General features: G+C 42.9%; 3 protein-coding genes, 3 non-coding genes and 1 pseudogene across 35 annotated transcripts in view; 2 read left to right on the top strand and 5 right to left on the bottom strand.

Annotated features, from left to right (window-relative positions):
- Positions 1 to 91070, bottom strand: part of KIF1B (kinesin family member 1B) — a 150801-nt gene extending 59731 nt beyond the window's left edge. For 2 of the 28 annotated variants that reach the window (XM_066375020.1, XM_066375023.1), the window contains exons 1-22: positions 89923 to 90579; positions 71865 to 72051; positions 46223 to 46299; positions 44588 to 44767; positions 41509 to 41574; positions 36870 to 37048; positions 36182 to 36293; positions 33114 to 33191; positions 32345 to 32410; positions 31359 to 31376; positions 26303 to 26378; positions 25223 to 25301; positions 24311 to 24453; positions 23545 to 23586; positions 20609 to 20820; positions 13025 to 13104; positions 11114 to 11189; positions 7152 to 7231; positions 6260 to 6366; positions 5035 to 5118; positions 4631 to 4811; positions 4435 to 4507 (exon numbers count right to left, since the gene is read on the bottom strand). In XM_066375020.1, the coding sequence (XP_066231117.1) occupies positions 4435 to 4507; positions 4631 to 4811; positions 5035 to 5118; positions 6260 to 6366; positions 7152 to 7231; positions 11114 to 11189; positions 13025 to 13104; positions 20609 to 20820; positions 23545 to 23586; positions 24311 to 24453; positions 25223 to 25301; positions 26303 to 26378; positions 31359 to 31376; positions 32345 to 32410; positions 33114 to 33191; positions 36182 to 36293; positions 36870 to 37048; positions 41509 to 41574; positions 44588 to 44767; positions 46223 to 46299; positions 71865 to 71970 (2115 nt within the window). In that variant the 5' untranslated portion in view covers positions 71971 to 72051; positions 89923 to 90579. Of the gene's footprint in view, positions 1 to 4434; positions 4508 to 4630; positions 4812 to 5034; positions 5119 to 6259; positions 6367 to 7151; positions 7232 to 8323; positions 8387 to 10248; positions 10312 to 11113; positions 11190 to 13024; positions 13105 to 20608; positions 20821 to 23544; positions 23587 to 24310; positions 24454 to 25222; positions 25302 to 26302; positions 26379 to 31358; positions 31377 to 32344; positions 32411 to 33113; positions 33192 to 36181; positions 36294 to 36869; positions 37049 to 41508; positions 41575 to 44587; positions 44768 to 46222; positions 46300 to 71864; positions 72052 to 89922 lie in introns of all 28 variants that reach the window. The other 26 variants (XM_066375007.1, XM_066375012.1, XM_066375009.1 and 23 more) reach the window with 26 other exon arrangements.
- On the bottom strand, positions 33393 to 33595 carry LOC136402046 (small nucleolar RNA SNORA73 family). Its single transcript, XR_010750944.1, has one exon. It is a non-coding gene; the product is annotated as a small nucleolar RNA SNORA73 family (small nucleolar RNA).
- LOC136397213 (translationally-controlled tumor protein pseudogene) lies at positions 51724 to 52297 on the bottom strand (annotated as a pseudogene).
- Positions 91071 to 108210: 17140 nt separating the features above from the next.
- Positions 108211 to 245885, bottom strand: UBE4B (ubiquitination factor E4B). Of its 3 annotated transcripts, XM_066375004.1 has the most exons (29): positions 245139 to 245885; positions 201117 to 201303; positions 182842 to 182977; positions 175445 to 175532; positions 173767 to 173911; positions 170482 to 170710; positions 169606 to 170016; positions 168717 to 168866; positions 161592 to 161733; positions 160583 to 160683; positions 159497 to 159611; positions 155359 to 155442; positions 152675 to 152731; positions 151607 to 151723; positions 151410 to 151508; positions 150351 to 150464; positions 148709 to 148907; positions 143825 to 143963; positions 137542 to 137641; positions 135897 to 136024; positions 135204 to 135302; positions 134218 to 134453; positions 125111 to 125237; positions 123343 to 123487; positions 117661 to 117795; positions 113629 to 113820; positions 110140 to 110314; positions 109457 to 109603; positions 108211 to 109036 (listed from the first exon to the last, which is right to left on the bottom strand). In XM_066375004.1, exons 1-29 carry the CDS (start codon positions 245160 to 245162, stop codon positions 108975 to 108977), a joined length of 4083 nt encoding a protein of 1360 aa, XP_066231101.1. In that variant the 5' UTR covers positions 245163 to 245885; the 3' UTR covers positions 108211 to 108974. The 3 variants fall into 3 exon arrangements, with proteins under 3 accessions (XP_066231101.1, XP_066231102.1, XP_066231103.1); XM_066375005.1 differs by lacking the exon at positions 245139 to 245885 and having other exon boundaries at positions 173767 to 173908; positions 175441 to 175532; positions 201117 to 201255; XM_066375006.1 differs by lacking the exons at positions 168717 to 168866; positions 169606 to 170016.
- On the top strand, positions 184860 to 184935 carry TRNAT-GGU (transfer RNA threonine (anticodon GGU)). The gene has a single exon. It is a non-coding gene; the product is annotated as a tRNA-Thr (tRNA).
- On the top strand, positions 192900 to 192964 carry LOC136402051 (U7 small nuclear RNA). The gene has a single exon (XR_010750948.1). It is a non-coding gene; the product is annotated as a U7 small nuclear RNA (small nuclear RNA).
- Positions 245886 to 280910: 35025 nt separating the features above from the next.
- The window catches only part of RBP7 (retinol binding protein 7), a 13158-nt gene continuing 5710 nt past the window's right edge, over positions 280911 to 288358 (bottom strand). Inside the window, exons 2-4 of the mRNA XM_066375003.1 lie at positions 284415 to 284593; positions 284195 to 284296; positions 280911 to 281126 (exon numbers count right to left, since the gene is read on the bottom strand). Of these exons, the coding sequence (XP_066231100.1) occupies positions 281076 to 281126; positions 284195 to 284296; positions 284415 to 284593 (332 nt within the window). The 3' untranslated portion in view covers positions 280911 to 281075. The remainder of the gene's footprint in view (positions 281127 to 284194; positions 284297 to 284414; positions 284594 to 288358) is intronic.

Below are 288358 nucleotides of genomic sequence, written 5' to 3'. Positions count from 1 at the left end.
GCAGCCTGATCTTGAATATAACCAAGTGGATAATAACCAATTATTCACAACTAACACAGCAAATCTTGCTAACATGGATCTAAATGAAAGAGATGTTGTTGGGTTTACAATTCCCTATAGTAAACAGGATTAAGAAAATCTTTCTATTCAGAAAATAAAAATTCCTGAGAAAAGACACTACTCACTAGACTAGTTCAAGCTAGCCTAGTAAATGAAAATATTCTTAATAGTCTCTTTTACTTGGCTGTAATTACCAGAATTATCTCTAATAAAGTTTTTTTAAATCAAATTGATAAATAGTATCGTAGTTTCTGTACCAAAGATTTCCATGTACAATTGTTTCTAGGGAACAACAATAACAAAACAACCTTTAATTTGGCCCCTGAATTTATTTTATTTATTTATTTTTTCAGAGAGAGGGATAGACAGGGACAGACAGACAGGAATGGAGAGAGATGAGAAGCATCAATCATTAGTTTTTCATTGTGTGTTGCAACACCTTAGTTGTTCATTGATTGCTTTCTCATATGTGCCTTGACCGCGGGCCTTCAGCAGACCGAGTAACCCCTTGCTGGAGCCAGCGACCTTGGGTTCAAGCTGGTGGGCTTTTTTTTTTTTCTCAAACCAGATGAGCCCGCGCTCAGTCTGGCAACCTCGGGGTCTCGAACCTGGGTCCTCTGCATCCCAGTCCAACGCTCTATCCACTGCGCCACCGCCTGGTCAGGCTGGCCCCTGAATTTAGAGCTATTGCTACTGCTGTGCATTACCTCCATCAGTCTATGAATGGGTACTAAACCAATTTACAACCTCTACGGTATTTGAAAATCTGGCAGCAAAAAGCACACAAAGCTAAATTTATAGATTCTGGACTATTTTTTTTTTTCATTCTTAAGTTTAAAAACATCAAAATGGCTAGTCTTAAGTGATAAAAGATGATATTAATTAACATTAGAGAAAAAAAGTATATCTGACTCTTGAAAAGGTTTTCCTGCAAATATATAGAAACTGAGTTTTGCAAAATAAACTCAGAGTCTTCCCAAATAATTGACAACTATCATTTTTTTTCCTGGCTCCTTTTCCTTTTAAAGTTGCTTAAGGATAAAGTGAATACTACCTAATTAAGGAAATAACAAATACTCTAACCATTGTTTTAATATCATGGATTGAGAGATAAAAATCTTTAAAATACATCTGACCAGGCGGTGGCGCAGTGGATAGAGCGTCGGACTGGGATGCAGAGGACCCGGGTTCTAGACCCAGAGGTCGCCAGCTTGAGCGCGGGCTCATCTGATTTGAGCAAAAGCCCACCAGTTTGAACCCAAGGTCGCTGGCTCCAGTAAAGGGTTACTTGGTCTGCTGAAGGCCCGCAGTCAAGGCACATATGAGAAAGCAATCAATGAATAACTAAGGTGTTGCAATGAAATGAGCAATGAAAAACTAATGATTGATGCTTCTCATCTCTCTCCATTCCTGTCTGTCTGTCCCTGTCTATCTCTCTCTCTGACTCACTCTCTGTCTCTGTAAAAAATATAAATAAATAAATTAAAGAAAAAATTTAAAAAAAATCTTTAAAATAAAACATAGAGTCTACACAAATCCAAAAGAACTCATATTAAATAAAGTGGCCATAATTTCCTTCCTTTTTAAAATACAGTCATATCGACCCTGTAGACTATGTTCTACATATAGTCAAACATATATCTCCATCACATACTGGCCATGATACTAGAAAGTCTGTATGCAAAGTTTAAGTGACAAGATGAAAATTCTATCTTATGTCTCAAAAAAACCAATTAAGATGTTTAGATTCATTTATTAAAGGGTTGGAAAAACTAGTCAGGCTGGCTAATTCACATGTCACTAAAAGATCTTTCTGTTTCTCTTAAAAACAAAATGCAAAGTAGGCCTCCTGAAGAGACTCTACAAGAAGCTTATACAAACAGAGGAGAGAAGACACCCAAAACACGTGTAAAAAAGCAAACACAGAAATGACCAGGTGTACAACAGGGCAAGAGAACACAACAGTGTGACGCGAAGGGGGAACTATCATAACAGAAAACTCCTTTCTTAAATGCTGTTATGCAAAAATATTACATGTAATAAATATTTTTAAATATTTATTGAATAATAATTCTTTAATATCTCTCAATGTTTATTTATAGGGCGCATTCAAAATATATCTGTTGGTTGACCAACACAGCATCATAAAACCATACTTCCCATTAGTACTGCCACTACTAGATCCTCTTCAGGCCAAAATGTTAGAAACCAATTCCTCTTGAGGACAAAGAATTTAAATGGAATACAGAGTTGGACTTGTGTGAGGAAAGCAACCTTCCTGCTTTAAGGATCTGCTCTTAAGATCCTAGCTTGCTTTGAGATACACGGAGCAAATGGCAACCAGAACCTGATTACTTGCAGACTAAGTATGTCCTCTGGAAACTAAATATGTGTTAGAGACATTTACTTTCTATTTGTTAATGGTCATCATCTGACTTCAGAGCACAGAATGATCATCAGCTCTTGGTTATGGAGAGTACTAGCCATCATTATTCTTTCCCCCCTAGGTACTCAACAGTTGGTCCCAGGACCAGCAGCATGGGCATCCCCAGGGAGCTGGGTAGAAGTACAGAATCTCAGGTCCCAACCCAGACCTGCTGAATCCGCCTTTGCAATTTTAACAAGACTCCTAATTGTCTGATAAGCAGAATTCTACTAAACAGAACAGTGAAGTAAGTCAGAAGACCCAAGCTTAAGCCTCAGACCCATGACCTAATAATAGGGCTTAAGAGTGGGCAAGATAGCATTTTTTAGCCTTGGTTTCTTCAACTGGAGGCAATATAAATAAACTGGAGGTAACAGTACTCATTTCACTTATATACCTATCTACGAAAGAGGGTTGTTTTAGGAATTAAAAAAAAATTGAGGTTAAAGTTCTCTGTAAATTATAAAGCACTATAATTACAAGGCACTAGTGTTAATAATAAATACAACTTAATTATACCTGTCCCGTTTGATCTCTCATAGACCATCAGAGACATGTTATTAGATTATACTACATTATTAAGGAAAAAGGCTCCTTTATGTGTCGGAAACCTTTCAAGCCCATAATCACACTCTAGCTAAATATTCCTGTTTTTATTAAAAACTAAATGCCAATGAGGCTTCCTAAAGAGACTCTATATGTATAGCATTGCTATTATTTTGTCCCAAACACTTGATTTATTTTTATAGCCCATTATTTTTTTTATACTTTATTATAATTTCCAAGATAACAAATGAACTGGCTAACCCACTGCCAAGCCTGACAAATGAGCTGCCCTGGAAAAGGCTGCTTTCGCTTAAGCCCTAGGTTTTTTGGCCCATTTGGCAATAACCTATCTTCTCCAAAGCAGAGCAACACTACACGGCTGTAGTTTACCACGCAGTGTTTTGCATGCTGTACTTTATGCTAAGGGAAGAAACCGGTATTCCAGTTTCCTCCCTAATACTCCTTATCTTAAAAGTTCACAAGTCCTAAAAACTGGAAAATTCCTAAATTGTACCCAGAATACCCAAAGGTTTGTTATACCTTCTCCTTACATATCAAATGAATGCCAAGAAGCCTCTTTATAACCAGGGCTTTTGTTAACCAAAATTGGATGGCTTTAAATACGAAAACCTAACTAATGGATCAACTTATTTATTCATGAGATTCAATTTCTATCAAACTTGGAGAATCAATTTACATCATGAAATGCTAAAACCATTAGCATTATAAGATGCGGACTTAAATGGACTGTTCAGTTGCTCACCCAAACCCTTTCTCAACCCAGAGAAACCAGGCTCCCCTGTCCTGTCTGAGCTGGTGGTACAGCCCGATTCTATGTCAGCTCACATGCCACTGGGACCCTTACTGAGAATGCAGACTCCATGCAGGGGAACAGAAAAGGATTAACACATGCAACTGTGCAGCAACACTTTTAGACACAGTTTAACTAAGAAAAAAAAAAAAAAAGTCTGTCCAGCACAAGAACAACCCCCAGGTCAGCCCAAGAGCAGAGAATTAGTACTATCAGGTGATCAGAAACAAAACCAAGGCAAACACCCACCAAATTCAATATGCAGAGTAATTATTATTAAAGAACCACCACTGATGCATACTCAAAAACCACTATCAAGAAGCAAAGGCTACCAGGAAAGCTCCCACTAGAGCACTTGGTTTTGACAGAAGATTTGACTTTAAGACATAAAAGGTACAAAACAGTCCCTTCGTGGACAGTTTTTCAGGCCAAGGCTACCAGGAGCTGTAAGTTCGTTCTCCATGAAGGAGACAGAGAGTGCGCCATATTAGCGCGATGGCTAAGCCACTGGGCGAGCGCTTGCCTGCGGGGCAGGGCAGGTGTGCCAGCAAGCTGCCCTTTTCCTAATAAAGAATTCGGGGTGGACTCCTACCAGTCTCTGCTGTTCCAAGAGAAGATCTGCTTCTTCCTTCTCCTTTTTGTACAGGATCTCCATTTCCTGTAACCTAGACGAGAAACAAAAACAAGAGAGGAAAATAATCCATGATCACCGAGCTGTTTTGTAAACGCTACCCATTCTATGTTTAAAAGAAGTGAGTCATGCAGGCCACATCACATTTGTACATTACCTTTTCTCCATCTCCTGCTTCATATCAATTCCTTGTTTCTCCAGGAGCTCTCTCTGGGCAAATGTCCAGTCCACAGGCTCCGAGGGGGTCTCAGCAGAAGGAGTCTTTTCTCGCTCAGCCCGTGCTTGCTCCGGGTGGTTAAAACGAAACACATGGTTTTTACCCATGATGATACGGTTTCCTGGCACCAAACAAAAAACAGAGTTAAGAAACCATTTTTTAAATGTATAGTATCTAGGTTAATGACCTCACTCTCCCTAATGCAAAAAGACAGCTTTTGGAATTTTAAAGAACATAAATCCTAATGCTATCACTTCGGCCTTTAGACAAAGATTCAAAAATTACAGAATTATTCACATAAGTCATGTGATCTTTGCTGAAGACTTCAAACCTGTCCATCTCACCTGAGCGCAGCTGAACAGGCTGGGCCACTCTCTTGCCATTTACATAGGTTTCTGAGCGTTCACAGGGCTCTAGAGTCACAATAACTAAGAGAAATGCAAATTAATGTTAGCATCACAAATCACTGGAATAAAATAACAGAAAGCAGATGACTATGAAGATTCAGGGTAAGTAGAACAAATTCCTGTAACCCACCAAGGAGCTGAGTGTCTATATAGTAATTTCTTTCAGGGCACCACACCCAGGGCTGTGGCTAAGACAGAAACATTTAAATGATCTGACAAACCTCAGAAGAAGATATGGAATCTCAGTTTCAGTAATATCTGACAGTTCAGTCTATAAAACCAAAAGCCATCAGAAATCTAAATTTGAGATACTGGGCCTAACCAGAAACTTAAAATCAAAAGCTACTATTTTTATTAAGGAAGGAATAAATTATACAGTACAAAAATACTATTAGACTGGTGTTGTTTTATTGAGAATCTGGACAAGATACAAGATAGACTTTTTCTTCCTCTTTAGATAAAATTAATTCTACTGGGTCTGACCAGGCGGTGGCGCAGTGGATAGAGCATCGGACTGGGATGTGGAAGACCCAGGTTCGAGACCCCGAGGTCGCCAGCTTGAGCGTGGGCTCATCTGGTTTGAGCAAAAATTCACCAGCTTGGACCCAAGGTCGCTAGCTCAAGCAAGGGGTTACTCGGTCTGCTGAAGGCCCATGGTCAAGGCACATATGAGAAAGCAATCAATGAACAACTAAGGTTTTGCAATGCGCAACAAAAAACTAATGATTGATGCTTCTCATCTCTCTGTTCCTGTCTGTCTGTCTCTGTCTATCCCTCACTCTGACTCTGTCTCTGTAAAAAAATAAAATTAAAAAAAAAAAATTCTACTGGGTCAAGGCTAGAGATCCTTCAAATCTCCCAAACCCTGGGTATTTGTTCCCTTCTTACTTGCCTATCAAATAATTAACATTCAAGACCAAGCCTAATTGCCTATGTCCTGCTTAGTCGTTGGCAGTAACAAAGGGCTCCTTTTGTTCAGGCCATTTTCATGTAAAGTAGTTATGTCTGTCCACGCATTTATAAGCGGCCCAGGTTTCTCTGTTTTCAAATATTAATTGTATAAGAAAGGTAACGTTGAAAGAGACTGGGAATACCAAGTGTTACAGATTTCTCATACTACAGAATGAGAAGCTGTTGGAAAAGCTGAGCCAAGGACTCTCACCATCCCCACTGTTATTCCTCTCGCTCCGAAAGATACAATGCTCTTCTTTAATGTGTGCCCCACTCAGCACGATGTCCTGGCGCCGCTCAGCATCTGCTTGGCCAACCCTGAACACAAGGGAAAGTGTTTCCCAGGGAAATTCAGACATAAAGAGCACGACAAACAATGAACCCCTTTCTCCCATAGAATATTCTTTGGTACATACAAAAAAGGTATCACCTTTTTTATCAGAGGCTTTCAACTGCAAATTCTATTTTCATATATGGTTAACTTCCCTACATCAGAATGAAACCAAGGAACAATGACATACTGAATGTAACTCACACAGCATTATAAAAAGACACCAGTGAACTAAGCTTCCTAATGAATTCATGTGGGACATAAGAAGGAAAAACCTTTACTTAGGATCTTTAGGGAAAAACTACATGTTAACTGACTCAGCTAGCTAAAACACATATACTGCTCACAAAATTTAGGGATAATTAAAAATAAATATGAAGTCATAAAATATCCCCTAATTTTTGTAAGCAGTGTAGTTTGTGAAAAGTAGAGGGAATAGTTTGTACTATTTCAGATGGGAAAAACAGCAAATCATTACAACAAATTTTTCAACAAACAACTTTCCTTTATTCAATTATCTAATAGAAAAGAAAACATTAAGTCAATAGTTTTTAACCTTTTTACACTTGGGGACCGGTGAAAATAGGAGAATTATTTCAGGGACCGCTCAAGGCAGAAATCATCCTGAACATAAGCGAATGCAACTAAGATCACTGGGTCTATAATCTGTATACAACATCAAGGTGTTTAACTCTTCTGCAGTCTGGCACAAAATTTCTGGTGGACCAGCAGTTGAAAAACAGAATAAAGTGGCCAAAAGAAACAAACATACCTTGTAATTCCATCTTTGATGTAATAAAGCAGGCATTCCGACATCAGTGGGTCCTCATTGAGATTAACAAGATGTGGGGTCTGAAAAAGGTTACAGATCATCAGTCTGAGCAAGCAAGTACCCTGAGAGAACTGTGACAACAGGAGGCTGATGGCTCCTCAGTTACCCACAGTGGCTACAAAAAGAGACTTCTTCCTTCCTAGTTGCAATTCGTAATAAACAGAAGACACTCTCTCCAGGCCTTCCCAAACTGCAGTCACTAGTGCATTCTACTTAAAAACATGAGTTCTGGAATAAAGAATAAAATCCTGTTCTTGATAAGGTCAAAACATTCAGAACACAAAAAAGAAAATTAAGATAGGCTGATTCTCTGGATAATCACACAACTTTAATAAACACTTGGACAAAAATCTTAAAGGATAGCAGAATAAGCCACCCCCAAAAATGTCACTTTGATGTATTATTCTGAGCTGTGGACATTAAAAAACAGCCAATGGAGGGAGAGTCTCTCTCCGAACCTCCTTTACCTGTCTAAACACAGTCCTCCAAAAGGAGCTCAAAGGTCATCAACCCCTTCCAGGGGTTTCATAAACCAGGGAAGATGGACTCTTGTCACAGGAGAGGAGCCTAGAAGGTGACACCACAGCCAGACAAACTCTGTCACACACTCTCCTGCCTCCCATCTGTTGTCCTAAGGGCCTGTCCATCTTCCCTAGAAACCATTTCCTCTCCCCTTTCCTTCATGATAGTATTTAAGTCCGAACTCTAAGCCACATCATGGAGTTCCTCATTTTTCCCTGGGTATCTCCCCTGTGTACATGAGGTGGACATGTTAATCAACTTCTCTTTGTTTTTCTCGTTAATCTATCCTTTATTACAGGGCTCTCAGCCAAGAACTCAGAAAGGTAAAGGGAAATTATTTTTTCTCATCCACAATTCCAACAAATACTTAACTTCTCATTTATACGATACTTTACAAAAATGTCCCCACACTCCCATCATCTCCCTCTGTAATTTTTATCAGTTCTTCCAAAGTCCTAGTTATTGTCTTTAGCTTATTAGTCTTTACCTTAAAGAAAAAATTTAAATGACTGACATTCAATTAATATACACATCTTGTAAAAATCCTCTTCATCTAACTCTAATATTCCTAAAATCTTTTAAAAACCAACCTTCTTTGGTGAAAATACCCCACTGGAATCCAAAAATAAGTCACATGGTCTTGCAGTCAAAATCTACTCAAGATAGTGTCAGCAAATGTGAAGAAATGAAAGAAGTGTTAGATGAGAAGGTTAAGAAAGGGACTACAAAAGATGACCAAAAAGAAATGAGAAAAACTTCTACATCTCAAGAAGTACCTGCTTATGCAGTCTGAGAGCCTCACTGCTTTGAGAATGTCAAAGACCTCCCTGGCCAGCATTCTTTTTTTTTTTTTTTTTTTATTTTATTTATTTTTTACAGAGACAGAGAGTGAGTCAGAGAGAGGGATAGACAGGGACGGAGAGAGATGAGAAGCATCAATCATTAGTTTTTCATTGCACGTTGCAACACCTTAGTTGTTCATTGATTGCTTTCTCATATGTGACTTGACTGCGGGCCTTCAGCAGACCAAGTAACCCCTTGTTGGACCCAGTGACCTTCGGTTCAAGCTGGTAGATTTTTGCTCAAACCAGATGAGCTCGCGCTCAAGCTGGCAACCTTGGGGTCTCGAACCTGGGTCCTCTGCATCCCAGTCCGACGCTCTATCCACTGCGCCACTGCCTGGTCAGGCACCAGCATTCTTTACAACCCATCATGGCACTGGCCTAAGGAAAAACAAATCTCTAAAACAGTTTCTGTTGTTTTTTTTTATTTTCGTGCCTTGAAAGGAGCCCCCCCCCCAAGTTTTACTGAGGTATGATTGACAGGTAAAAGTTGTATGTATTCAGGTGGAACACAATTTTTAAAGGTGTGCAAGTGTCAATTTATATGTGCACACCTTGTGCAATAATTGCCACAGTCAAGTTAACCCATCAGAAACAGGTTCTAACACTGAGTTTGGATATGGTCAGCTTCCTAAAGAGGTCTAGAAAGATAAAGCAGGATGGGTAAAATTAAAGTAAGAAAAGGTTTGAAATCAGAGCTGCCAGTTTGGAATTCAGTGCTGTTTATATCATATAACTTATTCAAGTTATTCATGATTTGTATTAAATACCACATTTTTACAATATGTCCTATAAAAGTTTTCCTCAGTTCTTAATATTGAAAGATATTATAAAATATCTTTAGATATATAAATGTTGCATGTGTGTTTAGGTATATGCAAAGGCATAATCTAAATTCTATCAATCCTTTTAACTGCTAAAATCTCTATATAATCTAATCATAAGTAATATAACTGAATAAATAATGTCTTACTGAAGGAAAAACCTTTAAACTGTGAAAATACTGACCTTAGGCAGTACATACATATAAATACTTTTATTACTGTCCGAGTTTTACAATCTATACCAAAAATTTCTTTAAATCATTCTTCTTTGTTGAAAGTAACACACTGGAATTTATAAACAAGTTATGTGAGAAACCTAACCAAAAGAATCCTAGCAGAAAACACAGGAACACTTTATATCACATAAAACAAAAGTACCAGTTAAAAACTCCCTTATGCACTCTATGCCAACCTAGAAGTCATTATCAGACCCCACATGAAGATATTTACGTCTCCAACAGCCTCAACTTGAAGTCATTTGAAATGAAGACCCATTTATTATTGGTAAGAAGAATGTGCTTTGTATATCAATATACTATGTTTTATTATTATATAAATAAGCACACAAAACAATCACTTGATAATATTTTCCAATATCTAATAACCTAGAAGCAACTTAGTTTTAAAAAAACCAAACACACACACACCCCTTACTATTCTAATTATCTATAATTATCTAAAAGGTATCTGCTATGTCCTAACAATGATTTGGTAAGTAGGAAGGTAACTACATACTGGGAAAGGAGCAGAGGCTAGAAGGGTTAGGACAGGAATTGCATTGCTCAGTACACAGCTGTCTATAACACAAACTGTAGAAGCAAACTGAAGCGGTTATTTTTCTAAACAAACCTGAACAGGCAAAACTGCTTCCAGAGAATTATAAATCAGGGTTGCTGGCATCTGTGGAACAACCTACACAGAAAGAGTAGCCATGGGAGGGGGGTAAGGGAGATGTTGAGGGGATACATGGGAGGGGGGATGCATTTGGGGAGGCACTAGAATCTATGTAAACGCAATAAATAAATAGAAAAAAGAAAGAAAGAATAGCCAAACTGAAGCGAGATATACTAAGTTAGGCTGGGAATTTAAGAGAAGTAATAATGGAAGATGATTAAACATCCTGAATCATGACCAGAAGTTATAGATTTACAGCTTGGGATTTTATTTTGTAAACATTAAGCATGACAGGCTGCTCTTGTATTGTAAGATAAAATCAGAAATATCTGAAATTAAGTAAGCCACACCTTTTTTTTTTTTTTTTTCAGGGAGAGAGAGAGAGTCAGAGAGAGGGATAGATAGGGACAGACAGGAACAGAGAGAGATGAGAAGCATCAACTTTTAGTTTTTTTTGTGACACCTTAGTTGTTCATTTATTGCTCTCTCATATGTGCCTTGACCGCGGGCCTTCAGCAGACCAAGTAACCCGTTGCTCGAGCCAGCAACCTTGGGTCCAAGCTGGTGAGCTTTTTGCTCAAGCCAGATGAGCCCGCGCTCAAGCTGGCGACCTCGGGGTCTTGAACCTGGGTCCTTCCGCATCCCAGTCTGATGTTCTATCCACTGCGTCACAGCCTGGTCAGGCAAGTAAGCCACATCTTAAGATTTAAAAAAAGGGGGGGGAATAGCGGGAGGAGGAACCAACCCGGGAAGACATGAAGTGCCCCAGTGACGAGACAAAGTGTTCTGTTTGGTTGAGTTTCACAACATTATTTCCTACCTTTTTAGGTGAGAATACCCCCAGAGTTCCTCCATCTTCCCGAATGGCAACTCCCATCTCAGCCAACAAGGCCTCTCTAGAAAAAACAACAATCACATCAGAATAGCAATACCAAAATGTCAATTACATCAATTTAATATGAACTGAAAAATAAAGCAAAGCAAAAACAACTGTTCATGTTTACAGTCAGTAATACATATGTGAAAGAATCTGCTTGTCTCATTATTAGAGAAATTATTTTTAAGAGAAAGAACACATTCAAAATAAATTATGTTCCAATGTTAGGTAAAGTTATAATAACCCAAATGAGAACTTTGGAGGCAGACAATAATTCATAATAATATGTCTGTTTTTATAAAAAAAGGAAGAAATGGATGTCCTTAAGCTATACATAAAACGCAACCATTTCTTCAAAATTTAAGAAAGTAATCATAAAGTAACTTTGATATATGTAGTACTATCTATAAATGTGATTTTTCTCAAATATTATGTTTGCATGCTCAACATGATATTGGTTCAAAAATTCTAGCTTAAAATCTCTATAATAAATAAGAAAAGTTCTGTTTGATACATTCACTATATCAATGCATCAAAATTCACTTCTGTCTCATTTCCATGCAAAGACAGAAACTGACTTTCAAAAATATATTATTTATTCCAATAGTAAAGTATTATTTTGGGTTATGTTCATGTTCAGGATAGATATAGAATTGGGATTTTAAAAGTTTGCATCTCAGCATGACTGGTGGTGGCAATATAGAGGGCTAGACTTGGAACACACAGGTCCCAGGTCAAAACCACAAAGTCTCCAGCTTGAGCGTGGGGTCGCTGGCTTGAACACAGGATCATCAACATAATCCCAAGGTTTCTGGCTTGAAGCCCAAGGTCTCTGGCTTGAGCCCAAGGTCACTAGCTAGAGAAAGGGGTCACTGACTCCACTTGAAATCTCTGGTCCAAGCACATATGAGAAAGCAATCAATGAACAACTAAAGTGAAGCAATTACAAGTTGATGCTTCTGATTTCTCTCCTCCCTCCCTTTCTCCTTTCCTGACACCCTACCTCTTTCTCTCTCTCTCTCTCTCTCAAATCAATATAAACAAAAGTTTGCAACTCAGACTATTTCATTTCTTACCAAAGAGGTTCTAGGAAACTTTGAAATCAGAACAGCTTTTAAAATTTGGGCCTTTAAGCCCTGGCCCATTGGCTCAGCGGTAGAGCGTCGGCCTGGCGTGCAGGGGACCCGGGTTCGATTCCCGGCCAGGGCACATAGGAGAAGCGCCCATTTGCTTCTCCACCCCCACCCCCTCCTTCCTCTCTGTCTCTCTCTTCCCCTCCCGCAGCCAAGGCTCCACTGGAGCAAAGATGGCCCAGGCGCTGGGGATGGCTCCTTGGCCTCTGCCCCAGGCGATAGAGTGGCTCTGGTCGTGGCAGAGCGACGCCCCGGAGGGGCAGAGCATCGCCCCCTGGTGGGCAGAGCGTCGCCCCTGGCGGGCGTGCTGGGTGGATCCCAGTCGGGCACATGCAGGAGTCTGTCTGACTGTCTCTCCCCGTTTCCAGCTTCAGAAAAATACAAAAAAAAAAAAAAAAAAAAAAAAAATTTGGGCCTTTATCAGAGGCAGTCTCTTTGCAAATTAAAAACTCTATCCCTTAAAATCTTCCATTTTTATATGGATCCCTAGCAACATGCAGTATGGTAACTTGAAGAACCATGACTCCTTAAAAAACATTTATATATGTGAGTTTCGCTTCAAAGTGTAATTCAACCAGCCGTAAATCTCAAGCCAGGTTTATTTGTTGGTTTTGTTTTGAGAAAGGTTCTTTGTTTTAAACTTTTTTATCTTTTCCTACCATAAAAGTAACCCAAATTCCCCAGATAATTTAGAAACATTCCCAGAATTTAACCTCCTGACCTCTCCATTCTGATGGCCTCTGTTTTACGCAGCTTCTCTTCCCAGGTTTCATTCAACTCGGCAATGATCTTCTCTGATTCCTACAGGAGGAAGTCCATCCACAGTTAGTGGCAGTCTTGTAATTTAACAAAGCATGTTTAAGAAGGACAGCAAGAAGTAGATGATGTCCTTTAAGAAAACGAGGCAGAATCGAATAGGATAAGATTTCTTCCTTTCTTAATATTTAAAGAAAGAATCATAAAGACTCAGCCTAACACTAAATCAATTCCCCCAAAATTAATTTTAAGTCCTAATAAAAATACCCTGACAGTGTGTGCACGCATGTGTGTGTGCAGAAGAAAGGGTAATATTAACACCCAAAACTGCAAGGCACTATTTCTGACATCCATTTGTACAAAAGAATAAAGTCCCCAAAGGTATTCATTGCTTTGTTTCACTATAATTTTGCCATTAACACTGATGGGGTTCAGAACATGCTCCCCAAAACATGGCACTACATATTTTAAGCTGAAGTCATTTGGAAAATGGTTCATGCAGGAAGAACGCTGGTCTCCCCCTGAAGCAGGTATTAGATATTAGAGCTCAGGAGAGGCGCCCTCCTTCTACCTGGAGGACTGGAACATACACATCTCCGAAGACACCACAATGCCAAGAGAAATCTGAATGAACGGGCCTTTCTAAGTTTCCCCCAGTTCACTATCCTTAGCTCATACCCCTTTGCCATTCCACATTCTTCTGCAACTTTTCATTCTTCATTAAACTTAATGTAAAAATGCTCGTGTTTAACATTTCTTATGAAGACTCCTGTGTCATCTCATATTTTCACTAAATAAATCTGTATGCTTTTCTCTACTAATCTGCCTTTTGTTACAAGGGCCACAAACAAGAACCTTTAAGGTTAGAAAAAAATATATTTTTCCTCTCCTATAACACAATACTTTCTGAACACAAGCCAATGCCCAATATACATATAAAGGCTTAAACATATTAATCCTCAAGTGAAATCATTTTGCCACTCAAGTGACAATTTCCCAATTTCTTGCTAAGTTTTTATTATATGCCAAAAAATAAGAAATAAAACACCTTTCCCACTCTCAAGAAGTTTACTGTATACCAGGGAGAAAGAAAAGTAACTGATAAGTCATTCACTCGGTAATTATATAATATGTAATTACATTACATGACAAGCCCTATTCTAGGTGACAGGGAACAAAATTCCTGCTTCATGAAACTTACATTCTAGTAAAGAGACTGAAATAATCAAGTTTAATCAGTAAGTCGAATATATAGTATGATGCACAGTAGCTGTAAGTGCTTTGGAGAAAAATTAATCAAGGAAGGAAAAGAATGTCGGGGGAGGGGTAGTGAGGGAGCAATGTGTAGAGGGGTCGTCAGGACAGGACTTACTGACAAGGTGCTCTGTGAGCAGAAGCTGCCACATGAGTATGTGAGGGAATAGGCAGGAAATGCCTGGAATTTTCCAGGAACAACAGTGTGGCTAGAGTAGCATACTCAAGGACTGTGAGTGGGTATGGTACAAGAAAACTACAGAACAGTGCACTAAGTGCTAGACTGCAGTATTCATAGGTCACTGAGGATGGATGAGTCAGAGCTGAGCAATACCCACACTGATGGAATGAAGAGCAAGTAGGTATTAACTCATGGAGGGCAAGGGAGTACTGAAACCGGAGATGAGCATGTACAAAAAGCAGAAAAAAATGCTAGTCATGGAGACAGTATAAGAAAGTTACATGATGATGCTGATAACAATGATGAGATAATAACAGTGATACCAGTGATAATGATTAAGAATAAAAAGTCTTAATAGTTCACAAAATAGTATGATTCATTTAACAGACTATTGTAAGAAGATTCTGGGATTCCAAAACATGATTACTTAGAAAGACACTGGCCTGACCAGGCGGTGGCGCAGTGGATAGAGCGTCGGACTGGGATGTGGAGGACCCAAGTTCGAGACCCTGAGGTCGCCAGCTTGAGCATGGGCTCATCTGGCTTGAGCATAAAAAAAGCTCACCAGCTTGGACCCAAGGTCGCTGGCTTGAGCAAGGGGTTACTTGGTCTGCTGAAGGCCTGCGGTCAAGGCACATGAGAAAGCAATCAATGAACAACTAAAGTGTCACAAAGAAAAACTGATGATTGATGCTTCTCATCTCTCTCTCCGTTCCTGTCTGTCTGTCCCTATCTATCCCTCTCTCTGACTCTCTCTCTGTCCCTGTAAAAAAAAAAAAAAAAAAAAGAAAGAAAGAAAAACACTGAATATGTACTACAATAAACCCCTAGGCATCTGGCATTTACACGGGAGCATGTAAAATAACCAAGAGCAAAGAATCAAGGCAGCAGCTGCAAAAGCAAAGGATGCAGGAGTCAGGGGAAACAAGCTGGAGAGCATAAAAATGAAGGTGGCGATGGTGATGGAGAAACGGAAGAGAAAGAAGGACAGTAACAACAACCGCTATGACTACAACTAGCTAAGCTAAGCTAGGCAAAGAGCAGACCCGATAAAAGTTAGAATCGGGCCCTGGCCGGTTGGCTCAGCGGTAGAGCCTCGGCCTGGCGTGCGGGGGACCTGGGTTCGATTCCCGGCCAGGGCACATAGGAGAAGCGCCCATTTGCTTCTCCATCTCCCCCCTCCTTCCTCTCTGTCTCTCTCTTCCCCTCCCGCAGCCAGGGCTCCATTGGAGCAAGGATGGCCCAGGCGCTGGGGATGGCTCCTTGGCCTCTGCCCCAGGCACTAGAGTGGCTCTGGTCGCGGCAGAGCTACGCCCCAGAGGAGCAGAGCATCGCCCCCTGGTGGGCAGAGCATCGCCCCTGGTGGGCGTGCCAGGTGGATCCCGGTCGGGCACATGCGGGAGTCTGTCTGACTGTCTCTCCCCGTTTCCAGCTTCAGAAAAATACAAAAAAAAAAAAAAGTTAGAATTGGCACGGGCATCAGTAAGGCTGATATAAAGGGGGCCACATAGAAGGTGCACTCTCAGGAAAGAAAACTGTCAGTTAAGCTAGAACAAATCTGCAGCGGGGGTGTGGGGAAGGTAAAGGAAAAGCGACAAAACTATCCAATGGGCTCTCATTAATCCTCCAAACATGTACAGGCTGAGAACCACCTGAAAGGCATCTCTGCAATAGGAATAATTAATATGCAGTGCATGTGCCACTCCAAAGCTAAGGGAGGAACCAACATGCCACAATAGAGGGCCAGCAACCAAGAAAAACCCATACAATTTCAGCAAGCAGTAAGACGGCCAGGAAAGAAAGTGTGCCAGGTACCAAGCAGTCAACAGTGTGTCCATAAAGCATCACAAAAGCTATTCAACAACTCTAACAGGGCAGTGTTAAATGCTTCTGCAAATGACTGTAAAAGGGCAAGTATAAGACAAGCTGGCACCATAACCTAAATGATATTAAGGCTTACTAATAATAGCTGGGTTGAAATGGCTACAGTCTCAAAATGACAACTTAGAAAACAGAAACAGAACAGGATGCCCCTGACCAAACCAGAGCACTTACACTAGTGCTTATTATACACAGAGTGGCCCACTGCCACCAATGTTCATTAGAGAATACAAAGTGACCCATTAGGTATTTAAAATATATTTTTTTCCAGGTTGGTTTTCAGAGAAAGGTCATATCAGAGCAGAGGTTAATCTGGCGGTATTAAAGCAGTTCTATTTGGGGGCAAGTGTAAACTCACCCTAAGGAAGCAAAGGTACTGTCTAGGAAGTCCCCTACCGCTTTGTTGCCAGCTCTAATGTGACCTCTCTAGTTTTACTTCCCACCTGGAGGAGAAATCAGCATATGAGCTCTTGCAGAAAAGAGATCTCATGAGTAAGGTGGGTAAGGTACTACTTTTATTTCTCAATACAGCTTCAAGGTGCAAGTTTTATATTGTTTAGAAAGCTATTTTTAAACACTTTGAGGAAAGGTTAGAGAAAATTATATTGAGTACCATATTAGCAAAACTTCAGTGCTGGAAAAAGCCTGCAAAAACTATTCCAGAACAATTCTAGGGATAAACAAACTGAGGACCAGAGAAACTAAGCAATGAGCCTGAGGCCATACTTCCTCCTGAGCCAGGTCTAAAACTGGGCTTCCTAACTCTTAAGATATTCCTTAAGTAAGGCAGAATTGATAGGCTTTAAAGAAAATATTCTATACGAAAAGCTCACCATCAATTAAGAAAAAGTGGAGAATATTCTTTCTTCAAGCCAGAAGGACAAACTTAGTGTAAATAAAACAAAGATGCCAACAGACAGCGCTTTCAGTTCTGGGGTCACCGACTCACTCTGCAGGCAGGCCTGCACGCTGGGCTCCGGTCTGCCCAGACCCTGCTCTAGGGGCCTAATTTAAGATTAAACTAAACCGGGGATTCACACTTAAGAAATGAGGAGTCAAGAAGACAAAATCTTTAAAGGGTCATTTCTTCTCACAGGTACTACACATAAAAAAAAAATTCTGAAAAGCGCACTGACATCAGGAACTGTTTTTTTTTGTTGTTTTTTTTTTATTTTATTTTTTTATTTTTTTATTTTTTTCCAGTCCTCGCTCAGGAACTGTTTTTTAAGTTCCAAGGAATGCTGGGCCCAGGTGTCACTCAACGTTAGTCTCACATCATGTATGCTTAGCTGTTTGTACAGCACTGGTTAAGAGTCATGTTTATGTGGCTAAACACAATTTAATCTCTTCACCATGAATCAGTTATGGTGATACAGAAATCCACAAAACAAGTCAGAAATATTTCCATGAAAAAAAATTACAGTTTAAACGGTCATATTAAAAGTTAAGTGCTTATATATGGAACATTCCTTGAAGCCATCACATGGCCCCCATTTTACTGTACTAAACACAGCACGCTTCATGAGGGAGTTCCAAGTGTGGGGCCCTTGGGTGGCCCAGCACAGATTTGCCCTTGGGTGCTTCTGTAATGGCTATTTGTGGATATTTATAGTCCAAGCCTAAGCAGTGGCACTCACACAGTGTTGACTTTGATGCCAAGCTAATAAACAAACACCGGAGCCAGCACACAGTGCTATAGCTACACATGTTTAAAAACCTATTAACTAGGAATCTAAATGAAGGACACATACACTTCAACTCAGTTTCAATTGTAACTGAAAGCAATGACATGTCATTCTATTTTGCCAGAGATGTTTATGAAGGGCTCAAGATATGTCTGATGGTAACATGAATGGACCTCCTCCGTATGAAAACAGAGTATTCAGTGAAAAAAGCAGTGGCGACATCCTGTGCAAAAGTAGCCTACCAACTGATCTTTTTTTTTTAATAAAAAAGAGAAGCAAAGGGGGAAAAAATGATGAGGAAATGAACCAACCTCCTCTGTTACTATTCTCCATGACAGTATTTTTCTTCTACAGTGTTGTCATAGGAACACAGCTCTTTCACACTCAACAATGAAATAATCTCCAAAAATGAAAAATTCTCAAGCATTTCTATCATACGGCCATGGCTTGCTGTAGAAGCAAGATGTCATCTGCCGGCAGCATTAAAATGCAGGTCTGCCAGAATGAAATTCTCACCATTCACAAAATAGAGCAGAACTAAAGCGCTTACGCTCCAGTGAATAACCACACTGCATTAACAACTCAAGACTGAATGCAAAGAAGCTCTTTTCTAAAGGTAGGGAAAATGGCAGATTTCACTTATGTTGGCTTAAAGGAGAATTAAAACAGAGAAATTTATTACTTTCTGGTGAAAATAATACAGTATTTGGTGGGAAACAGGGAAGTTACGGGGAGGGTTCTCTGAACAATGGCAGTGTTATTCCCTAGAAACTATCTGGACAATACTGGATGACCTAATTCTTCAGTGTCTGGTTAATGTCTTCACTCCCAACACTATTCAATATTATTTTGACCCTTTAGTCTGCAACATGAAAGGTTTCTCACTCTCTCCCCCACCCTTTGCCAAGTATTTCAGAACTTCAGCCACTTTCCAGTAACATGTCCTGAAGTAAGATATAAATAAGATCATTTGATTTCCAAATCTCCTTATTTTAGACATCAGTAAAATGCCAAGGAAAAAGGTAGGCTGATTAAGAAGCAGAAACCCATTCTTCCTATAAAATCTTTCTCGGCCTCACCTGAAAACCGAAATGAAAGCATTTGCAATTTTCAATTATCAAGCTTAAATCCCTTTAGGGGCGACAAGGCTCAGTAAACCTTTCCAATCATTAATCTGTCATAGTGTATCACTGGTCTGACCAGTTCCTGAATGGGCCTCAGTTGCGGGTGCAAAGCTTTCTCAACAGTTTCTCTGCCTTCATTGTTTTCCCTACCCCGGTGCTCTTGAATACAAAGGCCAAAAGATATGGATCAAACTATCATCCTGGAGGTGACAAACAGGAAAGAAAAAGCATCTGTGATGCTGTCTCAGTGACTTGACAGATGGTACCACAGGTGACAACTGTCTGCTCTCACTGTAGTCACTGGGAAGAAAGGAAGAACCTATGAGTCAGAGGCTTTGCTGCTCCTAATTTTCACATTCATGGACAGAGGCAAGAAAGTGCTCCACCAAGCCAGCCACAGGCCAAAAAAGCAAAGTCAAGTGCCTCGCAGCACTCCAGGGCACAGCACTGAGGCCTCTGACCCCATGTGGGCCAGGAGGAGGAGGCAGGCCTTCCACGACAATGATTGCAAGGCCCCAAGGCTTTCTATGTACTTCCAAAAGATGTGACCTCACGTGTCTCTGAATAAACCTGGTATAGCTACTCGAATGTTCAAACTTTCTTTTGAAGGTATATTTATTTTCCTAAATAACAGCATGGTTTTATATAAAAGTCTTCCAATGAAACCAAATGTTTTCAATTAATTAATTAATTAGTTTTCACCTAAATTCTAACTAAACAATTTCACTGTGACTTATAAACTTCCTCAGAACTACTAGACATATCTACTTATCAGTTACTTTGCATGGCCAACTTATGATCTGCCCATGCATCTCACCCACTCTGCCTGACCACATCCAACTCAAACTTTCTGGTGAAAAGAAATTGTCTTACAAAGGAAATTCCATTTTCAGGACACCTCTAAAAGTTAGAAAATTCTTGGCCCTGGCTGGTTGGCTCAGTGGTAGAGCATCAGCCTGGCGTGTGGGAGTCCCAGGTTCGATTCCTGGCCAGGGCACACAGGAGAAGCGCCCATCTGCTTCTCCACCCCTTCCCCTCTCCTTCCTCTCTGTCTCTCTTTTCCCCTCCTGCAGCCAAGGCTCCATTGGAGCAAAGTTGGCCGGGGCGCTGAGGATGGCTCCATGGCCTCTGCCTCAGGCACTAGAATGACCCTGGTTGCAACAGCAACACCCCAGATGGGCAGAGCAACGCCCCAGATGGGCAGAGCATCGCCCCCTGGTGGGCATGCTGGGTGGATCCCGTTTGGGCGCATGCGAGAGTCTGTCTGACTGCCTCCCCATTTCCAACTTCAGAAAAATAAATAAAAATAAAAAAAGTTAGAAAATTCTTTCATATGCTGAACCAAAATCAGTAATTTTTTTAGTCCTAATTCTGCCTTGTGGAACTTCATAGAATACCTTTCATTCAGTCTGAATTCTTCTTACCTTTAGACGTTCAATGGCTTCTTCTCCTCCAGGTGTAGACATGATCCTCTCCTGAATACTGGTCACAGATGTTAAGCCCACCTGACTATTGAGTGAGCAGGAAGATGAAGATGAAGTAAGGGACCCCATGGATGCTGTGGAAAAATTGCCAGGGCGTTGATTCTCAGAGGCTAGCAAGTACCTATGCTTATTGTTCTGAAAATCTTTCAGATCTGGGAGACAGAAAGAAGGGAGGGCAGAAAAAGTAGAAAAGAGGGAAAGGAACAGAAAAAAGGAAGGAACACCAGTGTAAGAAGGAAAGCATACTAAAGTACCACGACAAAGACGTGTTATAATACAAAGACAAGTTGTAACTGTTCTAGATGGCAGTTCTAAAACATGGCTGTCTGTAACACTGGTTTCCTAGAGGTTAAGAACCAACTCTGAATTTAGAAACTACAGAACAGCAGTATGGGTTAACGTTGCATCTAGTAGTGGGTACCCAGGCCACAGAGGATACTGGTTAGGCATTCTACCTACGCAGCCTTATTATATTCCTTCTATTCCTTCTGTAGCTCCAAACCCACAATGCCTCAGATTTATACTACTCCTAAATCTCAGCAGTTTGTCACAGTAAGGGGGGAAAAATGATCACTTATTTATCAATAATAATATCTATCAGCCAGACACAGTGTTACATTCAGCAAAACTTCCCCCTAAATGTTACAATTAAAACAAAAATCTAACCACTTAGTAGTGTCCTTTGTTTAGCAACATTTCAATATGCTAAAAAGAATTTTTAAACTACACTTTTATTTTTAGGTAACTGTAGAAACGACAGAATTTTGTATAAGTCCTACTGTGAACTCCAGGAGGATGGACTGCTTGCCTCAACAGGGAAGAACAATTAGCAAATGAATCTGGTATAGGTTGTATTCATCTGTTAAGAACATGCAAAAATTAAGGCTGAGTATTTGCTAAATAAGGCTCTTACTTTTCCTAACAGTATGACCATGAGTCATTGGTAAGCCAAGTTCTAGTAGGAAATGCAAGTTTTACGGACATACTTTCATTTACTAAGGTCTTCATAGAGCTGTAGATTTTGCTTTTAAACTTCATTTTTGGTAAAAGAGCCACAAACAACAAATTCAATAATTTGGTGTTTGCAATTTCCTTCATAAATCACCCTTCTCAAATAGACACCAGAGAAAAACCATAGGTATTGGTGCATTCCTATTTTAAAATTAGCTCATTTTTAAATTTGAGAAAATCTACATTACTTAAAATTCATATCAAAACTAAGTTTTCCTTAAAGGCTGTGAGTCAATACAAAGAGTAAGAAAAAATATAATTATATTATGTTCTCTTTGGCCTTCTCATCTCTAGTTAATCAAAGCCAGTTCTTGAGGCCCCTTAAAACTAATGGGTCGCTTCAAGACAGTTTGAAAACCACCATCTGCAAATACGGATTATAGGAAAACACACAAGTTTTAAAAGGGAGGATAGGAACTGAAGCAAAAAAGTAGCCATCAGGTGATGGCAGCGAGGTGGGAAAGACCAGGAAGGATGGCATTAGAAGGCCCAATTGGCACATGCAGGCCCTAAAAGGAATTAAGAGCGATACATTGAAACGGAAATTCATAAGTGGTCAGAGCTGCTTTGCTGCATGATACAGAATGAACACGTAAGTCATGCACAGCTTTCAGGGAGAAGCCATAGCTGCTCAGGAAAGAGGGAGATAGCAAGATGGCAGCAGCACCGCTGGCAGCACAAAAGCAAGAAAGAGATGGTGTCTCGCTCACACCAGCGTTGGTCAGCTTTGAAATCTCAGACAGAGCCGTTTCAGTCCAAGGGTCACTCTGAAGCAGGACATGTAAGTGTCCTCAAGGCATAACTCTAGCACAGCAGCCAGGGCAGCATCTGGTTTCTGGGTATTTCCTCACTCTCTTCCAAGCCAACAAGTCAATAAACGTATAAAAATCAATGCCCCCAAATCAAGATTCTTCATTCTTTCTAAGAAAACAATTCCTTGATAAATTATCTTAAAATGGTAAGAAATTATTTCCTTTGATATGAGAAGAACTTAGTGATACTAGAGAATGTGTGATCCTTTATAAAATGTCATTTCAAGCACAAATTTTAGTCATACAAGTTTTTAAATGTAATTTGTACTTCATGAAAAAGGGGAGGAAATGGTTACATAACTATAAGTAAGCTGAGGCTCAAGATACAGAGGAAGCCAATTTAGCATAAGTACAGGCTGAATGCTAATCCAACATTCACAGAACTGCTCAGTCTCACCCACTGGAAGGGATTGTTTTTAATTATATATGCACACCAAGTCTCAGCATTACACAGCTAATTAAAAAGGAGTTTTTCTATTAAATAATCAGATTTAAGGATCTCAAGAACATAAAAGATGTAACAGTGATTAAAAACTAGAGCTCTGAGTTATACTACCCAATCTGACCACACAGAAACCACAGCATCTCAACAGCCACTAACAACTCCAGGTAGCAGTATCCTCACTGGTAAAATTGGCATGATGGAACTTTTTGAGTCACTGACAGAACTCAAGGAGACAATGTATACAAGGTACCAGAACAGGGCCTGACACATGATACACACTTGACAGACATAAGCTGTTTTCATCGCTATCTTCATCATATATGACTTTGGATTCAGTTTAATCATAAGTAGAAAAACTGAAGAGTAGAAGTAACATGAAATTCTCAAGCCTCTTGCCTTCATTCAAGACACAAACTGAAATTTACCAGATTGCTTTGCTGAATGTAGAAGCGGAGAAACTGACCCATTTCTGAATCTACATACAGTATGCTCTGTCTGGGATTTCACAGTGAGAACTGCTGGCATGCAAAGCTCATTTTAAGGCTGATCCAGCAGAGGTAGATTAGCAGATCAGAGTACTGAGAATAATCAATACACGAAATACACACATTTGCCTCCACTTCCAGAGTAATCATCGATCAATGGATCAACTGAAGGTAAGCAGGAGGGAAAATACAAGAAGGGTCAAACTTCAAGTTCAGCAGTGACACAGAAAGGGAACAGAGAGCAGTATTTTGGCATTTTGGGAGGTGAATATATTAACACTTGGAATACATTATCATTTTACAAACTGTATTCATCTAAAATCAATTGCTAATCACTAAGACTAACTAACCAGAACAGGCCTTGAACATCTTATTATAATTCCAAATGATTACAATTTTACACTAAAAAACCCACATACGCTGTATTAACTAAAGTAAAATATTATTCTACTTGAATAATCTAGTTAACTCACTTAAGAGAAATTCTGATTAGACATTATGCCTAATCAGACATAAGTAGATTCATTTTAAGACAAGTGAATTAAACAAAAATTTCAAGTAACATTTTTATGAAGCGATTAGTATCTCAGTAAGAAGCTTAATGTTCCAAATAAATTTCACTGCTGCTCTAAAATAGAAATCTAATAAAAATACAAGTAGTGATATATTCATGAAAAATTAATTTCATGAATTCAAATGGATATCCTGGTGCATACTCCTCTATAAGAAATTCTAAGATAATTTTTATTGTTTTTTTTTAAGAAGTTAAGCAAAAAACAAAAAAGCCTTTCACTACCATCTAGCTTCATCAGATTCCTTAAAATCTAAATTTTAATAGAACCGTGAAGAAGAAAGGACTGGATTTTGTATCAATCCTTAATTCACTTACTATCAATGATATCTCCCAGTCCCTGAGCACGGAGAAGGTCCTTCAGTCGCGTCACCTCCTCCTTTAATTCACGAACAAGCTTGGCATTGGGGTCCTCATTGATGACAGCGTTGCATTTAATTTGTTTTGCACGATCTGCATATCTAGACCCAAAAAGATTCGTTTTCACCATTCTTCAGATGCTCTACTTTTCACAAGTAACATGTCACTATGTCTAAAGCAAACAACTTGAGTATTTACAAATTTATGAGACTTAATTATAATACTCTTTGTATAAAGTTTTATAGTATCTTATAAAGATGAAGATAAAGGCTCAGGTGAATTTAAGTAATTTACTCAAGATCACAACAGAAATACGAGAGAAAAGACTCAAAACTGGTTGGTCAGACTATAAAGTATTCTTTTCATTATATCAAAAGTGTCTTTAATGAAAGAAGAGTAGAAAGTTTGGGATTAAAATAATGAAATCTATTTATATATAGAAACAGTCTGTTAGTAAACATTCTGGCACTAATTTTTTTTAATGTGATGTACTCAAAATTGTATCACTTTTCACAACTTGCGCACTTCTATAATGACAAACACCACAGGGACATTTCTTTTTACAGAAATAAATATAAGAAACTTTCACTCTTTCACTATTATCTAAAAGTTATCCAAAAAACCTCACTTGAACAATTTTAACATCTCTCCTAGGAAAAAGTTCCTGCCTTTCCCAATGAAACTGAAAACTATAAACAATTCTATTATAATAAGAATCTCTCTCCCCAACATTTTCTGTGATGAGAGGGCTGGATCATTACTCACACAAATGACTACCCATTCAGCATAAGAAAATCCATGGCCTAACAAAATAAAATGCCTTCATGTGGAACCGTGTTCTGTTTAGCTACTGGGATCAAACTGGAGTACCTCAGAGTGCTCAAAGTTTCATCATAGTTGATATCTGCTGGGCTCAGAGCAGCAACCATTGCAGTCCGAGAATTGCCACCTAAAAAAATGAATCATGATTACTTCAAATCATATTCATTTTAGAAAAATGTTATCGAATGTATCAGATCAGATAGCGTAACTTCAGATCCTAAGATTTCATCAAAAGTCAACAAATTTCTCTGGTGTGCGGAAGTCCCAGGTTCGGTTCCCGGCCAGGGCACACAGGAGAAGCGCCCATCTGCTTCTCCACCCCTCCCCCTCTCCCTCCTCTCTGTCTCTCTCTTCCCCTCCTGCAGCTGAGGCTCCACTGGAGCAAGGATGGCCCGGGCGCTGGGGATGGCTCCTTGGCCTCTGCCCCAGGCGCTAGAGTGGCTCTGGTCGCAACAGAGCGACGCCCCAGAGGGGCAGAGCATCGCCCCCTGGTGGGCAGAGCGTCGCCCCCTGGTGGGTGTGCCGGGTGGGTCCCGGTCGGGCGCATGCGGGAGTCTGTCTGTCTGTCTCTCCCCGTTTCCAGCTTCAGAAAAATACAGGAGAAAAAAAAAAAAGTCAACAAATTTCTTGAATGTCTCCATGCCAAGCATTGTAATCAAATCTTGGTGACTGCATCTACTGTGTCCAGGTACCCTCTTCCCACACCAATCAAGGCCTCAGCCACTTCACCAAAGCCACTCCTAGTGAAGTGAAAGTCACTGGTGACATGGACAGCCCAACAGGCCATCCTCAGCCTCCTCTTCCTATCAGCAATGTTTGACAAAGCTAACCACTCCCTCCTTCATGATAAGAAGAAAGGGGCTAAAAAAACTGAATAATAGCCTGAAAACATCAGCAGAAATGAGTAAAGGCTGGTAACATCTGCTTATGTGTGCCTCAAAGGAGCATGGAGTTTTCAAAGAGGAAGAAGCAATAGTTTGAAGCAGGTGTGTGGTCAGAAAGACAACTACTCCACAATTCAAGCCCTGAAGTCAATGATAAAGGGGAGAAAACCATGATTTAAATAAAAGCGTGCAAATCTAACCAGCTTAAATCTATAAGATAATTACACACCCATGGTCAACATACCTAGATTTTCTCGAAGGAGCCAAGTAAGTACAGAATCCCTGTAGGGAATAAAGTCGGTTTTCTTCTTCTTCTTACTCTATTCAACAGAAAGAAATGGTCTTAGCATTGTTAAGGAGGAAAAATTCACATGAAAGGCAAACCAGCCTAAAATTCCCAAATAAATTAAATTATAGTAGAACCTTCACTGTAGAAATTTAATACAGCTTCAGTTCTTCACAGTATCCAAAGCTCATGCCATACAGTAACTATTTCTTTTCCTACTTTATTTTGAGAAGTTTGTAACATACGTAGCACTTTAGCGAGCAGTATAATGAGCTACCACATACCCATCATGACGCTCCAACCATTTTCAGTATTTTGCCAATCATGTTTCTACACTTTTTATTCCTGAATCATTTTGGGAGTAAACTGCAGGCATCAAGCCCTTTTAGTCCTTAAACTCTTAGCAGATAAGGACAGTCTCTTATTCACAGTTCAAAGACCAAATTAAGGAAATTTAACATCAACATAATACTACTATCTAATATCCTGTCCATATCATGTCTTTTAAAGCTGGCAGTGTTTTAAAACAACTCCCAACATTTCACCTATAAACCCTTCAGGTACATCTCTATAACAGAGAAGGACATTTTAAAAGACATAACTGCACTACCATTAAACACTTAACAAAATTAACAGTAATTGCTTAATATCATCTAATACTCAATCAACAAGCAATAATCTTTACTTTTGCAGAGGGGCAAATATAAATCCTGTACATTCCAGGCTGGATGTGTAGGAGCCAGTCATTTAATTAATGCATTTACCTGACCAACCACCAAATCATCAAGTGGTTTGTGACATATCTAGTAATTCTTGTAAAGCAGTAGTATTTGTTTTCTTTGAATGGAAATTATGCCTAAAATAAATTCAATCATTAAAGTAAAAGGTCTCAGAAAATTATATAATTTGCTAATCTAGAGATTAGTAAACTCTACAAAATGCTTTTTCTGTATATATAAAGGATTTACTTATACTGTTCTCTTCATAACCCTTCCTAAGTCACAGAACAAAACAAAAAACACCAATGCAAAGCCAGTGCTGCAATGGAGGGAGTTATATCCTTTGAAAGTAAAAATTTTTGTAGCTAAGAGCTACTCTGCTGGTTAACGAACACGTTGTGATAGGTTAAGAAGCTACACAGGGAAAAGGGTTCACTGCTACACATCTTCCCAGCAATTGGCAGTTTTATAATCCATTCCTGGCATAACCTAAATTTAAATTACTCTAAGGATGATCTAGTTCTTGTGAAAGCACAGGTATTCAGCAAAAGAAAACTAAGTAGCTAGTCTCTGGTTTGTTGAGGAAAAAATGTAGGCAAGCAGCACTTTAATTCCACCTCTTATCAAATACATCCCCTCCATCTATCCTACTCCGCCCACAGACACACATTCCAACAATCAGAAATCATTGCCAAGAGCAGATTCTAAATTACACAGACCTCAAGGGAGACTGAAACCAGTCATTCACAACCCAGTGAAACTTGCACTCCATTACAAAATTCTTTTTTTTTTGAGAGAGAGAGGAAAGAAGGGAGGGAGGAAAGGAGGGAAACATCAACTTGTTGTTCCACTTAGTTGTGCACCCATTGATTGCTTCTCATATGTGCCCTAACTGGGCCTCAAATGGGTACTGTCGGGATTGAGCCAGCAACCCTGATTGATGCTCTAGATGACACATTATCCATTGCACCAACGATCAGGGCATCCATTACAAAATTCTTGAGGCCAGAGACCTCAGTTTTCCCTTTTCTAGTTCCCCACTCTCTCCATTTTGCCTATGGCAGGTCCTGAAAATGCTATGTAATATTTAAAGCATGGCAGTTATAATGACTGCAAATAAAACTTTAAAAGTAAGCAGTGTCACGTTACCGAAAATGTTTTATTTTCATTTGTCAATTAGACTAAATTAAGGAGTAGCTAAATGAATATGCATAAATAGAACTTCAATCTTTTCCATTTGAAAATATCCTGAATTTTAGTCATTTCTTTTTTATTTGCTCTCTTATAAGGAAGAATTGCATCTATCTTACATCTACAATTTAAAAAAATATATTTATATTATTGATTTTAGAGAGAGAGGAAGGAAGAGACAGAGAGAGAGAGGAACATCAATCTGCTCCTATATGTGCCCTGACCCAGGATTGAACTGGCAACCTCTACACACTTCTGGACCGTGCTCTAACCAACTGAGCTATACAGCCAGAGCAATCTATATTTTATTTATTTATTTATTTATTTATTTATTTATTTATTGCACTTTTCCGAAGCTGGAAATGGGGAGGCAGTCAGAAGACAGACTCACATGCGCCCGACCGGGATCCACCCAGCATGCCCACCAGGGGGCGATGCTCTGCCCCTCTGGGGCGTCGCTCTGTTGCATCCAGAGCCATCCTAGCGCCTGAGGCGGAGGCCACAGAGCCATCCTCAGCGCCCGGGCCATCCTTGCTCCAATGGAGCCTCAGCTGCGGGAGGGGAAAAGAGAGACAGAGAGGAAGGAGGGGGGGAGAAGCAGATGGGCGCTTCTCCTGTGTGCCCTGGCTGGGAATCGAACCTGGGACTCCTGCACGCCAGGCTGACGCTCTATCACTGAGCCAACTGGCCAGGGCCTATTTTGTTTTTTTTTTTAAATGTACTTAAAAAAAAGGTTTTTTAGCCCTGGCCGGTTGGCTCAGCGGTAGAGTGTCGGCCTGGTGTGCGGGGGACCCGGGTTTGATTCCCGGCCAGGGCACACAGGAGAAGCGCCCATCTGCTTCTCCACCCCTCCCCCTCTCCTTCCTCTCTGTCTCTCTCTTCCCCTCTGCAGCGAGGCTCCATTGGAGCAAGGATGGCCCAGGTGCTGGGGATGGCTCCTTGGCCTCTGCCCCAGGCGCTAGAGTGGCTCTGGTCGTATCAGAGCGATGCCCCGGAGGGGCAGAGCATCGCCCCCTGGTGGGCAGAGTGTTGCCCCCTGGTGGGCGTGCCGGGTGGATCCTGGTCGGGCGCATGCGGGAGTCTGTCTGACTGTCTCTCCCTGTTTCCAGCTTCAGAAAAAAAATACCAAAAAAAAAAAAAAAGGTTTTTTTGGCTCTGGCTGGTTGAGGCTCAGTGGATGGAGCATTGGCCTTGTGAACAGACATCTTGGGTTCAATCCCCGGTCAGGGCACACATGAAAAGTGACCATCTGCCTCTCTTCTCCTTCCTCTCCCACTCTCCCTTCTCTCTCTCCTCCCTTCTCGCAGCTTAACTGGTTTGAGCATTGGCCCCAGGCACTGAGAAGAGCTCAGCTGGTTCAAGCATTGGTCTCAGGTGCTGAGGATAGGTCAGTCAATTTGAGCATTGGCCCTAAATGGTGGTTTCCAGGTGGATTCCAGTTGGGGCACATGTGGGAGTCTATCTCCATTCTCTCACTTAAAAAAAAAAAAAAGGTGTTTTTTTCCACTGATTGACAGAGAGAAGCATCAACTCACTGTTCCACTTAGTTGCTCCATTTAGTTGTGTACTCAGTGATTACTTCTCGTATGTGCCCTGACCAGGGATCAAACCCACAACCTCAGTGTGTTGGGATAATACTTTATCCACTGGTTCCTGCCCAGGGCACATCTATAATTTTTAAAAATAAGTGCTTCAGTAGTTACATAAAGAATTTTAGCCCTGGTTAGATAGCTTGGTTGGTTAGGGCGTGGACCCGATGCACAAAGGTTGCCAGTTCAACCTCGGTCAGGGCACACACAGGAATAGATTGGTATTTGTCTCTCTTTTCCTCTCTAAAATCAATAAAACAATTTAAAATTTTATTTACACCAGTAACTTTTCTAAAAAGAAATAGTATTAAGTGTAACTGGTAATAATCTTGTTTCTCTCCCAAGCAGAAATAATAGTACATCTGAATTCACCAAAAATTATGCTTGTAACATAAAAACTAAAATTTATTTCTCATCTGTTATAGTTATGACATAGATCAGCGGTTCTCAACCTGTAGGTCGCAACCCCGACGGGGATCGAACGACCAAAACACAGGGGTCGCTTAAAGCCATCGGAATATATATATTTATTATACAATACATTTTTAAATAAAATATGTATTTTCCGATGGCTTTAGGTGACCCCTGTGTTTTGGTCGTTCGACCAATAAAATATGTATTTTCCGATGGCTTTAGGCGACCCCTGTGTTTTGGTCATTAGGCCAATAAAATATGTATTTTCCCATGGCTTTAGGCGACCCCTGTGTTTTGGTCGTTCGACCCCCGCCGGGGTCGCGACCCACAGGTTGAGAACTGCTGACAAAGATGCAAAGTACTAAACTGGGTTTTACAAAACAATTATAAAAAGTCATTTGTGGACTGACTGGTGGTTGAGCAGTGGACACAGTATCAACCCAGAACACTGAGGTTCCTGGTTCACTGGCTTGAGCAAGAGGTCATGGGCTCAGCTTCAAGCCCCCAGTCAAGGCACATATGAGAAACAATCAGTGAACAACTCAAGTGCCGCAACTACAAGTTGTGCTTCTCATCTCTCTCCCTTCGGTCAATCTCCCTCTCTTAAAAAATAAAAATTAAAATTAAATCATTTAAATTATCTATGACTTTCCATGGTAGGAAACTAGTAAAGATAATACAAATAAGTTTAAGAAAGATATACTAATAATTTCAAAAAGTCAGCTATGTTTTAGAATGGTACCTTTTAGAAATTTCTTTTATTGTCCTTTTGAGAGGGTTATAGGCTTAAGAGAAAGTCCTATGTATCAGTAGAAGAAATGTTATGAGATAATACAATATAGAAGCTTTCTCAAATTTCTTTTTCCTTTATTCTGAATTCCTTCTCAAAAGCACATCATGTTCCCTAAATTAATTTTGCTGTAGAGTCTCATGATTCGTGGTCACCCCAAACAGCAATTCTAAATCCCAGAGCTAGAAAACAAATAATGAAAACATTTCTGAAGTTTCCATTTCTGCTTATGCTACCATACACCCTGCTGAGGACCTAAATCATCACAATTGATTCTATAGCTAGTTCATTTTTATCAAACCCCACCATACCTTGCTGGTGCAGTTATCCTACAGATGAAAGCATTTAAAAGAAAGAATGAGAACACAGGATAAGCCTTTAGAGAAAATATATTGTGTGACTTTTAAGTCATAAATTGAATATGACTTCTCAGAGACAAGCAAAAAAGCATTTAATTCTTTCTAAGGATTCAAATGAGGTACTGAGCTAAATTAAAACACACACAACTAACACTGTCTTAGCTTCTAACTTACATAATGAAGCCCTTTATATAAAAATCGTTACAGCTTCAGTGTTTCACTGTTAAGGAATAAGAAAAAATAAACTCTTTTAAAAATACACTATTGGCCCCCAAATCAACAGCATTTATTAACCCTTTGAGTAGTGAGTCTTTTTCATGCTCGCTGACCCCAGGAGTAAATTTTTTTTTTTCCTTCAAAAAACGAAATTAGTTCTAGTTACAATTTTATTAACTTAAATCATGTTTGTTTGCTAACAAAGTTCTGGAAACAAGAAGAACATACATTTGCCTTTTTTTATGTTGCCTTACATATTTTTAAAATAAACATTTTTGTACAATTGTACTCTGGATGGTCAGGAGGCACGAGGACATACATGAATGTTTGTTCTACTCAAAGGGTTAAGGCACACTGCTCAAAAAACTCCAAAGAATACTGCATCCTACTTAGAAAAGATTGTTTAAAAATAGAATGTGTAATAAATACTTGTGGTTTTATGAGAAATGAAATAAAGCTTAAAAATAGTCAAACCTTAGGTCTCTGTGAAAACCTAGTTCATTCTCTAGCCTATACACATCTATGTTTACTTACATTCTCCTTAATCTCTTTACTTTTAGTACAAAGTATGTTACAGCTGTATCTTATTGAAAAGTTCTAAAAGAAAAGGCAGTTTACATAAAAAGACCAAAAAAGGACAGCTGTCATAAACAATGAAAATATCTATCAAGTACATCTGCTAAACAGACAAGTTTTCCCTTACGATGAAGTGTAACACTTACCACCTCAGCCAAGGCTGAAATGACTTTGCCCAGAGTTGTAAGAGATTTATTGATATTTGCTCCTTCCTGAAATCAATTCCAAACACAAAAGAATTGAACGGTTTCTACTACTGCCACATCATTATACTAGATAAAATACAATTAGCCATATGCTAGCATCATCAGTTTATTTATGACCATAAATTCTAAAAAAAACCCTTTAATCCTCAATCTTCTCTCCTCTCCACTTGGTAACATGCCAGGACCACATGCCTAATGCACAGTCCTATAGTATCTTTGAAATATTTATTCCCACAGTTTACCAACATGAAATTCTTGCTGTTGCTAAGCATTTTATCTCTAGAGGAGTTCATGCTGGTTCTCACATCTGGACCTTGTGTATCCTCTTCCCATTACTGTCCCCTACTTTCATCTAACCAAATTCTGCCTATTTCTCAAAATATAATTCAACTCTCACCTGGACCAGGTAGTCCTCCTTAATTATCAAGTTATGTAAAACTGACCCTTTCTTTGTAGTCATAGACCACAAGTTGGCAGAATTTTTTTGTAAAGGTTTTGTGGGCCATATAGTCTCTCTCAACTCCCAACTCTACCACTATGGCATGAAAGCAGCCACCAATAATATGTAAACAAATAGATGTAGCTGTGCCCCAATGAACTTTTATTACAAAAACAGACAATGGGCCAGATATGGCCTATTGGTCATAGCTGGCTAACCTGTGTTATAGAGCAATTATTGACTAAGCCATTTGTTTGGTAAAATAAATACCTTTAATCGAGTCCCTTTGGCACCAGTTGAATCAGCTCGTTCGCTTCCTGCTAGATCCACCAAGCTTATTTTACTGACCTGGTAAAGAACAATGACATGGAGACAATTCAAAAATAAGTAACACAGAAGTAGGAAACATGTAGAGGCAGGAAATTAATAGATTAAGGTACAAAAAAGACTAAAAATCTCTTCTATATGACATAAGAAGACAAAAACAACATATACTTTTTGTCGATTTATTTTTTAAAACTTTTTTAAAATTTTATTATTTTTTTTACTAGAGGTTTCCTGCATGGTTTGTCTCCTCAGTCATTGTCTATGGGACTCTGAGAAGCTGTAGGAATACGCAGGTGTGGACTCAAGACCCGGCTTTCTCTCCATTGATGTGGAAAGGGACCATACAACTCGGAGCAGAGCCCTATGCTCCCCTATGCCACTTGGACAGAGCCCCAAGGAGAGTGACCCAGGGGTATCCACGTTAGAATTTTTTCTCAATTTAAAGACCATACACAAAGTTCATAGCAATTATCTTGGTTCAAAAGAAGTAATTTTAGAGTAAACGTATTTTACAATATCATAAAAATATGTAAAACTCTGCAGCCACTATGGGAAACAGTATGGAGGTTCCTCCAAAAATTTAAGGTCCTTACTGAGTAGTTCAGTTGATTAGAGCATCACTCCAATATGCAAGGTTGTAGGTTAAATCCCCAGTCTGGGCACATGCAAGAATCAACATATGAATGCATAAAGAAGTAAAACAATAAGTCAATGTTTCTTTCTCTTTCTCTAAAATCAATGAATAAAAATTTTTTTTAATTTAAAATAGAACTACCATATGATGTAAAAATTCCAGTTCTGTATATTTATATTAAAAAAAAATCCTGAAAACACTAACTCAAAAAGATATATGCAACCTCAATCGTGGCCCCATTTGGTTGCTCGGCTACCTACCGCCCACCATGAAAGCTGGAATGCCCACTAGTGGGCGAGAAAGACCAGGTTGACCAGCACTGCAAAAGTGGGCAGTTTTTATAAAAAGGTTCACCATCACAGCCCTACGTAATAACCAAGAGAAACAAAAACAAATATCCACACAAAAACTTGTACATAAATGCTCATAGTATCTTCATTTGTAATGACTACAAACTGTATACAGTTTAAGTGCCTATCAACAGATAAATTAATGAACAAACTGTGATATATCATCTGTTCAATGGAATACTAATCAGCACGAACTACTAATATACATGACAACACAGGTGAATTTCAAAATCATTATGCTAAGGAAAGAAGCCAGACAAAAAATAGTATACTATATGATTCCATTTATATAAAATCCTGAAACATATCATCTATCTTGACAGAAGGAAGATCGGGGTTAACTGAGGATGGAGGTGGAAGAAGGGATAGAGTTAGATTACTTAAGGGGCATGAGGCAACTTTGAGGGGTACTAGAAATGCGTGTTATCTGATCGTGGCATTGGTTTCACAGGTATGGACATGTGTGATTCACATTCATACTTTAAATGTATGTGGTTTACTGTACTTCAATAACACCTCAATAAAGTTGTTAAAAAATAAAGTTTAGGAAAGTTTAGACAAAAGTATCTAAAATGTATTAGCAAGGAAGCTATGGTTATGAGATTAACATTACTATTTTTATAGATATGACATCTTAGTAAAAGGAAAAACAAAGGCTTTCACATAGGCTGCTCCTTGGTGCCATTCAGATGAATACTGGCTACTATATAGCATTAATATTATAACTGCTGGCTAAGCAGTGTCAAATTATTTGATTATCTTTATGAAAGAGTATATATATTTTTTTAATTCTTTTTTTTACAGAGACAGAGAGAGAGTCAGAGAGAGGGACAGACAGGGACAGACAGACAGGAAGATGAGAAGCATCAATCATTATTTTTTCATTGCGCATTGCAACACCTTAATTGTTCATTGATTGCTTTCTCATACGTGCCTTGACCACGGGCCTTCAGCAGACCGAGTAACCCCTTGTTCGAGCCAGCAACCTTGGGCTCAAGCTGGTGAGCTTTTGCTCAAACCAGATGAGCCCTCGCTCAAGCTGGAGACCTTGGGGTCTCGAACCTGGGTCTTCCACATCCCAGTCCAATGCTCTATCCACTGCGCCACCGCCCAGTCAGGCGAAAGAGTATATTTTTAAACATAATTTTCAGCTAAAAACAAGTAAGTCACCAAGTAAAAGGTAATTCTGGTTTTTAGTGATATTGGTACCATATAGGTACTAAGTTTATAAACAAAAGGTCTTTTATAACTGCCAGTATAAGAAAGCTAACTTCAGGTTGAAAACTCCAGCTGTATGCTAGGAATGTAGGCAGAGTAGGATTCAACAGAATCTTATTAACAACGACAATAAAGTTAACATTTATTAAGTGATTATTCCATACCATGCACTACTACATGCACTTAACCTATAGTAATTCTTAAGCTTCCTGACAGTCTCGTGAGGTTGCGAAAGCTGAGCACAAAGGGGTTAGGTCACTTGCCCAAGGTAACACTGCAGAAAAGTGGCAGAGCCAGGATTCCAAACCTACTAAATTAACCGCCGTAGAAAATGAAAACTTAACAAGCAAAGATATTAAAAGAACATCAGGATTGCTGTGCCGTTATTTACTTTCCAAGAATAACATTCACCTTGTCTATTTCATGGTTTGCTTAAACATTAAATTCCAGAGTAAAACATTATCAGAGTTTGAAAAAATAAAATACACATACCAAAGAGGCTAATAAGGTAATTAAGATGTTCTAGTCAAGGAGAAGGATTTCATTCCTACAGACGCTTAATTAACTCCCTTGCGTACAGAAGTTTTTGAGAGCCAAAGTCTTGAATTACTTTTTCTTAACCTATTATCTCTTTTGCAGTTTCACTCAGGAACCTATGTTCAAAACTGGTTTAGAGTAGAATAAAAATGATAAGCAAAAGTAGAAAATTCCCACCATTAAGTAAAAATCCTTTCCACAAAATGCAGAGGGTAGCAAGAGGAACTACCGAAAATCCTACAACCCAAGCCCAGAGACTGTAGTTCTCCTACCTTCTCAGTGGAAAGGTTGGTCTCAGTATCATGTTTCTTCTGGGTGAAAACGATTGTAAACACAGCATGGGAACGACTACTTGTTTCATTCATGTTGGTAGCTGCCACTGTCCTAAATAAACATAAAGGTGGCCATGGACAATGGGATTTTTAGATGGAAGTCAAAAGGGAAGGGACAGCAGACTCCACTTATAGACATTACAATCACTAGCAACAACTGAAATTCACATATTGCAAGACAGTCACACAAATTGCTCTCAATACACTTTATTTCTGAGTGTATCAAGTTACCCTCCAATTCCAAAGGTACCCCTCAAGATCATTTTGCATACTCCACCTGTCCCTCTAGAAACCACCTAGGCATTTGTTATTCTTTATTAGGCATTCATTTATTCCAAATGACCTACTACCACAGGCATGTGATAAGCAACATTTTGGCTCAACTTGACCAAAACAATAGTAAAACTTAACCAAAGTTCTACTGTATGTTAGCCATGCACTGTTTGATGAGAAGACACTGAGTACTGAATGCAGAAGCCCTCACTTCTCCAGCACAGCTGAAAGATCAGACGACTCCACAATAACAGCAATTTTCATGACTATAAACACGGTCTCAAGTCTGTCACTGGGAACAAAGGGCCTCAAAATGTGTCCAAGACATCAGTCATTAGCCTATTTCCTACCGTACCTGGCTTTGTTCCCAGCATCCATGAGGTCAGCAATGTCTGTGTAGGAAGTGACAGCTAACTTGGACAGATCCTCCACGTATGGGCCAAGCAGCGGGTGTTCCCGTACACGCAAATTACCCTTGTTTTTTGGATTCAGCAAATCTCGTACTCTTTCACAGTAAATTTCCATGTAGCTCACCTAGAAACAAATGATTAATGAATTAGGACTTAGAAAAAAATCCTCTACATTTAAAAGATTTTTAAAAACTTGTATTAAAAGTTCTATAACTAGAGATCAGCCACCTTTACTAAGTAAACTCCACAGCTCCAGCCCTGTTTACTCCCATTAACAGTGTGCGCTGGTATCACCAAGTAGGTGAGAACCAAGCATTCTGACTTTGTCAGGAAGGAAAAGGAGATAAATAGCTACCTCAGCACACAGCGGTTGCTGCCTGTCCTAGGCAGAAAAAATATCATTTTTAGTAGCAACTTTTCAGTTGTAAAAACTTTTTTAAATGTATGCTGTTCTCAATAACTGGGGTTTACAGTGAGCTTACTCCAAAAGTTTGGAAACAAGATTGCCATTAGTGTTAAAACCAAGGAATAATACCATTATTCCAGGGAAGTTAAGACAAAAGAGACCAGTGACTCTAATACTTTTAAGACTGTCAACACTGTGACTAATTATGGACCAAAAAATGTGTCTACCAGAATGGGTAAAAGCTGATCAACACAGAACCTGTGTGGCAGGACCTATCCAAGTCTCATAGGGTTGAAGAAGCCTCAGACACTGTACTTCAGGAATTCTTGTCCTGCCAGCAGGACCATTTCTATCATGGAGATAATTCTGTCAGGCTATCATTTCTTTACCTGAAGCAATTAAACATTTGTCTAATCCACTCCTCTCCCTCTAAATCCACGCTCACCAAAAAACCAACAGCATTCCAACAGAGGTACGCCCACAAGAAAGTAACAAACCAATCTGCTGGTTTCTCAACATCAGTCAAATGAGTGTCACTCCAATCTGACTCAAGATTGATGGTGCTGATCCTGATTTATCTGTAAGATCACATTTCTAAGCAATGGGCTCTGGACTAGGGAGAATTCACCACAGTAAGCCTAATTATGATGCTTCTCTAAGAATCATTACGTTACAGACCCCACCTGGAAATTCAATTCATTAAACACCAGACATTTTCAGGCACTTCTGTGTCATTGAGCGACTCAAGCATACAATATAACTTCTGCATTTTTCAACTTTAAATTTCTACAGACACACTTCCAGAGTATCTCAAATGGAACCTTATCTTTATTTTTATTTTAGTTTATTTTTTAGCAAGAGCGAGAGACAGACAGGGAGAGAGATGAGAAGCATAAATTCTTCGTTGAGGTACCTTAGTTGTTCATTGATTGCTTTCTCATATGTGCCTTGAAGCGGGGGGGGGGGGGGGGGGAGGGGGCCTCCAGCTGAGCCAGTGAACCCCTGCTCAAGCCAGCGACTGCTCAAGCAGTGTCGATGACCTTGCACTCAAGCTAGCGACCCCACACTCAAGCCAGGTGAGGCCACGCTCAAGCCAGCGACCTTGAGGTTTTGAACCTGGGTCCTCAATGTCCCAGGCCAATGCTCTATCCACTGTGCAACCGCCTGGTCAGGCCTTATCTCTATTTCTATTTCCTTTTTCTTTTACACAATCTCAGATCTGACTGTATTTTTTTTTTTAAGTGAGGGGAGGGGAGATAGAGAGACAGATTCCTGCATGCTCTTTGACCAGGATCAACCAGGAATCCCAGGGCATCCACTTTATTTTTATGTGCTTTATGAAGTTGTTATTTTATACCCTTCCCAGTTTTGGTATTTAACTTCATTGTCACTAAAATTATGAAAGTGTTCTGACCTCACAAATGTATAGGTAACTGATTTTTTATAAAGGAGCCAAAAACATACAATGGAGAAAGGAAGTCTCTTCACTGAATGATGTTGAGAAAACTGGAAAGCCACATGCAGAAGAATGAAACTCCGACTGCTGACACCATAACATAATGCGCTGTGAACATGAGCCTGCTCTGAGAAATTAAGCTGCTTTTAAAGCAAACCCCAGTTTTTTATAAAAAGTGTATATGTTTGATTATCTGTAGGACTTACACAATTTCTAGTTGATCCACTTAGACGCTTTGGGTTTTTTCAAGTGTTGCATAAAGTTTTAAAGAATTCTGCTGTGACCATCATACACCAAAAGGGGAATGTGCTGCTCTAAAAATATTTTTGTTAAAATGAATTCTCTTGTCTCATCCTGTAACTATTCTGTTTTGAATTATATGACGGAGTTTTTTGATCTTGTAATAGAAAAAGCCATTTTCTTTCATTGTAGGTCTAAGTTCACAGGCTTATTTAGAGTGCAATGCAGACCCTCAGTTCTTTAGGTTCAGGGGACGTCCACCTTCTTTCCTGCCTCTCTCCCTGATTCACAGTGCTCCAGCCACACTGGACTTTTTGCTGCTGTTGCTGGAACACACAGGAATGTTTCTACTTCAAGGCCTTTCCTTTTCCTCTACCTAGAATTTTCTTTTCCTGGATATCTTTTGACTGAGTTTTTCACCTCCTTCAGGTCTCTTCTTCACATCTTGCCACCCCTCGGGGGCTTGCCTGACTACCCCTCATAGTACCGCAGCCCACCTTCCACCCAGCACTCCTCGTCTCCTTTACCCTGTTCTTTTCTTTTCCTCATCGTGCTTACCCCACTCCACTCTAACCTATTTTATAATTTTACTTATTTCTTGTATCTGTTGTTTATTTTCAGTCTCCCTTCCTAGAACCATAAGCTCACCAGAGTAGGGATCTTTGCTTTATTAGCTGATGTATGTTTAGTGCCTAGAAAGAGCCCGAAAAGGCCTGGTGCTTAATGAATTGATTTTGCCACTTGGGATCTCAAGTGGTTGGTTCATTCAGAACTAAAAGAAACTGGTGGCTCAGATGCATTTGCATAGTAGAGAATAAGTAATGGAGCACATCCATCTTTACTAGGTTATTTTGGGTCCTCTTAGCCTCATAACTGTGTGAAAAGGGACACGCTTTCCAAGAAGATAAAATATCTTCCTGGGAGTCAGGACTATATGTACAAGTTTAAGTACATGGGAATGATTAAAATACCATCTCACTTTCTAGAGTGACCTGCTTTTAGAAAAATTATCTGTCATCCTACTGTTTTAATCTCATAATAAATCAATTACTTTATCTTTCAGCATTCTCAGTTTTTTAAATTATTTTGAAATACAATATAAAAATACAGTAAGGCCCTGGCCAGTGGCTCAGTGGATAGAGAGTTGGCCCGGTGTATTTATGTCCCGGGTTTGATCCCCCAGTCAGGGCACACATGAGAAGCGACCATCTGCTTCTCTTTACCTCCCTCTCTCCCTTCTCTCTTCTCCTCTCGCAGCTAGTGGCTTGATTGGTTCGAGCGTCAGCCTCAGGAGCTGATAGCTCAGTTGATTCAAGCATCGACTCCAGACAGCTTGCCAGGTAGATCTCGGTCAAGTGCATGTGGGAGTCTATCTCCCCTTCTCTTACTTAAAAAATAAATAAAAAGGGGGAAATGTTTGTCAAATAAACTAATCTATACGAAGTAATTCTACAAAACTTTTCTTTTTCTTTTTTTTTTTTTTTCCTGAAGCTGGAAACGGGGAGAGACAGTCAGACAGACTCCCGCATACACCCGACCGGGATCCAGACTGGGATCCACCCGGCACGCCCACCAGGGGCGATGCTCTGCCCACCCGGGGGCGATGCTCTGCCCCTCCGGGGCGTCGCTCTGCCGCGGCAACCAGAGCCACTCTAGCGCCTGGGGCAGAGGCCAAGGAGCCATCCCCAGCGCCCGGGCCATCTTTGCTCCAATGGAGCCTTGGCTGCGGGAGGGGAAGAGAGAGACAGAGAGGAAGGAGGGGGGGTGGAGAAGCAAATGGACGCTTCTCCTATGTGCCCTGGCCGGGAATCGAACCCGGGTCCCCCGCACGCCAGGCCGACGCTCTACCGCTGAGCCAACCGGCCAGGGCCCTACAAAACTTTTCTTAAAAAAGCTAGGGTATACAACAGATAGAGAATAAGTTTCCAAGATTATAAGCAAGTATAAAGGGTGGGGAAGATAAGAGATTTGATTACATACATTTGTAAAACGTATGCCTGTCAAAAATCATGATTAATAACGTTAAAGGAAAATAGTTCATACAAATGAATAAGAAAAATATTGCAATCCTAGCATGTAAACGGACATAGCCATGTTCAACCACACTAATAAAGAAATTCAAACTTAAGAGTGAGAAAGTTTCCCTTATCAAATTAGCAAAAGTTAAAAAATGAAAATACTAAATGTTAGCAAGAGAGGAATGGGTGCTTACAGCCTCCTAATGGGGCTTCTTTCTAAAATTCAACTTTATTTTTTGACAACCAACATAAACACGAAGAAAATAAATGAAATTAAAGCCAGACTTATAAATAAGGACTTAATTGCAACACTCTTCATTATAACCAAAACTTAGATATAGCCTAAAAGTACAAACTGGGGGAGCGGTTAAGTCATCGATAGCAGTCATAATTTGGAGCCATTTAAAACCATCTGAGGCAACTGAGTATGGAGGCCTCTGGTTTTAACCTGCAGGCACACTCACCTCAACAGAGTAGGACATTTCTTCATTACAGTTGTCATTGATTTTCTCAAATAGTTCTTCACATAACTACAGAAACAGAATGAGAGACACATGAATAGTATAAATCAGAGAAGCAGTAAGTTACACCCAGGATAGCTAAACAAGTTAGCAATATCCTCTTTTCTTTTTTTATCAAATACTAATGGTATCAACAACAAAGGTGAATTCTTTGAATGAATTAGAAGGACAGGTTTAAACACATTCTTCTTATCTATATAATCCCTCAACAACAGCATCTCAATGTTTCCTGAGAAAGGAAGCTACATTTAGGGGAAGAGAAGGAATAATGTCTCTTACAATGTATGTCATTGACACAATTTATGTGAATTCAACTCTTCATACTATACTACAGTAAGTGTGATCCCACTATTAGTATTATTATTGTAGGACTAAAACTACTATTTAACAGTATTTTGTATATATATTACTTATTAGGATATATAAATTTCATTATGTATTGTCAGTTACTATAATACATATACATACACACATATAGAGAGAGAATACACACTATTTGCAGGGTATAAATGAAACTACTTTCTAGAAACATTTTGACTCTATAATACTTTCCCTTTTACCTCTGTCTTAAAACCCCAAATCTTTATGAGAAGCTACTCTACTACATAGTGACATTTCTAACAGAAAACATCAACTTTTTAAGATCAAGAAAATTATAAAATTTCATTCTACCTATCTCTTGAATTACTTAAAATATGTGATGTTTTTTTAAAGAATTAATGAAAATCTACTGAATTATCATTTGTTATACATTTAGTAATAAGGCAATAACAAACATTTAAAAAATAAACTAATGTGAAGTCTAGAAGTCTAAATAGAATTTAAAATTTATTACAAATGGCAGTTTCTAAATAATAATTACCTTTTTAAAAATTCATGCTTTTCCATTAAAATAAAATATTCCAAAATTCTATCAGAAAAAGGATACATATGGAACTATACAAGAACTCTAGTAGCAAACAAATTCAGGGAAAATAGAGGTGAAACAAAGTGTGGTAATGGGATAGAATAAATATGACTATTTAGTATAATTTCAGTCCACAATTATTTTATTGCCAAGTAAGTATTACAAAGTAATCAAATCAGAGATACCAGAACTACCATGCATGTGTTTGAATTCTGGCTCTGCCATTTCAAGTGACATGACCTCTGTGCCTCAGTTTCCTTATCTGTAAAATGAGGGTTACAACAGCACCTACCTCTTAGGGTCATGTGAAGAGGATTAGATGAGCTCGTGTTTGTAAAGTACTTAGACCTGTGCATGGCACATGGGGAGTATTTCAGAATGTTTTCTCTAATTAGTATTGTAACTATTGTTATTACTACATACAAAGAAGGACACTTCCCAAATATACATTATGTCTTAATACAGACATTAAAATTTTTTAACTGATTAATTGATTTTAGAAACAGAGGAAGGGGAGGAGAGGTAGAGAGAAATATTAATTTGTGGTTCCACTTATTTATGCATTCACTGGTTAATTCTTGTATATGCTCTGACCAGGAATCAAACCTGCAACCTTGGCATTATCAGGCCAACACTCTAATGAACTGAGCTACTCAGCTAGGGTGATAGACATATATTTTTTATAGAGAAAAAATAGTATACTAGCACATTCAATTTTCTTCTAAAACGTTTTTTTCCTATGTATTCTAGAGACAGTCATACTAGGCCTATAGTTAGAAAAATAAATAAATAAATACTCTTTAAAATTAATTCTAAATATCATTAACAAAAGCAGACAACATTCCTGTTATTTAAAAAGAAGTTTTTTCTAAATACCTATGTCACAACTCCTCTGCATTCCCAAACAAAATAAAATCAAAAGACTAACCACTCTTAGAAAAGAAGTTTCAGGCCATTGCCAGTTGGCTCAACAAATAGTGTCACCTGGTGTACGAACGTCCCAGGTTCAATTCCCGGTCAGGGAACACAGAAGAAATGACCATCTACTTCTCTCCCCCTCCCCCTTTTCTCCCTCTTCCCCTCCCACAGCCAGTGGCTCAACTGGTTCTAGCATTGGCCCTGGGTGCTGAGGATAGCTCGGTTGGTTGGAACAAGTTAGTCTTAGGCACTAAAAATAGCTCAGTTGATTTGAGCATTGACTCCAGATGGGGCTGCCAGGTAGATCCCAGTCCAGGGGCATGTGGGAGTCTGTCTCACTAGCTCACTTCCTCTTACTTAAAAAAAAAACAAAACTCAATCTTAAAAATGATAGTATTAAACTAATACAATAAAAGGAAAGTATTTCAATGTGATCAAAAAATAAAATAGTAAACTTATTAAGAGGTGATTTATATATGGAACTTAAAAAAAAAATCAGACCAACAACATTCATTAAGTATCCCCAGGATTCAGAACAGAGCCTGTTATATACTATCTTTTTGAAGAAGCTGGTAACACTGTTCAAAAGATAACATTTTATACACAGCAAAACCTTTACAAAACATCAACCTTCCCACCTTTTTTTTCTTTTTAAGTGAAAGCAAGGGCAGCAGAGAGACAGACTCTCATAAGTGCCCCAACCAGAATCTACCCTGCAAGCCCCTATGAGGGGATGCTCTGCCCGTCTAGGGTGTTGATCCATTGCTTGGCAACAGAGCTATTTTCAGCACCTGGGGCAGAGGCCACAGTGCCATCCTAAGCGCCTGGGGCCAACTCACTCAAATCAATCAATCGTGCCATGGTTGCAGGGAAGGGGGAGGGGTAGCGAAGCAGATAGTTGCTTCTCCTGTGTGCCCTGACTGGAAATCAAACCCCGATCATTTACATGCTGGGCAGATGCTCTATCACTGAGCCAACTGGTCACAGCCAACTTTTCCACCTTTAAGGTAGACATGTATACATGTCAATCTCTTCCAAAATACTTAGTTTCTCTGAGGGAGAGGGACAGGTAATTTATCTTTGTGCCTGGTATGATAGTCCCAGAATAAATGTTTGCTAAATAAAAATAATTGTCAAAGCCTTTGAAAACTAAGAGTAATGATGAACGAATGTTTTTCGTTGTGTTTTGCTTCTTACCTGTGGAATGATGCCAGCCTGGCTTTCTTCTTGTTTACCCATCATTGTGTAAGATTTCCCAGCACCAGTTTGCCCATAGGCAAAAATACAGACATTATATCCCTCAAAGGCATGTAAGAGCATTTCCTTTCCAATATCATTGTACACACGACTTTGAGATGCAAAACATGGATCCTCGGGCTATCAAGATTAAAAGAAGAAATAAATGACATTTTATTTATATTCGTTCCTATGCTTATTTGATTACTTCTATAATAAATACAAGTGTTTTGCATCAGAATAGTCACCTAAAATATATATTTTTAGATTTCCCCCAATACATAGTTTATTCTCCTCGTTTTACACACACACACACACATACACACACACACATTATCCAGGTCAGCTATATAAAACCATATCTATATGAAATTATCTAGCATGATTACACTTTGTTTTCCATAATCTTACAAATAAATATCTCTCTTCCATTCACAGGGTGCTCCAAGAAAATTTTTTTCTTTTTTCTTTTTTTTTTTGTGACAGACAGAAAGACAGAGAGACAGAGGGACAGATATGGACAGACAGAGAAAGGAAGAGAGATGAGAAGCATCAGTTCTTCTTTGCGGCACCTTAGTTGTTTATTGATTGCTTTCTCATATGTGCCTTGACTGAGAACCTACAGCAGATCAAGTGACCCCTTGCTCAAGCGGGCGACCTTGGATTCAAGCTGGTGAGGCTGGCTTGAACTAGATGAGCCCACTCTCAAGCCTGCAACCTCGGGGTTTTGAACCTGGGTCCTTTGTGTCCCAGTCCAACGCTCTATCCACTGCGCCACCACCACGTCAGGTCAAGAAAATTTTCTTAAGAGAAAAAGGGGACTAAAAGATAAATGATCAAGTTCACATATAAAAATACTTTTGAAAGTTGCTAACAGTAGTGCAGATATCTTAATAAACACAGCTTTCAGCCTGACCAGGCGGTGGCGCAGTGGATAGAACATCATCAGACTGGGATGCAGAAGACCCAGGTTCGAGACCCTGAGGTCGCCAGCTTGAGCGTGGGCTCATCTGGTTTGAGCAAAAATTCACCAGCTTGGACCAAAGGTCGCTGGCTCAAGCAAGGAGTTATTCGGTCTGCTGAAGGCCCATGGTCAAGGCACATATGAGAAAGCAATCAATGAACAACTAAGGTGTCGCAATGCGCAATGAAAAACTAATGATTGATGCTTCTCATCTCTCCATTCCTGTCTGTCTGTCCCTGTCTATCCCTCACTGACTTTCTCTCTGTCTCTGTAAAAAAATAAAATAAAAATTAAACACAGCTTTCAGCAAAGACTGTTACAAATTAGCCTTTGTCAATAGTTTAAAACATCTCCTATTTCAACACAAAATAGGAAGAAAAAAAAAAGAACAACAAAAAACGCTGAACAAAGAGATGCAGAAGCAAACTCCAGTTTTGGAACAAGCCCTAGAGGGCAGCAAGACTGCAGGTCCTATACTGAGTAAGGATATTGGGAAGGGCCCTACTCTCCACTTTCCTAGGAGCTCGTAACTTCTATTTGCCTGTTGGAGCTACAGGCTCTTTGAAAACATGTTTAAACACCCTCCAATCCCCACACAGTTCCCATTGATGCTGCACCAGGAGTATACTCACCGAGGTGTGAGACCAGTAGGAGTAGTCGAAGCTGAAGGACTTCGGAGCTTCCTTTGGATTCTTTGGATTAATAATACCTGGAGATTAAAATGTTTTGATTTTATAAGTCACTCAGTTGCATGCTTTTTATTTCAACAGGATATTATGCATAAATTCAAAACATCCAAGTCAGTAAATTCATACCACTGAATCTAAATAGGGCAATCAAAAACAAAAATAATCACACTTTTAATAGGTGGACTATACATAGAATTTGAAAAGAATCAGATCAATAACATTCACAAAGTGTCACCGGATTCAGAGCAGAGCCTGGTACACAGTAGGTGCTCATTAATATTTTATGACTGAGCCCAAAGGAAGTTAAGCAGCCGAGATCTGGAAATGAGCCACATTACTGTTTCAAGGTTCTTCAGAAGCTTCGAATATTATGACACATCAGAAATAAAAATTTGAAAAATTACTGAATTAATCTAACAACTATTTGAAATAACCTCTTTTTTTTAGTATATGTGCTGCCAAAGCGAACACTGAAATAAACTCTTTTTAAAGCTCTTTCCTACTTCAGAAAAGCATTTGGTAATGAAGTACTCATTGGAAAGAAAAGATAGTCTCATTTCTGAAATTCACAGCTGACAACTAATACACACCATATTCCCCCATGTATAAGACGCACAGTTTTTCAAAAAATTTGGGGTCTATAAACTGGGTGCATCTTGTACAGTGGTTGTAGTTTTTTTTTAACTTGCATTTCTCGCTTTTTGCGCTTCTTTTTACGCTCATTGTTGAAGACAGGGATTCGTCATCGGACACAGATGAGGACAAGCTAATGAATGGGAGTTGTGACAGTGATGAGGAGTTGTATGAATTTTATGATGAATAAAACTTGAGTTCAATAACTTTATGTAATACATTTTTTTCCCCAAATTTCAGACCACAAAATTAAGGTGTGTCTTATACATGGGAGCGTTTAATACATGGGGAAACATGGTAAGTTACCATATGTATGTGTGCACATTTGTGTCTATGTGGGTATACAGTGAATCACAGACTACTAAATCTTCTGGGGAATGTTGTAAACAGCAAATTTACTTACTGACCGAAAAATATGAAGTCTCATTGCCCAAATTAACAGTGATTTCTCTTGTGATTAATTTAATCACACTCCACTGCAGGGACTGACTGAGGGCTGAGGCTTAGCCCTCTCCCTTTCTCATACACACAAAGCTCTGGCTCCTCATATTTCACATGGAATCGAATCCTTGTAACATGTGGTCATGAAATCTCCTCAAAGACCCGACATGGCAACCAATCCACTTCTCTAAGGCAGGGCCATAACCCAGAGTATCAGTGAGATCAAGATTAAAAAATAAATCTGTCCAGAGCAGCTGCTACTCAGGACATAAATAGCAACAGTTGCTACTGTGCTTAGTTCTCTCTCTTCCGGATTCAGCAGGATATGGCCACACACTTATGTTCCAACCTCAAATGCTGACAGTGTATTAATAAGGCTCAAACTGCACATAATCATGTGACAAGGAGACATGGTTCTAGAAAGAACATCTCCTCACATACAAATGGCAACCTAAGCAAAGAAGAATGTTTCTAAACAAAAGGCACTACATATAAGAAGTAACAGCCAACATTTATGGGGCACTGACTCTAAGCTGTAAATACTTTCTGTGTACTAACCTACTTAACCCCCCCCCCAACCACTCAATAAAGCAGATGTGTTATTATCCCAAGACTGAAGAACCAATCCAGGATGTGAACTTGAAGAGCTTGGCTCCAGAGCACACACTCTGAGCCAAGACATCCATCATTTATTTATTTAATTGATTTTTTTCTTTTTAGAGAGAGAATGGAAAGGGGAGAGGGGGGAAGACAGAGAGAGAGAGAGAGAAACACATTGATTTGTTGTTCCAGTTATCCATGCATTCATTGATTGATTTCTGCATGTGCCGTGACCAGGGATCGAACCCACAACCTTGATGTATTGGGATGACACTCTAACCAAGTGAGTTACCTGGCCAAAGGAATACTCATCATTTAAATGCTTATTTCTTACATGCAACCATCACCAGGACAAACACAGAAAGGCATTTTTATGAACATGCACACATATATGTATCTGTATACATATATATATATGACCGTGATGACGAACCTATGACACACGTGTCAGCAGTGACGCACGTAGCCATTTTTGATGACACGCGGCCACATGCGGCCGCATACCAGAGAAGTATGGGGCCGCATGCTGAGAAGGACGTTTCATCCTCAGCCGAGGATAAAACATTTGCTGTAGTGTAGACACTCTGTGCCGGAGGTCTGTAGGCCAAAACATTTATGTTATTTAAACTATAAATATAGTGAAATTATGGTTTTTTTCTCAAAGTGACACACCACCCAAGAGTTATGCTCGGTTTTTTGGCAAATTTTGACACATCAAGCTCAAAAGATTGCCCATCACTGGTATATGACTACCCCCTAATATTATACTGCAGGCATTAAAACTCTCCTTACCCATTTAAAACTAGGAACTTGAGAATTATATTTCCTTAAACTTGAAAAACCACATACAAACTCTATCCCAAAAAACATCCAAAAGTTAATGTCATACTATATGAACCAGATTTCAGATTTCAGTGGCTCAGCATTAAGGACAGTAACAAGATGAGATGTAGGCTATGACCTCTGTAGTTTTCACTACTCAAAAACATGTTTAAAACAAACACTTCTAACCTCTAGAAAATTTGCTGTCATAAAGCTTTTTTTATTAAAAATTTTTTCCATTGATTTGAGGGTGGGAAGGGGTAGTGAGAGAGAGAGAATTGTTTCACTTAGTTGTGCACTCATTGACTGCTTCTTGTATGTGCCCTGATGGGGGATCAAACCCGTGACCTCAGTACACCGGAACGACTCTTTATCCACTGAACCTCCCAGCCAGGGCCTGCTGTCATAAAACATTTAAGCCATGTTTCATTCAGACTTTTAGGTACCAATTCTGCCAAGAACTTAAGAGCTAGTTTTCAGATCCAACTTCTTTGTTTCCTTTTCTCTAGTAAAGAAAAATTATACCAGTGAATAATTTCCTTGATTCACATAAAATCCTTTTCCTCTTCCTCAATATTCCCTTCTTTCAGATCTTGGAAACTTCCGAAACAAATAAACTTTCTTAGCTCCCAGCTTCAAAACAAGCTGCCTTTTAAATAACTGCCTCTAAGACAACAAAACCCTTTTTATTTTTAACATAAATAAGTAAATCAAAATATTATTTTACAGAGTTAGTGCCCTGGCTGGGTGGCTCAGTTGGTTAGAGCATCATCCTATTAAGCCAAGGTTGCGGGTTCGATCTCTCGTCAGGGCATATACAAGAATCAACCAATGAATGCATAACTAAGTAAAACAACAAACTGATGTTTCTCTCTCTTTCTCCTCTCCTCTCTCAAAAAATCAATAAATAAAAATTTAAGTGGCCCTGGCTGGTTGGCTCAGCGGTAGAGCGTCGGCCTGGCGTGTGGGGGATCCGGGTTCAATTCCCGGCCAGGGAACATAGGAGAAGCGCCCATTTGCTTCTCCACCACCACCCCCCTCCTTCCTCTCTGTCTCTCTCTTCCCCTCCCGCAGCCAAGGCTCCACTGGAGCAAAGATGGCCCGGGCACTGGGGATGGCTCCTTGGCCTCTGCCCCAGGCGCTAGAGTGGCTCTGGTTGCGGCGGAGCGACGCCCCGGAGGGGCAGAGCATCGCCCCCTGGTGGGCAGAGCATAGCCCCTGGTGGGTGTGCCGGGTGGATCCCGGTCGGGCGCATGCGGGAGTCTGTCTGACTGTCTCTCCCCGTTTCCAGCTTCAGAAAAAAAAGAAAAAAAAAAATTTAAGTTATTTACATAATAGTTATGTCAAACAAAATTAAATTTACCTACGATATTTAAAAATGTTAAATTTCTAAATAAAAGATATTTAAGATTTAAGACACTTTGGAACAATGCAAAATTCAATACTGTTGTTACCTGTTTAAGGGAAAAGTGTAAGTAGGAAGCCTCAGAAGGCATGGGTGATTTCTATATGTTAGGTTGAGTAGTAGTTATAGGGTTCTTTGTTTTATAGTATTCTTTATATGTAGCTATATAAACATTGTATATACACATAAAGTATTTCCTAATAAAAGATTTTTTTTGTGTGTGTATTTTTCTGAAGCTGGAAACGGGGAGAGACAGTCAGACAGACTCCTGCATGCGCCCGACCGGGATCCACCCGGCACGCCCACCAGGGGGCGATGCTCTGCCCCTCCGGGGCGTCGCTCCGCCGCGACCAGAGCCACTCTAGCGCCTGGGGCAGAGGCCAAGGAGCCATCCCTAGCGCCCGGGCCATTTTTGCTCCAATGGAGCCTTGGCTGCGGGAGGGGAAGAGAGACAGAGAGGAAGGGGTGGGGTGGGGAAGCAAATGGGCGCTTCTCCTATGCTCCCTGGCCGGGAATCGAACCCGGGCCCCCCGCATGCCAGGCCGACGCTCTACAGCTGAGTCAACCGGCCAGGGCCCTAATAAAAGATTTTAAAACCTCAGAACTCTTCAAATGAAAAGTAAAAACTGTTATGAGGATAAAATATTAACGACAGCACTTGAACTCATCAGAAGCCCACTATTATCTCCATGGACAATGAATTAATGTTTCTAAACATGTCAAAAGACTTTTCTTTCTGAATTAATAACAGTTGAGATCTGACTTCCTTTAACTCAATTAAGAAATAGGATCTTTCTGCCTGACCAGGCAGTGGCGCAGTGGATAGAGCATCGGACTGGGATACAGAGGACCCAGGTTCGAGACCCCGAGGTCGCCAGCTTGAGTGCGGGTACATCTGGTTTAAGCAAAGCTCACCAGCTTGGACCCAAAGTCGCTGGCTTGAACAAGGGGTTACTCGGTTTGCTGTAGCCCCAAGGTCAGGGCACATATGAGAAAGCAATCAATGAACAACTAAAGTGCTGCCACGAAAAATTGATGCTTCTCATCTCTCTCCCTTCCTGTCTGTCCCTATCTGACTCTCTCTCTGTCTCTGCAAAAAAAAGAAAAAGAAAAAGAAATAGGATCTTCCTAACCACTGATAAAAAGGGAAGGAATGAAACAATACATTTACTAGAAAGTATATAGGATTTGTATTCAAAGGACTAGCATTAGTACCTATATTTTGGTATCTTTTAATATTCTAAACATACAAAAAACAATTAGGAAATATATATATTTTTAAAATATATATATTTTGATATTTTTGTGATCTTAGGTATTGTTTCACTTTCGTGTCCTCTTGAAAACTAAGATAATACCTAGTTCACAGGATTAAATATAGAAACCACTACACAAATGTTAATTTTCAATAATAGGTATTTTATCCTGTATGTTTTTTTAATGAGTTTAAATGCATTTTATTTTTAGATAACCTACATGACGTGTTTTTCTCCAAAACAATGCCTCTGTTTCAAATATATCAAGGTCAAAATAAATGAAGAACTCAGATAACATCAGTCCCATTGTTCCAGTCCTTGTGTGTGGACGAAAAGCAGCAGCCAGTTATGATGACAGGTGAGAGACCCAAATTGCCAAATTTGTAACATTTTCCCACTTCTAACCCATCCTTAAAGAAAATCACAAATGGGGTCACACCATCCTCACGGTAGTCCAGCAGAGCCATCATGCCATCTGGATGCATGTTTTCACCAATAAAGAACTGGTAGTTTCTGAAATTAGCAAGCATTTGCTTGATTTGTTCTACAGCCCTGTCATAAAAGGTTTCTGGTCTCTGTTCTTCACAGTTCCCTTTGAATAATTTCATGTAATCTTTGACATACTGCTTGTAGGCTTCATTTGTGAAGTTGGTTTCCTGCAAATAATAGTTCATAACAATATCAACACCAGTGATTACTATGCTTTCAGTACCTCTGCCCTCGGGCGTCATCAATGTCACCCTCGGTCCTACTGACCATCGTCTCCTCCACCTCCAGGCACAGATCGTCCATGACCTCCCAGACCTTGTAGAGGTCAGAGAACATCTCCTCATGGCTGATGAAGTCCCAGTGGACGATCATGATGACAGCAGCTGGAAGGAGATGATGGAGGTGCTGGCCTTGCAGGAGCCCAGAGTTTAGAATGAGTGGCGGTGCCCAGGGAAAGGGAGCAGGCAAAAAAAAGCTATTTTAATCTTAATCTAGTTTTTAAACTCTCTTGATACTTGGTGGGTATAACCATATTCCATGGTCTTTAAACCAAAGTGAGAAAAGTTAACTAATTTATAAAGTAAGCTAAAGCATAATATAAAAAATTTTATTTCTTGGCAAGGTCAAAATACTACATCTGGGTCCTTTAGATGTGCCATCAAATCTTTTGTGCTCCTACCACATCACAAACCCTTTCAGTACATGGACCACGTCTTACGGATCCTCTACACTGTCCCACATGGAATGGGCACTCAGATGAATATGTCGTGCACCACTTCAATTTGATTCAATCATGTACCATTTTTAAGAGCAGTGAAAGAAAAACCAAAACAGTGCACATCAGGGCAATCGATACATAAAATACCAGTAAATTTTGTCAACTTTCACAGAATGAATATAGAGAGAATTGTGTTAATGAATAAATATTATTGAAATATTGGGCAATGTTAATGTAGTGATTCTTGTATCAGAGTCAGCTGAGCTAAAAATAAAGTGTGCAGGACTTTGGTTTCTCAGAAAGCCTGCACATAAGAATGGAATTATAGTAATTAATGAACATATTCAACATATAAACAGTATTTTTGCCAATATAAAATTGTAAAAGTTGTTACAAATAAAGCATGTCTCCCAGGGTCATGTGAGCATGCAGGCTTTGTCCAAATTGAGGCAGGAAAGTTATAATAGGGAACAAAAGTCTCAAGCTCTACCTGCCCCCTCAGTTTTGGCTGGAACATCACAGACATGTCCTTTACTGACCACGTGTTCCCCTGCTTCCATCTCCCCAATTTCCTATAACTGGGAGGACCACAGAGAAACCCCTCTCTGGAGAGGAGAGACAAGGAAGACCCTCGTTGGCAGTCACCCCACCAGCGTAAGAAACAGAGGACCACCCTATCCCCCCTTACCCACATTTAATGGGGTCCACCAGACCCCATCAAGGCATCTTGTTCTCCAAGGCTGCACACTCTCCCTTCTTGAGTGTGTACTATCACTTTAATAAACTTACTGCACATTGCTAACTCCTTCTGCCATGTTCTTGAACCCCTTGTTCTGTGACAAGAACCTGGATCAGGCTGAGACTTCCCTTGGCCTCCCCAGGTGACACCTGGCATCAAAATGACCGTATTTCCCTTCAAAGAATAGACTTTTTAAGGACTGAAGTCAGAATATAACTATTATTTTACATGTTGTATACTTTATATTGCTTTATTTCCTATAAAATCAACTTTTCATGCCACTTTTCAAGGTCCCTTTTAAATTCTTCTGTACCTAAGGCTGCTTCTCCTATCAAGATTTCTCTGGACACACATTGTACTCCAGACCTGGAATCTCTTCTTCAAGCAACTTTTTCACAGATGATCTTGGAGTCATCTTTCACTTTCTTTTCTCACCCTCCGCATCTGATCTACCCTGTCAGCTCCAATTTCAAATGTATACAGATTCCCAGGGCTTCTTACCACCACCATCATTAGCACCCTGGTCTAAGCCACCATCTCTCTCACTGGGATAACTGCAATACCTCCTGAATGAGCTTCCAGTTCCTGCCTCCCAACCCCCTTTCTGCTCCCCATGAGCCCTGGAAGAGTCTAATCACAACATTGCAGGGAGTAAGCCTTCTCAGATGACCACATCAAGCCTCGAGTGAAACCCTTCCAAAGGCTTCCCATCATACCCTGAACAAAACCCCAGGAGGCTTTATAGTTGCCCCATCTCCCACTGCCCTCTAGGACCTCCTTTCCAAAGACCCAGCCCTCACTCTGGTCCCACTGGTCCTCTTACTAAAGACACACTCATCTTATGGGCTCTGTACTTACTGCTCAACCAGAGATGCTATTCGCTCAAGTATCTGAAGAGTCCACTCCCTAACTTTGTGCAGATCCGTGTTCAAACATCACCTATCACAAGGCCCTTTCTGACCATTCTACTAAAAAATTTTTATGATTTGGTGAAACAGAGGAGGCTTGGCTGAAGGATAAGTAGGAGCCTGGGAAAGTGAAGTGGTAACAATAACTGCTAACCCTTAACTAAATGCTTACTATTTTCCAAATACTATGCTAACATTACATGTATTCACTTCTTTAATCCTCACAATAACCTTACGAAGTAGGTACAATTATCATTTCCATTTTACATTTGGAGCAACCGAGACACAGATATATGTGCTTACTCAAGGTCAGAGCCTGGATTGAAATCTTGACCATCTGGTTCCAGGGCTCTGAACCACTGGGAAATACGATTCCAAGTCAGGGAACTCTATTAGGAAGCCCTCGGGCAAAAAGAAGTGCACTGTACCCAGCTACTGGTTTGGCAGGTCTCGTCAAGTCCAATGAGCAGCAAAGGTTAGAAAAGCAACAAAATTTCAGGGTCAAATCATGGTGGACTTTTTTTTAATGCTCTCTCTATTTTTTTTATTGATTTTAGAGAGAGGAAGTGAGAAAGAGACAGAAACATTGACCTGCTCCGGTATGTGCCCTTAATGGGGATCAAACTGGCAACCTTTGTATATTGGGACAATGCTCTAACCAACTGAGCATCTGGCCAGGACACAGTGAACTTTAAGGAGATGGTGAACCCCTGAGCAATAAGAAGTCACTGGATTGAAGGAAGGCATCACTGGAAGTGTGGAGACCAATTACATAGACCACAATAGCTGCTGCAGAATATTTGGGAATGTTTGCTTGCCATTTGTGTAATGACATGAGAGCTGCATCTGGCATCAGAAATCCATAAATTATAGTATGTAGCATTTGGGAGAAAGATTCCTATATCAAAAGTATACTGCCCTGGCCGGTTGGCTCAGCGGTAGAGCGTTGGCCTAGCGTGCGGAGGACCCGGGTTCGATTCCCGGCCAGGGCACACAGGAGAAGCGCCCATTTGCTTCTCCACCCCTCCGCCGCGCTTTCCTCTCTGTCTCTCTCTTCCCCTCCCGCAGCCAAGGCTCCATTGGAGCAAAGATGGCCCGGGCGCTGGGGATGGCTCTGTGGCCTCTGCCTCAGGCGCTAGTGGCTCTGGTCACAACATGGCGACGCCCAGGATGGGCAGAGCATCGCCCCCTGGTGGGCAGAGCGTCGCCCCTGGTGGGCGTGCTGGGTGGATCCCGGTCGGGCGTATGCGGGAGTCTGTCTGACTGTCTCTCCCTGTTTCCAGCTTCAGAAAAATTAAAAAAAAAAAAAAAAAAAGTATACTGCTCACAAAAATTAGGGGATATTTTATCGCTTCATATTCATTTTGAAATATCCCCTAATTTTTATGAGTGGTATATATTACATCTCTTGAGCCTGACCTGTGGTGGCGCAGTGGATAAAGTGTTGACTTGGAACGCAGAGGTTGATGGTTCGAAACCCCAGGATTGCCTGGTCAACGCACATATGGGAGTTGATGCTTCCTGCTCCTCCCCCCTTCTCTTTCTCTTTCTCCCTCTTTCTCTTTAAAATGAATAAATAAAATCTTAAAAATAAAGTATTATGTCTCTTGATCCAAAACTGAATTTTATTCTATAATATGACCCAATATTTAATAATCAATATTTGAGTTGACATAGAAAATATTTCTAGGATATTTTCAAAGGAAATAGAATACTGTAGAGGCTTTAATCTAAACCCACCCTAATGATCCAATATTATTGTCGAGTACACCTGTAACTTGGGCACATAAACTCTGTAAACCTCAATTTTCTTATCTGTAAACTGAGTACAATAATAGCAATGCTTAATTTTATACATAGATTCCAAGTTGTGAGGATTAATGGTTAATCCATATCTAGAGTTTTAGCTCAGGGCTTAGCACAAAGTAAATGTTCAAAACATTCTTTCTTTAACAAATATTTGAGTTTCTATCATGCCCCAGACCTGAAGGAACCTGAAGGAAGTGAAAAGCAGACCCTGACTTCAAGGACCTTACATTCTAATAAGGAAGATAATTAACTAATAAAGAGAAGATAAAAGGTAACAATAGGAGTGGTGATTTTAGATATAACTGAGCAGGTTGCCTGCCACCTCTGAGAAGGTGATATTTAAGCAGGGATCTGAATGACATTGGAGGAACAGGTAAGACCACCAGTGTAACCAGAGGGGTAAACAATGATGAGATGTGAAATCAGCTAGCCAGAAGCCAAATTCTATTGGTCCTTGTGGCTAAAGTGAGGACTTAATTTTATCCTAAAAGTGATAGAAAGCAAGGAAGGATTTTAAGCAGAGGGGTAACATAATTTAATTTACATTTCTAAAACATGACTCTAGCTACTGCATAAGAACAAGAAAAGAAACTGAGAGAGAGGAGGGTACTGTAGTGTTGACTTGGACTAGAGCAGAAAGTAACTGGCTTCAAGATAGAGTGTGAAGGCAGAGATGACAGGACTTACTGATGAATTACAGATGGCCTGTAAGAAAAAGAGGAGGCAAGAGGACTCAAATATTTTCGATCTCAGAAACTAAAAGAATGAGTAAGAATGAAGGAAGAACCACCTTAGGTGGGCAAGGAGGAAAAAAAATAATTCTGTTGAGGTACTTCTTAGGCTTTCAAGTAGAGTTAACAGCTGGACAGACAAGCCTAGAGTTCTACAGAGAGGTCCAGGCTAGAGAAATAAATGTGGAAGTCATCATCATCTAATGACATTCACAGCCTCGAGCCTGGATGAAATCACTAAGGGAGTCTGTCTCCCCTGGAAACAGAGAAGAGCTCAAAGAAAAGAGACAAAGTCCTGGTTTACTTTTAACATAGGGAGGCGAGAAAGAACAGAGAATGGCAGTGAGTAAGAAGGCAATCAGGAGAGCAGAGTCCTGAGGGCCACAGGACGAAATGTTCCAAAGAGAAAGACAAGCTGTATTAGCTACTATTATTACAATGCTTATTATCATAACCATCTTCTGGATTCCCTAGAGGAAGAAGTCTTTGTTCAGGCTCCCTCCTGACTTCCTCAATAACTCCCTCTGCTCACCCTCATCGCTGGGCCTTGGCTTCCTATCGCTGTTCTGATCTTGTCTATTCTTGATACTGTTTTCTTAAGTTCTACTTCATAAATCAGAAAGGCAGCTTCAAAATTGAAGATCTTACTGTATCTTTTCTCAAGTCCAAAGGGCAGATGATCCCACATGTATCCTCTCCATATACCTTTACACCTTTCCTCTTTTATCGTCAAACGTCTTATTTCTCATGCTATAGCTGTCACTACCTTAGGTGAGCTGAAGAGTGAAGAACAGGACAGTATCTTCCATGTAAAGGCTTACCTGAAGACCCTTACTCAAGATAAACAAAAATGCCTGTAAAAGAACTATCATAAATGTCCCATAGCTTTTAGTTTACTCATGAACCAAAAGACCATTTTCTCTTTCTTGAGATCCCTTCAAGTCAAAATTAGCCTTACAAAAGTCCATTAAGTAGCTGAATTTTACCCTTTTTTCCATGCCTTCTTTACTAACTTTGTTACTTCTGCATACAGATGCAGAAATAATGTTTTAATTACTAAGCCCTAGAAAATAAGGCAGTCAAAACAAATTTTCTACTTAAAAGCCTCCTCTTCTCCAAAATAATTCTGTTTATCTAATAATATCTCAAAGTCTCTATGTAGCAATTATATGGTTGTTGGCAAACTACTAAAGATTTTGCTGCAACTATAATTAACATATCAGAGTGTCAACACTATTACTTTCTATTAACATTTCTACCATAGCATGTTTGGGGTTTCTTAAAAATCCCAGTTACATCTTCAGCACAAACTTACTCTTCTAAAATCCTCCTATACCCAAAATTAAGGAAAATGGAATAGCCCTGGCTGGGTAGTTCAGTTGGTTAGAGTTATCCTGATACACCAAGGTTGTGGGTTCAATCCCTGGTCAGGGCACATACAAGAATCAACCAATGAATGCATAAATAAGTGAAACAACAAATTGTTGTTTCTCTCTCTCTCCCCTCTCTCTAAAATTAATAAACAAAAAAAAAAGAAATAAAAATAGCACATAATAAAAGCATTTTGTACATCACTTATATTTCAAAACCATAAAACCAAAACCCATAAGCACCCTCTACTCAGAATAATTTATTTCCAGAAATATACATATTAAAGTGGTAAAATAGCCTGACCAGGCGGTGGCGCAGTAGATAGAGCGTTGGACTGGGATGCGGAGGACCCAGGTTTGAGACCCTGAGGTCGCCAGCTTCAGCGAGGGCTCATCTGGTTTGAGCAAAGCTCACCAGCTTGGACCCAAGGTTGCTGGCTTGAACAAGGGGTTACTTGGTCTGCTGAAGGCCCACGGTCAAGGCACATATGAGAAAGCAATCAATGAACAACTAATGTGTCGCAACGAAAAACTGATGATTGATGCTTCTCATCTCTCTCTGTTCCTGTCTGTCTGGGGTCCCTATCTATCCCTCTCTCTGACTCTCTCTCTGTCTCTGTAAAAAATAAAAAATAAATAAAGTGGTAAAGTATATTGCCATAAGGTAGATTTGAACAAAAGACCCATAATTATAACATTACTTAATCATTTAAAGTAACAAACTTAGATTCCAAATCTTATAAACAAGATAAATGTACTATATGTGTTCACTATATACTTAATACCTTTGTATTAAAAATAAATATACAATAGGGAAAAAAACTACCAAGTCTATAGTGTCACATGGTCATTACTTGGGTATAAAATAAATATGCAAGCTATAATAAACATTAAATATACTCAGTTAACAATAATTCTGCTCTTCCTAAGCAAATTTTGAATGATTTTGATAGGAGATCATTTAGAAGGCCTCGCTCTCATTCAATCTGAGTGGAACAAAAACTGCCAAAACTAATATTAATATCCTTTTAATTCATAATTTCCCTGCATCAAGAAAGAACATTAAAATAAATTTTAATCTAATAGTTAAATCCAAAGTAGATATAGATATTCAGTATCACTACACAGAATGGTAAACAGTAATTATTTTGAGGGGCAGTCTATATATATAGCACAGAGGTTAAGAGTGAGGGCTCCAGAACCAGCCAGCATGAGTTCACTTTCCAGTTCTCCCAATTCCTAGATGTATGACCGCAGGCAGGTAAGCCAACATCTACCCTCTCGTCCGTGAATGGGGAAAATAAAAGGAAATATCTGCCACAGGACTGCTGTGAGAATTAAATGAGTTAAAATATGAAAGTGCCTAATTGTGCCTGGCAGGCTTAAGTGTTCATTATTGTTGTTGTTGTTGTTAATTACTAATCAAGCTCCCCCCACACACACACACTAAAAGGCAATAAAAAAGTAAAAGCTGCTATTGTTTTTCCCTTCATCCATTTTGCCTCTTCAAGTTTATTCAGTTAAAAAGGAACTCTTTGGTATCAGACCAGAACAATGTCACAGGAAAATAGTAAATGTAGTTAAGTCATTTCCTCATTTAGGTAGCTTCTGCTAATTCCAGCCACCGTTTTCTGTTCTGTGGAAGGCCACAACAGAAAGGCCTTCCCAGCCACTCTTACCTTTCCTGACTCTACCCCCTCAATTATTTACACGTCTCGCTTCAATGCTTTCATTAACAGTCATCACACTAAGATAAGACTAAAAACTCTGAGACTTTGACAGCCTCCCAGCCTATGCTTAATGAATAACAAAAATATAATGACCTATAGATGCTTTCAAAAACCTAATTTCAGTCCTGGCCGGTTGGCTCAGTGGTAAGCATCAGCCCAAAGCATGGATGTCCCAGGTTCAATTACCATCAGGGCACACCAGAGAAGCAACCATCTGCTTCTCCACTCCTCCTCCTCCCTCTTCTCTCTCTTTTTCTCTCTTTCCCTCCCGCAGCCATGGCTCAACTGGAGAGCCCTAGGCACTGAGAATGGCTCCGTGGAGCCTCTGCCTCAGGTGCTAAAAATAGCTCTGTTGCGAGCATGGCCCAATATGGGCAGAACATTGGCCCCAGATGGGGGTTGCTAAGTGGATTCCAGTCAGGGCGCATGTGGGAATTCGTCTCTCTGTCTCCCCTCTCACTTGGAAAACAAGAAAAAAGAAAAAAAAACCCTAATTTCATATTTCTTATTTCTATCAACTCTATGTATACACAGCATTCATCCCTTAACAACACAACTAAGAACAGTTTTTAGCTCACCAGAAATGTTCTCCGTAAAATAAGCACAATTTCCTGTACTACCAGAAATTAAATCTATGAATACCTACCTACACTTCGCTTACCTTACGACCAAAGTAGCTTCCATTACAGCACTTCACACTTCACTGGGCAACTACCAAAAGTGATCAGCACCATGTTACTTGCATGGCCCTTTAAGAATGAACTCCCAAAACATCTCGAGAATTGTAAAAAAGGCATTGAAAAGCCAAACAAAACTAAGCATTGTTGCTTTCCCTATGAAAAATACAAGAGCACGTAGAAAGGCCGCACACAGCAGTCAGAATTTTAACTAAGGCAACCTCAAAAGTCTAGAACGATAAGCTGCAGAGCAGCAATGAAAGAAGACTAGCTTTCTACTACATTTTATTCAGTCGTCTCTCTCTGCTGCTTTGGAATCTAGATGTGAAAACAACTTATTTAGGTAACTGAAATTTAAATTATACCCTGTAATAAAAAGCAACTGCAAACACACAATAATAAAAGCCTCTTCCAATTTAGTGATAGATTCAATTGTTTCTGTCTTTAAATATACATATAGTCCCACTGAGTGTCACAATTTGTGTACCAAAACAAACCACAAAAAAACAATTTAACAAATGATTTTTCAAATACCGTCCTATGAGGTATACCTGATTTCATGTGATCCTCACAACAACCCTGTACTCTGGGCTAGTAGTCTGGGGAGGCAGGAGTAACACCATTCAATAAACGAAGAGCCTAGGGCTCAAATGTCTAACAATAGAGGATGAGCTACATAAGATACATCGCAAATATAGTAGAATATCATACAGCCACTAAAGTCATGTTCTTGAAGAATACTTAAGACATAGGAACATGTCCCTCCCTGTCTCTCTCTCTCTCTCAAAAAAAATTAAGTCCATTCAATCCATCTTTTTTTTTTTTTTTTTTTTTTTTTTTTGCATTTTTCTGAAGCTGGAAACAGGGAGAGACAGTCAGACAGACTCCCGCATGTGCCCGACTGGGATCCACCCGGCACGCCCACCATGGGGCGATGCTCTGCCCACCAGGGGGCGACGCTCTGCCCACCAGGGGGCGATGCTCTGCCCATCCTGGGCGTCACCATGTTGCGACCAGAGCCACTCTAGCGCCTGAGGCACAGGCCACAGAGCCATCCCCAGCGCCCGGGCCATCTTTGCTCCAGTGGAGCCTTGGCTGCTGGAGGGGAAGAGAGAGACAGAGAGGAAGGCGCGGCGGAGGGGTGGAGAAGCAAATGAGCGCTTCTCCTGTGTGCCCTGGCCGGAAATCGAACCCGGGTCCTCCGCACGCTAGGCCGACGCTCTACCGCTGAGCCAACCGGCCAGGGCCCATTCAATCCATCTTTATACTGACTTGTGACATGTTATTAAAAGTATGCGATACATGACTTGTCACATTATTAAATTTTAGAACTCACATGTCACAAGAATATAATATTTAGGGTAATTTCCAAATTTTCTAGCATCTAACTCCATGCAATCGCCTTTCTGTACTTTAGGCACTATTTGAGATGGTACATCTAAATCACTATGGAATTTTGGCCCTAGCCTGGTAGTTTAGTGGATAGTGTCGTCACAGCCTAACGAGGTTGCGGGTTCAACCAGGTTCAACCCTAGTCAGGGCACATACGAGAAGCAATCAGTGAGTACACAACTAAATGCAACAATTAAGTGAAACAAACTGATGCTTCTCTCTCTCCCTTCTTCTCTTTCTCCTTCTCTTCCCCTCCTCTCAAATCAATAGAAAACTTTTTTAAATAAATAAAAAGTCACTATAGCCCTGGTGGGGTAGCTTGGTTAGTTAGAGCATCATCTAGAAACACACAGGTTGTTGGTTTGATCCCCACATACTGGAACAGATCAATGTTCCTGTTTCTCTCTCTCTCTCACACCATTCCTCTTTCTCTAAAATCAATAAAATAAACATTAAAAAATAAATAAGTAGGCCCTGGCCGGTTGGCTCAGTGGTAGAGCGTCGGCCTGGCGTGCAGGGGACCCGGGTTCGATTCCCGGCCAGGGCACACAGGAGAAGCGCCCATCTGCTTCTCCACCCCTCCCCCTCTCCTTCCTCTCTGTCTCTCTCTTCCTCTCCCACAGCCAAGGCTCCATTGGAGCAAAGATGGCCCAGGCTCTGGGGATGGCTCCTTGGCCTCTGCCCCAGGCGCTAGAGTGGCTCTGGTTGCAACAGAGCGACGCCCCAGAGGGGCAGAGCATCGCCCCCTGGTGGGCAGAGCATCGCCCCCTGGTGGGCATGCCGGGTAGATCCCAGTCGGGCACATGCGGGAGTCTGTCTGACTGTCTCCCCGTTTCCAGCTTCAGAAAAATACAAAAAATAAATAAATAAATAAGTAAATCACTATGGAACTTTGAATGTTCACTATTCAGAAACACTATAGATTTTGATGTCTGTTCTGAATAGTAAAACCTGTGATTCCACCAAAAAAATTTCTGTAACATAAAACGTATTAGATATATTCTTCCCCTTTAAATAACTATAAAGATTATTTTTAAAATTGTTATCTTTGATTGAGTAATCCCTATTTTAATATTTTTTTGCTCAGAAAATGATCAGAAAATGTACTCAAGCACTTTTTTTCCAGAATGTTTATCACAGTGTTATATGAAATAGAAGTGGGAAAAAACCCAACAAAGTTAGTTAAGTAATTATGATATATTCACATTAGGGAAAATTTTTTTTTTTTTTTACAGAGACAGAGAGAGAGACAGATAGGGACAGACAGACAGGAAGAGAGAGAGATGAGAAGCATCCATCATTAGTTTTTTGTTGCGACACCTTAGTTGTTCATTGATTGCTTTCTCATATGTGCCTTGACCGTGGGCCTTCAGCAGTCCGAGTAACCCCTTGCTCAAAACAGGGGACTTGGGTTCAAGCTGGTGACCTCGGGGTCTCAAACCTGGGTCCTCCGCATCCCAGTCCAACGCTCTATCCACTGCGCCACCACCTGGTCAGGCACAATAGGGAATTTTTTATGTCACTAAAAGTTATGGGCCCTAGCTGGCTGGCTCAGTGGTAGAGCATCAGCCCAGCATGTGGATGTCCTGGGTTCGATTCCTGGTCAGGTCACACAGAAGCACCCATCTGCTTCTCGACCCCTCCCCCTCTTGCTTCTCTCTCTCTCTTCCCCTCCTTCAGCCATGGCTCAATTGGAGTGAGTTGGCCCCGGGTGCTGAGGATGGTGTTAAGAAAAGCTCGGTTACTGATCAATGGAGCAACACCACAGATAAGCAGAGCGTTGCCCCTCAGTGGATTTCTGGGTGGATCTTGGTCAGGGCACATGTGGGAGTCTGTCTCTCTGCCTCCCCTCCTCTCACTGAATAAAAATAAAATAAAATAATAAAGTAAAATAAAATAAAGCAATGTAGAAAATACTTAATTACATTAAAAATACCATATTTAAAAAGGGAAAAAAGCAATTTACAAGTATATATAATGACCCAATTATGTAATAAATATTTTATTTATTTAGTTTTATTTTATTTTATTTTATTTTTTTGAAGTTGGAAATGGGGAAGCAGTCAGACAGACTCCCGCAAGCGCCCGACTGTAATCCACCCAGCATGCCTACCAGGGGGCGATGTTCTGCCCATCTGGGGCATTGCTCTGTCACAACCAGAGCCATTCTAGTGCCTGAGGCAGAGGCCACAGATCCATCCTCAGCCCCCGGGCCATCTTAGCTCCAGTGGAGCCTTGGCTGCAGGAGGAGGGGAAGAGAGAAACAGAAGAAGGAGAGGGGAAGAGGTGGAGAAGCAGATGGACGCCTCTCCTGTGTGCCTTGTCCGGGAATCAAACCTGGGACTCCTGCATACCAGGCTGACACTCTACCACTGAGCCAACCGGCCAGGGCCCTAAATATTTTTAATATGTGAGGGTACAAGGCAAAGATGAGAGAACTTTCTCTGAGTAGTAAGATTAGGAATGATTTTGCTTTCTCTGATACATACTTTCTGAGTTTTTCATTTGTCAACTGCTTTTGTCAGAATAAAGAATATTACATGTTCTTTAAATTTTAGAAATGATTGATTTATAGTATTTATGGATATACTGAATATGTTTAATAAATTTTTCTGAGACAGGTTAGGAAGGTAGCACTTGCACTAAGAGAGCTAACAAATTATCATCTGTTAGTGGTTTTCTCCTTCAGTAAAGGTATTAAACTATGATGCAGATCAATGGAGCAAAACTGCTACTAGGGAAAACACCAGAGGATAATGACTCAATAAGAGTCAGCAAAGTTGCCTGACCAGGCGGTGGCGCAGTGGATAGAGCGTCGGTCTGGAATATGGAGGACCCAGGTTTGAGAACCCAAGGTCGCCAGCTTGAGTGTGAGCTCATCTGGTTTGAGCAAAGCTCACCAGCTTGAGCCCAAGGTCGCTGGCTTGGGCAAGGGGTTACTCGGTGTGCTGTAGCCCCCCTGGTCAAGGCATATATGAGAAAGCAATCAAAGAACAATTCAAGTGCCACAACAAAAAACTGATGATTGATGCTTCTCATCTCTCTCCGTTCCTGTCTGTCTGTCCCTATCTATCCCTCTCTCTGACTCTTGCTCTATCTCTGTAAAAAAAAAAAAAAGAAAGAAAGAAAAAAGAATCCTCCTTTGTTCATCGAAGCAACCAGAAGACACATCATCCTTAGTTGCTCTCAGATCCAGAGCAACTGGATATATAATTCACAGCAGATACTTGTGAAATACTGCAAAATCTGCAAAAGATCATGCTTTCAAAGGTGGTACAGTGGATAGTGTGTCGAACTGGGACGCAGAGCACCAAGGTTCAAAACCCGGAGACTACTGGCTTGAGTGCAGGCTCATCCTGCTTGAGCATGGGATTGCTGGCTGGGATCATAGACATAACCCTATGGCAGGGGTCCCCAAACTTTTTACACAGGGGGCCAGTTCACTGTCTCTCAGACCGTTGGAGGGCCGGACTATAAAAAAAATTATGAACAAATTCCTATGCACACTGCACATATCTTATTTTAAAGTAAAAAAAACAAAACGAGAACAAATACAATATTTAAAATAAAGAACAAGTAAATTTAAATCAACAAACTGACCAATATTTCAATGGGAACTATGCTCCTCTCACTGACCACCAATGAAAGAGGTACCCTTCCAGAAGTGCAGCGGGGGCTGGATAAATGGCCTCAGGGGGCCGCATGTGGCCCGCGGGCCGTAGTTTGGGGACCCCTGCCCTATGGTCACTGGCTTGAGCCTAAAGGTCACTGGCTTGAGCAAGGGGTCACTCACTCTGCTATAGGCCCCCCATCAAGGCACATATGAGAAAGCAATCAATGAACAACTAAGGAGCTGCAAAGAAGAATTGATGCTTCTCATCTCTCTCCCTTCCTGTCTGTCTGTACCTATCTGTCCCTCTCTCTGTTTCTGTCACACACAAAAAAACCAAAAAAACACCATTCTGTTTTGTCCATCCAACCAACCAAACAACCAACCAACCCATTATTGACAAATACTGGAAGTCATCTGCACTCAGGAGTCAAGCAGATGGGAAGAAGCAGAAGAGTTTAGATGATATACTTATAACTCACAAAAACAATTTTATTTATTTATTGATTTGAGAGAAAGAGAGGAAGGGGAGAGACACATAGACAGACATCAGTTTTTGTTGTTCTGCTTATTTATGCATTCATTGGTTGATTCTTATAGGCGCCCTTATCAGGGATGGAATCCACAACCTTGGTGTATGGGGATGACACTCTAACCAACTGAGCTAACCGGCCAGGGCAACCATTTTATTTTCATCACAAACCAAAATATTTTGCTATGACAATCCAAAGTAACCAAATGCAATAAAAGTTTTAAAACACTAGAAAACAAAAAGAAATATACCTAATATCTCATCTAGAAGATGGTGCCCTTCTTTTTTTTTTTTTTTTTTACAGGGACAGAGAGAGAGTCAGAGAGAGGGATAGATAGGGACAGACAGACAGGAACGGAGAGAGATGAGAAGCATCAATCATCAGTTTTTTTCATTGTGACACCTTAGTTGTTCATTGATTGCTTTCTCATATGTGTCTTGACCATGGGCCTTCAGCAGACCGAGTAACCCCTTGCTCTTACTCGAGCCAGCGACCTTGAGTCCAAGCTGGTGACCTTTTTGCTCAAACCAGATGAGCCTACACTCAAGCTGGCGACCTCGGGGTCTCGAACCTGGGTCCTCTGCATCCCAGTCTGATGCTCTATCCACTGCGCCACCACCTGGTCAGGCAAGACGGTGCCCTTCTTTTTTTTTTTCTTTTTTTTTTTTTTTTCATTTTTCTGAAGCTGGAAACAGGGAGAGACAGACAGACTCCCGCATGCGCCCGACCGGGATCCACCCGGCACGCCCACCATGGGGCAACGCTCTGTCCACCAGGGGGCGATGCTCTGCCCATCCTGGGCGTCGCCATGTTGTGACCAGAGCCACTCTAGCGCCTGAGGCAGAGGCCACAGAGCCATCCCCAGCGCCCGGGCCATCTTTGCTCCAATGGAGCCTCGGCTGCGGGAGGGGAAGAGAGAGACAGAGAGGAAAGCGCGGCGGAGGGGTGGAGAAGCAAATGGGCGCTTCTCCTGTGTGCCCTGGCCGGGAATCGAACCCGGGTCCTCCGCACGCTAGGCCGACGCTCTACCGCTGAGCCAACGGGCCAGGGCCAAGACGGTGCCCTTCTTTAGGATCCTAAACTTTACCCCAGTAGTAAGAAATACAGGGACACATTCCAGAATGTCAGTTTAGTAATTTGCAACATGAGAAGACATGAAATACTGAATAATATTGTGTCAGATCTAGAAGAAAAGACAAAGTATGTTTTGGATCTAAGGAAATGGAAGGCAAAGGCTGTTTTAAAACAGGGGGCAGAGGAGGATCTGTATGTAGAAAGATCCGCAGCAAAGTCAGTGGCCAGCAGCAGACAGGCCTGTGCTAAAGAAGGGGCCTCAAGGCCGACAGGCTTCCCCAACCCGGACCCTGAGGGACAACCTCCCTAAAGAGAGAGATGGCCCCTGACAGTGTGAGACCCTCCCTTCATGTACCCATTCCAAAAATCGTTCTAAAGGACAACACTGGTTACAACCAATTCCAACTGACTAAATAGTACCATTACAGGGGCAACTTTACTTCCCACCTCCAAAACACACACACACACACACACACACACACACACACACACACACACACACACACTGCAACAGCCCTAAGTCCTGACTCTGCAGGAAGGGTGCTGCTGGTACTCATGATGATCTCAATATGTTTTATTGACCTCTTCTTCCTTTGCTGTATAAGTCTCTTTATCTTCTTACTATTTACCTTCTCACATTCCCAAGTCACTGAGTACCATTTAATCAATGTGGACTTGTAACGTAAAAACTAAACATTCCTGTTTTTGGAAAAAGAAATGGGGGGGGAGTGGCCAGAAGGCTTCAGAAAGAGAGAACAGGAGGCAAACTTCATGGATTGTCCCTACCCCTGGTCACTCATAAAGACAGGCATGGGTACACTCATCTCTACTTGCAAGATTAAGACTTGTTTTTTTTTCTTTTTCTTTTATACTTTTTAAATTATTCAGTAAATATATAGTAGATATGTTCATAAAATATATGTAGAGTATAAACAATAACACAAAAACCCTCATACTCTCCAGCCAGTTACAAAGCATGAGTCCTGATACGCAGAAGTCCATCCACGGACCGCAGGAAAAGAAAGCCAAACTAAAGTGCAAGTAAGAATTAGGTTAAACTAATGGACATTGAGAAAAAAAAAACTAAAGACTAACAGGAAAAGATGAGAATGCAAAATTCTAACCATTTAACCAAACAGAAAAAACGAAAATTCACCAAAATGCAGGCGGAGGCTATGGTAAGGAGGTAACCAGACCAAAAAATGCTTCCAAAGTGGGAGAAACTTGGAATATGATGGGATATTATTAAACAAAGACATTTGTGTATGTACTCGGGTCTCAAAAATGTCAAGGTGAGTAACATTTGTCTGTGCCATGGAAAATATTCCCTCTGAGGCCAGAAAGTGCTTAAATGAAACTGCTACTACTCAGTTTTCAGATCTGGCATATCCCTAAAGTACCCTTCACCCTCTTCTACTTTTTCATAAAAGCTCTTATGGCAGGAACATTCCATGGCATTCCATCTGCAATCAGCTATAATCCCTGTGAGCAGCAGTCCGGGCCAGCCTGCCAGCATAGCAGTCCTTTAATATAGAGAACACGTGGCTACAGCAAATTCATTTCATTTTTTTCAACTATTCTAAGTTCAAAATGCATGCTTCCTCCCAATCTTAAGTCCAATGCTTAAAAAAAATAAAGCCATAAATATTTTCTAAACATATAGCAAGTGGCTCACTTAAAATTTCTCACGTAAAAATTATTTGGGTTACTATTAGTCAAATTACTAATAAATTACCATATAAATAAAAAACAGAAATAGAAAATATTAGTAGAAAATCAAAAATGCCAAAAATCCTAGAGCAAAAAGTCTGTCATACAATCAGATAACTGGCTTTCCAAGAATAAACACCATTCAAGGAACCAAAATTAACGCACTCCCTCTGAGCCAGGACAAAGTAAGTATTTAGCTAGAAAACTAGCCCTACTTTTTCCAAGGCTGATTCAGCTAATGAGGACTTTTGTTTCAGCAGACTAATGCTAATTTAAAAGTCAAGATTTCTCCTGCTGAACGTTGATGGGTGAGAGGCAATCTGTTATAGCTAGATGAAGGTCAGGAATACCAATATCTAGTCATAAAATTAGTAAGCTCTAATAAGCTATAATTCTAAAATTTTCCCCAAACATACTGGATGTTTAGTTTAAATTCTACTTATTCCTCAAGGTCTAACTGATATAACCTATCATCTATTAATCTTACATGTGTCCTTGGTCAAATTCACATCTGCACTTTTTTTTTCCTTCCCTTCTGAGTGAGAGGAAGGAAGATAGACAGATTCCCGCATACGCCCAGACCAGGATCCACCTGGCAACTCCCATCTGGGTCCATGCTCACAATGGAGATATTTTTAGCACCTGAGGCAGAGGCTCCATGGAGCCATCCTTAGCACTCAGGGCAATGCACTCAAACCAATCAAGTTATGGCTGTGAGAGAGGAAGAGAGAGAGAGAGAGAGAGAGAGTGAGTGAGGGAGAGAGAGAGGGAGAGAGAGAGAGGGAGAGAGAGAGAGGTGGAGAAGCAGATGGCCGCTTCTCCTCTGTGCCCTCACCGGGAATCGAACCCAGGACATCCATACACTGGGCCAACGCTCTACCAGGGGTCCCCAAACTTTTTACACAGGGGGCCAATTCACTGTCCCTCAGACCGTTGGAGGGCCGCCACATACAGTGCTCCTCTCACTGACCACCAATGAAAGAGGTACCCCTTCCAGAAGTGCAGGGGGGGGGACGGATAAATGGCCCCAGGGGGCCACATGCGGCCCGCGGGCCGTAGTTTGGGGACGCCTGCCTACCCACTGAGCTACCAGCCTGGGTCTAGTTTATATTTTTTAATCTTTTTCTTTAACTTCATCATTTTTTTTTTCAATTGTATTGATTTTAAAGAGAGAGGAAGGGAGAGAGGGAGAAAGAGACAAGAACATTGCTCTGCTCCTGTATGTGCCCTGACCAGGGGCTGAACCAGCAACCTCTGTGCTTCGGGACGATGCTCTAACCAACTAGGCTATCCCACCAGGGCATATCCTTTCTTTTAAAAGACAGATTGTTACAAGTCCTATTTACCAAATTCAGAGAAGTATATAAGCAATAGAAAGTTCAACGTTGTACATGAGCAAACAAAAAAAAAAGGGTCAAACTCATAGTATAGAATGGTGGTTACCAGAGGCTGGGAGAGGGGGCTTGGGGTGAGAGGATATGATCAAAAGACATAAACTTTCATTTATAAGATGAATAAGCTCTGAAAACCTACTGTGAAGCATAGTGACTATAGTTATTAATAATGTGTTGCTTAAAGTTTGTTAAGAGTAAATCTCCAGTGTTCTCACTACACAGACATAAAAAGTTAACTATGAGAAATGATAGGCCCTTGCCAGTTGGCTCAGTGGTAGAGTATCGGCTCGGCATGTGGAAGTTCCAGAGTCAATTCCCAGTCAGGGCACACAGAAGAAGTGACCATCTGCTTCTCTACCCCTTCCCCTCCCCCTTTCTCTCTCTCTTCTCCCACAGCCATGGTTTGAAAGGTTCGAGCAAGTTGGCTCCAGGCACTGAAGATGGCTCTATGGCCTTGCCTCAGGTGCTGAAATAGCTCAGTTGCTAAGCAACAGAGCACTAGTCCCAGATAGGCAGAGCAACACCCTGTAGGGGGCTTGCAGGGTGGATTTCACTCAGGGTACATGCACGGGTCTGTTTTTCTGCCTCACCGTCTCTATCAATTAATTTTAAAAAAAAGAAGTGATAGATATGTTAATTAGTGATAGATATGTTAATGATTGTGGTAATCATTTAACAATGTAAATATTTATCAAAATCATATTGAAGACCTTAAAAATACAGGGTGGAGCAAAAGTAGGTTTATAGTTGTGCATACATAAAATAGTTTATTCCTGTATTATTATTTATTATATTACTTTTCATATAAACAATTGTAAATCTACTTTTGTCTTGCCATGTATATAACTTGATTACCCACTGACAGAATCCTTAACTCAACAATGTCAAGTGGCCCACAATAGATGAGATCAGAATGAATGATTTCTCCAACTACTCAGCATTAACTCGTGTCTGAAAGACCTACAATTCTGCTTTATCACAAAGCTATAGGTTTCAAGATGGTAGAACCTACCACTATTTTCAGTAATAATCTGTCTATATTCATATCAAGTAATAAATGCAAGCAGAAAAGAAATCATTGTAAGTCATTTTTCACCTAAGCATTTATATAGAGAAGTAAGCTCTGAAGCAATTACTAATAATTTTAGTAATAACTTACAAGTTTACTAGATATAATAGCTGTATCTGTTGTTCAACTCAATGAACCACTGTAAAAGTTTTAAGACTATCTTAGCAAGCTCAAGTGCTATTCAAAATCAAGTATATTTCATGTCATCACTTACTAAAAATCACTGCTTACATGCTGGTTATCAGTAAGATATCAACTTAATAACACTAACTAAATTAGTTCAGTCCTCCAGGGTCTTCTCAATTGTCAAGAACAAAATAAATAGTGCATATGTATATTTGCAACAGAAAATATCACAGAGGAAAGCATTCAATGGATCATTCAAAGTGGTAATACCCAAATGTTCATTTATTCTAATCACAGCAGAAAAAATAGGAAAGTGAGGTATAACTGATAGAAAACAACATGTACTTACTGGTCGAGTTGCCTTGCATCTGAATGATGCACTTGGACTCTTTGCTGGTCTCTCGAGAATTGAAAGGCCGCACACGGACAGCCACCTTCACTGAGGCTCCCGACATTCTGATGGTCTTGTTATATACGTATATATGCAGTCCAGAAATAAAGAATCAAATCTTCTTTTGAACTTATATTCAAGTTTCCTTTAAAAAAAAATTCCATAGAACTAGTGAGAATAAAGAAAGCTTGGGCTAACTTGAGCACAAGAGTTACTATCATATAGGTTAGTACTATTTCTGCTTCCATTTCTAAAAACCTTATTCCTTATCTTCTCTTTAACAATCTTACATTCTTGCCTGAATGGTGGTGGCACAGTGGATAATGCATCAACCTAGAATACTGAGGACCCAGGTTCAAAACCCCAAGGTCACTGGCTTGAGTGCGGGCTCACCAGCTTAAGCACAGGTTCACCAGCTTGAGTGTGGGATCATAGACATGCCCCAATGGTCGCTGGCTTCAGCCAAAGGTCGCTGGCTTAAGCAAGAGGTCACTGGCTTGGCTGAACCCCTAGTCAAGGCACATATGGGAAGCAATCAATGAACAACTAAAGTGTCACAACTAGGAGTTGATGCTTCTCATCTCTCTCCCTTCCTATCGGTCTTCCTCCCCCCCCCCTCACTAAAAGTAATAATAAAAAATGTTATATTCTCAACATTAAATTATCAAACAGAAAATTAAGATCTGCTGGCCAGGTAGCTGGTTAGAGCGTCAGCTGGTTAGAGTGTCATCCTGATTAGGCCATGGTTGTGGGTTCAATCCCGGTCAGGGCACATACAAGAACCAACCAATGAATGAGTAAATGGAACAACAAAACAATGTTTTTTCTCTCTCTCTTTCTCTTTCCCTCTCTAAAAATCAATATTTAAAATTTTTTTTTAACTTAAAAAAAAAAGAAAATTAAGACTGACATTTGTTTTCCTATTCCATTTTCTCTTTACCGTACCTACAAAGTCCCTAAACTTAGTAATAAAAAAGATAACTGCATAGTAAGAGGCATCTATCTTGCTGTTCCTCCTAATCAATCTTCAGTAATAGGTGAAAAACACAAAACACTTATTTGTTAGCTAGAGTTCTTTACACAAGTAAGTTCCCATCTGCAAAATGACTTATTACTTTAAAGAAATGCGTTGAATTTTCTATATTTTAATTACAGCTTGAAACATTCAGTTATAATGACGTATAATAAAACAGCAAAGCTAGCTCCTTTAATTTCTAAGTGTTCAGCGATTCCTTTTACTGAGATGAACCCTCTCACATGTATCTCATCTGACCCTCACTACCACCCTCAACACAACTCTGATGTGCCCTGACTCATGGCAGAATCAAATCATTGCATTTTACTACTGAAATGAAGCCACAAGAAAAAAATGTGAACATTTTTTCAGAGGAGTCATTTCCCTCCCAAAAGAACAAAACAAACACTATTCTGTCCCACATAAGTAATTTCCACAAGAAAATGCATATCTCAATCTGTACTCTATACATTATATAAACATCTTCAAAATCCAAACAAAAGAAAAAAATAAAAAAGAAAAGTACTTTTGAGTCCAAGTATCAGGGAACCCCAACAGAACTTAAATGTGACCAATCTTTCCTCACATAATCAAGCAGAGATTAGAAATGCTAACCTCCAGTTGCACAACTACAAATGTTTTCCACCAAAAAATGCATAAATAAATAAATGAAAATTAAAACCAAATGCTAAAAAGCTACTCTCTACCTCATTACCTATCTTATTTTCTGAACAGCATTATCACTATTTGAAATTCTTCTTTTTTGAAACATGTCTACTGTCCGTCTCTCACACCACCACAATGTTCAGAGATCTTGTTTGCTAGCACTTAGAATAGTATCTGAAAGAGAGAGACAGGGAGAGAGATAAGCAGCATCAATTCTTCGTTGCGTCTTCGTTGTTCATTAATTGCTTCTCACACATGCCTTGACCAGGGGCTCCAGTTAAGCCAGTGACCCCTTGCTCAAGCCAGCAACCATGGCATCATGGCAATGATCCCACCCTCAAGCCAAATGAGTTTGCACTCAAGCCGGCAACCTCAGGGTTTTGAACCTGGGACCTCAGTGTCCCAGGTCAATGCTCTATCCACTGTGCCACCACTAGTCAGACAACTCCACTGCAATATTTACCTTTTCAAAGCATGACTTTACATTTCACTTCCAAACTCAAGAACTTTCTCTCTATCCCCAACGCTTACAAAATCAAGGCCAAACTCAAGGTACTCTGTGTTCTAGTCAAGCTCCTTTACCATCCCACCCACATGTTCTCTCACACCTAATAATTTCTCCCCTATAATGGGCATATGAATTTTTCATTTTCTCCTCTATCTGAGAGCTCGGCTCCAGTCTTACCTCTTCCAAACGGCCACCCAAACGTTCCAGGAATCACTGGTATTTCCTGCAGCATTTATAGCCCCAAACGCATTGTGAGAATACCACTATTATTTTACATGACTTCATTCTATCTTGTATTGTTAATAGCTTCCCAAAATGAAACTCCTATTCTCTCCAAAATATCTTTGAACTTGAGCTTCTTGAAAAAATGCCTATTTCCAAGTCTGGACAAGAAATTTCAAGTTGATTTTGGAACATGTTAGTGTGATCACTAGCAAGAAATCTATCAAAGATGAATAAGTCACTGCAGAAGACGCAGAAGCTACTTAAAGGGGCTCCTAATGGCCAAAGATGAGATAATTAAAATGTAAAAATACATACATACATACTGCAAATGTATTGAAAAACATCAAATATATAAATTCATCAGTTTATAATGACAAATTTTAAAAACTTCATTATTCTGAAGACTGGCAAGTAAAACAAAAGAATTGAGGACATATTCAATTTGTATATCCTGTATAAACTATACTCCAGGTTAGCCAGAGTCAATGTGGGCAAGTACTTTTGTGTGTGTGTGTGTGTATTTTTCCAAAGCCAGAAACTGGGAGGCAGTCAGACAGACTCCCTCATGCGCCCAACCGGGATCCACCCGACAGGCCCACCAGGAGGTGATGCTCTGCCCATCCGGGGCGTCGCTCTGTTGCGACCAGAGCCACTCGAGCACCTGAGGCAGAGGCCACAGATCCATCCTCAGCGCCCGGGCAAACTTTGCTCCAATGGAGCCTTGGCTTTGGGAGGGGAAGAGAGAGACAGAGAGGAAGGAGAGGGGGAGGGGTGGAGAAGCAGATGGGCGCTTCTCCTGTGTGCCCTGGCCGGGAATCGAACCCGGGACTCCTGCACGCCAGGCCGACGCTCCACCACTGAGCCAACTGGCCAGGGCCTCAATGTGGGCAAGTTGTTTACGGAAAAATTCCAGCTAATGAATGTAGAAAAAAATGAAAGAATTGGAATGTCACCATTTTCCAGTCCTACTGAGATAAAGGCTCTCTGCAACATTCATCACTAACTGCTAAAAAAGCCTTAGATGAAAGGTTAGTTGATGTGGGGACATTACCATGTATGGATTAGGCTGACAACATCTGAATCAAACTTAACATTACAAACAGTGGGACACCTACGTGGTTTATGCCTCTTAATGTGCTACAAGAAGAACACAGCACCACCTATTAAGTATTCTTATCCCATGTCCTTAAAAAAATACTGAACAGAATCAGCTTCAGATCTAACTACCAGTTTACAGGACATATAGGGAGCAAAGAAACAATTTAAATGCACCTAAAAGATGCAATCATTTGATTTCTGGCCAGGGCACACAGGAAAAGTGCCCATCTGATTCTCCACCCTTCCCCCTCTCCTTTCTTTCTATCTCTCTCTTTTCCCTTCCCTCAGCCAAGGCTCCATTGGAGCAAAGTTGGCCTGGATTCTGAGGACGGCTCCATGGCCTCCACCTCAGGCACTAGAATGGTTCCTGTTGCAACGGAGCAATGCCCCAGATGGACAAAGCACTGCCCCCCCTAGTGGGCATGCCGGGTGGATCCTGGTCGGGCGCATGTGGGAATCTCTGCCTCCCCGCTTCTCACTTCAGAAAAAAAAAAAAAGATGCTACCAGCCAAACCTAGATTATAGAAAACAGACCAAGTCACCAGTTTCTTCAAATAACATAACTGGGGGCAGGAAGCATAATAGAAGAGACTTGTGTTAGTTGTCAACCAAATGCAATGACCTTTTTAATTTAAAAAAATCTATAAATATACTTTTTTTCTTTTTTTGGATAATGATAGAAGTCTAAACATAGACTGGGTATCAGATGATATTAAGGGATTTGTTAGGGGAAGACAGAAGAAACAAGCTTGCCAAAATGTCAACCATTATTGAATATTGTAGATATTTACATTTAAAAAACAAATCTTTCTTTTGTGTTCTACCCATGGCCTACCAAGGTTAAGAATGATGCTGCCTGCCTGACCAGGTGGTGGTGCAGTAAATAGCACTGAACTGGGATGCAGAGGATCCAGGTTCAAAACCCCGAGGTCACTGGCTTGAACGCAGGCTCATCCAGCTTGAGTGTGGGATCGCTGGCTTGAGCATGGGATCGTAGACATGACCCATGGTCTCTGGCTTGAGCCCAAATGTCACTGGCTTGAAGTTCAAGGTTGGTGGCTTGAGCCCAAGATCGCTGGCTTGAGCAAGGGGTCACTCAGTCTGTTGTAGCCCCCCGGTCAAGGCACGTATGAGAAAGCAATCAATGAACAACTACAGAGCCACAATGAAGAATTGATGCTTCTCATCTCTCTACCTTCCTGTCCCTATCTGTCCCTCTCTGTCTGTCACAGAAAAAAAAAAAAAAAAAAGAATGCTGCTGACTGACATGCAAACAGACAGCAGAGGCTGAAATTTCCTTGCTAGGTTTCAGATATAAAATACTATGCATTTTCAACTAGGAACCAAAACACCAACATCAGTAATACTTAACGTTCCCATATATACACTTTTGAATATACAGTAAGTCCAACTTCTCTACCTAGCAGCTATCCTGCCAGCATTTCATTCATCCTAACCCAACCAAAGTCAAAGTCTCTCTCCACCTTCTCCAAACAGCACAGGCTCTTCCACCTCTTTTCTTTCTTTCTTACCTTTTTACTTTTTGAGAGAGACAGGGACAGAGAGAAAGAAACATTGGGCTGCTCCTGTATGTGTCCTGACCAGAAAATTTAACCGGCAACCTCCACACTCCAGGATGACACTCCAACCAACTGAGCTATCTGGCCAGGGCTTAATTTTTATTGCTTTTTAGAAAGACAGGGGAGCCTGACCTGTGGTGGCGCAGTAAAGCATCGACCTGGAAATGCTGAGGTCGCCGGTTCGAAACCCTGGGCTTGCCTGGTCAGGGCACATATGGGAGTTGATGCTTCCAGCTCCTCCCCCCTTATCTCTCTCTGTCTCTCCCTCTCCTCTCTAAAATGAATAAATAAAAATTTTTAAAAAAAAAAAAAAAGAAAGACAGGGGAAGGAAAGGAGAGAGAGAGAGGAGGAGGAGGAGGGGGAGGAGGAAGGGAAGCATTTGCTCTTCCACTCAGTCATGCATTTTTTGGTTGCTTCCAGTGTGTGCCCTGACTGGGGATTGAACCTGCAACCTTATTGTTCCAGGATGACACTCAACCAACTGAGCTAAGCGGCCAGAACCTCACCTCTTTTCTGTTTCTTTTGATGTTCTCACCATTCTCCTATTCCCACAGAGGTCAAACAGCTTGCTTCCTCTATCCATCTAATCAACCGCCAAATTACATGACTTCTACATATAAAATCTCTATTTCAACCATCACCATTCCTTACTTCAATACTTCTCACTGAAGACCGTTAACCTTAACCACTTTCTTTCTTCCTCTTAACCAACTGTTTACCACGCAATGACGGAACTCCCCAAAGTAGCATTCATTCAATGTGTTCTGCAACATAAACCAGCCATTTTTACTAGCCCACAAAGCACTGCCTTCCATCCACATTCCTTGACAACCACCAACCAGAGGGCTTCTGAAAGCATCTGATGTTTTCCCGTCCCTATGCCTCTGTTCCAAAGTTCCCTCTACCCAATGTACACTTCCTCCTCTCTTGTTCTTCTCAAAATCCAATTTACCTAGGACAGAATAAGTTATTTTTCTTATCTCTACTGTAGATTTTAAGTTCCTGGAGAACAAGAACAGAATCTTAGTCATGTTTCAAATCCCCCACATCACAGGGTCATGAACATAGGAGTTAAATATTTTAGTTGAATTCCTATTACTGTGTATCAACAGAGTGATGTTTGAGTGGTATTAATTAAAGAAAAAAAAGTAGTTCCTAAATAGAGACAGGAGAAAGAGTAAAATTAATTTCAAATTTCTTCCTAATTAAAAAGGCTAACATTCTTTTTTTGGAAGTGATGAGTACATTTTTAAACTACTTTCCCAAAACTGAATCTAAATACATAAGTAATAGATTTTTTTTTTCTGATTTAACTGTCCCATGGGAAAAGTGAATTAAAATTGTATACAGTAATTGAAAACTACAATTAAGTGGACAATTGAAAGTGTTACTTTGTTACTTCCCTTGCAGTATAAACAGTAACTCTTATAATAGAGATGTCCTCTAAAATTCCCTGATCCTTTTTTAAAAACAACCAATTATATAAATCTGAAATCAAGTTTAAATTCCAGTGTGAACCAATATTTACAGAATATTTTAAAGTCGTAGGAAAAACAATAAAAATACATTTTCCAAGTTTTGAAGAGGCAAAACAAAAAAGACAGGTAGGAAAGGCAACCATACATATTCTGAATCACACAACCTCAGTTCTACATTGTTCCTTATGACATACAATTAGAAGCCTTAGGAAAGCAGAATGGAGCAAAAATTCCAGAAGCACTCACTAATAATAATAAAGGGATAAACATTTAATGAAAATTAAAATGTTTAGATCTAATTCGTTTTAATTTTTCTAAAGGTTTGCCCAATTGCTTAATTATGATCTTGTGCAATTCTCATTTGTCTTCAGAGGTACCCTGGATTATTAGGAGCTTAATGGGATGACTAATTCTCAAATTGATCTCTCAGCAAAGTGATTAAACAAGAACAAAATAATACTGGTTTTGGCTGGTTTTTTAATACCCCTTTCCTAGTATAGACTATAACTGGGATTATACTCCTAAAACAGAGGTCAGTTCATGTCCTTAAAAACTTGTAACTGATTGCCCTGGCCATTTGGCTCAGCAGTAGAGCATCGGCCCGGTGTGTGGAAGTCCCAGGTTCGATTTCAACCCAGGGCACACAGAAAAAGCGCCCATCTGTCTTCTCCACCCTTCCCCCTCTCCTTTCTCTCTATCTCTCTCTTCCTCTCCCACAGCCAAAGTTCCATTGGAGCAAAGTTGGCCCAGCCACTGAGGACAGCTCCAAGGCCTCCGCCTCAGGCACAAGAATGGCTCTGGCTGCAAGGGAGCAACGCCCTAGATGGGCCAAGCATCGCCCCTGGTGGGCATGCCAGGTGGATCCCGGTCAGGCGCATGCAGGAGTCTGTCCCTCACCCTCCACTTCTCACTTCAGAAAAATAAAAAAAATAAAACTTGCAACTGATTTCCACAGCCTCAGAACATAAACCAAAACTTCAAGGGCCTCCACAATTCAACCTCCTTTCCAGTCTGTTTTCACTGCCCAACTTGAGCCTTCTTCTCCACCAAGCATCCTCTTACTATACCAAACATGAAATTCCTGGACATCCAATCTCCCTTCTTAACTTAGTATGTATAAGTCCGTATCTTTTGAGGACAAGATCAAATGTCACCATGAATCAGGAGACATTAATTCATGCATTCCTTAATGTCCCCCTTTCTGAGTCAAAAGTCCTACCTTTTTTCTCCCTCAGAACAGTACCTCATTTCTCTATTTTTTGCTTTCTGCCCTATGATACAGTCATTAGTTCATTTAACTCTCATACACTGATACTTTATTCAGTACACAAGTGAAAATAAAATTTAACCAACAGTCTTTTGAAATCAATATTCACACAATTTGCTAAACAGCAGCAAATTTATAATATCAGCAAGAAGCCTATTTAAAAGATAATCTTTCCTACTGAATTACATTTCAATTTTTTTTGAGAGAGGGAGAGACAGGACAGAAAGAGAGAGTGGGTAAGAAGCATCAACTCATAGTTGCTTTCATATATTCCTTGAGGGGGACCAAGCCAGTGTCCCTTTTCTCAAACCAGTGCCCTTAGGCTTTTCATGCCAGCGACCTCTGGGCTCAATCTAGTGAGCTCTGGGATCATTTGGACAATTCCCCACTCAGAGCCAGTGACCTCAGGGTTTCGAAGAGGAGACCTCAACGTTCCAGGTTGACATTTCATCCACTGCATCAGCACCGGTCAGGCTGAATTACATTTTAAAGAACGAATTATAAGTTAAAGAATAAGAACTCAAAAGGAAATATCATTAGCTAGTGAGGCCATTTTGAGATGCTATGAAAATTTCCTTGTTATTATAAGTTTTGCACTGCTTTGTCTAATACTTTCCATGAGGACAAAGCAGGTTTTAGGACCCAAGACTCTGTCACTGACCATGACTATAGTGATAAAAAAAAAAGCCCTCAAAATGTAAGAATTTATTTTTGTATATGAATTATCTGTCTATTCTTGGCTTTTGACTCTATAGATAAGAATCAGCCAAGCTGTGAAAGCTGGAATTGGATCACATGTGAGAAAAGCTTTCTGCATTCTCATCCACTGCCAAGAATCAGACAGCATAGGAAGAGTCTCCTGACAAATCAGATCCTCAATCTCAAAGGGGGCTAAACTCATTCAGTCAGGGTCCCCCAACTTGATTCTTTAATTACCTTGTGAAATAACCTGATACAATTTTTGGATTTATTAGATACTTGTCCTCCTCCCACTCCAATTAAGAAATCAAGAATTCTCCTTTTCACTGATGACATAATTTCATTCTCATAAACCAAAAGGTGCACTGCATCAAGAAAACAATAGTGCCTGACCAAGCAGTGGTGCAGTGGATAGAGCATCAGACTGGGATGCAGAGGACCCAGGTTTGAGATCCTGAGGTTGCCAGCTTGAGCGCAGGTTCATCTGGTTTGAGCAAAGCTCACCAGCTTCGACCCAAGGTCGCTGGCTCGAGCAAGGGGTTACTTGGTCTGCTGAAGGCCCACGGTCAAGGCACATATGAGAAAGCAATCAATGAACAACTAAGGTGTCGCAACAAAAAACTGATGATTGATGCTTCTCATCTCTCTTCGTTCCTGTCTGTCTGTCCCTATCTCTCTCTCTGACTCTCTCTCTGTCTCTGTAAAAAAAAAAACACACAAAAAAAAACGGCCCTGGCCAGTTGGCTCAGCGGTAGAGCGTCGGCCTGGCGTGCGGGGGACCTGGGTTCAATTCCCGGCCAGGGCACATAGGAGAAGCGCCCATTTGCTTCTCCACCCCCTCCTCCTTCCTCTCTGTCTCTCTCTTCCCCTCCCACAGCCAAGGCTCCATTGGAGCAAAGATGGCCTGGGCGCTGGGGATGGCTCCTTGGCCTCTGCCCCAGGCGCTAGAGTGGCTCTGCTCACGGCAGAGCACGCCCCAGAGGGAGCAGAGCATCGCCCCCTGGTGGGCGTGCTGGGTGGATCCCAGTCGGGTGTATGCGGGAGTCTGTCTGACTGTCTCTCCCCGTTTCCAGCTTCAGAAAAATACAAAAAAAAACAAAACAAAAAACAATAGCTCCGATGGCTTAATAAACTACTCTAAATGAGAATGATATTTTTCATTTTTTCTTTTCTCTCAAAGTTCGGTTAGTTAATTTGTTCTAATATCTGAAACCACATCTTATAATTTTGGCAGATCCGCTGGGAATTCTGAACGAGTTTAGCCCCCTTGGAGACTGAAGTTTTTCTATTGTCAAAGTGGATGACAACATCTACTGTAGGCTAAAATGAACTAAAATTTGGGATAAGTCAAGATTCTTGCTGAAATCTGCCCCTGACTACAACTATCTATCTGGGCAAGTATACAGGTCAGACCTTTCTATGCGTCAACATTGTGTCAATCCTGCCACTTATAAACCGGTACCCCAAGATTAATAGGGATGTTTTCATTTAGGTGACAGCATAGAATAGAAGTACTCTAGGCTTTCACCAGGATTAAATAAGTTTTCTGCTGAGATCCTCAGATTTATTTTTATATAAAGTTACATACCTAAACCACATTAGTCATATTCTCCACAGGACAGACTTCAGTTATATCTTAATGTTGTATTCCCAGTTTGGGAGACAGGTGGATTACTTTTTATTTTTTTATAAAAAGGTCTTTAAAGAACATTTCTTCTTTTTACTTAAACACCTGTTGGAAACACTCAGTATATGTATCCTTGTATCAAAGTGTCTACAACACTTCTCTTTTATAATGTCTCTAGAATTTATTGCCAGAAAAAGTTTCTCTTGACAAACAGCTAAGCTTTCTTTTTCGTGTTTTGTTTTTTTTTGAGGGGGGTGATAGAGAGGCAGGGAGAGAGAAATAGGAACATTGGGCTACTCCTGTGCTGCTCCTATATGTGCCCTAACTGGTGAATCCAACCAGCAACCTCTGGACTCCTCAAGGCTTAACTTTTATTGATTTTTAGAAAGACAAAGAGAGGAAGAAAGAGTATTTTTTGGTTGCTTTCCAAAAATGTGTGCCCTGACCGGGAATCGAACCCGCAACCTTACTGTTTCGGATGACACCCTTAACTGAATGAGCTTACCAGCCAGGGCCAGGCTTTCTGTTACCAGAATGAAATTGTATAATTTATCTTTCCCTTTTACCTTGACTTCCAAAAATTTCACAAATAAAATATAATAACAAAATTATACAAATTGCTGCAATTTGTATGTATAAGGTCTACAGGAAAGTTCTGTCCGTTTCTATCACAAGTTTCGACACGTAAGCACGTTTATTTGGCGCACGTGCGCCTCTCTATTTTTATCACTTAATGTATACATACTAACGTAGCAAATTAAAACAAAGTTGATTCACGTTAGTCTTATGTGTGAAGCGATAGTGTACTCATGGCTACTGATAAAGTTCATTTACGCCACTGTAATTTTTACGAATTTCAACAAGGAAGAAATGCTACAGAAGCATGTCTGTCTCATCCACCATATTCCCCGGACTTAGCACCCTCCGACTATCACTTGTTTTTGTCCTTACAAAATTTTTTGAAGGGCAAAAAATTCAAAAAATGAAGAAGATATCAAACAAGCACTGGTTCAATTTTTCGCATCAAAAGATAAAACATTTGGCCCTGGCCGGTTGGCTCAGTGGTAGAGCGTTGGCCTGGTGTGCAGGAGTCCCAGTTTCAATTCCCAGCCAGGGCACACAGGAGAAGCGCCCATCTGCTTCTCCACCCCTCCCCCTCTCCTTCCTCTCTGTCTCTCTCTTCCCCTCCCACAGCCGAGGCTCCATTGGAGCAAAGATGGCCCCGGAGCTAGAATGGCTCTGGATGCAACAGAGCGACGCCCCAGAGGGGCAGAGCATCGCCCCCTGGTGGGCATGCTGGGTGGATCCCAGTCAGGCACATGTGGGAGTCTGTCTGACTGCCTCCCCGTTTCCAGCTTTGAAAAAATGCAAAAAAAAAAAAAAAGATAAAACATTTTTCAAAAATGAGATATACAAATTGCCCTCACGCTGGCAAGAAATCATTAATAATAATGGCAATTATATTATTTAATAAAGTTTATTGATGGTAAGAAAAATTTGTATTTTGTTTTATTCCAAAAACGGACAGAACTTTCCGGTAGACCTTATATTTACTTTTTCCTCCTGTTACATAGATTTTTATTTCTTAGCCATATTTTAACAGCCTCATTGTGTATATGATATTTGTGGTAAGCTGTTCAAATCCTTATTAGGAGCAGTAAGTGGTATAAATTATAAATAAAGAAACCTTTCCTGTAATAGCCTATTCTTCTATTTAACACTGGAAATATGGTATGTTCTCAAAATTCTGGTTCCTAAAAACAAATAAAGTAAAACTTTAATACAAACAGTTATACAAAATTTTGTGCTGAATGTGGGCCAGCAAGGCAGAAACTGAAACTAGCCCCACCAGAACACCAGCCGTCTGAAGTTCAAACCAGGAGGAGTGAAGTGAGCAATACTTTCAGTGCTGCAAAGGTGTGAAGGGTGCCCCCTGTTTTCAGTAGCAAAGGTCTGGGAACGCAGCAAAAGCAGGGTCAGTGGAGTGGAGCGAGTCTGTGGTGGTTTGGGGAGCAATTAACAGGCAAGGAAGTAGAAATGCAAGTATCCTTGCTTCTAAATCCTGGCTGTAAGGACCAGAGAGAGACAATTAGGAGCACACAGGAACAAAGGAGGGATTCCCCCCACACACACATCCCTTTTTTTAATAAGAAAGATCTGCATATTTCTATACTTAATCAACAGCTAATTACTGGGTGTCTATAATGTGACAAGAGCCTAGGATAAATCAATGAACAAAACAGATAAACAACCTTGCCCTGGAGTAGCTTACATTCTAGTAGGGGGAATGGAGACGATAAAATAATCAATTACACGGAATGTCAGGTGACAAGCATTCTGAGAGGTCAGGCCCAGCAAAATCCGGGCAACCCGGATTGTGGTGGGGCGGAGTGCTGTGCAGGTGTATAAATGAGGTCAGGGTCAGCCTACTGAGGCTGTGAGACCTGGAGGAAGTGAAGGCGTTAACCAAGCAGATTTCAGGGGAAAGGTGTTCCAAGCAGAGGGAAAAGTCAAAGCAAAGGCCCTACGGTGGGACGGTACTGTTGTACGCAAGGAACTGTGGGGACGCTGTCAGTGAGAGGGGAAAAGAGTAACCAGTACAGCAAATCCCTAAAATTAGAAGGCAGTGATATCCAGGACACAGGCCAAGGGATTAGCTGAAGTCAGGAAGGGTAACCTTTCCTCTAACATGGGAGGAAAGACGGCAAGGAAGAAGGTAGAGAAGTCTGTAAGTAGAGGGAGAAGGAGCTGAGGGAGTTCATGCCTTTTTTCCCCTATAAGATTTTATGCCACAAATGGGGCAGTGAGGAGGCCTGAGTAAAGTGGTCAAGATTTTAGGAAAAGCCACTGTGGAGAACGGAGGAGGGAACTGAGCAGAACTGCTTTAACAAATACCAAAGACAGACTCAGGGGAGCCCTAAAACTACACATTAATTGTGGCACTAATCCCAACACGACGTGCCATTTCTCCACGACAGAGGAACAACGGAGAGCATGAATGGTAGAAAGGATGCAAGGCTGGCAACTGCTAGTGGGTCTTGCAGAACAACAATGAATAATTAAAAATTGCAAGTGCTAGCAAGGAAATAGCTGAAGCAATGCACCCCAGGAATCAAAGTATAGAAAAGGAAGACAAGTAAAATCTGGAAGAGGCTGATGGTCCAGGAGACCAGAGTTGGGAGAAAGCATGGGAAGAGACTACGAAAGTAAGAGCTATAAATTACCAGAGTTTCAGATCTGAGTAGTAGATCTGAGTACATCTTTAGTAGATCTGATAATGTGTTAGAATATGTAGCCACAATACTGAGTCATTAGGACAGAATGAAAACACCTGTTTACTTGAGCTGAAGTCAAACAATTTTAAGGTTAAGGGTAGTTACAAAGTAGCTCAGCATAGTGGTTACTTACTACTTCTAGTGACCTGAGGAAGTCACCTGGTTTGTTTCCGTTTCTTCATCTGTAAAACGAGAGACTAGTATCTACCTCATATGGTTGTTGTAAGGCTAAAATTAATGAATAAGTGTAAAGCGTTTAGAAAAGACCCTGGCACACAGAAAGAGTCTGATATGAGTAAGCCATTTTATCATTATTGTTGTTATTGTTTATACAGTCATTGACATCTGCTGGGATGATGTCAGAAATTCAGATGGACAGAAGAACCAAGTCAAGCGTCAAAGTTATCAAATAGAGCAATGGAAGAGGATGGTATAGTTGAATGATATGCTTTGACGTAAACAATCTAATATTAATAAAAATATTTTTGCCTGACCAGGTGGTGGCGCAGTGGATAGAGCATCGGACTGGGATACGGAAAGACCCAGGTTCGAGACCTCGAAGTCGCCAGCTTGAGCGCAGGCTCATCTGGCTTGAGCAAAAAGCTCACCAGCTTGATTGGACCCAAGGTCGCTGGCTCGAGCAAGGGGTTACTCGGTCTGCTGAAGGCCCATGGTCAAGGCACATAAGAGAAAGCAATCAATGAACAACTAAGGTGTCGCAAAAAAAACTAATGATTGATGCTTCTAATCTCTCTCTGTTCCTGTCTGTCTATCCCTATCTATCCCTCTCTCTGTTCCTATTAAAAAAAAATTTTTTTTTGAAATCCATCATTTGTGTGGCTTAAAACATATATACAATCACAAAACAATCATAAAAGTACCAATGGGGGGGTAGTCAAGAGGGACAAATATACAGTGACAGAAAATGATTTGACTTCAGGTGATGGGCACATAATGCAATCAACAATTCATAAACTATAGAAATGTTTACCTGAAACCTATGTACTTTTATTGGTCAGTTACCCCATTAAGTTTAATTTATAAGTAAAAAAAAAAAAGGCACCAATACCCTGACCAGGCTGTGGCACAGTGGATAGCGCATCAACCTGAGACACCAAGGACCCAGGTTTGAAAGCCTGAGGTCACCAGCTTGAGCACGGGCTCATCTGGCTTGAGTGCAGGGTCACTGGATTCAGCATAGGATCTTAGACATGACCCCATGGTCATTGGCTTGAGCCCAAAGATCTCCGGCTGAAATCCAAGGTTGCTGGCTTAGCTGTAGTCCCCAGGTCAAGGCATGTTTGAGAAAGCAATCAATGAACAACTAAAGTGCCGCAACAATAAATTGATGCTTCTCATCTCTCTCCTTTTCTATCTATCTCTCTTTCTCTCTCTGAATAAATAAATAAATAAAATTTAAAGGTATCAATAGAGTATTAGATAAGTATTAAACAGAGGAAAGGCACTGACTGAAAATCATGAAAACTGCCCATGGCACAGGCAACAGAACCCTAAATTTTATTAAAACGGCAAAGAGGCTGCCCTGGCTGGATAGCTCGGTTGGTTAGGGCATCAGCCAGAAGTACAGAGGTTACCAGTTCAATCACTGGTCAGGGTACATACAGGAAAAACATGATGTTCCTTTCCACCTCTCCCTTCCTCTCTTGCTGAAATCAAACAATCAAAAATTAATTTTAAAAAACCAAAACGGCCAAGAGGTTGTTACCTCATCTTACTGTATATTTACAAATGGCAAAACGTAAGTTCCTTGAAGGTAAAGAATTAAATCTCTAAATGCAATTTCAATTAGTTAGTAATGAATGTCACAAAAGTGAGCATAAACAAATCACTGGACCATTAACCAAAAAGTGAGAGGCCCAACACCTTTGCAGGTTTTTCCTATGACAGTCACCTCTGTTTCATTTATCTTCTATACTAACGAGCTGCATGAAAAAATGTTCTAAATGTACTTATATTTATTCACATACTTTTGTGGACTCCAGAAATTCACTATTATCTGTTCCTATAAGGCCATCTTTCAAAGAGAACTACATGAAGTAAACATGCTATACCTTTCACTCTGGAGCCTTGAGAAATTATAGCATATTAGTTTACAAGACCAAAGGAATATGCTTACACCTGGAAAAGGCCTGTTGTGATTAGCAGCCTGGGAAGGGGTTCACAGAAATAAGGCAGGGGCCAACTTTTGTCCTCTACTTTGTACAGAGAACAAGACCATAGCAGGGAAGTGGGCTAAAAAGTTTTGGCTGTGGAGACACTCTATTGGCACTCTTCTTGGGAGTTTATTCCGTGCACAAATTCAAAGTGGGAAAGAGGAAAGAGAAAAAAGGGAAACGGTGTTGCTATCTGGTGTTGAAAAGGAAAAAGTCTAAGCCTTAGAAGTTGTACTTAGATAAATTTTGGAAAAACATTCATCATAGTAGAGCTCCATGAATTCATAAAATCTTTCCTTCAGATTAGATCCACAATCAAGTCTTTACCAAATGCTTAAAGTATATTTAACCACAATTTTTCAGATTTTCTTGACTAATAAAGTAACTGAAAAAATTTTAAACTTGTAAATATTTTTAAAGGAAGACTTCCCTGAGGAAGTCCTATTTTGTTTATTTATTGATTGATTGATTTGAGAGAGAGAAGCATCAACTCGTTTGACTTAGTTGTTCCACTTAGTTGTGTACTCAATGATTACTTCTCGTATGGGGCTTGAACTTAAAAGTATTTCATATTGGGGCATGGAGTTTAAAAACATCGACATTCTGTATTTTCCTCATATTAATGTAATACAAAAATTAAATCCCCACTTTTTTTGGTTGAAGCCATTTTTTATTCAACCACGTTTTAAAAGGGGAGCTTAATAATAAAAAATAAAGTGTTATAACCATTCTTAGAAAACCCTGTCTGAACACCTTTTAACTTTTCCCCTTAAGAAATTACAGAAATTTATTCATTAAGAAATGAACTTTGAATGAAAGCAAAGGACACAAAGAAGACGGGCATGCCACTCTCCAGGTCCTGGTCACATCTGGGAAGTAGGAAAAGACAGATTGACAGGTTGGTGCTGAATTCAGTTAGTGACCATTTCCAGATCTGCTTTCCCATGCCAACATGTATGCAGTCTTCACACTCCATTCTTAAACAGAACATGAACAACTTCCCTTGCCTCCTAATCCAACAGCCATACCAAGTTAATTAGAGCACCACCTCACTTCTTAAAGAACTCGGGCTAAGATTTTATTATGACTAAGCTAAGCTGACAAAACGCCAGCCTTTAAACATCCACCATGATACCACTTCTTAAGAGCTATGCAAATCCGATCACCCGACCTTCAGTTGGCTCAGACAGACCCAGCTATATGACACAAAGCAACATGTTCAATGTCGGCAGAACAGCTGCCTAGAGCAGTGAGCAAGGGATCTGTTGACACTCTAATTTCAGCAACCTCCAGATGCCACAAAGATGACAACCTGCGTCCTCAGAAATAGTGCTACAAGCCTCTCCCACTGTCAGAATATTCCAGTTTACTTAATCACTGCACGCTGGGCTACTGTGCACCCCACCCGGTGCAACGACTCCGTCCTCCATACTGGTGAGCCTCAGACCCGCTGTGTACCTGTGGGCGGCACCATCGGGCCTCCGAGTCCACAGCACCGCTGTAGCAGATGACTACAGAAACGCAGTATTTCAAGGCACTTGACCCTGGAAGCTCAGTAAGCAATGCACCAAGGGGGAAAAGTGATTTTGGAGTTCAGTCCTGGTGTGAGAACCCCGAACATTTGGGGTTGCCCGAACAATGGCGAGCTTGCTCGAGCCGCCTCCCAGCCCCCACAGCTTGGCCTCTGCTATGGCTAAGCCAACCTGAAAGCTGCCAGGGCTTTCACTCGGTGCCTTCCAGCAACTGGACTTGGCTCCTAAAGGATTTGTCAGCTCATCCTCCCAATATGGCTGCCGGAGTGATCCGGGGCTGCGAGCGCCGAGCCCACACCAGCCTGCCCGCCAGCTGGCCCTCATCCAGCGCGCCCCTCCCTCCCTCTGCGCTCGCTGCCGGGCCGGTCCCTGCGCCACCGGCTCCCCATGGCCCGCCGATGCCCTGCCCAGCCGGCTTCTGGCGACAGGGCACCGCCACCTTCCTGGCCGAAGCCCGAGAATAATGCGGGAGAGGGGACTCGGGAGCTGAGAGAGGGTGGCTCCCGCGCGGCGCGGCGGCGTCTCCACGGAGCTGCAACTGTGCGCAGAGCCGCGGGCACGCACGGCCAGCGGCGGGCCTGGCGACCGCCGGGCACCCGCAGCTCGAAGGGATCGGTGGGCGGGTGCGGGGCACTGCGGAGACCCAGCCGGGACTCGCTGCCGGCCCAGGGAGGGTCCCGCACTCCGAGGGCGAAGCTGCCCACCCCGGCTGGTGTCCCGGTGGGACGGCGACCGCAGCGCCCGCCGCTCCCGCCCCACCCCGCCGACGCTGCCTCAACTCCGACACCGCCCGGACCCCGGCCCGCCGCCCCCACCCCGAGCGGGTCCTCTCCCGACCCGGCGGCGGCAGCGCGACCGCGGCCCGCCTCACCTCAGCCGGGGTGTGGACCGACGGGCGGGCGGCGGCCCGGGTCAGCAGGCGCCGCGGCGAGCGGGCGAGCAGGGGGCCGAGCACCGACGCTCCTCAGCGCGAGCAGCGGCCGCCGCGAGCCGCAGGGCGCCTCCTCGCAGCCCCATCACGCAGCGGCCCGGTCCTGCATCGAAGGCCACGGGGGGCGAGAGCGCGGGAGCTCGGGAGAACGGGACGCCACCACGGACCAGCAGCGGCTGAGGAGCTGCTGGGACTCGCGCGGGCGCCTCCCAGAACGGCCCCCGTCTAACTGCTCCGCGTCGGTCCTCGCGAAGCTCCGCCCGCAGCCGCCAGACCTGGACACCGCCCCGAGTCCGACCGCCGCGCGTCACCTCGGCCCGCCCCGGAGCCCGCGACTGACGCTACAGGAGCCAATCGGAGCACAGAACTCGAAGCAGCTGGCCAATCGCAGGGAGAGCTGCGGTCTGGGCCTGCGAAGACGCCGGTGCGCCCCCTGGTGGCCAAGACGCCGATTCGTGTGCGGGGGATGCGGGGTGGGCGAAAACCTCCCCCCTTGGGTTCCCTCTGCGGTGACCCCCGAAGGGCGTTAGTTGGCGGCAGCTGTGCCTAGCCAACCGGATAATCCGCCTTGTAAGGGGACAAAGCTTGGCGATGTGGGGCTGGGCAGGTCGGGGGTACGGGGACGAACGCCTACGGAGGAGCTGAGATAAATGTGGGAGGCGGTGGAATGGGGTATCTTTGTCAGTTTGGGCAACATCTCTCACGTTGAATCCGCCCAGTGCTGCGCAGTCGGAACTGAAACACGCAAAGGGATGAGTGTATTCTCCCGCAGAAAGCTTCCTGGCCTATTCTTACCGAATCCGATCACAACACCTCCCACACGCCACCTTGGGAAAAAAGGCGGAATGAGTAATGGAAAAGCATGACTTAGTGGGCATTCAACTTGTCTCCTTGGGAGCCAGAGTGAGGACCGAGAGTAAAAGAACAAAACGTTTTGTATGGTCCCCTGAGTTAATGAACCGAGCTCCCCTCTGGGAGATGCCCTTGAAGGAGGGTTGGTTCTTGGAATTCAGAAACCTGGAGAAAACAAAAGAGCTCCAGTAACGATTTTTAAAAAATAAGATTTAGATTAAGATAAAAAAGCCCATCACTCTTCATTTGCGGTCCGGTTTGGTACTTAATAAAATATAATAGTCAACGTTAATAAGTGCAATTATCATGCCAAGCACCGTTATTTTTACAAGGCTGTGAAATGCTTTTTTATTTACTAGCAGAAATTGAAAATAAAATCGGATTCCCCATCCCCCTCCACCACCACCCCACTCCATTGAATATGGTATTGGGTGTAAAAAGTCTTACTTATAAACATAAACCAGAGATTTCCAACCAGTGTGCTACAAGAGTTTTTAAAACGTAATATCTGGCTATTTAGTCAGGGGCGTGGACCTCTTTTCCCTTAAATTGTCAAATAAAAGAATGATAACAGCCAACACAACCATAGCTGTCCAGTGTGAATGAATCAAAATTATACCTTTCTTTTTTGTCCGATTGGCAAAAAATATATTGTTTGGTGTGTCGCAGAATTTTGATAGTTATGTGCACCATGGGATGAAAGGTTGAAAATCACTGGCATTGACACTAAAACATCAAAAATAATTTTCTATACTAATAATTTGGGAAAATCTTACACTGCAAAATACAAACATTAAAACTGTATAGCATTGAAGAGTAATAATGTAATAAAAGGCTGTATGGGGGGAAGGCTGTATGAGTAAGGGGAGTACATAGAAAAATAATATTAAAAACAGAGTTAAAAGAATGTGCTATCATTGAGCACAAAACTCAGCTCTTTGCTTCCCGAAAGCCAAGACAGAAGTGAAATTACAACGGGTTAATGAGCAGAAGCTCATTAATTCAGCAGTAGACACCGACTTTTTCCTAGTTTGAAGCTCTTTGCTATGATAAGCACCATGGAGAGTTACACAAACCTGGATGGTAGTTAACATTGAGCTCTTGGTGGAGCTCAAACTAAAAAGAATCTGAAATAGTGAAGGTAATCCACACAAAAGCATGCAGAGAAGGGTCAGTATAAACAGATGAGGCTGTTCTAGGTTTCAAGGCCACAATAGCCTGCTTTACATAAGCCTTTTGCCTCTCTGACGAATAAAATCACTGCAGAGCCACTGAGTTTCTCAGGTTACAGATTTTGTACAAAGGCACCTCTTAAAAGTCATGAAGTACTAGAAAATTGAATTTAACTATGGCCTGGTAGCGTTATCCCTGGAATAGCAGGAAAGAACAAGAAAAGATCTATTAATGTGATGCATACAGCCACATTCCTACAACTAATAAGGTTTCCAGATACAAGATCAATATACAAAAATCCAAAGTGTTCCTTAGGAATAGCCCATTAGAAAAAGTGATTTTAAAAGATCCCATTGAAAATAGCAATAGCATAACCAGTGGATAGAGTGTTGACCTGGGATGCTGAGGTCCCAGGTTCAAAACCCTAAGATTACCAGTTTGAGGGTAGGATCATTGACATTATCCCATGGTCGCTGGCTTGAGCCCAAGGTCACTGTCTTGAGCAAGAGGTCACTAGCTTGGCTGGAGTCCCCCAGTCAAGGCACAGATGAGAAGCAATCAATGAGCAACTAAAAGTACTGCAACCACGAACAGATGCTTCTCATCCCTCTCTCCCTCTTTCTCTCTCTCTCTCTCTCTCAAAGAATAATTGCAATAAAACTCTTAAATATTTAAGTATAAATTAACAAAGATGAGCAAGACCAATATGGAAATAATTATACAACTGTATTGATGAAACACATTAAAGAAGACCTAAATAGATGGACAGATGTTCTTTATTTTTTGGACAGGAAGGAAATATTATAAAGATGTCAATTCTTTTCAAGTTACTATGTAAATTTAATGTAAGTTCAATTAAGATTTTAATAGAATTTTTCATGGAATTTGATGGTAAAATTGAAATAAGTTTATTTACACGTCCATTTAAAAAATTCACTTGCTAGAATAAAGCTAAGAATATGTATGGCTATTTTGAAAAATGAGGTGTGGGACTTGCCCATAAGTTAGAAAGATTCTATGTAACATCATACTAATTAGAACTCTGTTGCATTGGCACAGGAATATACAAATCAGAAATGGAATAGAACAGTCCAGAAACAGACCACATGCATATGGAAATGTAACATCTGATAGCATTTGCATTACAAATCAGTGGGGGGAAGATAAACCATGAATGATAATAAATAATGGTGGATGGAATAATTGCTTAACTGGTAAAAAAAAAATGTGATCCTTACATCACACCATACAAAAAAACAAATTCCAGGTAAAGTGAAAACCTCAATCAGAAAAGCAAAGCTTTAAATATTTTAGTAGAAAATTTAGAATCTTTTTATGATACCTTGAGATAAAGAAATATACCTTAAATAAGAAGGAAAAAATCATTAACCACAAAAGACTGAATCAGTCTATAAATTTAAAAAAAATGTTTAAATCTCACTTCTACACAACAAAAGACATTATTTTAAAAAAGCAACAATCATAGATTGGACAAATATATTTGCAACAGCTATAACCAAAAATTACTCAGAATATATAAAGAAATGTGATCAACTAACAATACTACAAGTCAATATTAAAAATACAAATAATCATCTCTGGCCAGACGGTTCAGTTGGTTAGAGCATTGTCCCAAAGCACAGAGGTTGTGGGTTTGATCCCCAGTTGATAGGATCGATGTTCCTATCTTTCTCTTTTCATTCCTCTTTTGTTAAAGTCAATAAATAAAATTTAAAAATCAATAAATAATAATAGAAAAATGTGCAAAAGGATATTGGTAGGTAGTTTACAGAGGAAGGTATGAAAAGACACTTAATTCACTGAAAATGAAATACCATGCCACATCCATGAAATTTCCAGAAATGAAAAGTGTAACAATGTCCAGTGATGTAAGGGAGCGAAATGATACAGCCACTTTGGAATATGCGTAAGACAGTAGGCAAATGGAAGATGAGCACAGCCCTCTAACCCAGCAATTTCTCTTCCAGTACATACTCTAGAAAACTCTTGGATAGGTAAGTAAGGAAACAGGTACAAGAATGGTCTTTGCAGCATTTTTTATAATTGGAACAACTGAAATGCTCATCAACAAGAGAACAGGTGAATAAATTGTGATATAGTCATATAATGGAATACTGTGCAGCCATTAAAAATGAGTGATTCAGAGCTACATTTAACAATATTTATATTAGAAAAAAAATACAAGCTCTGGTCAGGTAGCTCAGTTAGTCAGAGTGTCATCCTGACATGCCGAAGTTGCAGGCTCAATCCCTGGTCAGGACACAAGAATCAATCAATGACGGCATGAGTGGATGGAACAATGAATCAGTGTTTCTCTCCCTCTCTCTCTCTCTCTCTCTCAAAACAATAAATAAAACTTTAAAAAATGAAATAGAAAGCATGGTAGTTAGTATAAACATAGGAGAGTTATTAAGGTACTGGTTATCCAGATGTTGCAAAGCTCAAAGAGAAAAAAAAAGTATAAGGGATGATAACTCAGAGACTAAAAACTGCAGAAAGGCGCTCCACCCCTAGCACCAGGAGAAAAAATGATGAAGGGGTGTGACTGAAGTTCAGAGACTCAAGGAGAGGCCAAGACTGGAGCCCAGGGTTTAGAGGAGAGGTTGCTCAACAGGAAAGAAGCACCAGAAGAAGGCCAAGCGCAAAAATGAAAGAAAAACCCAAGACTTCATTCACTCCTCTCTTCAATACCAGCTAGTGGAAGAATCCAAAGGAAAGAAAATGGCAAAGGAACTTGAGAAATACAGACTGCAGAAGGGTAGGTATGGGGCTGAGAAACAACAGGTAAATAGCTAGCACAATGACTAACTCTTAGAAACATTCTGAGCAAGAGAAAAAAAAGAGTTGCAGAATAATGTGTGCAGTATAGCAATGCCACTTCATACATAAATGGTAATAACATACAAACACTACATTGTTTAGGGCAATATTCATGTATAGTCTAATACAAAAACCTGAATGGAAAAGACAGTCATCAAGTTCAGGATAGAGGTTACCCCAGGAGAGAGAAAAGAAAGGAATCAGGAAGCAGGACACAGGACACAGGAAGCATTAACTCTATCTGTAATATTTTATTTCTTGGGGGGGGGGGGGAATGACATGGGTTTGTAAATGTTGATAGAATTGGGTGGTAAGTACACAAATAAGTACTAGTATTTTGTCTCTATATTTTACTGTCTATTTTTAAAAATCTCATTGTTTTATTTTTTAAAAATATTTATTGATTTTAGAGAGGGAGAGAGAGAGAGAGAGAAAAACCAGAACATCGGTCTGTTCCTGTATGTGCCCTGACCAGGGATCGAACCAGCAACCTCTGTGCTTTGGGACAATGCTCCAACCAATCAATCTATCCAGCCAGGCCAAGATATCTCATTGTTTTAAAACAATATTTGTCTGAAGGCATCCTGGCTACTATCCCACCACTAATAACCCTCTGCAGGCTGGGAGTATGAGAGTCTGAGGAAGTGGGAGCTCATCAGCCATAATCCTCCCTCTGACCTGGTTTTAAGATACACTGGTCTCACCCTGGCCAGTTGGCTCAATTGGTTAGTGTCATCCTGATACACAAAGGTTGCAGGTTCAATCCTTTGTCAGGGCACATACAGGAACAGGTTGATGTTTCTGTCTCTCTCCCTTTCTCTCTTTCTAAAATTAATAAGAAAATATAAAAAAAGTACACTGGTATCACAGCCTGCACTGTAGAAGGCCACCAAGTCTTGGCCAAACATTTGGCCTTCCTGATTCAGGATCCATATTCATTCAAAACTGCCACATATTGCCACTGGTACTGGTACTGACAAAAAAAATGTAGAAAGAGCTCATTTTTATTTCTGGGAGACTTTTTTTTTTTATTTATTTATTCATTTTAGAGAGGAGAGAGAGAGAGAGAAGGGGGTAGAAGCAGGAAGCATCAACTCCCATATGTGCCCTGACCAGGCAAGCACAGGGTTTTGAACCGGCGACCTCAATGTTCCACGTTGATGCTTTATCCACTGCGCCACCACAGGTCAGGCTATTTCTGGGAGATTTAAGGCCACAGTCCTCTAGGACTATCCATGCCTGAAGAGAATTTTATTTTTCAGTTATTTTAACCAAGGTCGGTAACATATATGCTTAAGTCCAGGAGTGTACTGCACAATTAAAAATAGGAACTGCTCATATGTACCCTGATTTATCAATGTCACCCCATTAAAATTAATTTAAAAAAAGAAAAAGGAAAAAAAATAGGAGCTGCTAATATTTTTGGACCTAGGAGGCTACCATGTTGATGCTGGAAAACATGTTTTATTTTTTAATACATAGCTCTTATAAATATTAATTAATGTCTATTTGATATGTGTATACAGATTATATTAAACACTATACTGAATAACAATACAGAGCTTGGGATGAATCAATAAATGCTCTGGTTTTTCAGTGAATACTTAAACAAAATGCAATTTGGCTTAACTCATTAATATTAATATACAGTAACATTGCTGATGCTGAGGTTATTCGGAGTCAGAGAATCAAAGCTAGAAAATGCTCTAGAACTGGTTAGTCCACCCCATCAGGAAACTGATGAGCACAGCAAGCCTCTAGCTTGCTGAGAACTGGTTTTTATTTGGTGGCTTCAACAACTCAGAATTCAGAAGGAAGGAAAAGAAAATCAGCCCAAAGAGATGTTACAAAACTCACACATCCTACTCACTGGAAAGTTCCTCAAACGTGCATCCAGTGTCTCTTGACTTATGTTTCATCACTAATTCTCTCTCTCTTTTTTTTCAAATTTTTCTGAAATGAGAAGCAGGGAGTCAGACAGACAGACTCCCGCATACGCCTGACCGGGATCCACCTGACAGGCCAACCAGGGGGTGATGCTCTGCCCCTCCGGGGCATTGCTCTGCTGCTATTGGAGTCATTCTAGCACCTGAGGCAGAGGTCATGGAACAATCCTCAGTGCCTGGGCCAACTTTGTTCCAATGGAGCCCTGGCTGCAGGAGGGGAAGAGAGAAATAGAAAAGAGAGGGGAAAGTGGAGAAGCAGATGGGCACTTTTCCTGTGTGCCCTGGCCAGGAATCGAACCCAGGACTTCCACATGTCGATGCTCTGACACTGAGCCAACCAGCCAGGGCCTCTCTTTTTTTTAAGTGAGAGAAGGGGAGACAGAGAAACAGTCTTCTACATGTGCCCCAACCAGGACCCACCCAGCAACCCCATCTGGGGCTGATGCTGGGTCTGATCACAGGAGAGCTATTTTTAGCACCTGAGATGGAGGCTGGACAAAGCCTTCCTCAGAACCCAGTCCTACATGCCCGAATCAATTGAGCCATGGCTGTGGGAGGGGAAGAGAGAGAGAGAGAGAGAAAGAAGGTGGGGATGGTTGCTTCTCCCTTGTGCCCTGATCAGAATCGAACCTGGGACTTTCACACGCCAGGTCAATGCTCTACCACTGAGCAAACCAGCCAGGGCCACTAATTCTTGCAAGCTCAATGGCCTGAATTCTTAGCTGCCAAGATTGGTAGGAATAAATCGAAAATGGGGAAATCGCAACGCTACAGGAAGTGAGGCTTGTTCCAACAAAAATTAAAAATTTAAAAAGCATATGTATGATCTCAAAAAACAACATTTGGATCCAAATGACTTTTGGCTATTAAAAAAAAAAAAACCAGGTTAATACAAAAAGTGAATTATGATACTGGCTGGAACAGTCAAAATCTCATGCTGCAGGATATAAACACAATTTTAGAAAAGTAATTCCAAAAACATGTTGAGTCAAGGGCAAAGGTGATATCTTTGAAAACAAGTTTCTAGTCTTCTAGACAGCCTTGAGGAGAAAAGGATGTCTCCTCCTGGACCACATTTTCTGAAGTACCTAAAGGCAGTAGCAACGTCAACTGGTGTCATTTTCCTTTTCCTGCAATGCTCAATTATATTTCAATAAATAACAATTTAACAAGTAATATAAATATCACACTGCAAGTTAGTACAATCACTGAGATCACCCTAAATACCACACGATCTATGCAGAAGTAATCAATCAGGAACCAAACACTGATATTTTTGTAAAGGCTAAAAGAATGGGAGATTTTACTTTGGTGTGTTCTCTTAGGTCGCCATGATCAGTGCAAGACTTTGTTTTAATCAGCTGCTGGCTCTTCGCAAACACCGTCAGCTGCAATCAGCATGCCTGGCTGTTTCCCCCATCAGGAATGGGGGGATGGGGGGGTGTATCATTTCAGCCAGATAAGAACACTCTGGGTAGGTCCCCCGTCTTCTGAATTGCAGTTTATGCAACATGTTTCTAAAACAGGCATTTTTGCTAATTAGGAACACCCATATATCAATTAACTTGGGTTGTAAAGCCATAATTAAAGAAACCAAATTGTTGTTTCTGGGGATTTTCGTGCCAGGGACAGATGGCTCTGGAACACACAGGCAGGAGACGCTTCCTGAAACGGGCTTCTCACAGCAACCAGGAGGGATCCCTGGGACACAAAAATGGGGACAGTCTTAGCAAAATGGAGAGCTGAGAGCACAATGCCACTCCTGAATGGTGCTCAGCAGAGTCAGGATAGCTCAGAATACCCCGTCATTTCCAGCAGTCCCAACCCCCAGTCCAAGGAGCCTGCCCCGAAGACAGAGCTTGTGGCAGACTCCCAGCTCTGACTGTGTCTCAGGGCAACAGCGCTTGGTTACTCTTGCTCAGAGCACAACCTCTTGCGATGAATATATAATTCATGCTGAGAGAAAGGATCTACGGGAGGAGGCGGGGATGGAAAGGAGTTGAGAGCATTTGGCCTTTACAGTTGGACTGTTTGGATTCTAATTCTGTCACTTGCTATACGCCCTTGAGCACACGACCCTCGGTTTCCTCATCTCTAAAGTGAAGATTATATCTAATTTATTATTCATGTTGCAAGAATCAAATGAGGATGAGGTCAAGTACAATATCTGGTGCACCATCATATGAATAATAATAAAGCCACAGTCTCTTTCAAGTCAAAAGACGAGCTCATTGAATCTTTATACTAAGTGAGCCCTTATTAATCCTTTCCTTTGGTTTTCCAATCTATGGATTACAGAGTCATGGTGTCTAAAACATTATGATGAAATACACCTGCTGATTCCTAGTTGTGGGATCCTGGGCAAGTCCATGTCTCTAAACTTCAGTATTTTATCTATAAAATAAGGCAATTAGAGTCCTGGCCCAGTAGCTCGGTTGGTTAGAGCATCATCCTGATATGCAGAGATTGTGGGTTTGATCCCCCATCAGAGCACATACAGGAAGAGATGGATATTTCTGTCTCTCTCTTCCTCCCTCTCTAAAGTCAATAAATAAATAAATAAATAAATAAATAAATAAATAAATAAATAAATAAATAAAGCCATTAGAGTAGATGAATTCTAAAGTATGTTCAGGTTCTGATATCTTAATATTTTGCACTAAGTAGATTATTTTTCTTCCTCTCCAGACAGAAGAAGAATTTAAATAGATGATGGTGTTGATGGTGTGATCATAGCTGCTGACAATTACTGAGCATTCACTATCCACCAAGAACTATAGTGAGCTCTCCACATTAATGATCTCATTTGATCTCACAACAGTTCTGTAAAACAGGCACTACTGTTGCAAATTCACATATAAGGAAACTCAGAGAGGTTGAGGAGACTGAAAAATGCCCCCCCCCCAACAACATGGGTCTTAATCCTTGGAACCTGTAAATATTATCTTATATGAAAACAGGGTGTTTATAGATGTAAATTAAGCATTTTTGAGATGGGGAGTTTATCTTGGATTATCAAGAAGGGCCCTCAATGCAATCACCTGTATCCCTAAGAGGGAAGCAGGGAGAGATCTGACTATACAGTCAGAAGTAGAGAAGGCAGTGTGACCACGGAGGCAGAGACAGGAATGCAGCCACAACCCGAGGTATGCAGGCAGCCTGCAGAAGCCAGAAAAGGCCAGGAACATTTTTTCCCTAGAGCTTTCAGAAGGAGCACAGCCTAGTCGACTCTTTGATTTTCCAGCCATATGATATCGATTTTAGAATTCTGGTCTCCAGAAATGAGATAATAAAATCCTGTTGTTCTCAGTCACACACTTTGTGGTCATTTGTTACACCCGCCACAGGAAACTCATTCAGAGGGGAAGTAGTTTATTGGTGGTCACAGACAGTAAGCACTGCTGGGGCCAGGATTCAAACCCACGAACAACTGACTTTAAATCCCGTGCTCTTCCACACAGCACCTTGTGTCCCTGATAATACATAAAACAAACATAAGTGGATTAAGTATTAACCAGCAAAAAAAGAAAGAAGGGAGGCTGCCTGGTGGTGGCACAGTAGTTAAGAGTGTTTGACCTGGGACACTGAGGACTCAGGTTCGAAACCCTGAGGTCACCGGCTTGAGTGAAGGTTCACCAGATTGAGTGCAGGGTCACCAGCTTGGATGTGGGATCACTGACATGACCCCATGGTCACTGGCTTGAGCCCAAAGGTTTCTGGCTTAAAGTCCAAGGTCGCTGGCTTGAGCAAGGGGTTGCTGGCTCAGCTAGAGTGCCCCGGTCAAGGCACATATAAGAAAGCAATCAACGAACAACTAAGGTGCTGCAACTATGGGTTGATGATCATCTCTCTCCATTCTTCCCTCTCTTTCTCAAAAAAAAAAAAAAAAGGAAAAAGCATTTGGAATTTCACCAATAGCAAGTTAGCATTCTAAGTGGTTGACTCAACCAAATTCATTCTCCCTACTGCAAACATCTCAGCTTGAGAGGCATTACTTTAAAAGTTCATTCTCCCACACACTTTACATTGAAATTAGGTCATACCTGCATCAGGGGCCAAGAATGTGTGTACTTCCACAAGAAGATACAATTTGTAAAAAGAAAAAAAAGAAAAGAAGATCTATTTAGTTTATAGCTGAAGAGGCTGCTTGGCAGTCATTCACAGCCTTAGTCCAAACTTGGCAATTAAGAGAAACAGAAACTGCTTATCCTTTCTAAAGGTTTGTTTCCTATTTTTCCCTTTCAAATGAAACTCTGTCTTCAATTTTCTCAAAAGGAAAATGAGGAAGGATTAAGAACTTGATTTTTATTCCCCTCACTGGCTACCTTCCTGACTTTGAATTTCCAGGCAAATCAACGACTAAGAAATCTGGGATTTGGGGTTTGAACTGTGTCCTCATCTACAAACGAACCCACATTTGTCTCTTTAGGAACAGGACTTTCCGCTCAAATTCTTGACACTGATTCAATCTCCTAGTTTATATCTGAGCCTCTCACAGTCATCAGTGCATGTCCCCCAGTCCACCAGCTTGATTTGTCTTATCTCAGCTCACCCTTTTAGGCTGTTTAAATACACAGATCTGCACAGGCCTGGCTGTGGTGGCACAGTAGATAGACTGTTGACCTGGAATGCTGAGGTTGCTGTTTCAAAATCCTGGGCTTGCCTGGTCAAGGCACATATAACAAACAAGCAATGAACAACTAAGGTGAAGCAACTATGAGTTGATACTTTTCACTCGTCTCCCCTTCTTTGCTCTGTAAAATCTATAAGTAAAAGTTTTAAACAGATCTGCACAAAATTTTGAGATAAATGGTCTTAATACCAGAATGGTATGCAATGCTCCAAATTAAATGTAGTTCTCGTCCCAATTTATGGGCACAAAGCAGTAAGCAAGGAGAGAACTTTGGCTGCCGTTGGATTTCTGTCACCCTGAAGAGGTCAGCTGGAGAAGAAGACCGTGCCAGCACCAGTGCCCGTGCCACCGCCAGCCTCGGGAGGTGGTGGTTTGGAAGGCCGATGAGGCACAGCTTCCTAAGACCGGGCACTTCGAGGGCGCTGCACAGCTTTTCAATCTATAATGTTTATATAAACAGTTGACTGGGTTCATAGGTAAAAATTAAGCCTATTTATTGATAATGTGTTTTTCTGTATAAGAGCTCAAAGTTTTCTTTTGCTTTTAAAGCGAATATATCAGCAACTTCCTTCCACCCATGTAAAGTTGACAGGTGACACGCTCATTTTACAAATGACTGGAAGGTCCAGAATCTCCAGTGAAATGAGCAGAGAGCCGGTGACCAGACAAGGTCCGACAACCAACCATCTCTCTCTCTCTCTCTCTCTCTCTCTCTCTCTCTCACACACACACACACACACACACACACACACACACACACACACACACCCTACATGAAAATAGTTTCAAGGTATCACAGGGTGGAGACTTTGGAGACACTTTTTTTTTTAGCACAACCCAGTCTGCTTGTCCACTTTCTTCCTTCCAATCAGTGGCAATTTACCCAACATGCTTAGCTCTCAACAAAACAGTATAAATAATTTAAGTCACCATAAAAAGTGATGATACAAAAGGACAGAGTCTGTCTTCTGGAAGTCAACACCACCAGCATTCCTTTATCCATCCCTGAGTCCTGTGGGATTTCAAAAATGACTGAAGTGAAGCCCCAGCTCACGTTTCTTTATTCTCTGGGACAAAATTCTCCAGAGTCCTTCACAGACTCTGGGGCAGGGAGAAATGGATGTGCCTCCATTTCTTTATTTAGCAACTTTGTGGTTGCAGGCAAGTAATGAAACCCCTCTGAATTTCAGTTTCTTTATGGGTAGAATGAGATAGATATTTGTATCCACCACACAAGTTTTGGGGAGAATTAGAGGAGGCTTAATCTAAGCCATGAACCCAACCACTGAGAGGAGACACCTGGATAGAGGTAGAGGAGAGGAGACTCAGAAACTATAAAAACTGAAAAATCTGTGAGGGGACAGAAGGGACTTGGTCTCTGGGAAGGGAGGCTTGGGGAAGAGTTCTTGAGTTAGCTGCGTTCCTCTCCCCCACGTTGACTCCTTTCTGGCCCTGCCACATGGGGTGCGGGAGCAGTTTGAGGGGGGCTCCTGGCCATGGGGAGGAACAGACAGCCTGACCTCAAGTGTTCCCTTCTCTTCCTCCATTTCCCAAGGGCAAGGTGCTACGACCAAGGTAAAAAGCCCTTGGAGAAGTTCAGTGCCAGGGAAGAGAAACAGGTTTCTTGAAAGGCAGGGTGGCCTGTGAGATGGCAAATAGGGACATAGAAGGCCTATAATTTAATGCCATCAAGTCTGCCCTCTGAGATGGTCCCCACCCCACCCCAACACACACACACACTCTCACTCACCACAAGGGCACAGACCAGACCAGAGTCTGAGCTTTATTGCTCACTCCACATTACCATTATCATCCAGGTAGTCTATAATGCCCAGGGGACTGTGAACTCTTGAGAAAATAACTACATATCTAAGGAGAAAAACAGTCATAAATCAGAGACAATCAAGTGAAACCCTTAGAGCAGTGCCGGTCAATTTGGTCCCTATCGTCCACTAGTGGGCTCTCCAGCTTTCATGGTGGGCAGTAGCGGAACAACCAAAGTATAAATAAAAAGATAGATTTAACTATAGTAAGTTGTTTTATAAAGATTTATTCTGCCAAACTTAGTGAAAATCCGACATAAAGTACTTGGTAAGTAATTACTATTATATGCTTTAACTTGCTGTAACTCTGCTTTATAAATTTTATAAAGTAAAGTTACTTCCCTACTTTATAAATCACCATTACTGTGGAACCGGTGGGCGGTTAGAAAATTTTACTACTAACAGAGATACAGAAGTGGGCGGTAGGTATAAAAAGGTTGACTACCCCTGCCTTAGAGGAAGCAGAAGTCATGGACTAGACACAACAAAAACTTCAAATTGGCATAATAAACATCTTCAAAGAGAGACTGCTGGGAACTAGAAGTCTAGGACGGTGGTCGGCAAACTCATTAGTCAACAGAGCCAAATATCAACAGTATAACAATTGAAATTTCTTTTGAGAGCCAAATTTTTTAAACTTAAACTATATAGGTAGGTACATTCCTTATCGAGGTAGTGCCCACACGTGGTATTTTGTGGAAGAGCCACACTCAAGGGGCCAAAGAGCTGCATGTGGCTCACGAGCCGCAGTTTGCTGACCAGGGGTCTAGGATAAGCAATTATTTAGAAAAACTAATTGCAGATGCAGAGTTGAATAGGAAAATGCAGACCAAGAAGGAACTAGTAAACTAGAAGATCAGATTGAGAAACTCTACTGAAAGACACCAAAGAGAGATAATGAGGAGAAATATTTAAAATATAATATATATAAAATATATATATGATCATAGGTTATAATGCTGAATCACTGAATTATGCAATGTAGTGACTTTGAAAACTGGCACCTCAAATGTAGAGAAAAAGTGGGGAAGTTACTAAAATTAGAAAAATATATCTATAAGAAATGAAAACCAGGCCCTGGCTGGTTGGCTCAGCAGTAGAGCGTCGGTGTGGCGAGTGGAAGTCCTGGGTTCGATTCCCAGTCAGGACACACAGGAGAAGTGACCATCTACTTCTCCACCCCTATCCCGCTGGTCTATCTCTCTTCCCCTGCTGCAGAGAGGAACATAGTTTGGTTTGAGCAAGTTGGCCCTGGGCATTGAGGATGGCTCCATGGCCTCACCTCAGGTGCTAAAATAGCTCAGTTGCTGAGCAACAGAGCAACAGTGCTTGATGGGTAGATAATCACCAGGTAGGGCGCTTTACAGGTGGATCCCTGGTTGGGGTGCATGCGGGAGTCTGTCTCTCTGCCTCTCCGCTTCTCACTTAAGGGAAAACGAAAACTAGACATCGATATCCCTTATAATGAAAATATTAGATATAAATAGATGCAAATTTCTTTTTCAGTGTTAGAGAGACAGAGAGAAAGAGAGAAGCACTGACTTGCCCTTCCTCATTCATGCCATCATTGGTTGTTTCTTGTATGTGCCCTGACTTGGTTTGGAACCCACAACCTTGGCATGTTGGAGCCTAGCCAAGGCCAGATGCAAATTTTTGTAACAAAATTTAGCAAATCGACTCAAACAATATATAAAAGGAATAATATGTGATGTCTTAGTGGGGACTTCTCCCAGGATTGCAAGGGTTGTTTAACATTCAAAACTTAGCCAGTATAATTCACCATATTTATAGCCTGAAATAAAAAACTAGCCCTGGCCAGATAGCTTCACTGGTTGGAGTGGTGTCCTAAAGTTCAGGGGTTGCTGGTTTAATCCCTGGTCAGAGCACATAAAGGAACAGAATTTTTTTTTTTTTTTAACGACAGAGAGAGAGAGAGAGAGAGAGAGAGAGAGAGATAGGGACAGACAGACAGGAAGTGAGATGAAAAGCATCAATTCTTCATTGTGGCTCCTTTGTCCCCTTCATTGTTCATTGATTGTTTTCTCATATGTGCCTTGATGGGGGGGCTACAGCAGAGCGAGTGACCTCTTGCTCAAGCCAGCGACCTTGGGCTCAAGCTGGTGAGCCCGTGCTCAAGCCAGATGAGCCTACACTCAAGCCAGCGAACTCAGAATTTTCAACCTGAGTCCTCTACGTCCCAGTCTGACGCTCTACCCACTGTACCACCACCTGGTCAGGCCAGGAACAGATTGATGTTCCTGTCTCTCATTCTCTCCCTTCCTCTCTAAAAATCAATAAATATATATTTTTTTATTTTAATTTTTTTTGTATTTTTGTATTTTTCTGAAGCTGGAAACGGGGAGAGACAGTCAGACAGACTCCTGCATGCGCCCGACCGGGATCCACCCGGCACGCCCACCAGGGGCAACGCTCTGCCCACCAGGGGGCGATGCTCTGCCCCTCCGGGGCGTCGCTCTGCCGCTACCAGAGCCACTTTAGCGCCTGGGGCAGAGGCCAAGGAGCCATCCCCAGCGCCCAGGCCATCTTTGCTCCAATGGAGCCTCGGCTGCGGGAGGGGAAGAGAGAGACAGAGAGGAAGGAGAGGGGAACGGGGGTGGAGAAGCAAATGGGCGCTTCTCCTATGTGCCCTGGCCGGGAATCGAACCCGGGTCCCCCGCACGCCAGGCTGACGCTCTACCACTGAGCCAACCGGCCAGGGCCTCAATAAATATTTTTAAAAAATAAAAAACTTGATTAAGATCTATATTGGCCTGTCCTGTTGTGGCACAATGGATAAAGTGTCAAACCAGAACACTGAGGTCGCTGGTTTGAAATCCTGGGCTTGGCTGGTTAAATCACGTACAGGAAGCAATTACTACTAGTTGATGCTTTCCACTTGTTCCCCATCTCCTCTCTGTCCCTCTAAAAATCAATAAATAAAATTAAAACAAAACCGATATTAAGCTCTCAATAGAAGCAAAAAATGCACTTGCCAAAAATCCAAAATCCAGCCCTGGCCGGTTGGCTCAGTGGTAGAACATTGGCCTGGCGTGTGGAAGTCCTGGGTTCAAATCTCAGCCAGGGCACACAGGAGAAGTGCCCACCTGCTTCTCCACCCTTCCCCCTCGCCCTTCTTTGTCTTTCTCTTTCCCTCCTGCAGCCAACTTTCCTCCATTGGAGCAAAGTTGGCCTGGGCACTGAGGATGGCTCTGTGGCCTCCGCCTCAAGCGCTAGAATGGCTCTGGTTGCAACGGAGCAACGGCCCAGATGGGCAGAGCATCACCCCTTGGTGGTGGACTATACTCACTCTTACGCTAGAGTAACAAGCAAGAAAAGCCAGGTTTAAGTATATTTCATTTAAATATTAAATATATTAAGATGGCATTTCAAAACAGTCAGTATTAAACTATAGTATTTAGCGGTTATATAGCTAAATGACAAAACCATAAAGAAAAGTGAGGAAGTGATTACCATAGCAACCAGGATGACGCTTACCTGTGGATGGGGTTGGGAGGCTTGTGAGTGGGAACAGGCACTGAAAGGGATTCTGGGTACTAGAAATGTTGCATTTCTCTGCCTGCGTGCTCATTATACAAGTGAAGTTTTTATGGTAGTTAAGTTGTACATCTATGTTTTATGCAGTTTTATGCATAGGTGTGATATTTCAATGCACAATGGTAGGAGGAAAACAAGAAGATATACTAGCCAAATATCAACGAAAACAACACCAGAGTAGCAATTTAATATTAAACAAGATAGCAATTCATACAACAAACTTCATCAGAGACAAAATGATAGCAAAGAGGATAGTCAAGAAAATATAATGATGTATATCTTCCTTATAAAATGAAGGTAATAAATAGTACCGCCTTCCAGAGGATGAAACCACCAATGCGATGGTTTCTGCGTAGTGCCTGGTACACAGAAAATGCTACATAAGTGCTCGCTATTATTTTCACACAAGCTGGTAGATAGTTCTACAAACTGCAGTGCCTGAGAAAGTGGTTATGAAATGGGTTGCACTTGACTAAGAATTCTTAAAGGTCACCAGGGAAAGCTGTTTTAGATCCGATAGCTACTTGAGGACGACAGAGACTGATGATGCCCAAGTTCAACGCCCTCCGAGAAGCAAACTGTGGAACCAGAACCAAACGGAGCGCTGAGACGAACCCAGACCCCCAAGTTCCCTTTTATAAAAGCATTCACTCCCAGCAGGCTCCAGGGAAGGTAACTGAACCCAGGCAAACTCACTTGGCTCCTGTTGCTTACCCACCCCTTTGTTTTCCACAGAAAGAAGAGACTCAAAGAAGATGCCTTCTAAATGTGTATCACTGTTTATTGTAGTTTGCATTAGGAATCGAACAGAGGACATTGCCTGTGGAAGGGGGGAAAAAAGGAAAAGAAAAAAGAAAGTATGTTTTTTGTAGACTTAATTTCTTCAAAACACTTTATGGTTTCAAATCCTTTTTTACCCCAAAGGAAATTCGAGAATTCAAGTATATTAAGTAGGGAGCAGTAATACAAAAAGTCTTCTGTGTTTCTGCACGTGCGTGTGGATGTGTCTGCCTGTGTGTTTTTACAAGCAGACATACCTCCGCAGCTCTTGCACCCCTTTTTCGCTTTGGTAAGGCCAAGCCCCAAAGGACGCATGGTACACAGGACCCCTGCCTTGAACTCACAGACTAAAAGGTTGAGGAACGTAAGTACCCTCATTGGGTAACCAGAAAGTCTTCGAACTGTCACCTAGCATTAAAAACACCAACCCCCCCCCCCCTCAAGCCCGAAGTCATGTAAATCCTGATAGAAGGAAACATTCTCTTTGCTGCAGCTGCTCCTTCCATTCCTAAGAGAGGGCTTATGACAAGGACCAGAGCAACGGGAATCTCTTCATTTTGCTTAGAATAAAAAAAACTTCAGAGGGACATTTCAAAAGAAAAAAAAATAATAATAAAAACTGAAATTCAAATTCTGAAAATATCTTGCCTTTTTTATTAATCATGTCATCTAACACCAATTAAAAAAACAAATATGTGAATATGATATAAAAATACGATCCCAGGATTAACACTTTGTTGCAGGCACAGTTATCTCACAGAATATATGTTTGGAGGGCCAGGGAGAGAAATTTATTTGTTTTTGCTTCTCTTAAAAAAATCCACAGCAGTGCAGGTAGGGTAGGGTAGGGTAGGGTAGGGTAGGGTAGGGTAGGGAAGGGAAGGGAAGGGAAAGGAGGGGAAGGGAGGGGAAGGGAAAGGTGGAAAAGGGAGGGGAGGGGAAGGGAGGGGAAGGTGGGGAAGATTCTTTAGCAGCAGAATGTTCAAGGTTCTTGAATCACAATCAAATCAATGGATATTGGATTTAGGGGGGAAAAAAAGATGGAGGGGATGCTGCCCAGACCCATTCATTATCAATCACTAAAAAACTTCCGTTGCAAAAGCCCCAAATTGTGACACAGGAAGGACGTGCTTCATTACACAAGCAATCAATCATAAAACGTGTCCCTCAAGCTTTTGACTGCGCTTGTCACTTAAATATATGTACAGGAATTGGGCTCCTCTTCTCATTCATCTCCTTTCTGATGGCCACCATTGGGTCGTGCTGGGTGGGCTCGCGGTGTGTTTGCCACGTTTGGCCTCCATGTTCGAAGAGCGTTCTCCCGCCGGGGCTGCGTCTGCGCGCCTCATTGGCCTTGGCGGTTCAGCAGAGGGCGGGCCAGGGGGCGGCTTACTGATCGCTATTCTGTTTCTCTCTCATCCAGGCCTGGATCTGCTCTTTCAGTTCTGGCACTGCGGAGAGAAGGGGGAGGGTTAATGCCGCAGGTGGGAGGGTTCTTCCCGAGAGATGACGCTGGTCGTCTGCACAAATGAAAAGAAAATGCCATTTACTCGCTCAGTGAAATGAAGACTGAAGAGGAAAGAAATGGATGATGGGAACAACTAGACTTCTACAGTGAAAAAGAACAAACTGGATGAGCCTGAGTTTGAGCTGGTGAGCCTGAGGTTTGGAACCTGGAACCTCAGTGTCCCAGGTCAACACTCTATCTATCCACTGTGCCACCACTGGTCAGGTTCGTGTCTTTATCATTAAGTGTCACAACTAGGGAGTTTCTGGATTGAGAAGTTCCTCCCCTTGATTAATCCGCATTGCTACGTCATACTGGCCCCTATGCTTGGTGTTCGCCAGGCCACCAGCCCAGCTCCCCGTACCTGGTTCCAGCATGCTCTCAGTCAGCGTCTGCCGGTTGAAGGGGTCTGTGGGGGAGTTCAGCAAGTGCCGCAGAATGATGGAGCGGTCCATGATGGTACCAGAGGGTAGCCGCACCGGGTCAGTCATCAGGGTGTCCATCAGCGGGTCTACAGAGAAAGCAAAGCCAATTCTAGTCTAATAACAGGACCTATGACAGAACACACTAACAGATCAAAGCCCCTCCTGCCAATGAAATGTAAAACACGTCCCTGGGAACAGCAATCACATGGCCCCAACTGGGCTGAGTGCGGAGGGAAATCAGCAGAGAAGCACGCACACCGGCTCTGCAGCAGGGAAGGCGGCTTTGGTAGTGCCTGCTGGGAGGAAAGAATGGAGGAGAGGGCAGCGAGGAGGACGAAGAGGGCAGGCTGGGACCCGTCATTAGAAAATGCCAACCCCCACTGCTGACCTTCGAGTCTTCAGGGTTGTTACCTGGTTTGCAATCACACTAAGGACTTTTTTTTTCCCTTTTATTTTACCACATGGACTAAAAGTAGGCAAACCTAATTTCAGACAAAGTGTCTCAAAAAGGACCAAGGCACACCATTAAAAAGTTGAAAGCACAGAATGTGTTCTTTTAATGTTGCCTGTTTCCAGGTAACACAAACCAAAGGATTCAGTGGGAGAAAAGCGGGCCACTTGCCTCTGAACTCGTCAGGGGCGTCGCTGTAGTCGATCTCTGCACGTGCGTTCTTGGCTACGATCTCCTCCACTTTCTCAGCGAGAAGCTTAAACTTCTCTATTGCTATCGTGGATTTGATCCCAGCCTTCCGCAGCTTCGAGATCACTTCCTCAAACAGCTCCTTGCTGTAGGATCTCTGGATGAGCAAAGACAAGGTGAGATGAAAATAGAGTTTAAGTGGAACAAAGCAAGCTGCAGAAAAGACTCGAGGTATAATTTGTTTGTTTTTTTCCTTCCTAAAAAAGCCCTAAAATTATAATGTGTCTACAGAAATACTTCTACATGGCTATAAATACTAAAGACTGGGATAATACACACCACACTGTATGTAACAAGTTCATTACCTCTGGGGAGGGCTTCAGGATTAAGGCAAATGGGAATTTGAAAATTTCTGAATTATTTTTACAGCAAACATGCATTTCTTTTAAGCTTTAAACATGAAGAGAAGGAGATCTAGTCTATTTGGCCCTTGCATGGCCCTGTGCTCTATCTAGCAGCATGGGAGGAGGAGGGGAGTTTTAGCTCTTTTCCCAAAAGGTACACATGGGGAAAACAACTCAATATAGTTCATCATCAAATTCTCCTGAATCTTCACCAGCTCTTGGGTCAATGCTATTAAAAGTCAGGTGCTCTGCAGACGGGAGCAGACACGACTTCTGCCTATGAGTTGGAGAGGGTGGTCCAGAATACGACAGCCCACCACAGACTCCGATGAACCCAGACTTGGATTCTGGCTCTGCCACCCACCTGCTGTGCTATCCTAGGTGAACCCCTCCCTCTGCTGAGCTCGCGCTTCCATGGCGTAAAATGGGGGTGGTGACACCCACCTCACAGGTGCCCAGTTCACAGCAATCTGCCATTCCAAAACAATCAATGTATATCCTGACTTGCATTTATGACACAAACCCTGGCCATTGGTCCGTGCAGCGACAACGATGTAAACAGGAGAATCTGAGGTCATAGCCTGTGACCTGTCATTTCTATCTGGGGATTCACGTCGACATCCAGTTATGAATCTGAGAGGATGTGAATTCATACTTTATTCTCTTAAAAAGACCTGACCTGAAAGCCCTCACTCTTTCTTCTTTCTAAAAATTGTAAAAAAGCTTTTATTGATTTTATAGAAAGAGGATGGAGGGGGCGGGGTGAGAATATCTATTCATAGTTGCCTCACTTCGCCTGTTCATGGCTTGCTTGTCACATGTGCCCTGACCAGGATTCCGAACCAGCCACCTCGGTGTTCCTCTGCGCCACCACCGGTCAGGCTCTTCTTTCCTTTTTTAATGTCAGTTTCTAAACAGGTATGCACACTCACCTGTCTCTCTACATACACCCAGGCCCCTTATTAATGCCCTACAACTGAGGGGAGAGGGCAAGGCACACTGCTGGCAGGTGCCTGGCCCAGCAACAACCCCCAGAGCACCTTCTACAACCCAAAATGTCCAGAGAGCCTCAGTTCCGGTTTCTTAAAACGAAATTACTACAGAGTTCAACAAACACTGTACTTGGTGCCCACTTATTTATTTATTTATTTTTTTAAAATTTTTTTTTTTTTCATTTTTCTGAAGCTGGAAACGGGGATAGACAGTCAGACAGACTCCCGCATGCACCCGACCGGGATCCACCTGGCACGCCCACCAGGGGCGGTGCTCTGCCCCCCAGGGGGCGATGCTCTGCCCATCCTGGGCGTCGCCATATTGCGACCAGAGCCACTCTAGCGCCTGAGGCAGAGGCCACAGAGCCATGCCCAGCGCCCGGGCCATCTTTGCTCCAATGGAGCCTTGGCTGCGGGAGGGGAAGAGAGAGACAGAGAGGAAAGCGCGGCGGAGGGGTGGAGAAGCAAATGGGCGCTTCTCCTATGTGCCCTGGCCGGGAATCGAACCCGGGTCCTCCGCACGCTAGGCCGACGCTCTACCGCTGAGCCAACCGGCCAGGGCTAAAATTTTTAAAATTTATTTTTATTAATTTTTAGAGAGGAGAAAGAGAGAGAGAGAGAGAGAGAGAGAGAGAGAGAGAGAGAGAAGGGGGAGGGAGGAGCAGGAAGCATCAACTCCCAAATGTGCCTTGACCAGGCAAGCCCAGGGTTTTGAACCGGCGACCTCAGCATTTCCAGGTCGACACTTTATCCACTGCGCCACCACAGGTCAGGCGGTGCCCACTTATAATGCATCAGGTGAGCCACAGCCCTATCCCTTCAGGAAGGGGCACAGGGGATAAATGGCCAAAAGGTTATATCGTAAGACATCGGAAGGGCAAAATTAAATATTTTATACTGGGAATTACTGAAGTGTTGGTGTTGCTGTAGAGACACTACTGCGACAGTTTTACCTTGAACTTCTTTTGCCACAAGTAGCCATATTTTCTCCCACAGGTTTTAAAACCTTTTATTTGCATATTAAAAAATTGAGCATTGCAATTAATTAAGTCATTTGAACAAAAAGAAAATGGCATCCGATTAAGCTCCATTTTAAAGCTTATAAGCATCTAGGTTTCCCCTATTTCAATCTTTGAATGAGGTGTGGGTAAAGAACCTTCTAGAATGTCCACAATGGTGAACCTGAGATGTGAGTAATATCTGGATAAAAAATTTGAACAAAGATGGAGAGACAAAAGCAAGCATGGCAACTCTGGGGCGTTTTATGTGGAGAGCTCAGGGCCAGACACCAAGATGCGAACCCTGCCTCTACGCCACACCGACTCCACATGAGCTGTTTAATCTCTCTGTGCCTCGTTTTAAAATGAGAAATCTAACCGAACCTGTATCATAAGATTTTGTGAGGATTACAAGTAGTCAAAGCCTGGTGTTCAGTTAATGAACACTAGCTATTCTATAGTCAAACCATGCAGGACAAGAACGTGGAGGGCAGGAAGCCCTGCAGGAGTGAGGCTGGGTGGGTCCCGGCTGAACTGGTTGCTATGGCATGAAAAACAGAAAATGGACATGATCATGGGACGCAGGGAGACAGGGAGAGAAGGTGGCAGAGGTCCCCATCCAAGGTCAGAAACCAGGAGACAAAGAAAACGGCAGCACAGAAGCTGAGGACTTAGAAGGAAGACAGATTCCCTGAGGAAACGGGGCTCTTTCTGGGGAGGTAATGGATTTGTCGAGTAAGGCCGTTCATGAGATCGTGAGTTCAGAACTCAATTGGAGATGACTCTGGAGCCAAATCCTGCTCTCTGCACCCAAAGGAAACAATCACTTCATCCCCACTTACAGTAGACACGTACCCCTGGCTCCCGTGGTCATTCCATTTACGTACTAAAAATTTCTCAGACCTTATTTTGAAAAGTATCACCTTCCCTATTTCAAGCAGGGAAAATTCTGGAACAGATGGATAAGTAATTGCACAGGTCTGCCAAGAAATTCACAGAGTAGCGACGTCAGGTTGCCCAGCGCAGCGGCCCGAACCCCAGCCTCCGTGTGAAATGGCCGGCTCCCCCTGCACTGACCTGGTCGTCGGCAATGGCTTTGGCGAACCGCGCACAGTCCAGCTGCAAGTAAATATCTGTCAGTTGGTCCAACAGCTTCTTTGGTTCAAAGCCATATTTCTCAGGGTTTTCAACTTTCAGGTCACGGCACTTGGGACCACAGAGTTGCTGAAGATTAAAGTTCAGCATTGCAGCCAATCGAGGTCCAAGTTCCTAGGAAATCACAGGATAATGGGAAAATTCATTCTGTTGAAACAAGTGAGAAGGACCAAAAACTCCCATTTTGGCAGAGAAACGGGAATTGGCTGGATTAGTCTTCAAAGACTCCCTTGTAAATGCTGTGTATTACTGGCTGAAGAAAACATTGTATTTAAAAAACTTTTACTCCCCATTTCTAACCCAACAATTCTAATATTTAACAGAATGTTGGAGACTGATAGAATATTTACAAATACCAACAAAAGGCAACCTTTCCTGTAAATTCATGCTTTTAATTATAAAAGCTAGGATCAATGGTGCAGGAGGTGGTGGAGGGTATGGGGAATAAATGGTGAGGGACGAAGACTTGACTTGCGGGGCGGGGGGAGTGCGGGGGGAGGTGTGGGTGGTGAATACACAATATGGTGTACAGAGATGCGTTATAGACCTGGCAACTGAAACCTGTATGACTAGGTTAACTTGTGTCACCTGAATAAATTCAATGAAAAAAAATCAATGTAAAAAAAGAGAATATAAAAACAAAGATCACTCTAAATTTGTGAGAAACAAATAAAGGGGGGTAAATTATTCAGAATTCCATCATCACAACACAAGTACACAAGTTTTTGAGTACGCTCTTTCAGCCATTGCTTTGTGCATTACTTCTGTATAAATTTCAGAAGTCCCTGACAATTCAGACAGTGAACCATTCTTCCTTATTATCCGCTGCAAAGAGAGAAATGCAAAAGAAGTAGGAGATAAAATGTATGTCTGAATAGTTTTAAATCCGGCCAGTGAGACAAAGCCAACTTAAACGAGACAGCTACAGAATAATAATGCAGTGACCCCCCCAGGACAACACAGGACCACGTACTGCTGGGCTCACACTGCTCCCGCAGGCCTGAAACAGGAAGTCGGTGCAGAGAATACTGGAGCAGACTCCAGCCCTAAAAAAGGAACTGTGAATGATCCGATGTCATCATTTCTTATGGCTGAGTAGTGTTCCATAGTGTATATGTGCCACATCGGATCATTTATAGCAAAATGGTGGGATCTTGATAACATTATACGGAGTGAAATAAGTAAATCAGAAAAAACCAGGAACTGCATTATTCCATACGTAGATGGGACATAAAAGTGAGACCAAGAGACATTGATAAGAGTGTGGTGGTTGGGGGGGGGAGGGGGGAGGGGGAGAGGGAGAGGGAAGGGGGAGGGGGAGGGGCACAAAGAGAACTAGATAGAAGGTGACAGAGGACAATCTGACTTTGGGTGATGGGTATGCAACATAATTGAACGACAAGATAACCAGGACATGTTATCTTTGAATATATGTATCTTGATTTACTGATGTCACCCCATTAAAAAATAAAATTATTAAAAAAAAAAAAAAAAAAAAAAGCCTGACCTGTGGTGGCGCAGTGGATAAAGCGTTGACCTGGAAATGCTGAGGTCCCCGGTTCGAAACCCTGGGCTTGCCTGGTCAAGGCACATATGGGAGTTGATACTTCCAGCTCCTCCCCCCTTCTCTCTGTCTCTCCTCTCTCTCTGTCTCTCCCTCTCCTCTCTAAAAAGTGAATTGAGCCCTGGCCGGTTGGCTCAGCGGTAGAGCGTCGGCCTAGCGTGCGGAGGACCCGGGTTCGATTCCCGGCCAGGGCACACAGGAGAAGCGCCCATTTGCTTCTCCACCCCTCCGCCGCACCTTCCTCTCTGTCTCTCTCTTCCCCTCCCGCAGCCAAGGCTCCATTGGAGCAAAAATGGCCCGGGCGCTGGGGATGGCTCTGTGGCCTCTGCCTCAGGCGCTAGAGTGGCTCTGGTCGCAACATGGCGACACCCAGGATGGGCAGAGCATCGCCCCCTGGTGGGCAGAGCATCGCCCCATGGTGGGCGTGCCGGGTGGATCCCGGTCGGGCGCATGTGGGAGTCTGTCTGACTGTCTCTCCCTGTTTCCAGCTTCTGAAAAATGCAAAAAAAAAAAATAAATAAATAAAAAATAAAAAGTGAATTAAAAAAAAAATCTCCCTGCACGCCTAGCTCAAATTAATAAAATGTTCTTTAAAAAAAAAAAAAAAAAAAGGGAACTGTGAAAGCTCCCCTCCAGCTGTGAGGTTTTCATTAAATGCAATGACTGGATTTCTATAAATTCAACTTAAACGCAGCTTTTCAGAAATCTGCCTTTGCACAAAGTAAAGCACTCTTATTTAACTAAGAACTTGTGGGATAAAGGAGTGATAAGAGTAGGCTAGAGGTGGTAATTTGTTTTCCTTTTGAAGTGGGATTGTTTTGAGGAGCAAAGGAGAACACATAAAGCAGGTGCAGGGAAACCAGGACAGGAGACACAGCCAGTGTGTACAGACTGCTCAGGTCTACCTGCAGCCCTGGGGAAAAGTTAACTTCAATGGACATGAAGCGCTTAGACTTAGCTTTCAGTAATTCCCTTTAAAAAATAAAGAATTTAGCCCTGGGGGATGGCTCGGTTGGTTAGAGCATCATTCCGAAGCACAGAGGTTGCTGCTTCGACCCCCGGTCAGGGCACATACAGGAACAGACTAATGTTCTTGCCTTTCTCACTCTCTTTCTCCCTTCTTCCCTCTCTAAAATCAATAAAATAAACATTAAAAAAACCCAAACCATTGTTTATTTTTTAAAAATGAAAAATTTAGAAATATAGGCCTCATGACAATTAAGTCTTAAATAGTATTTATGTTGCCTACCTTCTAATAATGAGGTGGCACTGCCACTAGGGTCACTGAACATAAAAAATCAAGCATGGCTAAAGCAGGAGTTGGCAGATTACCAACCACGGGCCAAGCCGTCCTGATGCCTGTTTATAATAAAGTTTTATGGGCACACAGCTGCGCTCGTTTGTGTGTGCATGGTCTGTGACTGCTTTCACACTGCGTGGGTGACACTGAGAGGCTGCGGCAGAGACTGTGTGGCCCACACACCTCCAGTATTCGCTGTCTGGCCTTTCCAGGTAAAGTTTAAAGAAATTTCACTTGCAACCCTTTGAGGGAAGCTGGTATCCGGACTATCACGTTCCGCTGCTCATACACTGCAATGAATTTATGAAGAGATGTGAGCTGGAATGGGGATGGAAGGGGAGGCTCACACAGCCCAGGGTGTGGTGATGATGTTGGAGGAAAGAGTACAGAAATCAGAGGAAATGTAGTGCAGTTACATTCCATGGTAAATGCATCTCCAAACAGACAATTAACTACCGAATCTCAGGCCCCGTTACTGCCTTCGTGGCCACACCATAAAGCTTCTCAACTGTGTGTGGGGATGGAAAGGGTGGTGCTCAACTGTGGCGAAGCACAGACCTTCCAGTTATGTTGCTTGGTTTCGATTTCAGAGATAGGAGCCAGGTTTTAATAATCATGGTCCAGGCCAAACATTTTGACAACCTTTGATCTATCATAAACCCTAATTATTGCTCTTATTAACCTTTGGCTTCGTACGTGTAACAAAGCTACACTGAAGAGAACCAAAGATCTTATACATTATCAATTATTTCTACTAAATATTCTCTCATTTGCAATCAATGTGACTTTACTAAAATACAGGAAAAAATAATGATAAAGATGTCACAGCTCCAACATTAACAATCCAAAATGCCGTCCAAGCAGAGAGTAAACTGAGTTAATGGGGAAGTGACTCTTTGCAGACTTCATTCTATCAACCATCGTGCTGTGTGCACTGGTGAGCCTAACTGGGAATAGTCGGTAACAGTATTTCACTTATCAGTGATGGTGACACAGGAACATCCAGGATTTCAGCAACTCTATTTCATTGTGACAGAATCTGAAAGTGGAATCCAACAGACAAAGCAAACACCCCGAAGTCTGTACTCACGGGCCTGAGGAACGGCTTCTGGACCTGCTTCGTGAGGATATGGAACATGTCCACGGTTTCCGTTGCCAGGGCGAGGTAGGAGCGTGAGACACGCTCATCCTGAGCGAGCTGGGACTGACGGGCCTGCTGCTGATCCTAGGAAAATGGAGTAGATACCAAACAAATCTCAGCACTGGTCATCAGCTCGCCAACATGCCACATGGGACAGAAACACAGTCAGCTCACCAGAGGAAAAGTGCGTAACAAAGCCACCTTAGGGAATGACAGAACCATCCACACCAGGGAATTCTCCAGATCACTGATGTTTATTCCTTTTCGCATCAGAACTCTTTAGGACTCTGAATAAGGTGACCTTGCCACACTGTTTAACTTACACGAGACTCAGCTTCCTCTATGAAAAAAGAAGTCACCACCAAGTTCTACACAGAATGAAATATGTCGTGTCTGTTACACATTGATTCTAACAAAGGTTATAGTTCATTGCCTCAACAACTTTCATTTAGTCATCAGTACTTTAAAAACATGCAATATGACACCGAGGCCTGTAGGTTTTGCTCCTGTACCAAGTGCCCATAAATTGCTCAGTGCGTGCATTTCGTCTTTCCACACCGTTAGGCCACCGCAGCCTTCAACCGTCAGCATGCCTGCCCTGGGCCATTCTCCTCCATCAGTTCTGTCCGGCCAGGAGACAAGACAATGAGGTGTATCTGACTCGGGGAAGCAGAGTAGAACTCTAAGGGCTCTGAGATGCGTGGGATACAGGAACACAGTGAAGAGCGTTACACGTGCTCAGAGGTCAGTTCACTTTATATGGGGAGGCGGAGTAGCTAGAACAGAAGTCTGAGTGAGTGTCCCTGGGCAAGTCCCTCTGAGCACCTGCCTGATAGAGATGCCACAACAATGTAGGGTGACCTGTCCACCGCCCCTTGGTTAAGAATGAGCCCAAGGAATGAAAGACTGACCCAGGGAGACATAAGAACAGTAAGGTGAGAAGCTCCTCACTGCGTGCCCTGCCTGCAGGCCAGCGCTGCCTCCAGGCACAGGAGGCACCGAACATGACCAATAGAGTTCCCTGCCCTCGGAGAGCTCAGATGCCCGTTAGGGAGACAAGCAATGAACACGCCCCCCAAACAGACACGCACGTCTGAGTGATGGAGAACAAACCAGGCGAGGGGAGAGGCATGTGCTGGGGCCCGAACACACAACTCTGGAACGGGCGGTCAGGGAGGGACTCTGAGGAGGTGACGTTTCAGTGGACAGCTGAAAGATGTGAGCCAGCACATACCTGGAGGAAGAGGCGCCAGGTGGAGGGAAGAGTGAGCGCTTGGCCCAGCCTGGCCGGGGCTGGGCAGTGAGGGGGCTGGTACCGCAGTGCCCTCTGGGCCACACTAACCCTGGACCTGACGGTGAGCAGGGAAGTCAGGAGGGTGCTGAGCAGAGTGGTGACAGTGAGCAAGCTGAGATTTAACACCAGCCACCCGGTACGGACGGAGATGGGCCAGGGTGGAGGTAGGGAAGAGGCCCAATACGGATTTATTTATTTTTTGTATTTTTCTGAAGCTGGAAACGGGGAGGCAGTCAGACAGACTCCTGCATGCGCCCGACCGGGATCCACCTGGCACGCCCACCAGGGGGCGATGCTCTGCCCATCTGGGGCATCGCTCTGTCGTGACCAGAGCCACTCTAGCGCCTGGGGCAGAGGCCAAGGAGCCATCCCCAGCGCCCAGGCCAACTTTGCTCCAATGGAGCCTTGGCTGCGGGAGGGGAAGAGAGAGACAGAGAGGAAGGAGAGGGGGAGGGTGGAGAAGCAGATGGGTGCCTTTCCTGTGTGCCCCAGCCGGGAATCGAACCCGGGACTTCCACACGCCAGGCCGACGCTCTACCACTGAGTCAACCGGACAGGGCTACGGATGTATTTTAAGAGAAAGCCTGGGGGCTTTGCCAAGAGGAGGAATCAAGGAAGACTCGGAGTGAGGAGCCAGAGCACCTGTAATTACTGAAACCGGGCACACTTGGAGGGGAGGTCTGGAGGACACCGCCAGGGCTCAGCTTGGACAAGTTCAGTTTGGGCTTCCTAATGGACCGCCCAGCAGAGAGGCAGGTCCACAGCTGGTTATGAAGACCCGAGCTGAGCAGGCACGTTCTGGTGTCCTCCGAACACAGACGTTGGAAGCCTTAGAACAGAGGAAATCATGCAGCAGTGACTTCCACAGGTGGGGGGGCTGTGTCGGGCCCTGCGCAGGGGGTCCTGGCTGCCTGAGGACTCGGGGAGGAGATCACCTCACTGGCATGAAATGGGCAGGAGCCAGAGGTACTAAATGTTCTGCAATGTTCAGGACAGTCATCCATAATAAGGAATGAGTGTATTGAAATTCTACTACATTGAAAATAGCAACCAGCACCCTCGCTGGGAAACACCGGCCCAGGCAGCAAGTGTGGGGAGAGAAGGGAAACCTGTGTGGGAGCGCAGAGGGCAGGGAGGTGGGGAGTAGGCAGGCAGGTGGAGGGAGGAAAGTGACTTCAAAGTCAGACAGAAATGGCCTCTAAAGCTGTACTTGTTAGGGATTATTTATGCCCTCTTCCTGTCCATTAACAGACAAAATCGATACTATCTGTTCAGTCATCTCAAACAAATGCTATTAAGCACTGCAAAGACTGTGCAAGGACTCATATCCCAACATTTATAATACAAGCTGGTCCAGGGAAATCCTCACAGGTGGGTGCTACATGCCTGTGGGCAAAGGCAAGACTGTGCAGCTACAGCGAGCCAGAGTATTTGGACAGGACCTCACTCAAAGGTGGGTAGGATTCAGTACACAGAACGGACAGGAGTGACTGAAACAGAAGACACGACAGGAGCCATCCATGCAGAGCACGGTCTCTGGGCCAGTCCTGACCTATGGGCTTGCCCTCTGTCGTCTCTTCTCCTAGCTTCCCTGCAAGGAAGCAGCGGTCGGATTTACGGATGAGGATACAGAAATTAAGGAACTTTTAATGTGAGCCAGTGACAGGTCTCAAACCTGGAGCCCTGAGCTCCAAAGCTGGGGGTCGTCCAATGAGGCCTCATCTATGGCCCCAGCACGCTATGCGAGGGCCCGGGGCTGCTCCAGACTGGAGCTGAGGGACTGCAGTGGGAGGCGAGCTCAGAAGGATGCCTCTAAGCTGCCCTGGCCAGCATCTGTGGGGTAGGAACTGCAGGTGGGAGGGTCTGGAGGCCCAGTAGCCCAAGTGTAAAGTGTCTTTAGAAATGAGCACGAGGTAGGCCCTGGCCAGTTGGCTCAGCGGTAGAGCGTCGGCCTAGCGTGCGGAGGACCCGGGTTCGATTCCCGGCCAGGGCACACAGGAGAAGCGCCCATTTGCTTCTCCACCCCTCCGCCACGCTTTCCTCTCTGTCTCTCTCTTCCCCTCCCGCAGCCGAAGCTCCATTGGAGCAGAGATGGCCCGGGCGCTGGGGAGGGCTCTGTGGCCTCCGCCTCAGGCGCTAGAGTGGCTCTGGTCGCAACATGGCGACGCCCAGGATGGGCAGAGCATCGCCCCCTGGTGGGCAGAGCGTCGCCCCTGGTGGGCGTGCCGGGTGGATCCCGGTCGGGCGCATGCGGGAGTCTGTCTGACTGTCTCTCCCTGTTTCCAGCTTCAGAAAAATGGAAAAAAATAAAATAAAAAAAAAAAGAAAAAAATAAAAAAAAAAGAAATGAGCACGAGGGTAGTGGGCAGGATGGCACCCCGTGGGTGTCAACATTGCAAGGAGGGAAAAAAGGACCATGGCACTATCTCGACACAATCAGAGGGGCTCACGGAGTGTGGTGACTCATGGAATGTGGTGGCATAGGCACAGGACCCTGGCAGAGCCCCTCCAGAGGTTTACGTTTGTAGTTTAAGCATGTAGGCTAGATCAGGATATACCCTTGAAGATGCAGGTATACGTGGAATGAAAACTGTCCCTAAATGTGCTTCAGTGTCTTACATTTAAGGTCCTTTTGATGCCATAGCATTAAAACCTCAACAACATTTTTTTAATATATATTTTTTAATTTTTAATTTAATTTTATTTATTCATTTTTATTTTTTATTTATTTATTTTTTTTTTGTATTTTTCCGAAGCTGGAAACGTGGAGAGACAGTCAGACAGACTCCCGCATGCGCCCGACCGGGATCCACCTGGCACGCCCACCAGGGGGCGATGCTCTGCCGCTCCGGGGTGTCGCTCTGTTGCGACCAGAGCCATTCCAGCGCCTGGGGCAGAGGCCAAGGAGCCATCCCCAGCGCCCAGGCCATCTTTGCTCCAATGGAGCCTCGCTGCGGGAGGGGAAGAGAGAGACAGAGAGGAAGGAGAGGGGGAGGGGTGGAGAAGCAGATGGGCGCTTCTCCTGTGTGCCCTGGCCGGGAATCGAACCCAGGACCCCTTGCACACCAGGCTGATGCTCTACCACTGAGCCAACCGGCCAGGGCCTATTTATTCATTTTTAGAGAGGAGAGAGAGAGAGGGAGAGAGAGGAGAGAGAGAGAAGGGGGAGGAGCTGGAAGCATCAACTCCCATATGTGCCTTGACCAGGCAAGCCCAGGGTTTCGAACCGGCAACCTCAGCATTTCCAGGTCAACGCTTTATCCACTGCGCCACCACAGGTCAGGCACATTTCTGTTTTAAGAATGCTACTTAATGCCAAGTTAAAAAAACAAACAACTTAGTCCTCCCCATTTGCACATGAGAACTCCTTCTGGAAGGCAGTTCTGACTCTGAGCCTTAGAAAACCAGGAAGAGAACTAATTAATATATGAAGTCAGCACTAGCTGACAGGGGCCTAGTGACTGACCAGGGGACCGTCCAACAGCCTGCAGTAAGTGTCACGGGCTGTCACGGCAAGGCATGGTTTTCTCATGGAGTCTGGCAAAACAGACCTCTTTTCCATTAATTAATGAATAGAAAAATCAAGTTCATTTGAAAGAAAGAAAACCCCATCCAAATCCTCAGTGATTCACACAGATGCCTAAAGGGTACAAGAAATTCTTATCTAGCAGACAGAATTTGAGATTTACTTCCTAGTTACTTTCATAAATTTCAATCAACACATTCAGACAAAACAAAACAAAATAAAAACCTCTCTCCAGGCCTTGGCCGGTTGGCTCAGTGGTAGAGCGTTGGCCTGGCATGCAGGAGTCCTGGGTTCGATTCTCGGCCAGGGCACACAGAAGCGCCCATCTGCTTCTCCACCCCTCCCCCTTTCCTTCCTCTCTGTCTCTCTCTTCCCCTCCCGCAGCCAAGGCTCCATTGGAGCAAAGTTGGCCCGGGCGCTGAGGATGGCTCTGTGGCCTCTGCCTCAGGCGCTAGAATGGCTCTGGTCGCAACAGAGCGACGCCTCAGATGGGCAGAGCATCGCCCCCTGGTGGGTGTGCTGGGTGGATCCCAGTCGGGTGCATGCGGGAGTCTGACTGCCTCCCCATTTCCAACTTCAGAAAAAAAAACAAAAAAACCCCTCTTCTCCAAAAAGCCCTCTAAGATGAAATGGCAGAACAAGTCTTCTGGACACATCTGGAAAGACTTTGCAACTCATTCTTAGCTTTAGAGCAACTGCTGAAGTTTTCTCCTGCCCCAAGCCCAGGACATAACTTCACAGACGCCCACAGGGGAGACAAGGTGCAGACAGAAGTCAGCGTGGGGTCGCTGGGCCCCACACGGCCACTCACCCGGGGCAGCTGCTCCCACTGCTCCTTGTTCTTCATCTCCTCCTGCACTTCGTGGATCCGCTTCAGGGACTCCAGACTCTCGTCGAGCAAGAACGTCGTGTCGTTGATCAGCATATTTATGTAGCGGACAAACTGCTTCCCAGAGCTGAAAAGGCAATTACATGGGACATGGTCACACATCTTCCCGCGCAAACCAGAGAAAAGGGCCAAGCGACCTTGGCACAACTTGAATACCATGAAACTTAAAGGACTGCAAGTCTCTCCTTAGACATTGTTATCCTTTTTAATTAATTGTGACAAGCTCACTCCTGTGATGTGCTGGAGACACCTTGCATGCCTCATGAGCGAGCCAATTGCTAATAGTCTGGAATTTTGTGAGCAGATTCCGTGGCAACTTAAATTTGGTAACAGTGACAGTATATATTTATACCCTGGAAAACCAGCACATACTGACACTTTTTCCTCTTCAGAAAGAAGGTTTACCAGCACATCCTGGCTCATTGCCACAATGATTTTAAGTAGAGAAAACACTTTTCCAGAATAGAAGAGAAAATATGCTTAAATTTACCAGGATAGAGAAAGCACAAATAATTACCCACCTATGAAAGACAAGAGTACTACTGATACAGAGATTCCCCTCACAAAGAAAGACACACTGAAGAGAAATGAAGCTGCAATGGTGATCAAACTGGGTATTAGCTCATTATACAGAACCTGAAGCTTCCGATCTCTGGCACGGTTCTCCTGTCACGTTATAATGGAGGGACTCGCTGGTGAGCGGAGATAGCTTGGCCTACCTGGGTTAGACGCTGTAAATGCCAGAGGAACAAAGGGGGTACATGTCAGGACCTACCACTGTGCCACCAGGGCCGGACGGCCCAGGCCTGGGGAAGAGCAGTGCCTGGGAACGAGGGCAGAGGCCTGGGTCTCAGGAACACGGAAAGTTCTGGAGCACCACACAGGTCAAGCTGGGGTCTGCCCAGCTTCCTAAGCTTGCTCCAGGCCTCCACTGGAACGTCATTCTGACCAACAGCGCAGTTCATGGCAACAAAGGATTATTTTACAGTTTCCTTTGCACAAAACTATTTAGCAGGTAGTTACTCCACTGGTAACGTGTGTTATTGACTAGTCACCCAGTTAACAAGTGACAGCTAGACTAGATCAGAGACCTAAGAGGTGCTGCAAAAAAGACTCAAGTAGACGGGATCAACATTTCCCCGAAGAATAATTCGAGAGTCCAACATTTGACTCTCTTTCTTCATAAAGTAATTTACATGGAATTACTAATGTCAAGATTGAAGAGGTGCTAAAATTTCAGGTAGGTAATAAAAAGTTTTTCATCAAGGGTTAGGGACTTACTAAAAATGACAACCCTAATGAACTGCTTCTGAATCTAAACTCCTCCTGACATTTCTAACTCTAAAGCTTGATATCTTTAAGAGCCCTATAAGATCTTGTTTTAGTCGTTTTTACTTCATGTAACACTGACATCACAGACACATTTCACACATCACCTCAGAATATTTATAGATTCTTTCCTTACGTACACCATCCCCACGGTATCTCGACAAACCTAAAGTTCAGCAGTATCTGGTAAGTGCAGACAATGAGACAGCCCTGTCACATGCAGCAGCACCATCCAGGGAACTGAAGGAAGACTGAGACCAAGCCAAAAGCCACCAAGAACCCAGCTGTGAAAGCTTTTAAGCGGCACTCTAGTAGTGATTTGCAAGAGAGCGAGTTGTAACATCAGGGGCACAATACTCACTTGAACTCCTCCATAAAGGTGCCATGGTGAGCTATGTTTTGCCAAAGGCTTTTAAAAATGGTGCTAATGTGATAGCGAATGGTGAACTTGTCATAAAACTCGCTGGTAGCTCCGGTATGCTCAACGTCTGAAAAAGAAAGATGAAGGAAGTGAAGAATATATACATTTTACATTTTTTTTTTTTTTTTTGGTGACAAAGTCAGACAGAGGGACAGACAGCCAGGAAGGGAGAGAGACAAGAAGCATCCATTCTTTGTTGTGGCACCTTAGCTGTTCATTGATTGTTTTCTCATATGTGCCTTGACCTGGGGCGACAGCAGACCGAGTGACTCCTTGCTCGAGCCAGTGACCTTGGGCTCAAGCTGGTGAGCTTTTTGCTCAAACCAGATGAGCCTGCGCTCAAGCTGGCGACCTTGGGATCTTGAACCTGGGTCCTCCACATCCCAGTCTGACGCTCTACCCGCTGCGCCACCTCGTGGTCAGGACTACATTTTACCTTTTTAAGAGCAATTATTGCTGCTACAATGTTACTGAGTCCGTACAAATCTGCAAATGCAGAGTTGAAAATCACCAGGCATCTTTGGGATAGTATCAACTTATCAATGACCAGACACTGAATTATCATACCTCCCCCAATTCTAGTTATTTTAATTTGTAGAAATCCTACAGCACTTCAAATAAATATTCCTGAGCAGAAAAAAAAAAGGGTTCAATTTTATTAAGGGCCACATACCTATCAAATGTGACTATTATTTTAAGTACTTTTGTATTAAGGACATTTTCATACATGTATGTACTGAAGTAGAGAAAAGCAGAGTGAATCCCTGTGCACTCACCACTCATCTACAATTACCAAGAGCCGTGTCCCTATAAAATGGAATATCAAACTTAGTCATCCAAACAATAAACAGCTTAAGCATGAGAAATCCCTGAATTCATGACAAACTTTAAAAAGAGGAAAATGACCAGGTAAAGACAGTAATGCTTAAGAAAAAGATAAAGTAGCCTGGCCAGTGGTGGCACGGTGGATAGATCGTCAACCCAGGAGGCTGAGGACCCTGATTTGAGACCCTAAGGTTGTTGGCTTGAGCGTGGGGTCACCAGCTTGAGTGCAGGGTCAACATGATCCCAAAGGTTGCTGGTTGTTTGAACCCGAGGTCTGATCCTTGGGCAAGTGCACACAAGAGAAGCAATCAATATACAACTAAAGTGAAGTAACTACGAGTTGATGCTTTCCATCCCCTTCTCATCCCCTCCCGCAAAAAGATAAAGTAAATTAAAATAAGATTTTTATTCCAACTGAACAAACTGGAAGACATTACAAAAATGACAATACTGCCTGACCAAGCGGTGGCGCAGTGGATAGAGCGTCGGACTGGGATGCGGAGGACCCAGGTTCGAGACCCCGAGATCGCTAGCTTGAGCGTGGACTCATCTGGCTTGAGCAAAAAGCTCACCAGCTTGGACCCAAGGTTGCTGGCTTGAGCAACGGGTTACTCAGTCTGCTGAAGGCCCACAGTCAAGGCACATATGAGAAAGCAATAAATGAACAACTAAAAAGTGTTGCAACGAAAAACTGATGATTGATGCTTCTCATCTCTCTCTGTTCCTGTCTGTCTGTCCCTATCTATCCCTCTGACTCTCTCTGTTCCTGTAAAAAAAAAAAAAAAAAAAAAAAGACAATACTGAGTGTACACGATAACCTGGGGAAACAGACACTATAAATGCAGGTGGGTATGAATGGTGATGCAAATTCTTTAAGGTAATTTGATAAAATGCATCAGAACCATCAATATACCATTTCTTTGACCCACTGATTCTATTCCAGAAAACACATACAGATGAGTGGATAAAGAAAATGTGGTGTGTGACACACACTCAAATGGAATAGTACTGTATTAAGTCACTAGGTATGCTAAGTGAAATAAGTGAGACAAAGAAAGACAAATACTGTATGAGCACTTATGTTTCTAAAAACAAAACAAAGATCCAACCAACCAAACAAAAAAAAACACTGAGCTCATAGATACTGAGAACGCATTAAGGGTTGCCAGAGGTTGGGGTTGGGGGGGATAAACTTGGTGAAGGGAGTCAAAAGGTAAAAACTGCCCTTGCCGTTTGGCTCAGTGGTAGAGCGTCGGCCTGGTGTGCAGGAGTCCCGGGTTTGATTCCCGGCCAGGGCACACAGGAGAAGCACCCATCTGCTTCTCCACCCCTCCCCCTCTCCTTCCTCTCTGTCTCTCTCTTCCCCTCCCATAGCCAAGGCTCCATTGGAGCAAAAAGTTGGCCCAGGCGCTGGGGATGGCTCTGTGGCCTCTGCCTCAGGTGCTAGAATGGGTCTGGTTGCAGCAGAGTGACGCCCTGGATGGGCAGAGCATCGTCCCCTGGTGGGCAAGCCGGGTGGATCCTGGTCGGGCGCATGCGGGAGTCTGTCTGACTACCTCCCCGTTTCCAACTTCAGAAAAAATACAAAAAAAAAAAAAAAAAGGTAAAAACTTCCAGGTATAAAGCAAACAAGTCATAGGGCTGTAGTGTACAGCATGGCGACTACAGGTGATAGTGTACTGCATATTTGAAAGCTGCTAAGAGAATAGACCTTAAAAGTTCCTACACAAGAAAAAAAATTAACTAGACTTATGGTGATCATTTTAATTAGAAACAAATATTGAATCGCTATTCATGTACACCTAACAATGATATATCAATTTTACCCCAAAAGAAAAAAAAGCCAGAATCATGTTCTAAGTGACTGACAAACAATAAAACCTACATACAGGCATGTTCAAAAACTGATCTCCAAACACACACTGAAATACTATATCTATCTATCTAGAAAGATATATATTTTTTTTTAGTGAGAGATGAGAAGCATCAACTTGTAGTTGCGGCACCTTAGTTGTTCATTGATTGCTTCTCATACATGCCTTGACTGGGGGTGGGAGGGACAGTGCTCCAGCTGAGCCAGTGACCCCTTGCTCAAGCCAGTGATCTCAGGATTTCAAACCTGGGTCCTCAGCATCCCAGGTTGATGCTCTATCCACTGTGCAACCCTCTGGTCAGGCTGAAGTCCTATTTATACTAGAGAAAAATATAAACATTCCAAATGCCCAACAGAGAACACGAGAAAATATTTGTGATATATTAAGTGAAAATCAAATGCTACCAAACAAAATACAGTTTTGGCCCAACTGTATTAAAATACACACACACACACACACACACACACACACACACACACACACACACACTACATATTGACTGGAAAGATACAAAGCAAATGTTAACAGAGATTTTTCTTTTGAGTTCAGAGATTATCAAAGATTTTAATTTTCATGTAATTTTTGGTATTTCCCAACAAACACATAATTGTAACTGAAAAGAAAATAGTTATTTAAAAATACAACCCACACCTACCATACAAAGACCTGAAATCACTTACGTATATTCATTAGGTCAACCCTTTTAAAGATGAACTGTAATTTTATTAATTGTATAAAGTGTGAACTTAAGTGCGGAGAACTGATTGAGCAAAGTCCACAAAAGAAAGATATGGGGAGGGGGGCCAACACAGAGCCTCTTATATCCTCTAAATTGCTCTTTTTAAAAAACATTGATTTTAGAGAGAGTAAAAGGGGGGAGGGAGAAAGGGGAAGGAAGAGAGAGAAGCACTCAGTTGTTTCACTCAGTTGTGCTTTCATCGGTTGCTTCCCCTATGTGCCCCGAACGGGAAACAAACCCCTAACATTGGCATTTCAGGACGACGCTCTAACACAGTGGTCCCCAACCCCCGGGGCCACGGACCGGTACCGGTCCATGGGCCATTTGGTACCGGTCCGCAGAGAAAGAATAACTAACTTACATTATTTCCATTTTATTTATATTTAAGTCTGAATGATATTTTATTTTTAAAAAATGACCAGATTCCCTCTGTTACATCTGTCTAAGACTCACTCTTGACGCTTGTCTCGGTCACGTGATACATTTATCCGTCCCACCCTAAAGGCCGGTCCGTGAAAGTATTTTCTGACATTAAACCAGTCTGTAGCCCAAAAAAGGTTGAGGACCACTGTTCTAAAAGACCAAGCTAACCATCCAGGGCCTAAATGCTGGTAATACCTGTACTATATCCTGAACATGGCAGAGGCTAAGTCCCTGTTACTTTATTCCTTGTCAATACACATCTCCCCAACATTGAAAAAGTTCACTCCTAATGTTCCCTTAAAACTACATACTTCAATCCAAGTTCTAATTTCTAGTCCTAATTCTAAGAGGCCTGAAATAAGAGATCTCTAATGACCTTAACCTCCACCTGCAAGTTTTACTTGATTCATTAAGCTGCCTGACCTCAGGGCCTTTAGACTTGCTGTCTCCTTTGCCTGCCACACTGTGGCTGAGATCTTATGGTTCACTCTGTGAGTCTCCTCAGAGACCTTCCCGTTTGCACTTCCTGAAGTAGCAACATGCCCTCTTCCCACACTCACTGTCTGCAAGCATCTCATTCCAGGTTCACTGTCTGTCTCCCAACCAGAAGGTCTAACTAACCCAATGGCGGGGGTTTTGACATCTCCACCAACAGGCCCTGGCAACCAAACCAGTGCTGACACACAGCCAGATAGCTTCACAAACACTGGCTGAATTAGTGACTAACTTGGGCTCATGCTGGCTTTGCTGATTCTGATCAGCTTGGGGAATAGAATAATCTTGAAAAAGGTTTTGGTGACCAGGGTTCCTCTAAGTTCTGAGTAGCCGACATCTGAGAGCTGGTCCTTAAGGAATTGACAGCTGTGACACAAATAAAATACTCTTATTTTGAAACTAATCTTGACTTCTGAAACAAAAATTTGATCTTAAGCATTTTCTAAGCTAGCCGACTTTCCCTGGCATGTAATAAAGGTGCTTGTTCCCTATCTCAATCTCTGACACATCTGAGAGTCAGGCATGTTCAGGGGTCAGGACCTACGCAAGCAGGTCTGAGCATGGACTTGAAGGACATGCATGGAGTGTCTGGGCGGCCCCACAGCAGGCTGGTGCTGGCCCCTTGGCAACTGGAGGAGGAAGAGCAAAGCGGCCAGGAGCACTGGTGCTGAAGCCCAGCTGCTGAGGTGGCTGCTGCTCTCGGGCTGCTGACCTTCAGCAAGCTTCTTGACCTTTCTAAGCTCTAGTTTCCTCATTTGTAAAATGAAGATATTTATAGCACCCATACTGAAGGCTGTGGCTGGGATTAAGTGAAAGGGTCAGTAAGTGTTCACTAAGTGGTAGCTATTGTTAGCACAGTATTATCTTTTCGTGACTATAGAGGTGCCCATGGCCAGAGGGCACACTGCTTGGTGGCAGAAGAGAGAGAGGGAACACTTGTCCACCAGCTCCTGGGACCCCACCAGAGGGGCCGTCCAGACCTGGCACTGGTCCTGCAGGCAAGAAGCCTGGCCCGGTTCACACACCTCCATACCCTCCTCCTTTATTCTGAAGCCCAGTGACAGGTCCAGGGCACCGAGCACAAAATATATTTAGCTTTTTTGGTTTTAATAATAACAATACATGTTACTGTAGAAAATTTTAAAAGTTCGGGTAACAAGAAATAAAATAAATTACTCACAATTCTACCATTCAAAAATAATCAACTCCCTGTTAGTATTTTGGTATATATTCTTCCATACCTTTTTCTATCATATATATGTACCACAATGTATTAGGACTAGTCATATTACACATACTGATTTGTTACTTGCCATTTAAAAAAAAATTTTTTCTGAGGTTAGAAGTGGGGAGGCAGTCAGACAGACTCCCACATGTGCCCAACAGGGATCCACCCGGCATGCCCACCGGGGGGCGATGCTCTGCCCATCTGAGGTGTTGCTCTGCTGCAACCAGAGCCATTCTAGCGCCTGAAGCGGAGGCCATGGAGTTGTCTTCAGCACCCAGGCCAACTTTGCTCCAATGAAGCCTTGGCTGCGGAAGGGGAAGAGAAAGAGAGAGGAAAGAGAGGGGAAAGAGTAGAGAAGCAGATGGGCACTTCTCCTGTGTGTTCCAACCAGGAATCGAACCCAGGACTTCCACATGCTGGGCCGACGCTCTACCATTGAGCCAACCAGCCAGGGCCACTTGGCACTTTTTAAACTTTTCATTACCTATCCACTTAAAATAAATAACACATTTTCTTTTTCTTTTTTTTGTATTTTTCTGAAGCTGGAAATGGGAAGGCAGTCAGACAGACTCCTGCATGCACCCGACCAGGATCCACCTGGCATGCCCACCTGGGGGTGATGCTCTGCCCATCCAGGGCGTCGCTCTGTTGCAACCAGAGCCATTCTAGCACCTGAGGAGAGGCCACAGAGCCATCCTCAGCGCACGGGCCAACCCTGCTCTAATGGAGCCTTGGCTGTGGGAAGGGAAGAGAGAGACAGAGAGGAAGGAGAGGGGTAGGGGTGGAGAAGCAGATGGGCGCTTCTCCTGTGTGCCCTGACCGGGAATCGAACCCTGGACTCCCGCACGCCAGGCCGACGCTCTATCACTGAGCCAACCAACCAGGGCCTAAATAACACATTTTCATGACTAATATACATCCACTATATGGATAAACTATAATTTATTTATCTATAATTAGAAGAAATTTGGGTTTTTAATATTTTTCATTGCACTGAACTATGAATAATGCTACAGTAAATATTATAAATATTTATGTACACTTATAATTGGTCACGTAGAAGAGATTAGTAGAAATTAAGTTTCCATGTGTGGGGGGTTGCTGGTTATTTAGCTGCTGTCTCTCTGCTCCAAGTATAATGGGACAAAGGGTTCCCTCTGTGGCTTGACGTTTGTTAGGTTTGCCAACAGGAGGCGCTGCAGGAGAAACGGCCAACTGCAGGCGAAGAACTTGGATCTCTGGCTGGCTGGCTGACTCTGTCAACAATGATGCTCCCCCCAGCAGTAGCGACTGGTTATGGTTTCCAGTTTTGTTCCATAGTTGCAGGAGTAGCAACCTTGTACACCTGCAGAGACACTGACTCATCTGGCCAGTGTCCTTCCTCACAGATCTGGGACCCAGTTCTGACCAAGCCCTCATCTGAGACACTACATTCCAAGAACCTCAGTCTCTTCCCTAGGGACAGATGATGGCTGCTTCATGCAGCTATAATCTGTTACCTCAATCTTCTGTATTTGCCTTTTCTGACCAGTTCCTTATATTCTATTAAAGTAACTAGCATGTTCCAGTTTTCCTGACTGGACCTTGACTGATAGATAGGATATAAACTTTCATAAGGCGGTTGGTGTGGCAGCCAAGCTGCCTCCCAGAAAGGACTTACCAATGTGCAGTCTCATGGTGTATCATAGCACTAATTCTGCACACTAGCGACAGGGAAAATGATAGGCTTTGGCAGCTTAGTTTCTCTCTCTATGAGCATGTTAACACTACATAGTCTCATCTTAAAAATATTCAATAAATGTGATAGATGAAAAGAGGTGCCTCATCATTAAAGAAATGCAGAATTATTGTTAATTCAACTAAACCTGATGTGTGCAAGGCACCGTGCCAGGTCCTGTCCTGCACATGAGTAATCCACCATCTGCATCTGAATGAGCTCTGGTCCTTCCCATCAGGACTAAGAGATAAAAGAGGAGAACTGGGAAACAAAGAAGGGCTTTCTACTCAGGAATGTTCTCTGTTGTTGCCAAAGTGAGGACGTTAACAAAACTTCAAAGGGCTTGTGAACTTGCTTTAGGTTTAAGATGATATAGGTAGGCTAAAGGAAGAGGAGAAACTCGGCCCTGGACAGTGGCTCAGAGGACAGAATGTCGGCTTGGCATATGATCATCCCAGGTTTGATTCCCAGTCAGGGCACACAGGAGAAGCAAACATCTGCTTCTCTCCCATTCCTCTCTCCTTTCTCCTCCCAGCCAGTGGTGGTTCCACTGGTTTGAGCATAGCCCCTTGCATGAGGATAGCTCGGTTGGTCCAAGCAAGTCAGCCCCGGAGCACTAAAAGTAGCTTGACAATTGAGCATCGGCCCCAGATGGGGTTGCTGGCTGGATCCAGGTCAGTCGGGACATATGCAGGAGTCTGTCTCACAATCTTCCCTCCTCTCACTTAAAAAAAAAAGAGAGAGAGAGAGAGAGAGAAACTCTTAGATGCCACAAAGTAACTGTGACAATGGGGAGAGGAAGTAGATTCTTAGAACCCACAGAAGTGAAGAGAGGTGACAGCACCAGCCCAAAATGAGTAGGAGCAGTTTTGCTGTCACTGAACACTAAGGAATCCTAACCACCGTTGCTGCTGTGAACAGTAAGGGACTCTGCTCCTGGAGGCTGGAGTTTCTTCCACCTTCTACCACATGCCAAAGATGCTGGGTGCCCAGAATGTGCTAGACTCAAGAGAAGAAGACAGACAAGACACACAGACACACATATAAGCTGGAGGAAAAATACTCCATCAGTATAATCCTGTGCCCTTGGGAGAGGACAACTGAACAGGTCCCATAGGTAATGGGCTTTCTGAAGACACACTTGCAAATGAAACGCTGAATTAAAAGTGAAAATCTGGAATACAGTCCCACCAGAAGACGAGGCCCTCCTTGCAGAGTATCTAATGTGTGTGTTCTCAGTCTGGGTCGCTAGTGTGGCCCAGCGCCTGGCAAACGGGAGGTGCTCAGTCAGGAATGAGTGAAGACTTCTAGAGATCCAGATTCCACTGGTTTGAGTGGGGTCCCCAAGAATAAGTATTTTTAACAAGCTCTCTGTTTGACCCATAGTTTCAAAATTCTGGGGGGGTACAGGACAGTGTTGCAAAACTAATACTCTCAGTTCAAAGCTAAAATGAACCAAGTATTTTCGGATAAAAACACCAACTTGTGCTGCTGATACCAAGTGGATCTCAATGTTCCCCATCTCACTTTCAATGGGTCCTGCTCAACCATTAGGGACTCGTGTGAGAATGGTCGATGTGACATGTCCACACTCGGAGGGGATATAGTCAACGGCGCATGCTCTGCTGGCCATGGGTTAGCAGGTTATACTTGTAAGTGAATGTCAGGATATTTGGGAAGAGGTTTAGAGTAACTTTATCCACTGGCTTCAGAGGGCCTTGCCTACCTGTATAGCCAGGAACCTACCTGTATAAAACTTCATCAGGGAAGGGACCAACAATTTGGTGGAGAGAGGATGGTTCTCAATCATTTCAAAAAACTTCTGGGTTCGTGGCTGAACAGCAGGGTTGGTCATAAACATGACTTCTACCAGTTTGGCCACCAGATACGGATTTCGGATGTAGTTCTGGTTGCACAACATCACAACGAGGAACATCACAATATCCTGAGTGCAGGGCTCGTAAAGCACCTGAGGAGAGTATCTGAGGAGAGTGAGAAGAGCAAGAGACACAGCTCTGAGAATCTCAGCGTGGGCGGACGCTGCTGCCATTAGGGGGCGGGCGGACAGGCCAAGGAGCCAGGACGCGGCACTCCCTTTAACTTGCTGAGTGTAAGGTGACGATTCATATTATAACTAGGTAGATTCAAAATGCATCATGCTCATTGGCTACAACACTTCATATTAACTTATTACATTTTAGAAAATAAACCACAACTAGGATTAAATTATCAGGTGGATTTCAAAAAAGATCTTCACTACCCAAAACACACACACAAAATTTTTTTGACAGAGTTGTTTTAATTTTTTAAAATCTAAAATGCCAGTTAAAAACTGAAGCCATTACTTTGTAACCTTTCTCAAATTTTACCATTGAGAAAATTTTTGGTACAAAATAGAGATGTGGGCATTTCTGGCTTTTGAATGTTCACTCAGATATTTATAAAGCGCTCCTATGTTTCTCAGAAACACAAACTCAATCATTAGAAATTCAACTCAATTTTCACAGAACACATTATTATCAGCATTGCTAATCCTCTTCTGTCGCTGAGATATTATTAGAACTGGCCTGGTGCCACAGTCTGGATTTACTTTTCCAATCTCCAGGCAGCAGTGAAAGCAGTTACACAAAATTTCAGGCGTCAAATGGAAGTCTAAAATATAATTTATCGTATCATAGACACAAAACATATAAAACCACACAGAAACTAGGTAATATGTTAAAGAAACTTACTGTACAATAAAAAATAAAAATTCAGCAACATCTTCTACATAAAACTCAGGCAATGCTGCAAATACCTTGGGGACGTCTGAACTTAAAGGCAGTGTTACACTGTCAACAAGAGAAAAAAGCACAAGTTACAGTTTGAGACAACAAAGTTACACATGTACTTGAATAGTATTTTCCACCCCTGGACAGGGCTTGAGGCACCACAAGTGATGCACAGACGTTATAAGAATAAAATAATAAAAAGAAATAAAATAAAAATGGCTGCCTGGAGGAGCTGCCCAGGTGATGGTAAGAAGACCAGCTGTGTTCCTGGCTCACTCCCTGAACTGGCGTGGTCCCTTCCCGGGCCCAGTGCTTAGGGGAGCCCAAGATCCTGTTAGCTCCAGCTTTTAGCTTCCAATTTGTAGACTTCATTTTCTATCAATCAGAAACTGACAAAAATAAAGCCAATTTTTAAAAAGCACTATGTCAAAATTAAAATTGCAGGTGCTGACATTCCCTTATTACTGTAACAAGTTATAGTGAAAATATTGATGAATATTACTAATTTCATGCCTCCATAAGCACAATCTGGAAACTGAGAGATGATTTTTTGATGAGGTCAGGGTGCTGGTCTCCGCTGCGGACTTTGGAGGATGATCAAGACAGCACAGCCCGGGCGAGCAGGCGCGAGGTCTAGAGGAAGGGCGCACTTACTCAGGGTAGGCGGGGTCCAGGATGCGGAGCAGCAGCTGGATGAGAAGGCCATAGAAGTTCAGGCATCTTCTCAGGAAGCTCTCGTCAAGTAAACCCGCGTCAGCACAGGCCTTGCATCGTACCAGTTTCTGTGGAGGGAGGTACGGCCCCATCACGGTTAGCTGGTGGCAAGCAGCTGCAGTAGGTGCTGGACAGGAAGTGGGCCAGGAGACGGGAAGTCTGGGGCCTCAAGGGCTTCACTGCTAACCAGCTTTAGGATGCTGGGCCCTTCTGAGTAAAACAAAGGGTATGCTAGGCAAACCACTGGACACAGAAGTCAGCACACAGTGCTCAAAGGACAGTCACTGCTGTCATAGCCACGTAACCTGGGAGGGGAGGGGGCTGGCATGAAGCAGCCAGACAAATCTGCATCTGAATTCCAGGTCACCACCTATGAGCTGGCTTTGGGCAGATGGCTTGTAAACCAAGGGCGTCACACCCAGCTCAGCGGATGGCTGTGAGAATTAAACACACGTGCATGCGCAGACACTGGCATATTAATGTAATATTTCCAGACTCCTTGAAACATTACCTGTGGAGTGCTACGAGTTGTACAGACCCCAGGTAAGAGCCCCTGGTTTATTCTGCATCTCAAAGAGGCTGAGTCTCTCAGTAAATAAAACTGAAACCTTAACTTGGGCCAGAAATCCAAGTCAGATAAAACTTCCACACGTTATCCTACTAATCAACAGAGAGCGGGGCCAGCTAACATTCACCTTTCTAACTTGAACATATATCTAAGAAAAAGGCAGGAATTTACTTTTTTTTTTTTTAAGTTAGAGAGAGAAGAGAAAGGGGCAGGCAGGGACAGACAGGCAGGCAGGGAGAGAGATGAGAAGCATCAATTCTTTGTTGTAGCACCTTAGCTGTTCATTGATTGCTTTTTCATATGTGCCTTGACTGAGGGGCTTCAGCAAAGTGAGTGACCCCTTGCTCAAGCCAGCGACCTTAGACTCAATCCAGTGACCATAGGGTCACATCTACGATCCCGTGCTCAAGCTGGTGACCCCGTGCTCAAGCCAGCAACCTCAGGGTTTTGAACCTGGGTCCTCTGTATCCCAGGCCAATGCTTTATCCACTGTGCCACCGCCTGGTCAGGCTACTATCTATTTTTTAAAGCTATGTCTCACAAGTGGAAATATCCCCATCCATAGTTAGGTTCTGCGTGATGGACCATTTCCAATTAAAAACGAAGAATGAGGTGTGAAGGAGAGAGATCTTTCCACCACCACAAACCCACTTTGTCAGATACTACAAAAATGCATGGCTGGGTAATGGAGAGTGTTTTGGGGTGCAGGGTTGAGTGGGTAGCAGATGGGGAGGACCTTGCACGAGGCAGAGGAAAACAGGATGAGGAGACTGATGAAGAATTTGTGCTGTCATTGGCATAGCATGTATGTATATATGCATAGTCTGTCCGGAGATTTAGTATTACACAGACACACGCAGAGTGTCAAGGAGGTTTTAGATGTACCCTTTTATCTTGGGGGGGGGGGAGAATAATGAAGAAAAGACAAGGGCAGGAAGCTGCTGGCTCCGGGCATATGTTCTGGCAGGACCTGTGTTCCACACGGCAGGCCGTGACCACGCCAGCAACTGCACAGACCTTAAGCTGAGTCTTGCAGCGCTTCAGCATCTCGCGGTGCCGTGTGGCCAGGGGGGAGTCTTTCCATTGGCTTTCGTTATTTTTCAGATCTTCCACGGTCCTGAAACGGAAGACGAACAGTCACATGAAAGAAAATGCATAGATCCACCGTCCATATTATCTACTCATTTTGACCATGCCATTGACTCCCAGACACATAATTTTCTACCCCCCAACCCCCAAATTTTAGCATTTCTAATATCAGAGAGTATCGTACAATCAATAAGTTATGGTTTAATTGGCAGCACTGTTCTTTCTTACTGATTCCTAAAACGATGTCTTAAAATTGATGACGCTTTAGACCTGATGAAATAGCTCTTTTAAAAGGAAATACATTGTTCCCTTCTTTTTTTCTCAGAGGAAGGAAAAGAAGTCTCAAGAAAATTGAATTACTGGCCCTGGCCGGTTGGCTCAGCGGTAGAGCGTCGGCCTGGCATGCGGGGGACCCGGGTTCGATTCCCGGCCAGGGCACATAGGAGAAGTGCCCATTTGCTTCTCCACCCCCCCCACCTCCTTCCTCTCTGTCTCTCTCTTCCCCTCCCGCAGCCGAGGCTCCATTGGAGCAAAGATGGCCCGGGCGCTGGGGATGGCTCCTTGGCCTCTGCCCCAGGCGTTAGAGTGGCTCTGGTCGCGGCAGAGCGACGCCCCGGAGGGGCAGAGCATCACCCCCTGGTGGGCAGAGCGTGGCCCCTGGTGGGCGTGCCGGGTAGATCCCGGTCGGGCGCATGCGGGAGTCTGTCTGACTGTCTCTCCCCGTTTCCAGCTTCAGAAAAATACAAAAAAAAAAAAAAAAGAAAGAAAATTGAATTACTATGTCTACTCAATTCTCCCAAACAAAAGGCCCCTTTACTGATGACATTTCCCCCTTTTCTCTTACTACCGTGCCCTCTGCCTGGAAGCCCGTGGCCGAGACCCCCTTTGCTGCCCGCCCCTTCCCTCCCCGGTTCCCTCCCATTGGCTGTCCCTTCAGGCATCACCTGTCAGACAGGCAGCCTTCCCTGACCACGCAATACACTGCTCATTTCAAAGACTGCTCACTTAACACTATTTCCCTCCCTTTCTATCAAGACATTTTGAGGAAATGACAGGTTAATTTTTTTTTTTAAACTACCTTTCCCAGACTCCCTGCCTCCAGGGAGGGCTCGCCTTTTGGTGGACGGGGTCATGCACAGAAATGCTGGCCGCGTGGTTCTGGAAGCAGTGGTGGCGGAGGCTCGCCGGATCTGGCTGAGCCCTGAAGCAGCTGCCTGCCAGGCCAGGTTCAAGGGAGAACCTTTCCTCCAGCCATTTCAAGGATTCAATACATCAAACTGCCACCTTTTAAAATCCTCTTTCTCTTTATCCCAGATAAACTGAGTTTCTTGTGTGTAACTAGAACACGGGTGTGACAGACAGAACAGTGCTCCCCACACCAAGATGTCATACTCTGACCCCCAGACCCTGTGAATATGTTTGTTACCTTACATGGCAACAGGGATTTGCAGATGTGATTAAGGGTGTGAACCCCGAGATGGGGAGATTATCTTGGATTGTCTGGGTGGGCCCAGTGTCATCATGGAGCTCTTCTGAGAGAAAGAAGGAGGCAGAGTGAGAGAAGGAGGTGTGACAGCAGAGGTCAAAGAGAGAGAGCTCGGTCTGCTATGCTGCTGATTTTGAAAATGGAGGAAGGGGTCACAAGCCATGGAATACGGGTGGGAGGAGCTTCTCCCGAGCCTCCAGGAGGAACGCAGCCCTGACTTTAGGACTTCTGCCCCCAGAGCTATGAAATAATCGCCGATATTGTTGTAAGTCACAGAAGCTGTGGTGATCTGCTACAGCAGCAATAGGAACTATATAATGACCTATGTGCTTCTTGGCACCAGAATGGGTTACACAGGGAACAGGCCCTCAAGGAAAACGGGCCTCTGGGTTAGTTCTTTGACTCAGTAGTAAAGATTCAGTTGGCATTTCAGAATAGAGCAGGGGGAGCCCAAGGCTCTCTGTCTGTGGACAAACGGCAGCATGGAGGAGGATCACTGGCGATCGCATGGAAGAGAGACATGGAGTGGCTACTTCTATGATGCTGGAGAGCTTACAGAATAAAACAAGAGGCTCAAGATATGAAAATCTCACCTCAAGGAAAAGCCAATGAACAAGGAAGCTTCTAAGACAACCATAGAGTAGAGTCTAGTCCCACAAAGTACCAAATTATAGCATAAACTGAGTTCCTAACCTTACTAGACCTCTTATCTGGAAGTTAGAGCAAAGACTGGCACTCCAAAAATCCAAAAGGGGAGTTTAGGGAGAATTTGATGACTCTGAGCACCCAAATCCCCAGCCCTGTGAGCCTTGCCTGCGAGCAGAAGCAGCCCCTGCCACATTTGTACCTGAGGTGGTCAGATCCCAACAGGGTGCCAAATTCACATAGGTTCTGACTCTCATATGTCACTGCCTCCAGACCCGTAACCAGAATGAGATCAATTACTGTCCTTATGAGCCAATTCCAAGGTCTTATGCAGAAGTTCACATTGGAAGAAAAAAGGGGGCAAGATTTGCTAGCACACACATTATATTAGTTCCCCATTGCCACTGTAACAAATGATCACCAGCTCAGTGGCCTGAAACAACACACCCACAGTCACAGCACTCTGGAGGTCAGAAGTCTAAAACAGTCAGCACTCTTTCCTGAGGCTCTAGGAAAGACTGCTTCCTGGCCCTCTGCAACTTCGAGGTCACCCATATTCCTCGGCTCACGGACCATGGGACTCTGACATCTGATTCCATCGTCACGTGTCCTTTTCTCACTCTGTCCTGCCTGCCTGCCTCCATCTTATAAGGACCCTTGTGATACTGGGTCCACCCAGGTAATCCAGAAAACTCGCCCCATCTGAAGACCCTGAACTTAATAACATTGGCAAAGTCTCTTTTACCACATCAGGGAACACAGTCACAGGTTCTGGGGCCTAGGACGCGAACCTCTTTGAGACACTGCTATACTACCTGCCACATGTCAGCTGACAGAGATATGGGGGTGTGCGTGGGAGTGGGTTCTGAGACGCTTCATCAGCAGGAGAGGAACGCACAGGGCTAAGCACTGACAGAGGACACCCCGGGTTCCGGAGCAGTGCTAACGGAGTGGCTGGGAGGGTTCTAACTGTGTGCCCGCCCAGCTCTCTGAAACTGGGAGCCAACAGTCACCTGGCTCAATGAAACCAAGCTGCCCCAGTTTCTCGCTATAATTCGGAGGAAGGAGTCCAAAATGTAAGAAGCTGGGGAATATTAATGTAGATTTACCAACTATGGCTAGCTCCCTCCCCAAACACCCCCACCACAACTATGACCCAGAGGACACTTCTATCAGCAGTAACAACACACAGGAGAGGGCAACAGCAGCATCCCTGAAAAGCACAGAAGTAACTCCCCTGTAGGCTGGGCGTGAAGGGGCAGACAATGCCACTGATCATATCCCCCCAAGTCAGTGGGAGCCATGGCATCCCGGAGGGCATCCATGCCAGGATGAAGAAACAGATAAATCCAGTGTGAGACATCTGCAAGTCTCTCTCAATAACTGATAAAATCAGACATAAGGAAAACTGAAACAGAAGATGAACAAACTTGACGTAACTGCCACAGATGAGACCCTGCGATAAACGACCAGGAAGGCGCCTTCTCTTGGCCCGTACGCAACATTTACTAGTGGAAATGTCAGGCTACAAAAGCAAACCTCAGTAAGGCTGACAGGACACAAGTCAGAATATGTCTTCTGGCCATAATGGAATTTAGCCATGAATCAGTAACAAAAGAAAAATGAACACATCCCTCAAGAATCTGACTTTTAAACGTGCCTTTATGTAACCCAGAGGTCCAACAGGAAATGATAAAAATTAAAAAACAGTTTGAACTGAACAAGAAAATACGACATCCCAAAAGGTGCTCAACATCACTAACCATCAGGGAAACACAAATCAAATGTTGTACCAGCTCACACCTGTTAGTTAGAACAGCTCTTGTCAAAAAGACAAGAAGTAGGTGTCGGTGAGGACGTGAAGAAAAGGGAACTCCTGTGCACCACTGGGGGAATGCAGATAGCACCACAGAAAACAGTGTGGAGGTGCCTCAGAACATCTGAATTAGAACTAGCACATGATATAGCAATTCCAATTCCAGGTATTTATCTGAAGAAAACAAAACCTCTAATCTGAAAAGATATATGCATCTGTATGTTTACTGCGGCATTATTTACAATAGCTGAGACATGGAAACACCTAAGTGTCCATTGACAAATGAATGGACAAACAAATATGGTATATACATATATACATACACATCTGTATACACACACACACAAATATTATGCAGGCATAAAAAAGAATGAAATCTTGCCATTTGCAACAACATGGATGAATCTAGAGGGCATTATGCTAAGTGAAATAAGTCAGACAGAGCCTGACTAGGCAGTGGCACAGTGGATAGAGTGTCGGACTTGGACTTGGAGGATCCGGGTTTGAGACCCCGAGGTTGCCAGCTTGAGCGCAGGCTCATCTGGTTTGAACAAGGTTCACTAGCTTGAGAGCCCAAGGTCGCCGGCTCGAGCAGGAGTCACTCGGTCTGCTTTAGATCCCTGGTCAAGGCACATATAAGAAAGCAATCAATGAACTAAGGTGCTGCAACAAAGAATTGGTGCTTTTCATTTCTCTCCTTTCTTGTCTGTCCCTCTCTCTGTCTCTGTCACACACACACAAATTTTTATTTATTGATTATAGAAAGAGGAGGGGGGAGAGAGGGGGGAGGAGCAGGAAGCATCAATTCATAGTAGTTGCTTCGCATATGTGCCTTGACTAGGCATGTCCAGGGCTTCAAACTGACGATCTCAGCATTCCAGGTCAACACTCTATCCATGAGCGACCACAGGTCAGGCTATATGTGGAATCTTAAAAAACAAAAACTGAGTTCATAGATACAAAGAACAGATTGGTGACTGCCAGAGGTGGAGAGTAGGGTTGGGTGAGATATGTGTGGAATGGGCGAAGGAAGTCAAAACATACAAATTTCCAGGTATAAAATAAGTCATGGGGATGTAATGTACAGCATAAGCTATAGTTAATAATACTAATAATACTGTATTGCATATTTGAAAGTTGCTAAGAGATAAGATAAAAAATAATTCTCATCACAAGAAAAAAACTTGTATCTATGTATGGTCAACTAGACTTATTTTGGTGATAATTTTGCAATATATAATCATTACACTGAATACCTGGAACTAATATAATGCTACTATTCCAGATAACTTGTTTAAAAACAAAGTCTGGGCCCTGGCCGGTTGGCTCAGTGGTAGAGCGTCGGCCTGGCGTGCAGAAGTCCCGGGTTCGATTCCCGGCCAGGGCACACAGGAGAGGCGCCCATCTGCTTCTCCACCCCTCCCCCTCTCCTTCCTCTCTGTCTCTCTCTTCCCTTCCCGCAGCCAAGGCTCCATTGGAGCAAAAGATGGCCCAGGCGCTGGGGATGGCTCCTTGGCCTCTGCCCCAGGCGCTAGAGTGGCTCTGGTCACGACAGAGCGACGCCCCAGATGGGCAGAGCATCGCCCCCTGGTGGGCATGCCGGGTGGATCCCGGTCGGGCGCATGCGGGAGTCTGTCTGACTGCCTCCCCATTTCCAGCTTCAGAAAAATACAAAAACAAATAAATAAATAAATAAAAATAAATAAATAAAAACAAAGTCTGCTTCCTGTTCCTGTGATTTTTGTTTGAAGATGCTGGTATACTGGAAGAAATGCCTAGATGAAGAAAAACAACAACAGTGCTTGTGAATTGGAAATTGAGGTGACTATCTGGCCATTCTGGACTCCTTATGTCACAGGGCAACATATAAAAGTGAATTACTTGTTGGCGGGAATCAATGATCTTGTTTAGCAAGAGAACCAGAGTAGCTGTTTCACTGCCCAAAGAAGGAAGTACTGGTATGCCTGGAATCCAGAGATCCTTTAACGTGCCTCCTGGTAATAGCATACCCCGTGGAGAAAGTTCATGGAAACCAGTAGTAACCACCTACCAAAGGGTTGAGAACTCTATGAAACCAAAGTTTGGGTCACATCACCGTGTAAAGACTCCAGCCAAATGAGGAACATGGATGTGGCAGTGGAGGTAGATGGTGCTCTGGAGCACACGTACCCCCACATTCAGATCAGGTGGGCACAACGGAACTGCCTGCTAGCGAGAACAAGTGTTGCCTTGGGCAATCTCAGGACATGGCATCACTCACGTACCTATTAAGCTCTCGGATGGCCCGCAGTCTGCGGATATAGCGACGGCAGCTCGGCAGGATAGAGAGGTGGTGGGCGTGCAGGGTAAGAAAGAAGCATTCTGTAGGGAATCTCGGCTCAGAAAACGGAGGCTGATCTCCATCTAAGAGAAATAACATAACCCCCCTAAATAAAATTGGTTACAGAACTACATCAGAGAAAAAAGCACAACAAGGCAAAATTACACTTAAATTTTCAAGGAGTTTAAGGATATTTACAAAAAATTATAAACAATAAAAACTTAAATAAAAACCCTAAAAAAATTATACGCTGGAGTAATGTTATAAGAAAAACAGAATTCCTGTGACCTCCCTTCAAAGAGTAGATACTCTCCCTCATATGATTAAATGTTTACAAGCATATACACCAATGAACTTTTGTGACGTGTCTCCTTAACATATTTTATATGTGACTTGCATTATTCAATAAAGGCCACAAATATTTAAAAAAATTTCGGCCCTGGCTGGCTGGTGGTAGAACATCGGCCCCACGTGTGGGAGTCCCAGGTTCGATTCCCAGCCAGGGCACACAAGAGAAGTGCCCATCTGCTTCTCCACCCATCCCCCTCTCCTTTCTCTCTCTCTTTCTCTTCCCCTTCCGCAGACAAGACTCCACTGGAGCAAAGGTGGCCCAGGCGCTGAGGATGGTTGCATGGCCTCTGCCTCAGGTGCTAGAATGGCTCTGGTTGCAATGGAACGCCCCAGATGGGCAGAGCATCGCCCCCTGGTGGGCATGCTGGGTGGATCCCAGTAGGGCACATGCAGGAGTCTGTCTGCCGCCCCTTTTCTCACTTCAAAAAAATACAAAAAAAAAAAAAATCCCAAAATGGTATTACGTATTTTTTTTTTTAAGATTTTATTTATTTATTTTAGAGAGGGGAGAGAGAAAGAGAGAAAGGCAAAAGGGAGGAGTGGGAAGCATCCACTTGCAGTAGTTGCTTCTCTTATGTGTCTTGACCAGGGAAGCCCAGGGTTTTGAACCAGCAATCTCAGCATTGCATGTTGACACTCCACAGGTCAGACCATTTTACTAAAAGCTACAAAGCCTATCATTTTCCTAATAGAGGACATATCTGTTGTTTCTAATTCTCTATTAAAAACAGTTCAGAGCTATTGTACAAAAAAAATTACTTCCTCAGCCCCAGGTTTGGGAGCATATGCTGTAAAGCAGAATTTTTGAGAATGACAGTATTATAGTTTTTGTTATGAATCACCAGAACTCACTTTAGGTAGACTAAATAAATTAATTAAATGCCACCATTTCTTCACAAGTTCACACTGTATGTTATCACTCTGTTTCTGAATAATTTATCATTATATAATGATATACCTGAATTTCTTTCCATTTGTATCTAAGTACACATATTTCCCCCTACAAGTATATTTTCTTTCCTATGGCACATGCTGCTTATATTTTGTTCCAATCCAAAGAAGAAAAAGAGGCCCTGGCGGGTTAGCTCAGTCAAGAGCGTTGTCCTGAAACAACAAGGTTGCAGGTTTGATCCTTGGTCACGGCACACATGGGAAGCAACCGATGAATGCAGGACTAAGTGGAAAAACACATGAATGCTTCCCTTCCCCTTCCCCTCTCTCCCTTCCTCTCTCCATCTCGTTAAAAAAAAAATCAATCAATAAATTTAAAAAAAATTAAGCCCTGGATGGACAGCTCAGTTGACTGGAGCATTGCCCCAGAGCACAAAGGTTGTTGGTTTGATTCCCTGGTCAGGACACACACAGGAGCAGCTCGATGTTCCTGTCTCTCTCTCCCTGACCCTCTCAACAACAAACAAACATACAAAGACTTGGTAGAATCTAGTTGTTATCTTACATGTTTATAACAGTTCTGTATTTTGAGTGGCATGATTGTGTCAATTATAGGACACATATTTTCCTCCATTCTTTTTTTTTTTTTTTTTACAGAGACAGAGAGTGAGTCAGAGAGAGGGATAGACAGGGACAGACAGACAGGAACGGAGAGAGATGAGAAGCATCAATCATTAGTTTTTCATTGCGCATTGCAACACCTTAGTTGTTCATTGATTGCTTTCTCATATGTGCCTTGACCGTGGGCCCTCAGCAGACCGAGCAACCCCTTGCTGGAGGCAGCGACCTTGGGTTCAAGCTGGTGGGCTTTTGCTCAAGCCAGATGAGCCCGCGCTCAAGCTGGCGACCTCGGGGTCTCGAACCTGGGTCCTCTGCATCCCAGTCCAACGCTCCATCCACTGTGCCACCGCCTGGTCAGGCTTTCTCCATTCTTTTACTCTACATATTCACTTTGCTTTGCTCTAAACAAGGTATGTTTATGCTTTGCTCTAAACAAGACACACACACACAGTTTCTCATAATACACTTCAATTCTAATATTATTACAAATTTCTTTCTCTTTCATAGCTGGGTCTAATGCTCCAGTTTTTCCTTTTTCTTTTTTGTATTTTTCTGAAGCGAGAAGTGGAGAGGCAGAGAGACAGACTCCTACATGTGCCCTACCAGGATCCACCCAGCATACCCACTAGGGGGCGATGCTCTGCCCATTTAGGGCATCGCTTGGTTGCAACTGGAGGCATTCTAGCGCCTGAGGTGAAGGCCATGGAACCATCCTCAGCGCTGGGGTCAACTTTGCTCCAATGGAGCATTGGCTCCGAGAGAGGAAGACAGAGACAGAGAGAAAGGAGAGGGGGAAGGGTTGAGAAGCAGATGGGCACTTCTCCTGTACGCCCTGGCCAGGAATTGAACCAATACACCGGGCTAACATTCTACCACTGAGCCAACCAGCCAGGGCTTCAATTTTCTTTATTAGATTTTTAAAAAAAGGTTTAACCTTTGATGCTTTTGAATTTATTAGTCTATGAGGTATTATTCCAACAGCTACTCATTCAAACAGCATTAATCAGACACTGACTTTACTGTTCATCAGACACTTAGATCCTCTGAAGTTGAAAGCTTTTTCTAGAATTTGTGTAAATGATCATGATGTTGCTACTGCCAGGTAAGCATGGAAACTGTCCTAGTCCACAAGTAACGCCACAGGGTTTTGATGCTTGTCATTAAATAACGTTTTACGGTATGGAGAAAAACATCAATAACCATAACATTTTTTAAATATTCATATTTTTATACCATCAATTCATTAAGATCTATGAAATATCACGTGAAAATTTTAATTGGCATATATAAAATCTATATAATAACTAAGCTGCTGCTATAATTTTTATTTTATATATATATATTTAAACTCAGAACAGTGTATTTCCCTTCATTTCCTCTATGAATCTATTTGATACTGACTAATCCAAACAAGAACATTTTTACTGGGATAATTTTTATTGCACAGTCTATCTCTAGCTCATAAATTCACTTTCTGGAGAGGTAATAATCTGTGAAGCAACACGAGCATCCAAACAAACTCATCTTTTTTCTAGACTGTATAAACTCAAACTCCTTTGCTGGCACAGCTGTAAACCCCCCACCCACAGATAAGCTGGATGCGGCCCACTTGGGCCCACTCAGGGGAGTGCCCACTATTGAGATTTTTTGGGACTGTACCTAAACAAAAAGATGGAAAAGCAGAAAGTCATTTCCCCACACTTAGGATTCATTTTGAAGGCCGGTATCTTTGCTGTTGAGATTCTGCAACATAAAGCATGGTGCGCATTTCTACTTTTCTGTTCTGCCGATCACCTGTCTCCCAGATGCATTCCATCTGTCACAAGCTTCCCTAACTGCCCTCTGCCTGTGGTCTCTCCTCCTCTCGTCTCCTCTAGCTTGGCTCCTCTGCATTCTCTCCCTCCGCCTCCCGGACCTCCCTGTGTCCCGACCGCGTCTGGAAGGAAAATGGCTGAGGTCACGCAGCGCAGCCGGTTTCCTCCTCCCCCTCCTCTCCATGGGCCCCGCCTCTGGAAGGGGCCTTCCTCAGACAGGATCTTCCTTAGCTCAGCCTTTGTTTGGGCAGTTTCCACTCTAGAAAAGCCCCTCTGACATTCTCCTCCTCAACCCTGTTCCCCTACCCCCACCCCAAGCCTGGCCCTGACATCAAGAGCCTAGATCCTAAATTCTGGAGTCTGGCTGGCTCATCTGAAATCAGGTCTGAGTGAAACAGAAATTTCATCAAGAATTAAACTGCTTCCTTCACTACTGACAAGTATGAGAAACTACAACAAATTAGTCAGCGGGAGGTTGACCTCGGACCAGGCCTGCGGCAGAGGAGACAGTCCTGGACAAGGCTCAAAGGACTTGAGCAGCAGGGCAGCTTGCTGAGTAACAGGCTGGGCAAGCCCGGCACCTTTCAGAACCTCAAAGTCTCCTCATATTTAACTGGAAGACAGTAGAGTTGCTATTAAAATACTTATTAAAGTTCTTTTCCTGATCAGCCCATTAGCTTACAAATAGAAAATTTACTACAGAATGTAAGGGAAGGTCAAAGTGGAAGGCACACTACAATCTGTAGGTTGATGTTGCTTGTCTTTTGGTTAAAATCCTACCACGACTCAGAAGCAGCTGTGTACTGGCCAGTAATGTAGCAGGCCGTAAGAAAGGCCGTGACTGGTCAATGTCAGTAAAATAAATCAAGTCCTTAGACATATGCCCTCCTCTGCCACCCCTCACTGTGAATCCTGGGAACAAAAAGAAGTCCCTGAGCCTGATGTCGCCACTATAGGGGGTGAAGGGAGAGTGGAAACTGTCCCTAAAGGACAGGAGCAGGGCCAGAGGGAGCAAGGGGGCGGGGTGCGGAGACGACAAGCAAGGACAATGTATTGGGGTCAAATCCAAGCTGGGGGGCGATGCTCTGAGTCCACTGTCTCCTGCTAAAAAATGGACATAGATTTTTTTTTTTTTTTAACTAATGACTCACAGAGTTCAGTCAGCCAGTCATTCACATCCTCCATGGTCGCATTCACTCTGGTCTCATCGTTAGGAAGAGTAATTCGACACCGCGGGTGGAATATATACGTGGGATCAACCATCTCTAACTTGATCTTGGTACTTAGCTGCTGCAGCACCCAAAGAAAATTCAGCATAAATCCATCTGTAGAAACCAATCTATCATCTGTCTGCAAAATATGGAAGAAAGTATTTAGAATAATGATTAGAATAAAAATTCTGGCACAACTTTACAAGAGAGGCGACCAGACATGCACCTTAAAGACAATGAGGGGACAGATAAATCATGTCACTGATGTCACTCTTTTAGCAGATTCTACTAGTTGGCCATTCATCACATGTGAAGCATTTTATACATTCAATTACAGAATCTTCACAATAGCCCTTACAGGTCAGTTAGACTACAATTCACATCTTCCAGAGGAGGATACCAGGGCTCAGATAATTTAAGTGATTCGCCTAACATCCTCAGAATGAGTAAGTAGAAACACACTGCACATCATTTGCTTTCTCTTATTTCCTCGCAAGAGCATTAGAAGGATGAGCTTCGCACCCACGTGCCTGGGTGTCTGTAGCTGACACATCAGTGCAGTCCCGCACTAATACCAACACGGTCATGACAGCGATAGTTAAAACCTGCTGAATGTCCACCAGGTAGTGGGCACTGGTCTACCAACTTTAAGTGCAGTAAATCCACAAGCTCGGCACTGTTCCTGTCCCCGTTAGCAACAAGAAAATGGGGAACCAGATGTAACTGTCTACCACTGTTGGGAGACAGCGGAACAACTGGAAATCCGGGCAGTCTAATACCAGGCCCATGCTCTGCTCTATACCTTTTTCCTTCTCTTGAGTAGAAATGTCACATGATTCATTAACAATACAGAGAGGGTGCCCTTGTAACTTTTCTACTCTGGCAAACTGTCGGAGTCCCTGGCTTTCCTCACCAGGGCTGCTGCACTGGAGAGCTTGTAACTGGTCTCCTGGGGGCCGCTCCTGCCCCTCTTCCCAGCTTAGTCTGTTCTCTGCACAGCAGATTTGGTGGATTCTTGGCTTAACAGCCATCCAATGGTTTCTCACTACAGTTCTCCCATCAACCAAACCAACGGAGCCTCTGCCCCGCCCTCCAGCCCGTGACCCGCCCTTCCCTCTCCTGTCTACCGTTCTCCAGCTACAAAAGCCGGCACATGGGCCTTGCTTCAAAGCTAGTTCCTCCCTACCTGCTGCCTCACACATACCTAGCAAGCTCTTCTCCAGTCTTGCAATGGCTAGTTCTATCTTACCAGTGAGGTCTCTGATGACATGTCCCCTCCTCAGAAAGGGTCTTTCTGCCACTGAAACAAAAACTCCCCGTGGTTTCTTTCTGGTTCTTCCACGGTCACACTCACGTCCTGTGACTTGCTTTATTTGCTTCCTAGAAGCGATGGCTGCCAGAAATAATGCATATGTGTTCGCTTACTGACCCCACAGAACACAGGCAGCACAGAAGCAGAAAACTGTCCACCCTGTTCGACACTGCAGCTCCACTGCCTAGAATGACGTCTGGTCGGGCCTGAGGTTGCCCGAGTTAGGGAAGGAAATGAACGAATGAGTGAGGGAGCCTTCAGGAAGCCTACCTGCATCTGCGCTTTCTTCATGTTGGCATTGACGACAGCTGCCATGTAACCCAGGGCAGCCTCGCGGGTTTCACCATTTAATAAAACGCTATGCAGAATCTTGAAAAGCTCTTTCTGAAATTTATTTAAAAAAAAAAATTAAAGCAGACCCTGGCTGGTTGGCTCAGCAGTAGAGCATTGGCCTAGAGTGTGGAAGTCCTGGGTTCAATTCCCAGTCAGGGCACACAGGAGAAGCGCCCATCTGTTTCTCCACCCTTCCCCCCCTCCTTCCTCTCTCTCTGTCTCATCCTCTCCTGCAGCCAAGGCTCCACTGGAGCAAAAAATGGCCTGGGCACTGAGGATGGCTCCATGGCCTCTGCCTCAGGTGCTAGAATGGTTTTGGTTGCAATGGAGCGACACACCACATGGGTAGAGCATCGCCCCTTGGTGGGCATGCTGGGTGGATCCCTGTCGGGCGCATATGGGAGTCTGTCTGACTGCCTCCCTGCTTCTAACTTCGGGGGGGGGGGAATTAAAGCATTAAAATTAATTATTCCTTTCTGACTTAAGAACAACTAGAGCCCCTCCTACTTTCTCTCCCCTTACACTGCCACTCACGTCAGAATACCCTGACTGCAAGGACAGAAGAAAGTCCACGTTCAACTGTGTCAACACATTAGCATGAAAGCAGACTATGGAGCAGAAGAGAGAAGTAGTTATAATTTTAATAAAATAGCCTTTGCTCTTTCCCCTTCAGGATAGGATGAAAAAAATGACCTTCATTACCCTGTAAGGAGCCTATAATTTTGCTGCTTCTATGTTTGAAAACTGAAGACACAGAACCTACACTGGGGAGAAGCCAGTCACGGAGGAGTGTGTGCACACGAAGAGTGCTTAGCCCCCTTATTTTAAATGCCTAAGAGCCAGCTGGAAAGGGAGCCTGTGCTCAGGGCCAGCCCCCAGGGGTGCCTTATAACCTGGGTACACAGTACTCTGGCTGCAATGACTGTTCAAGACACAGGTTACTGGTCTGTAGACTCTCTTTTATTCATCCGCTGGGCTCCCTTTCTGAACACTTACCCTTCCCAGCTCCAAGTAATGCTGCAATGATTGGCTAACCACGCGAGTGTTTTCCAGGGTAATGGCAGGCCCTGAGAAATATTTTTCAACCACTTTAGCCTGCAAAGAGAAGGAACAGATTCAATCAATATACAATGCACGTTTGGGAAGGGATCTGAACACAAGAGCAGCAAAGTGCAAACGGCCCTTGTACTTACATCATCTTCTGCGAAGACTGAGAAGCTGAAGAAGGCCCCCAAATAAGAGAGCCTCTGCAGCTCCCGGCCAGAGCCAGGGCTCAGGGGCTTAGGCAACCACAACGGCAAAGAAGCGACCTGCACAAAAATGGAAGAGGCAAATCAAGCCATTCAATCGACCACTGAAGTGAAAGTGTAACGAACAGAGTTTTCAACAGCCGCCCTCTTCGGCTGGCTCTGAGCCACCAGAACGGTGGCAGACACTTAATTAACACCCACAAACACAGGCCAGCAAAGATGTCAGCATCCCCGCTGGTACTTTCTTGTCTCGGATGGAGGAAAAGTCCTCCATCTCCTCCATGTTTTAATAAGATACACTTTTAAGTTCTATGGTTCAAGATACACTCTGATGAAGATCAAACCAACTGTTATACTACAAAATAATATAAGTAAATTTTTCCTGTAGGGCTTGTTATATTCTAGATGTACATTTTAAATACATTTAAAAAAAAATCACAAAGAAAAGTAAACAGGCTCATTCCAGGGAATAATGTATTGGCATCAGTTTTTTTTTTTTCCTTTGAAGTTAGAACTGGGGAGGCAGTTAGACAGATTCCCGCATTTACCCAACTAGGATCCACCTGGCATGCCCAGCAGGGGGCGATGCTCTGCCCATTTGGGGTGTTACTCCATTGTGGCCAGAGCCATTCTAGCGCCTGAGGCAGAAGTCATGGAGCCGTCCTCAATGCCTGGGCCAACTTTGCTCCAATAGAGCATTGGCTGCAGGAGGGGAAAAGAGAGACAGAGAGAAAGGAGAGGGGGAAGGGTGGAGAAGCAGATGGGCTCTTCTCCTGTGTGCCCTGACCGGGAATTGAACCCAGGATTTCCATATGCCAGGCCGTCACTCTACTACTGAGCCAGCCGGCCAGGGCCTTGACATCAATATAACAGCTGAGAGCCACCCACACATGCTACCTGTCTATATCTAAACGTTCTCAATCAGACACCTTCCAGATAATGCTATGTAAGAAACATCTTCTGAGTTATATGCTTGCTAAAAATGTGTGAGCCTGTCGGGAAGGCACTTACCAAATTGCACACGGGGTGTGTCTTCCCAAACTTGGTTTCACAGAGCTCACCTAGAGCCTAGGAATCAGATCAGAAAGAGTCATTTAAACATAGTTCATCTGACTGCAATGTGAACACCGTGAACAGCTTTAACTGTTGCTATAACCTTGCGTGCATGCCCTCCAAACACTAACAGCTTCACTGGTTTCCTGACTGATAAGTAATCGCCTTGTAAAATACTTCAAATAAAACAGAAACATAAAATGAAACTTAGTCTCCATAAACATTACTCTAAGGCAGAGGTCCCCAAACTTTTTACATAGGGGGCCAGTTCACTGTCCCTCAGACCATTGGAGGGCCGGACTATAAAAAAAAACTATGAACAAATCCCTATGCACACTGCACATATCTTATTTTAAAGTAAAAAAACAGAATGGGAACAAATACATATTTAAAATAAAGAACAAGTAAATTTAAATCAACAAACTGACCAATTATTTCAATGGGAACTATGGGCCTGCTTTTGGCTAATGAGAGGGTCAATGTCCAGTTCCATATTTGTCACTGCTAGCCATAACAAGTGATATGATGTGCTTCCGGAGCTGTGATGCGTGCGTCCCGTGTCACTGGAAGTAGTACTGTACGTGAGCCACACCGCCACATACAGTACTCCAGGACCACCAATGAAAGAGGTGTCCCTTCCAGAAGTGCGGCAGGGGTGGATAAATGGCCTCAAGGGGCCGCAAGCGGCCCCGCAGGCTGTAGTTTGGGGACCCTTGCCCTAAGGGTTACCTCTATTGACATTTTAACAGCTTTCCAGACATATTTCTGTACATAATACACAGAGATAAGTGTGTATATATTTACCAAAAAATTATTTTTTTCACTTACCAATATTTCCACGTCAAAAAAAGATACGCTTCTTAAACTTTAGATGGGTAGTCTTGCCAGTGCTAAACATAACTATAAATAATTTTAACTTAATAAAGCCTTCAAATTCAGAACATAACTAAAAGTAATCCTTGGCTCCAGCTCTCTAGTATATTTTTGAGACCTCCAAATTTTTCTTTGGAGTACCCATCATTCTGATATTAGATAGTCAAAAAAAGCAGGTTTTAAGGACAAACAAAACACAACTTAACAGGACTACAGTGATCCAGTCAATCACCAAACAGTGGCTAAACTTCCTTTATGGTGCGGACACCGCGTGCTCACACGCCTCTGAGGAGCTGCGGCCCACACCGCCACCGAGGAGGAGGTGTTCCCACTGCCCAGTGCAGGGTTCCCAGACTTAACTGTGCACCTCCCCCCCCCCCCATGAAGCTTTGGAAATCCTAGTGCCACACCACACCCCACCACATGCGTGGTGACTTAAATTGCGGTGTCTAGGAGCCAGCCATCCGGGATTTGGGATTTGTTAAAGCTCCCTGGGTGATTCCAAGGTATGGCAAAGCTGGGGTCCCCTGACCCAGGGAATAATCACAACTGTTTCTGGTTTTGGCTCCAACAGACTTCCTCTGCCTGCCTCTAACTGCTGGCCTTTCTCGAAATGCACTCTCACTGCTGAAAGAGCATCAGTCATGGTACAAAATGAAACTATTGTCCATCATAACGAGGGCCTTTGTCTTTGGACCACGAGGGAACATTTTGTTGATATCTGACACTAAAAGCTCCGTACTGAAACATCAAGCTAATTCAAACCACTCTAGAAAAGTCAACAATTCCATAGAGGAATATTTACATAATACAGTGATCATTAATGGGCACTGAAATATTCCATCACTGAACTCAAACAATCAGACCACTCCACTTCCTTTAATCTGCCGCAGATAAACAGTATACAAGCATTGATGAATTTCATTAGGAACCCAAATAGTATGTGCAATGGAAGGAGCCCTGTATAAATCCACTCAAAATTATTTTTAATAATAAGAATTCCCATTTCCCAGCAGTGTCTTTAATGTTTAACCTTTTAGTTCAGCTAGATTTTTAGAAAGACGAAGGTGCCCTCTGTGACCCCCTCCCTCTGTGTTAGCATTTAGCACAGTGTGATTTTCTGACCATACTGTTGTGCTCCTGATTTCTGCAACAGATTATGAATACCCTGCGGAGAGGTCCCCATGTCTGGCACAATGGTAAGATTTAATGGTAAGTCAGTACAATGAGTAAAACAAGGAACAAATGTAGCAAAAAAAATAAAGTATATAATTTAACCAAAACCCCAATTCATACAAGGTTGTATTCATACATAGAGTTAATATCACTACATGATAAAACTATATACTTTTCTTAGTATAACCTTGCCTTTTCATTTGCATTTATATATTTTTTTAAATAATAAAATTTCATTCCAAAATAGTATGGTTATGCTCACTGCTAGGAGAATCAGGATAGCACCAAGAATTATCGTTTTCATACGCTCTCCAAGAGGCGAAGGACACTCTAAGGACAGCATCACTGACTCCTGCCTAGGCCTTGGGGGCGGTGGCAGGGGGCGCCGAGGGGCGGGTACAGGTGCTGGCTGCTAACTGCCCTCGCCAGTGCACCTCACTGCACACCAGACACTCTGCCTGGCAGACACAATGATTCATTGTTTAAAATTTGAAAACAGGGTTGATCACAGACCTGAAAGAAAACTATGTTAAAATAACCTGGAAGAAAGCATCTATCTATTAAGAGGGTTAAAGAAAAGAACAAAGCTTTACCATGAGGGGGTACTTAAAGTAGTCACTGTCAAGGGAGCACTCTTTGGCAGCAAGAGCCAGGCCTTGTAAAATGGGGATAAAGATCTGTAAGAAAACAAAACAAAGTCAGAAATGTAAGTATAAAGATGGGAGGAATCTCACATCAAGTCCTGAATCTGAACACACAGGCATTTCCACCCCTTCCCCAGGAAAAGCGGTTTCGCGTATAGAGTCTGGAATCCAGCCGTGGTGTGTTAGCTGCACTTTGACAAGGCTAACCATAAATGTAATGCAGCTAAACTCTCCAGAAGCAACAGGATTAGGGAACCCTAACACTCCAGCAGGACTCCCGCTGAGTCCACAGAAGCTCGCAAACCAGGGGCGCTTGCCCCAGCCAACCGCACTTCTCGGCAACATGCTGCACCAAGCACCTATAACCTATAAAGAAATTACATCCCAGAACAATCTGGACTAAATGCTCTAGTACCTTCTCAACTCTATCAATATATTTTAAAATGCTTTGATGCCACCCTCCTACTTCCATCTAATTCCATCTTTCATGGTTTATTTTGAAGAAAACAAGAAAATCAGATGAATGGATAGTATTATTACATTAACTTTAATTATGCATAACAGAGAGCTGATAAATGTTAAAACTGAAAAAGAAAACTTTATCACAATGTCTAACCCCATATACAGTGTAATTAATACAACAACCTGACGCCAGAGCTTCAGGGCACTCAAATCAACATCTACAAGTTGACGTTGACACCAGGGCGCATGAACACCGTGCAGATAAGGTCGGCACAGCTTGCCTTTGAATCTCACAAGGCACTCACTGATCAACGAGTCTGGGGGTCTGGCTGGGGTTCAAGACTAATAATTACATTAAGTAGAAAAAGTAGTAAATAACGGCTGACAATCTGAATGCCCACAAGTTGAAAAAGGGAGTGTTCTGTAAAGCCACTAGAAAACCTGAAAAATTCTCCTTCCCACTAATTTCATCCCATTGTACTGAGCACCCTCATCATTCAAGAAGCACGGTATTATTTGTAATAAGGTGCCCTGGCTTACCAAGGGCCTTGGAGAATCCTGAGGTATCAATATACCTCCGGAAGAAATCATTTTGCAACTCAGCAACCAGGGTAGAAGCAATGTGTGCGACTAAGCCAGCTAAAAACGGAGAGGGAGCGCTCAGGTGTGGGGGTGGGGAACACCAGAGTAGCAGTCAAAAAACAAACAGAAGTTCCAGAAACACCAAAAATAAATTTTGTAACTGGTCATCTGGAAAAACCTCTAAGCATTGTTTACAGAAATGCTGTAGAATAAAAACATCTTTACTCTAACAGTCCTCTTCTTTTGTAAGTAGAGTTTAATAAACTAACAAAATATTGCTAAGCCTAATAATTTTCAAATATTCAAATATTATATGCTATTTGTGCAACTTACACATTTTAAATAATTCTCTTATAGTCAAATAAATAGTTTCCAGCAGTGATAAAGAACATGCTACAAACATTCACCTCTAATCTTAAATTCTAATGACAGCTTCTGTTTATTTATCAGCAAATATCTCAAATGTTAAAAGGAGACTGGCCTGACCAGGCAGTGGCACAGTGAATAGAGCGTCGGACTAGGATGCGGAGGGACCCAGTTTCGAGACCCCGAGGTCGCCAGCTTGAGCGCGGGCTCATCTGGTTTGAGCAAAGCTCACCAGCTTGGACCCAAGGTCGCTGGCTCGAGCAAGGGGTTACTCGGTCTGCTGTAGTCCCATGGTCAAGGCAAATATGAGAAAGCAATCAATGAACAACTAAGGTGTCGCAACGAAAAACTGATGATTAATGCTTCTCATCTCTCTCCATTCCTGTCTGTCTGTCCCTATCTATCCCTCTCTCTGACTCTCTCTCTGTCCCTGTAATAAATAAATAAAGTTAAAAAAAAAGAGACTGGAGTTTCAGTCAAGATTTAATAATTCAAATAAGACCAAAAGGTAGAGTGTTATTTTTGAGTTCAGCAATTCCATTTTACTCATCCTTTCAAAGAAAAATCACATGCCTAAGATAAGCCATGTTCAAGGCTAAATGATATGCCTAACCAGTGGTGGCACAGTTGATAAGAATGTTGCCCCAGGATGCTGAGGTCCCAGGTTTGAAACCCTGAGCTCACTGGCTTGAGTGTGGGATAATCGCTATAACCCCATGATTGCTGGCTTGAAGCCCAAAAACACCAGCTTGAGCCCACAGGTCGCTGGCTTGAACAAGGGGTCACTGGCTCGGCTGCAGTCTTCTGGTCAACGCACATATGAGAAGCAATAAGTGAACAACTAAAGTGACATGGCTGTGAGTTGACGCTTCTCCTCTCTTCCCCTGTCTGTCTCTCTTTCACTCTTGCATTAAAAAAAAAAAAAAAAAAAAAAGACTAAGTGGCCTGGAAGAACAGGCATCAGAACTCTGTGGTCAAAACTAAGCAGGTCTGCGGTGGTTGCACAACACTGTGAATATACTGAATGACACTGAACTGTGCACTTCAAAATGTTAAATTCGTTATGGAAATTTCACCTCAATTTTGTAAAAACAGATTACTTCATAACCTCTGTGTAAGTTTCTTTATGAATAAAATAGGCATAACATCCCTCTTTCAACTGATCACTGACTGGGCTAATTTTATATAGCTGAAGTTACTCTGCGTTCGTCAAACAATGTCTTTTTGAATAGAAGTATTCTAATTAATGTACATCACATATATAGTACAATATCCATTAAACCTTTCAAGACAGTTACTTATTTTCATCAGAGTTTACTTAACAGTTTAAAGAAGAAAAGCTCACTCTGGTGCTTTAAATATTCCCATAAATCAACAAGACCGCCGTCTCAGGCCAGCAGCTGAGGGGTTCCGGACACAGACGATACAACCCTAACTGGGAATTCTTCCCCTGCGTTCTTCTTTCACTGACATTTTAAAGACAGAATTTCTGAAACTCCAAAGGCCTTAAAGGTAATAGTTATAAATAATATTAAGTATAAAAACAGATTAAAAGGAATCATAGCATAGTTTTACCTCTGTTATTCTTCCTAGTCACAAAAAAAGGCAATGGCCATACAACATATTCAGAGAAAAAGCCATAAAAATCCTTTCATCGAGGGAAGCAGCTCATGTGAAAGTGGCTGTGGCAACATGCCTACTTGACAAGACAGGCTATAAAGCAGCAATCAACACGTAATGCTAAAAAACCCCTGCAAGACTAACTTTCTGAGTTATTATTATTAAGTTTTATTAAATATTGCATATCTGCACTGTCACTTGACAAATTAGATATCAAAAAGGAATGATTAATGAAGGTAATCAGAAAGATACAAACAACATCCCCAGTTTGCTAGTAAGAAGACAAAGATTATGTGGTAGGCAGATTACCACTGAGCTCATTAATTTATTAAGCTCCTTTTTTTGTAAATCAGAGAACTAATTTTCTTTCTTCTTCTGTTTTATTTTCCTTAAGTGAGAGGCGGGGAGACAGAGAGACAGATTCCCACACGCGCCCTGCACCCTACTGGGCGATGTTCTGCCCATCTGGGGCTGTTGCTCTGTTGCTCAGCAACCGAGTTATTTTAGCATCTGAGGCGAGGCCATAGAGCTATCCTCAGCGCTGGGAGCCAACTTGCTTCAACTGAGCCATGGGTGACGGGCGCTTCTCATGTGTGCACTGATCAGGAATCGAACCTGGGACGTCCATACACCAGGCTGACACTCTACACCTGAGCCAGCTGGCCAGGGATAGTGAACTAATTTTTCATACTACTAATCCACCAAATGCACAGCGTGCCTCATGCTATTTCCTGGCATTCCTGTGTTAAACGTTCCTTAAACTCAGGGACAGGGCCTTATATTTCTTCTTCTTATCTCCCAAACCACTTAGCACGAATCCCACTTAAAATATTCAGTGTCTCACTGATTAGCTGAAATGGCACATGATTTGAACAGTGCAGCTGTCAAACTGATGTCACTAAGAAAGGAATCTCAGGTAGGTCTTCTCTTTGAGCAAACAGCACACGCATACTACAATTCAGGAATAGACGTTTAAATACATGGGGCCTTTAAAAATCAGCCTCATCATGGAAGCTCCTAAGCTAAAAGTTCTGGTAGCAACTTCACAAACCCTTACCTGCTTGAACACTTCTTCATCCTGGTGAGTGGTTCTCACCAGTTCTTGAATGAAGCCATACGGGAGATTCCTACACAGCATATACGGTACCAGGAAGGACGGCTGCAGCGTGGACCTGTGGATCCATGAGAGTCGAGACTGGCAATGAATCAACTCGTTACCGCGTAACAACAGAACATAATGCCATGTCAGCCGCAACTGCCCACTCAAAAGTCGGCCCTGAAACCTCCCAAATATCCCCACAACAATTTTACGCAAAAGGTCACCTTTCTTATCATAAATAATTCCTTTCTGTCTAAAAAACGAGAGACTATAGGACTTTTCAAAGAACAAATCTTTTCTTACATACAGCCCTTAAAAATAAAACATTAAGAAACGGACCTCTTTAAATGATTTGTTTATGCTTTATTCAATCACAGATTAGCAGTGGTTGAGGACTTTTTAAAACCCTTAGTAATTTAAACCATGGAACATTTTTAAAGTTTTAGTACAGTGTATCGTTTTCTTTCTTTTTAACAAGTGTTAAAAATGTATGGCTATAGTACAGAAAATGTACTATAAGAATACCCAGAATGAATAAATGTAACTTAGCCATTTTTCTTGCAGATACTTTTCATAAAAAGAAATGAAATATACAAATACTTATTAAGTCTGAAACCTTTATAGGGCTCTCAGAATCAAACAATAACATAGTGCTTTGGGTGATTCCCGTATCTATCCTATCAGTATTCTTTATCACTGGATAACAGAACCTGACCGTGTGATCTAGGGAAAGTGATGATGCCGTATTTCATCAAAAAACCTCCACTCATTTAAAGCAGATGCTTTTAAACTAAATTACTAATTTCCTGCCTTGATGTCAACATAGTTCAACAATGGTCTATCTCAACAAAGCACACAGAGAGCACTTTATTTTGATAGCACTTTCAGGAAGGAAAGGGACCTCAGAGGTCACGCCAGACCCCTTTCCTTTCACAGGTGAGGAAGGGAGGTATTCTAGGTGGTGTAAAATGGCGGGGCGTCCTGACGCCCCCTGGCAGACAGAACCCTTCCCTGCCAGGGGCAGGCGCAGGCGATCTTCCCTACCTTGGTTGTGTGAGGGAACCCTGTAGCACTAATGCAGTGTGGGATATGCACTGGGAGCGGATGTTGCTCAGAAGCTGGCTGACGGCTGGCTGGCTGCACATCTGACAAGAAAAGCAGAGGTCAAGGCAACACAGACAAACAAAATAATCCCATATTTTGAACACTGGTAAGAGTCGGAAGAGCCTGAATGGCATGCCTCACTCTTCCTTTATTCATAATGAACGAGCCAGAGTAACCGTATCACCCAAGGGCACTGCCTCTGTGAAAATCGACAGAGGAGACCACGGGACTCTGCGGTGACCACTCAGGAACTGCCATGTGCCCGTTGTCCCTGCTCCTGCTGAGGTTCCGTGCAACAACCCCGAATGAGGCCCTTCGCAAGGAAAGAGGTGGACAGCTAGGTTAGTTTCTAATGGTAAATTAGAACTAGAACATGAAGTAGATATAAAATGAAATAATAATGAAGTCAGCACAAAATGGTAGAAAAAGTGTAGCTTCCTATGTTTAAATGCAGTTCTGCTTATTACTCGTGTGATTCTGGACAATTACTTATCTCCCTGAGGTTCATTTGCTTATCTGCACAATGTTAAAAAGAATACCTATCTGACACTGGGTTACACCAAGCTCACCGAACTGAGAATCTGAACTAATGCAGGCCCAGCAGTGTCCCTCCGACCACAGGCACTACATAAACGTTGTGCATTAGTCTAACAATTAGGGAAGACTATCAGAAATGATTAGGGCCATGGAAGTTGCTGGTAGCAATGGCGCGCGGCCCTGTCACTTCTTCCCTCCGCTAGGGTGGGAGTTCCACGAGGGCAGGGACCGTCATCTGTTTTGTGTGTACCCCAAGCTCCTGGTACGAGGCCTGGACATATAACACATGCTCAATAACCACTGTATTGACTGAATAAATGAATGACTGCAGAGTAGGAGGCGGAAATAATTATTTATCAAACAAAGGACCAGGTTTTTGTGGGTTCTTTTACCTGAATCTATTTCTTATTACCTTTGGTGCTTTTTTTTCCTCTATTCCAACTCGGTCAAAACACTCGATGAGGTAGTTCAGCATATCTGTCTCCTTGCGGGTCTCGATGGCGAAATGGTCACTGTAGGGATCCCAAGTACTGGCCCCACCAGAGGCTCCCAAACTTCGGAGAAGAGAAAAAAAAAATCGATGATTCTTATCTCTCCCCAATGAATTACTTTAGACAGAGCTTGCGTTTCTGCAGCAGAAAGCCTGTTAGGACCATGGCACCCACGACAAAGCAGACGCCCATGCAGCCAAGATTGGAACTGACTGCCTGTTTCACCTGCTCCGAGTCCAATATAGTCATTTTCAGTAAACATTTTATTTTGACTAAAGAGAAAGTCTGACCAGAAATGCAACATCTTATCTTGTTATCACTGGGAACTTATAAAACCAGGAGGACTAAAAACAGCCGGGCATTTGAGGGCTATCACACGTACTTAAACCTGAGTGGCCATTGTCACTCAGGCGGACTTGGAGCGGAGAGCCAGACTACATTAGCATGGTCACTGAACTCTCTAGGAGTGAAGTTTTAAGGGACAACAAAATACCCTTCCTCGATCTAACTTCTACCATAGATCTCGAAATCCTTAATCCAGCATTTTCCAACAGGACCACAGCCTAGAAAAATTGTACATTTATAAGAAGACATGATAATATTTATCAACACAAATTTTCTAAAACTTTCAGTGAAAGGGGCAAAGCAGGACAGTCACAACAAAACCAAACCCTTGCACAAGGAGTACCCACACTTGGGTTTGCTCCCTACCTTATCTATGGGTTCCCTGTTACCTGGACCAATACCTCCCCACACCTACAGCGAGGGGTAAGTGGACTCATGAGAAGTGCTTTATAGAGGACAAGCAGGATACAGCGTGAGGCAGTTATTATCAGCAGTCACTGTTCTCTGGGGCCAAAGCCAAATATTATCACAAGGGATGGCGTGAAGGAGTTAAATAAAGTTTAGATCAACCATCATCAATAGGTCATACACCAAATCTGATGTTAACTCACCAACCGATATAATATGTACAAAGGATACAAAGAGATTAATCATGGCATAAGAAGAGGCCAGGGATTTTGAAGATGAGAAAACACAGCTAAACAAAATCATGCGTGGAAGATGTGAAAGAGTGAGCGCAGGATCGGGAGCCAAAGGGACATGCTCCCACCTCAGCGCAGGGCAGACCGAGGCCGGACATGAAAAACCAGGAGGAACTGAGATGGTGACAATATGCTCTGTGCACAGACGGGTAGACACAAGAAACTAATTTCGTAATGTATGAATAATTGATCTTAGAATTTTAGAAAAATATACATAACTGGCCTTGGAATACGAGTATGATATTAGAGTATTCTCTCTTTTTTATTTTTAAGATTTATTGATTTCAGAGAGAGGAGGTGGGGGGGGGAGAAAGGTGGGGAGGAGCGGGAAGCATCGACTCATAGTTGCTTCTCTTATGTGCCCTGACCAGGCAAGCCCAGAGTCCCGAACCAGTGTCCTCAGCATTCCGGGCCAAGACTTTATCCACCGCACTACCACAGGTCAGAAGATATTAAAATATTTCAATAAAAAAAAGATGAAAACAATGCTAGTTTTAAAACCAAGGCTTTCAGGCCAGAGTCCAATAAATTTGAACTCCTACAATATAGGTGTTCGGTACTGCAGAATTTAACATACAGGTCTGACAGAAGGGGGGGTGGAGTCGAAGCTGAACAGCTGTCAAAGGCACAAGGCAGCCAACATGCCCCTGACACAGCAGATAACTGAACCACTACAAAGTCCCCCACATGTCCATGACAAAGGTGGGCAGGCCACTGTGGGAACCCTCAAGAAACCAGAAACAATGGATTCTTATGTCTTCTTATCAGTTAATTTTGGGGCACACTTCATTCATTAATAATGGCAGGTTCTGATATTGAGTAATTGGCCTGGCAAAAAGATGAGTATTGGCCCTGGCGGGTTGGCTCAGCGGTAGAGCGTCGGCCTGGCGTGCGGGGGACCCGGGTTCGATTCCCAGCCAGGGCACATAGGAGAAGCGCCCATTTGCTTCTCCACCCCCCCCTCCTTCCTCTCTGTCTCTCTCTTCCCCTCCCGCAGCCAAGGCTCCATTGGAGCAAAAGATGGCCCGGGTGCTGGGGATGGCTCCTTGGCCTCTGCCCCAGGTGCTAGAGTGGCTCTGGTCTCGGCAGAGCGACGCCCCGGAGGGGCAGAGCGTTGCCCCTGGTGGGCGTGCCGGGTGGATCCCAGTCGGGCGCATGCGGGAGTCTGTCTGTCTCTCCCTGTTTCCAGCTTCAGAAAAATACCAAAAAAAAAAAAAAAAAAAAAAAAAAAAAGATGAGTATTGTAATAAAGCACAGAAAAATAAAAACCCGTAATAACAAAACAGAAAGATAACCCGGGTTCGACTCCCAGCCAGGGCACACAGGAGAAGCGCCCATTTGCTTCTCCACCCCTCCGCCGAGCTTTCCTCTCTGTCTCTCTCTTCCCCTCCCGCAGCCAAGGCTCCATTGGAGCAAAGATGGCCCCGGCGCTGGGGATGGCTCCTTGGCCTCTGCCCCAGGCGCTAGAGTGGCTCTGGTCGCAACATGGCGACGCCCAGGATGGGCAGAGTGGGCAGAGCATCACCCCCTGGTGGGCAGAGCCTCGCCCCATGGTGGGCGTGCCGGGTGGATCCCGGTCGGGCGCATGCGGGAGTCTGTCTGACTGTCTCTCCCTGTTTCCAGCTTCAGAAAAATGAAAAAGAAAATGCAAAAAAAAAAAAAAAAAAAAAAAAAAGAAAGATACACCCACAAATATAAGAAGTGTGGTAGGTCTCCACAAGCAGAAAGGGGAAAGGCACAAGAGTGTCCGCCTGCAGCCATCTCAGTCCCCCGCCGTCTGCTCCTCCTCCCCCTCCTTCTGACATCAGCGACTCAGGGACCAGTCTCTGCACTTCCCAAAGACGGACTCTGCTAACACAGACTTCTCTCTCCACACGGTCCAGGTCAACTTTCCTTTGGACAGCTTTTGCAAACAACAAAAAAAATAGACCTTCCTTCTGTTTAAGATGAAAATTTAAAACTATACATTTCCTCGATCACAGGGCCCATATTCCTCACGTTTTTACATTTCTGAAATGAAAAGCACTTCTGTGTGATGCTGGCGGGTCCCTGCCAGCGGTACGCTTAGACAGTGGCTGCTAATGCTCTGAAACTGGCTCCCACACTTAGCCAACACACCCTATGTCCTTTTAACGTAAATTTGAACACCTCAAAGTCAACTGAAATATCTTCACGGACATTTCACCGAGACACGAAAACAGACGAGGCAGGGAGAAGCCTGCCTGCTGGGCACCAAGCAATGCAGGAAAAGGCACTCAGAGCAGAGAGCGTTAAGAGAATGAAAAAACTAACAAACACAAAAGTTTAATCAAAGAGTAAATGTACAGTAAACCCAAGGACTCACCAATATATTTCAAAATTATAAAGTCAATCCTAAAGTTGCTAAGGTAGGTCACAACCACAGGTATGAAAACAGGCCAGTCCAGACAATGCTACACATACGTGTCAACGGTCAAAAGTCATTTACCAGGATCTGTGGGTTCTAAGAGCTGGACTAGATTTTGAATGTGATACTGAAGAATAAAGTGGTATATAGTTTAAATGCATACATTTATGCTATCAGTAACCCTTTTAAAGGTTTGAAAATAATGTTTCCTTTTTTTCCCCTAGAAAAGCTGTTATAATTCATGGTGGTTTTCCAACTGCTGACATACAAAATATGACATTGAAAATAGATCATATTTAAGTCCTAAGAGTATGAAAAAATTGTACCTCCCTCTGGGAGAACACAGGCACCATTTTCGGATAGCTACATCCTCCAGATTAACAATGTAATTACTTCACATAATAGAATCACAGAATAGCCGAATCCTTATGAAAACACAATGTAAAAATTCTGGGGATTTATGTATGCATCAGATCTGTGCAAACTGAATCCCATTTTAAAAAGTTGTTTCTCAAGAAGATTTTATTGCAGTTTCTTTTCTTCTATAAGGGGAACATCCTTCTATTCTCTTATTTTTTTGCACACAGGTTCTGGAATCCTATATCTTTTCAGTGCAAGGTAAAGTCAGAGCTGTGCAGCTTTAAGCGATGTACATTCAGGGAACGAAGGTCCACGGTGTGCCTGCTGCTCCCAGGGTTCTATGTGGGTGCCGATGACAAGCTGGATCAAACAGATACAGCCTTGTTCCAGGGCGCTGACGTGCTAGAGGAGACACACAAAACCAGCGGACTACAGCAGTGCTCTGGGGAAAACAGAAGCACCGGATGGGGGACAGGGACAGGCAGGAAGTGTGTGTGTGTTTTATACAATGTTTAACACAACAGGGTCGGAGGCAGCTTCTGATAAGACGGCATTTATGCACAGACCAGAGGGAGCCAGGCAGTGGGCCAAGTGCAAAGGCCTAGCACCTGGAGAGGATATGCCGAGTGAGTGCAAGAACAGGATAGATGGAGTGTGTGAGATAGAGGATGAAGGGAAGTGGAGGTGTGTGAGCGTGCTGGTGTGTGCACGTCTGTACGTTGAGATGCACAGTCTTATAGGGTGAGAGACTTTGGGATTTATTCTGTGAGAAAGGATATCACTGGAAGGTTTGGAGGATGGACACAGCACAAAGATTTTGTTTTGACTATTTTGACGTTTTCTCTCCAAGTAGCAACAACCAGCAGAAATCAGGGTAAACACCAATGTTTCCACTATTTGCTCCTTGTTTTACTGTTCGTGTAGACTCATGACTTTTGAGATCTGACCTCCTTCACTGAAATAGATTCTATGCAGCAAAAAAAAAAAAAACACCAAAATTTCTTTCTGGTCATCGACTTCTTAGGAAACAGTAAGTTTTCCTCAGAATAACTCCTATTAGCTTTATCACAAGACAATTCCCTCACTTCACTCATTTCCATGCCAGGAAGTGGTGCCTTACAATTCAACTGCTCTTTCCACAGGGGAATGATTTTACCTTTCTGAAATTAATCCTTTTCATCACCACTATAAATAATTAACATAAGAATATACATCCAAACTACTTCCAAAAAGATGTGCAATATATCAACTCCACGGGGCACACAGAGGGGGGACAGATACAAGCTCTGCTAATTCTCCCCCCACATTAATCTTAGAGGCAAGAAATGGTTTCCTTCAAAGTAAATAAAATTCTGAGATGACCAATTAGAAAGGGGAAAAGGAAACAACTATTTGCAGAGCGCTCAGATCAACAAGATTTTACTGTCTCTTCCTGGTTCTGGCTCTACATATATTCTCAAGTTCCTCTATTTGTTTAAACAGTTATATATTTTTACCTATCCTTTTATATTCTTCCTGATATCTATTCAGAATCTGAATATTCATAATTGCCCAAATCTGGATAGATCAGATTTCACTGTAACACCCAGCAAAGGGCCAGCAGGCCAAATGGAACGCAGCGCTGTAACCAAGGAGTGAAATGCTCTCGCCCAGGAACAGAGGAGATATTCTTGGCAGCCAAGGAACCAGTAAGGAAGAGGAACGCAAGTCCTGCTGGGCAAAGTGGACAAGCCAGGGGCGGAACGTGGGTTCTGGATCCAGGCTCTGCCTGGGCAAGTCATGTGACTTGCCTCACTGGGGCCCCGTTTTGTCACAGAAAGGAGGAGAACTGCTGGGGACTAAGGTGATAACATACACAGTGCGGACTGTGACTGGCACACCACGTGCAGTAAGCATGCGCAGCTGTGACACACAACCTCAGAGTTTTCCTTCTCCCTGTGGTGCAGAATCGAGGTCTGCGGCAAGGCTGGGATGTGTAAGTCTAGAAAGACAGGAGTTAGTGACAGCATCTCACAATCTGATATCTTTGTCAGAGTAAGGCGGAATTAAATAGGGCATGGAAAGAGAGCATTTCTCCCACAGATAATTTAGAGTAAAAACAAGCAACAAAGCACTTTTATCATGCATGGAAATTGATTCTAACCAGGATGCAATAGTGCAACTATCATCATGCAAAAGAACTTTATCTACATGAAAAAGGGGCTTTAACCTCTGGGAAATTTTCTTGAGAAAAAGTGACTTAATGTTCAACCTAATACAAACATCCGCCTTCCTGAATCAATATTCCGCCTTGCTCCCACAGTCCTCTCTCTCTCTCTTTATATACCTGCTAATGATTCTTCTGCACACAGTCCAATTTAATGAAGTGTACCTAACTCCTACTGCCGGCTCTATTTATAGCCTAGAGTTATTTTTGAACGGTGCTGGGTACAAATACCAACTCAGTCCGGAGGAAACTTCAGTTTAAGAGCAAAATTGTAAGACAATGAGTCAGAGTGTTAGAAAGATGCTGCTATTTTCTTTTCTTTCTCAAAGTCACCTAAGTCTTTTTCACTCAGTTTTCAGGGGTGACCATCAGCAATACCACAAACTAGGCGTTCGCCTCTGCGGCCGTTCCAAAGGACCTCTAAGCAAACAGGGTCTAGCTTCACTGAGGTCAAGGAGGTGATCAGTGAAATTCAAGGTCAGTACTGAAAGCAGAATCGCAATTTTACCGGAAGTCTGACCCCACATGCTGTCCCAGAGGGACAGCCCTGACTAAGCTGGGGCAGGCTGTATGTGCCTGCACACACACACACACACACACACACACACAGCCCCCCTGCTGTTCCTCACTAGCAGTAATCTATGCACCCTTACACGCCTCACAGAGCACGTTTTGCTCACATCAGGTAGCTCATAAGAACATTCTTGCAATAGGTAAGTGAGGGACTCTTTATATTAGATCTTAGGGTGGATGAAGTTAATGACAACCATTCTTTAATCTGTTGTTCATGTTTCTGACAAATGATTACATGTGTAAGTTTTCTCCAAACTTACCAGGCAACAACTATGAAAATTTTCCTATGTACACTTTACCCCACAAGAGGTCCTAACATTTCGGTACATGCAAGGTCCTCACATCGTCACTCTCCAGGTGGTCTCATCTGACCCTCTCCTGTTTGGATTCAAAGCACCCCCCTAATTAGGCCTTATGAAAGTTAGTTCCTAAGCACCTAGGCACATGCAGGGGTGAGACTCCATTCCTCTAATACCTGGACCCAAACTGGACACAAGAAAACTCATCACCACCACCACCACCTTCATCATCACCATCACCATCATCATCATCTTCTTCTTCATCTTCATCACTACTGTCCCCAGAAAGTGCGAGGAAGAGGAAGGAGAAAGGACTGTCGTACATACTACCACAACAAAAGCAAAAAAAGTTGTCAGGAAACAACAGAAAAACAAGAGGAAGAGAGTTTTTTCAGCTGTTGTCCTTTTAATTAGCTCTTATGCTAGTAGTTTTATTTACTGACATGCAGAAGGGTAATTCACCCAAATTTAACAGGAATGCATAGGGACATATAAGAGAGGGGGGCACTGGAATTCTGAGACTGCTTCTTTCTAAGCAGCTGAAATCAAGGCATGAACATCGGCCCAGCCCAGTGAGCAGAGGTAAGGGTCACCAGGCCCAGATCAGCTCCCACAACCCACTGGCATGACTGTATTTCAACTATGATCGACACCAGTATAAAAAGTCAGAGTGGTTTAGTGATCCCCAACTCTCAAATACAGACTGCTGACAGTCTCTGAAATTCCTCTGTAATGAGGACCAACATGAATTAGATTTCAAAAATTTAGTTACTTTTTCTTTCTTTTTTTTTTTTTTTTTGGACAGGATGGAGGAAAGGTAAAGGGAAGGGAGGGAAGAAAGGTGCCCACAACAGAGCCACCCATACATTCTGATGTTACCAAAGCCGGGCAAAAGCACGGACTTGGGGCACATACCTACCGCGCTCGTTAGACACACGGGTTAATAACCCCAAATGGAAACCACATGTAGCTGAGGTCAGTGTCACACAACAGTCCCTCCAAGCCATGTTAATTTCCTCTCCCTGCACTGCAGACACGCACCCGACTCTCCTGCTGAGTCAATACCTAGGAGAAATCCTTAGGGACGAGGGACGTCTGTTCACGGCACCGGGTGACGTGGACAGTAAAGGTGGCCCTGTGCTGGTGGCTCTCTGTCGGGAAGGGCTGGCCGGCACGGCTTGAGGACTACTAGTGAGGGCAGGGAGGCCTGGGGAGCTAGACAGGATGGAGAGGCCTGAGGACCTCGGGGAGGAAGATGCCAACGGCCCCCCGGGGTGGGTGACAGTGTAGGGGCGATACCGCGGAGATGCGGGCTGGCTTCCCACCGCCGTCCCGGAGGCCGCGCCATGGGCACTGAGGGAAATGGAAGGCACAGCCACGTGGCTGGCGGCACCGGAAGGGGAGGAGAGAGGCGGGCTCGTCGCCAGCACAGAGCTCCACAGGCCCACGTGAGGAGCCGGACTAGTTTCATAGAGGCTAAAGTAGTTGAGGAAGGAAGGAAAGAAGAGAAAATTGAAGAAAAACTTAAGGTAAATGACTAAAATAGAAAGTATCAAGTTTTAAAGAAGAGTATATTCACACTTCATATCTCTAAGCATTCAAGTATATAAATCTTTTTTACCTAAATAAGTAAAATCAAATTGTAGATCTGTAAAGATCTAGAAATTATATTTATAATATTTTAAAGCCCTCCTGCCAAAGAATAATGGAAATATACAGCCATTTGTTTCCAGATTTTAATTTACCAATAGCCAAACCTTGGAAAGCCAGAGAGACCAATCTAGTAAAGACAAGTATCTCCTGCTGTGACCTAATCCATCCCCCCAAATACGACACATCCTATAATCTGCATGGCACAGGCTCATGAAGAGATGCTCACTTCTCTTACATACTCGTGGCTATTTTACTACCAATCAGATGTGCAGAAAAGACCGCACTGACCTAGACAAAGAGCTGGCACCGAAGGAACCCACACTGCAGAACATGGGACTTGTTCCTGGATGGCAGCCAGTATTCAGCGTGAGATTTCTGTCCGGTGACCGAGCTGCCGTAGCAATTGGCTGAGACGTGGCTGTCAGACTGGCAAATGGGTTTTCGTCTCTAGTCTGAGTGGACATCATTAGCACTTCCATTAAAATCTGGCCAATCAAGTCCTTAAAATCGGAGAACACTGATGGAAAGGAAGAATAAAAAAAAGAGGTTATACCTGGGTCTTCATATATACAGTCCTTGAATAAGCCAAATGAAACCAGAGAGGTTCAATGTGGTGCCCCAGATTAGACTGGATCCTGGAACAGTGAAGGGACATTAGTGGAAAACCTGGAGAAATCCAAATAAGGTCTGCAGTATAGTTAATAGTGATGTCTTCGTTTTGACAAGTCTACCACGGTTACATACGATGTCACCGTTAGGAGACACTGGGTGAAGTGTATACAGCAGCTCCCGGTACTATCTCTAAAACTTTTCTGGAAATCTAGAATTATTCCAAAATACAAACCTTATTTTAAAAAATTGGAGTGCAAGGCCCTGGCCAGTTGGCTTAGTGGTAGAGCGTCGGCCTGGCGTGCAGGAATCCTGGGTTCGATTCCCGGCCTGGGCACACAGGAGAAGCGCCCATCTGCTTCTCCACCCCTCCCCTCTCCTTCCTCTCTATCTCTCTCTTCCCCTCCTGCAGCCAAGGCTCCATTGGAGCAAAGATGGCTGGGGCGCTGAGGATGGCTCCGTGGCCTCTGCCTCAGGCACTAGAATGGCCCTGGTTGCAACAGAGCAACGCCCCAGATGGGAATAGCATCGCCCCCTGGTGGGCATGCCGGGTGGATCCCGGTCAGGCACATGTGGGAGTCTGACTGCCTCCCTGTTTCCAACTTCAGAAAAATATACACACACACACACACACACACAAATTGGAGTGCAGTCAATGAGTCACTGGTGATACATATTTACTGTAAGTAAAAAAAAAAAAAAAAAAGCTACTCCCAACTATAGAGTTTGGTTTACCCCACTATACATGCAACTGGATTGATATTTCTTCTCCTATGTATGTTTCCTCTGCGGTAAAACTATCAAGTATAAAGTTCACAGTAGTTTATAAAAGGTCTGATTCCTAGTTACCATCTGGCTCTCGGTGCAGACTCTGCTCTCTGGCGTCCCTCTTACTCTCTGCAACAGGGGTTGGGAACCTTTTTGGCTGAGAGAGCCATGAACACCACATATTTATTTATTTTTTTTTTGTATTTTTCCGAAGTTGGAAACGGGGAGGCAGTCAGACAGACTCCCGCATGAGCCTGACCAGGATCCACCCGGCATGCCCACCAGGGGACGATGCTCTGTCCATCTGGGGCATAGCTCTGTTGCAACCAGGGCCATTCTAGCACCTGAGGCAGAGGCCACAGAGCCATCCTCAGCGCCCGGGCCAACTTTACTCCAATGGAGCCTTGGCTGCGGGAGGGGAAGAGAGAGAGAGGAAGGAGAGGGGGAGGGGTGGAGAAGCAGATGGGCATTTCTCCTGTGTGCCCTGGGCAGGAATCGAACCCAGGACTCCCGCACGCCAGGCTGACGCTCTACTACTGAGCCAACCAGACAGGGCTGAAAGCCACATATTTTAAAATGTAATTCCGTGAGAGCCATACAACAACCCATGTACATTATGCATTATCCAATAAAAATTTGGTGTTGTCCCGGAGGACAGCTGTGATTGGCTCCAGCCACCCGCAAAAATAAACATGAGCGATAGGAAATGAATGGATTGTAATACATGAGAATGTTTAATATTTTTAACGTTATTATTAAGGATTTGTCTGAGAGCTAGATGCAGCCATCAAAAGAGCCACATCTGGCTGGTGAACCATATGTTCCCAACCCCTGCTCTGCAGTGTTACTGCAGGTCTTTAATATACAGCTTACAAAAATTAGGGGATATTTCAAAATGAATATGAAGTGATAAAAAAAAAGAAGCATTTGATTTTTTTATTAAACAAAAACACTAGAAAAGCAAGAGGCAAGTCAAAGAAAGTTCATTTATGCAAATGAGATGCAAAACCAACTTTTATTTTATTGGTGAAAATACACTATATATAAAAGGCTGAAAGTACTGGAGTATCTGCACAGTCCCTGATCCCCTAATTTTTGTGAGCAGTATACATTTAAAAATTACTATATAAATAAAAGTTCTACCCATGTCAATCCTATCTGATTTGGCTCTTACGAATTACCACTTACATATAAACAGGGGATAGTTGAGAATCTTAAGATTTATAGTAAGAATAGTAACAAGTGGCATGATTTTGAAACATCTGATTGCCGAGCTCATCTTTATAACCAGGGTGGATAAAAAGATCCCACTAAGATCAGAAGTAAATGGCCCGTCTGGCAGGAGCACAGGGGACATTTCCTGTTTGCCATGGAAGACAGGCAGCGTAGGAAAGGGAGAAGTGATCTTCCTGATGTTTGTTTTCTCATTTAAAATGCATCTAATGAGGGATTATGAAGTGCAAGGCATCCTTCCAGGCACTGGGGAATCCATCAGTGACAAACCAGACAGAAACCGCTGCCAGCAAGGAGGTGACACTGCAGTGTGATACGAAAGAACGTCCTGGTGCACCCCCCCACACACCCACAGAAGAGGGTGCACCCCCTCTTCTGTGTTCCAAATGATGCTACGAAGAGCAGGGACAGTGCCCTGTATTACTGGTATGGTAAGAGTTTTATTACTTTGTTTTAAGTGTGGTTTAGTGTCGCTTCCTAAAACAAAATCCTGGAAACACAGCAAAATACAATGATGTCCTATCTCACTAAGCAACTGAATCAAGCAGCTTCACTCCACTGTCTACAAAGGACCTGGCAGGCACTTCAGGCAGGCAGAGGTCACACAGAGCCTCTCTCAGTGTCCCCAGACTCTACCCAGTATGCTCCTACCTTGTAAGAGGTGCTAATGCTCTAAGCATCTTCTTATTACAAAGGAAAAGATTTCAACCCTGCGACAATGGACACCATTAACTAATTTATATAGCTTTCTTTCAGAGAATCATAAAAGTAAAAAAAGAAATTTATCAATGAGTGGAAAGTGGCCATACATCACTGTCCTCATCAAGAAGCATCCCTGTATTCAAAATACAAGCACAGAGCAGGACAGTCACTGGGGATCACAGGGAAGGACAAAGGATCCTGCACCCTTGTTTTCTCTTAAGTACAGAGCTCTGAAATAAAATAGCTGAGCTAGATTCCTACCTTCTTTTGGATTCTGCTTAAATTGTGCAGAAAGAGAAGAAAGAAAGATGACATCTCTGTCCCGGTCCTTCCAGGAAACACGGAAGATCTTACAGACCAGCTGTAAGGCCTGTTCTTCAGACACTTCAGAACCTGACGAAGGCTCCTTGTGAGGAAGAAGATAGGGAGGTTAATTTCAAGTAGTCGGAGGTATGAGTTAGACTTCAATAGAAATACTTGACTTAATTCATTTCAAAAATACATAGATTTATTCACCCACTGATTTAGGGAGAAATAAACTTGTCATTATGACTTCAAAGTACAACTTTTTACAACACTAAAGAACTACGTATACAGGCCCTGGCCAGTTGGCTCAGTGGTAGGGCATCAACCCTGAGTGTGTAAGTACCAGGTTTGATTCCCAGTCAGGGCACACAGGAGAAGCGACCATCTGCTTCTCCTCCCCCCCCCCGCCCCTCTTTCTCTTCCCTTCCCACAGCCAATGGCTGGATTGATTTGAGCACATTGGCCCCGGGTGCCAAGGATGGCTCCCTGGAGACTCCACTTCAGGTGCTTAAAAACAGCTTTGTTGCAAGCATCAGCTCCAGACGAAGGTTGCCAGGTGGATCCTGGTTCGGGCTCATGTGGGAGTCTATCTCCCCTTCTCTCACTTAAATTAAAAAAAAAAAAAAAGTAGAACTATACAAAATAAAGCATCAGCCTGACCAGGTGGTGGCGCAGTGGATAGAGCGTCGGACTGCAATGCGGAGGACCCAGGTTCGAGACCCGAGGTCGCCAACTTGAGCACAGGCTCATCTGGTTTGAGCAAAAGCTCACCAGCTTGGACCCAAGGTCGCTGGCTCAAGCAAGGGGTTATTCAGTCTGCTGTAGCCCCACGGTCAAGGCACATATGAGAAGGCGATGAATGAACAACTAAGGTGTCGCAACGAAAAACTAATGATTGATGCTTCTCATCTCTCTCCGTTCCTGTCTGTCTGTCCCTATCTATCCCTCTCTATCTCTGTAAAAAAAAAAAAAAAAAGACAAAATAAAGCATCAGACTACTTACAAGTTCAACTTCTAACAATCATCAGTATATGCTGCTGAACACTAATCACTCAGTGAACAGAAAGTGATGCAATTACCTATACCAGTACTACACCACATCAAATCAAATGAAAATCCCCACAAAGCCCAAAACACCCTTTTCCTAAATATAAGAACCAAGCTCAGACGATAACAAAATATGAAGATCTCACGTTTTCGAAAACCTTCTACTCGCTACTGGATCCCACATACTGTATTTCTTGCTTTGATTCCCAGTCATTGTCCTCAGAATAGTAACAAAGATGTGATGACCTACTTGCATAAGCCAAACACCAGCAGAAAAAAAGTCAAGCTGGCTCTAAATTAATTCCCATTACAAACCACTTTTACTGGTAAAAACATGACCTGAATGAAACAAAGGTAAGGAGGGAAGAATTTTTATCAGGAAAAAGGACTGAGTTATACTTCCATTAATTAGGGCAAGCTAGGCTAGACTACTCACTTTCCCTTACAATAAAAAAACGATCACCTAACCAGGACGAGCTGGCCAGGGTGGCCCACTTTAGCAGGCCCCACAGACACAAGACACGAGGAATGTTTATCAGCATCACCTGCACGGAAAACAGAAGCAAGGGCTTCCTCTCTTACCAACCTTATCGCTGAGGCTCCTTTTTTCTCTTCGATCATGTTCATCGACTTCCATATTTTCAATTCCTGAATCCACATCCACCTGGGACATGCTTAAAGTACAAAAGACAAGTCAATCTTTTACCTTTCATCAATCTACCCCATGTCCTGGCTGCTGGTTGACAAAGTTTTACAACATCAATCAAAAATCAGTCGGGAGGGCAAAATAATAAAGGTTCTAGTAATTTTAAGAGTTCTTCATGTATTAAGATATAAATATTCTATAATAGTTTTAAAATCTTTCTCAAGCTGTTGTTTTATTAGGCTCACTTTCAAAAAAATAATTAAGAGCATATTTTCTATATATGTTATGTTAAATGATATACAATCTCTCAGATACTGATTATAAAATCTTGTTAAGAACACACAGTATATTTCCCACATTAAATAAATAAATGTCCCAGCACCATGTATTGACAAGACCATGATTTTTACACAAATACAAAATCACCTAGTCGTCTGTTCAATTATCATATATGTATGGGGGTCTATTTCTGGACACTCACTCCTGTTCCATTAGACAATCTGTCTGTCCCTGAGCCAATCTGCTTGTCTTCCTAGCATTTCACACTAAGTCTCACTATCTGCTAAGTCAAGGCCTCCACCTGGTTCTTCTTTAGAAGAGTCACAGCCATGCGTGGCCCTTTGCCTTTGCATACATAATTAGGAATCAGCTTGCCAGGTTTCTTAAACATTCTGTGGGGAGTCTGACTAGAATTTTGTGCCTCTAGAGACCAAAGTGCAGAGAAATGGCATCATTATTAGGTGACTAGGTTGGCCATGGCATCTCTCTACAAGTGTTTAGGCTTTCTGTAAGGTCTTTTGATCAACTTTTATAATTTTCTCCATAATTCTATCACTTCTTTTACTAAATGTATGCCTGCGTACATTTTTTAAAAATGAAATTGTGAATGGTACCTTTTTAAAACTTAAATTTTCTAACTTTTCGTTGGTAGTACTTAATAATATAACTGATTTTAGAAACAGACCTATTTTAAGCAACTTGTTTGTTTATAAATAGGGCTTACTAGGAAGAGAATCCTTTTATCTCTGAATAATAAGTGTTTTTTATTGCCACTCCAATTCTTATTGTTTACTGCACGAGGTAGGATCCCCACGGTGAATAGAAGCAGAAAGAGCAACCATCTTAGTTCTTATTTCTGATTCTAAAGAGTGTTTCTAATTTCTCACCGCTGAGTGAGAGTTGCTGTAGTTTTCTGGTAGCTGTCCTTTATGGTAGTCAGAACGAGGCAGGCTATGCTGTGGTAACACACACTCTGAAATCTTAAGAGGCTTAGCACTATAAGGATTTATGTCTTGCTTACGCAGTCTGATGAGAGTGAAGCATCCTTACCATCCTTACTCCATCTTTAATCTATGTCATCTGCAATACACAGCCTCCCAGGTCACTGGAGCAAGAGAAGAGAGGAACGGAGGAGGAACATCGGCTCAACCGCCTTTGCCTAAAAGTGACACATGTCACTTCTACTCACTGTCTATGGGACAGAACTAGTCACCTGAGCCCACTCTAACTGCAAAGAAGACTGGAAATGCAGGGAGCACAAGGCACACCCGGTTAACTCTGGCTCTGCCATGCTTTCGGCTTAAGGACACACCTTTCTACTCCCCGTTTAAGATTTTTATCATCCATTGATGTGGGATTTTAGCAAAATTAGCAACCTTCAAGATTACATGGCTTTTCTCTTTTAGGAGATGAATGACATCTATAGATTTTCTGATGTTAAAGCACCCTTGCATTTCGGAGATAAACCAAAGCTCATAATATTATATTGTATTATACCAACATCACATTATATTATTTTTAACTAAACATTTAATTAAAGTATCCATACAAAATAATGGGCATAAATGACCATGTATTTGGCTGAATAACTTCACAAAGGAAACAAACTAATCTAGTCAAGATCAAGAAATACAATATTACCAGACCCCAAAGCCCCCTCCCTTATGACCCTTCCAATCACTGGTACACTAGGCTACAGCAACCACTATCCTCGATTCTAGCCCTATAGATTTAAAAAAATTATTTATTAATTTTTGAGAAAGTGAGAGAGAGGGTAACACTGATTTACTGTTCCACTTATGTATGCATCCATTGGTTGATGCTTGTACGTGCCCAACCCCACAACCTTGGCATATTGGGGAAATACTCTAACCAACTGAGTAACACGGCCAGGGCCTCTTTCATGGTTTGTTGTTTTTTTTGTTGTTGTTGCTTTTTTTTTTTTACAGAGACAGAGAAAGAGATAGATAGGAACAGAGAGACAGGAATGGAGAGAGATGAGAAGCATCAATCATCAGTTTTTCGTTGTGACACCTTAGTTGTTCATTGATAGCTTTCTCATATGTGCCTTAACTGTTAAGGCACTTCAGCAGACCGAGTAATCCCTTGTTCGAGCCAGCGACCTTGGGTCCAAGCTGGTGAGCTTTGCTCAAACCAGATGAGCCCGTGCTCAAGCTGGTGACCTTGGGGTCTTGAACCTGGGTCCTCTGCATCCCAGTCCGACGCTCTATCCACTGCGCCACCACCCGGTCAGGCTCTTTCATGGTTTTTGATTATTCAGGTTCTCTGTTCTTGAGTCAATTCTCGGGAGAATTATATTTTTCTAGGAATTTGATTTTCATTCAATATTTCAAAATCATTTGTATTTGAAATTTACATTTTTCATGGACTTCTCCCTTTCAGTAACAAATATTACTGAGTGCTCATCCTATGTAGGCCTTATGCTAGGTGTCCAAAATGTCAGTGAACAAAAAAGACAAAAAAAAAAAATCACTGTGCCACGGGACTACCTACATTCAAGCTAGATGCAAATGAGAATAAACAGTAACATAATAAGTAAGCAAAGCACAGAGTATAATAAGTACTATGGAAAAATGAAAGAAAAAAGAACAGGGAAAAGGCAGCTGAGAGTGCAGGGCCCGAGAAATGCCAGGGGAGAGAAAACACAGAGGAGGTCACCACGCACAGATGCAGGAAGGGCCTCCCAGCAAAAGGTTTTTTATTCCTAACATTTATTTATCTGTATTCTTTTTTCCTCTGTAATACATTATAGCTTTATATTTTCTTCTAAGGGCCACATTAGCTGCAACACAGAGATCTATAATACTTGCTACTGTTCGATTCTACATACTTTGAAAGATTCATGTTTTTGTCTTGGGCTTGTATGTTTCAGAAGCATGTTCTGTTTCTAAAATTTCCAAATGTCCAAGGGTTTTAAAAAAAGTTTTTTCTCTATGTTATCAAACCTAACGTACCAGTGAGAAAACATGACCTGTATAATTATGACTCTTGAACCTTTCAGTCAATGAGCATTAGGGGGAAAAATTGTATTCTCACACTGTAGAGTGCCAATGTCCTGTATCTTTCAACTGGACCAAGCTTGTAAGCTGTGTTGTTTAATCTGTCCGTATGCTTACTGATGTTTATTCTCTTTAATCTATTGATAAATGAAAGAGACACATTAAAAATCTCCCATGTGGCTGTGTCAGTTTCTTCTGGTTCTGTCAATGTTTGCTTTATTAATTACATGTTGCTGTTATATCACTAAGTATGTATACTTTGGAAACTGCTGTAACGTAAAGGGAAACTAAACATTTATCATTACATAGGGCTTATTTCTAGAAATACTTTGTGCCTTAAAGACAAATTTATTAATACGCTTACCCCAATTGTTTTGTTTAGTATTTTCCTGGTTTATCTCCCTCTTACTTTTAACCTTTCTCTAACCTAACGTTTCAAGTATTCCTTCTGTAAACAAGGGTAAAGCTGGATTCTCTTTTGTTTTCTATCCAATCTATGCCTTTCCACTGTGATTTACTCTAATTACTGACATATTATCACTTCTCTTTACCATCATATTTTGTGCTACCCTGTTTCCCTGAAAATCAGACCCAGCGCAATTTTTTTCAAGCTTAGAAATATAAGGCCTCCCCTGAAAATAAGATCTAGCGCATCTTTAGGAGCAAAAATTAATAAAAGACACTGTCTTATTTTCAAGGAAACAGTAGATTGTTGTACTTGGAAATAGAGTCATAAGAAATTCTTGATGGAATTCAGAGTTTGGCTGGTTATGCTGATGTTTGTGATGACATGACTACAGTATATTAATAAATTTTTTTTTTGTTCAATAATAAATGTGAATTCTTGTTCATGGAAAAATAAGACATCCCCTGAAAATAAGACCTAGTGTGTCTTTAGGAGCAAAAATTAATAAACAACAATGTTTTATTTTCAGGGAAACACGGTATTTGTCTCTTTTTTTTTTTTTTGCGACAGAGACAGAGAGAGAGACAGACAGGAAGGGAGAAAGATTAGAAGCATCAAGTCTTTGTTGCGGCACCTTAGTTGTTCACTGATTGCTTTCTCATATGTACCTTCAGATGAGGGGGAGGGGCTACAGCAGAGCGAGTGACCCCTTGCTCAAGCCAGCGACCTTGGGCTTCAAGCCAGTGACCTTTGGGCTCAAGCCAGTGACCATGGGGTCATGTCTATGATCCCACGCTCAAGCCAGTGACCCCGCGCTCAAGCTGATGAGTTTGCACTAAAGCCAACAACCTCAGGGTTTCAAACCTGGGTCCCTTCCCGTCCCAGTCTGTCGCTCTATCCACTGCACCACTGCCTGGTCAGGCTATTTGTCTCTTTTTTAAAAATTTGTGTTTCTTCCTTCCTTTTCTTTTAACTGACTAACTCCATCCTCCCACCTCCTCACCCCCATTTCATATTTTTCTTTTACTGGTTTGGAAGATATATTTAATTTCCATTCTTTTAGTGGCTTCCTTTGAAATTTTATCAAGTATTCTTAACTCAAAATCTAAAGATTGGCTAGTATCTTTACTCCTTTCTCAAGTACACAGGGACCTTAGAACTTGCTCAAATTGCCCCCTTCTGACTTACCTGCTGTTGCTGCATGTTCGATCTACCTGATTTTTGTACCTTCCCGTATTATTTTCTATACTATTACTATTGCTTTATGCCATCAGTGTTTGCTTAAATTTACCACGTTTATTATTTTCTTCACTCATCCTTCCTTCTTGCATCTCAGACACTAATCCTGAAATCATTTTCCTTCCTTCACTACATCTGTTAAAAGTAGGGGATCTTTTAGTGGCAGGCTACGAGGTTGTTTTTGTGGATTGGTTGGCTGTTTTACTTTAAATCTATAAATGTCTTTATTTCATCCTTGCTCTCAGAAGATTATTCCACAAGAGCCGGTGACAGTTACTTTCTTTCAGCATTTAACGCTATTCCACCCTCCTCTGGCTTCCATCACTGAGACGTCCAAATGTTGTTCTCTTGCAGATAATCTCTTTTCTCTCTGTGACTGCTTCAGAGGTCCTTGTCCTTGGTGTTCTAAAATTTTACTGCCTAGATACAAATTCTTTCTGTTTAACCTGGTTGTGAGTTGCTGGGCTTCCTGAATCTGAAAATTAATTTTATCAACTCTAAAAAACCATTTATCTTTTTAAAATTATAGTTGACATTCAATATTATTTTATATTTTAGCCATTTATCTCTTTAAGGAGGGGGTGGGGACCTCTCCGTGTTTATCATTTCTCTCCTTTTGACATTTCTATTAAATATATATTGAATCTGTGTCTTCTATCTCTCTAAACAGCTTTCGTATTTTTCATCTTTTTCTCTTTGTGGTGTACTCTGGGTAATTTCTTCAGCTCTATCATTCTGTTAATTTTCTCTTTAACTATGTCTAACCCTCTGTTTAATTCTTTTCCATCTGACTTGGCTTTTGATTTCTAAAAGTTTTATTTGGTTCTTTCTCAAATGTGCTTGGTTGTTTTTGTAGTCACTTGACCCTTATATTTTCAATTCTCCTTTACATTCATTTCAATATACATATTTTGCATTCTGTATCTGATTGTTCCAAAACCCTAAAATCTCTAGATAAAATAATTCTGGCCCTGGCCGGTTGGCTCAGCGGTAGAGCGTCGGCCTGGCATGCGGGGGACCCGGGTTCGATTTCCGGCCAGGGCACATAGGAGAAGCGCCCATTTGCTTCTCCACCCCTCCCCCTCTCCTTCCTCTCTGTCTCTCTCTTCCCCTCCCGCAGCCAAGGCTCCATTGGAGCAAAGATGGCCCGGGTGCTGGAGATGGCTCCTTGGCCTCTGCCCCAGGCGCTAGAGTGGCTCTGGTCATGGCAGAGTGATGCCCTGGAGGGGCAGAGCATCACCCCCTGGTGGGCAGAGCGTCGCCCCTGGTGGGCATGCTGGGTGGATCCCAGTTGGGCGCATGCGGGAGTCTGTCTGTCTCTCCCCGTTTCCAGCTTCAGAAAAAAAAAAAAATCTGTTATTATTAATTCTGCTGACTGTTAGTCATGGTGGCTTTTTTCTACTAATCTGTGATTTATTCACTCTGAGCTCATATTTTTGGGAAATTTTTCTAAGAAAATTCTCTTGAAGGCATGATGTTTCCTCTGCTAGATGTCTGGGTTCACTATATATGACAAGTCTTAGCTTGAGGTTTTTCAGGCTGCATCAACAGTGTCAATCCCAGTGCTAAACCCATATGAAAGTCACCTATCAGCCATGAAATCACCAAGTTGACTTGATTTTTTAAAAAGTGCATGCATTCAGAGCAAAGGCAGTAAGAACACAGCTGTTTTTAGTCTATGCGGTTAATTTTTTCCTGCTTGATTTTTTTTTTTCTTTGAGAGGGTAGTGCTTCCCGAATTCCAGCCTGTGTGTGATCTCTGATCTGGTTTCTCACCCCAGTCCTGCTGTATTCCAGTGCTTCTCAACCTTTTCTACATCATAACAAACATGGAATATCATATTTGGCCCACTGGCATAAACAGAGGGGCGGCGTGAGAGCAGAGGAGGTGGGTTCGAGCTGGGGGCACTTGGGCTTGCCCAGGAAATAGAGATCCGCAACTCCGCCACTCTCTCGCCCGTTCATGGCACGCCGGGCACAAGAAGCTGCGCTCTACAGTACCCTGATCCTAAGGGAGCCCTTCGGGCAGTTAGCTCACTTGCTGTACCCTTCCACGGTTTTTATTTTCACTGATCAGTTTGAAGAGATATTGAGGGACTGACAGATGATGACCACTTCGTATTTATAAAGACATAAAAAAAACTAGAGACACGTTTTATCATCTACACCGTTATTTCAGGAAAAAATATTTCAACACCAAAACATAAAAAGGTACAGAGAATACTTGAGAATAATACAAAGACATTTAAATGTAGTAAATTTAGCTCTAACTTGCTATGGACTGGCAAGGATCTCGGGGCTGGCGTTTCAGACTAACAGACTAGGGATGGAAGTGAATGGATTTTTCCCTTTCCATAAATAACATAGTGTATTGGAAAACTGGCTTACTTTACCTTTTCTCACAAGAGACACCATCGATGTCCATGCTCTGGGAACGTGACAGGGACTGAGACTGTGTTTCAAGGCTATTGGAGGGCGAGCTGCTGAGAGAACTGACTCCTTCACTGCTCTGGCTTCGGTGGGCCACTCCTGACCAGAGAAAGATGCAAAAGATGAGGTCTCACGTGCAGGAACTTTAAAGCCATTTGTAATAACAACAGTAAACATACACAATTGGTATTGATACCACGATGGTGCTCAGCAACTGAAGAATTTCTATCAAAACATTACACTAAATGCAAAAGTAGTATTAAAATCATAGAAACATTAGCAAGAAATGACAAGTTAGCAATATACGTCACATGAGGTCAGTAACAGAGCTACATCTAATATAAAACTGATTCCTGGGTCTGGACTCAGTGGAAAGAGTCGGCCCAGTGTGCAGATGTCCCAGGTTTGATTCTCGGTCAGAGCACACAGGAGAAGTGGCCATCTGCTTCTTTTCCACTCCCTCTCGCCATTCTCTCTCTTCCCCACTCTTGCAGTCAGTGGCTTGATTGTTTTGAGCATCGGCCCCAGGTGCTGAGGATAGCTCAGCTGATTCAAGCATTGACCCCAGACGGAGGTTGTCGGGTGGACCCTGGTTGGGCGCATGCTGGAGTCTGTCTCTCTACCTCCCTCCTCTCACTTAAAAAAAAACAACCCTGATTCCTCATCACCTTTTCTTTCACAAATTTAAACTATGGTCTTGAAATACAAATTAACTTTCATCATTAGGAAAATCCTTGAAAATTACCTAAAATAAGATACATTAATGAATGGATACAGAGACACACAGATGGAGAGATGTGTAGTACAGCAAGTATACTAACATGTTAATGGGAAAGTGTAGATGGAAGGTAAATAGGCATTCATTGCAAAATTCTTTTAATTGTTGTATGCTTTAAAATTTCATAATAAAATATTGAAAACATGCAAATACATGCATCTCAGCTATGCCCTTAAATACAGATCAACCCATTTGCTGAGTGAACCTCTTGCCTGTGACCCTGGGGGAGAATGAAGCCCGGCACTGCCCTGGCCCTCAGCGCTGACAGCACAGGGACAGTGGTGAGGGACATGGGTTTCTCATCAATGTCTTTAAAACCATGTTTTTCACAGAATTTTAAAAATTACTTTAACTCTATGAATAGCCATTTATCAGGGCTTTTAAAAACATATACCTATGTTGATGAAAGGAAAATAAGACTAATATTCTTTAAAAAAACAAGACAACTTGAGTTACCAGTTGTAGCTAAAACAACTACCAACTGGATAACATTTTAACCATCCCAGCATTCCAAAAAAATACACTTGCCATCCTTTAACGCACTGGTTCTCAAACTTTTTGAAGTCGGGTGCATTTAAAATCCTACAAATAGCCCTGGCTGGTTGGCTCAGTGGTAGAGCGTCGGCCTGGCATGCGGAAGTCCCGGGTTTGATTCCCAGCCAGGGCACACAGGAGAAGCGCCCATTTGCTTCTCCACCACTCCCCCTCTCCTTCCTCTCTGTCTCTCTCTTCCCCTCCCGCAGTGAGGCTCCATTGGAGCAAAGATGGCCCGGGAGCTGGGGATGGCTCCATAGCCTCTGCCTCAGGCGCTAGAGTGGCTCTGGTCGCAGCGGAGCGACGCCCCGGAGGGGCAGAGCATCACCCCCTGGTGGGCATGCCGGGTGGATCCTGGTCCTGCACATGCGGGAGTCTGTCTGACTGTCTCTCCCGGTTTCTAGCTTCAGAAAATTAAAAAAAAAAAAAAAATCCTACAAATAACTGTAGGTGCACTATATACAAATTTCTGAGAAATATGTTATAATAATTAAGTCAAATATTAAAGAAAAATATAAAGTCCAAACATGCTTTTATGATAATTAAACGAAATAAATACAACAAAATTAAATTTACCCTGACATTTAAAAGTATTTTTATCTTATATTTCTTGAGTTATGCTTTCTAGAATTCATAAAAAAGAGGGGTTAAAAAATAAAAAAACGACAAGCCCTGGCTGGTTGGCTCAGTGGTAGAGCGTCGGCCTGGTGTGCGGAAGTCCCGGGTTCGATTCCCGGCCAGGGCACACAGGAGAAGCGCCCATCTGCTTTTCCACCCCTCCCCCTCTCCTTCCTCTCTGTCTCTCTCTTCCCCTTCCGCAGCCAAGGCTCCATTGGAGCAAAGATGGCCCAGGCGCTAGGGATGGCTCCATGGCCTCTGCCTCAGGCACTTAGACTGGCTCTGGTCGCAACAGAGCAACGCCCCGGATGGGCAGAGCATCGCCCCCTGGTGGGTGTGCCGGGTGGATCCCGGTCGGGCACATGCGGGAGTCTGTCTGACTGCCTCCCCGTTTCCAGCTTCAGAAAAATACAAAAAAAAAACAAAAAAACAAAAAAAAAGACAAAAAGTTATCTTTTTATATATATAGATACATTCTTAGTAAGATTTAGTAAATTTGGCAGGTCCTGGCATGAATGTGTTAAGTTTTTTCATTCTTGTGTTTATGAGAAACATGAGCCTGATGTGTCCTAGCGATTTCTTCAATGTTTGGGCATATATTTGAAAGGCAAACTCTCATTTCCTCGTCAATACATTGAAGAATTCCTCTCTTTTTACTCTCAATTGTGTTGAGTGCAGAAAACCCCCACCATACATACCATCTTAATTTTACACCAAACAAAGGATAGAAGAAACTTGCCTCCAATCTTTCCGGGGAACATGGAGGGTAGTGTAAACAATCCAGCACCACAGCTTAACAACCTTTTGCAACCTAATCAGGCAAGTGAGGTGGGGGGTTGGGCAGACTGTCAGCTTACAGCCAATTCCCCCCACCTCTGTGCCCCAAAAATCTAAACTCCAAAAACCCTGTTGGTTTTTTAGTCCCCAACAGGCACATTATTTCTCTGGAATACCGTAGGGCACACCTGGAAATCTTCTAGGGTGCACCAGTGCTCCCTGGCGCACACTTTGAGAACCACTGCTTTAATGTGTCTTCACTACAGGATATTACAAAAACATCTACCCATTGCTTATAGCAGGTTTTAACATACTTGTTCATTAAAACTTCTGCAGGACAATGAAGGAAAAGAGAAACTACATTTTCAGTAGTCCTAAGGAGACTCAAGTGAAATACAGAAAACACCTAATACAGTAAGAATTCTGAAAGAAGCTGTGGAAGACAGTAAAACTTTAACTTCATTAATTCAAGTAGTGTAATACAAAGTAAGTTCCCAATAAATATTTGTTGGAAGGACAAGCTAATAGAGCACAAAAAATGTCCTTAGGAGATTATTAGTTTACCTATCACAATCAAAGGTCTGAAAAAAAATTTTGTAGGAGAGAGTTTATTTAGAAAGTCACAGAGGTAGAAGTGAGTGGTAGAAGAGATGAGCTCAGGGGTGAAGGCACGTGAGTGCTCCTGAGAGGGAGAGCTTCAACAATTCTTTAAATTAAAATGAATCAATAATACAGTTCAATAATCTTTATGGAATAGCAATTAAGCAGCTTTAAAATGTCTACCTGATAAAACCAGTTCTAAAATTAAACAGATGATTACAAGTTGTTCGAAAACCTGTATTTGTAACATAGCCTACTCTAGCCATACTCTGTGTACAATTCCCATAGTAATATGGTACCAGAGTAGTTAGTCCTCACAGTCTAACATAACACACTGTATCTGCCATGTCGGTATAAGACATCAAGGCCATCATCTGAATTCTCATTTTTCCCGAACCCTCCATGTGATTGTCACATTCTGGGTCAGGCGGGGCAATCCTCCTAGAATTAATTATGCACACCACTGTTCCTCAGTCTCTACATACCATGTGACCCACTCCTTCCTGGAACTTAAAACAACAGATGGTCTCTCTGACTTTATTTGGAATCAATATGAATTAAGTATCATGAGCAAAAACAAAGCAAAGCAATGATATAAAATGTCATTTTGTTATCACACCACACACACACACACACACACACACACACACACACACACACACACACACTTTGTCTTCACCCTTGCCCACGGTGGACTCGGGAAACCACAAGGAGGAAGCCAAGCCTCTAGGAATCGAGACCCCGCCCCCCTGCATGTCCGTGAAACCAGGCACGAAACAATAAAACAGAGACAAAACCTATGGTCCTCTTTTGGAAGATGAGTAAAATCTCTACATATCAGGTTGAAAACAAATTTTTAAAAAGTGGGAGTGTGTATAACAAAGAATGGACAAAGCAGTGTCTGCCTAATAAAATATGAATTACAGCTTTCAAAATGGCAGCTCTCCAAACTTTTATGACTAACAAGAGCTTGTTAAAGGTAAATTATGCATTCTGTGTGGGAAGGGCAGGTTGTTTTTTTTTTTTTTTTTAAATAGGATTTTATTTCTGTAAGATTTTTTCCTCCTAGCATTGAAGTATTTCCTGAATTGTATTCCCTTTCAGGTATAAACCAAACCAAATGCCAGTTGTTAAGCTGCAACATTAGCTCTCTCCCAGTATTTTACACACAAACACACAAATGTATAGCCTTGCTAAACTATAGTATAAAAAGGACAGAATTGCCAAGAAGAGCTTTAAAGCCTTAAAAAAAAGGAGGCAAGGGTATGGCTTCAGAGGTCCTGTCCAAGCCTCTTCTTTTACCGATAAGAATATTGAGATTTACAAACTCTAAGAACTTCTCTTAAGACCTTCTGCAAGTTAGAAACAAAGACGATAAAGCACAGGCCTCTTGGCTCAAGAGAAAATCACTGCTATTTTATCTACCCCCTACCCTCAAAACTACTGAACAGTTTTGATCACAGCTACTATATTTAAACCAAAGCTATATATTTCAGACATCCTAAAATCACAAACACAAAACTTAAAAAAAAAGACACTGTTATCAAAGGAATCATTCATTCTAGTAATAATCAAAATTCCAAAGCGCTTGACAATGAACTAAGCTAAAGGGCAACATTCATGGAAAGAAAAATATCCTTGTATTTTATTTGGCCAACACTAAACCTCGCTCATCAATACTAATTATAATGAACATATTCAATTTCATAAAACAGTCTGACATATTTGGCCAGCAGCTAATTTCCTGGTGATAACATTTTGTTCTTGTGAATAAATACAAATAAAATGAAATTTCAAACCTATAAAGAAAAACAGTGATATATAAAATATTGGGGCAATAAAACCAACAACGGAAATGAGAAAATTGCTTCCATCTTTTCATATTTATGAGATGGAGCTCTCCTCTCCTTGCTGTCAAAATGGGGAATCGTATAAAGAATTACACATCTGGAGTCAAAAGACCATGACTGCTCCTTCGAGAGATAGATGGCTGATCCCTGCGCCCAGGCTGGGAAATACAAGAGGAGCCTGGAGTATCTCACAGAGCCAGGAAAACATGCTCAAAAACATGACAGCATGGGCACGTCCACCAGACACAGGAGTCAGACTGAAAAACCTCCCCACGTCGAAGACTGGAACCATTGTCAAAATAAATAACGGAAAAGTAAATAACACGCTTATTTGGATTATAACTCAAAGTATAAAATAAATATACATGAGTCCATGCAGGCGTAAGTAAGGATTAAGCAAATAACTGGGGGGAAAAGACAAATGTTCCTTACAGAAGAATTCCAAATAATAGATGCAGATACTCCCCCCTCCAGGAGTAGGCCTGAGTGGCTGAACTTAGGAACACGATCCAAAGTACCGAGTATGGAAAAGGAAAACCCTAACCTCACTGTGTAAAGGCCTGGCGAACAGCAGCTTATTTAAGCACGTGGTGAGGGGTTAACAATACTGGAGCTGTCGCGTGGACAGTGTGGACCCCAGAAATGATGGGATGGGAAACGCACTTCATGGTGTGACAGCCTCTCCTCCAAACTCCAGTCTAATCATAAGAAAAACGCCAAAGCCAAATTAAGGGATAGTCTACAACAGTGGTCCCCAACCTTTTTTGGGCCACGGACCGGTTTAATGTCAGAAAATATTTTCACGGACCAGCCTTTAGGGTGGGACGGATAAATGTATCATGTGACTGAGACAAGCGTCAAGAGTGAGTCTTAGACAGATGTAACAGAGGGAATCTGGTCATTTTTAAAAAATTAAACATCGTTCAGACTTAAATATAAATAAAACGGAAGTAATGTAAGTTATTTATTCTTTCTCTGCGGACCGGTACCAAATGGCCCACGGACTGGTACCAGTACGCAGCCCGGGGGTTGGGGACCACTGCTCTACAAAGTATATATACTTTTCAAAACCGTCAAGACAATAAAAAACACAGAAAGACTGACAACTGTCACAGACCAAGGAAGAGAAGGAGATTTATGTTTAGGTTAGTATAATAGGAAGTCACCAATGTTAATTTCTTAGTTTTGACAAATGTTCCAGATATTAAATTTGGGGAAAGTGGGTGAAGTCTATGTGGGAATTCTCTATATAACCTTTGTAACTTTTCTATAAATATAAAAAGTAATTTTATAATAACTTTTGGAATAACCAAATTAAATGTTTAATTCACAAAAAGTCTACAACTGGAACCCGGATCCCATTATTTCTAATTTTATGACCTTGCACAAGTCCCTTTACTTATTATTTTCACTTATAAACTGATAATATTAGTATCTGTACAACCCATTTCATAGTCCTGTTCTAATATCCCAATGAAATAACTAATGAGAAAGTGTTTATGAACAGAACAGATCCATCTATATGCACGAGCTAGAACAGAATGAGAAACTAGGGAAAAGCCCCAGGTTTAAAGAGCAGATTAATCTTTGTGAAGCCCACACTTGATCTGGACTACTCCGTTTTCAGTGTGTCTGAGGACTCAACAAGACGTGGGCAAACTTACCCTACCAGTCTTCGGTGACATTTACCCCCAACCCTCAGTTCAAATAATCACACAAAGTGTAATTCCTGTTGATCCACTGATGTGTCTAGATATGCAATGATACTTGTTTAAAAACCTCAAAATGACCAATTGTAAATAATACTCTAACACTTGTAGTATAAAAAGAATACATGTGTAAAACTTGACTTTAAGTTCCCTAAAAAGAGACACTACTTTTCAGTATCCTTAATATTGAATAAATATTCACTGAATACAACAGGGCTTGGGGGAGGCTTCCCACATTCACAGTTGCAGAATTACAGGAAAGATGTTGTCAGTGAATTCTGTAACCTAAGTTACTGAATTTCTGAGTGTCGCAATTTCTCTGTCACACGATGAGATCAAAGAAGAACAATCTCTACCCCTTCTAGCTCTACTAAATTTCAAAATTATGTGTTCAGTTGAAAAAACACTGCATAGCTTACAATAACTAACAGGTCAAAGTAAGGTATTATACACCCCCCCCTCTTAAAACATACAAATTTTAGAAACAAAAGAAGGAACCGAACTACCACCACTTCCCAAGGTTGATACTTTCTGGGGCTTTGTGGTTTTCTCGCCTGTCACTGTCAAGTTGGTGTCTGCTCTACGGTGTTCAGTCACCCAATTTAAAAGAATTGTCCATACTCAAGAAGTCTGGGACAAGAGAGACATTTTTCTTTCGTTAGGATCACAAAACCTCATGTCACTGGGAGAGGCAGAAGGAAACGGGGAGTTCTGCTTAATTAAGGAAAGCGGGTAGATAAGGCAACAAGGAATGTGTGTAGCTTAAGTGCCCAATCCTGGCTAACCTGAAGCATAACCATTTGCCGGAAGCTAGTTAGGGGCTCAATCTTAAAGGCTCTTTAGTAGGAATATTCAATTCTGGGCACTTAAAGTGACAGATCCTTCTGCATCCAAAGATTTAAAATCTTAATTTTAAAAAAACTCATTATCTTAGACTCCAGTTGAAAGACTGAAGAGAGACAGCGAGAAAAATTCCCAGCACATTCGTAAATCATCGCAGAGAATGACTTCCTGGATACCTACCATAAGCCCGACAGATAAAAGAGAAATATCAGATAGCTTTATTCTGAGTTTCAAGCTAGTTAGGAAAATATGATAAATGCACACAAAACTAAGAATGGTTTGTATGACAAACTCCAACAGCTATAACCATTCTAGGTCAAATACAAAGACTAAGAATAAGAACAGAGGGTGTGCTAAGAAAATCAGGACATGGAGTTCCATGAAAAGAAGGAGCCCAATTCCAGAGGACCTTGAAACCCCTTGGACCAGATTATAGTTGGAAATAAGGAGATAAGGAAGACTTTTACGCAGGTGACATATCACCTCTCTTACTAAGCCATAAATTCCCTAAGGAGCAGCACGATATTTTATGAAAACCACCGCCACTCATGCTTACTCCTGTGCCTTTACTGACCTTGGAAGTGTGACCTAAAGAATGAGAACAGTACTGTCATCATGTTCATGTCTACTGGGCGGACAGTGTTAGTGGATAGTCTGGAGTCAGACACAGCACAGGTTGAAGGACAAGGTTCGCTGAAATGAGGAGAGACAGGAAAAGGGAGAGATCAACCCTGTGTCACAAGAAGCTGATTCTCAACATCTCCCACTAACAAGACATCAGCACTTTCCCAGGTTCACAAAGTTATTAGCATGACCCTAGTGATAATAATATATAATGGAGCCCTTTTTAATAAGAACATATTGTACATAAGACATCCCCCACATTGGTGGCCAAAATTAATATAAAACACCCCCTCCTCTTTGGTGGCAAAAGGCTGTTCCAGTGAGATAAAGTCACCACACCAGCACAGGATACACCTGTTACAAATCAGAGAGCTATAACGTACAAGCAAAAGATTTTAACCACAACTAGCCTCCCAAGCCCAGTAGCCTTTTAGAGGTCCCAGTGCAGCCCTCTGGTCTTGGGGCTTCTCCTTGAGCCTCTGCTTCCAGCCAGCTTCCTAATCCCCCTCAAACCCTCTCCCAAGCTGTAGACCAAGTGGAAACAACAGGGACTCTTTCTGAATTAGAAAAAGGATTTTAACACGATTAGCACTCAATTGATAAGACAAAGGTTTTAATTCTATTGTCATTCCTGATAGCATTCTTCGCCAAAGACAATTTACTAGACAAGAATGATTCTGAAACTCCAAGATAATGATGTCTCTTATCAAAATCGGAGAGGGAAACTGAAGATGACCAGTCCACTTCAGGCCCTGCGTCAATCACCCAGCCCATTCTGGTCCCAGGACCTTGCCATCTGTTGTGCCTGTTGTCTGAAAGGTCACCCTGCAGTGACTCGCTCGGGTTGCTTCCTTGCTTCATTCAGGTCCCTGGTAACATATGTCACCTTCTTAAAGAGGCCAAAAGTCAACCACCTTATTAGAATAGCAATGCCTCCCCCCCCCAGCAGTACTTCCTCCAATGTAATTCTCTAGTGTTCTCCACAACCATTACCACTACCTGACAGACTGCATGGTTTTCATTTGTTGTTTGTTTTTCATCGTTTGTTTTCTCTCACTAGACCAGTGGTTCTCAAACTTTCTGAAGTCGGGGCACATTTAAAATCCTACAAATAATTGTAGGCGCACTAGATACAAATTTCTGAGAAATATGTTATAAATAATTAAGTCAAATATTAAAGAAAAAAATTAAAAGTCCAAGCATGCTTTTATAGTAATTAAAAAAATAAATACGACAAAATTAAATTTATTCTGACATTAAAAAATATTTTTATGTTACATTTTTTGTTATGCTTTCTAGAATTCGTAAAAAAGGGGTTAAAAATAAAAAAACAACAAAAAAGTTATCTTTATATATATATATATAGATACATTCTTAGTAAGATTTAGTAAATTTGGCAGGTCCTGGTGCAAATGTGTTAAGTTTTTTCATTCTTGTGTTTATGAGAAACAAATAATATAATGATGTGTTAATAATAAATATAATAATGATGTGTTAACAAAAAGCGGTATTTCAGTAATGAAATGGTATAATAGAGTAACTATATTTATTTTTATATCTGGGCACATGCTGCAAACCAGCACAGCTAGTAATTTCAGGTCCCGAGTGGGAACAGTGTGGAATTAAGAAAATACGGGGTCAGGAGGGCCCCCCTGTAATTGCTGCTGGCAAGAACAAAGCACACCCAGTAGTGCTTACAGCTCTTTTTGAATTTGTCTAGTAGGTCTTCCGGTGTTTGCCGGAAGGCGCCCCCCCCAAAACAAACAAACAAACAAAAACCAAAAAAACAAACAAACAAAAAAGAACAAAGCACACCCAAAAACTGCATCTTGCTTTATTTATAGGGCAAAGTGAGGCCATTAGTAAATCAATGGTCTCTGATCACGTTTCCAAGGCAACCCAAGAATTTTACCAAGTGCAAAAAACCCCCACCATACATATCATCTTAACTTTACACCAAACAAAGGATAGAAGAAACTTGCCTCCAGTCTTTCCAGGGAACAGGAGAGGAGTGCAAACAATCCAGCACCACAGGTTAACAGCCTTTTGCAACCTAATCAGGCAAGAGAGGTGGGGGGTTGGGCAGACTGTCAGCTTACAGCCAATTCCTCACACCTCTGTCCCCCAAAAATATAAACTCCAAAACCCTGTTGGTTTTTTTGGTCTCCAACAGGCACATATTTCTCTGGAATACCATAGAGCGCACCTGGAAATCTTCTAGGGTGCACCAGTGCGCCCTGGCGTACACTTTGAGAACCACTGCACTAGACTATAAGCAATACAGCCCAGAGCAGAACCAAGCAAACACATGTGAGGTTTTAAATGAACATGTCCTAAATGAAGGCTACGTGAATTTACAGAGTTCAGTAGGTCACTGGTAACAGCCAACATAAGTGAAGAGGTGAAATAGATAAAAAAAGAAAAAGAAACATATCAAGCAAATCTGCAGGGAAAAGAACTAGCTGTAACGGGATAATGCATGGGAAAGAGATACGACCTTTTTTCAAAAGCAATAAACTTGTTTTTCCTTAAAGACAAAATTTTCAATCAGAAATTCTGTGTGAAAATTCTCCCCCCAAATACAGCGCCACAGCTGCAAGCCCTGAGGCAGTGACTATGGGTGGCCCTGCTGCAACAGGTCCGCCTGGCAGGGGCTGCTTCTCACAAGCCCCCTCCCCCCACCAGTGGCCCTGACATAATGTTAAAGAGGAATATAGGTTAAGTTTTTATTAAGTATGATAAAGACTAACTGTCGGACAGAGGAAGTGGATTTTGTGTTTGTAACCCAGACCCGAGAAGGAGCCTGGGGCAAACAGCGTGTGGTTCCTCACTTGCTCCAAACAGGCCCTGTAGTTCCTTTCTGGCCTGAGCTGAGCTGAGGATGACTGACCACAGACGGAGCCAGAACTCAGGAGTCAAAATTACAGTAGCTGTTTGACTAGCTGCTAGATCTTTTACTTAATAAAGAAGCACATAAATGACTATATCACAATCTTTAAAAATATTTTGCTAACTACAGAGGGTGAGACAAAAAGTAGGTTTATAGCCTATGTGAAACACAAAGTTTATTCTTGTATTATTATTAATTATTGTATTATTTTCCATACAAACAACTCTAAACCTACTTTAGTCCACCCCTGTATTTTCAAATCACTGGTTTCTTTGGTAATTCTGTATGTTTTAGTATATGCATTTAAAAATTATTTTGGCCTGACCAGTGGTGGCACAGTGGATTGAGCGTTGGCCCGAGACGCCGAGGGCCCTGCTTGAGCATGGGCTCATCAGCTTGAGTGTGAGCTTGCCCGATTGAGTGCAGGGTCATTGACATGATCCCAAGGTACTGGCCTGAGCCCCACCCAGGTCAAGGAACATGTGAGAAGCAATCAATAAATAACTAAAGCTGCAACTCCGAGTTGATGCTTCTCATCTCTTTCCTCCCCCTCATCTTAAAAAAATATACATTTTGATAAACTGAACACAGGCTTCGCCAGTTTGCCAAAGAGACTGGAACAACAACAGGTAAGAGCTCCAGTTCACGAGGGTAGAAGAGGCAACTGGAGAACCTGTCCCATAGACCAGATAATTCTGTCAAGATGAAACCAGTTGATAAAAGACTTGTCGAGAAGTGGTCATAACAGCAGAGAGGGGTAAGGCTTTGGTCAGATATATTCAAGTTGTCCACTGGGAAAGTATCATAGGGGATGGAGGGAAGAGAAACAGAATTACAAAACGAGGCTGTAAAATAAAAATCATCCAAGGGGATTAAGAATTTCTGAAGACTGGGCAATCACAGAATGATCAATCGCTGGGGGAAGGAGCTAAGAAACCCAGTCTGTCCTCCCAGGAAGTAAAGCGAGCACAGATTTTTTAAAAGGAAACAGAAGAACACGTTCCCACTGGACTGCAGGCTCTTCTGGGAAAGTGGCCCACGTCCCTCACCGCAGCCCCGCGACCGCGTGCCAAGCCCCGTGCTGTCGTGCGCCGCTTGCGACCCGCAGGAAGCCCTAGTAAATGCTGCAGGAACTGGAACATAGAAGCACATCATCAACAATGACTCTGAGAAAGTGGCAATCATCCGTAAGAAAAACATCACCCACATTTATAAAGCTTTAAGACAGGAAAAAGGAGTATTGTACTAACAATGCAGTTAAAAATAAAAAAATTAAGAATGGTCTGAGAATGATAAATGCAAAATTTAGAACAGCATGACCTGCTGGTGAGGGCAGGGGTACAGAGCCAGAGATTCCATCAAGGGTTCACAGGCGTTCCTATATCTCACATATAGATGTCCAGAATCTTTTGTCACAACATTTTTGTGCAATTTCAGAAGATAAATAGGCACATGGCTTGTTTTGGGATTCTGCTCAGAGTGCCAGGAAAAGCAAAGAGAGAGACCTGCTGGACACAGCAAGAGAGTAATACTATCAAACATTCTTTATATAGAGTTCAGGTCTATTTTACCTCTAACATTTTCAACAAAATATTTTTTTCATTCATTTAGTCACTATACTCGTGACATTTACAGAGTGAGTATCTGCTATGTGCTAACACGGATCTAGGGGTAAGAAAATGAATAACACTGATGAAGTCCCTGCCTGAAACTTACGTTCTAAAGCAGGAGTAGTCAACCTTTTTATACCTACTGCCCACTTTCGTATCTCTGTTGGTAGTAAAATTTTCTAACCACCCACCGGTTCCACAGTAATGGTGATTTATAAAGTAGGGAAGTAACTTTACTTTGTAAAATTTATAAAGCAGAGTTACAGCAAGTTAAAGCATATAATAATAATTACTTACCAAGTACTTTATGTCAGATTTTTGCTAAGTTTGGCAGAATAAATCTTTATAAAACAACTTACTATAGTTAAATCTATCTTTTTATTTATACTTTGGTTGCTTCGCTATCGCCACCAAGAAAGCTGGAACGCCCACTAGTGGGCGGTAGGGACCAGGTTGACTACCACTGTTCTAAAGGGAAAAGGTGAGGAAGATTTTCAAAAACAATAAAAATATATTCCTCCTGGGAAGGAGGGTCTTTGCAAATGTAATCAAGTCAAGGTGAGGTCATAGCAAATTAGGGTGGTCTCTAATCCAACAACTGGTGTCTTTATAAAAGAGGGAAACCTGCACATACACAGAGGGACGGCCACGAGAACACAGAGGCAGAAATCGGAGCGATGCCGCCACAAGTCAAGAACCACCAGCGATGGCATCAACAAACAGAAGCCGGAGAAGACAGGGAACCTTCCTCAGAGCCTTCAGAGGGAACACGGCCCCGCTGACACCCTGACACAGAAGCCAGCAGCTTCCAGAGCCAGCAGAGAATACACTTCTGCTGATTTCAGCCACCCAGCCTGTTCTTTCATTAGTGTAGTCCTGGGAAACTAAGACTGAGCAGATGGCCTTGCAAGGAGCTGGGACTACAGAGGAAGAAGCGGGTCGCAGGGCTCACTGCAGCCTCCAGCTCCTGCTTCAGTCCCGGGCACCTGAAGACACCGCCATGGAGAAGGCCACAGGGACTGCCTCGTCACTCCTGGATGTGGGGCTCCCTGCCACGGGCAGCAGCTGCCCAGGGTTTCTCTTGTGGAGAGTACTTCTTGATTCCGGAACAGAAGTCTCTCCCTCACATTCAGTGGGTCACAGATCTACCCCCTGGGCGTCCATCCATGTCGAGGACCACAGAAATCAAGCAGAAGCCGTCACCTTCCTCAGGGCAGCGTCTCTCATTTTTTAATGGAAAGCTATCATACCCTCTTGAGATTCCTTCTCTTTAAGCTACACATTCTTATTTGGTCACTTTCTCTTGTGACTGATTTGATTAATCCAGCAGCTCTTTATTCAGTGCCTGTCACGTGCCAGGCATCGGGGGTAGGGCAGAGAACAAAATGGACCAAAGTCCCTGCCCCATGGAGCTTACACTCCATAAGGGAGGCAGAGAAAACAAGATGTACAGGTGATATATGTGCTATGTCAGCTGTGATAAGAGCTCAAGAAAAAGTATCCATGTCAGAGATAGGTTGTGCTTCAAGACTGGGCGGGGCCAGAGAAGGTGTTATTGAGCAAGTGACAAACATCTGAAGAATTAGGCAAAAAAGCCGCAAGAATTTTAGGGCATGAACATTCTAGGCACAGAAACAGCAGGTATAAAGGCCCCAAATAAGGATCAGGCCTGGAATGTTGCAGAACAGCAGGGAAGCCAGTGTGGCTGGCACAGAGGGAGGAGAAGAGCAGTGAGAGGGGACGGGGGAGCCGCAGCCGGGTCGGAGCACACCCAGCCATGGTCCCAGGGAAGACTCCGACATTCGCTCAGGGTCAGAGCACACCCAGCCCTGGTTCCAGGGAGGACTCCGACATTCGCTCAGGGTCAGAGCACACCCAGCCCTGGTCCCAGGGAAGACTCCGACATTCGCTCAGGGTCAGAGCACACCCAGCCCTGGTCCCAGGGAGGACTCCGACATTTGCTCCAAGTAAGGCAGGGAGCCAATGGAGGGTTTTCTACAGAGAACTGATGTGACCCGTTTTATGAGGGGTTTGTTTTCTATTTTGTTCTGTTTAGACTTATTTATTTAATAAATTCATGCAAATTTGTTCATGCAATCTGTCAAGAACGTGGCTAATAATATCTACCTGTTTGTGATTCTGAATAATGAGCTATGTGAGAAGCACAAGTAGGACTTCACACCGTGGAGGGGCCCTGCCAAGAACTAACCACTCAGAGCTGCCCAAGTCCTTGTTAGTGGGCAAGAGCAACACAATGAGCCTGCTGGAAAGACTGGCGCTGCTGTTGCACAGTGTTGTCCTTATGCGTCAGTGGGGCCCACGGGCTCTGCCCTGAGGATGGACTGCGGTGAAGCCAAGGTGGACCTGGAGAGACCTGTGAGGACCACGCCAGCAACCCAGGCAAGATACGCTGGTGCCCTGAACCTGGGGGCAGCAGTGCAGGTGAGGTGATGGGAGCTGGTGAGACCTGGTCCAATTCTATTGTGCTGACAGACCCAGAGCAGGGGCCAGCAGGCTAGTCCAGGGGCCACATCTAACCCACTACCTGTTTTCATAAATAGTTTTATCAGAACGCACCATGTGCCTTCATTAGCATATTGTCTATGGCTGCTTTAGTGTCACAGGAGCAGAAAAGAACAGCTATGGCAGGGACTATGCAGCCTTCAAAGCCAAAATTATTCACTACCTGGCCCTTTACCAAAAGTTTTATGACCCTGAACTAGAATATGAGGTAAACAGAAAATATAATGTTTTAGGCTTAAACAACTTAAAAAAAAGTTGTCATTTATTGGGACGAAGTCCTAGAGAAGAATGACATGACATGTGAGGAAAGAGAAGGAGCTCAATTTTGGACACGTTAGCAGTAAGATACGCATTAGATAGTATTTGAGTCTGAGTCTCAAGGAACAGGTCCAAGCTGCAGATATAAAACGTAGGAGTCACCAGATTAGAGACAGCAATTAAAGCCAAGAAACCAGATAAATCAATAAGAAAATGAACGCAGGAGAGGAAGAGATGTTAACTGCTGAGCCCTGGCACCCTAACAGCTGGAAGTAGAGGACATGAAGAACCATGTGGAGAACTAAGAAGGGACAGACAGGGACAGGAGGAAAACCAGGGCAGTGTGGGGTTCTGGAACACAAAAGAAAGCATCTGAAGGCAAACGGGCCGAAGCCATGTCAAATAAAGCTGACAGGTCAGATCGGATGGTGACAGAGACCGCAGGGCCTCATCTGACAGGAGTCAATTCAGCAGAGAAGCGAGAACAGGGGAGGAGAGTGAGCACAGGCAACGCGTCCCCGCAGCTGTGTCATGAACGCATGCACAGGTGTGGGTGGAAGCCGGCCGGGGGTGAGATCAAGAATTCCCTTCTCTCTATTACCCTGATGGGAGAAGGCACAGCATGGAGGATGGAGATCCTGATGACAAGGGGCAGACAGCCTGCTGAGGCACCAGATTGGATCAGGGAAAGGTGCTGGGTAGGGGATGCAATGATGGGAGCTTCAGCAGGTCCCTTCTGCCCCATCTGGATTCTCCATGCACAGGAAGCCAGGGCCCCAGTGAGCGTGTGCACAGAGAAGGAGGATGCAGACTGGAGAAGATGTGGGATCATTAGCAGGGCGGGAAAGAAAACCCGAATATAACTGCTTGCCACTGTTAAGGGTCCACTTGAGTTTGTGATCATGAACCTGAAATGAGATAGATAGCCTGGCTCTGGGTCTCTATCTAGCTTTGTTTCACTGCCTAAAGGCTCGTTGTGACATTGCTGGTGCTCCCAAACATAGTACTGCGACCAGGAGTGTCGAGGGGCTTGCAAGGAGCACACAGGACTCTGGGGCTCCTGCCTGACTTTTGTCAATGCAGTTAGCCTGCCCATCCCACCACCTCTCCCGAGACAACTGCTAGCGTTCCAGGCGAGGCCCACCCATGGTGAGACAAGCAGCACTCTTAAGGTAAAAACACAACTGGAATCCTGAACCCTTCATAGCACAGCATCTCAAAGGTGTACAGAGGAGACATTTCAGGCAAAGGCACTGTTTATTGTTAACTGATGTTTTGGCCTGAACTGCTTCCACTTTTATAATTAACAGAATTATGCATGAGCATTCATATTTACACGCGGAGGATGCTACAATGATGGCTAACAAGAGATCCAGCAACAGAAACCCCACAAACACTTTGAATTCACAAGTTAGCCTAGACCAAGACAGGCTGTTCTGAAGGGAACTAAGGAAGGGTGCATTAAATAACTGCAGAGCTGAATACTGCATGTTCAAGTATTTAATGATATAATGATCAATACAGATCTCTTAGCACCTGCTTTTTCATAATTAGTCTTAAGTATAATAATTATTACAATGGTAATAATTATGTTGGATAGAAATGTTCACTTAGAAAAAGGCAGACATTTTCTTTTTCTTTCTTTTCCTTATTCACTGAGAGTAGGGAAGGCAGAGAGACAGACTCTTGCATACACCCTGCCCGGCATCCACCAGGCAAGCCCACTAGGGGGCAATGTTCTGCCCATCAGGGGCATTGCTCCATTGCTCAGCAACAGAGCTCTTCTTAGCACCTGAGGTTGAGGCCATGAAGCCATCCTCAGCACCTGGGGCCAACTCGCTCCAATCAAGTCATCACTGCAGGAGAGTAAGAGAGAAAGAGAGAGAGAGAGAGAAGTGAGAAGGGGAGAGGTGGAGAAGCAGGTGGGCACCTCTTCTGTGTGCCTTGACCAGGAATCAAACCCGGGACATCCACATGCCGGGCCGACACTCTACCACTTAGCCAACAAGCCAGGACTGACAGACATTTTCAAATACACAGGATAAGTTAATATCATTTCCGAACAAAGATACCCCTAGCTCATTTACTCATGAGCTCATTAATTATAAAGAAATAAACCTTTAGGATAGCGAAATAACTAAATTAGATAGTCCTAAAAGATCATCCCAGGTAAACTTTTACACCTTAAAAATTTAGAGAAAGAACTCTATGCCAACATAGAACAAAAACTAGGAAGTCTGTAATTAGTGGCTTGTTACTTTGACCATTATTTCATTCTTGCGTTGTCAGATTATTTTGTCTTAAAAGAAAACCATCAACCAAACTCATCAAATCCACAGAACAAAATTTTGTTTGAATCACTTTGCCATCAAAGGTGAAGACCAAAACCTGTTTGGCAAAATGAATAAATAAAAGAAAGGAAAACAATTAGTCTTAACAGATCACTGTCAGAATGGATAGACACTGACAAAACACGCTGTCAGGCTCTTAAATTTAAACTTACTGCTTGCAGTATTATACCAAGTTGCTGTCCAATTTATTCTACCCTGTTGTGATAAGATTAATATAATAAAAAGCTACGATTAGAATTATAAACACATCCCAGGTATGACGAGGAGACTTACCTGATGCACCTATTGGGGAGGTAGCTGGGGTCATGTTGTGGACACTGAGACCAAGACTCTGGGAGGGGCCTGGGGCTGATGCTGCTATAGGAGGACCCGGAGGGTTCTCTCTCTGGGGAGAGGTGAGCGGGGTGGTCGGCTGAGAGGTCTGTCCACCAGCAAGTCGAGCAAGGCGCCTCCGTCGGATCTACGGAGGGAAAAGGGCATACTTGAAATAAACAGCAGAAACACAGTCTGTCTGAGAAGAACACTAACATTATCAAAGACCAAACCAGAACTGAACAACTAAAAATGCCTTGAGAAAAAAGTACCCATTTGAGACAAGTAATTACTCAGTGTACCAGTATTTTTGCAAGCTACCACCAAACTTTAAAAAATTTTTAATTTTTGTCTGATCAGTCAGTGGTGCAGTGGATACAGCATCGGACTGGGATGTGGAGGACCCAGGTTAAAAACCCCAAGGTCACCAGCTTGAGTGCAGAATCATAGACATGACCCCATGGTCGCTGGCTTGAGCCCAAAGGTCACTGGCTTGAAACCCAAGGTTGCTGGCTTGAGCAAGGGGTAACTCATTCTGCTGTAGCGCCCACTATTATTAACCCCTCATGGCACATATGACAAAGCAATCACTGAACAACTAAGGAGCTGCGACTTCTCATTTTTCTCCCTTCCTGTCTGTCTGTCCCTATCTGTCCCTCTCTTGGACTCTCTCTGTCTCTGTCAAAAAAAAAACCCACATTTTTTTTAAGTGGGAGGTATCACACTTCCTGATATCAAGTTATACTACAAGGCCATTGTACTCAAAACAGCCTGGTACTGGCATAAGAACAGACATATAGATCAATGGAACAGAACAGAGAACCCAGAAATAAACCCATACCTTTATGGACAACTGGTATTTGACAAAGGAGTAAAGACAGCCTCTTTAACAAATGGTGTTGGGAAAATTGAACATCTACCTGCAAAAAAATGAAACTAGACCACCAACATACACCATTCACAAAAATAAACTCAAAATGGATAAAAGACTTAAATGTAAGTCATAAACCATAAGCGTCTTAGAAGAAAACATAGGCAGTAAGCTCTCCGACATCTCTCGCAGCAATATATTTGCCAATTTATCTCCACAGGCAAGTGAAATAAGACAGGATAAACAAATAGGACTTTATCAAACTAAAAAGCTTTTGCACAGCTAAAGACAATAAGAACAAAATAAAAAGACAAACTACACAATGGGAGAACATATTCTACAATATGTCTGATGAGGGGTTAATAACAAAAATTTATAAAGAACTTGTAAAATTCAACACCAGGAAGACAAACAATCCAATCAAAAAATGGGCAAAAAAAATGAATAGACACTTCTCCAAAGAGGACATACAGATGGCCAATAGGCATATGAAAAAATGCTCAACATCACTAATCATTAGAGAAATGCAAATTAAAACCACAATGAGATATCACCTCACACCAGCCAGAATGGCGCTTATCAACAAAACAACACAGAATAAGTGCTGGTGAGGATGTGGAGAAAAGGGAACCCTCCTGCACTGCTGGTGGGAATGCAGACTGGTGCAGCCACTGTGGAAAACAGTATGGAGGTTCCTCAAAAAATTAAAAATGGAACTGCCTTTTGACCCAGCTATCCGACTTTTAGGAATATACCCCAAGAACACCATAGCACTGTTTCAAAAGGATAAATGCACCCCCATGTTTATGGCAGCATTGTTCACAATAGCGAAGAAATGGAAAGAGCCCAAGTGTCCATCGTGGATGAGTGGATTAAAAAGCTTTAGTACATATATACTATGGAATACTACTCAGCCATGAGAAATGATGACATTGGATCATTTATAATATGATTGACCTTGATAATATTATACTGAGTGAAATAAATAAATCAGAAAAAACTAAGAACTATATGATTTCATACATAGGTGGGACATAAAAATGAGCCTCAAAGACATGGACAAGAGGGTGGTGGTTACAGGGGAGGGGAGGCACAAAGAAAACCAGATAGAAGGTGATGGGAAACCAGATAGAAGGAGATGGAAGACAATTGGACTTTGGGTGATGGGAATGCAACATAATCAAATGTCAAAATAACCTGCAGGTGTTTTCTCTAAACATATGTACCCTGATTTATCAACATCATCCCATTAAAATTAATAATAAAAAAAATGTTAAAGGAAAAAAAATTTTTTTTTAATTTTATTTATTCATTGATTTTAGGAGGAGAGAGGGAGGGAGGGAGAGAGAAACATTGATTTGTTGTTCCACTTATTTATGCATTCTTTGGTTGCATGACTAGGGATTGAACCCACAACCTTAACATAAGTAACCAACTGAGCTATACAGCCAGGGCCTACTACCTCACTTTTTAAAAACTGCATCTTAAAAATTATTTTAAATCCTAAATTCTACCTCAAGTTAAATTTCAAATCAGATATAAAGGCAGAATAAACATTTTCACACATACACACAAAAATAAACAGTTTCACACATACACACAAAATAATCATTTTATCTCTGCTCATTACACTTTGACTGATTTGTGAATTTATAATTAGCATACCACACCTTTAAACACACTAAAGCTTGCTGTTTTTTTTAAACATTATTTTTTTAATTTTAATTCATTTTAGAGAGGAGAGTGAGAGAAAGAAAGAGAGAGAGAGAGAGAGAGAGAGAGAAGGGGGGAGGAGCAGGAAGCATCAACTCCCATGTGTGCCCTGACCAGACAAGTGCAGAGTTTCAAACAGACCTCAGAGTTCTAGGTCGATGCTTTATCCACTGTGCCACCACAGGTCAGGCCTCACTGTTTTCTTTTTAATAAAACCACATTACTTGGCCATTTTAAATAGGTGAGAAGAAAAGTAAATATTCAATTTAATTCACTAAAAACAATGACAAAAAAGTAACAGAAGTTATACCAAGACACACATTTTAGTGTTTCAAAAGCAAAATGACTTGGTTCCAAGATGGCCACAGAGTAGCATGCTCCAACTCCCACTCCCCAGAACCAACGTGGATTACAACTTAAATCTGAGAACACTCATCGTGAAAGACAAACTTTGGACTAAACTAAGAGGATTCTACAGCCAAGAACCACCAAAGAACCCACACTGAGTCTGGTAAGAAAGGCAGAGACGCAGAAAAGGCTGCCCCGCTCCCGGGAGAAACTTTGGAGACAGGGAGGGCTGTCCAGCGAGTTGTAGGTCCTTATCCCTAAAACCAGAATTCCAGCCTAGTGCCCTGGAGCCTGGAAGGGGCTTACGGACTATATTTGGCTGAGAAAAAAGCCTAGACACAGTTTGAGAGGAGGCAGGACTCTCAGACCCAGGCTCCGTATTAAAGGAACTGCACAGAGAGCCTCCCTCACAGCCACATTCCCGGAGCTCCAGGAGGACACCCTAACCCAGGCGTGGCCAACAGTTTTGCCCCCGGGCCAGATTAGAAAGAAACCTTTTTTCACGGGCCAGACAAAATATTAAAATTAAAAAATGTTAAATACAAAAACGATTCATTTAAGTAAACAAAATTTTATTATGTAATTTGTTTATGAATAAATGTGAGTGAAAAAATTTTAATATACAATATTTTAATAAAAATATAATTACATACCGTATAAATTTCCAAACTGTATTGCAATCAACCGAAACAATATTAAATTAATAGAATGAGCTTCAAGGGGTCATATCACAAATAAAACAATTATTTTGTTTTACAAACAGCCTAGACACGTTTTCAGTTATCAACTGCAACTATTGTCTATGCTACAATGCCACTTGATTCAACACACTTGACCACAAAAATAAAGAATTGTTTGACCTTGGGTGCGCACTGGCAAACTCCACCTAAAAGAATGTGGGTTTCACATCACTGCTAAATGTCAAACAGTTCGTATCGAGTAGAGACAAGTACAGACGAGTATAAAAGTTGTAAATCTTTATAATGGAATTTTTTTAAAAAATAAAGAAGTATCGCGAATCCATTCGACCAATTATTGGAAGTTAACCCTAGATTAGTCACATGCGGAATTCTTTTCTGCATATCACTATCTTCTTAAATATCTCGATTTCCAATAATCAAAGACATTTCCGCTTCTGAGTAGCTGAGATTTTAAAGTAGCGAAGAATATTAAAAATTTAATCATGGGCCGCATAAACTCATTACACAGGCCGTATCTGGCCTGCGGGCTGTATGTTGGCCATGCCTGCCCTAACCCCTGGGCTGAGTCACTGCCCAAATTTAAAGTGAACCAGCATCACTAGCAAAGGAAAGAAAGTGCCCCATTCACCAGAGGCTCCCCTACTTTAGCTAGAACAAAGGCGCTTACAGCCAGATGCCATGTTAGGGACACAAATAGGGAGTGCAGAGGTCTAAGCTACACCACCCACCGCACTACTGAGTGATCGCCAGGGACAGGCAGGACAGAGGCAGCAGGGTGCAGCTGTGGAGGTGAGTGAGCACAAATAAGCCAGCCTGCAGGGCTGGGAACCGCCATTGCCGCTGGGGAAGCCAGGGCTCACACACAGCCCTGCTTGCTGAGTAGCCCGCCCTTGGCGGGAGTGGAGGCCCGAGAGTCAGCTGAGGGGAAATGCGTGGGCGTTCGAGCGCCCACCAGCGATGACAGAAGTTGCTCCGGCTGCTGCAGAAGTCCTGGTCGGCGCACAAACCTGCTCAGGGTGCAGGTGCGCCCTCAGCGGCAGCAAAAGCACGGGTGACCTCGGCAGTGATCTGAGAGGGTGCGTGCGACCCCCACCAAGTGGCCGCTGAGATCTGAGCCAACCAAGGGAGCCCCAAAAGCGGTCCAAACAGGTGCGCGGGCACCCAAGCCCCACCAGGGCAGCGGCGGTCATGGAGGCGGATTGGAGCCAGCAGCACATGAGCCCAAAAGCCCCTGGCAGCAACAAAGGAGGTGGCCAAGTAGACAGACCATACAACCAGAGCACAGGGGCCACACCCACTGGACACCTGAGACTACACCCTACTGAGTACTGAAAAAGAACAAAAAAACAAAATAAAATAAAATAAGTATATAAAATGTCTGGATAGAAAGACACCTGAGGCTAAGGAGTAGGCCACATCTAATATCGTACCTAATCACTGAATTACAGTACTGAGCTCAACAAGTAGCCAGCAATAAGAGACAACAGAAAGCGGATTTTAGGGGAATTTGAACTTTTAAAAGAACTTCTCCCATTTATCCAGCAAGGCTATAACTTAAAACTGAAGGAGAAATAAAAAGTTTCCCAAATAAAAAAAAACTAAAGGAATTCATTACAACCAAACCAATGCTGCAGGAAATGTTAAGGGGCATGGTGTAAACAGATCAAAGTGGGAAAAGAATATAGCAAAAGAGGAATACAGCTTTAAAGAATAAAATGGCAATAAACAACTACATATCAATAATAACCTTAAATGTAAATGGATTAAATGATCCAATCAAAAGACATAGGGTAGCTGCATGGATAAGAAAACAGGACCCATACATATGCTGTCTACAAGAGACACACCTTAAAACAAAAGATGCACATAGGTTGAAGGTAAAAGGATGGAAAAAAACATTTCATGCAAATGGAAATGAAAAAAAAAGCTGGGGTAGCAATACTTATATCAGACAAAATGGACTTTAAAACAAAGAATATAGTAAGAGATAAAGAAGGCCACTACATAATGATAAAGGGAGCAATACATCAGGAAGATATAACTATTATAAATATCTATGCACCTAATATAGGAGCACCTAAATATATAAAGCAGACTTTGATGGATATAAAGAGCGAGATCAACAGCAACACTATAATAGTAGGGGATTTTAATACCCCACTAACATCACTAGATAGATCCTCAAGAAAGAAAATTAACAAAGAAACAGCAGACTTTAAGATCACACTAGATCAACTAGATTTAATAGATATCTTCAGAACCTTTCACCCTAAAGCAGCAGAATACACATTCTTTTCAAGTGCTCATGGTACATTCTCTAGGATAGACCACATGTTAGGGCAACAAATTTAAGAAGATTGAAATCACATCAAGCACTTTCTCTGATCACAATGGCATGAAACTAGAAATCAACCACAACAGAAAAGCTCAAAAATTCTCAAACACATGAAAACTAAATAGCAGGTTGTTAAATAACGAATCGAGTAAGAATGAGATCAAAGAAGAAATTAAAAAATTCCTAGAAATGAATGATAATGAGCATACAACAATTCAAAATTTATGGGACACAGCAAAAGCAGTACTGAGAGAGAAGTTCATAGCTCTACAGGCACACTTTAAGAAGCTAGAAAAAGCTCAAATAAACAACTTAACCCTACATCTAAAAGAACTAGAAAAAGAACAGCAAGTAAAGCCTAAATATAGTAGAAGAAAGGAAATAATAAAGATCAGAGCAGAAATAAATGACATAGAGACTAAAGAAACAAGACAGAGGATCAATGAAACCAAGAGCTGGTTCTTTCAAAGGGTAAACAAGATCGATGAACCTTTAACCAGACTCACCAAGAAAAAAAGAGAGAGGACGCAAATAAATAAAATTAGAAAAGAGAGTGGAGAAATAACAACTGACACAACAGAAATACAAAGGATTGTAAGAAAATACCAAGAAGAACTGTCTGCCAAAAAAATTACACAACCTAGATGAAATGGACAAATTCCTTGAAACATATAATCTTCCAAAAATCAATCTGGAAGAATCAGAAAACCTAAACAGACCAGACCTATTACAACAAGTTAGATCAAAACAGTTATCAAAAAACTCCCAACAAACAAAAGCCCTGGGCCAGATGGCTTCACTGGTGAATTCTACCAAAGATTCAAAGAAGAACTAACTCCTATCCTTCTCAAGCTATTTCAAAAAATTCAAGAGGGCCTGACCTGTGGTGGTGCAGTGGATAAAGTGTCGACTTGGAAATGCTGAGGTCGCTGGTTCGAAACCCTGGGCTTGCCTGGTCAAGGCACATATGGGAGTTGATGCTTCCAGCTCCTCCCCCCCTTCTCTCTCTCTGTCTCTCCCTCTCCTCTCTAAAATGAATAAATAATTTAAAAAAATTCAAGAGGAAGGAAGACTTCCAGGCTCCTTTTATGAGGCAAGCATAATTCTGATTCCAAAACCAGGCAAAGACAACACAAAGAAAGAAAATTATAGGCCAATATCCCCGATGAATTTAGATGCTAAAATCCTCAACAAAATGTTAGCAAACCGGATTCAGCAATACATGAAAAAAATCATACATCATGATCAAGTGGAATTTATTCTGGGGAGGCAAGGCTGGTACAATATTCACAAATCAATCAATGCAATTCATCACATAAACAAAAGGAAGGAGAAAAACCACATGATAATTTCAATAGATGCAGAAAAAGCATTTGATAAAATCCAGCACCTATTTATGATCAAAACTTTCAGCAAAGTGGGAATACAGGGAACATACTTCAACATGATAAAGGCCATCTATGACAAACCCACAGCCAACATCATAATTAATGGGCAAAAATTAAAAGCAATCCCCTTAAGATCAGGAACAAGGAAGGCGTGCCCCGTTTCACCACTCTTATTCAACACAGTCCTGGAAGTCCTAGTTACAGCAATCAGACAAGAAGAAGAAATAAAAGGCATCCAAATTGGAAAAGAAGAAGTAAAACTATCATTATTTGCAGATGATATGATACTGTAAATAGAAAACCCTAAAGTCTCAGTCAAAAAACTACTGGACTTGATAAATGAATTCAGCAAGGTGGCTGGGTATAAAATTAATACACAGGAATTAAAGACATTTTTATACACCAACAATGAACTGTCAGAAAGAGAAATTAAGAAAACAATCCCCTTCACTATTGCAACAAAAAAAATAAAGTACCTAGGAGTAAATTTAACCAAGGAGGTTAAAGACTTGTACTCAGAATATTATGAAACATTGGTAAAAGAAATCAAGGAAGATACAAACAAGTGGAAGCATATACCATGTTCATGGTCAGGAAGAATAAACATCATTAAAATATCTATATTACCCAAACCAATTTATAAATTCAATGCAATACCAATTAAAATAGCAATGACATACTTCAAAGATATAGAACACTTATTTCAAAAATTTATATGGCCCGGGTTCGATTCCCGGCCAGGGCACACAGGAGAAGCGCCCATTTGCCTCTCCACCCCTCCGCCGCGCCTTCTTCTCTGTTTCTCTCTTCCCCTCCTGCAGCCAAGGCTCCATTGGAGCAAAGATGGCCCGGGCGCTGGGGATGGCTCTGTGGCCTCTGCCTCAGGCGCTAGAGTGGCTCTGGTCGCAACATGGCGACGCCCAGGATGGGCAGAGCATCGCCCCCTGGTGGGCAGAGCATCGCCCCATGGTGGGCATGCCGGGTGGATCCCGGTCGGGCGCATGCGGGAGTCTGTCTGACTGTCTCTCCCTGTTTCCAGCTTCAGAAAAATGAAAAAAAAAAAAAAAAAAAAAAAAAAAAAATTTATATGGAACCAAAAAAGAACATGAATAGCCTCAGCAATCTTGAAAAAGAAGAATAAAGTGGGAGGTTTCACACTTCCTGATATCAAGTTATACCACAAGGCCATTGTCTTCAAAATAGCTTGGTACTGGCATAAGAACAGGCATATAGATCAATGGAACAGAACAGAGAACCCAGAAATAAATACACACCTTTATGGACAATTGATATTTGACAAAGGAGGTAAGAGCATACAATGGAGTAAAGACAGTCTCTTTAACAAATGGTGTTGAGAAAATTGGACAGCTACCTGCAAAAAAAAATGAAACTGGACCACCAACTTACACCATTCACAAAAATAAACTCAAAATGGATAAAAGACTTAAATGTAAACTGTGAAATCATAAGCATCTTAGAAGAAAACATAGGCAGTAAGCTCACCGACATCTCTTGCAGCAATGTATCTGCTGATTTATCTCCATGGGCAAGTGAAATAAGACAGGATAAACAAATGGGACTATATCAAACTAAAAAGCTTTTGCACAGCTAAAGACAATATGAACAAAATAAAAAAACAAAACATACAATGCGAGAAAATATTCAACAATACATCTGATGGGTTAATAACCAAAATTTATAAAGAACTTGTAAAATTCAACACCAGGAAGACAAACAATCCAATCAAAAAATGGGCAAAAAAAAAAAATGAAGACATTTCTCCAAAGAGGACATATACACATGGCCAATAGACAGATGAAAAAATGTTCAACATCACTAATCATTATAGAAATGCAAATTAAAACCACAATGAGATACCACCTCATAACAGTCAGAATAGCGCTCATTAACAAAACAACACATGATAGGTGCTGGCGAGGATGTGGAGAAAAGGGAACCCTCCTGCCCTGCTGGTGAGAATGCAGACTGGTGCAGCCACTGTGAAAAACAGTATGGAGAATCCTCAAAAATTAAAAATGGAACTACCTTTAGACCCAGCCATCCCACTTATAGGAATATATCCCAAGAACACCATAGCACTGACTCAAAAAAAGAAATGCACCCCCATGTTTATGGCAGCATTGTTCACAATAGTGAAGATCTGGAAACAGCCCAAGTGTCCGTCAGTAGACGAGTAGATTAAAAAGCTGTGGTACATATACACCAGGGGTAGTCAACATTTCATACCTACCGACCACTTTTGTATCTCTGTTAGTAGTAAAATTTTCTAACCGCCCACTGGTTCCACAGTAATGGTGATTGATAAAGTAGGGAAGTAACTTTACTTTATAAAATTTATAAAGCAGAGTTATAGCAAGTTAAAGTATATAATAATAATTACTTACCAAGTACTTTATGTCGGATTTTCACTACGTTTGGCAGAATAAATCTTTATAAAACAACTTACTATAGTTAAATCTATCTTTATATTTATACTTTGGTTGCTCCGCTACCACCCACCATGAAAGCTGGAACGCCCACTAGTGGGTGGTAGGGACCAGGTGAACTACCACTGATATACACAATAGAATACTATGGGGCTATGAAAAAGAAAGAAGTATTACTTTTTGCAACAACATGGATGGACCTGGAAACTATTATGTTGAATGAAATAAGCCAGGCAGAGAAAAAAAAATATCATATGACCTCACTCATTTGAGGAATCCAAGGAACAATGTGAACTGAGGAACGGAATTAAACCTGAAAAGAAGGGGGGAGGGAGCTTTTAGGAGATGGATCAGGGAGATGTTGAGAGGAATATAGGGCAGGGAGGATGCAGTCGGGGAGACCCTAGAATCTATGTAAACGCAATAAAAAAAAAGCAAAATGACTGTTTTCTTAGTTTCAATAAAAATATAATCTACTTCTTCCTTATCATAATTTCCCAGAGTTATGAAGTGATTATAAATATGTACCATAAAATCCCAGTAGACGCAAGAGCTGTTTCCCCTACATTTTGAGAGTCATTAAATTCATAACCAGTCAACAAACTCTCACTGACCACCTGCTGCCCCAGGCCATGAGGACAGGTAACAGTTATGATAACGCTCTGGTTCCAAGCAGGCAGCAAAGAAGCAACCAACCACCGAACTGTTCACACTATAATCTACTTTCCAAATAAGGAAGATGAAAAGTTAAATTATGACAAACGCTAACAGGGATAGGCCTCAACTGAACCGAGAATCTACCTGTCTTTCTAACATTGCAGAAAATCTGCTCCCTTTACTTTTCAGACAACCAAGAACATCCTTATTCTTGACCCCAGAGTTCAGAAACCCTTCCTTATGTCCCTGCTAAAAATACTGCCATCAATGAATTTAAAATCCTGAAGTTGTTTATCTACTTAAGTAGATTAAACCCCTGGAAGGGAAGGATTAGGTCGTGTTTATTTAATAAACACTAGAGTAGCACTTAATTATCTTCTAGCAAGGTTCTAAGAACTTCACAAATACATACATAATTTATCCTCTTAACAACCACTGAAGTAGGTACTTACGTCCATTTTATGTATGAGCAAACTGAGGCATGTGGATGTTAGATATCTTGCCTAATGCATAATTGGCAGAGGCAGGATCTGAATTCATGCAATCTAGCATCAGTGTCTGCTCCTACCACCTAAACCAACAGCCTGGGGACCTCCGAGGAGTCTCTGAGACCTTTTCACAGGGTCTGTGAGGCCAACTATTTTAATAACACCACTAAAACATCTGCCTTCTAACTCTCATTCTCTCACAAGTGTCCACTGGAGTTTTTCAGAGGCTAAACGTCCCAGACAAGAGATGTTGCAGCTTCTTTAAATAATGAAGTCAATATGCGAACCCAGCTGTCTTCTATAAAGTCAAACATGAAAAAAATTTGAAAAAGCGTAAACAATGTCACTCATTAAATGTTATGCAAAATGTATTTTCATTAAAAATATGTTTATATTTGCAAACAAAGCTTTTATTATTTTTTAAAAGAATTAGTAATTTAAGTTTCTCAGTTTTCATTTCTAACATCATAAACATCAATAGATAAAACCCACCTAAACATGGCCCTGGCCAGTTGGCTCAGTGGTAGTGGTGGCCTGGTGTGTGGACGTCCCAGGTTCGATTTTTGGTCAGGGCACACAGGAGAAGAGCCCAAATGCTTCTCCATCCCCCCCCCCTTCTCTCTGTTTTCTCCTCCCACAGCCATGGCTCAATTGGTTCAAGTGTATCGGCCCTGGGCACTGAGGCTCCATGGAGCCTCCACCTCAGGTGCTAAAAATAGCTTGGTTGCAAGCATGGCTCTATGTGGGCAGAGCATCGGTCCCAGATGGGGGCGGCTGGTGGATCCCAGTTGGGGCGCAAGTGGGAGTCTGTCTCTCAACTCCCCTCTTCTCATTTGGAAAATAAGAAAAAAGATTAAAAAACGCCACCAAACAAATGTTTCTTAGGAGCCTCAACACTTTGTAACAGTGCAAAGGAACCCAGAGACCTGAACCCACGAGAGCCACTGTGCTCACCAGGCTGTTCTCTCCCGACTTTATTTCCCCCAGGTCCAGGTGGCACCGGGCCTGGAACAGGAGCTCAGAGCTCACTGACCTGAACAGAAAAGGGAAAAACTGAAAAGCACTGCCAGTCACCCAGGGAGCAGGGAGCATCAGCACTGTGATGAAAAAGGCACTGAAAGAAATGAATGAAGTATTTCTCTCATGAACACTTAACTGGCGTGGAGGGCCAGGATTCCCGCCCCCAGCCTACTCTCCACCCAATGACGTAAGCAGAGACCCGAGGTCTGCGTCCACTGCTTCCTTAATTCCCTTCGGCTCCCAAACCTATCACCAAGCACTGCTCATCCCCCGAGTCCACCCTCTTCTCTCAGCTCCTCGGCCACCACCCTCCCCAGGCCACGGCCCTCTCTTACCAAGACCTCTGCAAAGACCTCCCTAGACAATCTACCTGGGTCCATTTTGGCCAGGTAAACACAGAGGCCATATATTTCCTTTCTTTAAACACTTTCAAAGTTTTAGCTTTTTGAAATGCAAATTAAAATCACAATGAGATAACCCTTCACACCCATTAAGATGGCTACTGTAAAATATTATATAAATCACTTGACCAGGTTGTGGTGTACTGGATAAAGCATCAACCTGGAATGCAGAGGACCCAGGTTTGAAACCCCGAGGTTTCCGGTTTCAGTGCAGGCTCACCAGCTTGAGTGTGGGATCATAGACATGATCCCACGGTTTCTGGCTTGAAGCTCAGAAACTGGTCGCTGGCTTGAGCAAGGGGTCACTGGCTCAGCTGGAATCCCCCAGTCAAGGCACATATGAGAAAGCAATCAATGAACAAGTAAGGAGCTGCAACTATGAGTTGATGCTTCTCATCTCTCTCCCTTCCTGTTTGTCACTGTCTGTCTGTCTCTTTCTCGCTTAAAATATAAAATAAAATAAACTATATAAATAAAATAATAAGTGTTAGCAAGGATGTGGAGAAATTGGAAGCCTTGTGCACTGTTGGAGGGAAGTGCTATAGCCATTATAGAAAATAATAGTATGGCAGTTCCTCTAAAAATTAAAAATAGAATCACTATATGATCCGGTCACTCCACTCCTAGATAAATAGAGCAAAAATTGAGAGCAGGACTCAAACAGATATTTGTTCACCCTTGTTCACAGCAGTATTATTCCCAAGAGCCACGAGGTGGAAGCCACCCAAATGTCCACCCCTTCTTAAACCTTCAATGACTCCGCACTGCACCTAGCACAGAAATCCTCACCGTGTCCTCCAGGGCCATTGGTTGCCTCTCCAAGGTCATGGTGTCTACGAGGCAGCAGCCACCTGGCCCCGACAGTTCCTAGAACATCTTAAGCTCTATCTTATCTCTGGCCACTTGCAATTCCTTTAGCCTAAGAGCACTTTCATTCTTGGCCTGGCTGGTTCTTTCCCTTCTTTCCATTCTCAGCTTAAATGTCACCTCCTGCAGAACTTCCCTTACCATGGTGTCTAGTGCAGCCCTGCTTGCCACACTCATTTGACTTTATGGCCCTCTATTCACCTCCTTCGAACATTCCTTGTGATCTGTAAATATCTTCCTTACTTACTGTCCGTCTTCCTCAGTACCTGTTTCTCTAGTGGAATGGAAGCTCCATGAAAAAACCATGTCTGTCTTGTTCACTGTTGTATCCCCAGTTTGGAGCATAGTGCCAGGCACAAAATAGCTCTGTGCAGGCTGAACAACGGGAGAAATTAATGCATGGAGAGGAGGGAGGCCACGTACTGAAATCACACACCAGAATGTTTAACTGAATATTCAAAGCCCAGGCTGTGTTTCAGAATTCTGATACTGACTTCTCTTCAGATGTTCACACATTGAACAAACATTTAAGCACCACAGTCAACTCAACAGTTCCGCTCCCATGGAGCTCAGGTTCTAGTGGAGGCCAGAGGACAATAGCCAAATGAACACAAACGATGCCAACAGGTTCTGAGCATCATCAAAGAAAAATAAAGTAAGGGAGAGACAGAAGGGCAGGCTTGTTTGCTTTTTAATTTTTTATTGATTGATTTGAAAGACTGGGGTGGGGGGAGACAGAGAGAAAGAAGGAGAGACAGTCACTTATTTATGCATTCATTGGTGGACTCTTTCATGTGCCCTGACTGGAGTTTAAACCTCAACCTTGGTGTATCAGGATGACACTCTAACCAACTGAGCTACCTGGCTAGGGCTTGCTTGTTTTTTTTTTTTTGTTTTTGTTTGTTTGTTTGTTTTTAACAGAGACTGAGAGAGAATCAGAGAGAGGGATAAATAGGGACAGACAGACAGGAATGGAGAGAGATGAGAAGCATCAATTATTAGTTTTTCGTTGCGACACTTTAGCTGTTCACTGATTGCTTTCTCATGTGCCTTGACTGTGGGCCTTCAGCAGACCGAGTAACCCCTTGCTTGAGCCAACGATCTTGGGTCCAAGCTGGTGAGCCCTGCTCAAACCAGATGAGCCTGCACTCAAGCTGGCAACCTCAGGGCCTCAAACCTGGGTCCCCTGCATCCCAGTCCGATGCTCTATGCACTGTGCCACCGCCTGGTCAGGCTGCTTGTTTGTTTTTAAAGATGGCAGAAAGTTAGCATGACTGCATGCTGATAGGAAAGTTTGGGGCTGCAAAGAGAGAAGGGACAGCACATGGTGGGAGCTTACAGAAGTTTTCCTCTAACTGCCTTTATTTTTGGCCCTGGCCAACAACAGCTCAGTCCAGCATATGGACATCCTAGGTTCAATTCCAAGTCAGGGAACACAGGAGAAGTGACTATCTGCTTCTCCCACCTCCCTCTCCTCTTTCTCTCTCTTCCCCTCCCAAAGCAAGTAGCTTGATTGGTTCGAACATGGCTCCAGGCGCTGAAGATAGCACTGTTGGAAAGCATCAGCCTCAGGCACTAAAAATAGCTTGGGTACACAAGCATCAGCTCCAGATGAGGTTACCGGGTGGATCCCGGTACATGCAAGAATCTGCCTTACTATCTCCCCTCCTCTCACCTAAAAAAAAAAAAAAAAAAGTCAAATTCAATCTTTACTACTTACTACCCAGGTAGGTTCAAGATAAGCTGTTTCACCACTGTGCTTCAGTTTCCACATCTGTACAACAGGGACGAACACTGTTCCTTCCTCACAGAATGTGAGAACCACAAGCCCTGCCCTGTTCTCTATGACATGGCTCTGCTAAATAAGTTTTTTTGTGCACTGTTTACTCACCAGACCCGTACTCTAAATTTCTTAGGCAAGGACTTTTCTCAGTGTTCTCTGACGTTTTATCAGTGCCTAGAAAAGTGCAGTGCCTGCACGTAGTAGAAGCTCTTTAAATATTTGCTTCATGAGTGAAAGAAATGAAAACCACTAGAAAATGCATTGCACATAAAGTTTTCTGTCTGTGGAATAATATTATCCTTATCTTTTGGTAAAACATGAAATTACTTTAACTCTGGGTGCCAAGTTCAGCCTGAGATGTTCTCAGTGATATAAACACAGAATACATGTCCTGACTCATTGCAATATGGGCTTGAAGGAAGAAAGGAGAAAGGAAGTTTTCCAAGAAGAAAGCTCTCCACTGTGCTGGTATTTCCCAATTCCTACCCCTATCTCTCTTCAAACACAGGTTTAAAAAAGGAATGAAGAATCAGACTTTGTGAAATCTTCCGTGAACAATTAAGGGAGATGGAGGAGTGGAGTAAGGGACAGAGGCAGGTCCATGTAAGACAGGCACTGGTAGGAGGTGATTGGTAGAACACATCCTGACTCCCCAACTTAAAGACCTCTTAAGAGAAGAAACAGCAATGAATGGGTCAGTGCTCTGGGCTGCCCACGGCAGCGATGCCCTCGGGTGGACTGACCACTTTCAGTGGGACTAGCAACCTGAGGACCCTGGGAATACCTGGACAGGAGACTCCCAAGAGAATGGCTTTGAGCAATTGCAGATATAAAGGTCTCTCTAATTAATTGGACTATTAAGAGATGTGACCTCAGCCTGACCTGTGCTGGTGCAGTAGACAGAACATCAACCTGGAATGCTGAGGTCACCCATTCAAAGCCCCAGGCTTGCCCAGTCAAGGCACATAGGAGAAACAACTACAAGTTGATGCTTCCTTCCCTTCCTTCCCTTCTCTCTTTCTCTCTCCTCTCTAAGAATCAATAAAAACAATCTTTTAAAAAAAGAGACAGAAAGAGATGTAACCTCACTTTTATCACAAACAGAACAAATGGGACACAAACTGAAAATAGTCCCAACATACCAAAATATTGTTAAACTTTTTTCTCTTTGCTTACTCCACTTTTTTATACTAAGCACACAGGATTGTTATAATGTCTTTTAAGTTAAGCAAAAGTCCTTTTCAAAAAAAAAAAATTTCGGCCCTGGCCGGTTGGCTCAGCAGTAGAGCGTCGGCCTGGCGTGCGGAGGACCCAGGTTCGATTCCCGGCCAGGGCACACAGGAGAAGCGCCCATTTGCTTCTCCACCCCTCTGCCGCACTTTCCTCTCTGTCTCTCTCTTCCCCTCCCGCAGCCAAAGCTCCATTGGAGCAAAGATGGCCCGGGCGCTGGGGATGGCTCTGTGGCCTCTGCCTCAGGCCCTAGAGTGGCTCTGGTCGCAACATGGCGACGCCCAGGATGGGCAGAGCATCGCCCCCTGGTGGGCAGAGCGTCGCCCCATGGTGGGCGTGCTGGGTGGATCCCGGTCGGGCGCATGCGGGAGTCTGTCTGACTGTCTCTCCCTGTTTCCAGCTTCAGAAAAATGAAAAAAAAAAAAAATTTCATTTTCCCAGATATCACAGTGAGAAAATACCAAAAGCATAAAAAAGGAACTTCCAACTCCTCAACTTACTTCCTAAACCACAAGCCTACCCAAAGTTACAAAAAACAAAATCTCATTCCTAGAGGTTTTCTTGTCTTGACCGTTTCAGTTCTTACTTCACAAATGACAGCAAAACAGGGCTTTCCCCAGAACTGTTCTATCCTGATGTAGCATTTCCTACCCTCACAGTCCTGATTAAGTAAAAATAGATTCAAAACAGCAAGGGCCATTGTGCAGGCATGAGACAGCGTCTCAGGACAGGATGGGCCAAACTGTTCCTCTTATTTTTAGCACTTTATGGGGGAAATAAATCCAAACAGCATTGTTTTCAATTTAGTAAACAGTCATTCTACAAAAGTATCTTAACTTTTTTTACTCAAAAAATTAAATCCCCACATAAATAAAAACTTTCTAATATGCACTCTTTGGAATGGTCTCCTTCTAGAAAGATCTCCTATTTTGATTATTACTGTGATTTTATTTAATAACTAGTCATCTAAAACTTATAAAATACTATGAGAATTTCACAATATACCTGTATCTAAGCCCAAAACACATCCCAAAATAAATGTGTTCAAGTCTGAACACCACAGCTCTGTGATCTAAAATCTACCAGTTACCTTTTAAAACTTCATAATTTTAAATTACTGTAATTTTTACTCAAAAGCTCCAAAAGTACTGTTGCTTAAACTGCCTCCCATTTTAAAGAATATATTAATCTCACTCTACCCCTGTAACCCTAAATAAATGAGGCCAAAAATATAGAAGAAAACTTTTCCCTCAATCTTACCATTATAGCAAGAATGACTTAAATTCTCCTTCAAAGATCTGAACTCAACACAAGTAAATACCTCCTTGCTTCTTAATACAGTCCCCATCACCAACTCTCCTGCAGAGAGGAAGCTAATTCAGCACTTCGATAATGCAGCCATCTGTATTAGCCACTGGCAGCTACTTTGACTGCTGGATGCTCTAAGACAAAAAAATAATTTATAATAGTACAAGTAACACTCACCTAGCCCTTATCATGTGCCAGATACTGTTCTAAGGAGCTACATATATTAACTTAGCTATCAGTTCAAAGACATCTATACATTTATTTTCTTAGTAGATGAGAAAAGTGAACTCAGAGGTGAAGTGACTTCCTCAAGGTCACACAGCTAGAAAGTGAAAGAACAGATGTGACCCTAGACAGTCTCACTCCTGAGTGCTCAATCGTGACCACACCCCAGTGACCTTTACAGCAGAAAACCTTTTCTGAGGTTGCAGTGACGTGCAGACAGAGGCAACCTTACTCCCCTGGTGACACAGGGCTTGTACATTATTAGTTATGAATAAGTGAATTTATATACAGCATGTTACGACTGCAGATATTACAGTCACACCCTAACAACATTAGAATAGTAAACTCCCTCTTTGATAAGTGTGTCTATCGAAATAAAGAACATTTCCATTTTCTGGTTAAAAGTATATAGAGTATCAGTAAATAAAGGCAAAAAATGGCCTGACCAGGCAGTGGCGCAGTGGATAGAGCGTCGGACTGGGATGCAAAGGACCCAGGTTTAAGACTCCGAGGTCGCCAGCCTGAGCATGGGCTCATCTGATTTGAGCAAAGCTCACCAGCTTGGACCCAAGGTCGCAGGCTTGAGCAAGGGGTTACTCGGTCTGCTGAAGGCCCACGGTCAAGGCACATATGAGGAAGTAATCAATGAACAACTAATGTGTCGAAACGAAAAACTGATGATTGATGCTTCTCATCTCTTTCCATTCCTGTCTGTCTGTCCTTATCTATCCCTCCCTCTGACTCTCTCTCTGTAAAAAAAAAAAAAAAAAAGGCAAAAAATGACATCTAATAAATATAATCTGGCCAATAAACCAAAAAATGCAGTCCTTTGTTGGTTTATTAGGTGCCCACTTTGCACCATTATAGCAGGTACTGAAGATAAGAAAACACAGGAGTCAGAATCCCCACCCTCTTGTGTTTCCAGATCCAATGGGAAAAGACAGAAGAAAATAAACAATTAAAATACAGCAAGGTATGGTTTGTACAAGATACAAGGAGAATAGAAAAAACACAACGAGGGGACTGCAACTCTTTCCCAGGGCACCTGTTATCACTTCATAGAGAGGTCACACATACATCCATATCTACCCATTCATACACACACACACACAGAGCTCACACATACATCCATATCTACCCATTCATACACACACACACACATACACACACACACAGAGCTCTGTAATGCTATATCTTTAAAAGAAAGCAATCTATTTTGTATTGACTTCAGTACCCCCTGCTCTTAAAAGGAAGGATATGTTTATATTATATGTATTTTACTATGAGTTTTTTAAATTGACTTGAAAAAGCAAGTTTGCAAAAGGGCATACACAATAATTCACTTTGGGTATTTTTAACCACAATTTAAATTACAATGGCCATTATTATTAGTGCAAATTATACATAAATGAAAATGGTAATAATACCAGGCACTGAGGATAGCTTGCTTGGTCTGAGCACATCAGCCTCAGGCACTAAAAATAGCTCGATATTCAAGCATCAGCCCTAAATGGGGCTGCCGGGTAGATCCTGGTTGGGGTGCACGCAGGAGTCTGCCTCACTATCTCCACTCCTCTCACCTAAAAAATAAAATAAATAAAATAAAAAATAATAATAACAGTAACCATACTCTCACTCCACAGGGTTAAATAGTTATGCATCTCTGTAATGTGTTAGGCAGATCATAAATGCTAAATACAAAGCTATTATTATTGTCTGGCATGACAAAAAAATGTTTCTCAAGAAATGTGTAAGTATTGGATTAGAAAAGATTAGTAATTTTTTTTTAAAGATGGCAAAGGAAAGATCAAAGATAGTCATTCTGTGGTATAATTAACATACAAGGAAAAACAGCATTCTGACCTCTGTGCCCATTTACGTTATTATTTTCCTCCCAAGTTTTGTCCTCATTTCTCATGGCCTCTCTCTCACCATAACCCTACCCCAAACTCAGACAGGGGTGCACCAAACATGCTGCCCTCTGCTGGCATCTATATCTTCAGAAAGTGATGGTGGGGCACAAAGAGGTGACATCAAAATGCCAGCCCTCTAGAATTCTTGACACTGACTAACACAGTTGCCCTAGCCCCTCTTCTGGAAAGCAATCTAGTATTATTTTAGAAAAGGACTTAACAATGACTACAACTTAAGGAAATCATCTGAAAGACAAAGATTTACCACAAAATCATGCATAATAGTAAAAACCAAAAAAACACCTGACAACCACTTGAATTTCCTACATGTGGAGAAAAACAGTCACAGTACACCTAACCACAGAAAAACCTATCGCCATTAAAAACGATGTTTTAATTTGAAAGCATACACGCAAATGTTCAGAATGAAATGTGAAGTGAAAAGGCAATATATAAAACTGCATACAATATGATCTGAATGATTTATTCATTGATTCAGCAAACTTGAACCAAGCCCCTATGTTTCAGGCATGGAGATAAATGAATGGGACTTAAGTCTCTGCTGTCAATCCAGTAGGGGAAACAGGAGCAGAGAGCTCTGATGCAACAAAACAGGGCAGTCACGAAGCCAGACCAGGGTGGGACCTGCAGGAATGTGTCCTGTCAGAGGGAGAGGTCCCAGGGAAAGGTAATACTTCAGCTGAGTGTTCAGGGAGAGGAGAGGCACAGGAGTAAGGACGGGGGAATATGTCAGGTACAGACACATAGAGAAAGGGAAGGCAATAGGTTGAAAAATTAACAGCAGTTACCTCTGGATAACAGGACTACAGGTAATTCCTGCTTTTCCCTTTATTCTTGATTTGGGACGTCTTCTTTTCTTTTCATGACTCTGATAGATTTCAGTGAATCTATACTACTGAATATAGAATCAGGAAAAAAAATTTTTAATGAAGAGGGTAGGCTACAGAGATTTCTCCAATCTTTTCAAGTCCTAAAAATCTATGATTCTGGAGGTGGGAGAGGAAACTGTGTTAAAGACTTTGCTTGGAAAAAAATAAACCTTAACCTAGAAAAGAAACAGTATCCTTGGAAGGTAAGATTTTGAACAAAGATTTTGTTTCTACCTTTGCTTCCTATTTTTATACTTATAATATGGTGAACCTAAAGCATATTTAATTACAGAATGTATAGTACTCTGAGCCTTTTTTTAAATTCTTATTTACTGACTTTATCGACAGAGGAAGGGGGAGGGAAGGAGGGTATGTCAGTAACATAGATCTGTTCCTGTATGTGCCCTGACCAAGGATTGAACCAGCAACCTCTGTGCTTCGGGACAATGCTCTAACCAACCAAGCTATCCACCCAGAGAATTACTCTGAGCCTTTTTAATAGCAAGGCATAAAAGGGAAGAATCAGAAGAGAAGAACAGGTAACTGATAACTCTCCTGTAATTGGGCACCAGAGCTTTAACACATACGAGTTTAACAGCTGAACAAGCCCAGATCCCCCTGCCTATACTAACAAATAAAGAACCAAGCCCTTCAATAGGCTGAGAGCTGTCACAGCAAACACAGAACACAGTATGAAGAGACAAGATTTAGCACTGTCTCCTTTGCAATCTCAGTTTCCCCATCATTTCTGCTTCACTTTCCAGATTACTCACCCAACTGAAAAAATGTTTGCTCCAAGTTACAAGAAGCCTGACTTCTCTACCACGGTTCTTCCCCAAAGGGTAGTAAGCCCACGTGCCAGCGCCTCTCTCCCCCTACACACCCTCCGCCGCCCATCTCGCTCCCTTCATTGCAAAAGGAATGCTGACAAGGCAAGTTATCTTCTCCCACAAGTACTCTTCCAGCTGAATATATCTTTCAAAGGCCAAGTTCTAGCAATACTCACAAAATACACGGGTTTCAAACTAGCCGGCTTTCAGTGTCCTACCGCCCTGGCTGCCTTCCCATAGGATACTCACCCCTTCCTGCCAGCCGACCTGCACCCCGGCAGCTTGGCCCACTTCAGAGAAATGCTTTTACGGTCATTAGAAACAGACTGTAAACTGAATTTCCTTAGGGAGAAAAGTGTTTAACACTGTCTGTGTTACTTGGTCACTTTTAAAGTGACCAGAATCTGGTTTTATTTATTTATTTTATTATTTTATTTTATTTTATTTTATTTTATTTTTTGCATTTCTCTGAAGCTAGAAACGGGGAGAGACAGTCAGACAGACTCCTGCATGCGCCCGACCGGGATCCACCCGGCACACCCACCAGCGGGCAATGCTCTGCCCCTCCGGGACGTTGCTCTGCCGCGACCAGAGCCACTCTAGCGCCTGGGGCAGAGGCCAAGGAGCCATCCCCAGCGCCCGGGCCATCTTTGCTCCAATGGAGCCTCAGCTGCGTGAGGGGAAGAGAAAGACAGAGAGGAAGGAGAGGGGGAGGGGTGGAGAAGCAGATGGGCGCTTCTCCTGTGTGCCCTGGCCGGGAATCGAACCCGGGACTTCTACACACCAGGCCGACGCTCTACCACTGAGCCAACCAACCAGGGCATGACCAGAATCTGTTTTAAGGACTAGCATCAGAAGTAGCTGCTACGTGATCTCATGTAGAGTCTTCTTGTCCATTTAATCAAGTGTGATCTAAGATAGGAATGGGGACCACATCATCTTTTTCTGAACTTGGCATGTTGTGGGTGAGAACAAAATCGCAGCTGTAGGAATCTTTTTTTTCTTTTCTTTTTTTAGCTGTTCCTGTATGTACCTTGACTGGGGATTGAACCAGTAACCTCTGTACTTTGGGACAACACTCCAAACTATCCATCCAGGGCTTAATTTTTATTGACTTTTAGAGAGACAGAGAGAGGAAGGGCAAGGGAGGGTAGGAAGAAGGGAAAGCATTGGGGGAAGGAAAGCATTCATTTATTGTTTCTCTTTTCATTGGTTGCTTCCTGTGGGTGCCCTGAAGGTTCAACCCAACCTTCCTGGGTTGAACCTGCAACTTTGTCGTTTTGGAACAAAGCTCTAACCCACCAAGGTACCCAGCCAGGGCCTGCAGAACTCTGTGTGTGTGTGTGTGTGTGAGAGAGAGAGGGGGGGGGGGGAGGGAGGGAGGGAGGAAGAGGGGACAGGTAGGGACAGAAAGGCAGAAAGGGAGAGAGATGAAAAGCATCAATTCTTCTTCGTTGCAACACCTTAGTTGTTCATCGATTACTTTCTCATATGTGCCTTGGCCAGGAGGCTCCAGCAGAGGGAGTGACCCCTTGCTCAAGTCAGCAACCTTGGGCTCAAGCTGGTGAGCCTTGCTCAAATCGGTGACCTGGAGGTTTCGAACCTGGGTCCTCCGTGTCCCAGTCCGACCCATTGCGACACCGCTTGGGTCAGGCTAGAACTCATTTTTTAAAGACCAGATCTAATGAAAGCAATCCTACTCTCAGGATGTTTCTCTGCAGTGTCAAGTTGGCAGACATGGGCTCTGGATCCTAGTGGCTTCTCCTGCTGCTGATGTCACAGTCAGCCAACAGGTATGATGCCTTTCGGTAGCTGCTCTACATAGTCATGTTGTTTGTGTGAAACAGAGCCCTAAGCCAGAGGAAAACAAAGTCCAGACCTAAAAGGAAGACGAAAAGAGCAAAAGGAACGAGAAAACTAGGAGGCTATCATTATAAAAAAACAAGATGACCACTAGCTGTGTGTCAGGTGGGCACTATTCATTGTTACTGAGTGCTCTGATTCAGGCATTGTGACAGTTGCTGGGAATACGTCAATGAACACGCAGATCAAGTCCTAGCTTTCTTTCTTGGACCTTAAACTGTGCTGGGGGGATCAACTGTAGACCAATAAATACCAACTCATATAGTGCATTATATTACCTTCACCTTGCAAGATAAATGTATTATCACCTTCTAAATGGGGAAAACAAGTCTCAGAAAGGTAATGCAACTAGAAACGGTGCAGCTGATCATATTTTTACAGTATAAAGGAAGGGGAAGAGGGAGGAAGGGAGGGAGAAAGAGACAGAGAGACAGACAGAGAGAAACATCAACTCACCATTCCACCTATTCATGCCCTCACCAGTTAATTCTTGTCTGTGCCCTGACCAGGGGTCAAACCCAGTGGTGGGGTTCAGCCAGTTCTCACAGGTTTGGCAAAACCAGTATCTAATTTTTTGTTGAGTTCAGCGAACCAGTTGTTAAAATAGCACTTGTAATCAGGATTCTCTTTAATATATCAAATGCAATGGCTATTAGTCTAATCGGCCTACCTCTAAAAGAATGAGATCCTACTCCTACAGTGAAAAAATAGTTAAGGAAAGAGCACACAGCCAAGATGCCTGGATAAAAGGAAAATTTCAATTATTTGAATTCCACCACTGGTCAAACCTGCAACTTCAGCATGTTGGGATGACGCTCTAACCAACTGAGCCACAAGACCAGGACGCGTTAAACATTTTTAAAACTTTTTTTTTTTAATTTTATTTATTCATTTTTAGAGAGGAGAGAGAGTCAGAGAGGGAGAGAGAAGAGAGAGAGACAGAGAGAGAGAAGGAGGGGAGGAGCTGGATGCATCAACTCCGGTATGTGCCTTGACCAGGCAAGCCCAGGGTTTTGAACCGGCGACCTCAGCATTTCCAGGTCGACGCTTTATTCACTGCGCCACCACAGGTCAGGCCTAAAAGACTTCTTAAAATCCAGCTACGTGGAGCCTGACCAGGTAGAGGCACAGTGGACACAGTGTCGGACTGGGATGTGGAGAACCCAGGTTCAAAACCCCAAGGTCTCTGACTTGAGTGTGGGATCATAGACATGATCCCATGGTCGCTGGCTTGAGCCCAAAGGTCACTGGCTTGAGCAAGGGGTCACTCCCTCTGCTGTAGCCCCCGCCCCGTCAAAGCATATATGAAAAAGCAATCACTGAACAATGAAGGTGCCACAATGAAGAATTGATGCTTCTCATCTCTTTCCCTTCCTGTCTGTCCCTTTCTGTCCCTCTGTCTGACTCTGTCAAAAAAAATAAAAATAAAAAACAGAAAAAGAAAGAAAAAAAACTCAGCTATGTGGAGTTTTAAAAATTGACTCACAAAAAAATTATTGCTGAAACCAAAGTGAAAACTCTTCTGGAGCAGGAGTCATGCATTTTCTCTAATCTTTACCAAAGTTACACTCAAACTGACTCTAAATCCTCCAAAATCAGTATATTTCAGCAGAGCTCTACAATGTTAGAGAAAGTGGACCCTATCAAAGAAAAAGAAAGCTGACCTCAGGCCATTACATGTCCATCAAATGCTGGATATGAACAAAGGTTTCCTTCCTAACACGTTCACACTCCTCCTACAGGATAAGCATCATTCTTCCTCCGATGTCACCAGGCCCTCTTTGAAATCAGAAATGCGGCATTTCCACATAACTGTCTCGTTCTGGTAAGGTGACTGGTGACCATGCCTTGTCACCTGTATGCATTAACATAAAAAAAGACTAAGGCCCTGGCCGGTTGGCTCAGAGGTAGAGCGTCGGCCTGGCGTGCAGGGGACCCGGGTTCGATTCCCGGCCAGGGCACACAGGAGAAGCGCCCATTTGCTTCTCCACCCCCTCCCCCTCCTTCCTCTCTGTCTCTCTCTTCCCCTCCCGCAGCCAAGGCTCCATTGGAGCAAAGATGGCCCGGGCGCTGGGGATGGCTCCTTGGCCTCTGCCCCAGGCGCTAGAGTGGCTCTGGTCGCTGCAGAGCGACGCCCCAGAGGGGCAGAGCATCGCCGCCTGGTGGGCAGAGCGTCGCCCTTGGTGGGCGTGCCGGGTGGATCCCGGTCGGGCGCATGCGGGAGTCTGTCTGACTGTCTCTCCCCATTTCCAGCTTCGGAAAAATACAAAAAAAAAAAAAAAAAAGACTAAGAGGCGCCTTGCACAAACCTTTTTTCCATTTGGCATTCACCAAAATCCTCCCCCTCACAAGCCACTCTCATCACAACATCTCAAAGCAAAAGACTACTTTATTCAAAGTTCCCTCAACCAGAAATCACCAAACTTCTTGAGTGCAGGGACATCTGTACAAAGTAAAAGTGAATAACACACAACAGCCCATGTAGATGAACACTCCATCTGCCCCCAGTTCTCCTTAAATGAAAAGAAAAAGAAAAGAGGCACTTCTTTGGATGATACTGCCTGCAAAGGATGCTGTTCCGGCATCCTTTATCCGGATTTATCATGAGTAAAAGATTAACTATGCGAAAGTAAAAGGTTAATTAATTAATGATCACCAAACACAAACCTAAAACAAAAATGCCATAAAGGACACTACTCCTCTACTCTGCACAACTGATGTTCAAAGTTCAAAGGGGTTATAAATTGTTTCCTCTGTGTAGGCTGCGTGTTAACGTTTTTAACTAGTCCACAAATAATGACTGCTAAAACCAACATAACACATCAGTTCCCCTGGCGGATATGTACACAGCAAGGAAAGGTTTAAAAAAATTTTTTTTTTATTTTTTAGCATTTTTAATTTTTTCCTTAAACCTGTCTCAAAAAATTTTATTGCCTAGTTTTTTCTGGATGTTCTTATCTCTCAACACCCTGAACATGACAATTCTATGAGTATAATATTAATCAGATCAGACATTAAAAATTCTGAACAGATTATAAAAGTTCTAGGTAGCTTTTAAATTTTGAACTCATGTTCACTTCCCTCTCAGAAGCACCGTATTTTTCGCTCCATAAGATGCACTTTTTTTCCCCAAAAGTGGAGGGGAAAACGCCTGTGCGTCATATAGAGCGAATGTTCTTTTTTTTTTTTTTTAGCTGCTGCGGGCTCCTGGACACCTAGAAGAGTATTTGAACATTAAAGTCTCTTCTCATTTGTTAATAACAGTGCTAACGGTTCTTTTTATTTATTTATTTTTTTTTTTACAGAGACAGAGAGTCAGAGAGAGGGATAGATAGGGACAGACAGACAAGAATGGAGAGAGATGAGAAGCACCAATCATCAGGGTTTTTTTGTTGCGACACCTTAGTTGTTCATTGATTGCTTTCTCATATGTGCCTTGACTGCGGGCCTTCAGCAGACCGAGCAACCCCTTGCTGGAGCCAGCGACCTTGGGTCCAAGCTGGTGAGCTTTGCTCAGACCAGATGAGCCTGTGCTCAAGCTGGTGACTTCAGGGTCTCGAACCTAGGTCCTCCGCATCCCAGTCCGATGCTCTATCCACTGCACCACAGCCTGGTCAGGCGCTAACGGTTCTTAATACTGCTGTTGAATATACAGTTGAAATATTATTGTAGTATATTTTATTAAATATTTTAACACACCATTTGGTTCAGAATTTTTTTTTTCTTATTTTCCTCCTTAAAACCCTAGGTGCGTCTTATGTAGCAAAAAATACAGTAAGTTTTCCCCACTGGATGGATCAGTCACATATACAGAATTTTTTCCATCCAGGAAGCTGGTCCTGATGACAAGTACAGGCACAAGGTCTGACAACAGACCCTGACCTGATAACTGTACTTTACTATTTTTGAAAACTGGTTTGGTCAATCATAATAGCTGACTGGCCCGCACAGATAAGTATTTACAGATAAATACAAATACCATAGAAAATTAGCCATTAGATAACATTTTTAAATTTTAAAACCAACATGAGTTATAGTTTTAAACGCAATTCTTAATTCATGAAAGCAAGTGTTTATACTGTAAAAATATTACCAAAATGTACACTAGATAAAATACAAAAAAATCAAAAAATTTACTGAGATTGAAGAAATAAGATATACAACATGAAAAGATAATATGGAAGTAAATGTCTGTATGTCAACACGCTTGATTAAAAAAAAAGAGAGTCTATCTATTTGATAAAGTTAAACAAGTTAACCACTGATGCAGTATCACATATATGTAGAAACTTGTTAACAATTTCAAGAAATTCTCTTTATGACCTCGCATAATAGTCAGACATATTTTCCCCATAAAAAACAGGAACAATCTCTCTCTGGCGAAGCTGCATGAGGTTTCCTGTATCTCGGGATCTAGTCAAGCTCTGCGCAGTCAAATCCACCCGCACAGAGAAAGTCAGTGACAAGCAGGACCAGCTACAGAATTTGCAGGGCCTGGAGCCAAATGACAATGCAAGGCCTCTTGCTCAAAATGTGCTAAGACTTTCAAGATAACAACAGCAGAGCAATAAAGCAAGTGTGAGGCACCTCTTCTTCCAGGGCACATGCCCAGGAAGCTGGTCCTGATGACAAGTACAGGCACAGGGTCTGACAACAGACCCTGACCTGATAATGATTCTAGGAGTGCCTGGCAAATGATAGGTGTTCAATATGATTTACTTGGAAATCCTAGGAGTTCAGTTCCCAGAAAGGTCCATGAGCCAAGTGCTACCTCATCTGGTCAGAAATTCTAACTGGTTTAGTTACCATGACACTATTACACACCTGGAATCTATACCAAACACTGAGACGAGAACCAATGAGACAATGTGTACTGAATACATTTCATGTTTAATTAGAAAGCAATTAAGTCAAAGCTGAACATTTCTTTTACTTTACTTTTTCCAACTGAGAGGAGGGGAGATAGACTCTGGCATGCGCCCCAACCAGGGTCCACCTGGCAAACCCACAAGGGGGCAATGTTCTGCCCATATAGGGCCATGCTCGCAAACAAGCTATTTTTAGTGCCTGAGGTGGAAGCTCCAGGGAGCCATCCTCTCAGCGACCTGCCAGCGCACTCAAAACCAATCGATCCATGGCTGCAAGAGGGGAAGAGGCAGAGGGTGGAGAAGCAATTGGTCGCTTCTCCTGTGTGTTCTGACTGGGAATGAAACCCGGGACATCCATATGCCAGGCCAATGCTCTACCACTAAGCAAACCAGCCAGGCCCTGAACACTTTGCAATACTAGGATCCCAAAGATACCTCTTTTTCCAGCCAGACTATTGTCTCCCAAGAAGTAAACAAGAACCTAAAGCTATGGCAGCTGCTGAGCAGTGAACACAACGACAGTCAGCTCAGAGGTACCTCTGCCCCAGCCCTAGCCCTGAAGGAGGGAGACAGTCCTTTCAGAAGACAAAATAAGTGACCTGATGTAAGCACACTGAGTCACCTCGAATTGTATCTGGTTTTGATACGCAACATGTTTCTTCTCAGCTCTGAGATCCCATCTCCCCAATTCCTTTCCATCTAAACCTCCTTGCTCCACCTTCACCCCACCCTCACCCCACTCCCGGGTCCGGCCACCTGATCACTTCAGGTTTTAGAAAAGGGAAGGGAGGCCCTGGCCGGTTGGCTCAGTGGTAGAGCGTCGGCCTGGCGTGCAGAAGTCCCGGGTTCGATTCCAGGCCAGGGCACACAGGAGAAGCGCCCATCTGCTTCTCCATCCCTCCCCCTCTCCTTCCTCTCTGTCTCTCTCTTCCCCTCCTGCAGCCAAGGCTCCATTGGAGCAAAGATGGCCCGGGTGCTGGGGATGGCTCTGTGGCCTCTGCCTCAGGCGCTAGAGTGGCTCCGGTCGCAACATAGCGACATAGCAAAGCCCCGGATGGGCAGAGCATCGCCCCCTGGAGGGCGTGCCGGGTGGATCCCAGTCGGGCGCATGCAGGAGTCTGACTGTCTCTCCCCGTTTCCAGCTTCAGAAAAGTGCAAAAAAAAAAAAAAGAAAAGGGAAGGGAGACCTGATAAGTGACAGCAGGGTGGCTTCATACAGAATGGCCCCTGGCTGAGAAGAGACTCTCGGAAGCACAAGGTGTCCAGCGAGAGGATTCCAACACAACCTACCAAGCAGGCAGGACATGCCTGCTACTTTAACTAGTAAGTTACTGCCTTCTCCGTTCTTGGCATTCATTATTACATGCAAAGGGTTTATTAAACGTTATGTGGACCCCAACTAAAATCCTAATTATGGACTAATTTGACCTGGAAAAGAGAGCTAGTATGTCCAGGAATCAACACTGCCTGGGTCGTGTGCCAGTGGTCCCTTGTCTATCACGAGGGTTAGGTTCCAGAATCCCGCGACAGGTGAAAATCCGAAGTAGCGACCTTATATTTATTTTATTATTTATATATATTTTAAGGCTTTATAAACTCTCCCCACACTCTTATAAACATTTCCCACTCTTATAAACACTTCCTATGCTCTTAAACACTTTTTACACTCTTAAACCTACGTAAAATCCTATGATATAGCAAAAAATCCACAATACAAAATTAGATATATACAATTTAAAAATCCATGATACAGTGAGGCCACGAAAAGTGAACCAAGACATGGCGAGGGACAACTATATTGGGCATAGCAGGGTTCACTGCCATTATGTAGTTAATCTGAAGAACGATGCCACGAGACAAGCAAAATTCCATTTTACAAGTAAGGAAACTGAGACTCAGAAAGGTTAAATATTTAGCCAAGGATCATCCAACTGGTTGGTCCAAATAAAACTCAGCTATATCTGACTCTGAATTACAATTCTGACTTATGATTTCTTTCAAGTGTCTACCTTAACCTAATTTAATGTAGCAACAGCAAATAAATAAATAACCTATTGCAACAAGAATTAAGAGTTACAAAAAGACACACTGTATTCAATTCATGCCATTCAACATTAATTTTTTTGTGGGCCATTCTGTGCCAAGTCCTATGCTAAGTTGGATAAAAACCAGTGAACATGGTCCTGGCCAGTTGGCTCAGCGGTAGAACGTTGGCCCGGCATCTGGAAGTCCTAGGTTCGATTCTGGTCAGGGCACACAGGAGAAGCGCCCATCAGCTTCTCCACCCTTCCCCCTCTCCTTCCCCTCTCTCTCTCTCTCTCTCTCTCTTCCCCTCCTGCAGCCAAGGCTTCATTCAAGCAAAGTTGGCCAGGGCACTGAGGACAGCTCCATGGCCTCTGCCTCAGGTGCTAGAATGGCTCCAGCCACAAAGGAAGCAACGCCCCAGATGGGCAGAGCATCGTCATGCCAGGTGGATCCCAGTTGGGCGCATGCAGGAGTCTCTGATTGCCTCTCCACTTCTAACTTCAGAAAAATATTAAAACACACACACACACACACACACAAAACAGTGAACAAGGCCTGGCCAGATAGCTTGGTTGGTTGGAATATCATCCTGAAGCATAGATTATCCTGAAGCACAGAGGTTGCCAGTTTGATCCCCAGCCAGGGCACATATAGGAGCAGCTTGATATTCCTGTGCTTGATATTCTTGTTATATGTCTCTCTCACCCTTCCTCTCTCACTAAAAAAATAATAATAATATGTATAATAAGCCAATAAATTAAAATTAATATTAAAAAACAAAAATAAACTACAGTGAACTGAACAGTCAAGAGCTTATACTGCAATAAGAAATACACCAAGCAAACAAGACAATTGCAGTGTTGTGTGATTAGTATCAGGAGAAGTCATTTTAATGAGACACCTTTTCTGTTCCTCCTTCTCCCCACCTCCTGCTCCTTCAGCTTCTGCTGACTCCAGAGGTTTAGGGAAGTCTGGGGTTACACATTTGGCTGACTCTGATAATCGCAAAACCTTTCAGATCAGCAAGTCCCACCAATGTCGGAGGGTTTTCACCCTCTCCAGTTTTCCCTCAAGGGTTCTAGTATTTTTACAATCAATTTTTAAAAAGCATACATGTACTAGTTTACTCAGAGTAAGAAGTAACTGAAACATTCATCCTCACCAGAGATTTTTCTAAATGCCATAATTCTGATCATCTTTAAGAACTAATCAAACCCTCCCAGATTTTCACCCCTCAGAATTAGCTGCTCCATGGACTGCACTCTCCTTTACTTAAATATCTGCGTTAATGCTTGAACTCTAGCTGGGTTCCTGTCTCCCCAGAGTATGAGCTCACTGCAGGTCAAGACCAAGTCTCACTCATATGCAACATGGGATCTCCACATGAGTAACCCCCAATACCAAGCAGAGACTGAGCATCCTACATAAATTTATTGAAATTAAATGATCAGAATTAATAATATTCAGATCTTTTACCCGATATTTGCCACTCAGGAGTTTATTTTGTTTCATTTTATAAAGCTCTAAAAAAATAACTATAATATGACCCATGGTGCCCCAGATTATGGTTCAAAATTTCTATCTGGAATATAATTCAGGTCCAAAACTTCTTGCTATGAATAATATACAAATCCATCTCTACACCTTTACTTCCTAACTTGGGGAAAGAGGAACAGAGTAAACACTGAATAAATATAGGAATTAGTGATTATAATAGAAAATGGTAAAAGGTAAAATTTTTAAAGATATCTCAACAAATATTTCCTTCTCACTTCCTCACCCATGGCTTGCACCATCCTCGGGTGGCTCCACAGTCTATCCCTGCAGCCTGCGTCTCACTGAACTATCTCCTCTCTCCTACCATTCTTTGTCTTTTTTTTTTTTTTTTGTATTTTTCTGAAGCTGGAAACGGGGAGAGACAGTCAGACAGACTCCCGCATGCGCCCGACCGGGATCCACCCGGCTCGCCTACCAGGAGGTGATGCTCTGCCCCTCTGGGGCGTCGCTCTGTTGCGACCAGAGCCACTCTAGCACCTGGGGCAGAGGCCAAGGAGCCATCCCCAGCGCCCAGGCCATCTTTGCTCCAATGGAGCCTCGGCTGCGGGAGGGGAAGAGAGAGACAGAGAGGAAGGAGAGGAGGAGGGGTGGAGAAGCAGATGGGCGCTTCTCCTGTGTGCCCTGGCCGGGAATCGAACCCGGGTCTTCTACACGCCAGGCCGACGCTCTACCACTGAGCCAACCGGCCAGGGCCCATTCTTTGTCTTTTTAATTTTTATTTATCGGTTTTAAGGAGAAACACTGCTTGTTGTTCCACTTATTTATGCTTTCACTGGTTGACTCTTGTCTTATATGTGCCCTGACTGGGGATTGAACCTGCAACCTTGGTATATCAGGATGATGCTCTAAACCAACGGAGCATCCCAGCCATGACTCCCGTTCTCTCTTGAACCTGTTCCAGTCAGCAATGAGATTTAACTTGTCAAGGTCACCAGTGGCCTCCATGTTGTCAAATCCTATTGTCAAGCCTTGATCCTTTTCTAATTTATTTTACTGACATTCAACAGAACTGTATACTCCCCTCCATCAGGAAACACTTTCTTTTCCTGCATGCCAGGACTCCATGCTCTCTTGACTTTCCTCCTGCATCAGTGGCTGTACCTCATCAGTCTTCTTTTCTGGGTCTTTCCAGAAATCCTTATCTTCCTACCTCTAAATGCTGGAGTGGCTGAAGGCTCAGACATTCTTCCTGAACTGCAAGTCCAAGGCATATTCAACAGCCTACCTGACATCTTCACATGGATAAATAATAAGCAATAAAATCACAACATGACTGAAATGGGTAACTTCATTTCTCCCTCCAACTCTTCTCTTTCAATTTTCCCCATCTCAGTAGATGACAACTCCATTTCTCATGCTGCTTAAGCTAAAACTCTTAGAATCACTGTGGTTAAAAACAGCTAGTTGCCTCTTGATATACATTCAGCCACACTTGCATTTGGTTGTGGCTCTGTAAGTAAGTTCTGGCCAAGGAGATGTAAGCAATGATGTGTGATGCTTTATGATCAAGTCCTTAAGGGATAGGAACATGTCTCCCCCTTTCCCTTTAGCCTCTTCCTGGTGACTAGGATGCGGCTGTTCTTGTGGGAGCTGGTGCATCCACCCTGGACTATAAGTTTGATGCATCTGAGGATGGTGGGCCACAAAACAGAATAACTGCTCCCCAGTAATCAGAGAATTACTAAACCAGCTCTCAACAACCTGTCCGGATTTTTACTTAAAAGAAATTTAGTGAGAACTTCCACAGCATAAAAAAGGACAAGAAAACCATGAAAAAGAACCAGTCAGAAATAAAAGATACACTAACTGAAATGAAAAATAATTTATAGGGAATCAAAAGTAGAGTAGATAGCCTGACCAGGTGGCGGTGCAGTGGATAGAGCATCAGACTGGGATGTGGAGAACCCAGGTTCGAAATCCCGAGGTCACCAGCTTGAGTGCGGGCTCATCTGGCTTGAGCAAGGCTCACCAGCCCGAGCTCAAGATCGCTGGCTTAAGAAAAGGATCACTCGGTCTGTTGTAGCCCCTCAGTCAAGGCACATTTGAGAAAGTAATCAATGAACAACTAAGATGCCACAACGAAGTACTGATGCTTCCCATCTCTCACCCTTCCTGTCTGTCTATCCCTATCTGTCCCTCTCTGTCACACACACACACACACACACACACACACACACACACACACACACACACATACAGAGTAGATAAAGCCCAGAATCAAATTAGCAATTTGGAATAGAACAAAGTAAAAAACACCTAATCAGAATAGAGAGAAAAAAAAAGAATACAAAAAAATGAAGATAGTATAAGGAGCCCCTGGGACAATATCAAGCATACAAACATTCAAACCCGAAGGGATTAGCAAGAAATAGTCAAGTGATGAAAAGCAAGGACCTACAACCAAGATTATTCTACCCAGCAAAGCTATCATTTAGAATTGAAAGACATAAATAGCTTCCCAGACAAGAAAAAGCTAAAGGATTTCATCACCACCAAACCAGTATTACATGAAATGTTAGAGTCTTCCTCAAGAGAAGAAAAAAAAATTGGAAATATGAATAATAAAATGGCAATTAATAAATACATACCAATTGAATTTTTTTTTTTAACAATTGAATCTTTTTATTTTCAGTGAGAGGAGGGGAAAGAGACAGACTTCCGCATGAGCCCTGACTGGGAGCAACCTGGCAAGCCCACTAGGGGGGCGATGCTCTGCCCATCTGGGCCAATGCTCTGTTGCAACCGGAGCCATTCTAGCGCCTGTGGCGGGGAGGCCATGGAGCTATCCTCAGCACCTGGGGCGAACTCACTACAATGGAGCCTTGGCTGCGGGAGGGGAAAAGAGAGACAAAGAGAAAGGAGAGGAGGAAGAGTGGAGAATCAGATGGGTGCTTCTCTTGTGTGCCCTGGCCAGCAATCGAACCCAGGACATCTACACACCCAGCCGACGATCTACCACTAACAATTGAATCTTAAATAAATAAATGAACAAGCAGAACAGAAAACAGACTCATAGATGCAGAGAACATTCTGATGGTTGCCAGACAGGAGGGGGTTAGAGGAATGGGTGAAAAGGTGAAGGGATTAAGAAGTACAAATTGGTGGTCACAGAATAGTCACAGGAATGTGAAGTACATTATAGGGAATACAGTCAATTAAATTCTAATAACTATGTCTGACCAGGCGGTGGCGCAGTGGATAGAGCGTCAGACTGGGATATGGAAGATCCAGGTTCGAGACCTCGAGGTCGCCAGCTTGAGTGCGGGCTCATCTGGTTTGAGCAAAGCTCACCAGCTTGGACCCAAGGTCGCTGGCTTGAGCAAGGGGTCACTCGGTCTGCTGAAGGCCCACGGTCAAGGCACATATGAGAAAGCAATCAATGAACAACTAAGGTGTCTCAATGAAAAACTGATGATTGATGCTTTTCATCTCTCTCTGTTTCTGTCTGTCCCTATCTGTCCCTTTCTCTGACTCTTTTTTTTTTTTTCCTGTATTTTTCTGAAGCCGGAAACAGGGAGAGACAGTCAGACAGACTCCCGCATGCGCCCACCAGGGGGCGACGCTCTGCCCACCAGGGGGCGATGCTCTGCCCCTCTGGGGCGTCGCTCTGCCGCGACCAGAGCCACTCTAGAGCCTGGGGCAGAGGCCGAGGAGCCATCCCCAGTGCCTGGGCCATCTTTGCTCCAGTGGAGCCTCGGCTGCAGGAGGGGAATAGAGAGACAGAGAGGAAGGAGAGGGGGAGGGGTGGAGAAGCAGATGGGCGCTTCTCCTGTGTGCCCTAGCCAGGAATCGAACCCGGGACTTCTGCACGCCAGGCCGACGCTCTACCATGAGCAAACCAGTCAGGGCCCCTTTCTCTGACTCTTTGTCTTTGTAAAAAAAAAAAAAAAAAAATTCTAATAACTATGTATGGTGTCATATGGATATGAGGTTTAACGGGATGATCACTTAGTAAGTTATATAAATGTCTAATCACTAGCATGTACACCTGAAACTACTATTAATATAAATATGGTATGTCAATTGTACTGTAAATGAAAAATAAAAAATGATTTATATAAAGGAAAAAGAAATGTAAGCTTCTATCCTGTTTAAGCCATTATCACGTTGGATGTCTCTGCTGCAGCAGCCATACCAAAATCCTAACAAGTATATAGAATATGGAAGCGGGAAGTAATCAACCTTAAGAGTATTCGTATGTGGCACTGCCTTAGGGATCAGCAGAGGCACAGATATTGCAGAAGAGAAGGCTGGTGACCCTTATTAGGCCACAATAAAACTTTGGTAAAACCTGTGACACCTTAGAAAACAGCCTGCCTGCTAACATGCCTTGTAATTCTAGGGGAACTGGTTGAACAGTTCAGAATTTGGGTGCTTATTGGCTTCTTGCCACTTTAAGAAGTCCCACAAGAATGAGACAGACTCAAGCTACAGCTTGCCAATGTGCATACAGAGATAAAAGGTAAGACAGATGTGCCTAAGGCATGTCCATGGTCTCCCGTCTAAGTTTCCGTAAAGCCTAGTAATTTGGGGCTAAGTAGGGTTGAGAAGCCACTCCTTTGGTATCCAGCAGGAAACAAGCTGGAGGAACTGTTCAGCCCAGGAAGGAATATTCTCCAATGACCTGGCCACAGAGGAAAACAGACACTGACAAACTGCCATAGAGGGCAAGGCACAAGAGAGCTCCTGCAAGAGGGCAGACCCAGGCTGCTAAGTCAGGGACCCCCACCACAACCACAGCACAGCACAGCCTGGCCGGAGCTGATGATGGCTACGGACCCCTGAGGGGCTGTACACCAACTCTTCCCTTTTCAAATGGGAGTTTTTCTTCTCATCATCCTATTCGACTCCTCCACAGCACATGGTAGGGAGGGGGATCATACTGTATTTTAATCTAAAGGTTCCTGGACTGTATGGGGTGAACAAAAGTAAATTTACAGTTGTGAGTATGCAAAACAGTGTATTCTTGTCTTCTTATTATTAATTATTGTATTATGTATTTGCATTACAACAGTAAACCTACTTTGTCCACCCCTGTATGCCACCCAGAGACTGAGGGTCGTGTCTCCTTTAAGAAGGTGCAGTGTGTTTTACATTTGGGAAAAAGGTTTCAGAAAAAAAGGCCTAGACTGTTCTCTCCATCTGACGGAAAGGAACTTCTAGCTGAATATACAGTTATCCAGTAAAAACTGTATTTCTCAGCTTCCTGTCAAGTAGCCATGGTCACCTGACTTAGGTTCTGGCCAGTGGGAGGTGAGCAGATGTGATCTGTGCAACTTCTAAGATGCGCCGCTAAAGAGAAGCATGACTTTGTCCCCTCTCCCCTCTTCCCTATGGCTAGAATGCAGCTATACAGGGGCTAAAAGATGGAAGCCATATACTAGGAGAGTTGATACAGTAAGACAGAAGGCACCCAGCCTCCTGATGAGCATAGAGCTGCCCCAGCCTCCTACCCAGACTTCTATTCAGAGAGAAATCAACATCCATCCATATAGTTCAGGCAGCGGCTGCTTCACATCTCCTCCGCTGCAATGGTTGACCCAATGATATCTCAACGCAAACAGCCATGCTCAACTTGTTTTCCACGCCTACAGCCTCCCCATCGCCCAATCCCATTGGCTCTACCCACAAACTATCCCGCCATCTATCATCTGACCCTCCCTCCCCTTCTCCGCCACTGACCCTCGTCCTGTAATGGCCTCCTAAGCTTTCTTTCTGCTTTCACTCTTTCCCCTTGACTTATTCTCTTCACAGCAGCCAGAGTGACTCTTTTAAAACACAAACCAGAAAGTAAACCCCATGAAAGCAAGGACTTCTGCCTGCTTGTTCACAGATATATCCTTGAGATCCAGAACAATGATGGGCATATACGTATTTCACCAAATATAAGATGTCTCTGATTGTAAGCTGTGTATTTTTTGCACAACCAAGAAAAAAAAATACTGCCCATTCAACCACAACAAAATACCTTAACAATACACCAGGACAGAGAGGTCATCAGTTACACTAGCCTCTCACCGCTCTGAAATTTCTTTCTAAGGAATGTGGAGTGTCTTTGACCTTCAGTTGGCTTGTCTGAGTGTGAAAGGCAATCCTTCTAATTGTATGTTCACTTTCAAAATGTGACACAGTTTCAGAGACTTGTGGGTTGCTGCCTGTCTGAAGTTCCCTAATGCACTTGGTTGTTGCTTTGCAATAAAATATGAAATTGTGACCATTCCTTTAAGGACAAACATTTTCTTTACCAACTTCAAATTGACACCCCACTGCTGTTTTCATTCCTCTCGGAGTACAGAGTACGAAGTAATATTTGTTTCCGCCGCTGATCAAAGCGTAATTTGTTTGAATGTACTTAAAATGGCAACTAAATTAAATACACATAACATTCAACTGAAGGGGCAATAATGTGAACAGGTACAACCAGGTTCGCACATAAACAGGAAATGACAGCTATGTCACAACTGCCGCCTGGCGAATGGTTAGTACACCCTCTTAAAAGATGCATCCCAATTTCAAAGATGTTGAAATGTAGGGAGAAAAACAGGGGTAGGGGTGTTTTAGAATTGACTGAAACCCAGTTATAAGAACTCAGCAATTTTTTGCTGAAAAAGTTGATAGCTTTACCTCCTGCCATTGTGCCCTTGCCCAAGGTTTACACTGGTTCCCGCTGTTCCCTGCACCTGGGGACACTCTTCCCCCCACATGACTCTCTGTTGCCTTGAAATTTCAACTCACAAGCCGCCTCCCAAAATTGCATACACTCCACACACCATACGGCTCTCCACGCCTTTGGCTGACTTGTTCTCCACAGTACAAATCACCAAACCTGAGATGTACAGTGTATGTTTGTTCATCCTGTCTCCTCTGACTAGAACGAAACTCCATGCAAGCAGAGCTCAGGTGATGTCTGACGTGCAGCAAGGAAACAGTAAATGTCCTTGAATGAACTACGTAGACTGCGATAGGCTTACCATGAAAGCTGGACCGCCCACTAGTGGGCGGTAGGGACCAGGTTGACCAGCACTGCAAAAATGGGCGGTTTTTATAAAAAGTTTGACGACCCCTGACGTAGAGGAAGACATCTCCACCCTAGACACAGTACAAAGTGCCTTGTGAGAAAATGCACTCTTCTCTGAGCAAAGGCCTGGAGACCCAAGGGCCCTGGTCAGAAGTCTTTCTGTCTTCTGCCCCTACAAGAGCAGAGGGCTATCTATCTGATGAACTCCATCCACCCTTAGCAACAGCGTGGGCTTCCACTTCCCATCTCAAAAAGAACAATAAAAGTGCTGTGGACGGTACAACTGGCTCAGGTTGTTTCTGGTTGGGCAGTAGTTTAGTAAAGAGATCAGGAACCAGGCTCCGGATTAGCATACAGGTTCCACAGTTTACTAGCTGTGTGCCTCATTATCGTATCTTTAAAATGGAATAATACCAGCCTCGCTGAGCAGGTTAACTGCTTAGCACATATTAAGAGCTCAATAAATGTCGGCTGATACCATTATCATTCTCTGTCTCTTGGGTGAAACAAGGAAAAGGAGTAAAGAAGGAGACTGGGAGGCGACAGCTCACAATCCTACCAGGCTTGAAGAAGACTCCAGTTTACAAAGTGGTGGTAGCAACTCTCTACTGGGAAAAGTGAGCTTAGGTTCCAAGGTCTATCCCAAAGAAAAAGGTCAAAAAGATGTAGATGTTCTCCAGGGGTAAGGATCTCCACGATGGCTCATCTGTCAATGGTCCAAACGACTCATCTGCATTCCCCAAAATCTGCTCCTTATCTGGAATTCCTGATTCCTCCCCCAATCTATCCTTCTCCCAAGCCAGAAACCCAGGACTCAATTTTTCTCTACTCCTTCCCCACCCCCACCTCCTTCACATCTAACTGATCATTCTAAGCCAGTTAACTTAGATCAGTGGTAGTCAACCTGGTCCCTACTGCCCACTAGTGGGCGTTCCAGCTTTCATGGTGGGCGGTAGCAGAGCAACCAAAGTATAAATATAAAGATAGATTTAACTATAGTAAGTTGTTTTATAAAGATTTATTCTGCCAAACTTAGCGAAAATCCGACATAAAGTACTTGGTAAGTAATTATTATTATATGCTTTAACTTGCTGTAACTCTGCTTTATAAATTTTACAAAGTAAAGTTACTTCCCTACTTTATAAATCACCATTACTGTGGAACCGGTGGGCAGTTAGAAAATTTTACTACTGACAGAGATACAAAAGTGGGCGGTAGGTATAAAAAGGTTGACTACCCCTGACTTAGATTCTGGCTATTTCTAATGTCTGCCCTCCTCCATTTCCACTGGTCACTCCCTGAGAGCAACAACAACAGCCTCCTCGTTTGTCTCCAGCCTGCACCCAGCCACCTTCTTCCGACTCACTTTCTACGCCTTTGTCAACCATCTTTCTAATCCCTTAAGACCCCTCAAAGGCTCACTACAGTCTTGAAAGTTCAAACTCCTGGGCACTTCTGCTCTGGCTCCCACAGGCAAAATCCTGTCTCTGGTCCCACTACTGCTCACTTTTCTGAGCTCCCCAGAGTCACAGCCAGTTCCAAGAGCCCTTCCCCCTGGCAACTTCTGCTCAGCATAAACACCAGTTATTCTTATAAGTCTCCACTAAGACATTGCCACACCAGGGGTTCATTCTTGTTTTTTTGTTGTTTTTTTTTTGGTTTTTGTTTTTGTTTGTTTTTTTTCCTGAAGCTAGAAACAGGGAGAGATAGTCAGACAGACTCCCGCATGCGCCCGACCGGGATCCACCTGGCACGCCCACCAGGGGCAACGCTCTGCCCACCAGGGGGCGATGCTCTGCCCCTCCGGGGCGTCGCTCTGCCTGCCACTACCAGAGCCACTCTAGTGCCTGGGGCAGCCCAGAGGCCAAGGAGCCATCCCCAGCGCCCAGGCCATCTTTGCTCCAATGGAGCCTTGGCTGCGGGAGGGGAAGAGAGAGACAGAGAGGAAGGGGGGGGGGTGGAGAAGCAAATGGGCGCTTCTCCTATGTGCCCTGGCCCGGATTCGAACCCGGGTCCCCAGCACGCCAGGCCGACACTCTACCGCTGAGCCAACCGGCCAGGGCTGTTTTTGTTTTTGTTTTTGCTTTATAATGTCTTGTGCATACTTCCACAACAGGCCCTAAGTGACCTATACTGTTCGGTGGCATGCTCATCTATCTTCATCTCTACCTACCCCTCCCCCAGTTAAATTATAATTTCTTTAAGAAAAAGGGCTCTTTCTCCTAAACTACCTAACACATTGCTAGGAATATACAGCATCTTTTTACAAAATGTCTGTTGAGTGAACAATCCTGGAGGGGAGTGATGAGAGTCGGGACCAAAAAAAGCCTACAAATCGGATCATGTCATGAATGCATTCATGAAAAACAGCACTTCTATAGAAAAACTATGCAGACCATGCATGTTAGTAAGGTTTTTATATAGAAGCTGTGATGAATTTATTGCCAGTTGTTAAGCAGTAAAATATAGTAAAAAGAGCTTTCAGATTAGGAACGCTGGATCTGAATTCCAACTCCATCGCTTCTAAGCCAGGTCGCTATGGACACATCACTTAACCTAAATCTCAGCTGCCTCACCTGTAAAATAAGGGAAAGTGAAGGACCTTCTTGACTGCACTGTTTTATCAAACAAGATAGTGGCTGTCAAGTGCACGGGCACAAAGCAGACTTCTAAAGCTGTTGATGTCGGTCCCTTTCCACTTACAGAGCACAACTGAAAAGTCCTAGGTCACCTATTCTACCTTTGAGAAACTTAACACTCTTCTAAAACCTTGACCACACCCTAAAGCCCTGCCAGCCATCTTGAAGATGAACTAGGTCATAAAGATTGAACAACAAAAAAAACCAAATCATTTCAATGCAATCTCATCAGCAGCACAGCTGAAAAAACCTGCCTTACTCATAGCATCATTTTGGTATAGGAAAAACAACACACGAGCAGGGTACAGAATGAATATAATGTAAATAATGACGCTGTGGAATGTAGACTCCGGAAGGGAATGAACTTAGTCATGGATCTGCTCTATAGCGCCATGAACTCTACATATAACAAGCAGCAATGATGTTGATGAAGTGCTCTACTTAGAAGGCACAAGAAGAAAAGTACAAGAACTCAAGGTGATCTAGGAGAGAGACCAAAATGTGCTGGAATGAACAATTTTCTAGAGCTACCAATCTGGTTATACCAGCCTCTATTTTTCATGAACTATATTCTTGTACATTTTCATTTTGTTAAAATGTGAAACTCTCCCTTACCTAATTACCTATCTTAGATGGAAATATCACTGTCTTGCCTGTTTTCACCCTGGATGTACGTCTGAATTTTCAGTAACATAAGTCTATTATTTTCTAACCAAAAGAACATCACCTACCCTATCTGTGACAAAAGTTCCCACCAATAGAGTAACAATACAAAGGCAAAAACTTTGGAAACGTCTGTTGAGAACTGCCCACTTAATCCCAGAATGAAAAGAAAATAGATTAAAAAAAAACAACCATAAGATTTTTGCCCCCCAAAAAATTTGTTCTAGGTTCTACTGAGAGTAAAATAGCCAGTTATTGAACTATCCCTTTGTGTTCAGGACAACTAATTTGTTGAATGTAATTTTATATTGACCTTATATTAGTAAATCAAATTTCCCATTTATTTTAATATTCTGTTGACCATGAAAAATGCTTTTATATCTCCTCCATAACGATTACATTTGTCCTTATATGGTCACAGAAAAGTGAGACCGTCTTCAAGGACTGGATAAAGTGAAGAGCCACAGTTCAAATATACAGTATCTTTAACTGGTCTGTATGCTTGACTGGTTTGAAAACAATTTCTTGGTGAAAACTCAAATATGTAAAAACTTCTAAACCAGAGACAATTTAGAATATGTAAAAATAAAATAAAATAAAAGGACTACTGAAAAACATAAACTCTTTACGTTAAGAGAAATTACTACTAGAAATAATCATAAAGAAAAACAAAAGAGGGTGACACTTCTAAGAACTACATAAAATAAAGTGCCTCCAAGGGTAACTCAGATAGCTCACATTTGGATAAAAGAAACTGGTTCAATATTCTTCTCATTTAAGATTGCATTCCTGATGTATTTGAGAGAACAGAGTCTGGAACACAAAATAGGCAATCCTGACTTTCCAAACAGCCAAGTATCAAAACCAGCAAAATTATTTGCTTCATTTCCTACCTGACCCTTAACCCACCATTTGCATGCCCCATCCCTAGAGAGTTTTAGCCCCAAAGTAAACATACTGACTACTCCGTAGCTAAAACTGAAGCACTGTCCTTTGATAGTACAACCAACCTGACTGGTGACTACTTTCACCATCCTGTAGGGAAGTTTTATACGAACTAGTGGAAGAAATCGGTAGGTAGGTAGAAGAGAGTGAGGCCAGCAGGGGTCCTAAGAGGGAAGCTCCCAATTTGAGAAAAGGAGAAATTCTTTGTACCCCAACTGCCACTGTTTTCATGACAATCTTATTAAATAACCTTTAAAACATCAAGAAAGGGATTTGTAAGACTCACTTTAGAAACGTAACGGGGGCAGTTTACAAAGCCATTGGCTTGTTGTTCTGCGTCTCCTACAGCAAAACCAAATTTGAAAGGGACAAAACCTAGAAAAAAAGCTGAATTAAAGAGAAGTACGCCAGAAGTCATTAGTGGTCTGTTAAATTATTAGAATTTAACTGGAATTCACTAAGCACTTAAGCAGATACATATTTCGTTAAATGTCAAATCTGTCTGCAGGCCACCCTCAAACACAAACGTATGTCTAATGAACTTATACAGTGAAATAGCCACACATACTTGGGTTTTCAAATACTCCCTTTAAAAAACACACCCATACATTCTGGTTTCATCCAAAGTTATTCTTTAAATCTCTGCAGTAAGGCACGAACGCACGCGCGCGCACACACATTTAACTTAATGTAAATATAGCCCGTCTTGCTTAAATGCCCTGGAGAAAAGAATGTACGCCTCCCTATGCTCTCTTCTTCAGACCCTAAAAGACTCGAAAAGAAGCAAATGGAGTTCAGAATGAAAAAGGAAGGCAAGGAATACAGAATACAACCGGAGACCCTCTCAGGGACTCATTTTATTCTTGCAAAATGTCATCTCCGTTCCCTCCCGAAGCCCACAGACCAGGCACCATTGACGCAATATCATCCCTGTCCAAAGGGCCAAAGAGTTGCCAACTAATCTCCCAAGGTGTCTCCCAACCTCCTCACCTCATCAGCGCTCAGCTCCTCCATCGCTTTCCTCTTAATGGTGAAAGGCGTTCGGGAGAGATCCTTCTGTTCTGGAGACCAGGGCGGGAGGAGGGTGGAAGGTGTCCGTAGGGCTCTCTGGTCCCCCGAATGGGGGAGGTTTCAGAATTGCATAGTCAGAGGTTAAAAAATAAGAACACGAGAGGCACTGAACTGCCTTGGCGTCGGTCACTCCAATCGCCCCAGAGACTGCTACAGCTGCTGCTCGTACCCTGAGCAGCCTCTTCTGGCCGCCACTGCTGCTGCTACAGGGTTACCTTAAGGCGCCACTTACTACCCTCTCTGCTGCCCAGGTTACCCAGGCTGGGGAGCTTGTTCTCCAGCTCGTCTCGTGCCCCCAGCCCGGTGTGTCTTCGTGGTGGTGGCAGCGGCGCGGCAGCTGCGCTTCCTCCAGCAGATCCTGCTCTCCTTCCTAACCTTTATCCCCGGCGGGAACAGTTCGACTGCAGAGTGGATGCCCCGCGGTAGGACGACCCCACAGCCGCCCAGGCAGAGCCCAGCACTGAAGGGGGAAGCCCCTCCCCTCCCAAAGCAGGCCGGCCACGCCCCGCCTCCACGCCAGAGCCCGGGCAGAGGGGAGGAGGAGGACGGGACTCGCGATGCTCCGGCTGAAAGAGTAAATCCTCCTACCCGTCCACCCCTACTCTTACCCCCTCGCCCCACCAAGTATTATTCATCAAAACAACAGGGCGGCCATCTTTGAAAGGGATCACGTGACCCCCGCCAGGGAGGCGGGGCTTCTGGCCTCAGGACGAGGCAGCCAATAAGCCGCGGGCGTCGCGCCGCTGATTTCCTCTCGCCCGTGTCTCCTCCCGCCTGCGCACCCTCCCCTCCCCCTCGGGAGCGCGAGGCGGGGGGAGGGGCGAGCGGGCTGCGGGAAGGCGGGCTGGGCGCGGGGCGGCGCGGTGCCATGGCGACGGCGCGGGGGTGCGGGGCGCGGCGGACTGGGTTCAGGTAGGATTCGGGGAGGGCTACGCTGGCGGACGAGGTCGGAGGCCACGAGGCCCTGCAACGTCGGGAAGATCCGCCAGAAGGGGACTCCGGCCCGCCAGCTGGCGACCCCAGCGCCTCCGTTGTTCCCAGGCGCTTTGCTTTTTAGCCGCTCGCAAACGCGTGAGTCGCCACGATGCTGCCGAGAAGTGGAAGAAAACGGAATGCATCTCCTTTTGTGGGACGAGTGATCTCCAACTCACTGACAGCTCACGTTCTGAAAACGTCTTTCTACTTTTCCAGCTCTGCAGAGAAACCCCCCTTTGGAAGAGAACTCGACGAACACAAGTAGAACTCCATCTCACATTACTTTGGAGAGAGAGTTTCTGATTGTGTGTGTGTGTGTGTGTGTGTGTGTGTGTGTTCCAAAGTGATGGGAAAATATGAAAGTGTAAATGGGTGACACCCGGAAAACTTTGAAGTGGGGACCCATCTACAAGGAAGACTTCGGAGTCAATGGAAAGAAACCGTCCTCAGCTAGACAAGAATACAATTTTTTTAAAATTGGGATGTAATTGACTTCATCATTAGTTTGAGGTGTACAGCATAATGATTTGCCATAAGTATATGTTGTGAAATGATCACCACTGTAACTTTAGTTAACATCTATCACCACACGTGGTTATAATTTTTTTTCTTGTGATGAGAACTTTTAAGAATTGTGCTCAGCAACTTTCAAATATACAGTACAATTTTGTTAACTCTAATACCCATTCTGCACATCACATCCGAGGACTTACCTTACAACTGGAAGTTTGTACCTTTGACCACCTTCATACATTGCACACACACACACCCTCCTCTGGCAACTACTATTCTGTTCTCTGAAGAATACAAGTATTTTCTAATATACAGATCTGAATTGATCAGTCAACATAACAGTATCATATAATTCCTGGCTTTGCCACATACGAAGAATATACTGTATTAGATGGTTTACTAAACCATAATTTAAAGATTGCATTCCAGAATGAAAAGTTTGTTGGAGTTTTTTTTGTTTTAATTTTTTTGTACTGGCTGAAAATATTGATAGTAACCTGACAGAAAGATATTTAAGGAATTTGTGAGTAAAATTAGACCACTGCTGGCTTTGCATATTATCTGCTCTCCAGAAAAGGAATTCTGTGTAAGCCAGAATTTGGACTCCTGGTGACATTGATGTTAATATGTTCACTTCTTTTTTTGAACATGTTACTGTCATATAATTCACATACCGTACAATTCACCCATTTAAAGTGTACGCTGACCAGTGTGTTCACAGAGTTGTCACTTGTACTTTTGATGTAATACATTCACTAGTAGAAGGCACATTTAATATTTGTCTTAGTTTGGACTGCTATAAGAGAATAACATAGACTGGGTTACCTAAAAACGAAAATTTATTTCTCTGTTTTGGAGGCTGGTAGTACAAGATCATAGTGCCAGCATGCTCTGGTCTTGTGGGAACCCTCTTCCGCCTTGCAGGCTGCTGACTTCTCTTTGTGACTGAGGGTCAAGATAGGATGCAAGTGCTCTAGTAAGTCTTATAACAGCACTGATCTCATTCATGAGTACTCAACCCCTATGACCTCATCTAATCCTAATTGCCTCCCAAAAGTAATACCATCACACTGGGGGAAGAGGAGAGGGTTTCAACATATGAATTTGGGAAGGGGGACACAAACATTCAGGTCAGTTCATAACAATATTCGATTATAAGAAATTTCACCTAACCAGGTGATGGCACAGCAGATAGAGCATCCATCTGGGATGCTGAAGATCCAGGTTCGAAACCCCCAGGTCGCCGGCTAGAGTGTGTACTCGCCAGCCTGAGCACAAGGAAACTGGCTTGAGCGTGGGATCATAGACATGATCCTATGGTTGCTGGCATGAGCAGAAAGTTCACTGGCTTGAGCCCAAGGTCACTGCTTGAGCAAGGGGTCAGAGGCTCAGCTGGAGCTCCTGAGGTCAAGGCACGTATGAGAAAGCAATCAATGAACAACTAAAGTGCCGCAACTACGAGTTGGTGCTTCTCATCTCCCATTTTGTCCCTGTCTCTCTCTCTCTCTCTCTCTCTCTCTCTCTCCTTCCCTTCCCTTCCCTTCCCATCACTTAAAAAATAAATGAGTCAGACCACATCATTCACCTGTGCAAAATCCATCAGTGATGACCCATTGTTCATTGAATGAAACTCAAGCTCCTTATCATGACCTGTAAGATCCTATGGCATTTGGTCACCTCTGCTTGTCTTGCCTCACCTATACCACACTGCCCTTCTCCTGGGCTTCAGCCTCACCGCCCTTCACTCTTCAGTTAGAGAAGCTCTTTCCCTTCCCAAAGCCTTGGTACTCTGTCTTCTCTGCCTGATAAACTCTTCCCCTGGCTTTTTATATGGCTGGTTCCTTCTTATTCTTTAGATTCGGGCTCAAATGTTATTTCCTTTATGCATTAACTCGTTTAACAAACTTTTATTGAGCACTTTGCATCTTAGGCCCTTTTCCAGGTGTTGAGGATACCACATGCATATTTGTTTGGGTCCTCCAAGTAGCACACACCCAGAGAGAATTAGACATGTAAGAGATTTATTTGGGGAAATGCATGTGAAAGACAAAGGTTAGAGGAGAAGGTGGGGAGAGACTTCAGGGTTGATACTGGTCTGCTACCAGTGAAAGGAGAGGGGGAAGGAAGGAGCATCGGGTGGAAAGAGTCTGCAGGGAATTCTAAAAAAGTGTTTGGCCAAGCCAGTGGATGTCCTGAAGTCAAAGTTTTCCATTAGAGAAGTGTCACCTCCTGCAGGAATGGGCTTGAATCCACTGTAGTGGATCCAGAGGGAAAACAGCCAGAGTCATCTGTCCACTACACTCCCCTCAGCAGGATATCTGAGTGTTCACCTGGAATGAACACTGGCATGTCAGGAAGAACCACATCTTATTCCTTTTGTTTCCATGGAGGAGAGAGAACCTGAACCACTTCCAACTTCACACTACCATCTAAACTCCCTCTTCCCCAGGATAGGAGGAATGACATAGTTGACTGTTGAATTTGAAGTAGGAACTGAGTGTGTTAGACTAAGTGCCATCTGGTTTTTCTCTCTGATACCCTACCTACTTGCCTGGAAATTCTGGTCTACTCTCCTGGCTAAAACGAGCTAACTGGGGCAGGCTATGTGTCTGTGGGGAAAGCTCTGGTTGCCAACTGTGCCATTGACTAGTTAAGAATGTATTTCTTACTTAGGGATGAAGTATTAGCTCATTTTATTAGTAATAAAGTTTTGTTTTTTTTTAATCTCAACTTTTCTGTCCCTGGGTCATATTTCTCAACAGGTTCCAAATCGAGAACCTCCACCCCGGCTCTGAAAAATCCCATCACAGCTATGAAGAAGGTAGCTAATGGCCACATACCCAAGGGGCTTACGTGCTAATGATGACCACTTACTCTAAAGTCCCCCACCGTTCTCCATCATTCTTTTATCATATTCCCTGTTTAGTTCTTTCATGGCACTTATCAAAATCTGAAATAATTTCATTGGCTTGTTTACTTGTTTATTCCCTTTCCACAGTGCCTCCAAGAGAATGTAAACACTTTGAGGTCAGAGGCCTGGTCTATCTGGCTTATTGCTGAAACTCTGGTACCTAGAAAAGTGCATGACTATTCAACAACCATTTATTGAGCACTGACTGGGTACAGAGGTGTAGGAGTAAAAAAAACAAACACAGAGATCCCTGTCCTCACAGAGCTTACGTCCACTGGAGGAGGAAGACAAGAAGTAAATAAATAAACAAGTGGTATATTATATTCAAAGGTAATAAATGCAGTAGATTAAAATAAACTTAAGAAGGGGACTAATGCTGAAAATGGGTGTTTCCATTTTAAAATAGGGTGGTCAGCCTGACCAGGCAGTGGCACAGTGGATAGAGTGTTGACCTGGGACACTGAGGACACAGGTTCAAAGTCCTGAGGTCACTGGCCTGAGCACAGGCTCATTTGGCTTGAAAGCAGACTTACCCACTTGAGTGCAGGGTTGCTGGCTTGAGTGTGGAGTCATACACATGACTCCATGGTCACTGGATTGAGGCCAAAGATCACTGGCTTGAAGCCCAAGGTCGCTGGCTTGAGTAAGGGGTCACTGGCTCAGTTGGAGCCCCCTGGTCAAGGCACGTATGAGAAAGCAATCAATGAACAACTAAAGTGCCACAACGAAGAATTGATGCTTCTCATCTCTTCCCCTTCCTGTCTGTCTCTGTCTCTCTCTCTTGCTAAAAATAAAAAAATAAAAAAAAAAATAAGGTGGTCAGAGAAGACCTAACTGAGCAAGTGACATTTGAAAAAAGACCTGAAGGGAGTGCAAAAATGAGCCACATGGACATTGAGGGACAGCACTGGCAGCAGAGGGAAGACAAGGCCCAGGGGCAGCAACAGTCTGGCAGGTGGTCAGTATGGCCAAAGCAGAATGAGTGTTAGGGCAAGTATGGTGACACTTATGGCTTTTTACTCTAAGATGGGAGCTGTTGGGGAGTTCTGAACTGAGGAGTGACCTGAGCTCCCTATGTTTTACCAGCATCACTCTGACTGCTGTGTTGAAAATAGAGGGAAGGGGAATAAGAATAGAAAGACTGAGATCAGTTACGTTAGAGGTGCAGTGACCTAGGGAGAGGCGCGAGGGGCTCAAACCAAGGTGGCAGCAGTGAAGGCAGGGAGCAGTGGCTGGATTCTGGATATATTTTGATGGAAGAGTTAACAGAATTTGGGAGTGGAGCATGAGAATTATAAAAACAAAAAAGTCAAAGATGACTCCAACTCTTAATAGAAAGATGAAGTTGCCATTCATTGAGATGGAAAGACCTATGAGTGGAGTAGACTCTCAGGAGAAAATAAGTTCAGCTTGGGGGATATTGAGTCTAAAATTTTTACTAGACAAAGTACAGATGTCAGGTAGACAACTGGATATATAGGTCTGGGGTTCAGGAGAGGGATCCAGACCAGGGTCATCAACTGAGCATCTTTGATGCACAGATGACATTTAAAGTCATGAGATGGGGTGGGATTACCATAGGAGTGATTATAGCAAAGATGAGGACTCCAAACTGATCTTAAGGCCCACAACAAGCAAGAGATGGTAAGCCCTGGCCAGTTGGCTCAGTGGTAGAGCATTGGCCTGGCGTGCAAGAGTCCCGGATTCGATTCCCAGCCAGGGCACACAGGAGAAGCGCCCATCGGCTTCTCCACCCCTCCCCCTCTCCTTCCTCTCTGTCTCTCTCTTCCCCTCACGCAGCAAAGGCTCCATTGGAGCAAAGTTGGCCTGGGCGCTGAGGATGGCTCTGTGGCCTCTGCCTCAGGCGCTAGAATGGCTCTGGTTGCAACAGTGTGATGACCCAGATGGGCAGAGCATTGCCCCCTGGTGGGCGTGCTGGGTGGATCCCAGTCAGGCACATGCGGGAGTCTGTCTGACTGCCTCCCCGTTTCCAACTTCAGAAAAATTAAAAAAAAAGAAGCAAGAGATGGTAAAGGAACCAGCACAAAGGACCAACAGGACTGGCCTTGGAGTTGGAGAAAAACCAGGTGACTGAAATGTTATGTAAACAAAGTGTTTAAAGAAAGAAGGAATGACCTACTGTTTCAAATGCTCCTGATAGGTCATGTTAGATGAAGACTGTGTGTTAGCAACAAGCAGTTCTTTTGTAACCCTGAGAGCAGTTTTGTGGAGTGATGAGTCAGGAACCTGATCAGAGTGTATTTCAGAAAGGATGAAAGTATAGACAACTCTCAGAGAAAGAGAAATGGGGCATGCACTGGAGGGAGAAGTTGGTAAAAAGTGTTTTGTTTTTAAGACTGGGAAAAATAATATAATATATCCTGCATGTTAATGGGATTTATTAGTAGTGAAGAAAATTTTGAAAATTTATGGTATTTGTAGAAATAATAACAACAACACTGTTAGACTGTGTATCCTATTGGTGTCTTCTTTGAATTCTTTACCTTCTAAGAAGTATGTCCTTATCTCATAAATTGGGAAAGGAGATTTCCTCTTGAAAATGGTAACAATTTTCTTCTAACATATAAGCTTTAAGGACTAGGTCTTGTTTGCTATTGCTGTTGACTTGAGGTTAGCCATTTTCTAAATTTTTTTAAAATTATTTTTATTTATTCATTTTAGAGAAGAGAGAGAGAGAGAGAGAAGGGGGAAGAGCAGGAAGCATCAACTCCCATATGTGCCTTGACAGGGCAAGCCCAGGGTTTTGAACCGGGGACCTCAGTGTTCCAAGTCGATGTTCTATCCACTGTGCCACCACAGGTCAGGCCATTTTCTAAATTTTTAATGTTCTCTTTGAATAAAACGATGCAGCCTGCCTGTGAAGGAATACCTACTGTGTTACAACTGCCTCGTTGGTGACTCTGTGTGGTTTCCAGCTATAATCAGAGGTCATGCTTGTGATTGACTTAACCTGTAATAAATGTTAACTACAGTACTTGAAATTTGTCTACTCTGACTCTTACTTGTGCTTACAATTCAGAATTCCTCTTGCTTGGAGTAGGATTTGATTTCTTTAGGGGTACACAGTTATGCCTAATGTCTGGGGTTGTTTGATGCACTTAGCAGATGTGGTTGCCAGGGCTGCTAACTCAGTCTCTCACGTACTCTTGCATGCGGTGACCACTTAGTTAAAGCCTACAGTGGGCAAAGCATTGTGCTCGACACAAAGAGGAACTGGTGAATAAGAACACACAAGGTATTACCCTACTCATAAGATACTCACAGTCAAGGAGACAGATAAAATACATACAGAACTATGATACATGGTAGAAAGTGCTAAATGCCAGAAAAGAAATTCAAGGAAAGTACGCAGTGGTAGTCAACCTGGTCCCTACTGCCCACTAGTGGGCATTCCAACTTTCATGGTGGGCGGTAGCGGAGCAACCAAAGTATAAATAAAAAGATAGATTTAACTATAGTAAGTTGTTTTATAAAGATTTATTCTGCCAAACAGCGAAAATCCGAAATAAAGTACTTGGTATGTAATTACTATTATATGCTTTAACTTGCTGTAACTCTGCTTTATAAATTTTATAAAGTGAAGTTACTCCCCTACTTTATAAATCACCATTACTGTGGAACCGGTGGGCGGTTAGAAAATTTTACTACTGACAGAGATACAAAAGTGGGCGGTAGGTATAAAAAGGTTGACTACCCCTGCCTTAGAGGAATCCAAAGGAAAAGCGATCATTACTCCTGGTTCAGAGGACATAGCTCTGACTCACTGCAGCAGGAATGTATTCTGAAGGAAATCTACCAACAGCCTTACAACGATCGTCATTCCCCCACTTTTTTTTGTTTGTATTTTTCTGAAGTTGAAAATGGGGAGGCAGTCAGACAGACTCCTGCATACGCCTGACCAGGATCCACCCGGCATGCCCACCAGGGGGCGATGCTCTGTCCATCTGGGGCGTCGCTCTGTTGCAACCAGAGCCATTCTAGTGCCTGAGGCAGAGGCCATAGAGGCATCCTCAGCGCCCTGGCCAACTTTGCTCCAATGGAGCCTTGGCTGTGGGAGGGGAAGAGAGAGACAGAGAAAAAGGAGAGGGGGAGGGGTAGAGAAGCAGATGGGCGCTTCTCCCTGGCCAGGAATCAAACCCGGGACTCCTGCACGCCAGGCCGACTCTCTACCACTGAGCCAACCGGCCAGGGCCTCCCCCACATTTTAAAACATGATCATTGGGAGATGACGTCAGAGTAATGGCGGGGTAGGAAGCGATACCGATAAATCTCCCCCAAAACTCAACAAGATCTTCAACCAGAAACAGAAAAACCTATACTTGGAGCTTCCAGATGCTTCGCAATACACCCAAAGGTATGATTGAGTGAAAAATTGGCTAAATATATAACCAAACCCCGAAGGAAATAGGGAGTAAGAAATGCTCCGCCTTCCTCACTAACCTAAACAGGGCGGCTTTCTCTGGTAACTGTGAATATAGAAACTGAGGCGGGCAAAGGGGGTGAATACAAACGGCCGAACCAGGCTGTGGCACGGAGATCCAAGCCGAGGAAAATCTGATCCTGTGGCAACCCGGGCAATACAAGCTAACACTCGCGCCAAACCCAAACAAAGAAAGACAAGCGGCGTGGCCATTTTACCCGGTCTCCTGGTTGGTGCGCAGTTAGTGGGCGAGAGATTTCTTCCTAGGCCCCGGGAGTCAGTGCCCGTGTTGCCCCACGGAGAGGCAGGGTCAGAGGCCTTTCTGTGGGCCGAGGGCAGAGTCTCTGGGCAGCCCCAGCGCCCTGGGAAAGCCACGCACGGGAGGGAGTGAGAACTAATTCCAATGGTGGAGATTTTCCGTGCTGCTGGGGGTTTCACTCAGAGGGAAAGCGGCCGGCCTCATATCCTGGTTTGCGCGCGCAGATAAGGAGTGAGCGATTCCTCCGAGTGCCTCGGCAGTGCGCGCCCGTGTCATCGCACAGAGGAGCAGAGTCAGGGGCCTTTGTGTGGGCCAAAGCGGAATCTCGGGCCGCCCAAGCGCCTTGCAAAAGCCGTGCACGGGGACGGAGCGAGACTCAATTCCAACGCTGCAACTTTTCCCTGCAGTCGGGAGTTTCACTCAGAGCGTGAGACTGCTGGCCGGATATCCTGGTCTGTGCGCGCAGCCAGTGAGTGAGAGTTTTCTCCAAGCGCCCCGGAAGTGGGCACCCGCTTGTGTTACCGGACAGAGTGGCAGAGCCAGAGGTCTGTGAGTGGGTGGAAAGCCCGCCTGATTATGCTAGCAGCTCTGACTGACTGAGCCTTACCCAGAGCCCTGTGCTGAGTGGAAATAGAGTGGGGAGTTGCCAGCTCTTTGAGCCTCTTACTATCCAGGCAGAGGCAGCAGCAACCCCATAGCTGGATTATCAGGCTACTAATTGAGGAAGGAAAGACTAGGAGAAAGGCTCCAGGAACACGGACTCTCTCACTGTCGGAGCCTATAAATGCTAATAGCCTCGACTGCCAACGAGACTAAAGCACAATACATGACATTGCCATAGAGACTTATCAACTGCAAACCTCCACCTGAGCGTGGCAAAGGGGCAAAACCCGGGGTACAGAGTCACCGACCAGGAAGAGGGAGAGAAAAGAAAAAGCAAGAAGATAACCTCTCAAAATCAAGAATAATCTGCAGACTTTATAACCTATCCCATTTTATTATATTTGTTCGTTTGTTTCTCTTATCTTCATTCTTGATACTTTTTTTTTCCTCCTCCAATTTGGCCGATTAACTCTCTACCGGTCTTACTCTCTCCTCTCCTTGAACTACACTACCCATAAGTGTTACATCTCCCATTATCTTTTCTCTTCTCTTCCTTTCTCTCTATGAGGGTTGCACTCCAAAACCCTTAACTCTCTCTCTCTCTCTCTCCTTTCTATTTTCTTCTTTTAGTGGTTCCCTCTTTTTTTTTTCCTCTCTCTCGCTTTCTTTTCTCCCTCTATATTAGTTTCTTCCTTTTTCCTTTACATCTCCTCTCATTCAAACCTCAATAACAAACAAATTATCTTATCTGGGACTCAAACTTATGTTTGTGGCATTTTGGGGGGTTTTTACTTCACCTTTTTAACTCACTAGCAGTGCTCCCATCCCTGGCTCTCCATATTATCTAGTTCTTGTTCCACTAAATACAATAGTAATTTTTTAATTTGTCCCCCCATTTTTCCGTTTTCCTCTTAATCCTCTCATTATAACTCTTAGACAACCAACACCTAAAAGCAAATCATTTTATTCTTGACCCAAATTTTTTCCTTATTTGCTTTTTGTGGGTCCATACGCTCTTTTTTTTCTTTTTTCTTTCTTTTTTTTTTTTTTTTTTTTTTTTGCCCCTTTATTACTTTTCCCCAATTCAGGCCCTCCATCACAGGCATTGTTTGTTATAATTCACAGTCCACCACAAGATTTTATCAAGAAAGAGGGGAGAGGAGAGGAGAGGAAAAAAGGAGGGGGGGAATAATTTCCTTTTTTTTTTTTTTTTTAAATTTTTATTTTATTTTATTTTTCTTTATTTCATTATTAATTTTTTTTTAAAAAAAACAACTCTTTTCGATTTTTTTTATTATTTTTTTAAACTTTTTATTCTTTATTAAATCTCATTAATACTATCAACAAAACCACCCTCAGATGCCATTAAGGAAGAGAAAATCGAATATCATGGATACAAAAGAAAGAGAGGTAACACAGCTAGATGAGGAAAAATCTATGGAGAAAAAATTTAATATATTGGAAACCTTGGAGCTAAATGACAGAGAATTCAAGATAGAAATCCTAAAAATCCTCCGAGATATACAAGAAAACACAGAAAGGCAATTTAGGGAGCTCAGAAAACAACTCAATGAACACAAAGAATATATGTCCAAGGAAATTGAAACTATAAAAACAAATCAAACAGAGATGAAAAACTCAATTCACGAGCTGAAAAACGAAGTAACAAGCTTAGCTAATAGAACAGGTCAGATAGAAGAGAGGATTAGTGAAATAGAAGACAAGCAACTTGAGGCACAACAGAGAGAAGAAGAAAGAGACTCAAAAATTAAAAAAAAATGAGATAGCCCTACAAGAATTATCTGACTCCATCAAAAAGAATAACATAAGAATAATAGGTATATCAGAGGGAGAAGAGAGAGAAAATGGAATGGAGAACATACTCAAACAAATAATAGATGAGAACTTCCCAAGCCTGTGGAAAGAACTAAAGCCTCAAGTTCAAGAAGCAAACAGAACTCCAAGTTTTCTTAACCCCAACAAACCTACTCCAAGGCATATCATAATGAAATTGACACAAACCAACAGCAAAGAAAAAATTCTCAAGGCAGCCAGGGAAAAGAAGAATACAACATATAAAGGAAGGCCCATTAGATTATCATCAGATTTCTCAGCAGAAACTCTACAAGCTAGAAGAGAGTGGACCCCAATATTTAAAGTCCTGAAAGAGAGGAACTTTCAGCCACGAATACTATACCCATCAAAGCTATCCTTCAAATATGAAGGAGAAATAAAAACATTCACAGATACAGAAAAGATGAGGGAATTTATCATCAGAAAACCCCCACTCCAGGAATTACTAAAGGGGGTTCTCCAATCAGATACAAAGAACAAAAAAAAACAGAGCCACAAGTAAAAGCTCCAAGAAGAACACAATAAAACCAAATTTAAACTGTGACAACAACAAAAAGAAAGAGGGGGAGAAGATGGAGATTAACAGTAGCAAAGGACGATGGAGTGCAAAAGTACTCACAAAATAGTTCGCTACAATGAACAGGGTAGGGACCCTTTTCATTATTCAAAGGTAACCACCATTGAAAAAACCACCACAGAAGCACATGAGATAAAAAAGATAGCAACAGTGGAAAGATGTATGGAATACAACCAAATAAAAACAAAAGATAGAAAAACAAAAGAGAAGGATCAAACAAGACACAAAACTAACAGAAAGCAAGATATAAAATGGCAATAGGGAACTCACAAGTATCAATAATTACACTAAATGTAAACGGATTAAACTCACCAATAAAAAGGCACAGAGTAGCAGAATGGATTAAAAAAGAAAATCCAACTGTATGCTGCCTACAGGAAACTCATCTAAGTAACAAGGATAAAAACAAATTCAAAGTGAAAGGCTGGAAAACAATACTCCAAGCAAATAACATCCAAAAAAAAGCAGGTGTAGCAATACTCATATCGGATAATGCTGACTACAAGACAGGAAAAGTACTCAGAGACAAAAATGGCCATTTCATAATGGCTAAGGGGACACTGAATCAAGAAGACATAACAATTCTTAATATATATGCACCAAACCAAGGAGCACCAAAATATATAAGACAGCTACTTATCGATCTTAAAACAAAAACTGACAAAAATACAATCATACTTGGAGACCTCAATACACCGCTGACGGCTCTAGATCGGTCATCCAAACAGAGAATCAACAAAGACATAGTGACCTTAAACAAAACACTAGAGCACCTGGATATGATAGACATCTACAGGACATTTCATCCCAAAGTGACTGAGTATACATTTTTCTCCAGTGTACATGGATCATTCTCAAGAATTGACCATATGTTGGGCCACAAAAACAACATCAGCAAATTCAGAAAAATTGAAGTTGTACCAAGCATATTTTCTGATCATAAAGCCTTGAAACTAGAATTCAACTGCAAAAAAGAGGGAAAAAATCCCACAAAAATGTGGAAACTAAACAACATACTTTTAAAAAATGAATGGGTCAAAGAAGAAATAAGTGCAGAGATTAAAAGATATATACAGACTAATGAAAATGACAATACGACATATCAGAATCTATGGGATGCAGCAAAAGCAGTGATAAGAGGGAAGTTCATATCACTTCAGGCATATATGAACAAACAAGAGAGAGCCCAAGTGAACCACTTAACTTCACACCTTAAGGAACTAGAAAAAGAAGAACAAAGACAACCCAAAACCAGCCGAAGAAAGGAGATAATAAAAATCAGAGCAGAAATAAATGAATTAGAGAACAGAAAAACTATAGAAAAAATTAATAGAACAAGGAGCTGGTTCTTTGAAAAGATCAACAAAATTGACAAACCCTTGGCAAGACTTACCAAGGAAAAAAGAGAAAGAACTCATATAAACAAAATCCAAAATGAAAGAGGAGAAATCACCACGGACACCGTAGATATACAAAGAATTATTGTAGAATACTATGAAAAACTTTATGCTACTAAATTCAACAACCTAGAAGAAATGGATAAATTCCTAGAAAAATACAACCTTCCTAGACTGAGTCAAGAAGAAGCAGAAAGCCTAAACAGACCTATCAGTAGAGAAGAAATAGAAAAAACCATTAAAAACCTCCCCAAAAATAAAAGTCCAGGCCCTGACGGCTATACCAGCGAATTTTATCAAACATTCAAAGAAGACTTGGTTCCTATTCTACTCAAAGTCTTCCAAAAAATTGAAGAAGAAGCAATACTTCCAAACACATTTTACAAAGCCAATATAACCCTCATACCAAAACCAGGCAAGGATGGCACAAAAAAAGAAAACTACAGACCAATATCTCTAATGAATACAGATGCTAAAATACTAAACAAAATACTAGCAAATCGAATACAACAACATATTAAAAAAATAATACATCATGATCAAGTGGGATTCATCCCAGAATCTCAAGGATGGTTCAACATACGTAAAACGGTTAATGTAATACACCATATCAACAAAACAAAGAACAAAAACCACATGATCTTATCAATAGACGCAGAAAAGGCTTTCGATAAAATACAACACAATTTTATGTTTAAGACTCTCAACAAAATGGGTATAGAAGGAAAATATCTCAACATGATAAAGGCCATATATGATAAACCATCAGCTAACATCATATTAAATGGCACTAAACTGAAGGCTTTCCCCCTTAAATCAGGAACAAGACAGGGTTGTCCACTCTCTCCACTCTTATTTAATGTGGTACTAGAGGTTCTAGCCAGAGCAATCAGACAAGACAAAGAAATAAAAGGCATCCATATCGGAAAAGAAGAAGTAAAGGTATCACTTTTTGCAGATGATATGATACTATACATCAAAACCCCCAAAGAATCCACAAAAAGACTACTAGAAACAATAAGCCAATACAGTAAGGTTGCAGGATACAAAATTAACATACAGAAGTCAATAGCCTTTCTATATGCCAACAATGAAACAACTGAGAAGGAACTCAAAAGAATAATCCCCTTCACGATTGCAACAAAAAAAATAAAATACTTAGGAATAAACATAACAAAGAATGTAAAGGACTTATATAATGAAAACTATAAACCATTGTTAAGGGAAATCGAAAAAGATATAATGAGATGGAAGAATATACCTTGTTCTTGGCTAGGAAGAATAAATATAATCAAGATGGCTATATTACCCAAAGCAATATACAAATTTAATGCAATTCCCATCAAACTTCCAATGACATTTTTTAAAGAAATAGAGCAAAAAATCATCAGATTTATATGGAACTATAAAAAACCCCGAATAGCCAAAGCAATCCTAAAGAAAAAGAATGAAGCTGGGGGCATTTCAATACCTGACTTCAAACTCTATTATAGGGCCACGACAATCAAAACAGCATGGTATTGGCAGAAAAATAGACACTCAGACCAATGGAACAGAATAGAAAGTCCAGAAATAAAACCACATATATAGTCAAATAATTTTTGATAAAGGGGCCAACAACACACAATGGAGAAAAGAAAGCCTCTTCAATAAATGGTGCTGGGAAAACTGGAAAGCCACATGCAAAAGAATGAAACTGGACTACAGTCTCTCCCCCTGTACAAAAATTAACTCAAAATGGATCAAAGATCTAAACATAAGACCTGAAACAATTAAGTACATAGAAGAAGACATAGGTACTCAACTCAGGGACCTGGGTTTTAAAGAGCATTTTATGAATTTGACTCCAATGGCAAGAGAAGTGAAGGCAAAAATTAATGAATGGGACTACATCAGACTAAGAAGTTTTTGCTCAGCAAGAGAAACTGATAACAAAATAAACAGAAAGCCAACTAAATGGGAAATGATTTTTTCAAACGACAGCTCAGATAAGGGCCTAATATCCAAAATATACAAAGAACTCATAAAACTCAACAACAAACAAACAAACAATCCAATAAAAAAATGGGAAGAGGATATGAATAGACACTTCTCCCAGGAAGAAATACAAATGGCCAACAGATATATGAAAAGACGCTCATCTTCTTTAGCTATTAGAGAAATGCAAATCAAAACGGCAATGAGATACCACCTCACACCTGTTCGATTAGCTGTTATTAGCAAGTCAGGTAACAGCAAATGTTGGAGAGGCTGTGGAGAAAAAGGAACCCTCATACACTGTTGGTGGGAATGTAAAGTAGTACAACCATTATGGAAGAAAGTATGGTGGTTCCTCAAAAAACTGAAAATAGAACTACCTTATGACCCAGCAATCCCTCTACTGGGTATATATCCCCAAAACTCAGAAACATTGATACGTAAAGACACATGCAGCCCCATGTTTATTGCAGCATTGTTCACAGTGGCCAGGACATGGAAACAACCAAAAAGCCCATCAATAGATGACTGGATAAAGAAGATGTGGCACATATACACTATGGAATACTACTCAGCCATAAGAAATGATGACATCGGAACATTTACAGCAAAATGGTGGGATCTTGATAACATGATACGAAGCGAAATAAGTAAATCAGAAAAAAACAGGAACTGTATTATTCCATATGTAGGTGGGACATAATAGTGAAACTAAGAGACATTTATAAGAGTGTGGTGGTTACGGGGGGGAGGGGGGAATGGGAGAGGGATAGGGGGTGGGGAGGGGCACAAAGAAAACAAGATAGAAGGTGACAGAGGACAATCTGACTTTGGGTGGTGGGTATGCAACATAATTGAACGACAAGATAACCTGGACTTGTTATCTTTGAATATATGTATCCTGATTTATTGATGTCACCCCATTAAAAAAATAAAATTATATTAAAAAAAATAAATAAATAAATAAAATTTCAAAATAAATAAATTAAAAAAAAAAAAAAATGATCATTTATTTTTATAATCCCCTGAAAAGCAGGAACATTTTGACCCAACTTCATTTTACAGTTACATAGACTGACTCCATAGTTTTTAGGTAAATTTTTTTCTGTCAATATTATACTTAAAATTTATTTTATTTACTTATTTTTCTTATTTTTTTTTATTAAGTGAGAGGTGGGAGGCAAGGAGGCAGAGACAGACTTCCACATGACCCCCAACCAAAATGCACCTGGAAAGTTCTCTACAGGGTGATGCTCTGCACATCTGAGGCTGCTGCTCCATTGTTCAGCAACCGAGCTATTTCAGCACACCTGAGGCGAGGCCATGGAGCCATCCTCAGTGCCTAGGGCCATATTGCTCAAACCATTCAAGCCATGGCTGTGGGAGGAGAGGGGGGAGATAAAGAGAGAGAGAAGGGGGAGGGGGTAGAGAGGCGCTTCTCCTGTGTGCCCTGACCGGGAATCGAACCCAGGACATCCACATACTGGGCCGACACTGTACTACTGAGCCAATGGGCCAGGGCTATACTTAAAATTTAACATTACAAGAGTTTTAATAGTTGCATTTTAATAAAAAATAGATTTAAAATGTTTTTAATCAGGTGATCCACTCACCAACTCGGTATCTGTATTTCCTCATTAAGTGGCAAGAAAATTATAATCTGGAGGAAACTCCACCTCTTGTCTATAGTTTTATCACATGCCACCTTCTTCCTCTCTCTCTCTCTCTCTCTCTCTCTCTCTCTCTCTCTCTCTTTCCTCTTAGTAAAGAATTGATCAACGTGTCAGCTAGAAAAGGGAGTAGTGGAAGGTGACCACCGCACATGGGAGTAAACCAGTCACATCAGGTTCAAGGGCGTCGGGGAGAAAGGAGTGGAGTGGTACCTGGAATTGCAAATGAAAGAGTACTAGTTGTACACCTTTCCCCTCCTTCTTCTCTCTTAATATTTCCAGTATCTTCAAATGTGACTTGGTTGTCATCACAGCAGATGCAGGGGAGGCAGGAAGAAGTTGAATACTGAATTTAGAAAACCATGTAAAAGTATGCCGTATGTTTTGTTTCATAGGTTGATGCGAGGGTAGGATGAAGAAGACCATTTTCCACCACATCCACCTCCCCAGCAGTGTGTGTGGAAGAACCAGTGGGGAGGTAATATACTGTTGGAAGGAAGGTAAATCAACCATGTCGATTGTAAAACACAAGGCACATCTCTGTTTCTATGCAGTCACATAAAAATCACAAGTTTCCATCAATGTTGTGGCTGTGTATTAAGAGATAAAAAAAAACTTATAAATAAACCTATCTTGTTTGAACATTTAGTTCTATTGGTATCTATAGTTCCTGTTTTATTATATCTCTAGCTGACATACACTTAAAATGAGGTTCCCGAAAGCAGTTCTGGTTTGCACAATTCTGAGAAACAAGTTTCTGAATGGTGATCTAGTGCATTTCTCTGCAACTGGACTTAATCATGGAGATTGTGCCTTTGTTTCTGAAAAATTGCACCAACAGTAAAATAGCAAACAATCAAAGGAATTCTTTTCCCAAAGGAATATTTTTAAAGTCTTATCTATTTCTCTAGGGATATCCTTTTCTCTCTTTCAAAGAAATGTTTCATTGTGAACTATAGCCCACCTTCAGAAATGTGCATAAAAGTGATTATAAAGTGAATAAAACCTGTGTATTCAGGTTTTATTTTATACATAAAATTAATTAAGGAATCTGGCCTCACCAAACCTTAGTTGCCTCCTCTGTGCCCCCATATCTTCCTGATCACAACCCTGACACTTATGTCTAGAGAGGTCACTATCTTTTTTTATTTTAGTGAGGGGAACAGACAGACAGGGACAGATAAACAGGAAAGGGAGAGATGAGAAGCATCAACTCATAGTTGCAGCTCCTTAGTTGTTCATTAATTGCTTTCTTATATGTGCCTTGACTTGGGGGGGGGTCCAGCCAAGTCAGTGACCCCTTGCTCAAGCCAGTGACCTTGTGCTCAAGCCAGCAACCATGGAGTCAGGTCTATAATCCCATGCTCAAGCCAGCAACCCTGTGCTCAAGTCGATGAGCCCATGCTCAAGGCAGCAACTTCAGGGTTTCAAAGCTGGGTCCTCAGCATCCCAGGCCAATGTTCTATCCACTGCATCACCACCTGGTCGGCCTATCCTGACTTTCATCATTGATCATTTCCTTGCTTTTCTTCATAATTTTACCATTTATATGGGCATCCTAAAACAATATAGTATATGTTTCACCTACTTTTGAATTGTATGTAAATACAATTATACTATAGTATTTTTTGTATCTGCCTTTTTTTCATCACTATGATGCATCCATATTATTATATTTAACTTAAGAAGTTTATTCACGTTCATGGCTATAAAAGTGTTCCATTGGATGAACACACCACCATTTATTCATATATTTCACTCTCTCTTTTTCAGTTTATTAATCCTCTCAAGGAAAGAACTGCAGAGTCACCTTATACAGGCCATGTCTTGCATTTAAGGGCAGGTTCATTTTTATTTGCATAATCCAAGAAATTGTAAATCATGCCAACATGAATTCTGACTACACATACAAAAATGACAACTGGTGCAGGCTTGTACATTTTGGCTGTTTTTCCAGTATTTCTGTCTTAGCCACTGCTGCCTTTCCTGGTGAAGGACATTGATGACCATTGGCTGAAGTAGTCATTTGGTCATGAACTTCCTGATCTGGATATGGACTGTGCTGTACGTGATGATGGTCTGTTCTTAGACAGCCAGGGAGGAAGAGAGCCATTTCATTCTTGATGAATATATCCTTCTAGATTTGACAGTTATAAACAATGTTGTTAAGAATACTTTTGTTTGAGGCCCTGGCCGGTTGGTTCAGTGGTAGAGTGTCAGCCTGGCATGTGGATGTCCCAAGTTCGATTCCCAAGCAGGGCACACAGGAGAAGCAACCATCTGCTTCTCTACCCCCCCCTTCTCTCTCTCTCTCTTTCTTTCTCTCTTCCCCTCCCATAGCCATGGCTTGATTCAATCAAGTGAGATGGCCTCAGGTGCTGAGGATAGCTAGCTGAGGATGGCTCCATGGCCTTAGCCTCAGGTGCTAAAAAAATAAAAGTAGTCTGACCTGTGGTGGCGCAGTGGATAAAGCGTTGACCTGGAATGCTGAGGTCACCGGTTCAAAACCCTGGGCTTGCCGGGTCAAGGCATATATGGGAGTTGATGCTTCCTGCTCCTCTCCCCTTTCTCTCTCTCTCTCTCTCTCTCTCTCACTCTAACTCTCTCTCCTCTCTAAAATGAATAAATAAATAAATAAAATTAAAAAACCACTAAGCCTTTAAAAAATAAATAAATAAATAAATAAATAAAAATAAAATGGCTCCATTACTGAGCAACAGAGCAGCCCCAGATGGGTAGGGCATCGCCCCCTAGTGGGCTTTCTGGGTGGATTTTGCGTGGGGTGGGGTGCGTGTGGGAGTCTCTCTGCCTCCCCTCCTCTCACTAAAAAAAAAAGAATACTTTTGCTTGTGTATCTTGGCTTCCCTACACATATGCATCTCTCTTTTCCCCTTGACATGAAAATAACATAGTTTGTTTATTATAATGGAATTAATGCTTTCTTTTCCTGGAAGTTTCCAATATTTTTCTTGGTTAACTTGCACTCGTGTGTTTGAATAGAAAGCTCAAGTTGTATATTTAATATTTGGAATATATAACTTTATTCAATGAAGTGATGCTACCCAATGTGCATGAAAATAGCATGCTCAACACAGGATGAAAGAACCGTATGGCACAAGGGCAAATGACATGGTCTCTAGAATCATGTAGATTTTGAGCAAATTGTTTAGTTTCGCCAATCTTCAGTGTTTTGTTGTATAAAATTTGGGTAATAACACTTACCTTACAGTGTTATGATAAAGCATGTCCATTAGGACTCCTTATAATGCAAGCAACAAAATACAACTCAATCTGTTTTAGATATCAAAGTCTTTTATTGACTTACCTGACTTGAAAAAGTGGGAAGTGGGAGGGCATAGAGCAGGGGTCGGGAAACTTTTTGGCTGAGCGAGCCATGAACGCCACGTATTTTAAAATGTAATTCCATGAGAGCCATACAATGACCCATGTACGTTATGCATTATCCAATAAAAATTTGGTGTTGTCCCGGAGGACAGCTGTGATTGGCTCCAGCCACCCACAACCATGACCATGAGTGGTAGGAAATGAATGGATTGTAATACATGAGAATGTTTTATACTTTTTTTGTTTTGTTTTGTTTTTTGCATTTTTCTGAAGCTGGAAACAGGGAGAGACAGTCAGACAGACTCCCGCATGCGCCCAACCGGGATCCACCCGGCACGCCCACCATGGGGCGACGCTCTGCCCACCAGGGGGCGATGCTCTGCCCATCCTGGGTGTCGCCATGTTGCAACCAGAGCCACTCTAGCGCCTGAGGCAGAGGCCACAGAGCCATCCCCAGCGCCCGGGCCATTTTTGCTCCAATGGAGCCCCGGCTGCGGGAGGGGAAGAGAGAGACAGAGAGGAAGGTGCGGCGGAGGGGTGGAGAAGCAAATGGGCGCTTCTCCTGTGTGCCCTGGCCAGGAATCGAACCCGGGTCCTCCGCACGCTAGGCCGACGCTCTACCGCTGAGCCAACTGGCCAGGGCCTGTTTTATACTTTTAACACTATTTTTTTTATTAAAAATTTGTCGCCCTAGGCCCTGGCCAGTTTGCTCAGTGGTAGAGCGTCGGCCTGGCGTGCAGAAGTCCCGGGTTCAATTCCTGGCCAGGGCACACAGGAGAGGCGCCCATTTGCTTCTCCACCCCTCCCCCTCTCCTTCCTCTCTGTCTCTCTCTTCCCCTCCCGCAGCTAAGGCTCCATTGGAGCAAAGATGGCCCGGGCGCTGGGGATGGCTCCTCGGCCTCTGCCCCAGGCACTAGAGTGGCTCTGGTTGCAACAGAGCGACGCCCCGGAGGGGCAGAGCATCGCCCCCTGGTGGGCAGAGCGTCGCCCCCTGGTAAGCGTGCGGGGTGGATCCCGGTAGGGCACATGCGGGAGTCTGTCTGACTGTCTCTCCCCGTTTCCAGCTTCAGAAAAATAAAAAAAAAATTTGTCGCCCTGGCTGGTTGGCTCAGTGGTAGAGCGTCGGCCTGGCATGCAGAAGTCCCGGGTTCGATTCCCGGCCAAAGCACACAGTAGAAGCGCCCATTTGCTTCTCCACCCCTTCCCCTCTCCTTCCTCTCTGTCTCTCTCTTCCCCTCCTGCAGCCAAGGCTCCACTGGAGCAAAGTTTGCCTGGGCGCTGAGGATGGCTCTGTGGCCTCTGCCTCAGGCGCTAGAAAGGCTCTGATTGCTGCAGAGCAACGCCCCAAGATGGGTAGAGCATCACCCCCTGGTGGGCATGCTGGGTGGATCCCGGTTGGGCGCATGCGGGAGTCTGAGTGCCTCCCCATTTCCAGCTTGGGAAAAATACAAAAAAAAAAAATTGTCTGCGAGCCAGATGTAGCCATCAAAAGAGCCACATCTGGCTCGTGAGCTATAAGTTCCGGACCCCTGGCATAGAAGGAGAATGAAATTTCTTACTACCATCAATAAATGAAAATCCCTCACTCTGATTGGACTAATGGTGCTCTCATTCCCTGGCCCTGAGCCAATCAGGATGAATGTGGGAAGTGCTAACCATGATTAAGCCAATCTGAGCCCACTTACAGAACTAGGGGTATGTCCATTCTAAGCATATGGCTGGAACAAAATAGGAAAAGGATAAACTGGATGTTAGGGAGGCAACCACCATGTCCACACCACCAGATTTATGAATAAGAAGAGTACAGGCTCAGTCTATTGACTAACTCTCTGTAAGTTCTAATTGTTTTAAATCTGTATTATTATTTATTAATGATTGTATTTTCCATAAGAACAACTGTAAATCTACATGGGCCCCACCATGTATTATTTTCCTATTGCTGCTGTAATACATTGCCGCAAATTTACTGGCTTAAAATAATACAAATTAGTTCTGGAGATCAGAAATCCAAAATGGTCATCGGGTTTGTGCATTTCTTCTAAAGGCTCTCGAGGCAAATCCATCTCCTTGCTTTTCTCAGCTTAGAGGCTGCCTGCTTTCCTTGGCTCACAGCCCTGTTCTCCATTAGGAAAGCCAGAAGCATAGCATCTTCAATGACTCTTGTCACATCTCTTCCTTCCCCTCTGCTTCTGCTGCCACATTACTTCTGTCAGTTCTAATTGTTTTAGGGGCTGTCAGCAAGAAAACCTGCTCTGTCATTCTTAATAATAAAATAAGCACTTTCGCCTGACCAGTGGTGGCACGGTGGATAGAGCATCGGCCTGGGATGCTAAGGTTTCAGGTTCAAAATCCTGAGGTTGCCAGCTTGAGTGCGGGCTCATCTGGTTTGAGTGCAGGCTCACCAGCTTGAGCACAGGGTTGCTGGCTTGAGCGTGGCATCATAGACATGATACATAGTTGCTGGCTTGAGCCCAGAGGTCACTGGCTTAAAGCCCAGCAGTCACTGACTTGAAGCCCAAGGTCACTGGCTTGAACAAGGGGTCACTGGCTCAGCGGAAATCCCCTCGTCAAGGCACATATAAGAAGCCATCAATGAGCAACTGAAGTGATGCAACTACGAGTTGATTCTTCTCATTTCTCTCCCTTTCCCACCACCCGGCTTAAAAAAACCCAAAATCTAAAATAAGCACTTTAAAAAGTGATGAGATAGCCTTGCCTGTGGTGGTACTGTGGATAGAGTGTTGACCTGGACACTAAGGTCGCTGGTTCAAAACCCTGAACTTGCCTTGTCAAGGCACATATAAGAAGCAGCTATGAGTTGATGCTTTTCGCTCCTCCCCCATGCCTTTCTCTCACTCTCTGTCCTCTCTCTAAGAAAATAATCAACACATAAAATCTATTTTAAAAATTATGAGATAAGGCTTTAGCCGGTTGGCTCAGCAGTAGAGCATCAGCCTGGCATGTAGAAGTCTCGGGTTCGATACCCGGTGAGGACACATAAGAGTAGCGCCCATCTGCTCCTCCACCCTTCCTCCTTTCCTTTCTCTTCGTCTCTCTCTTCCCCTCCCACAGCAGAGGCTCCACTGGAACAAAGTTGGCCCAGGTGCTGAGGATGGCTCCATGGCCTCTGCCTCAGGTGCTAGAATGGCTCTGATTGCAGCAGAGCAATGGCAGAGCATCGCCCCCTGGTGGCCATGCCTGGTGGATCCCAGTCGGGCGCATGTGGGAGTCTGTCTGACTGTCTCCCTGCAACTTCTAACTTAGGAAAATTACAAAAAAAATAAAAATAAAAATAAATGATGAGATAAATCTACACCTCCTGATGAATAAAAAGTTATCCTGTAATGTTATGACTGATCATTTTTATATTTGCAACAAACATTTCCCCTAAGAGAACAGGGTGAGGAATGTATCTGTTAGGTTCAACCTACACCAAAAGCTTGTTGTTATTGATTAAAAGAGTGTTTTTTGTAACGGGCCCAAATTATTGTACCCAGAAGATAGAGTTAAATGCTAATGAGAGCATGGAGTAAATATCAAAAGCAAATCTGTCATCTGTGGAGAACTGAAGACCTTCCAAATGGAGGGAGGGCAAGAAAATGGAGGGAAAATAGCAATAGCACCCTACAAAAGGTCTCGGGAAATAAAGTAGAGATTCTTGCCCTGGGCAAAAATGAAAGCAAGTATAAAAAGTATTTGTTATAAGTATATCCACTGAGTTCCCTAAGATTCCAAACAAAGAGGTTATAAAATAATAGCAAATGGGCTCAAGGGAACTTTTTGGAGCAAAGAACATAGAGAAACTGGGTTTTGGGGATGGTTGCACAACAGTATAAATTTACTAAAAAATATGGAACCGTACACTTATAATGAGTGGCTTTTACAGCACACAAATTGTAACTCAATAAAGCTGTTAAAATTAAGAAAAATATGCTAACAGGAGGCATAGTCCAAGAAAATACATTTTTATTACAAGCCAAATTAAAATGCTGTTTCTCCTCCTACTATGCATCCTTTTTCTCTTTTTTATTTTATTTTTATTTCCGTGCATCCAGAATGCCTCCCAGGCAGTATCCCTTTGCTAAGAATGAGTCTTTCCACCTGGTTGTATGAAGAGCCAACATCTGGTAGTGATTTCATGGAAAGACCTTTGATCAGAGCTCTTTGGAACTAAAACTTGAGAGACCCAGACAGAATCAAAGTCTGTGAAGCTCTTTAGGAACAACAGAAACACTGGGCTTGTACATTTCTGAACTGGAGCTATTTTTTTTTAATTTCAGCTTTATTGATACATATTTGACATAAATTAGAAGATTTAATCACATTATTGATTCAACCTACCTGGTTGTCAGGTCAAAACCAGAATCCAGCACATCTTGACCTGGAAGTCATGCTCAGTTTAGGCCCGCCTAGGATATGATAGAGCGAAACTGCAAGGTATAGCCTTGAGAAAGAACTTGCGACCCACAGTATCCAAAGATGGAGACTTATGTTTTCAACTTCCTTGTTGGCAAGTTCTTTTCTCACTTTGCTTCTACAGTCGAAGCAAACATATCTGAATTGGCGACCGGAAGGTGAAACTGCCATGTGTATGGAGCGTTGGGATATGCAAAGTGAACTGTATTACAGAAATTTAAGTGTCCCTGTGTTCCAAGCACATCCAAGCACATAGTAAGAACACATATTAAAAAAATGAAGAAATGAATGATTGAAAGTTTTCTTCATGGAAACAGTCTGTTGGTGTTCTAGTGGCCACAATAGCAGAAGTAAGGGGAGAAACATACATGAGGAACAAGGGCTCCCCCTGTTTACTAACTCGGTGACCTTAGGCAAGTTACTCAATGTAAAATAGTGCATGTCCATTCTTCAAAGAGATGGCCAACAGACATCCAGGTGTGGACGAAAGTAGGTTTACAGTTGTGTTGTAAGTACATAAAACACAGAGTTTATTCTTGTATTATTATGTATTTATATGTAATGAAGGCTGGCAATTTGAGAACATACAAGATTGTACCCAAGTGCACTCTGCCATTGTGACTTCTTTTAAGTTAATAAAGCTATTGTAATAATTATAACCTGCATGTCTTTTTCCACATGAACAATTATAAACCTACTTTTGCCCACCCCATATGAAAAGATGCTCAACATCACTAATCACCAGAGACGTGCAAATTAAAACCACAATGAGATATCACCTCTCACCTGTCGGAAAGGCTATCGTCAAAGGTGCAGGTGGACTGCAGACTGGTGCAGTCACTGTGGAAAGCAGTATGAAGTTACCTCAAAATATTAAAAATGAAACTGCCTTATGACCCAGCAATTCCACTTCTGGGTATTTATCTAAAAAAACCCAGAACACTAATTTGAAAAGATATATGAACCCCTACGTTCACTGCAGCATTATTAACAATAGCCAAGGTATGGAAGCAGCCTAAGTGTCCATCAACAGATGAGTGTATAAAGGTGGTGTGTGTGTGTGTGTGTGTGTGTGTGTGTGTGTGTGTGTATAAAATGGAATATTAGTCTGCCATAAAAAAGAATGAAATCTGCCTGACCAGGCAGTGCAGCAGTGGATAGAGCATTGAACTGGGATGAAGGGGACCCAGGTTCAAAACCCCGAGGTTGCCAGCTTGAGCACAGGCTCACCAGTTTGAGCACAGCATCACTGGCTTGAGGTGGGATCATAGACATGACCCCATGGTTGCTGACTTGAGCCCAAAGGTCTCTGGCTTGAAGCCCAAGGTCGCTGGCTTGAGCCCAAGGTTGCCGGATTGAGCAAGGGGTCACTCGCTCTTTGGGAGCCCTCTGGTCAAGGCACATATGAGAAAGCAAGCAATGAATAACTGAGGTGCCGGTGCCGCAATGAAGAATTGATGCTTCTCATCGCTCTCCCTTCCTGTCTGTCCCTGTCTTTCACTCTCTCTGTCACAAAAAAAAAAAAAAAAAAAAAAAGGAAAAAAGAATAGGAAGGAAATTCTGACACATGGTATAGCATGGATGAACCTTGAAGATTTAAGCTATGTCAAATAAACCAGACACAAAGGACAAATATTAGATGGTTTTCACTCGTATGAGTAGGCAAATTCGTAGCCACATAAAGAAGAATAGTATTTTTCAGGGCCTGGCAGAAGGAGGGAATAAGGAGTTGTAGTTTAATGGGGACAGAGTTGCAGTTTGGGAAGATGAAAAGTTTTGCGGATGGATGGTGGTGATAGTTGTACGGCAATTTGAATGCATTTAATGCAAACAAACTGTACTCTTTAAAATAGTAAAATTATTGCCTGACCAGGCGGTGGCACAGTGGATAGAGCGTCGGACTGGGATGTCAAGGACCCAGGTTCGAGACCTCGAGGTCACCAGCTTGAGTGCGGGCTCATCTGGTTTGAGCAAGGCTCACCAGCTTGGACCCAAGGTCGCTGGCTCGAGCAAAGAGCAAAGGGTTACTCGGTCTACTGAAGACCCGCGGTCAAGGCACATATGAGAAAGCAATCAATGAACAACTAAGGTGTCGCAACAAAAAACTAATGATTGACGCTTCTCATCTCTCTGTTCCTGTCTGTCTGTCCCTGTCTATCCCTCTCTCTGTGTCTGTAAAAATAAATAAATAAATAAATAAAATAGTAAAATTATCAATTTTTTGTTATGCATATTTTACCACAATTGTTTTAAAACCCAGCCTGGCCTGTGGTGGTGCAGTGGATAAAGCTTTGACCTGAAATGCTGAGGTCTCTGGTTTAAAATCCTGGGCTTGCCTGGTCAAGGCACATGCAACAACCAATCAGTGAACAACTTATGAGCAACTATGAGTTGATGCTTCTTAGCTCTGTCTTCCTCTCTTCTCTCTCTATAAAATCAATAAATCAAATCTTGAAAAAAAACACCCTAGGGGAAACACTTTGTAAAGTATATGATTGTCCAACCACAATGCTGTACACCTGAAACTAATACAAAATAATATTTGAAGGTAAAATGCAAGTGGAAAAAATTTTTAATTAAAATAAAAACCCCTAGACACAAAATTGAGACTCATGGACATGAACAAGAGTGCAGAGGTTACCAGGAGGTGAGGAAGGGAGGAGAGGGAAGGGGTGGGGTCATGGGAGGGGCATAAAGAAAACCAAAAAAAAGGTGACAGGACAATTTGACTTTGGGTGATGGGTATACAACCATCTGCAAACCACGATGGGTATACAACATAATCAAATGTCAAAATGATCTGGAGATGTTTTCTCTGAATCTATGTACTCTAATTGATCAATGTCACCTTGTTAAAATTGTCTAAATAAAATAAAAATTTTAAAACCCTAAATCTAAAAACTAAAACAAAGAGCAAGGGCCCTCCTTCCTTCCCTCAAAGCAGGGGTTGGGAACCTGTGGCTCGCGAGCCAGATGTGGCTCTTTTGATGGCTGCATCTGGTTCGCAGACAAGTCTTTAATTAAAAAAATAATAACGTTAAAAATATAAAATGTTCTCATATATTACAATCCATTCATTTCCTACCACTCATGTTCATAGTTGCGGATGGCTGGAGCCAATCACAGCTGTCCTCCGGGACAACACCAAATTTGTATTGGATAATGTGTAACGTACACGGGTCGTTGTATGGCTCTCACGGAATTACATTTTAAAATATGTGGCATTCATGGCTCTCTCAGCCAAAAAGGTTCCCGACCCCTGCCTCAAAGGGTCAGGAGCAGAGGTTGTGTGCCCACCCAGAAGGGGGCGCGCAGGGTCTGCTGCACCGCAGCAGAGGGAGCTGGCTAAGAGAAGTCACCGCTGGCCCGACCTCCCTTCACTGCAAATCCTCTGGGTGGCCCTTCTCCCCTACAGTCCTTCCGCCTCTTCCCGTGTTTGGGGTGGCGTGGACAACTCTGCAGCGCACACCATTCCCCAGAAAACTCCTGTCCTTCAAGAAGCCTTCCTCTGCTTCCCAGGTGGCACAGCCCACGTCGGTCCCGTTTTTGTTTCATTTACTGCTTTGCTGCTTTCTTCGCACAGCTGGGCTCAGGACCGCCCAGAAACAACTTGCGGGAACCAACAGCTCCAGCGCAGTCATCCTCCTACGCACGTCAGGCTCCTGCACCGCCTGCCGGGCTTCTGTAGTAGCCACACTGCCACCAGCCCCTTGACCCTTTCCGGGAGAGTCGCGTGGCAGCAGCTCCCAGGATCGTCCAGAAAAGTTGGTGCAGCGCCCCCTTTCGGCCTCCCTGCGACATCTCCTGAAGGAAAGGAAAAGCTCCCTCGCGGAGGCACGTTTTCTGAACCCTTCCTAGCTGGACCCACCCATCCATAAGCCCCTAAGGGAAGCTGTGTGCCCGTCCCCTTCGGAGGAAGAAGCGTAAGAGTCTTCTTAGGAAGCAACATTTTTCTGTTTAATTTCTAATGTAATATTCTGTTAATTAACATATTTAAAACTTTTTTGAAAATATCCAACAAAGGCCTGGCCGGTACTTGGTTAGAGCATCCTCTGGATACGCCAAGGTTGTTGGATCTATTCCCCATCAGGGCACATACAAGAATCAACCAATGAATGCATAAATAAGCGGAACAACAAATCTATGTTTCTTTCTACCCCCTTCTCTCTCCTCCCCTTCCTCTCTAATTAATCTAACAAAAAATTGTAATGCTTGATGCAACAGCTATCTATCTGTAGGGGTAAAGGAAGGATGAAGGTGAAAACGAAAACAATTTCCTACTTTGACTTTGTGGGCTGCTTAAGTGGGGAATTAAAAAAAAAAAGAATCATTTTCTAGTCATAAGGTAAAATGAAGAAGGAGGGGGAGGAGGAAAAGAGGAAGGGAGGGAAGGAGGGAAGGAAGTCACCCATGCTTCCTGGTGGAGCTATGAAACCATTTTTGCCTGAGCTCAATTTCCTCCTTTCCATCCTAAAAGTAGTTGCCTATTTCCACAGATAAATTGTATGGCTTCGTCCTAAGGCACTTAGATCCTATTTACCTGTTCTTTCCATTTGCCTCTTAGTCCCCTGTGCTGTGGCTGACAAATTCCTCTACATTTTCAGGTGTTGTGAACTAAATTGTATTCTCCCCAGATTTGTATGTTGAAGCCTTAGCCCCCACTGTGACAGTATTTGGAGGTGAGGCCTTTAAGTAATTAAGATTAAATTAGGTCATGAGGCTGGGGCCCTAATTCAATAGGACTGATGTCCTTATAAGAAGAGAAGGAGACGCCCTGGCCGGTTTGCTCAGTGGTAGAGCGTCGGCCTGGCGTGCAGGAGTCCCGGGTTCGATTCCTAGCCAGGGCACACAGGAGAAGTGCCCATCTGCTTCTCCACCCCTCCTCCTCTCCTTCCGCTCTGTCTCTCTCTTCCCCTCCCGCAGCCAAAGCTCCATTGGAGCAAAGTTTGCCTGGGCACTGAGGATGGCTCTATGGCCTCTGCCTCAGGCGCTAGAGTGGTTCTGGTTGCAACAGAGCGACGCCCTGGATGAGCAGAGCATCGCCCCCTGGTGGGCGTGCCGGTTGGATCCCAGTGGGGCGCATGCGGGAGTCTGTCTGACTGCCTCCCTGTTTCTGGCTTTGGAAAAATACAAAAAAAAAAAAAAAAGAAGAAGAGAAGGAGACACCAGGGAGATGGCCATGTGAAGAGGCAGCAAGAAGGAGACCATCTGCAAACCACGAAGACAGACCTACCAACACCTTGATCATGGACTTTTACCCTCCAAAACTGTGAGAAATAAATCTCTGTTGTTCAACCATCCACTATGTCAGGGGTCGGGAACCTTTTTGGCTGAGAGAGCCATGAACGTCACATATTTTAAAATGTAATTCCGTGAGAGCCATACAATATGTTTAACACTAAATACAAGGAAATGTGTGCGTTTTATGTAAGACCAACACTTTTTTTTTTTTTTTACAGAGACACAGAGAGAGTCAGAGAGAGGGATAGATAGGGACAGACAGACAGGAACGGAGAGAGATGAGAAGCATCAATCATCAGTTTTTTGTTGCGACACCGTAGTTGTTCATTGATTGCTTTCTCATACGTGCCATGACCGCGGGCCTTCAGCAGACTGAGCTACCTCCTGCTAGAGCCAGTGACCTTGGGTCCATGCTAGTGAGCTTTTTGCTCAAGCCAAATGAGCCTGCGCTCAAGCTGGCAACCCCGGGGACTCGAACCTGGGTCCTTCCGCATCCCAGTCCGACGCTCTATCCACTGCGCCACTGCCTGGTCAGGCTGAATTCACTGCGCCACTGCCTGGTCAGGCTGAATTCTTTTCAATAACGTTGTTATGCTGTTGCTAACCAATGATGAATAAAGTACTTCTTACCATTAATGCGACTTCTGGTGCTGCATGGTTTTGCTAATGGCTTTGTAGTCTGATTGATATGTAGTGAGGTTAAGCTTCATGCAGGTGTTGAGACTTCCATCCATTAAACGTGATCATAGGTTGGTCTTAACGTTCTTTAGATGTGAGAAAGACTGCTCACATGCATACGTAGAGCCAAACATTGTCAGTACAGCAGTACTCACATGCTGCAGTGTGTGTTATGTGATGGGAATTGTGTTCCAAGTTTTGACAATCAGCTGGTCCGCAGGTTGAAGTTTTTTCATTTCTCCCCACTTGTATTTGCTCACCAACTCTGCTTGCTGTCATTCAGGTCTTTCCAAATCTTCATTCAGTGACTTGAACTTATTCACCCACATGTCTGAGGCCCTCAGGTCAGCAGCTTGTAGCTCAAAATCTCTGACAGAGACATCGGGGATGTAACTCAGGTCGGCGCTGTCCACTGCACACTCGTGTGGATGGGTGATGAACTTAAAAAGATGAGCGTGCTCACAAAATTCTCCAAAGCACGCTTTGAATGACTGCAGGAGATTAGATGTGAAGCCCGCTAGCTGCTGGAGATCAAGATGTTGAGCAGGGTCACTTGCTGTGCATACATCTTTAAACTCTCCCAGTTTTTCAAAGTGTAGTAAATGACCTGTTTCAATGTCGGCGATGAAGAGTGCCAGCTTGTTTTCAAATGCAAACACTGCTTGTTGAAGGGATAAGACTGTATTTTCAACACCTTGCATTTTCACATTGAGCTGGTTCATATGTTCAGTCATGTCCACGGGTTAGTAAAACTTCAGGAGCCACTCAGTGTTAGCTAACTCAGGATGCTTGACGTTTTTCATTTCAAGAAAAGTCCGAATTTTGCTCAGACAAGCCGCGAAACAGCTGAGCACCTTCCCTCTTGACAACCAACGCACATTGCTGTGCAGAAGCAGACCAGGATAATTATTCCCAACTTCATCCAGCAGTGTTTTAAACTGACAATCATTTAAAGCTCGGGCAACAATAAAGTTGACCACCTGAATGACCAGCGACATCACCTCACCAAGCTGCTCGCCACACATCTGAGCACAAAGTGCCTCCTGATGTAGGATGCAGTGAAAACTTAGGATGGGTCTCTTCATGTTCATGAAGAAGCGCTACGAGTCTTCTGTTTTCCCCCACCATGCATGGAGCACCATCAGTACACACTGAAATAAGTTTATCCATCGGTAGACTTTTTTCTTTAGTGAACTCAGTGAAAGACTTGAATAAATCCTCCCCTCTTGTCTCTTTCATAGGCAAAACAGCAAGACTTTCCTCATGTAGTGTGTCACCGACAGCATACCTTGCAATCATGCTGAACTGGGATAAATGGCTTACGTCTGTTGACTCATCCAAAGAGAGAGAAAAGAATGGTGCTACATTTATGTCCTTCACTTGTGTTGCCTCAATTTGATTTGCCATCATGATGGTATGATCGTGAACAGTTCTTGCCGACAGAGGCATGTCTTTCATTCATTTGATTATCTTGTCTTTGTCCGAAAAGTCATCAAAAAGTTCATTGGCGCCTGACCAGGCAGTGGTGCAGTGGATAGAGCGTTGGACTGGGATGTGGAGGACCCAGGTTCGAGACCCCAAGGTCGCCAGCTTGAGCGCGGGCTCATCTGGCATGAGCAAAACTCACCAGCTTGGACCCAAGGTCGCTGGCTCAAGCAAGGGGTTACTCCATCTGCTGTAGCCCCACGGTCAAGGCACATATGAGAGAGCAATCAATGAACAACTAAGGTGCCACAATGAAAAACTGATGATTGATGCTTCTCAGGTCTCTCCATTCCTGTCTGTCTGTCCCTATCTATCCCTCTCTCTGACTCTCTGTCTCTGTAAAAAAAAAAAAAAAAAAAAAAATCAATAAAGAAAAAATTAAAAAAAAAAAGTTCATTGGCAACATCAAGCATGAATGTTTTGGCATACTCCCCATCTGTGAATGGCTTTCTGTTTCTCACAATTCCTAAAGTACCAGCAAAGCTAGCCGAATTCCAGTCACCCTGTTGGGTCCAAACATGGAGTTGCTGCTGACTAGCTTGCACTCTGCACAGTAGCTCTTGACATGCTTTCTTCCTGCTGTCCCCCGCTGGATATTTTGATGCAAATGTAGTATGGCGTGTGTTGAATTTTATATTTGACCTGCTTTATATTTGACCGTTTCATTGATGCAATTTTATCATTGCATATTAGACACACTGCAGAACCTGCTCTCTCCACAAAGGCAAATTTCTCTGTCCATTCCTGCTGAAAAGTACAATACTCCTCATCTTTTTTTCTTTTAGCCATCTTTTTCGTCAAAAGGGTTTTTGCAATTAGCTAGCTGACTACTTGATTAAAAGGAGGGAAGTTTACTCTCTGACCTCACAATGACCCGTGTACATTACGCATTATCCAATATAAATTTGGTGTTGTCCCAGAGGACAGCTGTGATTGGCTCCAGCCACCCACAACCATGAACATGAGCGGTAGGAAATGAATGGATTGTAATACATGAGAATGTTTTATATATACTTTTAACGTTATTATTTTTTTATTAAAGATTTGTCTGCAAACCAGATGCAGCCATCAAAAGAGCCACATCTGGCTCGCGAGCCATAGGTTCCCAACCCCTGCACTATGTGGTATGTCATGGCAGCAATGAACAAACATATGTCAGGGAACATGTTCTTTGTCTTAATCAGCAGTTCTCAACCTGTGGGTCGCGACCCCGGTGGCTTTAGGTGACTCCTGTGTTTTGGTCGTTCGACCCCTGCCGGGGTCGCGACCCACAGGTTGAGAACTGCTGGTCTTAACGGAACATGGAGCTGCTGACGGATGATGGATGGCTGTCTCTTTCTCCCCCAGTGTGGGGTCAGCTTACTCTTCAGTCCCTACTGCTGCTACCCCATTATCTTCAGTACCCCAGTATTCCATAACTCTTGTTCCTTTTCAGGTTACTCCACTCTCCTCATCTGCAGACATCTGTTCAGTCTCTTCATCTACTGAGAACATTGGCATCTGGACCCACCATCTAACATCTCTTCATCAAGACAAGCAAATTTGGCCCTAGCTGGTTGGCTCAGTGGATAGAGCATCGGCCCGGGATGCAGAAGTCTTGGCTTCAGTTCCTAGTCAGGGCACACATGAGAAGCAACCATCTGCTTCTTTTCCCTTCCCTCTCCCCCTTCTCTCTCTCTCTCCCTGTCGCAGCCAGTGGCTCGATTGGCTCAAGTGTCAGCCTCAGGAGCTGAGGATGGCTCAGTTGATTCCAGCATCAGCCCCACATGGGGCTGGATCCTGGGTGGATCCCAGTTGGGGTACATGTGAGAGTGTCTATCTCTCCTCCTCTCACTTAAAAAAAAAATCAACTCCTTTGTACCCTGAAGTTAGTACTTCCAGGGGCTACAAAGTAGCAGTCTAGCCCAAAAGATTGCTCAAAGTCCCCTGGCTCTGCCAAAGGCCAACTTCATCTCCTCTTACTCTTGGCTGTGCTCCCTCTGCCTCTTGGCTGTACCTCCAGCACATCACCTGCTCTCAACCTCAGGGCCTTTGCACTTGTTCCATGAAGCTTGCTCTTTCACCTTAAGACTCTAAGTGTCATATCTTCCCGATACATTTTTAACATCTTAAAAGGGCACAGACATCCTGCTTCTTCTTTCTTCTTCTTTTTGGAGATCTTACCACCATCAAGGACTTGCACCTTGCCTTATTGGCACTTGGGCATCTCAACAAGTGCTGAACACCCCCTCAAACCTGAAATTTTCTTTCTTGGCTTCCTTGATGCTACGGTGTTTCTCCAACCCTTCTGATCACTCTTTGCAGGTTTTCTAAAGAAAGGTTTCTCTTTTCACTTAAAATGCAATGTCCTGGGCAGTCTCATTCATATGCATAATTTGCTTACCTGACAGCCTGTATGTGCCTGCAGACCATCTAGCTGCTTCCTGACAGCCTGGCTCTCACGGGGCACAGACACTCAGAACCTAAAGCTCCAACTCTGCTTTCCTCTTCCGCCTGTGTTACCCTTCTTTCTGATTGGTTCCAACCTTCCTATAGCTACCTGAACCTGAAACAGGGCATCTTCCTTGATTTCTGCCCCCTTCTCATTATCCCTACATTTTATCCATCACTTTGGACTATGGATTTGGCCTCCTAAATAACTGTTGTTCCTTTCAGCCCCAAGAGTCCGTGCCCCACACTTGAGAAGTGGGCTCCCAGTGTCCCTGACCAACATCAGTTCCCACTGTGATTCCCGGCAGGGCTTCCTGACTCCTCCCCTTACATTCCTTTCTTCCCTCTGCAGTTGGAGTTCCTTCCTAGGAGGAGCCAGAGCTTCTGCTCAATGCCAGTCACCATCTCCCTGTTACTTTAGGGACAAAAATCTTACCTCTTACATCTGGCATTCAATCTTCATGATGGTGCTCCTGTCTGTCGTTCCAGTCTCCTCTGTCATCTCTCCCCATCCACCCACCCACCCACCCACATACACCCATGCTCCAGCTAAAGCAACTCCTCATTTCTTCACACATCCCTCCAGCTTACCCCCAGCCTTTCACCCAGAATGCTTCCGATGCTTCCTACTTCCCTATGCGTCAGGTCTTACCTTAAGGTCCAGCTGCACTATCCCGACCCCTGCCATGCCTGCCCACTGCCCAAAGTCAGGCTCAGCCTTCCCGAGCTCTCAGAGCCACCTGTATGTATCTCCACTGTTCAAAAGGTTCATTTCATCCACTTTCCCCAGGTGACCTTGAAGGCAGGAATTACAGCTTATTCCTTGGTGTGTCCATCATAGACCAAATTTTTCTTAAAATAGAGGGATATGCTAACATTTAGAAGGAAAACGTCAGAATCATTGGACAGGTTTATTGAAGCTGAACAGTTTTCACACAACCCAAAGACTTTCTAGAACAGGCTGGGTGGCAGCTCTCCAGCCACAAGGCCCCATCACCAGACCAGGACAGGCAGACACTTGTCATTCTGGAATACGATTCGGCGCGAAGCTGCAGTCCCCCGTGGCTCCACTGTCAAAGCCAGATCAGGCCCTCTGGAATGTCTGCTTGCACACTTGGCCCTCACAGAACATTTCCTAGGGGTCAGGAGGAAGGGAAGAAGAAAGAAGATGACTGGCTATGTGGTCTGTCATTATTCCCAACACTCTGACACCAGATGTGTGGGTTTATTTCTTCCTGACACCATACATGTCCTGTCTTTCCTAACTCCTTTATCCAACTCTAAGACCAACCGGTGTCCAGTAAGTCAACTCAATTCTGCCACCAACAAGCCAGAGTGAGTGCAGAGCCCACAGGTTAAGGGCTCTCAGCCCCCACTTAAGATGTTAATTATGAGTTCCAGGCTCCTATACTTCTGACCAATCAGTTATAAATTGGGGGTTCCCATGATTTGCTAGAATGGCTCATAGAACTCAGGAACACTCTCTACTTACATGTATGGGTGCTTTAAAAAAATTTTTTTTTTGTATTTTTCTGAAGTGAGAAGGGGGGAGGCAGATAGACAGACTCCACATGCGCCCAACCAGGATCCACCCGGCATGCCCACCAGGGGGTGCTGCTCGGCCCCTCTGGGGCATTGCTTTGTTGCAACCAGAGCCATTCTAGTGCCTGAGATGGAGGCCATGGAGCCATCCTCAGTGCCCGGGCCAACTTTGCTCCAATGGAGCCTTGGCTGTGGGAGGGGAAGAGAGAGATAAGATAGAGAGAAAGGAAAAGATGGAGGGTGGAGAAGCAGATGGGTGCTTCTCTTATGTGCCCTGGCTGGAAATTGAACCTGGGACTTCCACACACCAGGCCAACGCTCTAATGCTGAGCCAACCGGCCAGGATCCCATGAATGGGTGTTTTATAAAGGCTACAACTCAGGAAAAGTCCCATGGAATAGTTGCAGAGGAGAAGGTACTGGGGTGGAGTGGGTACACGGAGCTCCCATACCCTCTCTAGGAGTGCCACCCTGCCAGCATGTCAGTGTCTTCACCAACCCGGAAGCTCTCTGAACCCCTCCATTTAGGAGGTTGTATGGAGGTTTCTTTACATAGGCACGATTGATTGGATCATTGATGATTGGTGACTAACTCCATCTCCTGCCTCTTCCCAGAGGTCAAAAGCCAGGCTGAAAGTTTCAACCCTCCTATCAGGCCTTGAGCTTTCTGATGATCGACACCCATCCTGAAGCTACCTAGGGGCCCCCAGTTACTAGACATCTCATTAGCATAGAGAAGACACTGATATTACCCTGGAGATTGCAAGGGTTTTAGGAACCAGGTACAAAGACCAAATACTTACTCATTTTATTATAGCAAACAATGTAGAAATTGTGCTGTGAGGAACCTTAGAGCAAGGGCCCTTCCATGCTCTGCTCAGGCGGAGCTCCTGGGTGTGCCAAGGAAGACGGGAGCAATCGGAACGTTACGTCTTACAGCCAACTAATCTAAAGTTTCAAACATGTCAATCTAGAACTAAAATGTCTCCAGTGCCTTTGTAACCAAAGACTCCCCAGACCTACAAAGACCATTCCCAACTTTAAGTGTTCAAATTTTGTTTTCATGGATTTCACCTAGATTTTACACATACATTAAGGTAAAAAAAAAAAAAAAAGGCATAGAGTTGAAAGCATTCATTCTTGTTAGACATAGATTTGAATCTCCCTTGCGTGACTTTGGGGTATTTCTAAATCTCAATCTCTTCATTTGTGAGTGGGAAAAACAGTGTCCCTTTCCAGCACTGTCTTGAAGACTAAGTGAGATAATCCACTCAAAGGATTTAGCACAGTAATTGGGCACAAGCTCATCACTTGAAAAATGGAAACTATTGTAACATATATGGCAGTAAGGAATTCTCATTTTAAAAGCTATAATTAAGCCTTTAGGTACAATATTATACCTTTACAATTATATTTAGAAATAAGTTAGGTTGAGCTATAATTTTTATGTTCATGAAGTGCTCCTGGTGTGAAAGATTGATACATCCCTTTCAAGTGAGTAAAGCAACAAAGTAGCAAAAGGCAATGATGTGTGTGCCCTCTGACACCAGTGAGCCCTTCTGTGAATTCTTCCCAAAGGAATAAATCCATGGATGCAAAAAGTTCTATGTACATCAATTTGAGCAATAATGGAAAACACCCTGAAACAATACTCTCGGACACATTTTTTTTAAAGTGATGGGATCTACCTGGTAACCCCCATCTGGGACCTATGCTCAAATCAACTGAGCTATTTTTAGCACCTGAGGCTAACATACTTGGACCAACTGAGCTATCCTCAGTGCCTGGGGCCGACACTTGAACCAACTGAGCCACTGTGCACAGGAAGGGAAGAAGGAGAGAAAGGGGAGAGGGAGGGGGAGAGAAGCAGGTGGTTGCTTCTCTTGTGTGCCCTGACCCAGAATCAAACCCGGAATGTCCATATGCTGGGCCAACACTCTATCCACTGAGCAACTGACCAGGGCCTCCTAGACATTTTTAAGAAAATGTTTTACTAAAATGAGAGTTCATTAACCAGATGAAATATATGCAGCCAGTTTGCTACCTGATTATATATATTCAATTAATACATGATAATTCAATGGGAAAATTATTTAGAAACCTGGAATATGTTTTTATATTCAATGAAAAAAAGGCGGCCCTGGCCGGTTGACTCAGCGGTAGAGCGTCGGCCTAGCGTGCGGAGGACCTGGGTTCGATTCCCGGCCAGGGCACACAGGAGAAGCGCCCATTTGCTTCTCCACCCCTCCGCTGCGCTTTCCTCTCTGTCTCTCTCTTCCCCTCCCGCAGCCAAGGCTCCATTGGAGCAAAGATGGCCCGGGCGCTGGGGATGGCTCTGTGGCCTCTGCCTCAGGCGCTAGAGTAGCTCTGGTCGCAACATGGTGACGCCCAGGATGGGCAGAGCATCGCCCCCTGGTGGGCAGAGTGTAGCCCCTGGTGGGCGTGCCGGGTGGATCCCGGTCGGGCGCATGCGGGAGTCTGACTGTCTCTCCCTGTTTCCAGCTTCAGAAAAATGAAAAAAAGAAGAAAAAAAGAAAAAAAGGCAGAATATTCTGACACTAGAAAGGGTTGGAATAATAGGATTACAGGTCATGATTTTGTGTTTAACATTTTCTTCGATATTATATCATCTCACTAAGAATAAGAACAATGTGGCAAGTACCAGGTGCAGCTTGTCACCTTCAATCCAATGGGTCCAGCCTCTGTCCTTCTTTTCCCCCTTCTGGACACAGGTGAGTCTGTCATTGTCCCAGGTGACCAAGCTCTGTATGACGGAGGGGAGAGAACATTGGTTTGTTCTGGCAGAATCCTTGACTATTACTAAGTAGAAGGCCAATTCACCTTGTAAAATGAAGAGCCTATGTGATTACTTTCATTTTTACCTTGCATTTTCTGTTATCCAGGCCTTTGGTGTCTTCTTCAAATTCTTCTCCAACTTTAAACTGAACAAGGTAGTTCCTCAGGCTACTGTATGTGTGGATGGTAAAGGAATCCCCATTTTGCTCAATCACTTTCTGTGGCTTCAGCAACTTGGCTATCTTACGAGTGGCAAAGTCAATCCCTTAAAAGTAATTTAAAAAAAAGAAAGAAAGCCATCTCAATTTCCACCCGAGATGCAAAAGCAACGGACTTGGCAGCCATCCTCAAAATCATTGCATTCGATCGCTAGTGTTTCTTTTACAATGCCAATGTCATTTGTTGGATCTGTAGGGAAAGCTATCCTGGTAAATCTCCATCCGGAGGCTGCTTAAAAAGCATCCACAGCTTCCAGAGAGGACTCATTAGGCTGGCTGTGAACCTTGGTGATGGACTTGGAGGTGGGCATGGCAAAAGTGGTTCTGGGAATCCCCTCACCCCCACCCTGCCAGAGGTTGTCAAGGGGACAGAAAGCCAAGGAGACAGGGCTCTGGCCCCTAACTCAACCTCAGTCACAGCAACTGTGCCTTTTTCTACTTTATATATTTATACTGCAAATTGAGAGCATTTGAACAGTTTCTGAAAAACAACTATAAAAAAATAACCTTCAGCCTGACCAGGCAGTGGCGCAGTGGATAGAGCGTCGGACTGGGATGCCAAGGACCCAGGTTCGAGACCCTGAGGTCGCCAGCTTGAGTGCGGGCTCATCTGGTGTGAGCATAGCTCACCAGCTTGGACCCAAGGTCACTGGCTTGAGCAAGGGGTTACTCGGTCTGCTGTAGCCCCATGGTCAAGGCACATATGAGAAAGCAATCAATGAACAACTAAGGTGTCACAACAAAAAACTGATGATTGATGCTTCTCATCTCTTCCATTCCTGTCTGTCTGTCCCTATCTATCCCTCTCTCTGACTCTCGCTCTGTCTCTGTAAAAAAAAAAAAAAGAATACATTAAAAAAAATAATAACCTTCAGAAACTACTGCAATCATGTACATAATTCTATCCATTTAGGATTGAATAAGCTTTTTAAAAGTCACACGTGAAAACATGGAATACTGCCTGGCCTGTGGTGGCACAGTAGATGAAGCATTGACCTGGAATGCTGAGGTCCTCGGTTTGAAACCCTGGGCTTGCCAGGGCAAGGCACAAGGCACATATGACAAGCAACTATGCACAAGTTGATGCTTCATGCTCTTTCCTCTCCCACTCTCCACCCTCCACCCCCACCCCCTCCCTCCCTCCCTCCTTCCCTCCCTCCCTCCCTCCCTCCGTCCCTCCCTCCCTTCCTTCCTTCCTTTCTCTCTCTCTCTCTCTCTCTCTCTCTCTCAAATCAATCCAGAAAATCCAAAAAAGAAAAGTTAAAAAAAAAAACATGGAACACTCAGAAGTTCAAGTTTTTGTTATAGAGAGTGGATTTGAATCCCATTTCTCTTTTATTAGCTCTGAGCACATTATGTGGCTAGAGGTTGTAAATGCTAACTGCTGTTATTCCGGAATTTGTAACCAAGAATGAAAGTGAGGCTCTGGCCGGTTGGCTCAGTGGTAGAGCGTCGGCCTGGCGTGCGGAAGTCCCGGGTTTGATTCCCGGCCAGGGCACACAGGAGAGGCGCCCATCTGCTTCTCTACCCCTCCCCCTCTCCTTCCTCTCTGTCTCTCTCTTCCCCTCCTGCAGCTGAGGCTCCATTGGAGCAAAAGATGGCCCGGTCGCTGGGGATGGCTCCATGGCCTCTGCCCCAGGCGCTAGAGTGGCTCTGGTTGCAACAGAGCAATGCCCTGGATGGGCAGAGCATCACCCCCTGGTGGGCGTGCCGGGTGGATCCCGGTCGGGCACATGCGGGAGTCTGTCTGACTGCCTCCCCGTTTCCAGCTTCAGAAAAAAAAAAAAAAAAATTAACTGGGACAAAGATCTCAAGGTCTGTTTTGGCCAAAAGGGAAAGATCTCCTGGTTGTGTTTTCCTTCCATCCAATGGGCAAGATAAGGACTCTGTGGTTTACATTACAGAAGCCATCTTTATTCACCTGAAATAGAAACCTCTGTGTTTAAAAAACACGTTTTAGTTCACTGTGTCAAGTCATAAGACACAGCTCAAATAGGAGAGAATGCTAACTCACAAAATGTACTTAATTCAAACAACTGAATTTAAAAAGAGCTGTCGGTTTTTCCAATAAAATATAGGATTTATTGTAGGTTTTCTACCAAAGTCTCCTTGTAATTCTTTTTAATTTTTGGTAATTTTTTATTATGGTAAATACACTAATTTTATCATCTTACCCATTTTTAAGCATACAATTCAGTGGCAATTTGTAGTCACAAATTTTGCAACCACTGCCATTATCCATTTCCAGAATTTTTTCATCATTCCAAACATTAATAGAAACTCTGTACCTGATGGGATTAAGGACATGCTACCTCAAAACATGGCCCCTTGGCATAGTACTTCAAGCTGAAGGTGTTGGAGGGATGACAGGGGTGGGAAGCACTCTCTGACCTTCTCCTGAAGCAGCTCATAAACCCACAGCAGAGAGGTGTCCTCCCTGTACAGAAGGGACATCCTCACCTTCATCAACAAAGGATACAGAGAGCAGTCTGAAGAACGGGTCTTACTAAGTTTCTAAGTTTGTTGGTTACTTTTTAGTTCTAGAATTTCTACTTGTTTCTTTTAAAATTTTTTATTTATGGATTGATTTTAGAGATAGAGGAAGGGAGAGGCATAGATTTGTTGTTCCACTTCTTATTCATGCATTCATTGGTTGATTCTTGTAGGTGCCCTGACTGGGGATTGAACCTGCAACCTTGGTGTACCGGGATGACACTCTAACCAACTGAACTACCCTGCCAGGGCCTAGAATTCTTTTTCTTTTCAACTGTGCTGATGTTACTCTTTAAAAAAAAATATTTACTAATTTTAGAGAGAGGAGAGAGAGAGAAAGGGAAGGAAGTGGGGAGCAGGAACCATCGATTTGTAGTAGTTGCTTCTCATATGTGCCTTGACCAGGCAAGACCAGGATTTCAAACTGGCGACACCACCACAAGTGAGGCTGATGTTACTTTTTATAGATTATGGTTTCCTGCCAAAACTAAGCTCAGCGTAACTGCTTTATGGTCTATTTCTGATTATTCCAGTATCTGGAGACCCTGTTTCTGTTGTTTATTTCTATTGACTCCTACTATTGGGGTTTTTTTTGGTTTTTTTTTTTTTTTTGTATTTTTCTGAAGCTGGAAACGGGGAGATAGTCAGACAGACTCTCGCATGCGCCTGACCGGGATCCACCCGGCACGCCCACCAGGGGCGATGCTCTGCCCACCAGGGGGCGATGCTCTGCCCCTCAGGGGCGTTGCTCTGTTGTGATCAGAGCCACTCCAGCGCCTGGGGCAGAGGCCAAGGAGCCATCTCCAGCACCCGGGCCATCCTTGCTCCAATGGAGCCTCGGCTGCGGGAGGGGAAGAGAGAGACAGAGAGGAAGGAGAGGGGGAGGAGTGGAGAAGCAGATGGGCGCTTCTCCTGTGTGCCCTGGCCGGGAATTGAACCCGGGACTTCTGCACGCCAGGCTGACGCTCTACCACCGAACCAAACCGGCCAGGGCCGGGTTTTGTTTTTTTTTAAAACAGCTTTATTGAGGTGCACTTGATACACAAAAACTGCACATATTGTACCCAATGTATGCAATTTAGTGAGTTCGGACATATGCAAACACCTATAATACCATCACCACAATTCAGGTAATAGATATATCGGATGACACCTCCCAGAGTTTCCTTGTCATGGGGTCTTATATCTTAGGTACTTGATTAACTTTGATTATTTACTGGACATTGTATCTGAAAAGTTATTTGTAGAAACAATCGCTTAATGTTCTTACTCCAAAGAAGATTTTTTAAAAATTGCTTCTAAGGCCACTAGCTATCGGG

The sequence above is a fragment of the Saccopteryx leptura genome, chromosome 3 (assembly GCF_036850995.1).
Source record: "Saccopteryx leptura isolate mSacLep1 chromosome 3, mSacLep1_pri_phased_curated, whole genome shotgun sequence".
Taxonomy (NCBI): domain Eukaryota; kingdom Metazoa; phylum Chordata; class Mammalia; order Chiroptera; family Emballonuridae; genus Saccopteryx; species Saccopteryx leptura.
The sequence above is the reverse complement of the archived record's forward strand: the minus strand, read 5'-3'. Positions and strand labels throughout refer to the sequence as shown.

Excerpts from the sequence above, each read along its gene's own strand:
- UBE4B (XM_066375004.1), bottom strand. The coding sequence starts at position 245,162 with ATGGAGGAGCTGAGCGCTGATGAG. Across the intron at positions 170,017-170,481 it reads GGTGCCAGCTCTTTGTCTAG|CCTCTATGAAACTAGTCCGG; the intron begins GTCAGTGCGGTC and ends CAACTACTTTAG. Across the intron at positions 125,238-134,217 it reads CCTGATGAAGTTTTATACAG|ACGTTGAGCATACCGGAGCT; the intron begins GTAGGTTCCTGG and ends TTTCTTTTTCAG.